Source organism: Hemitrygon akajei, chromosome 14 (assembly GCF_048418815.1).
Source record: "Hemitrygon akajei chromosome 14, sHemAka1.3, whole genome shotgun sequence".
In the NCBI taxonomy this organism is placed as follows: domain Eukaryota; kingdom Metazoa; phylum Chordata; class Chondrichthyes; order Myliobatiformes; family Dasyatidae; genus Hemitrygon; species Hemitrygon akajei.
The window spans coordinates 51,403,437-51,611,825 of record NC_133137.1 but is presented as its reverse complement, the minus strand read 5'-3'; the positions used below and the strand labels follow the sequence as shown (position 1 = coordinate 51,611,825).

The window sequence follows — 208,389 nt, the reverse complement described above, 5'->3', positions numbered from 1 at the left end:
CAGGAAGATAGAGTGAGGATGGATGTCTGGGAAATGGACGAGATGCAGGTAAGGGCAGCTTCAATGGTGGAGAAAGGAAGAAGGAGGACATTACTGATGCTCTGGAAAACCTCATCCTGAGAGCAGATGCAGCTGAGACAAAGGAACTGAGAAAGGGACTGGGTGGGAAGAAGTATAGTCAAGATAGCTGTGAGAATCAGTAGGCTTATAAAAGGAATCAGTTGACAGTCTGTCTCCATTTCTGAAGACAGAAAAATTGAGAAAGGGTAAAAGGTTTCAGAAATGGACCGAGTGAATTTGAGGATGAGGTAGAAGTTGAAAGCAAAGCTGATGTAATTGCCCAGTGGCCACTGAGTGCATGTGCATGGTGTATCAATGCCTGTACAGTATGAGTATGTTTGTGTTCCCATCTTTCTGCACTACGTGTTTGCCAATATTTCTGATTTGTTAGTGATTATGAATGAGAGATTTTGTGTGCTCCTTATTTACATTTGCACGATGGTTGTGTGTTTGAAACATAAATTACCAAGTTTTCACTAAGTGAAGTGCTAGTGTCTTTGAATGTGAATGTCATGTTTAATTATTTATCTGTATTCCAGTTTTTATGTCTATGTGCAAAATGTTCATCCATTAATGGAATATGATGCATTAGACTTTTTTTCTGTATCAGATATTACACAGAGTATTAGGAACACAGACATTTATTGGTATGACGTCAAAGTACAGCTCTAACGCTGACAATAGCATTGTTGTTGGCTGATTTAAGGTGGTGATGAACTAGCATATAGGAGAGAGGTTAAAAATCTGTCTGAAAGGTGCCCAACAACAACCTCTCACTGGACGTCAGCATAATCAAAGAGCTGATTATTGACTACAGGAGGACGATCCATGAGCCAATGCTCATTGTGGAATTAGAGATGGAGAGGTTATCATATCTGAAGATCTGTGCTGGCTCAGAAACGTAAGTGTATTAAAAAGAAGGCATGACAGCACCTCTACTTTCTTAGAAGTTTGTGTCGATTCAACTTGTCATTTAAACCTTCAACAAACTTCTATAGATGGAAGAATATCCTGTTTGGAGTAAGGAAACCCTAATACCCAGGAATGGAAATGCCTACTGAAAGTGGTGGAGACAGCCCAGTCCACCCCTCCCCACCACTGAGCACATCGACAAGGAGCACTGCCACAAGAAAGCACCATCCACCATCCAGGCCATGTTCTCTTCTCGCTACTACCATCGGGAAATACAGGAACCTTAAGTCCCACACCACCGGGTTCGAACACAGTTATTACTCTACAATCATCAAGCTCCTGATCCAGTGTGGATAACTTCACTCACCACAACTCTGAACTGATTCCGCAACCCACACTCACTCTACAACTCATATTCTTATTTATTTATTTTTTGCACTATTTGTCTTCTTTTGCACATTGGTTGTTTGTCAGTATTTGTTTATGCAAATTTCATAAATTCTATTGAATCTTTTTATTTTCCTGTAAATGCCTGCAAGAAAATGAATCTAAAACATATGGTGTCATGCAAGTACTTCGATAATAAATTTACTTTGACTTGTATGAGTGCAATGCCCATGTCCCTGCGATATGTGTTTCTGTCTATTGTCCAGTCTGGGAGCCGTTCTGTTTGTCTCTGCATAGGCTGCGTTGGTGCAATCGCGACTGCGAATCTTCGCACGTTACAGCCCGTGGTGCCCCTGCGTCTCTCTCGGTCTGCCTGTGTCCTGTGCAGCCACGGTTACATCGGGAACAATGGGAACAGTGACCTCATAAATACCCCCGCAGAACGGCATATCACCTCAAAGCACGAGAGGCACGAATCCCGAAATTGAGCTTCTCGGGATGTATGGATGCTGCGCTGCTATCTGCCCCCGCAGCAGTACACATCGTCCCAGGGTCAGGCGCACATACTGTCCCCGGAGGTAACGCTTGGAGGTGCGCACATTGTTCCGAGGAAGTGATGCAGTTCGCCGGCCATGTACACACACTGTCCCGGGGGCAGGCGTAACTTCCCAGCGGGTGCACACACCATCCTGGCGGGAGATGTAACTTTCTGGTGCTGTCCCGGCGACGAGATTCAACCCCCCGTAGACACACACAGAGTCCCGGGGGCAGATGCAACTCCAGCAGTGTACTGCACGCTCTTTCCGGGAGAAGATCCCGCATCCCGGCGATGCGCTCACTGTTCCGGGGGCCAGATGCTACTTTAGGGGTGCACGCACTGCTGGGGGTGGGGTGGAAATCAGGGTTTGGTGCACACGCTGTCCCGTGGGTAGGTGAACTTGCCTGGGTGTTTGAGAAGCAGCTCTGAAAGCTGAGGAATCTGTGTCAGGGCTCCAGCTCAGCTGTGACCCCGAGCGGGGCGGTGCGAGTGCTCTTTAAGGGATCCCGGCATGCTCGCGGGGAGGGCTGGGCCGGCGGGCTGATTGCGAGCTTGCAGTGCTGCTGCAGAAAGCGGAGTGAAGAGTTGGGTCGTCTGCCTGCCGAGGGGCAGCAGCCTGGGCTAGACAAGCAAGGGGCTGAGGCCGTGCACCCTTCTGAAGAGCGACAAGGGCAGCTCGGAGCCCTCGGCACCACCAGCTCATCCTTCGGAGCAGCCGCCGTAAGTTGGATGCAAGTTTACTGAGCGACCCCCACGGCTCCCCATGCGTTGCTGCCGTAACTCCAGGCCAACAGGTGGGAGGGCAGCGGCACCCCGGAGCGAAGCTGCTACCATGCACGCAGTCAATTCTGATTGACTTCTCCGGGGGAGGGGGGCTTGATTTGGCAGTTCCGGCCAGGGAGTTGGGAGGATTGATTGACACCTCTGGCCGGGACTCTTGGATGGGGGGGGGGGGGTCTTAATTGACAGCTCTGGCCGGGGCTCCTGGCAAGGGGGCTTGATTGACAGTTCCGGTCGTGTCCTGGTGCGCTAGGCGGCTCCGCGTTGTTACTTGAATAGCGGACTCCACTGTGAAATAAACACCCCCACCGTCATTGCCACGGATTTTGTGGAGCTGCTTTCGGGGTGTGGAGGGGGGCGATAGTTGCATTCCAGTAGTAGCCACTGACCCGCTTGCAGTGTAGCTAACGTGGCAACCACTTAGGATCTTAGCATTCGGTGCCTTTGGTGACTCAAGTGCTTATCTAGATCCGTAAAATGTTTATTCTGAATCGGCATCAGGTTTATTATGGTGAGGCAGCAGTACAGAGCAATACATGAAAAAGTTGGTATGTTTCAATAAGATACATATATCTCAGAGCCAAGCTATATAATAAATCAGTGCACATAGTGAGGTAGTGGTAGTGGGTTTAATGGTCCATTCTGATGGCGGAGGTGAAGAAGTTGTTCCCAAAACGTTGAGGGTGCATCTTCAGGCTTCTGTGTCTCCTCCCTGAAGTAGCAATGAGAAGAGGGCATGTCCTGTATTGTGAGGGTCTTTAAAGATGGATGTGGTCTTCTTGAGGCAATGTCTATTGGACATGTCTGTGATGGTGGAGAAGCTAGTGCTCATAGTTTTCTAGCACAGAAACAAACACTTGCACCTTCACTCCTGCTGACTGAAGTTCCTTTTTGTACCATCTTGCTTGTGCTTGGCCCATATCCCTCTAAACCTTGTCTATCTATGTACCTGCCTAAATATCTTTTTAGAAATTGTAGTTATACCCATCCCTACCAGCCTCTGGCAACTCGTTGGATGTACTCACCACACTCTGTGGATGAAATTGTTCCCCAGGTCTCCTTTAAGTGTTTCTCCTCTCACCTTAATCCTGGATCCTCTCCCTTTTGACTCCATACCCTGAGGAAAAGACTGTGATGATTTACCCTATCTATGGCCTTTATAATTTTAACATACCTCCATAAGGTTGCCCCTCAGCCTCATTTGCACCTGGAAAAAAAGTCGCAGACTGTCCGATCTCTCCTGATAACTCAAGCTTCCAATTGAGAGGACAATCTTCTGAATCTTTTCTCTTCCTTTAGCTGGGTGACTGGATCTTCACACAATGCTCCAACTGTAATATGTTGTGGGAGTGTCAGTCTTCACCAGCTCTTCACGCAGCAGATTCCAAACACCCTCTGCTTGTGGGCTGGTGTGGGGGTCAGGGCTAGAAATATTACCCCAGGTCCCCTGTGTTGGCAGAATATTTGTGGGGTTGTTTGGTTCATATAGAAGTTGTGTGGGATCATTTACCAAGAGAAACCGAGTTAGGATCAACAGAAGTTGTCATAGTGTCTTGGAAATGCCGAGAAGCACAGACTGATTGAACTGCCTCTGCAGCTGTTGTGATGGGCACTCCAGTGGTGGAAATGCTTCTCTGCCAGCAATGGAAATTACACCCAGGGTGTGAATCAATAGCTGAGAGAGAGAGGATCTGTTATCTTCCCCTGAAGAAAACAAACAAAGCATTGTACTTTCCAAGGAGAGGAGTTAGCTATCGAAACAAAGTAGACCTGTTCTGTACCATTTCATCAGCTGCGAGCCCAAGAAGGACCAACTTGTGTAGATTAGCTTTGTTTGTCACGTGTGCATCGAAACATACAGTGAAATGTGTTGTTTGCATCAAATCAAATCTGGGGATTGTGCTGGACAGCCCACAAATGTTGCCTCACTTCCTGTGCCAACATTGCATGCTCACAGCCTAACTGTTTTTGGAATGTGGGAGAGATCCGGAGCACCTGCAGGAGACCCACATGGCCCCAGAAAGAACATACAAATTCCTTACACACAGCTCCGATCGGCTTTACTGTTGGCAGGGCAGGGCAAGACATAGAAATTACTGAAAGTTGTAAAAATTAAGTAGTGCAAAAAAAGTGAGGGAGTGTTCATGGCTTTGTGGACCTTTCAGAAATCTGCTGGCAGAGGGGAAGAAGCTGTTCCTGAAACGTTGAGTCTGAGTCTTCAGCCTCCTGTACCTCCTCCCTGATGAGAAGAGTGTATGTGCTGGACTGTGAGGGTCTTTAATGATGGATGTCACCTTCTCGAGCCACTGCCTTTTGAAGATGTCCTTGATGGTGGGGGGGGGGGGGGAGGGGATTGTGCCAGTGCTGGAGCTGTCTGAATTCACAGTCTCTTTCCATCCTGTGCAGTGGAACCCCTATATATGCAACCAGTCAGAAGGCTCTCTACAGTACATCGGTAGAAATTTGCTGGAGTCCAGTGTCGTTCCAGATCTCAACCTCCTAATGAAGTGTAGCTGGTTGACATGCTTTCATTGAGACTGCATCAATGTGTTGGACATAGGACAGATCTGAGATGGTAACACCCTGGAACTTGAAGCACTGAACCTAATGGGGGGGCATTGGGACAAGTATCATGTTTAGGGTAGGTGATGAGAGAGAACTTAAGTCTCAGCCCTTTTTGGACCTTGTCATGATAATGATCCAGATTTGTTCACCAGTTGAATTTCATTTCCATGGACTTGTAAGGAGATATAGCATGACAACAAAGCCTTCCATTCTCTGAGTCAGTACTGACCATCACAAACCCTTTCTCTTAATCGTATCCTTGCCCACTTTTATTTTCCTCATGTTTCCATCAACTCCCCCCTCCTGCAGATTCTACCTCTAGGAGCAATTGTCAGAGGCTAGTTCACCTGTCAATCTGTACATCTTTAGCACATGGGAGGCAATTGGATCACCTTGAGGAAAATCCATGTGGTCACAGGAAGAACATGCAAATTCCACACACAGTGCCCGAGGTCAGGATTGATCTTGGGTCACTGAACCTGCTGTCCGACCAGCTGTGCCACCCTTTGTTTATTTTTATGCATCGATACAGACTCACAAAAGCTTTCCATTTTATCCTGAATGCTTTCGGGTTAACAGGATTATTGTAGTGTTGACTTGAGCTCTGAGGAAAATGATTCCTATTTTTTACTAGGGTATTTGTGTTTCATATTTCTCTTTATGGAGTTGGGTGTGACATACTTAGATGAAACACTTTGCCTCATTTTTGCTCTTTCCCTTGAATATTGGCCATGAGTACTGTATCATTATGAAAGGTTGCCTGATAGACTGAGAATAGTGCAAAGGTTTGATAGGTTGTGAAGAAAACTAGAAATTGGGCTAAATAAGTCAAAAGTTCAAATTAAATTTAAATTATCAAAGTCCATGTCACCATATATACCTTGAGATTCACTTTCTTGCAGGTATTTACAGGAAAATAAAGAAAGACAATAGAATTTATGAAAAACCACACATAGACAAAGACTGAAGAACAGCCAATGTACAAAAGAAGAAAAATTGTGCAAATAATTGAAAAAAAGTGAATAAGTAATACTGAAATGTAGAGTCCTTGAAAGTGAGTGGGTAGTTTGTGAAGTTGGTTCAGAGTTGAGGTGAGTGAAGTGACAGACAGACATACTTTATTGACCCCGAGGGAAATTGGGTTTTGTTACAGTTGCACCAACCAAGAATAGAGTAGAAATATAGCAAAATAAAATCAGAAATAATTAAATGATAATAGGTAAATTATGCCAAGTGGAAATAAGTCCAGGACCAGCCTATTGGCTCAGAGTGTCTGACACTCCGAGGGAGGAGTTGTAAAGTTTGATGGCCACAGGCAGGAATGACTTCCGATGATGCTCAGTGTTGCATCTTGGTGGAATGAGTCTCTGGCTGAATGTACTCCTGTGCCTAACCAGTACATTATGGAGTGGATGGGAGACATTGTCCAAGATGGCATGCAACTTGGACAGCATCCTCTTTACAGACACCACTGTCAGAGAGTCCAGTTCCACCCCCACAACATCACTGGCCTTGCAAATGAGTTTGTTGATTCTGTTGGTGTCCACACTGTTTGAGGATACTGATGATTGTAAGGTAATAACTGTGCCTAAACGTGCTGGTGTGCGATTTAAGGTTCCTGTATCTCCTGTCTGATGACAGCATGGCCTTGATGATGTGTGCTGCTTTTAGACATGCTCCATGGTGGGGAGGGCTTTGCCTGCGATGGACTGGGTTGCATTCATCACATTTTGTCAGCTTTTAAAATTTATTTATTAAGTCTCAAATCCAGGAGAGGTCACCTTAAGCTGATGGAACTGTGTCCCATAGATACAGCATGGAATAGGCCCTTCCAACCCTTTCAAGCTGCACTGCACAGCAACCTCCAACATCCTCGATTTGCCCCTAACCTAATCAGGGGACAATTTATAATGACCAATTAACCCACCTGGTACATCTTTGGACTATGGGAGGAAACTGGAGGAAATGATGCATTCCATGGGGAGGGCAGACAGAAACTCCTCACTGAGGATGCTGGGATTGAACTGAAATCCAGTGCCTGAGCTGTAATTGCACCATGCTAACCGTTACACTACTATGGTGATTCAAATTGGGTTAAACGAGCTAAGTTAATTTGAGTCTCCTGGAGATCAAGCCAGTGTTTCTGTGGTACAAGGTAACTATTATTCTCACCAGAATTAGTTTTGAGTTACTTGGTAAACATGAGCACAGTTAGTAAGTCTAATATCAAATCAACTCCAAACCTCTAAACCCTGGTGGTACAGATATTGCTGGGTAACTGGGTGTGGCTAAGAACTGATGAACTATTTCTTGGCTAAGTAATACTTGCATCAGACATTTCTCATTTTATAACCCTGCCCCCATTCATTTTATTTTGGGACAGTAGAACAAAATGGATTCAGAAAATGGCACAACAAAGTTGGTCTTTATAGGGTTAATACAGTTGAACCATGTGTTTATGGTTTACGTTGTCAGGGCCTGGCATCACTGATGGATAACCCCACGAAGGGCTCACTTTTAGCAGTAGCAGGTGTATCACAACAGGAACGTCAGGGATTGGCTAATTTAGACCAGGTCATGTGTAATTAATCGGGTTTCACTAAGGTACTTCATGGTGAAACATCCTCTGGAGAAGAGTGGTCCTTGTAGAATTTCACATTCAGTTTGAGAATAACAAAATCAAGTCTGAACTACACCTCAAATTAAGGCAATTAAGGAGGAGTGAATTAGATGTAGTAGATTATCTAATTGGATTCTAATGGTAGACATAGTCTGAGGTCTCTGTCTGTCGCAATGGATATTGAGTTCTAGCTATGTAGGTATGCAAGCCTGGGGAGGACAATATGGAGAGCTAGCTGTTGCCCATGTAGCAAGCTCCCCCACCCAATGCAACTCCTGAACCCATAGGGACAGCAGTGATCAATACAGTTTGGTACCAGCAGCAGCACAGGAGTCACCGGTCAACATTGAACTGAATGTAGGACTGCCTTAGGGACTCCAGCTCCAGATTTTTCCCTCAGGATTTACTCCTGAAGCCTTCCCCACGAAGGGGTATAGCCACAAGGCAGTGGAGGTTTGAGATCAGAGTTTTCCTTCTCCTAGATGGGCTGCCAACCACAGCTGATGAGCCCCACCTGTCCAGAGTAACTGGTTTTAAGGTGGCAATAACCTGCCTTTGCTCCTTCTGTCAGTAATAGCTAAGCCACACATGAAGGCCAGGAGCTGGACTTGGTTGTCAGAGCCTATTAGAGATGCACGCCATTGGGAGCACTTAATAGGTAGTGAGTGAGAACTTGTCCCCATTTACCACCTCCAGCTATAACAAGCTTAAGGAACCATGGTAGGTATTTAAATATCTTCAATAGTTTTTGCTGAGTGTGTAATTCTCTGAGGAATAATGCTACTGAAAAGTATGGCTAATAAAGTAGGAAAGTCTTATTAAAATTATAAAGAATATAGTTCATCTGCATAATAGAAAACCTTAGAAACCAGCAAAGGATATTAAGATTCAAGTTTATTTATCACATGTACATCAAAGCATGCAGTGTAATGTGTCATTTCATAAATGACACATTATAAATGACACATTATACTGCATGCTTTGATGTACATGTGATAAATAAACTTGAATCTTAATATCCTTTGTTGGTTTCTAAGGTTTTCTAATATTCAGATCAACTACATTCCGAGGGTGTGCTTGGGGCAAACCACAAGTGTGAGCATGCATCTCGGCCCCAACATTACATGCCGACAATGCTCATCAGAACAACACAACAAGACCAGCAACAGAACAACATCAGGAAAACAAGCCCTGTTTCCCTACCCAACTCTGCACATAGACAGTCCTCTCACCCCAAGGTAGGCCATCTTTGATCTCCAGCCTCCAACAGACTCTGATTCAGATTTGGACACACAGGAGACACTGAGCCTTCAAGTACCCCAGTGGACTCGCAGAAATTCGTAGACCTGGGGCACCAGCCATTGGTCATTGATGTCTGGACTGGTTCATCACTTGGGCCTTGGTCGTCAGCAAAATATATAAAGTCTAGTATCAGATATAAAAACATACAGGACAAATGTGTAGAAAGAATGGCAAAAATAAACTTTGGTCCAGTGGAGGCTGTTAGGGAATTAAAAGGTACATGCCAGCAGTGGTAAATACATCTTGCAAAGCAAGATGTTTCTGAAACTAAAACAAAATACTGGAAATAATCAGTAGATCAAGCAGCATCAACGAAAAGAAAACAGTTAATGACAGGTCAGTAAAGCTTCAACAAAACAAACTGTCTTTCTTCACAGAAACCCCAAATGGAGGAAACGAAGATAAAACAATCAATACCACTGGAGGGAAAAGTGTGGGGAAAATTAAGGGAGCAGGGACTGACCCTATGACCTACAACCTAGGATTCTAGAAGAATGTTAACGAAATGATGGATGTGTCCTGATCTTTCAGTGAATGATTGTTGTATTTGACAATGGCAGATTTCTGCAGTTCTTCTTCGATGATGTGAACTGCATGAAGAAACCTGCGTGGCAGAGTTTTTAAAGTGGAAAAGCTGTTGCACTGGGGAATTCCACTCTCGGCCTCAGAAGCCTGGGTTCAAAGTTCAAAGTAAATTTATTATCCAAGTCACCATATTCAAACCAGAAATTTTCTTGCATGCATTCACAGTAAATACAGAGTAACAAAATATATTCAATGGAAAAACTGCATCCATCAAGACAGACAAATAACAAAGTGCAAAAGACCACAAGCTGTGTATGCAAGTAGTGAAAAAATAATAATAAGTAAATAAGCAATAAATGTAAAAACGTGAGAAAGTGGGTCCATAGGTTGTGGGAACAGTTTAGTGATGGGGTGAGTGAAGTTATCCCTGATGTTGAGGAGTAATAAGTATCCCTGAACCTGGTGGTGTCGGTTTAGAGGCTCCTGTTCCTCCTTACTGATGACAGCAATGAGAAGAGAGCATGGCCTTGATGATGGATGCGGCTTTCCTGCGATAATGCTTCATGTAGATGTGCTCAACAGTGGGGAGGGCTTTACTTGCGATGGACTGGGCTGTATCCACTACTTTCTGTGAGCTATTACGTTCAAGGGCATTGGTGATGCAGCCAGTCAATATTCTCTCCACTGCATCTATAGAAGTTTGTCAAAGCTTTAGATGACATGCTGAATCTTAGCAAACTTCTAAGAAAGTAGAGGCGCTGCACGCTTTCTTTGTAATGACACCTACATTGTGGACCAAGGACAGATTCTCTGAAATTATGACACCAAGGTATTTAATGTTTCTGATCCTCTCTGCCACTTCAAAGGTTCAAAGGTCAAATTTAATGTCAGAGAAAAGTATACAATATACATCCTGAAATGCTTTTCCTTCGCAACCATCCACGAAAACAGAGAAGTGCCCTAAAGAATGAACAACAGTTAAACATGAGAACCCCAAAGCACCCCCCCAGTTTGCCCCTCCCGCGCATAAGCAACAATCCCCCCTCCCCACCAGCAAAACAAAAAGCGCACCCGCTACTGAGCACAAGCGATAACAAAGACACAGACCTTGCAGTTACCCTAAAGGCTTCGCATTTCATCCGCCATTCGACAAACCACAGGTTCTCTCTCTCTCTCTCTCTCTCTCTCTCTCCCTGGCAAGGGAGAGGGAGGTGTCCCCCATTTTCACAGTGAGCAGGAGACATAGCAACAACCCGCTGGTTTACGATGTTAAAAGTCCGTTTCGTCACTTTTTTTTAGCTCTGTGTCGAAGTTCTGGAAGACCTTGAGTCTTTGGGCCCACAGTGAAAGATTTTCCCATTTCCCCGATTGGACACGCGAGTCTCCTGCTGTGACACCGTCCCTCAATCCACCCGTCTCCAGAGCCCCGAGATCTTAGGCTTCCAAACACGATCAGGATTCTCAGGCCAAACCCTTGGCATGTCGAATAACGGCTGGTTGTAGAACCCCTGTGAACAGGTCCCATTCCCGCAAAGAACCGAAGTCAACGTGTAACTCCAGGTCAGGGTCTTCAAAAGAACCCTGAAAGGGAAAAATAAAGATATTAAAGATGGAAATAGAGCTGTTTCCAAAGATGCAAGTAAAGGAGTCGCCGTTAGGCGCCATTAACCCTCCTAAACTCTGTCTCCTTATCCCCTGGTGAGGACTGGCTCATGGATCTCCAGCTTCCTCCTCCTGCAGCCTGCTCCTTGGCCTTGCTGACAATGAGTGAGAGGTGGTTGTTATGGCAGCACGACTCTGCCAGGTTTTCAATCTCCCTCCTATGCTGATTTGTCATTGCCAATGAGTAGTTGCCACAAGTGGTGCCTTCCTTGATTGCACTGGATGACCATGACTGCTTTGGTGCCTTGTCATGCCCTTCACTCTCAACGAATCATTGTAGAACCGCCTTGGGTCACACTGTTGATCTCAGCAAAGACCCCACTCATCCCAGACAATCTTACTTCTTCCCATTGGGCAGAAGATACAAAAGCCAGGCTCAAGCACAACTTTGGTCTCATTGTTACAAGACGATTAGATGGGCTTGGCTTCACATTCTACCTTGTTCAGGCTTTGCATCTTACTATCTGCCTCTAACACACTTTCCCTGTAACTGTAACACTTTATGGTTTAAGATGGTGCTACTGAAGGTGGGCAACGGCTTACTGCCGATATTTAAAGCAAGAAATATGACTGACTACTCTATTAATAAACACATTTTATGTGGAAAATTGTGGTGAACGATCACTGCAAACAAGGAAGAGGGGAGCGAAGGAGAGGCTGATCTGAGGGTGGATGTGTGTGGGTGCAAGATGGCGTTGGAGTGTGGTCAAGACATGTTTGAGTGGCTGGAGCGAGGTCGAGGCAAAGTCTGAGTCAGAAACTGAGCTAGAGAAAGTGGAGCAGAGAAAAGTTGGAGCGGAGTTGTTTCGGAGCCAGTCCACCTCAACTGGTAGCGAGGTTGCATCTAAGTGCCAGGCTGATTTGGAAGGGTCGAGTATGGGCCAGTCCGGAGCGTATCACTGCGATGGTGCCTGGATCCTGGTGTGGGGGATGACCCAGTGCTCGGACAATTTAAATGCTGGGCCAGATGGACTGAAAAAGCAGGGTGTTTGGGCCAGTTCTTCTCTGTGACATTTTCCTCTGCTGTCTTTGGCACTGAGGCTAGGGCCCTTCCCTGGCTGCTCCAGGCCTACGTTTGTGAACTTTGCAGCGATTTTCCACGCTGTGTGATGAACTGAGGCTAGGGCCCTTCCCTGGCTGCTCCAGGCCTACGTTTGTGAGCTTCACAGCGATTTGCCACGCTGTGTGATGAACTGAGGCTAGGGCCCTTCCCTGGCTGCTCCAGGCCTGTGTTTGTGAGCTTCGCAGTGATTTGCCACGCTGTGTGATGAACTGAGGCTAGGGCCCTTCCCTGGCTGCTGCGGGTTTACACACTCCATTTTGTCCTGGAGGTGGATGCTTGCTTTATTTTTGCATGCTTTGTTTTTTTCCGCTCTCTCTGCATTGGGTGTTGGTCTCTTTTTTAAATTGGGTTCTTTCAGATTACTCGTTTTTCTTGCTGCTTATAAGCAGCTGAATCTCAAGGTTGTATAATTTATACATTAATGACTAATGTACTTTGAACTTTTATTTTACATTCTGTTATTGTATGGATGACATGCAAAACAAATTATTTTTCCTTGTCCTCAGTACATGTGACAATAAAAAAAACCAACTTATCAGTCGATAGAAATGCTGGTTAGCATTATCGAGTACTAGAAAACTTAGAAAATGATCATAGTGGTTAGATAGTCAGAATGGTTTATGAAGGGAGAACAAGGTTTACCAAGTTCCTTAGCATGTTTTGAGAGTGTAACCAGTGGCTTAGGGGAGACCAGTATAATTGAACTTGTTAAAGCATGCAGTAAGGTGCAAAGGTATTATTGAAGAGCACAAGAACTCAAGGTGTTGAGGGTAATATTACCTTGTACAAGCACCCCTGGTTAACTGACAGTGGGGATCAGAGGGTAATTTTTAATGAATGAGCTGGGCTCTTTTGAAATTTCAACTGTTTACAATCTCTGTTAATAATTTGGGTGAAGAGACCATTTTGCATCTTGATGTGCAATCCATTGGGAAAAGTAAATCGTAAGGAGGTCCACTGTGACTGTAAGGATGCAGAGACAGGTTGAATGAGTAGGCCAGAAACGGTTGTGGAACATAATGGAAGTCTAGCTACTTTGGTAGGAAGTGTAGTAAAGCAAGTTCATAAATAATGAGGAATAAGTACTAATATTTGGAGGGATGTGTGTGTCTTCATGTAAGAAACACAAAGTTAGCATGCAAATTGGATACTTGCCTTTATGTCAAGGGGGTGTGGTACATAAGTAAGGACTTGTGACATATAGATAATATACTGTGGCTAGCTTAACCCTGCAGAACAGTTTTTGTCTTATTTGAGGAAGGAATTTGTTTTTCTTTGGATCACGTAACAATGGCTTCACTAGTTTCCTTGTGAATGAGGTACACTGTGAGGAAAGGCTGGGCCTTCCTATTTTGGATTCTAGATCTATGAGAGGTAATCTTATTGAAACTTAATGATAGATTCCACGAAGATGTTTTGCTGGTGTAGAGATGAAATGAGGAATTTCTCTCTTCAGTGCAATGTATGTTTAAAATAGTGTAGGAAGAGGCTGTGGAGTTATTGAACATAATTAAGAGTGGACAAGATTTTTGGTTGCCGAGATCAACCATGATCTTATTGATTGGTGGATCTTCAACTTGACTTCTTTTCTCATTCCATAGATGCTGCCTGGCCTGTTGTGTGTTTCCAACATTTTTCATTTCTGTTTTAGTTTTTGGTTTCTCAAGCAAAACCCGAATGTTGTCGGCTCCCCAACAACATTACAAAATAGTAGAAACGGAATCATTGTAGAGTGACAGTGGAAATATCAATGAACATAGTAATTAGACCTTTAAGTTGCCGGTCCTTGGATTAATTACACGGTTTGCAGCGGGGATCTGAAATTTGTCAAAAAGTAAATTTAAATTAGCAACTACTAAGCAAAATGTAAAAATGCCAGTGGGGAGCCAGAGACCTGTACTATTTGTTTCTTGTACTCTCAGGACATCTCAAAATTTAGCATAGTTATTGAGTCATGGAAAGGTACAACACAGAAGCAGACCATTTGGCCCATCTAGTCTATGCTGAAGCCATTTAAACTGCCTACTCCCATTGGCCTGCACCAGAACCATAGCCCTCCATATCCCATCTATGCAAACTAATCTTAAATTTAGAAAAGTCTTACCTTTTGGAGTGTGGTTACTGTTGGACTCTGCAAGGCATTATGTGGAGTGTGATCCCATGTGAAAATGGCCAGAAACTCTGTTTTAGTGAAGTAGATTGAGCATTTTGTGCTGACCCATACGGCTCTCAGTCGGATCCACACGAGTGGGCTTAGATTTGACCTCTCAGCTCAAAGCTGACTCTGCTGATCGTGCAGCACGGTGTGTCAGCCTAATGTTGGAATTTCTGGGATTGCGATTGAACTCAACTGTCTGATTCTCCAAGGTTTAACCTCTCAGCAATAGCTGCTGGTTGAAACGACACTTCTGACGTTTATTGCCAGTGGCCTATGCTATTTCTTCAGACCAATGCAAAAGAGAAAAATGCATTCATTCTTGAAGGAAAAATGCTCTCTGTCTCTGTGTGAATTTGATCTTTTGTTACAGGCACTCTGGAGGGACATGAGATTAAGCGGGGTCTCTGTTTTGTGTGGTTATGTTTTCCCTTTCTTGTGCAGTTTCAGTCTTTTGTCCGGCTTCATGTTGTGGTTGCTTTTGACACATGTTCCTCAGCTGTTAAGGCCTCTTTCCCCCTCGCTCGCTCCCCCCACCCCCAAGCACGCTCCCATGGTGCTAACTTCAAAGCGAGTGAATAAAAGGACTGTGGCAGGGGAACAAAAGATACATTTTCTCTTGTGTCGAGCCCTTCCAGATGTTTTTGTTGCATGCTGGCAAAAATTCAGCATTCTAATGAGCAGCGCTTTACCTAGTCCCAAGACCACCTGGATAGTTTCCAGGTTACTGCTCGGTTTCATTTGATGTTTTCTGTCCTTCAATCCTCTTTGAAAGTGACCGGGAGTAATGAGTGCAGCACACTGGCTGTCAGTCCACGGGATTTGTGGTAAATTGGCAAACTAGGATTACACAGGATTTTAACAAAGCAGTGGGCAGGCACACTGGCATCTATTGCGCTGGGCAGCTGTCTTGAACACCTGGGCCCGTATGGAATATATCAAAAGCCCATAATGGAAAACTGTTTGCATAGATCAGATTGGGTTGGATTGGTTCTGATACCACATTGGTTATCTAAACTCTTTGGCCACCGCTGGAATAGTTAAATAGATTAGCTTTATCTATCACCCGTTCGTCAAAATATACAGTGAAATGGCATCATTGTGTATCAAATCAAATCAGCGAGAATTGTGCTGAGCAGCCCAAAATGGCACTGCGCTTCCGGCAGCAACATAACATGCCCCACAGCCCACTAACGCTAACCTGTACTGCGCTTCCGGCAGCAGCATAACATGCCCCACAGCCCACTAACGCTAACCTGTACTGCGCTTCCGGCAGCAACATAACATGTCCCACAGCCCACTAACGCTAACCTGTACTGCGCTTCCGGCAGCAGCATAACATGCCCCACAGCCCACTAACGCTAACCTGTACTGCGCTTCCGGCAGCAACATAACATGTCCCACAGCCCACTAACGCTAACCTGTACTGCGCTTCCGGCAGCAGCATAACATGCCCCACAGCCCACTAACGCTAACCTGTACTGCGCTTCCGGCAGCAACATAACATGCCCCACAGCCCACTAACGCTAACCTGTACTGCGCTTCCGGCAGCAACATAACATGCCCCACAGCCCACTAACGCTAACCTGTACTGCGCTTCCGGCAGCAACATAACATGTCCCACAGCCCACTAACGCTAACCTGTACTGCGCTTCCGGCAGCAACATAACATGCCCCACAGCCCACTAACGCTAACCTGTACTGCGCTTCCGGCAGCAGCATAACATGTCCCACAGCCCACTAACGCTAACCTGTACTGCGCTTCCGGCAGCAACATAACATATCCCACAGCCCACTAACGCTAACCTGCACTGCGCTTCCGGCAGCAGCATAACATGCCCCACAGCCCACTAACGCTAACCTGTACTGCGCTTCCGGCAGCAGCATAACATGCCCCACAGCCCACTAACGCTAACCTGTACTGCGCTTCCGGCAGCAACATAACATGCCCCACAGCCCACTAACGCTAACCTGTACTGCGCTTCCGGCAGCAGCATAACATGCCCCACAGCCCACTAACGCTAACCTGTACTGCGCTTCCGGCAGCTGCATAACATGCCCCACAGCCCACTAACGCTAACCTGTACTGCGCTTCCGGCAGCAACATAACATGCCCCACAGCCCACTAACGCTAACCTGCACTGCGCTTCCGGCAGCAGCATAACATGCCCCACAGCCCACTAACGCTAACCTGTACTGCGCTTCCGGCAGCAGCATAACATGCCCCACAGCCCACTAACGCTAACCTGTACTGCGCTTCCGGCAGCAACATAACATGTCCCACAGCCCACTAACGCTAACCTGTACTGCGCTTAACCTGCACTGCGCTTCCGGCAGCAGCATAACATGCCCCACAGCCCACTAACGCTAACCTGTACTGCGCTTCCGGCAGCAGCATAACATGCCACACAGCCCACTAACGCTAACCTGTACTGCGCTTCCGGCAGCAGCATGACGTGCCCCACAGCCCACTAACGCTAACCTGTACTGCGCTTCCGGCAGCAGCATAACATGCCCCACAGCCCACTAACGCTAACCTGTACTGCGCTTCCGGCAGCAGCATGACGTGCCCCACAGCCCACTAACGCTAACCTGTACTGCGCTTCCGGCAGCAGCATAACATGTCCCACAGCCCACTAACGCTAACCTGTACTGCGCTTCCGGCAGCAACATAACATGCCCCACAGCCCACTAACGCTAACCTGTACTGCGCTTCCGGCAGCAACATAACATGCCCCACAGCCCACTAACGCTAACCTGTACTGCGCTTCCGGCAGCAGCATAACATGCCCCACAGCCCACTAACGCTAACCTGTACTGCGCTTCCGGCAGCAGCATAACATGCCCCACAGCCCACTAACGCTAAACTGTACTGCGCTTCCGGCAGCAGCATGACGTGCCCCACAGCCCACTAACGCTAACCTGTACTGCGCTTCCGGCAGCAGCATAACATGTCCCACAGCCCACTAACGCTAACCTGTACTGCGCTTCCGGCAGCAACATAACATGCCCCACAGCCCACTAACGCTAACCTGTACTGCGCTTCCGGCAGCAGCATAACATGTCCCACAGCCCACTAACGCTAACCTGTACTGCGCTTCCGGCAGCAACATAACATGCCCAACAGCCCACTAACGCTAACCTGTACTGCGCTTCCGGCAGCAGCATAACATGCCCCACAGCCCACTAACGCTAACCTGTACTGCGCTTCCGGCAGCAACATAACATGCCCCACAGCCCACTAACGCTAACCTGTACTGCGCTTCCGGCAGCAGCATAACATGCCCCACAGCCCACTAACGCTAACCTGTACTGCGCTTCCGGCAGCAGCATAACATGCCCCACAGCCCACTAACGCTAACCTGTACTGCGCTTCCGGCAGCAGCATAACATGCCCCACAGCCCACTAACGCTAACCTGTACTGCGCTTCCGGCAGCAGCAAAACATGCCCCACAGCCCACTAACGCTAACCTGTACTGCGCTTCCGGCAGCAGCATAACATGTCCCACAGCCCACTAACGCTAACCTGTACTGCGCTTCCGGCAGCAGCATAACATGCCCCACAGCCCACTAACGCTAACCTGTACTGCGCTTCCGGCAGCAACATAACATGCCCCACAGCCCACTAACGCTAACCTGTACTGCGCTTCCGGCAGCAGCATAACATGTCCCACAGCCCACTAACGCTAACCTGTACTGCGCTTCCGGCAGCAGCATAACATGCCCCACAGCCCACTAACGCTAACCTGTACTGCGCTTCCGGCAGCAGCATAACATGCCCCACAGCCCACTAACGCTAACCTGTACTGCGCTTCCGGCATCAACATAACATGCCCCACAGCCCACTAACGCTAACCTGTACTGCGCTTCCGGCAGCAGCATGACATGCCCCACAGCCCACTAACGCTAACCTGTACTGCGCTTCCGGCAGCAGCATAACATGCCCCACAGCCCACTAACGCTAACCTGTACTGCGCTTCCGGCAGCTGCATAACATGCCCCACAGCCCACTAACGCTAACCTGTACTGCGCTTCCGGCAGCAACATAACATGCCCCACAGCCCACTAACGCTAACCTGCACTGCGCTTCCGGCAGCAGCATAACATGCCCCACAGCCCACTAACGCTAACCTGTACTGCGCTTCCGGCAGCAGCATAACATGCCCCACAGCCCACTAACGCTAACCTGTACTGCGCTTCCGGCAGCAACATAACATGTCCCACAGCCCACTAACGCTAACCTGTACTGCGCTTAACCTGCACTGCGCTTCCGGCAGCAGCATAACATGCCCCACAGCCCACTAACGCTAACCTGTACTGCGCTTCCGGCAGCAGCATAACATGCCACACAGCCCACTAACGCTAACCTGTACTGCGCTTCCGGCAGCAGCATGACGTGCCCCACAGCCCACTAACGCTAACCTGTACTGCGCTTCCGGCAGCAGCATAACATGCCCCACAGCCCACTAACGCTAACCTGTACTGCGCTTCCGGCAGCAGCATGACGTGCCCCACAGCCCACTAACGCTAACCTGTACTGCGCTTCCGGCAGCAGCATAACATGTCCCACAGCCCACTAACACTAACCTGTACTGCGCTTCCGGCAGCAACATAACATGCCCCACAGCCCACTAACGCTAACCTGTACTGCGCTTCCGGCAGCAACATAACATGCCCCACAGCCCACTAACGCTAACCTGTACTGCGCTTCCGGCAGCAGCATAACATGCCCCACAGCCCACTAACGCTAACCTGTACTGCGCTTCCGGCAGCAGCATAACATGCCCCACAGCCCACTAACGCTAAACTGTACTGCGCTTCCGGCAGCAGCATGACGTGCCCCACAGCCCACTAACGCTAACCTGTACTGCGCTTCCGGCAGCAGCATAACATGTCCCACAGCCCACTAACGCTAACCTGTACTGCGCTTCCGGCAGCAACATAACATGCCCCACAGCCCACTAACGCTAACCTGTACTGCGCTTCCGGCAGCAGCATAACATGTCCCACAGCCCACTAACGCTAACCTGTACTGCGCTTCCGGCAGCAACATAACATGCCCAACAGCCCACTAACGCTAACCTGTACTGCGCTTCCGGCAGCAGCATAACATGCCCCACAGCCCACTAACGCTAACCTGTACTGCGCTTCCGGCAGCAACATAACATGCCCCACAGCCCACTAACGCTAACCTGTACTGCGCTTCCGGCAGCAGCATAACATGCCCCACAGCCCACTAACGCTAACCTGTACTGCGCTTCCGGCAGCAGCATAACATGCCCCACAGCCCACTAACGCTAACCTGTACTGCGCTTCCGGCAGCAGCATAACATGCCCCACAGCCCACTAACGCTAACCTGTACTGCGCTTCCGGCAGCAGCATAACATGCCCCACAGCCCACTAACGCTAACCTGTACTGCGCTTCCGGCAGCAGCATAACATGTCCCACAGCCCACTAACGCTAACCTGTACTGCGCTTCCGGCAGCAGCATAACATGCCCCACAGCCCACTAACGCTAACCTGTACTGCGCTTCCGGCAGCAACATAACATGCCCCACAGCCCACTAACGCTAACCTGTACTGCGCTTCCGGCAGCAGCATAACATGTCCCACAGCCCACTAACGCTAACCTGTACTGCGCTTCCGGCAGCAGCATAACATGCCCCACAGCCCACTAACGCTAACCTGTACTGCGCTTCCGGCAGCAGCATAACATGCCCCACAGCCCACTAACGCTAACCTGTACTGCGCTTCCGGCATCAACATAACATGCCCCACAGCCCACTAACGCTAACCTGTACTGCGCTTCCGGCAGCAGCATGACATGCCCCACAGCCCACTAACGCTAACCTGTACTGCGCTTCCGGCAGCAACATAACATGCCCCACAGCCCACTAACGCTAACCTGTACTGCGCTTCCGGCAGCAACATAACATGCCCCACAGCCCACTAACGCTAACCTGTACTGCGCTTCCGGCAGCAACATAACATGTCCCACAGCCCACTAACGCTAACCTGTACTGCGCTTCCGGCAGCAACATAACATGCCCCACAGCCCACTAACGCTAACCTGTACTGCGCTTCCGGCAGCAGCATAACATGTCCCACAGCCCACTAACGCTAACCTGTACTGCGCTTCCAGCAGCAACATAACATGTCCCACAGCCCACTAACGCTAACCTGTACTGCGCTTCCAGCAGCAACATAACATGTCCCACAGCCCACTAACGCTAACCTGTACTGCGCTTCCGGCAGCAGCATGACATGCCCCACAGCCCACTAACGCTAACCTGTACTGCGCTTCCGGCAGCAACATAACATGTCCCACAGCCCACTAACGCTAACCTGTACTGCGCTTCCGGCAGCAACATAACATGTCCCACAGCCCACTAACGCTAACCTGTACTGCGCTTCCGGCAGCAACATAACATGTCCCACAGCCCACTAACGCTAACCTGTACTGCGCTTCCAGCAGCAACATAACATGTCCCACAGCCCACTAACGCTAACCTGTACTGCGCTTCCGGCAGCAGCATGACGTGCCCCACAGCCCACTAACGCTAACCTGTACTGCGCTTCCGGCAGCAACATAACATGCCCCACAGCCCACTAACGCTAACCTGTACTGCGCTTCCGGCAGCAACATAACATGCCCCACAGCCCACTAACGCTAACCTGTACTGCGCTTCCGGCAGCAACATAACATGTCCCACAGCCCACTAACGCTAACCTGTACTGCGCTTCCGGCAGCAACATAACATGCCCCACAGCCCACTAACGCTAACCTGTACTGCGCTTCCGGCAGCAGCATAACATGTCCCACAGCCCACTAACGCTAACCTGTACTGCGCTTCCAGCAGCAACATAACATGTCCCACAGCCCACTAACGCTAACCTGTACTGCGCTTCCAGCAGCAACATAACATGTCCCACAGCCCACTAACGCTAACCTGTACTGCGCTTCCGGCAGCAGCATGACATGCCCCACAGCCCACTAACGCTAACCTGTACTGCGCTTCCGGCAGCAACATAACATGTCCCACAGCCCACTAACGCTAACCTGTACTGCGCTTCCGGCAGCAACATAACATGTCCCACAGCCCACTAACGCTAACCTGTACTGCGCTTCCGGCAGCAACATAACATGTCCCACAGCCCACTAACGCTAACCTGTACTGCGCTTCCAGCAGCAACATAACATGTCCCACAGCCCACTAACGCTAACCTGTACTGCGCTTCCGGCAGCAGCATGACGTGCCCCACAGCCCACTAACGCTAACCTGTACTGCGCTTCCGGCAGCAACATAACATGCCCCACAGCCCACTAACGCTAACCTGTACTGCGCTTCCGGCAGCAGCATAACATGCCCCACAGCCCATTAACGCTAACCTGTACTGCGCTTCCGGCAGCAACATAACATGTCCCACATCCTACTAACGCTAACCTGTACTGCGCTTCCGGCAGCAACATAACATGCCCCACAGCCCACTAACGCTAACCTGTACTGCGCTTCCGGCAGCAACATAACATGCCCCACAGCCCACTAACGCTAACCTGTACTGCGCTTCCGGCAGCAGCATAACATGCCCCACAGCCCACTAACGCTAACCTGTACTGCGCTTCCGGCAGCAACATAACATGTCCCACAGCCCACTAACGCTAACCTGTACTGCGCTTCCGGCAGCAGCATAACATGCCCCACAGCCCACTAACGCTAACCTGTACTGCGCTTCCGGCAGCAGCATGACATGCCCCACAGCCCACTAACGCTAACCTGTACTGCGCTTCCGGCAGCAACATAACATGCCCCACAGCCCACTAACGCTAACCTGTACTGCGCTTCCGGCAGCAACATAACATGCCCCACAGCCCACTAACGCTAACCTGTACTGCGCTTCCGGCAGCAACATAACATGCCCCACAGCCCACTAACGCTAACCTGTACTGCGCTTCCGGCAGCAACATAACATGCCCCACAGCCCACTAACGCTAACCTGTACTGCGCTTCCGGCAGCAACATAACATGTCCCACAGCCCACTAACGCTAACCTGTACTGCGCTTCCGGCAGCAACATAACATGTCCCACAGCCCACTAACGCTAACCTGTACTGCGCTTCCGGCAGCAACATAACATGTCCCACAGCCCACTAACGCTAACCTGTACTGCGCTTCCAGCAGCAACATAACATGTCCCACAGCCCACTAACGCTAACCTGTACTGCGCTTCCGGCAGCAGCATGACGTGCCCCACAGCCCACTAACGCTAACCTGTACTGCGCTTCCGGCAGCAACATAACATGCCCCACAGCCCACTAACGCTAACCTGTACTGCGCTTCCGGCAGCAGCATAACATGCCCCACAGCCCACTAACGCTAACCTGTACTGCGCTTCCGGCAGAAGCATAACATGCCCCACAGCCCACTAACGCTAACCTGTACTGCGCTTCCGGCAGCAACATAACATGCCCCACAGCCCACTAACGCTAACCTGTACTGCGCTTCCGGCAGCAACATAACATGCCCCACAGCCCACTAACACCAACCTATACGACTTTGGAATATGGGAGGAAACTGGAGCACCCAGAGGAAACCCACATGGTCACAGGATGAACATACAAGTTGGTCAGGACTAGACCGGCTGTGTGGAAAATGCAGTGTGTCCATGTGTGCTGATGGTTAACTGAGCATCTGTGTGTCAGAAGCAGATTCAGGGGTTAATATCACCAGCATATGTCGAGATTTCTTACTTTGCAGCTACAGCTCATTGCAATATACAAAAAAAAACTACAAATTACAACAATATGTGTGTGTATGTATATTTCAAAAAGAGCAAAGAAAAATAGGAGGGAAAGGAGATGTATACCTCTGCAATCAGATTTCTGAACAGATAATGAACCCATGTGCACTATCTCAATATATTTTTTCTCTGCTCTCTTTTTGAACTAATTTGAACTAAGGCGTATGGTGTATTGGCCTTCATCAATCATGGAATTGAATTTAGGAGCCGAGAGGTAATGTTGCAGCTATATAGGACCCTGGTCAGACCCCACTTGGAGTACTGTGCTCAGTTCTGGTCGCCTCACTACAGGAAGGTTATGGAAGCCATAGAAGAGGATGCAGAGGAGATTTACAAGGATGTTGCCTGGATTGGGGAGCATGCCTTATGAGAATAGGTTGAGTGAACTTGGCCTTTTCTCCTTGGAGCGAAGGTGGATGAGAGGTGACCTGATAGAGGTGTACAAGATGATGGGAGGCATTGATCGTGTGGATAGTCAGAGGCTTTTTCCCAGGGCTGAAATGGTTAGAACATAAAACATAGTAAGCTACAACACAGTACAGGCCCTTCGGCCCGCAATGTTGCCACAAGAGGACATAGGTGCTGGGGAGTAGGTACAGAGGAGATGTCAGGGGTTAAGTTTTTTACTCAGAGAGTGGTGAGTGAGTGGAATGGGCTGCTGGCAACAGTGCTGGAGGCGAATACAATAGGGTCTTTTAAGAGACTTTTAGATAGGTACATGGAGCTTAGTAAAATAGAAGGCTTATAGGTAAGCCTAGTAATTTCTGAGGTAGGGACATGTTCAGCACAACTTTGTGGGCCGAAGGGCCTGTATTGTGCATAGATTTTCTATGTTTCTATGTTTAATTTTAAATATATCTATGAAATAAACATTTATACAGCTAAATAATCAGTGCAAAAAGTGAACAAAAATAGGTGGTGTACAAAGCTGAAAGTGAAGCTTATTATCAAAGAACATTTATGACACCACATATAATTCAGAGGTTCATTGTTTTTGTGGGCATACTCAACAAATCTATAGGGTAGTAACTATAGCGGAATCAATGAGTGATCATCAGACTTGGACTCTCAACCAGAGTGCAGAAGACAACAAACTGCAAATGCAAAAAGAAATGATGATAATAAATAAACAATAAATATCGAGAACGTCAGATGAAGTATCCTTGAAAGTGAGTCCATTGGATGTGGGAACATTTCAGTGATGGACCAGGTGAAGTTATCCCCTTTGTTCAAAAACCTGATGGTTGAGGGGTAATAACTGTTTGTAAAGCTGGTGGCTTGAATCTTGAAACTCTTGTAACCTCTTCCTGATGCCAGCAGTGAGAGAGAGCTTGTCCTGGGTAGTTCTTCCTGATACCAGCAGTGAGAGAGAGCTTGTCCTGGGTAGTTCCTGATGCCAGCAGTGAGAGAGAGCTTGTCCTGGGTAGTTCTTCCTGATACCAGCAGTGAGAGAGAGCTTGTCCTGGGTAGTTCTTCCTGATGCCAGCAGTGAGAGAGAGCTTGTCCTGGGTAGTTCTTCCTGATGCCAGCAGTGAGAGAGAGCTTGTCCTGGGTAGTTCTTCCTGATACCAGCAGTGAGAGAGAGCTTGTCCTGGGTAGTTCTTCCTGATACCAGCAGTGAGAGAGAGCTTGTCCTGGGTAGTTCTTCCTGATACCAGCAGTGAGAGAGAGCTTGTCCTGGGTAGTTCCTGATGCCAGCAGTGAGAGAGAGCTTGTCCAGGGTAGTTCTTCCTGATACCAGCAGTGAGAGAGAGCTTGTCCTGGGTAGTTCTTCCTGATACCAGCAGTGAGAGAGAGCTTGTCCTGGGTAGTTCTTCCTGATACCAGCAGTGAGAGAGAGCTTGTCCTGGGTAGTTCCTGATGCCAGCAGTGAGAGAGAGCTTGTCCTGGGTAGTTCTTCCTGATGCCAGCAGTGAGAGAGAGCTTGTCCTGGGTAGTTCTTCCTGATGCCAGCAGTGAGAGAGAGCTTGTCCTGGGTAGTTCTTCCTGATGCCAGCAGTGAGAGAGAGCTTGTCCTGGGTAGTTCCTGATGCCAGCAGTGAGAGAGAGCTTGTCCTGGGTAGTTCTTCCTGATACCAGCAGTGAGAGAGAGCTTGTCCTGGGTAGTTCCTGATGCCAGCAGTGAGAGAGAGCTTGTCCAGGGTAGTTCTTCCTGATGCCAGCAGTGAGAGAGAGCTTGTCCTGGGTAGTTCTTCCTGATGCCAGCAGTGAGAGAGAGCTTGTCCTGGGTAGTTCTTCCTGATGCCAGCAGTGAGAGAGAGCTTGTCCAGGGTAGTTCTTCCTGATGCCAGCAGTGAGAGAGAGCTTGTCCTGGGTAGTTCTTCCTGATGCCAGCAGTGAGAGAGAGCTTGTCCTGGGTAGTTCTTCCTGATGCCAGCAGTGAGAGAGAGCTTGTCCTGAGTAGTTGGAGTTGCTGTTCTCCTGCAACAGTGTTTTATGTGCTCAATGTTTGGGAGGGATTTACCTGTAATGGACTGGGCTGTATCCACTACTTATTGTAGAATTTTCCTTTCAAGGGCGTTGGTATTCACTACCTGGCTGTGATGCAGCCAGTCAATATGTTCTCCACTACACATCCATAGAAGTTTGTCAAAGTTTTAGATGTCATGGCTAATCTCTGCTAACGCCTAAGGAAGTAGAGGCACTGCTGTGCTTTCTTCTCAATTGCACTTGTGTGCTGAGCCCAGGACAGGTCCTCCGAAATAATAACACCAAGGAATTAAAGTTGCTGACCCTCTCCACTTCTGATCCTCTGACAATGTCTGGCTCGTGGACCTCTGGTTTCCTTCTCCTGAAGTCAATAATCAGCTCCTTGGTCTTGCTGACACTGAGTGAAAGGTTGTTACTGCACTACACATCCAGATTTTCAGTCTCCCTCCTATACGCTAATTCGTCACCACTTTTGATTCGCCCTACAAGAATGGTGTCATCAGCAAACTGGAATATGGCACACATTGCTTAGCCACGCAGTCGGATCAAGGAGCTGAGCACTCAGCCTTGTAGTGCACTTGTGCTGATGGAGATTGTGAGGGAGATGTTGCCAATCTGAACTGACTGGGGCCTACAAATCGTGGATCCAGTTGCAGAAGGAGGTATTTGAGTCTGACATCTTGGACCTTATTGACTAGTTTTGAGGGGATGATGGTATTGAATTCTGAGCTGTAATCAATAAAGAGCATCCTGGTGTATGTATCTTTGCTGTCTGGATGCTCCAGGGTTCACTGACCATTCAGAAAACTCGTGCAGAGGAAGAGGCTGGTCCTAAAACATGGAGTGTCCTCAGGCTCCTGTTTCTCCTCCTTAATGAGATGTGTATGTGTGCTGAGTCCCTTCAAAAAAGCCTAGTTTGCACTCGTTTTGGAGCTCCTTGCAATTTGTCATGACCTCGTTCAGTGAGAACTGGTGTGGCAGCACCCATACTGTGTAAGCGGTATGCCGAGGTACCTGATACTCTGTGAAATGAAGCCATCCCCACTGCATGAGGCAGAATCCAGAGGATGTGTATCCAATCCCAGGTGCCAATAGGAATCTACACAAAAGCTGTAGTGTGGTTTAAAAATCCACCAATTTCACCATTGTCCTTCAGAAAGCCGATTTGCAGTCCTCCTCTGGTCAAATCTGTGAGCCTCTCCAAACCCGCCACTAAGCAGCGACCCTTCTTGGTCCCTTGGGTTCTGGACCAAAATCTTCAGCGAGCAAATTTTTTAAAATCCTTGAATGTCACATCAGGTTGGAAAACTACTTGGGTTTTGGCGACAAACTTGGAGTATTGCATTCATTTCTGGTTGCCTCATTTCAGGAAGGATGTAAGAGCATTAGAGAGGGTGCAGAGGAGATTTACCAGAATGCTGGATTAGAGCGCATGTCTTATCAGGAAAGGTTGAGTGAGCTAGGGTGTTTTTCTTTGACATGAAGGAGAATCACCAGTGGACAACCAGTCACTTTTACCCAGGGCAGCAATGGCTAATACCAGAAAACATCCTTCTAAGGTGAGTGGAAGAAAGCTTAGGGAAGATGTCAGTGGTAATTTTTATATATGCCGAAGGGCCTGTATTCTGCTCACTGTTCTATGCTCTAATGTAACCTGTTTAACTTTCCTGATCATGTTTTCTGATGTTGGTCCCTCAGGATTTAGGCTTGGTACCTTGAGATTGTGTCTCAAATAGAGCCACTGTCGTCCATGGTATGGTAACATATTGGTTGGGACTCCCATACTGTAAATGGGCTGGACAGGGTGGAATTTGTCAAATGTGTTCAGCAAAGTTTCCTTCATCAATACATAGAGAGAGTGCAGTACTAGGTCTATCAGGGAATGAGGTAATGTAAGACAGATGTTTGTGTAGGGGAGCACTTTGCATCTAGTGATCGTACTGCCACGAGTTTCAATATTATTATGAAAAAGGATAGGTCTGGTTCTCGGGTTGAGATTCCAACTTGGAGGAAGGTCAATTTTGAAAGTATCAGAAAGGATCTGGCCATTGTCGATTTGGACAGGTTGCTTTCATTCAAAAGTGCGCATGGTAAATGGGAGACCTTCAGAAGGGAAATAGTGAGTGTACAGAGTTTGTATGTTCCTGTCAGAATAAAAGGCGAGGATGACAAATTTGGGGAACCTTGGTTTTTGAGAGAGATTGAGGGCCTGGTTAAAAGGAGGAGGAGGCACTCAGCAAGTATGGGCAGGAAGGAAGAATGGAGGTACTTGAGGTATATAAGAACTACCAGAGAACACTTAAGAAGGAACTGAAGAAGCTTAAAAGAAGGCCTGAGGTTGTTCTAGCAAACATGGTGAAGGGGACTCTCGAAGGCTTGTCCAGATATACACTATTGTGCAAAATGATAGCAAGGGACAAAATTTGCCCTCTTGAAGATAACAGTGACCATCTATGCGTGGAACCGAAAGAGATGGGGGAGATTTTTTGCATCTGTTTTTACTCGGGAGACGGACAGAGTGTATAGAAGTGAGAGAACAGCAGCGAGGTTGTGGACCCTGTACTGATTACAGAGGAGGAAGTGTTTGCTGTCTTGAGGCAAACTAGGGTGGATAAATCTCCAGGGCCTGGCGAGATGCCCCATTGGACCTTGTGGGGGGCAAGTGCAGAAATTGCAAGGGCCCTAGCAAATATTTAAAACGTCCCTAGCCAGGGGTGAGATGCCAGAGGATTGGAAGATAGCTAATGTTGTTCTGTATAGGCTGCATAAAGTTGTAAACTCAGCCAGCCCCTTCAAGGGCTCTACCCTCTCCACCCTCAAGGAGAGCTTTGAAAGGCGATGCCTCAAGAATGTGGCATCCATCGTTAAGGTATCCCATCACCCAGGATGCGCCCTCTTCTCATTGCCACCACCAAGGAGGAGGTACGGGAACACAAAGACGCACGCTCAACGTTTCAACCACCATCAGATTTCTGAAAGGCCAATGAGCCCATGAACACTTGCTATTTTCTTTTATCTTGCTCTCTTTTTGTGCTGCTTACTTTTTTATATATACATTGCTTATTGTAATTTATAGTATTTTATTATGTACTGCAATGAACTGCTGTCACAAGACATCAGATATTTCACGTTAGCCCATGGTGTTAAGCCTGGTCTCCCAATTCCTTCAGAGGTGGTGAGAGTGTGGAATGAGGTGCCAGTGGAAGTGCTGGATTTGGGTCTGATTCCAACATTTAAGAGGAATTTACATAGTTGCATGGATGGGAGGGGTCTGGAGGGTTTGGTCCAGGGTGCAGGTTGCTAGAACCAGGTAGATTAACAGATCAGCATTGGCTAAATGGGCCAAAGGGCCTGTTTCTGTGCTGTACTGTTCTCTGATACTGTGTTCTAACAGGGGTTTGATCTGATCCCTTGCTTTCATGTATTCCTGTATTACCTAATTGTGTGAGGAAGACGAGTTGCAAAACTGATTGATAACATTGAAAATGTTCGAGAGCCATTATATATTAGCCTGATACTGTGGATGGACAATTAACTTAAAATGAGGTCATGCCTGTTTAGATATACAGTGTAAATGCTCTCTGTTGAATTAGTTATTTATTGCAGCTATGCAGTCGAGGCAAGTTTGTTGTCAGCAAGCTGACTATAACCCCTGGTGCTGAGGATTATTTGACTGCATGTTAAACAGTGATTTTTTTTTAAAGAATTCCGAATAATTCATCAAGGGATGACACTTAACAGCATGCCAGAATATTACAGGAGAGAGATTCTGGTGCACCCAAGTAGGGAGCCAGCAAACAGGGCCGCCCACTAGAATTTGTGATTACTGGAGGCACTGGATATCTGACTAAATGTTACCTTTTCCGCAGCGAGAAATACCCAGGACTGTGTCTGCATCCAGGGATTTGGGGGTGGGTGGTATGGTGGGGAATAGCTGTCATTCAACAAATGAGCAGCAAGAGCTGAGACGTCCATTGAGGTTGTGGCTCAGTTGTAGATTTTTTTTTTGTTTTTTCTCTCTTTTGGGTTTGTGGGGATGTTTTGGGGACAGAGAGGTGGAGCTAGGAGTCAAATTAGGGATTTGGGGACAGGGATGTGGTGGAATTAGAGGACAGGCCAGAGTCTAAAGTCTCTGCTTGGCATTCGAAGGACAGAAAGACGGACGTGGGCTGGGTGCAGATGTCCAGCCAGATGTCAGACCACCTGACCAGTTTGGAAGAAGGCTGATGGCTCCCTCAAGGTCAGCAAGTTGTTGGTGGGTTCTGGAGTCAAAGTTCCGTGTAGACAGGAGGAATGAGGTCTGAAGATCCCCTGGGTTTGTGAAACACTGAGACTGGAGTTTGAGGCCTGGCGTTCGGTGATCGGCGGTTCTTGTGATTGATGCTGGGAATTGAGGCCTGGGGGGACGAATTGAAAGTCCCATTAGCCGGAACCCTGTGTTTTCAAATCTGTGTGAGTCCACTGGGGTAGTCAAACATCTGGTGTACGTTTGTCTGCATCAGAATTGGAGTTCTCTGGAGACTGGAGGCCGAAGAAGACTGGGGTTAGATGACTGTGTATATGCAAGGGCGGGAGGGAGGAACAGGCCTCAGTTTGCTGTCGTTTTGTTGTGGGTTTGTGACATTGCGCCAGAATGTGTGGTGACATTTGCAGGCTGCCCCCAGCACACCTTTGTGTGTGTTAGTCGTTAGCACAAAGGACTCAATTCACTGTATGTTTCAGTGCACGTGTGAAAACCTGACTGAATCTTAAATCTTGGCTAAACAAGGCAAGCGACAGGAAGGTGGGAGTTGGGGTTGGTGGAGATGGGTTTGATGTCGGTGCAGCAATCGCCACAGGAGCTGGGCAAGTTGGTGGTCTGGGGATTGACGTCTGTGCTGGGGTAATTGGCGGGTTAGCACCAGGGTTTTGGAGGGCTGATGTGCAGAGGAATCGAGAGAGGTGGAGGGCATCTGATCGCTGTGGAGGGGTGTGATTGATGGGTGGCCGGGAGTTTTGGAAGCTGGTAGGAGTAGTGGTTCCAAGGGTAGTCTCATTATCTGTCAGGATCAAAGGATCGGACTCTAGGTAAGTCGTCCGTGAAGTCTAAGAAAAAGTAGTCCATTCCTTGTGTTAGTGCAGGGTGGTCTCAAGATGAACAACCATAAATGTGCACTTCACCTTGCAGAGCCTTTACTGAGCTGTAGTGGGTCTTCCCAGCGTGCTCAGCCACGGTCATTTCTTGGTCTGCATCTGAAAGGAGAGCAGTATTGGGAACGATGCCAGTCTTTGTGCAGCGCCTCCCCTACCTCCCCACCCAAAGGTGCTTAAGCCCTTCATGCAGGAGGTACAGCAGCCTTGGGTCTCTCTTCACCGGGTTCAGGAACAGTTATTGCTCCTCAACTATCAGACTCCTTAACCGTTGTGGATTAATTCACACACCTCAACTGTGCATTGATCCAGAACCTCCAAAGTCATATTCAAGGACTCCACAACTCATGGTCTAAGTATTATTTACTTTTTTTGAATTTATTATCAGCACAATCTGTTCTCTCCTACGCGCTGGATGTTTTTTCTGTCTTTTTTTTGTATAGTTTTCAATAAATTCTATCATGTTTCTTTATTTTCCTGGAAATTCCTGCAAGAAAACGGATGTCAAAATGGTAGATGGTAAATATACGTACTTTGATAATAAATTTACTTAAGATTTTCAACTTTGAAGACAAGCTCCTTCTCAGAGATACTTGGAGGAACTTTCAGAAGTGGTGTGAAACTGCCGAGAAGCAGTTCTCAGCACGTTTTAATTCATGTTGAATTGGTTTCTGGTCGCTGGAAGCTGAAGCCACCCGGTTTCTGTGACTAAGTTTGCAGAGATTTTTTTGGCATGCCTCTTCTCCTCTGGCATACCCTTCACTGCATTGCATATGGTTATGGACCAAATGTGCTTTGGCTGCAGAATTAGACTACCCAAGGCTCGTGGTCACTGCAAAGTGGCATCCATGCCAGGACCACCAGACTCAAAAACAATTACTTTCCCCACCAGTCAGGTTACTCAACATGTCCACCCACTAACCCACTCTCCAGACCCCCAACCACCAGTACTTTACCATTTCCTGTCAGTCACCTTGTGTACAGACACTGCTGTGCCTAGAATCACTCTGTGGACATTCCATCATAGGCTGTCTTGTGCATTTATATGAATTGTGCTTTTAGTTATTATTTTTGTGGGGGTTTTTTTTGCTGCATCAGATCCAGAGTAACAATTATTTTGTGCTCCTTTACACTTGCGTACAGGGAATGACATTAAACCATCTTGATTCTTGAAAGAAGGTGGGTGTGAAAGGTCCACATTATTTTGGCCAACGTTGTCCTCCAACCAAAGGCCCTCAAGATAAAGCTGATGGTCCTCACAGGGTTGTAGGTAGGCTGGTGGGTTTCCAGGGGCTGCAAAAACATTTCAGATGTTATTTATCTGTAAAACGTTGGAGGCAGAGATTGTGGCAGGTGTTACTGAAATGCAAGACATTGTTCTGGTACATCGAACGGGACAGCACAGGCACAGTCCCTTTGGCCCTGCTGCCTGGGTACCTCCAGTGACCCAGGTTCAAACCTGACCTCTGATGCTGTCTGTGTGGAGATTGCATATTTTCCCTGTGACCATCATCCCAAAGATGTGGTTGGTAGGTTAATTTTCCAATGTATATTAGAATCGCAGTTGTACAGTCTAGAAACAGGCCCCTTGGTCCAAGCAGTCCATGTCAGCCAAGATGCCGATTCATGCCAGTCCCATTTGCTCATGTTTACCCTATATTCCCTAAATCAGGGGCTCCCAACCTGGGGTCCACAGACGCCTTGATTAATGGTATGGATCCATGACATAAAAAAAGTTAGGAACCCTGCTCTAAATCTTCCTATCCCTGTACCTGTCCAAGTGTCTTTCAAATGTTGTTAACATTTCCTCTTGCTGCTCATTCCATATATTGACCACTCTCTGGGTGAAGAATTTGCCCCTCGGGTTCCTATTAAATATCTTCTCTCTCATCTAAAACCCATGCCCTTGAGTTCCTGATTTTCCCCACTCCTGGGGGTGGGGGGGGGGACTGGGAGGGAGCTTGTGCATTCTTCCTATCTATGCCCCTAACAATTTTAAATACCTGCACAAGATCCCGCCTCATTCCTCTATCCTCTAATAAGTAAAGTCCTAACCTGCTCAAACTACCTCCATAATTCAGTCCCTCGAGTCCTGCCAGGATCCTGGTAAATCTCCTTTCCACTCGTTCCAGCAACAGAGTGACCACTGACCACAGTAATCCAAATGTGGCCACAGTAACATCTTGTAAATCTAGAAGAATGAGGGTGGGGGGGGGGGGGGTCTCATTGAAACCTACCAAATATTGAAGAGCCCAGATAGAGTGGCAATGGAGAGGGTTTTTCCTATAGTGTGGGAGTGTAGCACCAGAAGGTTGTAACTTTAGAACAGAGATGAGGAAGATTTTCTTTAGCCATGGCTGGGGAATCTGTGGAATTCTTTGCCATAGATGACTGTGGAGGCCAAGTCATGGGTGTTTTTAAAGCAGAGGTTGATAGGTTCTTGATTACCAAGGGCAACAAAGGTTATGGGGAGAAGGCAGGAGAGCGGGGTTGAGAGGGATAGTAAGTCAGTCATGATGGAATGATAGAGCAGACTCAATGGGCCAAATGGCCTAATTCTGCTTTTATCTTATGGCCTTGTACTCAAATTGTTCCTGGTATTTGGGTGACTGAATTTGGGGATGGGGGAGCAAAGGTTGATATGAATATATTATACTACAGAGAAATCAGAATTGGGTTTATTATTGTCCACATAAGTTGTGAATTTTTTTTGTTTTGTAGCAGCAGTACAGTGCAATACATAAAAATTACTAAATTATATTAAGAAATGTATCAAAATAGGTGCCAAAGGGAGCGCCAATTTATTTTGTGGTTCATTGTCTGTTCAGAAATCTGCTGGCAGAGGGAATGAAGCCTGAAATGCTGTTGCTTCTGGCTGCTGTATCTCCTCCCTGATGGTAACAAAGAGAAGAGGGCATGTCCCGGGTGGTGAGGATCCTTCATGATAAATGGAATAAGCGGGAGAATGGCATGAGTTGGTTCTGAGAGCTGACTAACTTGATTGGTTGAATGGCCTGCCCATGATTTTAGGAAATAAGTAGCAGGGCAGGTTTGAGGGGCTGAATGGTCTCCTTGTGCTTCTAATTAGTATGCATGTTTTAATACACAATGCTGGTATTAATAATGTGCTAATTACTGACTAGGTGACAGCATGGGTGTTGTCTGCAAATCCTTGAAGGGAGATGTGATCATTTGTACTTGTACCGCTGCAGCTGGCTTGCCACTGTGATGCACTGCTGTTTCATGTCACAAACATCACGGCTAGTTGCCTTTCGGTGGGTCGTATGTCAGGAATGGCTGAGTACATCTTCGGCAGAGTGCTGATCTGCTGCCCAATCCTGGTCTTCAGTCCAAAGTAAACGCATACAACCATATGACCTGGGATCAGAATGAGGCCATTTGGCCTGTCCACTCTGCTCCGCTAATAAATAGGACTGACTATATATATTTTTCCAAATCCATTCTCCCACCCTTGACTCGCTTTGCCAATCAAAAACCTATTAATCTCTGCCTTCATTACACCCAATAACTTGGCCTCCACAGCCCTCAGTCGCAATGCATTCCACAGATTCACCACCCTCTGAAGAAATTCCTCCTCCTCCTCCTCCTCCTCGAAGAGGGCATTCCTTTATTCTGGAGATGTGCCCTCCAGTTTTCGACTCTCCTACTATTGGAAACCTCATCTCTGCGTCCACCCCATCCCAGCCTTTCAGTATCTGGTGGGTTTCAGTGAGAATCCCCCATTCTTCCAATGGATCGTTGACTGTCCTCTGTTAAAAATATCCAACCTGGGAAAGAACTGTGGCTGTTGTGTCATTGTTGTTCTAGAGAAACTAGTGTAACTGGTGTGTTTTTCTGCTTCTCTTGGAATGTGGATAGTTATTAACGCAGCTGCTGTTTACTCAGTGGTTATCCAATATTCCTTTACCATTGATACTGGGGTCGAAGGTGGCGAGTTGTCTTTACACTGCTCCAAATCAGACTGCATGTTGTGATTTATGCAGTTGCAGATTAATGGCTGTGCTTTTCAGTGCATTCTCATAAAGGTGGTGTTGGGCAAGAGCTGTTTAGCTGTTACGTTGCATCTCCCGTCAGACATCCTGCCCTCCTCCCCCCATTGTGCCACCCTTACCCCAGTCTGCCCCTTGCTTGGGATCACCCTGTCCCGTGATACTCTGAGGCAGGGGAGCAAAGGGGGTGAGAGGTCGAATGTCATGTGCCTGGCCCTCAGGTGCCCAGCAACAGTAGTGACCAATTGTGGGCACTTGCTTCTGACTCCTGTTGCCATGGGGAACATAGAGAGGAGCAGGTAAATGATGTGGGGGTAACAAGATCGTGGGAGACGGGGGGAGGAGCGGGGGGCACGGGAGATGAGGGGAGGGGCCAGGGATGCAGGAGACATGGGGAGGAGCCGGTGAATGATGTGGGGGGAAAGTGCCTACGTACCAGTATTCTCTCAGGTAAGAGGAGCACCACTTCGTATTCTATCTGCATAGCGTCAAACCTCATGGCATGAATATCAATTTTTTTTCCTCTGTCTCTATCTTCCGGTAATTCCCCCCCTCACTTTTTCTATTCCCCATTGTCCCATTCTGGCTCTCCTATTACCCCTTCTCTTTTTCTCACCTTCCCATCTCCTCCCTCAGGTACGCCTTCTCCCTTTCTCTCATCACCCATTATCCTTTCCTGTCAGATGCCCTGATTATCCCACTACCCATCGCCATGAGAGGCAATTGAGCATGGCTACTTAACTGACCAAATAGCATGTCTTTTGGACATTAAAGGAGACCTTCATGGCTGTAGGGAAAATGGGCTAATTCCATGCTGACAGCACTGGAGATCGGGATCGAATCTGAATCTCTGGAGTGAGAGGTAGCTGCTCTACCTTCCAGGCCACTCTGAAAGGATGTTGCATCTCTCCTACTTTTCCCTGCTTTGAGCTCCCTCAATCTCTAAGTGCAATCCAAAACCTTACCCCAGTACCCTTATAACTACCCTCTGCATGCTCATATCCTTGTTAAAATTATTCACAGTGAGCAAAAATAGCCCTTGCTGAGATGTAAAACTTTACCTTGTGTTTTGAGCTCCATATCACTATTGACAACACCAGAAATCTCACATTTTCTTGCTTTTCCAGTCTTTATCAATTTATTCTGCGCATTTAAAAGTGTTTTTTATAATTAGATTCTTTATTTGCAACTAGTTAAATAAACCATTTATAAATTCTTTGCCTTATTTATTGGAAGTAAGGCTTATTAATTTCAGTACCAGGACACTTGGAATATTGTTTTGCATGTTGATCTGTTTACATCTATACCTGTACATTTGAATATGTTTTAGCTACATAGCCAGGTTGATGTGATCGCTTCAATAACAGCAGTCTATATTCTATCACGTGGTCATGCTAATTATCTACCTTATTTTGGGTAAGTATTTGCCTGGATAGCCTCATGCTGTTTGCAACAGATGGAGTGCCACTTGGCTTCAAATGACGGTGTCTCAGTTGAGTGCCCACATCAGCCGATTCTTGTTTTTTCTCCTCTTCGTCGCCATGTAGTGTGGAATTGAAAGGCAGTGACCTTGAACGTTGCTCTCAGTGCTGCTCAGTGGCCTGCAGATCGTACAGTTAATGACCAAGTTGTTACTGTAAGTTGCAGTGTCACTTTTAATTTGAATTAACCTTGAGAGGAGTGTATGAGGGTCGTGGGAGACACGAGCCGCCATTTTGGGCTGGTGGCTGAGAAGCTGGGTTGTAGAAAAGTTGTGGCAATGTGCCAAGGATGGATTGTTAACCTGATGAATGGTCTCGGCCCGAAACACTGACCATTTATTTCTCTCCATAGATGCTGCCTGACTTGCCGAATTCCTCCCATTTTGTGTGTGTGTTCATCTGCAGAATCCTGTGCATTTATGAACTGTCGGCAAAGGGTGGCACTCCATAGCAACGGTTTGCTGCACCTTTGGATTAGACTGGTCTTTTTCTAGGCAGATAATTTCTGCCCGTTTTTCAGATCTTTATGACAAAAATCCTCTCACTAAGCCAGGATACCTTGAGGAACTTGATGCTCACGGGGTCAGACCTATTCCGTTCAACTGCTCCCAGAAGTGTTGTTTGAGCTGTCAGCTTGTTTCTCCGCGGCTCTCGTTCAGACTAACCCTGCATGTTATCAGTGCGACTGGTTTGTTTATATTTGGCCTCTCCCTGCAGTCAGTATCTCTGTTACCCAAAGTAAAGGCAGTGTAAACAGGGCCATTGTAATTCCATGAATCAGTCAGGTTGATCCCTGGCGTGAAATATATTGTTTTGTGGCTGCAGGACAGTACAATACATAGAATCACTAAGTTGCATTAAGAAAAATGCAAGAGAGGGGCAAAACTCGTGACGGGTTCATGGATTGATCAGACTTCTGATGGTGGAGGGGAAGAAGCTCTAAGATGTTGAGTGTGTGTCTTCAGGCTCCTGGGCTTGTTTCTGATGGTGGCAACGTGAAGAGGGCGTGTCCTGAATGGTGGGGGTCCTTAATGTTGCAGCCGCCTTTTAGAGGCACCAGTTTCTGAAGGTGTCCTCTGGTGGGGAGGCCAGTCAAGTCCATTGTCATTCAATTATATACATGTATATAATGTATATGGAAATAAGGAACCAGGGTGTAATGCACAGTAGTACACACGATAACTTGCAAATGTAAGGATAAAATCTATAGATGAATCACACATAAAGAACAAACTGAAGTGCATTAATATTAAATATTACACAGAACAGATTAACTAGTGACACTTTGAATACGATGTGGCAGGGAGTTCAGAAGCCTGTTGGCCTGAGGAAAGAAACTGTTTCCCATTCTGACCATTCTCGTTTTTGTATATCGGAGTCTCCTGCCTGATGGTAGAAAGTCAGAGATGCTGGACAGATGGGTGGGATCCTTAATAATACTAAGGGCTCTTCTCTCCTGATAAATGTCCCAGATGGATGGTAGGGACACCCCTATGATCCTCTCAGCTGTTCTAATACTCACGATGGAGCTGGCTGAGTTTTCAATTCTGCAGCTTTTTCCGCTCCAGTGAAGTGGCCCCTCAGTACCAGATGGTGATGCAACCAGTGAGAATGCTCTCCATACTAGATCTATAGATACTTGCTAGGCTCTGTGAGCCTGAAGGAAATGTGCATTTTATTTCAGTTTTCCTCATTTACCTTTTGGTCATTTAGATTTTTTTTTAGCTCTGCTAATGGTGTTTTGATAAAATGTGACTTGATTGTATTGTAATGTACAAAATAGCAAGCCCCCTTGACAATGTAATGGGGATGTTTCCTCCGGCTTGGGTTCCTGAACCAGCGGCACAGCTCCAGGAAAAAGGCTTGGCTACTTGGGATAGAAAAGAGAAGAAATTTTATGCCACAAACAGTGAAGAGGGTTTGATCAGAGGTCTTGCTGCTCATGGAATATAGAAATCTGCAGCACATTACAGGCCCTTCAGCCCAGAATGTTGTGCCGACCATGTAATCTACTCTAGAAAGTGCCTAGAATTACCCTACTGTATAGCCCTCTATTTTTCTAAGCTCTGCGTACCTAAGAGGCTCTTAAAAGACTGTACTGTCACCGGCAGTGCATTCTACATGCTCACCGCTCTCTGTGTGAAAAACTTATCCCTGACATCCCTTCTGTACCTACTTCCAAGCACCTTAAAATTATGCTCCCTCATGTTAGCCATTTCAGCCCTGGGAAAAAGACTCTGACTATCCACACAATCAATGCCTCTCATCATCTTATACACCTCTATCAGGTCACCTCTCATCCTCAGTTGCTTCGAGGAGAAAAGGCCAAGTTCACTCAACCTTGCTCTCCAATCCAGGCAACATCCTAGTAAATCTCCTCTTCACTCTCTCTATAGTATTCTATAGAGTATTCACACTCTATCCTTCCTGTAGTGAGGTGACCAGAACTGAACACAGTACTCCAAGTGGGATCTAACTGAAGCCTTGTATAACTGTAACATTACCTCATGGCTTTTGAACTCAATCCCACCGTTGATGAATGTCAACACACCATACACCTTCTTAACAACAGTGTCAACCTGCGCAGCAGCTTTGATTGTCTTATGGACACGGAGCCCAAGATCTCTCTGATCCTCCACACTGCCAAGAGTCTCACCATTAATATTATATTCTGTCTTCAAATTTGACCCACCAAAATGAACCACTTCACACTTATCTGGGTTGAACTCCATCTGCCACTTCTCAGCCCAGTTCTGCATCCTGTTGATCTCATGCTGTAAACTTTGACAGCCCTCCACACTATCCACAACACCTCCAACTTTTGTGTCATCAGCAAACTTGCTATCCCACTCTCTACTTCCTCATCCAGGTCATTTTTAAAAGTCACAAAGAGGAGGTGTCCCAGAACAGATCCCTGCAGAACACCACTGACCCCCATGCAGAATACGAACCATATGCAACCACCCTTTGCCTTCTCTGGGCAAGCCAATTCTGGATCACCAAAGCAAGATCTCCTTGGATCCCATGCCTCCTTTTTGAATGAGCCTTGCATGGGGAATCTTATCAAATGCCTTACTGAAATCTGTATTCACTAATGTCTTCATTAATGTGTTTTGTTACAATCAGGCTTGTAAGGCACAATCTGTCCTTGCCAAAGCCATGCGGACTATCCTTAATCAGATTGTCTCTCCAAATGCTCCTAAATCCTACCTCTTAGGATTTTCACCAATTTGCCCACCACTGAAGTAAGACTCATTGGTCTATAATTTCCTGGGTTATCTCTATTCCCTTTCTTGAACAAGGGAACAACATTTGCAACCCTCCAATCCACTGGTCTTCTCCCATCCCTGTTGATGCAAAAATCATCACCAGAGGCTCAGAAATCTCCCCCTTTGCTTCCCACAGTAGCCCGAGGTATGTCTCATCCAGTCCTGGTGACTTTCCTAACTTAATGCTTTTAAAAGCTCCAGCACATCCTCTTTCTTAATGTCTATACACTCAAGCAGTTAAGTCCACTGTAAGTCATCCCCACCATTGCCAAAGTCCTTTTCTCTGGTGAACACTGAAGCAAAGTATTCATTAAGTACCTCTGCTACCTCCTCCAACTCCATGTAAATGTTTCCACTGTCGCACCTGATTGGTCCTATTCCCACATGGCTTATCCTTTTGCTCTTCACATAATTGTAGAATTCCTTGGGGTTTTCCTTAATCCTGATTGCCAAGGCCTTCTCATGCCCCTTCTAGCTCTCCTAGTTTCATTTTTAAGCTCCTTCCTGACAACCTTATAATTTTCTAGAGCTCTAACAGTGCCTACCATCCTTTCCCTGCCTCAATGGAACATACCTATGCAGACCTCCATGAGAACGTTCCCTGAACATTTGCCACATTTCTGCTGTGCATTTCCCTGAGAACATCTGCTCCCAAGTTCCTGCCTAATAGATCATATTTCCCCCTACAACAATTAAATGTTTTCCCAAATTGTCTGCCCTCTCCAGTACTATGGTAAAGGAGATAGAGTTGTGATCACGAACTCCAAAATACTCTCCCACTAATCGATCTGACACTGGACCAGGTTCATTTCTCAATACCAGATCAAGTACAGCCTCTCCTCTGGTTGGCTTATCTTCATATTGTATCAGGAAACTTACCTGAACACACCTAACAAACTTCATCCCATCTAAACCTTTTGCTCCAAGGAGATGCCAGTCAATACTAGGAACTTTAAAATCTCCCATCTCAACAACCCTATCAGTTCATAACAGATAAAATCATTACACAGTGTATTGAGGTAGTACAAGGTACAACAATAACAGAATGCAGAATAAACTGTAACCTCTACCAAGAAAGTGCAGTGCAGACAGATAATAAGGTGAAAGCTCATAACAAGGTAGATTCTGAGGTCAACAGTCCAACTTATTGTACTAGGGAACTGTTTAATAGTCTTGTAACAATGGGATAGGAGCTGTCTTTAGCTTGGTGGGATGTGCTTTCAGCCTTTTGCATCTTCTGCTAGTGTAAGGGAAGAACAGAGAATTCCTGTGGTGGATGTGTTCTTTGATGCTGGCTGCTGTACTGAGACAGTAAGAAGTATAGACAGAGTCTATGGGTGGGGGGGGCTGTTTCCATAATGTGCTGAGCTATGTCCATTGAAAATAATTGTTAAGGGTCAACCATGATGGTCAAATTTCTGTTACCTCCTGAAGAGGTAGAGGTGTGCGTGACCTTTCTTGGCCATGACATCTCCATGTTTGGACAACGGCAGGGTTTGGTGATGTTCACTCCAAGGAAATTAAAGCTGTCAATCCCTCGACCCCACCACCGTTCACGTAGACAGGAGCATGTGCAACATCCCCCTTCCTGAAGTTAACAACTGGCTCTTTTGTTTTGGTAGACATTCACGGAAGGTTGTTGTTATGGCATCATGTTACCAACTCTCTATTTCCTTCCTGTACTCCAATTCGTCATTATTTGAGATACAGGTTTCCCCGGCTAATCGAAGGTAGAGCGTTCCCATGAAACGGTTCATAAGCGGGAATGTCAGACAGACAGACATACATACTTTATTGATCCCGAGGGAAACTGGGTCATAAAGTGAATAAGCAATTACCATTTATTTACATGGGAAAAATTTGTGAGCATTCACAGACCCAAAAAATAACTTACCAAATCATGCCAAATAACACATAAAACCTAAAATAACAGTAACATATTGTAAAAGCAGGAATGATCTGATAAATACACAGCCTATATAATGTAGGAATACTTCTCTGCAATTATTGCAGCACTGTCCACTGCAGCGAAAATCTCCCACAAACGCTTTCAGCAGCACTCGCGGCAAAAACACACAGCGCAAGCGCTCCCGGCAGAAGCATTTTTTCCAGTAACCTTTAAGCTATGAAGCTACTGAATAACACATAAAAATACACAGCCTATATAAAGTAGAAATAATGTACGCCCAGTGTAATTTCACTTACCAGAATCGGGAAGACAGTGAGGACACTGATGATGGTGTGTTAGGCTGAGTCATTGGAGGTTGGGGTGGTGGGACACTGGGGTGTCATCTCATCGTTGTCTGTTTCCATCAGGGCAGGCAGGTCACCTCCTATGTCTGCCTGCCTCAATGTCGAAGGTCGTGTTTCATTGTCTGCTGTGGCTGATGTGGAAGGCTTGAAAAACGACAGTATGCTTGACTGCTTAGCCTCGCGCATTTTTCTATCATACAGTTCTTTGTAAGCACTCAAACTATCCTGCAAATATGCCCTAAACCTACGTACCCTTTCAAAATTAAAGTCATACATTTCTGCAATCATTGCAGCGTTGTCAATTGCAGCAAAAATCTCACACAATTGCCTCACGTTCAGTTCCTGGATGCCTTCACTTTCGGGCCGTTCATTACTGCGTTCGGCTTCAGTTGTTATCCTTTCCTCTTCATCAGCTCTTCATCTCTCAGTTCTTGGTCATGGATGCCAAAACCTCTTCAACATCATCTTTATCATCTTCCACAAACCCTTAGCCAAACTCACTGTGTCCTTACTTCGTTCACCACAATCGAAACACTTTATTATGTCCAGTTTTACGCTAAGTGTAACACCCTTACGAGCTCTTTTAGGTTTTTCCGATTCCTTAGAACTCATCTTGCTAACGGATGCACAAAATAAATTGACATAAAGCACAGATGCTCACAGGCACGTGTTTAAGCAATGCCGGCTAGAATGTAGTTCCGGGGGAGGAGCTCGTCTGCTCGGGGCACGCTGCCTTTTTTCGTAACAGTGAAAACACCTCCTGTTAGCGAAAACAGGTAACTAATGTAGGTCTTCCGTAACAGCGAGTTGACATAAAGCGAACGTTCGAAAAACAGGGAACATAAGTACAGCCACCACAGTGGTATCATTGCAAACCTGTAGGTAGAATTAGAGCAGAACTTGGCCACACCGTCACAAGTGTACAGGGGTAACGTAGAGGGCTGAGGGTGGGACCTTGTGGAGTGCCAGTGTTAGGGTTTGAAATGCATGATTCTTTTACATGTAATTTAATGTGAATATTATCTCAATGGACTCTGGTTCTTTGCTACTTAAGGATACTGAATTCTGTGAAATGTTATATGTAAAAGAGAGTCCTTTATTTGTACAGCATATAACTGGAAATTCTCTTCAGAAGCTTGCCATATAGTCCAGAAGGAATCACAGACTGGAGCGTAGAGTGGGTAATTGGTGATGGTTGGTCTGGACTCTGGGTAGCATGAACAAGTGTAGCAGGATCACCTGAACTCCCCCGAGTGGGAAGGGAGCCTCTCTACTTCTGAAAGGTGATGCCCCTACAGCACAGTAACTGAGTGAGGATGTTCCTTCTGGCTGGGGAGTCTAGAACAAGGAGTCGCCATCTCAGGGTACAGGGCAAGAGGCTTGGGACTGAGGTGAAGAATTCTTCACTCAGAGGGTGGTAAACCTGTAGATACCAACTCAATTTGTATATTTAACGAGTTGTGTTTCTAGGCACTTAAAGCATCAAGAAATTTGGTATGGAGTTGAAGTATTATCCATGGTCATCTTGTGGAGTAGATTGAAAGGGTGACTGATCCACTGGTGTTCTTATTTAGTAATCCTGTGTCTATGTTATGCCCACATAAGCTAGCCTCATTTGCACACTTATTTATTTATTGTGATACAGTGCAGAGCAGGACCTTTTCAGCCCTTTGATCTGTAATGCCCAGCAAACCCCTGATTTAACCCTAGCCTAATCACAGGACAATTTGCAATGACCAATTAACCTGCTAACCACTACGTCTTTGGACTCCTATCCAAATGACTGTTCAATGTTGCTTTTTTACAGCTGCTTCTGGCAGTTCATTTCATTCACATACCATCCTCTGCATAAAGAAGTTGCCCCTTGGGTCCCTTTTAAAAAAATCTGTCCCCTCTCACCTTAAACCTTTGCCCTCCAATGAAAGTTCCCTTTACCAGAGGAAAAGAACGTTGTGCAATCTCCCTAAATGTGCCCCTTGTGATTTTTATACACCTCTATAAGGGTCACCCCCTTGGTCTCCTACATTCTGAGGGATAAAGTTCTAGGCTGCCCAACCTCTCTAGCTCAGGACCTCAAGTCTGAGCAGCATGCTCGTAAACCTTTGCGCTTTTTCCAACTTAATGACATCTACCAGAAGTGAGGTTTAAACCAGCAACCTCCGGAGGCAAGAATGCGATCTGAACTATGCAGTGAATGTGGCAGTTTGCTGGTGTCTTTCTGAGCGTAAAGGCACAGTCATCTCTAAAAATAATGTCAGCTTGGTAGCCGCGTGTTTGAGGTACGCTCAGCTGTATGATAATGTAATGGTTTGCATTATTGAATAAAAGATGCTGCATTTAATGAGAATCCGAATACCTCACAGGCACGGGTGTCACGTTTGTTAAATATTTAGCTTTCGTCTTACATCTTCATGATCTGGCATTGTGCTTGTTGACCACGCTGTTATAAGTCACTGAGACTGATCTTATCCACATCTTGCTGGCAACATTACTTTGCTATTGTCAGGAGAGGTGAGGATGGGGCCATTATCAATTTCATTTTTTAATTGACTGTTCAAGTGAATAAATTGACCTTGTTTGCTAGGAGTCATGTGTCCCACACCAATTCCATCCCCTTCACTCAGCACAGAAACCAGCCTTCCGGCCCACCACATTCATGCTGATGTGCATCATTGGAACTCTCTGTTCTGGAGAGTGACAGAGGCTTGATATGTAGATACTTTATTGATCCCAAAGGAAATTACAGTGTCACAGTAGCATTACAAGTGGAACAGATATACAAATATTGGAAAAGAAGTAAGAAAGAATTAAAAAAAAGTTACCTCAAACAGTCTAACAAGAGAGGGTCATCACTTCCCTAGCTATAGGTTGACTCATTATAGAGTCTAATGGCCGAGGGTAAGAATGACCTCCTGTAGCGCTCTTTGGAGCAGCGCTGTTGGTATCAACTGATATTTTCAAAATGGAGGTCAGTAAAACAGGATTTTATTTTATTTAGAGGTGCCGTGTGGAACAGGCCTTTTCCAGCCTTTCTAGCCACACCACCCCAATAACCCCAGATTTAACCTTGGCCTAATCATGGGGCAATTTACAATGACCAATTAACCTACTCAGTCATCTGTGGACTGTGAGAGGAATCCAGAGGACCCAGACAAAACCCACATTTCATGGGGAGGGTATACAGATTCCTTACAGATGATGCCAGAATTGAACACCAACTTCCAACACCCTGAGCTGTAATAACGTTGTGCTAACGGCTAAGCTACTGTGGCGTCCATTTTGGCCCATACCTTGGCTTTGGTATTGAAGGAATAGCTGGATACTAGGGGTCATGGGTTTAGGGTCAAAGGTGAAATATTCAAGGGGAATCTGAGCGGAAACTTAGAGGGTGGTGTGAGTGTAGAACGAGCTGTCAGTAGAAATGGTAGGTGCGGGTTTGGTATTAACATTTAACAGATATTTGGATGGAAGGAGTTTAGAGGGATATGATCTGGGTGCAGGTAGATAGGACAAGGCAGAAGATCAGTTCAGCATTGGCTAGGTAGGCCAAAGAGCTTGTGTCTCGGCTGTAGTACTCTATGACTTCAGAGAGCTCAATGGTGGAGCCGGTGGAAGATGATGACACATCACAATGGCAGTGAAGGCAGAGGAAGGCTGCAGTAGTGAAGGATCTCACTACTTAAATTCCAAGCTACTGGACCCTGACCCCAATCTGAAGCACCTCAGAGTATGTGGATCCTAGATTGGCCTCAAAAACCACCTGAAGACCCATCAATAGACAACCCCTTAACAGAACATCATACTCGATTGCATTCCTGTTTCTGTATGGATGTAGTGCAGGAAAAGGGTGTCGAGGTTTGGTCTTGAATGGCAGAAGAAACTCGAAGGGCCATAGACCTGCTAATTGTACTCGTTGACCAGATGTCTAGTTTGATATTGGCAATATGGGTGGGCTCCTTCATTGTTTGTGATGTAGGAGCCCATAAAATCCTCGTTCCCTTTAAGAACCAATAAAAAGGCATTCATAGCTGCAACGGGATCTTGTCAAGATTGTATATTGGCTTGGCAGTTTTTCTAGCTCTCTGCTAAACTCCTAGGGAACTGTGTGAAGATTCAAAAAAACTATAGGAGTGAAGGCAACAGGATTAAAATACGAGTGGCTTGTTTGTCACATGATCATCAGAGAGAAACTGAGACCAGTGGCTTTGATGAACCCTGCCATTGTTGAGATTGTGGTTGCTTGGAGAAGGTTTTTGTTGTGCACTGTTTCCCGTTACGTGTATTGGGGGGAAGGGGGTGGGGTTGGAAGAAACTTGATTAAACAATCAGCTTGTGCTGCTTTGTTCCATAATATGGATTGATAGTTGTAGCCTGTGATGATTCCCTTGACACTACTCAAGGCCAGTGGGTTTACTTCTAGTTATGGAATCCAACATTTAACACTGCAAAATTCCCATGATTTCTAGCTTTGTAATCCTCTCATTGTCCAGACAGTTCCTTTTGAGGCTGCTGTGCCTTAACATATCTAATGTTGTATAGAATTCTTCAAATGCCAATTGTCAGGAAGAGATTTTTACTTAGTTATTATTTTTTGTACATGCACAGGTTGTCTTTTGCACATTGGTTGTTTGTCAGTCTTTGAGAGTAGTTTTTCATTGATTCCATTGTGTTTCTTCGTTCTACTGTGAATGCCTGCAGGAAAATGAATCCCAGGGTACTATAGTGTGACAGATATATACTTTGGTAATAAATTTATTTTGAACTTTGAAAGGTCTCAGCCCAAAACATCAACTGCTTATTTTCCTCCATAGATGCTATCTGACCTGCTGAGTTCCTCTAGTATTTTGTGTGTGTTACTATGGATTTCCAGCATCTGTGGAAGCTGTTGCCATTCAAAAGCTGATGTATTTTCCACCCTCTCTGCATTTTGAGAATGTAACAGGAGCGCAGACATGGCTAGTTGACATGTTGAACTAAGTCTCCATCCAGTCAGGTCATGGCTTGGCCCTAACGCCACTCTCCCTCTCTCTTCTCATATCACTTGGAGTTCGTGCCTGTCAATCCCCATCTTGAATTGCTTCAATGACTGCCCCTACAGCTGGGGTAGAAAATCTTCAGAGATTGGCTGTCTTCCACCTCACTCTGAAACAATTCTCCTCGTTCTAGAATTGCTCAGTATGCCTGTCCTGAGTCCTGCATCTTGACCAGGCCACCTTTGTTGCTGCTGATTCTGGTATTTGCTGACCCTTGTGTCTCTAGACAAGTGGGTAGTTGCTCTGAGTCAGGCCTGGTCACCATGTATGTGTTGCAAGTAGCTAGGGTTTATTTTAAGCACAGAATTTATTTGCAACACTCGTCCAATTGCTTCATTTTCTGGGAAAACGAATTAGGAGAAGTTGTTGTACTTCAGTTTCTTCCATGCTTTACTTAAAATGGAACAATAGCAGAGCATTACAATTCTGGAAATGGGCCCCATGGGGAGAGTTGGCACCCTGGATCATTACTTACTGATATAGTTCAGTCTTTTAGATTGCAAATGCCATTTTCAAGTAATCCAGTCAGTGTTCTGAGATTAAATATTTCACTGTTTGTGATTAACAAAATGTGAATGAAACCAGTAAATAAACTGGGTATATTGTATACAGGGTCCAGCAAAAATTGGAACAGAAATCCAGCTTTCTATCAGATGAGTGAGTTGTCTGCCCTTCCTCAGCACCTCTCCCATTCTGCCAAACTCCACATTCTTCCTGCAGTAGATTTAAGTTTTAGTATTCTAGGCCTATCCACTTGAATAACTTGTGAGCAATTTGACCCAGCAGAACAATACTCAGTTTACACACATGCATACGCACGCGTGCACACACATGCACACAAGTAGTCCTCCAATTCCAGAACAGATCTTCAGTCTCCAGGCTTCAGCCATCGGGTTTTGACTTCCAACCAATTTTCACCCATTCCTTCATGTTCCTGTCAGTTTGCACTTTTTCTAATCCCTATTCCGACTTGGAGCCCCTAGCCAGAACCGGATACTGAACACAGCCTGTCTGTGCTGACGGCCAAACCTCCTGCTGCTAACCAGGTTCACAGCTGGATCGCCATTCGAAGCCAGTGGTGACTTGAGGAGAGTGGCAGTCGGGGAAGTTAGTGGAGGTTCAGAAACTTACCGTGCAGACATTTTATTTCTGTAATAGTGTCTGATGCTCATTGCAAACTTCGGAGAGGAAGTTATTGCAACATGACACCGGTGTGCAATCTAAAGTAACAGAAAGACTGTGCAGCTAGCATTACATGGTGTTTTGCTGCATGGGGAATCGTGTCAGGACAAGACGTGTTGAACACGCTTGGAGGCAAATACATCCCAAAACGTTTAGAACAAAACACTTTGTCCTTCAAATGTGCAAATAGTTTCCAAGGCTTGCTGGAGTTGTTGCATAAAGTTAACCCTCGAAGTGTTGATGGTGTTGAGAGTAAATGCAGTAAGTGGAACTGTTACAGAGGTTGTCTTCGGTGAGAGGGCAGTTTCTTGTGAAAGCCACGTGTGGGCAGTTCCCTGCGTAGATAGTGCTGTCCCTCCTCAGCATGACACGCTTCCTGCAACCCATTGCAAGTCATCTCGGAGTTATTTAGTGGCTGGTATTTAGCTAATTTAAATTTGGATCATTTAAATGGAGTTAAATCCAGAGTAGCATTTCCAAAAATTGTGATCGCTAGCAATGTCAAGGTACAGATAAGGTGAATTACCAGTTGTAGTGGAGTCTAAAACTAGAGGACACAGATTTAAGGCGTGAGGCAAAAGATTTAGGGAAGGAATTTCTTTAGTCAGAGAGTGTTGAATCTATGAAATTCATTGCCAAGGCAGCTGTGGATATTGTGCATTTAAAGCTAAAGTTGGTAGGTTCTTGTTAAGTCACCTGAACCAGATGGAATACATCTCAGAGTCCTGAGAGAGGTTGCTGAAGAGATAATGGATGCATTGGTGGTCATCTTTCAAGAATCACTTGATTCTGGCATGGCCCCAGAATCAAGCCCCAGAATGGCCCCAGAGGACCGGAAGATTACAAATGTCACTCCACTCTTTAAGAAGGGAGGAAGGCAAAAGAAAGGAAATTAACAGCCGGTTAGCCCAGGGGTCACCAACCTTTTTTTGCACCGTGGACCTGTTTAATATTGACAATATTCTTGTGGACTGGCCGACGGTGGGGGAGGGTGGCGAGGGGTGTTAATCATGACCGTAATATAAGTGATAGGTCAACTATAAATCACTTATAAGTGGCTAATACACTCAATTTTGTTTCTAAAAGGGTTTATCTAATGAATTTAATATTAAACACACAGCACATATTTTCCTTGCATGAACATAGTGATAAGTCAATTATAACTCACTTATAAGTCAATAGCATCATAACATTTTAAGTAACATTTGGATATTAAACACAGTACATATTTTCCTCGTATGAACATATAAAATCATTACAACACACCAGTGAGAGGACAAGGTAAGGGCCAGAGGCCCCCGTACTGGGGCCGTGGCGGTCGCAGTCCGGAGAAAGCAACCGACCGAGCGAGGTGTGCGACAGGGTGCAGGCCCGCCTCCCCCTTGTAGGTAGGAAGGATCTATCAGCTGACAAAAGTTTGGCTCAAGGAATAACTTTAAGTAGATCGCAGCGAGGTAGCTGCTCTGCTGCTTACGAAACCCTGAGCCCGTATTAGGTCATCTGCGAAAATTTTAGCACCGGGTTCCCTATGAACATTTGGTGTGCTAAACAGGTTTAGAAGCGGCGCCCATCTATCCTCGCTCCAGGCCAGTAGCAACAGCACTACTTGCCAGTTGCACGAGGCGGCCGGTTACCTGAGGCCCACTAATGATCCCTGGCATGAGGGTATCACTGTGTTTAGGCGACTGATGACCTTGCGTGCATTCAAGTTCAACAGTGGGCGTGATAGGGAATGAGGAAAGGTGCAGCTGACTCATCGTTTCATATTGCCAAGTCATATCGTTTCCTTGCGGCCCGGTAGCACATGCTTTGCGACCCGGTGGTTGGGGACCACTGAGTTAGCCTAACCTCGGTAGTGGGGAAAGTGTTGGGGTCTATTATTAAGGGTAAGATTTTGGAGTACTTGGAGACTAATAGTAAAGTAAGTCAAAGTCAGTACGGTTTCTGTAAAGGGAAATCTTGCCTGACAAATCTTTTAAAGAGTTCTTCAAGGAAGTAACAATCAGGGTGGCATTTACTTGGACTTTGAGAAAATGTTTGATAAGGTGCCACACATGAGGCTGCTTAAAAAGATAAAATCTCATGGCCTTACAGGAAAGATGCTGGCATAAATAGAAGAATAGCTGACAGGGAGGAGGCAGCGAGTGGGAATAAAGGGGGTCTTTTTTTGGTTGACTGGCAGTGACTAGTGTTGTTCCTCCGGGGTCAGTATTGGGACCAAATCATTGTTTGTCAATGATTTCGATAATGGAATTGATGGCTTTGTGGCAAAGTTTGCGGATGATACAGGATAGGTGGAGGGGTAGGTATTTCTGAGGAAGCAATGCGATTGCAGCTGGACAGACAAATTGGAAGAATAGACAAAAAAGTGGCAGATGGAATACAGTGTTGGGAAATGTATGATGCTTTTTGGTAAAAGGAACAATAGTGTGGAGTATTATCTAAATGGGGAGAAGGTTCAAACATCAGAGGTACAGAGGGACTTGGGAGTCTTCGTACGAGACTCCCATGACTATAATTTACAGGTTGAGTCTGTGGTAAAGAAGACAAATGCGATGTTGCATTTACTTCAAGGGGAATAGAATGTAAAAACAATGAGATAATACTGAGCCTTTATAAGACACTAGTCAGGCCGCACTTGGACTATTGTCAACAGTTTTGGCCCCTATATCTCAGAAAGAATGTGTTGTCATTGGAGAGAGTCCAGAGGAGGTTCACAGCGATGATCCGGGAATGAAGAGGTTAACATATAAGGAGTGTTTGGCAGCTTTGGGCCTGTACTCACTGGAATTTAGAAGAATGCGTAGGGATCTCATTGAAACCTACCAAATGTTGAAAGGACTAGATAAGGTGGATATGGAGAGGATGTTTCCTGTGGTGGGGGTATCCAGAATTAGAGGGCAAAGCCTCAGAATTGAGGGGCAGCCTTTTAGGACAGGGATAAGAAAGAATTTTATTTTGGCCAGAGAGTAGTGAATCTGTGGAAAGCTCTGCCACAGACTGTGTTGGAGTTCAAGTTTGTGCATATATTTAAGGCAGAAGTTGATAGTTAAAATACGTACACAACGCTGGAAGACCGCAGAAGGTCAGGCAGCATCCGTGAGAAAAGAGTAGCCAACGTTTCGGGCTGAGACCCTTCATCAGGAAAGTTGATAGTTTCCTGATTGGTCAGGGCATCAAAGGATAACGGCAAGAAGGCAGGCGTATGGGGTTGAGTGGCATCCGGTATCAGCTACGAGGGAACGGTGGAGCAGACTCGATGTACTGAATGGCCTAATTCTGCTCCTATGACTTGTGGTCCTATTTAAAGGGAACTGTGGGGCAATTTCTTCACACAGAGTGTGATGGGCATGTGGAACAGGCTGATGGAGGTGGATACAAATGCAACGTTTAAAAGATGATTGGACAGGTGCAGGGATAGGGAGCTAACTCAGGTAGGCAATTTAGTCAGCATGGATGATTTGGGCTGAAGGGCCTGTTTTACAGAATGACTCTCTGATCCCAGGACCATTTGTTTCAGAAACCACCTTTGAAAGATCTGTCAGCCACAACTTTTTTGACTCTGCCTAATTGTGTACTGATTTTCCAAGTGTACAGTTACCATGAGCTTTATATTTTGTTTTATTTAGACACGTGGCACAGTAATGAGCCAGTGCAGCCTAATTATACCCATGGTGACCAATAACCTCCTAACCTGTGTGCCTTTGGAGCGTGTGAGGAAACTCGTGCGGTCTCTAGGAGAATGTACCAAGCTCCTTACAAACTGAACCCTGACACTGGCAGTCTGAAGTGTTGCACTAAGGGTTAATCTACCATGCCGCCCCACACATTCTCACCCCAATGGGCAGGTGTAGATCCCCCTCACTGTCTTTGACTAGTATTATAATAGTTGCTAGTGTGTGTTTGTGGTTCCTCTAAAACGGCCTGTTGCCAGAGTTGGACTTGCTGCTTGGGTGAAAGGCAAGTGGACGCATTGCTTGGGTGCTCCAACCACAAACGAGAAAATCTGCAGATGCTGGAAATCCGAGCAACACACACAAAACGCTGGAGGGACTCAGCAGGCCAGGCAGCATCTACGGAAAAGAGTGAACGGTTGACGTTTCGGGCTGAGACCCTTCGTCAGGACAAGTCTGCAGTGACGATGGCGTTTAACTTGTCATTGGGACTGCATATCATAACTGTCCTTTGAGCCGTCTGTGGGATGCTCAATTTGCTGTATTTGCAGCAGCTGTTCACTTCTGCATTTATCTAAATAGACATGAAAGCCAATGATTGGATGCACAGAATGAGTTTGGTCTGAAGACAGGAGCAGAGAGGTTATTGAAATGGCTGAGAAGCAGGGCCGGAGAGGAGGTTATACTAAAGCTCATCGGGATGTTGGTGCTGGACCAGCACGTTTTCTACAATAATTGATGTTACTCTGAACACTACAGCACCATTAAATTATTCTGAATTGATTAACTAAAGTAATCCCTTCAGCCGAAGGCAGTGTCTATATCCCTGTTCACTGCACAAGAGCCTTTGAAATGTCTGTGTTGTACCTGCCTTCGTTGCCACCCCAGGCAGTGCGTTCTGGGGACCCACCACTCTGGTTTTAGATACGAAAACTTGCCTCACACATCCTCTTGGGATTTATCACCTCTCACCTTGGGTACATGTGGTGAACTACATATACCTGTCTGGACTGCTCCTGTGGCTCCTCCCACAGACCCCTGCTGACTGCTCCTGTGGCTCCTCCCACAGACCCCTGTATAAAGGCGATTGAGGCCTGAGCCCGGCCTCATTCTCCAGGATGTAGTGTTGTTCATTCTTCCAGACAATAAAAGCCGATATCTCGCTTCTTACGTCTCAGAGTGAGTTATTGATGGTGCATCAGTACATGTTAAGTATGAGGGAAGGTTTCTACTCTGGATGAAAAAGATATCAGTTGTCTTGTCTGTTCTATCTATGCCTCTCACAGGCTTAGTCAGGTCTCCCCCTCCGCCTTCACCACTCCGGAGAAAACAGTCCAAGTTTGTCCAGCCTTTCCTTATAGCATGTCCTCTAAGCCTGGCAGCATCCTGGTAAATCTCTTCTGCACCCTCTCCAAAGCGACAACATCCGTCCAGAAATGAATGCGCTTTTCTAGATGCGGCCTAACCAGAGCTTTAGAAGCATAGAAAACCTACAGCACAGTACAGGCCTTTCAGCCCACAATGCTGTGCCGAACGTGTACTTACTTTAGAATTTACCTAGGCTTACCCATAGCCCTCTATTTTTCTAAGGTTCACGTACCTGTCCAGGAGTCTCTTAAAAGACCCTATTGTATCCACCTCCGCCACCGTCGCTGGCAGCTCATTCCACGCACTCAACACTCTGCGGAAAAAATACAACTACTTGCCCCTGATATCTCCTTTGTACCTACTTTCAAACACCTCAAAACTGTGCCCTCTTTTGTTAGCCATTTCAGCCCTGGGGGAAAAAGCCTCCGACTATCCACACGATCAATGCCTCTCATTATCTTATACACAACTTTAGAGGGTTGAAAGATGGCTTCCTGGCTCTTAAAGTGAATGCCCAGATAGTAAAGGTGCACGTGCTGTGTGAGGCCACTTACCGGGAGCTATGGACTTGCAACCCAGGACCTTTCTGTACAGCAGCACTGTTAAGGCTTATGCCACTGACTGTGCACTGATGGTTTACATTTGATAATACCCAAGCATACTTTTATTTTGCGTATTACCCTCTGATGATGATGATGATGATAAAGCTTCCAGGGAGCCTGGTCAGTTTAAAGACAGCACTCTCGGCCCTGGCCCCAAACCTACCCATATTCCTGAACCCAGCTGTCCAGACCTCGACTGTGGCTCAGTCACACTCAGATCACAGTTGGGTTTCATCTCTGGCCCCGCTCCCCGTCTTGTATTCAGAAACCTTGAGCAAGTCAGGTGCCATACTTCCCGGCAGTCAGAAGCTGGATTATCGGAATTACTGCTCTGCTTTGTTGTGGGCGATGATTCTTGGCCCAACCATGAGCCAGCGTCGTGCCTATCACCTTGTTCCTTCAGCGAGGCTGCGTGCTTGAGTGTTCTTGGCACCGTTCTGTTGCAGGCCAGGCCAGTTCTTTCAGCACTAATGTATAAAGCAAACTCTGGATTCGAGGTTCTGCCCTATTCCCACTGGAATCCAGCTGTTAGGAGTTGAGTGCAGCCAATGTAGACGACGGATCTTATGAATCAGGAGTGAGTTTAGTGTGGAGAGCTTGTGTCAGCCTGGTGTTTTGTGAATCAGGAGTGAGTTTAGTGTGGAGAGCTTGTGTCAGCCTGGTGTTTTGTGAATCAGGAGTGAGTTTAGTGTGGAGAGCTTGTGTCAGCCTGGAGTTTTGTGAATCAGGAGTGAGTTTAGTGTGGAGAGCTTGTGTCAGCCTGGTGTTTTGTGAATCAGGAGTGAGTTTAGTGTGGAGAGCTTGTGTGTCAACCTGGGAGTTTTGTGAATCGAGAGTGTGTTCCGTGTGGGGTGCTTGAGTCGACCTGGGAGTTTTGCGAAATACGAATGAGTTTGATGTGCTGTGCTTGTGTTGACCTGGTGGGGGGTGCGGCTCTGTGAACCAGACACACTGGCAAAACCTGTCTGTTTTAAAAGAGGGATGGGGCTGTTGACAACCATAAAGTGCCCATTTTGTTAAGTTGCCTGCTTATGAAGTCCACACTAGCTTGGAATTTTTGCAAATTAAAAGAAACCGCCAAGGGTTTCTTGAAACTTGCTTTTGCAGTACAAGGAACTGCCTTAATTTAAAAAGGAACCCAGGCATCCGAAGTAATGGAATGGTTCCAGTTTGGCAGAGAGAGGCAGTAGGGTAGTGGTTTGGCAGATATTCTGGCTTGAGCCACTCGAGGATAGTGCTTTGTGAATTATGAGCTGGCGTGTACCTGCCCGTGCTATATCATAGATTGAGTGATGGATTTCACGAGCACTAACAGATATGGAATAAAATGTCACTTTTTCAGAGTTTGTGAGGCGTTGGGGAATAACTAAATAAGCACAGTGTGAAAGAAACAACAAATTTTGTCAATTTTTGTTGAGAGAATTTTATGGATGACTTTATAGGAATTCAGTCCCTCCATCGTTCGGGGCCACGTTGTACCTTTCATTGAGCTCGGAGGCTGGAAGCCCATCTAGCATTGGGTCATTCCGAAGATTCAAGATTCATGTTTATTGATCACATGTAGTTCAAAACATACGGTGTCATTTGCATTAACAGCTGACAGACCTGAGAGCGTGCTGAAGGCAGCCCGTGAGTGTCACTGCCCATTCTGGCGTTGGTAAAAACACGTCCACAATGCTCAGCGGAACCTCGCAGAGCACAACAACCAACGAGATGGTAGCAGCAAAAAGAAGCCCTGTTCTTCCCTCCCACCCATGTACCTTCGCCCCGGTACAGACCACAAGCCTTCAGCGGACTCGGGTTGCACAGATTTGCAGACAGCACCACTTCCTTCACTGACCTTATTAACTCTTGATTTCTCATCCTCTGCCACCAACTTCATAGATCCCATTACCCTGCACCTCCCGTTTCTACTTCCTTCCCTGCTTCCATAAACCTCTCTTGTCCAAGTTGACCTATTGTTTCTGCTTGTTCCTGCACCTCCCCAAACACGTATCTGCGTACCTTGACTCTGTTTTATCACCTCGGTTCAGTCCCTTCCTATCTACATCACTGACACTTCACATGTTCTTGATCTTTTCAATGACTTCAGTTCCCTGGTCCTGGTTGTCTCATTTTCATTATGAATGCCCATTCCCTATACATCTCCATCCCCCATCAGGAAAGCTTCCAAGCTCTCTGCTTCTTTCTGGACACCAGATCTAACCAGTTCCTCTCCACCATCACTCTTCTCCATCTGGCGGAACTGGTCCTCGTCTTCACTCCCAATAATTTCTCCTTTGGATCCTTTCACCTCCTTCAAATGAAAGGTGTAGCCATGGGCACTCACATGGGTCCCAGCCACGCCTGCCTTTTTGTCGGCTGTGTGGAACAGTTTACGTTCCAAGCCTACATTGGTATCACTCCCAACTTTTCCTACACGATATCAATGATTGCATTGGTGTTGCTTCCTGCACTTTGCCTCCAACTTCCATCCTGCCCTCGAATCTACCTGGTCCATTTCCGGCACCGCCCTCCTCTTTCTCAATCTCTCTATCTCTATCTCTGGAGGCAATTTATCTATTATAAACCTACTGATTCTCACAGCTACCTGGACTATACCTCTTCCCACCCTGACACTTGTAAAATACCATCCCCTTCTCTCAATTCCTCGTCTCTGCCACATCTACTCTCAGGAAGAGGCGTTTCATTCCGGAACTAATAAGATGTCCTCCTCCTTCAAAGAAAGGGGTTTTCCTTCCTCCACCGTCAACGCTGCCCTCAGCCACATCTCTTCCATTTCACACATGTCTGCTCTTACCCCATCCTCCCACCATCCCAGCAGGGATTGGTTTCCTCATGTTCCCAACCAGCAGGTAATTCTCCGTAACTTCTGCCATCTCCAACGGGATCCCACCACCAAGCACACCTTCAACACCCCCCACCCCCACTTTCCACTTGTACGAACTCCACGCAGCACCGGAGGTCAGGACGGAAGCTGGGCACCTGGAATTATGACACTGCAGTCCTGGCAACTTTATCTTTGTGCCACTTTTTGTGGGACTGCCCCATTGCTGCCCTTTTGGTGGGAGCCTCTCGGTGTGTCTACTGTAGCTCAGTTGCAGAGCTCTCGTACCAGAGTCGGAAAGCTGTGCTGGAGTTTACTGTGAGAGTGATGCACCAGCAGTGATGCTGTGAAGGTAGAGCGGTTAGTGTTATTTGTCACATGTATATTGAAACACATAGTAATTCGTGAAGGTCTCCACCATCCCGGTCACACCCTCTTCTGACTGGCAGCAGGTACAGAAGCCTGAAGTCTCACGCCACCAGGTTCAAGAGCAGCTGCTTTCCTACAGCCATTCTTCAATCAACCTGCACAAGCCTGACCCTAACCTGGCAACTGTGAACCATCTCTTACGCTACTTCTCGTCTCTTATTGTGTTGCTTTTTGGACTAAAGTGCTGCTCTTTGCGCTGTTTTTTTAATCTTGTATCTTACGTTCTGTGTCTTGTCCGAATCTACATGCCCACAATGCTGCTGCAAGCAAGATTTTCCTCGTGCCTGTACCTCACCGTAGCTGTTGGCGTGATAATGAACGTGACCTGACACGACTTGAATGCACAGAACTATTCAGCACTACTTGGAAAATAAGATCTGCAGATGTGGCAAATCTGAGGTTTAAAAACACAACCTTGCAAGTGAACACCCTCGCCTCTCCCCTCCCTTCCAATGTGTTGCTCGCCATTGCACTATTTTTAGTAAGGCATGTGAGGCCTGTTTTGATAAGTAACTTGTAATGTTATCTCACTGTTTCTTTCAGGACACATTGGACCTCATGAATCACTGGGCCTGACGAGCGGGCAGTTTTGCTATGCATCCACACACCACGGCTGGGCTATGTGAGTAAATCAGTAAGGACGGGAAATGTTTGGCATGCCTGGCCAGAGAAACTCCCCTGGTCTTCATAATGACTATCGTCTGTTCATAGGTGTTTAATTTGGCTTTATCTGAGTGATTGAATGGGCTTCGTATTGGCTCCAAGTGCCAGTTCACGTTTGGAACCTTCTGTACTTGGATCAGTCATGCTGCAGTGCCTCTAGTTCCATCAGGCCAGCGAAGTGAAAATCACGGGAGGCCTGAACTGGGCATGTGTTGAATCCATAGCTTGCCAGCCTTTTTATTTGGGAAGAGAAATGAATGTGCTGCATTTATGTAGTGCCTTTGGAAAATAGAAAAATGGAGGGCTATGTAGGAGGACAGGGTTAGATTGATCTTGGGGAAGGTTATAGGGGCAGCACAACGTTGTGGGCCAAAGGGCCTGTAGTGTTCTCTGTTGTTTTGTAACCTCAGTACGCTGCTAAGCTCTTTTGAAATGCAGTGATTGTTAGTGAAGAAAACCACAGTGCAATAATGTTGTGGTAAACTGTAGCTCTTGAAGGAACCCAGTGGTCACCTCTGCCCTTCAGCTCTCTCTCACTGTATAACATCAGAGATTCACCCAGAGAATTAGTGCTCATGTTTCTGGAGTGGGACTTTTACCAACAATCTTCTGACTCTGCTGCCAACTAAGTGACCACGGATGCAACAGGCACCATGTTAGACTGTCCTCCTTCCTGGACTGTTGCTTGAGATTAAGGCTGGGGGTCAGTCTTCATTGAATCCTGTGTTTCAAGATGACTGAGTATTGATCTTATTGTGGGTTTTATTCCAAGTGTGATGAGACAGTAAGGAATTAATAGTGAATATTGACAGGAATTTAAATTCAGCGAAGTGTTCATGTACAAGGAGTGGACCCCCAACATTGATGCCATGGTAAGAAGGGTTCCATTTGTTTGCAGCAAATTATAAATACAAGATTCTGCAAATGCTGGAAATCCAGAACAACATGCAAAATGCTGAAGGAACTCAGGAGATCAGGCAGGATCTATGGTTTGTCAACAAATGCACTCAAAAACTTCTATACATACCATGGAGAACATCCTGACAAGCTGCATCACTGTCTGGTACAGAGGGGCTACTGCACAGGACCGAAAGAAGGTTGTTAAACTAGTCAGCTCCATCTTGATCACTAGCCTACAAAGTACCCAGGACATCTTTAGGGAGCATTGTCTCAGAAAGGCAGTGTCCATTATTAAGGACCTCCAGCACCCAGGGCATGCCCTTTTCTCACTGTTACCATCAGGTAAGGGGTACAGAAGCCTGAAGGCACACACTCAGTGATTCAGGAACAGCTTCTTCCCCTCTGCCATCTGATTCCTAAATGGACTTTGAAGCTTTGGACACTACCTCACTTTTTTTTAATATACAGTATTTCTGTTTTTGCACTTTAAAAAAAAAAATCTATTCAATATAAGTAATTGATTTACTTGTTTATTTATTATGTTTTATTTTATTTATTATTATCATTACTTTTCTCCCTCTGCTAGATTATGTATTGCATTGAACTGCTGCTGCTAAGTTAACAAATTTCACATCACAATCCGGTGATAATAAACCTGATTCTGATTCTGAGAAGAATAAACCGTCGACGTTTTGGGCCAAGCTGGACTGGAAGTGAAGGGGGCAGAAGCCAGAATAAGAAAATGGGGAGGGGAGGGGAGGAGTTCAAGCTGGCATTTGATGGGTGAGACCAGGTGAGGAGGAAGGTAGGTGGGTGGGGGAGGGGGACGAAGTGAGAAGCTGGGAGGTGTTCCATAGAAAAGGTAAAGGACTCAATGGAGGAGGAATCTGATAGGAGAATGAGTGATGGGAGAAAGGGAGGAGAGGCACCAGTGGGAGGTGATGGGCAGGTGGGGAGCTGGAGTTGTTAGGCGGGAGAGGTATAGGGCTGAAGCTGGAGGAGTCTCATAGGAGAGGACTGGGAGATGACGGCCAGATAAGGAGAAGAGAAGGAGTAAGAGGGGAGCAAGAAGGGAATGGGAAAAGAGAGAAGAGGAAGGGGGAGAAATTATTGGAAGTTTGAGAAATCGATATTCATGCCATCAGGTTGGGGGCTACCCAGAAGGAATATAAGATGTTGCCCTTCCAACATGGGAGTGGTCTCATCCTGGCAGGAGAGGCAGCCGTGGACTGGCACGTTGGAATGGGAAATAGAATTAAAATGGATGGTCACCAGGAAATCCCTCCTTTTGTGCGGATGGAGTGAAGGTGCTCAAGCAGTTTGCCTCCTGGAGATAGTTACAGGTGAATTGGCCGCTGTTGAAGTGTCCCTAGTGTAGAGGAGGGTATTGGAGTGTGAGGGGAGTTGATGGCAACGTGGGGAGAGTAAAGCGGTATTGGAGTTGGATCGGTGTACGCAGGTGATTGATAGACTGCAGTGAGTCCAAGGCCCTGTTTCCTTGCTGTAAGACTGTGCAGACCCACAGCTCTTCTCCCACCATATCCTGGCAGATAAGGTGCAAGACTGACTTTGAACCGAGTGAGGAAGGTTCAGATTCAGATTTATTTATCACATGGCTTAGCACCATACAGTGAAAAGTATCATTTGTGTTAATAACCAAGGGTGGGCTGGGGGCAGCCCGCAAATGTTGCCAACATGGCGTGCTCACCGTGCTCAGCAGAACCGCACAGAACACAACAAAATAGAACGTACTAAGCAACAAGACAACACCTGAAAAACGAGCGCCGTTCCTCCCACCCACCAGCGTATACAGTCCTCTATCCCCAGGATGGTCTGTTTTCTTTGGCCTCCAGCCTTCAGCTTTTGTATACCTGAAGCTTTAAAATTCCTGGTTCTAAGTGGAGTACGACTCCCTGGAGGTCTTCTGGTCACCAAATATCTTTTATTAGCCAGCGTTTCTCAACCATCGAGGTTTACGCTAGTTAATGAAGAAACTTTGGCCCCAACAACCAGCAAGGATTGAGAGTTCCTCTGTCAGTGTGCTGACCATATTTGACTAACTCTGAACATAATGCTGTACTTGTCTAAATCTGTGCACTGCACAAGTGGTTTGATCATTGCTTTGGAACAGGGAGTTAATATTTGTAATGGGGAGTGTAATCAGTAAAGAATGTTATTTTTGATGACTCAACGTGTGCTGGAGGAAGATGCAGTGAAGCCAAGTGTATTTTCCAGCAATCACAGTTTACATTAAACGGAATATCCTTTTATGATTTCAGTATCCTACATATTCAGCAACTTTCAAAGCTGTGATTGTCTTCTGCTGCATAAATCATACACAAAGCACCGTGTACAGAAGATGGGATGTTATGTTGAAGCTCTATCAGACATTGGTGAGGCCTAATTTGGAGTATTCTGTGCAGTTCTGGTCATCTACCTGCAGGGAAGATGTCCATGAGATTGAAAGAGTACAAAGAAAATTTATAAATATGTTGCTGGGACTTGAGGATCTGAGTTATAGGGAAAGTAGGTTAATTGGTCACATGGCTATGATTGTGCGTCATGGGCACATTTGGTCAGAAGACCCTGTTATTGTGCTCTCTCTCTAAATAAAAAGTAGTGTAGATGAAAGGCAAAAAGAATCGCAGAGGAATTTAATGGGCACAAGAGAGAGAATTTTCATTGGTACAGGGAAATAAGGAGAGGGGAAACGGACCTGAGGATGGATGGTCTGCCAGTGGCTAGTATAGAGCTGATGTGCTGAATGGCCTCTTGCATTCTGAGTAGGCAAAATTGTGCTTGGGGAATAAAGTCCTAATTTATTCAGCCTTTCCCTATATTTGAGGTCTTCAAGTCCTGGCAACATACTTATAAATTTTCTTTGCCCTCTTTTAATCTTGTAATGGAGCCCAGAACCACACATACAGAGTCAGCCTGCATCTGGTGATGGGAACAAGACAAAGCAGGCTTCCTTCTAATCATTCCATCCTCCTTGTAACCGGTGAACAGATTCCCACTGCATTCTCAGTGTTGGGGGGTAAAAATGCTCGGAGCTTGCCCCGTATTTTACCACACAGGGTCAACACTGCGATAGCCTCAACTTTGATCTTTGCTGCCTGTCGGTTGACTCGGCTTGTGACAGCACGACTCGACTGGTTGGTTAGTCTTTGTTCTGATCTCCCATAGCGTGGGAACTGTTCATCTGTAATCCTGCCGTGCTCTGAAGTGGAAACGGGTGGATTGGCCGCTGTAAATCAGTGTGGGTGAGTGGTAGAATCTGGGGGAGAGTTAATGGGAATGTGGGGAGAAGAAAATGAGATGAGTTTAACAGGTCAGCAAGGACTTAGAATATAGAACGTTGCAGCACAGTACTGGCCCTTTGTCCCACAAAATTCTGCGCACCTTCTAACCTACTCAAATATCAGTCTAACCTCCCCCGCCAACAACCCTCCATTTTTCTGTCAGCCATGTGCCCACTAAGAGTTCTTCAAATGCCCCTAATGTATCTGCCCCTACCATCACCCCTGGCTGGGTGTTCCAAGCACTCACCACTCTCCGTGTAAAGAAATTATTTCTGACACCTCTCCCACCCCCTCCATGCTTTCACCAGTCACCTCGCCTTTCTATTAGCCATTTCTGCCCTGGGGAAACGTCCACTCTACCTATGTCTCTTATCATCTTGTTTCAGTGCTCCCTGACTCTCATGGGCTGGCTGCATGGAATTTGTAGCCAAGACCCAGTGGTGTCACCTCCTCAGGGTAAAGTGAGGTGGTCAGATAGGTCCCATCAACAGTGCCATATTGTGAATGAATGGAGGCCAAACTCTGCCACATTTTGCATTTCCTTTGTCTGATAAATGCTGTTTCTCCTCCGTCCTCACCGATAAATTAAAACTTTCCAGTTTTGTGGGAAGCTCCAGATTGCTGCTAAGATGTAGAGCAGCCTGCTGAATAAGTGGGGTTGTGTCATTAGTGATTCTTTCTGTTCAGACCTGATTTGAAGTCACAGCTTCTAGAAGACCATTACGATAATACACTCTTGTACAACTACTCACTGGCAAACACATCTTCCTTTTGTTGGATGTTAATGGCCCCAGACATTCAGATTGAAAATGTCCACGGGCAGTCAGTTTTAAATAGTGAGAAACCCCTCACAGAAACATCTGGGTCACAGAACAGTTACTGCTTGCTGGGTGTGGCCCATTTCCACTGAAAAACATCAATCCATAAGCTGTTGGAAATGTACTTGGTGTGGTATTCTTTGCAGCTGTGCTTTATCACCCCACGTTCTGCTGTTTCCAAAATACTCTATTTACATTTCATCAACTTGGCTTAGATTTATAGAATAAATAGCCTGGATTCAGGCCCTTTGGCCCATTGAGTCTATGGGAACCATGGTGCCCACATAGCTACACACAGTTTCATGTATTTCCCTCTTTGCCCCGTCCCTCCATGTGCTAACCAATGCTTCTTAAATGATAGTATTGTACCTACCTCAGACATTTCTTCTGGTAGCTTGTTCCATATACTCACCACCCCCTCAAGTCAAATCCCTTTTTACATCTCTGCCCTCTTAACCTCTAATCTGTGCCCTCTAGTTTTAGGCTGCCCTGCCTTGGGGAAAAGACTGCTACCATCCACTTATCTATACCCCCCCACGAATTTTTAACCTTTATAAAGGCAGCCCTTGTTCTACTACGTGCCAAGGCACAAAGACCTAGCCTGGTCACTCTCTCTATAATTCAGACGCACTAGTCCTGGCAACGTCCTCAAATCTTTTCTGCCTTCTTTCCAGTTTAGTCGCACCTTTCCTAAAACAGGGTGAGCATACTGTGCACAGTATTCCAGTTATGGCCTTATCAGTGACTTGTACAACCGCAACATGATGCCCTGACTCCCTGGCTGAAGAAGGCCAGTTTGTTAATGTCTTTTTCACCACCAATGCTGCTTTCAGAGAACTATGTTCTTCTACTCCTAAATCCTTCTTTTCCATTACCTTCCCTGGTGCCCTGCCATTCATAGTATAAGCCCTGCACAGGTTTGACTAGCCAAGATGCATCATTTCACACTTTCTTATATATTGAAATCCATTTTCCAGTCAGCCCATTTCCCTAATTAATCAGGATCCCTTTGGAATCTATAAACGCCTTCATTATCAACAAAAACCTTTTAATTTCATGTCATTCGGAAACTTACTGATCAAGTCTTGTGCATTCGCATTCAGATTATTTATAACTGTGGCCTCGGTCAGTCGTGGGTGGCTTCTCCAGGGCGCGAGCCAGGGCAGAGTTGATATGGAGATCTGTCTGTTGCCCGTGCAGTGGGACCCCCCCCCCATGCTGATGACAGATCCAAAGGAACGACGAAAGTCGATACAGTTTGGTGCCAGCAGCATCGCAGGAGTTGCCGTGCTGGTGCTGGGTACAGCAGTCAGCCGCCTTCGGGACTCCGACTCCGGATTTTTCCTTGGGGTTTACTCCCAAAGCCTTTCCCGTGAGCGGGTATAGCCGCAAGAGAGTGGAGGTTTGAAATCGGGAGTTTTCCCTCTTCTAGGTGAGTTACTATCCGTGCTTAACGAGCCCCATCTGCCCAGAGCAACTGGTTTTAAGGCGCCAGTGGCCCACCTTTGCCCCTTCTCCTGTCAGTGAGAACAGCTCCGCCGGGCATCCGAACCATGCCACACGTGAAGGCCAGGAGTTGGACTTGGTTGTCAGAGGCTGTTTGAGATGCACGCCATGAAGAGCATTTGTTTAGCAGTGGGAATAACAAGTGCCCCAATACCGACCCCTGCAGTACACCACTAATCACTGGTCTCCATTCTGAGCAACAACCTTCAGCCTCCTCCCTCTGCTACCTTCCTCTAATCCACCTAACTAGGTGACCTTGGATTTCATGGTACCTAACCTTCCAGGCAAGCTACCATGTGGGTCCTTGTCTACAGCTTTGCTAAAGAATAAGAAGACAAAATCCACTGCCCACCCTCATCTATAAAACTCCAAAAGGTGATTCAAAACAATTTTACACACACAAAACCATGCCAGCTTCACCCAATCAGCTTCTTTGCGAATGCTGGTAGATCCTGTCCTTCAGAATCCCCTCCAGAAATTTCCCCAGTACTGATGTCAGGCTGACCAGCCTGTAGTTCTTTGACTTGCCCTTGCTTTGTTCTTACAAAAAAATGGAGCCATCTTAGCCATCTTACAGTTTTAGGAAACTTCATTGAATCAAGTATCTCTTCAAGGGACTCTGCAATTCCTTCTCTAGGATTCACTTGGTCAAGCCTTGAGAATGTGCCCACCTCCTTACACTGTAAGGGTTCAGAGACCTCTCCAGAAAATACGAATGTTCTCCAGAACATCTCCATTTGTTTCCCTCATGTCGTTGAATAAACTCTGATCTTCTCAGTAAACATCGAGGAGAAAATCAGGCATAGGTGGCTCGAGATGGTGGGGGGGGGGGGGGGCCTGATCTCTTAGGGAATCTACTCTGCATCTGTTGCCCAGAGCCACAGTATCTTTCATCATTAAGGTTCAAAGGTCAAGTTTAATGTCAGAGGAATGTATACAGTATATACATCCTGGAATGCTTTTTTTTTTCGCAAAAGAGGTATCAGGTATCCCCCATTTTCACAGCGGGCGGGAGACATAACAACAACCTGCTGGTTTATGATCTTGAAAGTTGCTTTTTTTGAGCTCTGTGCCCGAAGATCACAAAGACCGTGGATCTTCGGGCCCAGAGCGAAAGATTTTCCGGTCTTCCCGATGATACACGAGTCTCCTGTCATGACACCGACCCTTGGTCCGCCTGTCTCCAGAGCCCCGAGATCTTAGGCTTCCGAACACGATCGAGATTCTCAGGCCAAACTTTTGGCGTGTTGAATAGTGGCGAGCCGTGGAACCCCGAGAATGGGTCCCATTCCCGCAAAGAACTGAAGCCTGCGTGTAACTCCAGGTCATGGTCTTCAAAAGAATCCTGAAAGGAACAAATAAAGATATTAAAGATGGAAATAGAGCTGTTTCTGAAGACGCAAGCAAAGGAGTCGCCGTTAGGCGCCATCATTCCTCCTAAGCTCCACCCCGAGGTTCCCTAAATTTGACAGGTTACCTTTCACCCTGACAGGACCACGTTGCTCCTGGACTCTTCCTATCACACTCCTAAAAGCCTCCCACTTGCCGTTGTTCCTTTCCCTTCATATAGGCTCTTCCCTTTAATCACTACTGGATGCTGCCTCACTCCCTCAAAGTTTGTGCTACTCCAGTTCAGGACTCTAACCGGTGGCCTTGCCCTACCCTTTTCCATGACTGATGGAGTTACAGACTCTGCAGCCAAAGTGCTCCCTGACTGCCACTTCAGTTACTGGCCCGAAGAGGAGATCCAGTATTGCACCGTCCCAAGCAGGGCCTTCTGTATATTGACTTGGGAAACTTTTCACAAATTCTACCCCATCCAGGCCTTTACACTTTGGGTGGCCCAGTCAGTACCAGTGAAATTAAAACCTCCCACTAATACAACCCTATTATTCTTTCTGCTATGAGCAAATTCTCTCTCCAAGAATGTTTTCTCTAAGCACCCGATGGGGACATTCTCCCTTGTTAAAAGGGCACCGTTCACTCCTTGCTTACCTATACGTCTATCACGCCTGTGGCATCTGCATCCTACAACATTGAGCTGACAGTCCTGCGTTTCACTCAGCCACGTCTCTGCTCAGGCAATAACATCGCAGGCCCCAGAGCTAACACCTGTAGAAACAGAATCAGGTTTATTGTCAAAAACAAGTCGTGAAATTTGTTTTACAGCAGCAGGACAGTGCGATGCCTAAAAAACAAATGATAAATTATAATAAATAAAAAGATAAGCAGTTCAAAAATAATAAGGTGGTGCTCATGGGTTCATTGTCCACTTAGAAATCAGATGGCAGAGGGGAAGAAATTGTCCTAAAACATTGTGTGTGTGTCTTCAGGCTCCTGTACCTCCTCCCTGATGGTAGCAATGAGAAGAGGGCATTCTCCTCTTACCTTGTGCATTGAAATAAACACAGTTCAGCTGCCAGCGTTTGCTCCGCGCCTTCCCTCCATACATCGACTGTCCAGTTCCCTCCACAGACCTGCTGAGGTTTTCCAGCATTTTGTGCTGCTCCAGTATGTGTGGACCCTTGTGTTTCCGGTCCCTGTGTACTGCTGAAAGCAGAGGAGTGGGTGAAGGCGTTTAGTAGGGCATCGTTTTGGAGGAATTGGAAACTGGTTGCAGTATTGTTTAATGTGATGGAGAGCACTCGGTAAACACTCTCTCACACACAGACACCCCAATCTGCTGTCGGAACACTGAGTGTACGCACTCATTGTCTTCCCCGGTATATTCTTGTCCTAAGCCAAGCTGATGCCTTCCCCACCATACATAGTGGAATATTCAATTTCTTTAGTAGTGGGGATGTATACATGTTTGTATGCTGTATTTAAGGTAGATACTTCTGTTTATTTTCTAATATGACTAAGTACATTGTGGGCTGCATCATATTCTGATTCATGTTTAGGCTGACATTAACTTTGTTGGTAATTAAGGACTTCCTTGCTACGTCCTTGTGCGGAATGGATAGGAACTCTTTGCCCTCGGTAGAGGAGAGAGATCGGGGCCGATCCTGGATAAAGCAGGAAGCTATTATTGTGTTTTCTGGTAGATATCCTTTTGTAAATATTGGCAATTTTCTTTTCACTAGTTTTGGTAATTTTGATGCATCTAATAAACACCATTGCACTAAATTACTAAGCAACCCCAGACACCTTTTTCCTTTGTTCATAACCCATGTATCTAACATCTTGTGTACTGAGATACAGTGGAAAAACTTTTTGTTTCTGTCAGATTCTGATTTATTTATTTATTACATGTCCTTTGAGGCGTACACACAGTGAAGCGGGTCACTTGTATTAACGGCCAACACAATTTAAATTGTGGGGGCAGCCCACAAGTGTCACCACACAATCTGTTCCCAACATTGCACACCCACAGTGCTTGGCAGAACACCACAGAACACAACAAAGCAACACAATGAACAACAGCAAAAACAAGCCCCTTTCCTTCCTCCCTCCCAGCCTTCCACAGATACCATCAGTATTCCAACTCCAGGACAGGCCTCAGGGCCTCTAGTCTCCACGCTTCAGCCATTAGATTTTGACTTCGGCATTCTCCCCCCCCCCCCCCCCCCCCCCCTCCCCCCGGACCAGTTAATGACAGGACAGGACTAGGAATCCTGGGCGCGCTGTCTAACCTCGATCCAATCCTGGGACAGCCCAACATTCATGGATGTCCTTTGTCTACATTGTTGGCCTTCGAATGTGGAGTGGAGGCCTAGACTATGGATGCAATTTGTCACCTGTGAATGTCTCTCTGGACTTCAAACCTAAAGAGGAGGCCTGACTTCTAATTCCTCCACATCCCAGTCCCTAATCCCTACTCTGACCTCCTAACTGCTGCACATTCCTGACCTGACAGCTCTCTACTCCTAAGACTGTCCCAATCAACTTAAACAACAACTAAGACTGTGCCCTGATCTCAATGGAGACGGCAGCTCAGCGCTGTCTTGACTGGAAGTAATCAATATGAGACCTGTGGCATGTCATATATAAATACATCAAGATAGCGAGGGGAAAAACAGAATGCACAGTACAGTGTTCCAGCTGCAGAGATGGTGCACTGAGGATAATGTTGAACGTGGAGGCTGGTCGAAGATGAGGTTGGGGAACGGTCCTGTCCATGTAGGGGGCGAGAGGAGAGGCGGAATGAACAGGAAGCTAAGAAATGCAGTTGAGTACCACCAGCCATGATGAAGGCACAGCAGGTGTGACAAGAGCCGGAGAAACTGGGAACACCAAGTGGAGGCCTTTGCAGGAATTGGGATGGGAGGAGATGTGCTCAATATCGTTGTCGGTGTGTGGGCGATCTTAGCTTTCCATCGTCCTCACCCTCACCCCTGGGCATCTGCTTTTTATACAAAGTCCAAAGCCACCTGAAACAGCATTTCGTCATCCAACTTGGCACGATATAGCTCTCAACATCGTATAATCAACCATTCCAGTTTGTATACAAACCAGCCAGTTCCAACAAACTGAAACATTAACCTTTTTGTCCCCATCTCTGCCAGAGCGGTCAAGTGTCTCGAACACTTTGTTTTGGATTTCCAGCATCTGCAATGTTTTGCATTTTGATTACCAGTTGGAATTAGTCTCCCAAACTGTGGGACACAGTGGTAAAGGTGCTGTGTAGCACTGTGTGTCTGGTTACTTAATGTAGAGGCAATCCTGGGTAAGAAAAAGGTCTGTTGCTACAGACAACCCTTAGTCAATTTTTGTCTATAAGTCAAAATATATAAAAGCCAGTCTGTGACCACCATATCCCCACAGTGTGGTAATGGATAGCAACAAAAGTGCCTAAGAAAGAACAATCATTAATGAGTGAGGAAGCTAATTCTGCCATTTGTACTTGTTCACTTCTACATATGTCAATTTGTGTTTATTAATATATTTTTTTTAATTGAGATACAGTGCAGAATAGGCCATTCCAGCCTTTCGAGCCACACTGCCTAGCAACCCCCAATTCACGGGACCATTTTTTAATGACCAGCTGGTATATCTTTGAACCGTGGGAGGAAACTCAGACAGTCACGGGGAGAATGTACAAACTCCTTACAGGCAGCAGCGGGAATTGAACCTGGGTTGACTGTACTGCAGAGCATTGTGCTAACCACTACGCCTCCGTGCGACTCACCTGTGGGGGCTTGTTCTTGCGGGGTGGCATGGTAGCGTAGTGTTTGGCGCACCGGCTGTAAGATCGAGGTTGGATTCCCTCTGCTGTAACGAGTTTGTACATTCTCCCAAGACCATTTAGGATTTTTCTGGCTTCCTCAATACAGAAGTCCCCCGCTTTACAAATGTTCTCTCCACTTCGCTTTTACAAAAGACCTACATTAGTAACCTGTTTTCACATTACAAAGAGGATTTTCGCTTTTACGAAAATTTTTCCCATGTAAATTAATGGTTCTTCGCCTTACGCCATTTCGGCTTAAGAAAGGCTTCATAGGAACGCTCTACCTTTGTAAAGTGGAGAGGTCACCTGTATTCCAAAGGTATGTGGGTTAATGTTAGTGAGTTGTGGGCAAGTTATATTGGTACCAGAAGTGTGGCAACAACACTTGTGGGTTGCCCAGCACAATCCTCACTAACTTGATTTGACACAGATAAACATTTCAATGTACATGTGACAAATAAAGCTCAACTTTATATTTAAAAAAAGTCTCTTATGTTGAGGTGTCCATAAGACTGGCATTAAAGTAGGCCATCCCTGGGTTCTGATGGGCAGATGCTTGCCGAGGACTGAGTAATGCCCTGGCAGAACTGATAACTAATGCAGGAAAGTTGACTGATTGGTGCTTTATGCATTAACTGCATTTAAGCTCCTGAAGGAGACCTTGGCAGAGCAGGCCCCGTTCTGGTGAGTTAGATAATACACGTCTGAGTGGCCTTGGATTGACGCCCAACGGAAGACCACTGGCTGTAAACTTGTCCGGGACCTTGCAAAGACTTGATTTATTTAGAAGGTAGTTACAGAAAGTTTGTTGGTAATTAGCTGTAAATGCCTGAATAATCTAAATCAAGGAACAGGGGGTTAAAAGTTTCCTATTGTTGTTCCTAAGGACGTTTGGATCATAGACAGAAACTCTGGACTACTGGATTTCTTGGCACCACAAATGAGGGCCCCACAAATCAAGTGGATGCAGAGGGCCCTGTACGTGATGCACTTGTCACACAGATGCTAACAAAGCAGTTGCTGAAAAGGCCTTTGTGCACTCCACATCATCTGAGGTAAAATGCTGCTGGTAGTTCACACAGTCCAACCTTGCACCAAGATTTATTGCAAGTGGGTCTTTGTCTAGAATCCCACATTGCCAAAAAAGTGCCAGTGCTGCCCATATTTTAACATTTTGTTGTTGGAGTGTTGGTGTTGCTGGCCAGAATTTGACATATTGGCTCCTCCCAGTCTGACATAAACTGGGAGATGCTTAAAGCAAATTTGCAAGGATGCCCTGTGGCTGAGACAAGCTGGTGGCCTTCACCGGAGAGATTGGGTCTTCTGAAGTCACTTACTGTAGTAACTGTTTCCAGAATTGAGTTCTCCAGCAACTTATGGTATAATTTGGGTTTTCAGACATTATATCAAACCGATTTAATATATTGGAGACTTTCAGCGCTATGAATTAATTTCTGTGGATTTGGGCGCCGCTGTGAAGGCCTGCATTTATTTCCCATCCCTAATTGCCATTGGTTTTCTTGGCTTGTTAAGAGGAACAGATTTGTTCTGCTGTTGTTACTTTGTCCCTTTGCCCTCTGTTTCATTGTGTTCTGTATTGTTCTGCCAAGTATGGTGGGCACACCTTTTTGGCACCAGAATATGTGATGACACTTGCAGGCTGCTCCACCACATCCTTAGGAGTGTTGGTTAAAGTAATTGATGCGTTTCACTGTATGTTTCGATGTATATGTGGTAAGTAAATCTAAATCCAAGATCTAAAATCATCATGAATGACCTCTTGGAAGAATGTGATCCAGACCTGCCAAAGACAGCCAGGTGTAGCTGGTAACTGGCAGATTTCAGATGTTTGGACATCTTGTACACAGACAGAATCAGCTCCCCACAGCTAACTCTTTGTACGGTTAGCCCCTTGCCCCCAGCCCAGTGCCGGTGAAAATAATTTGTTTGATGCAGACTATACTGCCCGGTGAGCCCCTTTACTCTATTCCGTGGACCTCAGCCAGTTGACAAGGTAGCAGGGAAGCACAGGACCGAAGACACTGGAATCTGGAGCAAAACACAAAATGCTAAAAAAGACTCAGCATGTCAGGCAGCATTGGGAAATGGGACCGTCACTGTTTCAAGTTGAGAGCCTTCACTTGGACTGAAGGATAGAGGGGAGAGAGCAGGTGAAGAGATGAAGGGAATGGGTGGAGTGGCAGCTCTAGCTACAATCCTTCAACTCAACTCTTCCTCGGGTGTGGAGGGGTGAGTGGGAGCATTGAGAGAGTTTGCGAGGCAGTGGGTGGAGGCAACAAGGGCTATTGATAATGGAGTCTGATAGGAAGGGAAGCTGGAGCATCGAGCCAAATAGGGGAGGTGGGAAAAGTAAGGATGAGTGGACCCAGCGGAAGCTGAGTGTGGGTGATGGACAGATGGATCGGTTGGAGGAGGAGAAATACAGAGGGTGATGGGGGGCTGGGGTGGGCTTGGAAGAAACTGAGTAGATCAGGAGGAGAGATTGGGGAGCAGTTGACAGAAATAGGTCATTTCTGTGTTCACAGCACCAGATTGGACACTCCTCAGGTGGAATATGAGGTGCTGTTCCTTTAGTTTTGTGCTTAGCCATCCCATGGTAATGGAAGAGGCCGAGGTCAACTGATCGGTGTGGGAATGGATGTGAGGGGGGGTTGAGGACAGACTGATCGGTGTGGGAATGAATGTGAGGGGGGGTTGAGGACATATTGATCGGTGTGGGAATGGATGTGAGGGGGGGGTTGAGGACAGACTGATCGGTGTGGGAATGGATGTGGGGGGGGGAGTTGAGGACAGATTGATCGGTGTGGGAATGGATGTGAGGGGGGGGTTGAGGACAGACTGATCGGTGTGGGAATGGATGTGAGGGGGGGGTGAGGACAGACTGATCGGTGTGGGAATGGATGTGGGGGGGGGGGGTGAGGACAGACTGATCGGTGTGGGAATGGATGTGAGGGGGGGGTGAGGACAGACTGATCGGTGTGGGAATGGATGTGAGGGGGGGTTGAGGACAGACTGATCGGTGTGGGAATGGATGTGAGGGGGGGGTGAGGACAGACTGATCGGTGTGGGAATGGATGTGAGGGGGGGGGTGAGGACAGACTGATCGGTGTGGGAATGGATGTGAGGGGGGGTTGAGGACAGACTGATCGGTGTGGGAATGGATGTGAGGGGGGGGGTGAGGACAGACTGATCGGTGTGGGAATGGATGTGAGGGGGGGGTGAGGACAGACTGATCGGTGTGGGAATGGATGTGAGGGGGGGTTGAGGACAGACTGATCGGTGTGGGAATGGATGTGAGGGGGGGTTGAGGACAGATTGATCGATGTGGGAATGGATGTGGGGGGGTTGAGGACAGACTGATCGGTGTGGGAATGGATGTGAGGGGGGGGTGAGGACAGACTGATCGGTGTGGGAATGGATGTGAGGGGGGGTTGAGGACAGACTGATCGGTGTGGGAATGGATGTGAGGGGGGGTTGAGGACAGACTGATCGGTGTGGGAATGGATGTGAGGGGGGGTTGAGGACAGACTGGTCAGTGTGGGAATTGGCGCGGGGGTGGGGAGGCCTAGGGCAGACAAGTCGAAGGGGGAATGGGGAGGAGAATTAAAATGACCAGTACTTGGGAGCTCCAGATGGTGGCCATAGTAGATGGAGCAGTAGTGCTTTGCAAAGTGGTCGCACGATCAGCGGCCGTTCTCACTGATGCAGTGAAGGCCATATTGGGAGCTCCGAACACAATGATTAGGGACAGAGAGAGGGCATGTAAGTGTCTGCCTCACCTGGAAGGGCCACTGCCATGCTGAGGCCAAGTGCACATTGGTGGAACACACCTTATATCCCATCTGATGGTACGAATGATGATTTCTCTAATTTCCTGTAATCGCCCCCCTCTGTTTCCATCCTCCACCATTTTGTTTTTTACTATTTTTGATTTTTTTCCCCATTCTGGTTAGTGTCTCTCCTCACCCCTTCCTTCCCCCCAACCCCCCCTTCCCCCCCAACCCCCCCTCCTTCCCCCGAACCCACCCTTCAGCCGTTTACCTCTTCTACCTATCCTATCCCATCTCTTTCTGGCATCAACATAGTGAGGCCACAACTCACTAATGCTAGTCCGAGGAATATGGGAACAAACATCGGGACACGCGTATTGCAGTCACTAGCCTTCCAGCAAGTGTTTCAATGCACAAGCTTCAGAGTGGTTGCAGTCAGTTAAATCTCGGCTCCATGAGTGGCTGCACATATTTCCATTAAACTGGGATCGTTTGCATCAATAATTCCTCACATGCAAAATCAAAGAAGTTCAAAGTGAATTTATTATCCAAGTACATAAATGTCACCATATACAATCCTGAGATTCAGTTTCTTGCGGGCATTCACAATAAATACAAGAAACACAATAGAATCGATAGAAGCCCACAGCCAACAGAATGGACAAACAACCAGTGTGCAAAAGACGGCAAACTCTGCAAATACAAAAAATAATAGTAAATAAATAAACAATAACTATTGAACATGAGAGTCCTTGGGTTGTAGGAACAGTTTAGTGATGGGGTGGATGATGTTATCACTCTGTTCAGAAGCCCGATGGTTGAGGGGTAATAACTGTTCCTGAACCTGGTGGCGTGGGCCCTGAGGCTCCTGTACCTCCTTCCTGATGGCAGCAGCCCAAAATGGGTTACAGCACTGTCGGGGGTGTTTATTTGCTTGTGAGGCATCGTAAGGACATTGTGTATGTGACTGTTCAGGTTTACTGTGGTTGTCATGCAGGTTATTTCAGCGAGGCGGTGAATAGTGAAATTATCTGAATTTCTAATGGTGTTTGTTGCTCAGGGGGAGGGAGGAGACCGTGTGGCGGAAAAATCAGGGGATGCGGCCTTCGTGATTCAGCCTGGAGCTATAGATCGAGCCTTGTGTGAATGGATCGTTAACACTGAGGTATCTATTGTCATAGTGTTATTGCAGCACTGAAACAGGCCTTTCCCACAGTGTCTGTCCTGACCATCATATTTGCTAACCCTTAGTCCTTTTCCTTTCGTAATCTAGTGATTTTTAAATGCCTGTCCAGAAGGTGCTTAAATTTTGAGTGTATCTGTCTCCACCACCTCCACTTTGTGGGCATGCTATGTTGGTGCCAGAATATGTGACCACACTCGAGGGCTGTCCCAGCACATCCTTCAGTATGATGATGGTTAATGCAAAAGAGGCATTTCACTGTGTGTTTTGATGTACATGTGATAAACAAATCTGAATCTGAGTGTCTGAGATTCCAGCCACTCTCAGTGTGGGGGGAGTTCTTCCTCGGTCCCCCTAACCCTGTGGCTTCTGCTGTTGGACCTCTCTGCAATGGAGCAAAGCTTCCCACCAAGTACCCTGTTTAGTTTCATTGTCATTATGTGGCATGTGGTATGCCGTGGGTGATCGTGGCCTTGTCCGTGATTGTTCAAAGCAATATTTTCCAAAAAGAAGTGGTTTCCTTCCGTGCAGTGACCCCAGCCATTATCAATACCCTTCAGAGATTGCCTGCCTGGCGTCAGTGGTCGCATAACCAGGACTTGTGATATGCACCGGCTGCTCATACGACCTGCTTCCATGGCTATATATGGCCCTGTTCGAGGTTGGGGGGTGGGGAGTGGGGGCTAAGCAGGTGCTACACCTTGTCCAAGGGTGTCCTGTGGGCAAATAGAGGGAAGGAGTGCCTTACACCTCCTTTGGTAGAGACGTACCTTCGCCACACCACCTGGACCCTTCATAATTTTGCCCACTTCAGTCTCCCCCACCGTAAGGAACAGTGGCCCTGTCTGCCCGGACTCTCCTTTGAACTGAAGCACTGCAATCCAGGCAGCATCCTGATGACTCTGCTTCATACCCTCTCCAGTAGAATTACCGGTACATCCTTCCTATCGTGTGATGATCAAAAATGTTTGGCCAATACTTTATCAAGCTGTACCATAACGTTTAGTGTTCCTGATCAGCCGTTGTGTTTTGTTCTGTTGTAAATGTTTGAGAAGTTGACGTTGTAATCTGGATCCATTTCTGTGCCTGGACACTCCTAAGGAGGGTCTCCTGTTGGTACTAGGCCAGTGCTGCTGCCTCACACGTCCAGCGACCCACCTCCAGCACCATCGGTGTAGATTTTCCACATTCTCACCGGGACTCTGTAATATTCCCCCGGGTGCTTTCTTTTCCGCCCCGCATTCCAATGACACATAGGTCGGTAGGTTAATTGGATGCTGTAAATCACCCCTGGGGTTGTTGGGGGGGGGGGGGGTGGGGGGAATGAAATGGGATCAGGGTAGACTGAGACGAGTGGTGATTGATATAGACTTGTTGAGTGGTAAAGTCTGGATCATTAGAGCATAAGACAAAGGAGCAGAATTAGGCCATTTGGCCCATCGAGTCTGTTCTGCCATTCAATCATGGCTGATTTATTTTCCCTTTCCACTCCCTAAGCTTTGACACCCTTGTTAATTGACCTCTGCTTTAAATATTCCCAGTGACTTGGCCTCTACAGCTGTCTGTGACAATGACTTCCACCAATTTAGCACCCCCGGCTGAAGAAATTCCTCCTCATCTCTGCTGTAAGGGACGTCCTTCTATCCTGAGTCAGTGCCCTCTGGTCCTGGGACTCCCTGCTCTCGGAAATATCCTCTCCAGATCTTTTCTACCTAGGCCTTTCTGTATGCGATAGGTTCCCCCCCCCCCCCAGTTTCTCTAAATTCCAATGAGTACAGGCCTAGAGACATCAAACACCTCGTATGTTAACCCTTTCATGTCAGAATCATTCTGGTGAACTTCGAGACCTCCTCCAGTGCCAGGGCCTCCTTTCTTACATAGACTTGTACAACACAGAAACCCATTAAGTTTAAGATTACATTTGAGAGCCGGTTTGAGATCTTGACAGAGGGATTGCTGTACAATAAGAAGCACTGTCTTGTGGACATGGGATTGGGTAGAGGTCTCCACTGTCCCCTTCAGGTGGGTTCGAGTGATGCCAAGCACACTCCGGCAGTGAGCAGCACTGTCCTAGTGACTAGTACATTGCTTTACAGTGATCAGAGACTGGGTTCAATTCCCGCTGCTGTCTGTAAGGTGTTTGCACATTCTCCCTGTGACCATGTGAGGTTCCCCTGGGTGCTCGGGTTTCCTTCCACGTTCCAGAGGTGTACGGGTTAGGGTTAGTGAGTGGTGACCGTGCTATGTTGGCGACATTTTTAGGCAATCCAGTACGGTCCTCACTGATGTGCCTTGGCACGAACGACACATTTCATGTGCCTGTGATAAATAAAGCTATTCCATGTATTTCTCACTGTTTCAGAGAGCCTGTGAGCTTCCTGGCCAGTGTTAGGCAGACGATCCAAGGCATGTCACAGTGTGATTGCGGGGTGCACGTGGGCTGCTGGGTTTCACGTTTTTTGTCTCAAGAAAGGGAGTTCCGCAATGTCATGTGAGCCTGTATCGTGGATCATAGAGCATTCCCACACAGAAACTGGCCCTTTGGCCCATCTGGTCCATGCTGGACTGTTATTCTGCCTATTCCCATTGACCCTCACCTGCAGCATAGGCCTCCACACCTCACTCATCCATGTACTGATCAAAACCTCTCAAGTTTTGAAATCAAACCTGCATCCACCACTTCCGCTGCCAACTGTCACCACCCTCTGAGTGAAGAATTCACCCTCTGGTTCGCCTTAAACACTTCACAGTTTACCCTTGACCCAAAGGGATATGATCTCTGGTCCTGGTCTCACCCAACCTCAAGGTAAACAAAAGCAGGTTTTTCCACTACCTCTATCAAATCTCCCCTCATTCTCCTTTACTCAAATCCTAACTCAATTCAACCTTTTGTCGTAACTCATCCTTCTACATTTTCTCTGTACTCTTTCAATCTTATTGATAACTAACTTGTAAGCAGGTGGCTAGAACTGTACACAATACTCCAAATGAAGCTTCAACATAACATCCCAACTCCTGTACTCAGTACTTTGATTTCTGAAGGCCAATGTGCTAAAAGATTATGACCTCTTCTAAACATGTGTGATGCCACTTAACAAGGAATTATAGTTGTGCTTCCCAGTTCCTCTGTTCCTCAGTGCCTTATCATTCACTGTGTAAGTCTTTTTACCTCCCTCCTTCCCTTCTAAATGTTAGGTGTTTTTTCATTAAAAACAACAAGCGGCAGAGAGAAAACACAAGCGGTGTAAAGCAAGAGAGCTTTACTTTGAAAGTGGACCTGTTTTGGATGGGCCAAAGGGCCTGTTTCTGTGCTCTAGTGCTCTATGACTGTTCTCCCACTGTCAGGAGATGGGATGGAGTACCCTCATTTGGGGAGAGGCTGGGGCAGGTGCTCACTAACAAATTAATATAAATTGTGTCCAGTTGTAGGCCTCGCCCATTCAGCCTCACACTGATTTGTAACTTGGCCAGGGCTCTCAACCTTCGGATGACGGGACACTTCTGTCGATCCGTTACCGACTGTGTTTGCGCTGAGTGATGTCTTCTCAGGGAAGCTGATGGTGTTCTCTCTGTCCTGTGTAGTTGGAAGTTGGACAGCCCCTTGCAGCCCTACAGTTGTCCAAACCCAGGAGGCTGCAGGCACTTGATATGTGTGGTGCCACCTCTGTGCTGAAGGGTTTTGTGATGACTGGCTAACCTTGGTGCCAGAAACCAGCATGATGATGGTCGTCTGGACATTGAACTCCCTGATTACATTTTCTTTCGTTGGCTTGTGAAGGGATTACTGAACTAGACAGTTAAATCAGCTTACTAAACCCAGGGTCCAATCAGCAGCAGGATTACAGGGCATTAACCCTCTCAAGTGACTGATGCGGAGCATGCAAACTGTGGTGACCTATTTTATGAATAATTGTGTTTCAGACCTTTATTCTTAGAGGTGTCAATGCCGGCCTTGAAAGCTTCCTAAATCTTTTTCTTCATGATTAGACCGATACTTTATTTTTCATAATCCTGGCAGGGTCTGGTTCAGAGTTAGAGTGCGGTGAAGGAAGACGTTGATGGTTACCACCCAGAAAAGGGACCTTTGTCCCGTCCTGTCATGTCAAAGCTGAAGTAAATTTATTATCAGGGTATGTACACGTCACCGTATACTACCCTGAGATGTATTTTCTCCCTCATCCCACTCCACTGCTCACCCACACACCAGGAGCACTTCACGCACTCACACTACTGGTCTACGTGTCTTAGAGAGCTGAGGAGAAACCAGAGCACTGGGGGAAACCACGTGGTCACAGAGAGAAGATGCAGACTCCATGCATGCAACACCTGAGGTAAGAATTGAACCTGGGATGCTGGCTTCCTGGGGCTGTGACTTCACGATCTGGATGGTAGGTAAGGATGGTTGAGGTGGTGCGGGGTGATCTCGCCTCCTCCCCCGCACTCCCAGCTCTGTTATCTGCAACAGGGTTTGGCCTTCAAGACAATATGTGCCCTTGGAGATGAATGTCTTCCTTCATTGTCACAGAAGCAGGGAATAGGAAATGTGAGTTGGCTACAATGTTGTGACATATTGCAAACCTTCAAAGGGTATCTAAGAGGCAATTATTGCTGGTGCTGGGCTGGGGTCAGATACAAACCGGGCAAAGATTACTTCTTCCTTCCCCAAAGGATATCACGGAATGGATGGGCTTTCTTTTTAAAGAAAAATCTTCTCCATTGCCACTTTTTTGCCAGTTTATTTCCAAAGTTCAGGTGCATCAGAATCATGCCAGAAGTCCTGGCCAGAGGTGACAGTCTCAGGCTGAAAGGCAAATCAGTTAAGAAATGAGGAAAATTGTTTTCTTCCGGAGAATGTTGAGCTTGTAGAACTCTGTGTCACAGCAAGCTGTTGAAGCCAACTCGTTTAATGTCTTCAGGAAGAAGCTGAATATTGTTCTTGGGGCTGGAGATCAAGGGATGTGGGGAGAAAGGTGGACCTGAGTTTGGATAGACCAAGTCAAGAGTCTCAACCCGAAACAGTAGCTGCCCACTTCTGAGCAAGGATCTTGCTTGACCTCCTGAGATTCTCATGTTATTTTGCATTACTGAGTTTAGATGATGAGCTATGGACATATTGAATAGTAGAGCAGGTTTGAGGGGCAGAATGGCCTACTCTTGTCTTTCAGCAAAATATCCCATTCACAAACTGAGGGAATTTGAACTTCCCTGCTGTCTGGCTGTACCAGACCAGCAACAATCATTGCACAACTTTCTGCTGAATTGCCTCTCTCTTTAAAGGAGGCTGATTAGGGTTGGCTTTGTCTTTCTTACTCATTAATCTTGCCGTACAGTTAAAGCCGGGGGAACTTGGGCCTGATGCTGTGAAATCTTGTGTCTGGAATTGTTTAGTACGAGATTAGTTCATTGGGAGGTTTCTAAATGTTTCAATCAGTTTGTAGTTCTGAGAGAGGAAATGTTTACGAAACTTTTCAAAATGTGAATTCCAGATGCAACATTTACCCTTGTGTTGCAGAACTTAAGTTCATACCTAGTTAATTAACTGGTATTTACTGCTTTCTGCTAATCCGAGGGTCCGTTGTGGTGAAGGCTTTGCAAACACAAAAGGGTTTAATTGTTGGCCTTGATTCAGAGCTCAGTCTCATTAAGTGTGAGCTTTAAAGGATACATTCGAAACATCTGGTTTCTCCAAATTTGAGCTGGATTCTGGTTTGTGCTTTCCCTTCTTCCTTGCCATCTTTTCTTTATTTACAAACCGCCCCCCCCCCCCCCACCCCTTCAACCCACCAACTAATGTCAGTTCAAGTCTGAGAAGGGGAAATGAAGGAAGACAATGCACAAATTTTAGAGCTGGTCATTTTGGCAGAGGAAGCTGGGCAGAATGCAAGTTGGAAGAAATACGAGGAGCTAAATGTCTGTGAAAACATCTGGACCAGATGGGCTACACCCTAGAAAGTGCACAGAAGGAAGCAAGGAAACGTTTGAGGTTTTAATATTTTCTTTAAAAAAGTTATAACAGACTTGAACAGGAGGGGAACGATGCTGTAGTACTGTTGAAGAGCTGAGTCTCACATTTGGAAATCATTGACCAGATATTCAAATGACAGAGAGTCTTTCAGAATTCCATAGAAAGGGCCTGACAATCTGAAGAGTTTATTTAAAGGTGAGTAAATGGATAGTGTACTTTCAATTTACAGTTACTATTAAGTTCAGTGCCTGTACCTGTGATGCTTCAAGCACAAAATATAGAGGTTTTGTAGCCCTTGTTATTGGCAGTAGGCCCTCACGTCTGTCTGTAATTACTTCACTTGAAAGCATTTTCAATTTTGCCAGACCTCGTACGTGACTTCCTGCATCCTGGTTTGGTTTCCTTTGTGAAGAGCTTGTCAGGGATTGTTGTTCCTGTGTAATAGCAGCTACTTCTTGTCAGTCACCAAACTCCATTCAGTTTCTCCTGTTCCCATTGCCGGCAATGCTGGCGCTTTGGATTTCCTTTTGTTGGAGGCTGGTGGCCGGCTTTTGAAAACTTGCATCGTGCTTGTGTTGGCTTTTATAAACATTGAGTAAGGGGCATGTTGGGATGAGGCTATAGATGCCAATCAGAAAGTAGTGAGCCGTTTACATTTCATTAATTTAAAAAGGGACTGTAACATTTGTTAGTGCATTTATGAGGATAATATAATTTAGTTGTTGGGTTCTGATCTCTCAAGAGGAGTCTCTGCTAGTCATTGGGGACCTTTCACGTTGCTTCCCTGACATGCCATGTCCCATTGAAAATGCATACCACCAGGGTCAGGAACAGCTTCTATCCTGCTGCTATAAGGCTTTTGAATGGACCTCTTGGAGGATCGAAATGACCTCTTGATTACTCAATCCAGCTCCTTATCGTCTCATTTCCTCTGCAGCGCTATATTCTGCTTTCTGTTATTTTCCCTTTGAACATGTGTTTGGATGATGCCCTCCATTGGTCGGAATCGACCATGGATGTTGTGTCCTAACTGTTTGTGATATGCAAGCCAGGGCAGTCCGATACGGAGAGCAAGCTGTTGCCCCTGTAGCAGGCTCCCCCTTTCCACCCAGCTGATGAATCCAAAGGAACGGCAGAGACCGATAAAGTTTGGCATCAAGAGTTGCTAATCAGTGTCAAACTCAACATGGGCTTTAGCAACTCCAGCTCCGGATTTTCCTCTGGGTTACTCCATGAGTGGGTATAGCCATGAGGCAGCAGAGGTTTCAGATCAGCGTCTTCCTTCTCCCAGATCAGCTGCTAGCCACGGCTGACAAGCCCCAACCGTCTGAAGTGACTGGTTTTAAGGTGCCAGTAATCCACCCTTGCCCCTTCTCCTGAGTAGAAATGGTTCCGACAGGCTTAGTAGCTAAGCCACACATGAAGAACAAAAACTAATCAAGAAAGTAGGCAGGATTCTCTCCATTTATTTGGGACACTACCTAGCTAAATTGGGGCTGGAGACTTGCCAAGCAGTTTCTAACTCGTATCAGTCAGTGCATTTGTGTGGCTGTTAGACAATACATCATGCTCAGAGTGAACAGTTTTTAAATAGCGTCAGTTGCACGTCTTTGTGTTCAAAAAGCAGTGATTTTTGTCACTGGTAGTTGGCAGGAAATGAGCAGTAAGACAATTCAGAACAGTTCTGCTCACTGCAGTTTCAAGCATTCAGGCTTGGAGATACCAGAAATGACCAGGAGTGAAAATGAAATGATTACACTTCTTCAGCATTTTAAAAACTACAAGGAATTTGAAGGTATTGACAATCATTTTGAATGTTACAATGAAAATGAAGATTTGGAGGATGCAGTCATTGAACGCATTGTATGAAGCCAGTCCATCATCTGCACTAGGAGTCCATGCTGATTTTGTTCATTTACAGCCAATCAAAAGAACACGGCAGTGTACACGGGATGAATTCCTTTGTTGACACCTATTAGGAACTAATACAGTTTTATAATACTGTAATAGTATTGGTAGTGTTCCAGTTTGTTCTGTATTTCATTTCAATACATAATTTGTTAATCCATTAAATGGTAGCTTTGTCTTTTTTGTAATACCTTTTTTAACTATTTCCATGAAACTTTGGCTGATTGGGGCAACTGCTTAACTGGGCAAAATGTACCAGTCCCAACGTGTCCCAATTAACTGAATCCGCTGTATTTTTAAGGCAGGGGTAGGTAATCTGATAAGCAAGAGGGGATAAAGTTAGATGAACATTTTCTACCCCTCTGCCATCAGATTTTTGAATAGTCAGTGAACCCATGAATACCTCTTGACTATTTTTGTTCTCTTTCTGCACAACTTATTTAATCTATTTATTACGTACTGCCATTTATAGTATATTTTATGTGTAGTATTGTACTGCTGCCACTAAGCAACGAATTTCATGACATTTGTCAGTGGTAATGAAGCTGATTCATATTCTGAGTGGAACGTGAAGTTAAGGTTGAGGTTGGATCTATTAGTGACCCAAGAGACTATGGATACTGGCATCTGGAGCAATGCACATTGTCTCGGAGGAGCTCAGCATATCAGGCAGCATCTGTGGGGAAAATGGACAGTTGACATTTCGGGTCCACGTCCTTCATCTGAACTAATGTTATTAAAGTTCAGGGCATGCGCAAGAAGCTGATTGATCTACTGCTTTGGAAATGGTGAATGATGTCAGACCATCAATGGTACTAACATTTGTGTAGCTGGAAAGCCTCCGTGTGTCACTAGAAGGTTTATGAAATAATTAGGACTTAAATCCTGGTCACAGAGATTGGATTGTAAAAGAGATCAGATGCAGAAGAGAGGAGGAATTGATGAGGTGGGCCACCAGCCCTTGCCCTCACTGGTTTGCTGGCCCAACATCTGATGTTGCTGGCCTTCGAACGCAGAGCAAAGGCATAGACACTACCCTGTCCCTGAGCTCAGAACTGACTCGTAACTGCCCTCCGTGAAGCCAGCTCTGTTTTCTGTGGATTCCGAAACACTGCTTCACCACTTGAAGTGGTTTTGGACTGAGGTTTGGTAAAGACGTTGTATTATCCTTTTCAAGGAGGTTTTGAGAACATCGTCGAGAGGTTTCCTCTGTCCGCTGGGTAATCTCTTGCCGTGACTGAATTCTAAGTAGACAGCCTCTTCAAGAGCCTGGCGTCAAGCATGAAAGAGATTTCAAAGACATCATTTATTATCTTAAGTACATATGTCACCATCTGCTACCTTAAAATTCATTTTCTTGCAGTTACAGGAAAATGAGGTATAATTGAATTTATGAAAAACTATATAAAAACAGACTGACAAACACTAATGTGCAAAAGAAGACAATTGTGCAAATAAGCAATAAATAACTAATACTGAGAATGTAAGCTATTGAGTCTATAGGTTGTGGAATCAGTTCAGAGATGTGAGTTGGGTTATCCACACCGGTTCAGGAGGCTGCTGGTTGTAGCGTAGTAACGGTTTCTGATGGTGGTGGTGTGGGACCTAAGGCTCCTGTACTTGCTGCCCAATGGTGGTGGTGAGAGGAGAGCATGTGGGGGTCCTTGCTGATGAATGCTGCTTCAGTCCTCCATGTAAATGTGCTCAATGGTGGGGAGGGCTTTGCTGCCACCCCCTCCAACTCTTTCGTCTCCAGAGTGAATGGAACATAACTTGGGACTTGGATGTTGGTGTGTTCAAGCTGCCAGTGACTTGGAGGATTTTACAGAGGCACCATGTTTAGTGTCTCCTTGGTGTTTGAGGTGAGTAGTCGAGGTTTATCTTTGTAACCCCAACTCTGGCATGGCTTGGAGCATCGTTTGACTACAGGCATAAGATTCTATAGCTGCTCGATTCTGAAGGAACTGGCAAACTGCTGGGGGAGCTCACTGAGTTGAACAGCATCAATGTTGGATGTTGCAGGATGGATCTGCAGTTGTTCCGTGTCGAAACCCTGCATCAGGACTTTTGGATTAGAGTCGAAATGGTTACTTGTAGTTTAACTTTGTTTCCTGATCTTTTTGTATAATCACCTGCTTGTCTGTATGTTGGGGTGGTACAGTAGTGCAGTGGTTAGCACAACGCTTTACAGTACCAGCAATTCCTGCCACTGTCTGTGAGGAGTTTATACGTTCTCCCCGTCTCCGGCTCCTCCAGTTTCCTCCCACAGTCCAAAGGCAGTTGGCAAGTTGATTGGTCATTATAAATTGTCCCGTGGTTAGGCTAGAGTTAAATCTGGATTTGATGGGCAGCACAGCTCGAAGGGCCAGAAGGACGAATTCTGCACTTTCTCTCAATAAATAAAAATATCCCGTGGGTTTTCAGTCATTTGTAGTATACCTGCTTCTGTACTTTTGTAGATTTTGTCTGTGAGCCTGAGGTATCAGGGCAGCATAAATCAGAATTGTCCTATTCTTATCAGAGGAGATTCCCTTGCACTGTATGTCCAGTCTCGGCCAGTTTTCAGTGTCGAGCACCCGGTGGGTTCTCTGTTAGAGTGAGTTGGTTACTGTCAGGGTTTGTTACCTGCTGCTCTGCTTTATTGTTACAGTATTTCTTTGTTATGAACTTACAATAAAATGGCTGCAACCAGAAGATTTACACTTCATTTTTGACTTCCGAAGAACCTTCTGAGCATCTTTATCCTCAAGTCCAACAGGACTCATTTGACTCCCTTACAGACTATCGATCATAAAGGGCCAAGTAAATCTCGTGCTTGTAGGATTGGGTGAACGGGACAGGCATAGTACTGCAGTCCTCCAGTAGATTATGCTGAAGAGAAGGACAAATGGGATGCAGGAACAGCTGCCAGTAATAGAGCGAGCAAAGTGGGGTGGCCATTGCTGTGGGGGGTGTTCACTGGTTCTTTGTGTCTCTTTCCCATCATGGCAATTAGGTTTATTGCTACATGTATGTTGTGAAATTTGTTCATTTGTGGCCGCATCACAGTGCAATACATAAAACATACTATAAATAACATTAAACATTCTCTTTCTGAATATATCTGAGTGCAAGATTGTTGCTAGAAAGAGTGGCGAAGAGATGTCCTTGGAATGGAGGGGTTCAGTTAGTAGGAGAGATTGGATAGGCTGTTTTGCTGTCCACCTGTCTCGAAAGAACCACCACTTTTAACCGAGCGTTTGGCCATCTTGATGTGGCTTGGTATCCAAATCTGTTCAAAGGACTTTGGGACGTTCTGCAACATTAAGGGTTCTATATAAGAAGGGTTGTGGCTGTGGTAGAGCACAGGAGCTCCCTAGGCTACAAATGACCTGACCTGCAGAGATTTGACTTGCAAATTCTTCTAGAAGTTTCAAGATAGGAAAGTTAGTTACAGGAAAATAAACTCGTGTTCTGGTTGTAGTATATATTCTGCTGGTTATGGGTAGTATTGAGGTATTTGATGAAATGGAGGAATTGTGTGTAGAGCAATGTAATGGGGGTAATTATATACTATAGTACAACGAATGGATACTCTTCAACAATATGGGGAAATTTTATTCCAATTCCAGTCCCAAATCCTATTTAAATTTGGTGAAATGCAAACATGAGGAAATTTCCAGATGCTGGAAATTCAAGCAACACACACAAAATGCTGGTGGAATGCAGCAGGCCAGGCAGCATCTATAGGAAGAAGTACAGTCGACATTTTGGGCCGAGACCCTTCATCAGGACTAATGGAAGAAAGGGACAGTAAGAGATTTGAAAATGGGAAGGGGAGATCTGAAATGATAGGAGAAGACAGGAGGGGGAAGGATGAAGCTAAGAGCTGGAAAGTTGTTTGGCAATAGGGATACAGAGCTGGAGAAGGGAGAGGATCATGGGATGAGAGGCCTAGGGAGAAAGAAAGGGGGAGGGGAGCACCAGAGGGAGATGGAGAGCAGGAAGGAGCAATTGTGAGAGGGACAGAGAGGGGAAAAAAGGATAGATAGATAAATAAATAGATAAGGGATGGGGTAAGAAGGAGAAGAGGGGCATTAATGGAAGTTAGAGAAATCAATGTTCATGCCATCAGGTTGGAGGCTACCCAGATGGAATATAAGATGTTGTTCCTCCAACCTGAGTGTGGCTTCATCTTAACAGTAGAGGAGGCCATGGATTGACATATCAGAATGGGATGTGGAATTACAATGTGTGGCTATTGGGAGATTAAAGACAATTGCCAGTGATTATACACACCCAGGGATATTTTCATAGCTAGCTATAGTGTAAAATACAGTATTGTACTAGGATTTGAGTTAAACCAAAACCCAGCTGTCAGCCTTCCAACTTGCACCCAAGTTGCCATTCACTCTGTACTTACAGATCTGTAGTGATATACAAGAAAATTAGTTGAAGGGGAGTTCTCAGGATTGGAATGTTGGTGTAGCCGGGGGATTGTCTGTAGTTCCGTTTCACTGGTGACCTGAAATATGGTCCTCACCCACCTCCGTGCCCACAGAGCCTTAGCAAGAACTGGACAAACACCTCCTACCCTCTAAGTTTTGGAGGTGGGGGGGGGGGGGATGGATTTGATTTGAGTGTATATGGCAGAGATCATCCAATTACTGAACTTTAAAATAAACAAGTTTTAATCCTTCTGCCAGCTGTGTCTCATCCCTTGGTGTTTAATCCACATGTTACAGGTGACCCTGTGTTATTGGTGAGGGGAGGTGTGCTGAACTCCTAAAATATGGGCCATTTTGTGATTTTTTTTTTCCCTCTGGTAATGTGAAACCATGTGCATGTGTCAAGAAAAATAAGATTTTTAATAATTAATATATCTTTTATGGCATGATGTTTTAAATATTATGTCATAATGCTATAAAAATGTAATTGCTTGCACTTTTGTCCCCGCACATACTCCACAAAAGCAAATTTTATTCCGGATGTCAATTTTTTGTGAATTCTGTAGAAGCAAATTTCTGTAACCTGAGACTTTAATGCCTGTGTAAAGATTATCATGGTTAAGAGCTGTTTGCAATTGAATTATGAAGAGGGAATTTCCTTTTGCTAGCCTTCCTTCCCAGCTCTGCAACTGATAATTACTCACTAAACTACAGCTCACTCCCTTCCATAGAGTTTGATATTAGTCTGCATGACATCACTCTATTCATCGTATCGCTCATACCCATCAGCTTCGGGATGTCTTCTACCACACGTCTTTAACACACTGTGCTTCGGACCACACAATGGTGATTAGATTGTGAATTACCACATACGCTTTCAAAGAGTTTAAAGAATATAATAATGCTTTATTGATCCCAAGTGGGAGATTCTTTTGTTACAGCCCAACAATTAAAAACACAATTTAGCAATGTGCGGGCTTCACTAATAATGAAGTACAGAGTAATAATGTACATTGTAATAATGTACCAATGTCCTGCAGTTACAAATATCTAAATCAGATTCATGTTTATTATCACTGACATTGTAGAATCAATAGGAATAAAGAGGAATAGTGAGGTAGTGTCCGTGGACTGTTCAGAAATCTGATGGTGGAGGGGAAGAAGCCGTACCTAAAACGTTGAGTGTGGGTCTTCAGGCTCCTGTACCTCCTCTCTGATGGTAGTAATGAGAAGAGGGCATGTAACATACAGTGATGGTGAGTTTTAATAGACTCCCTGCAATGTATTACTTCCCCAGACTTCCTTGAGATAATTAAAGGTTAAAGTATGGCTATGGAATAAATGTGTCCCGCTTGGTGGTGCAATAATATCAGCACCAGACTCCGGAGCGAAGGGTCCCGAGTTCGAATCCGAGTCGGGTTGAGCATCGAGCTAGCAACTCGGCCTCATAAAAACAAGAATAGCTTGCTACAGAAACACCGTCATGACGGTGCCCCGATAACTCCACTGCCGAGTTAGGGGCTATTCTTCTTCTATGGAATGAATGTGCATAGGATCGTGTATTCAGGTGGTGTGAAGTGTTTACAGTGCAGTACAGTGACTGAGGTAATAGAGAAGGACTAACTAGAATGGTGGATCAAACTAACTGCCTGGGAAAGGAAACTTTTAAGATGGTGTGGGAGCTTTGTTTTATAAAAGAACATGCTCACAAGGTGAAGTCTGTGCATATATACATGGCAAGGCATGCTATAAGTAGAAGTTAACATCTTGATTTTTAATCAAGATTAGATACTTGAAAAATAAATTGTAAGGGTATGAGAGTGCATTGTTTATAGTTGCTTGAATGAGTTGACCTAGGTACAATGAGCCAACAAGCATACAGTATGTATCAGTATCAGTGGTAGCAATTTGGATGTGCAGTGGAACTCCAGTCACTTTGCCAACAGAACAAAAGGAGGCCCTTTGGCCCGTTGTGAATGAACTGGCCCAGCTGCTCCATTCCCAAACCCTGACCAGTTCTTCAGTAAAAGAAGATAATTGATGTCAGTCTGTGAATGCTCCAGTTGCTGTAGGTGTTGAAATTCTAAGGGAATTATCAGTGCGATTAGGATGACCTCCTGTTTTCTGGTCAAACCATAGTCTTTTCCCCATCCGCTCTTTACCAGTGGTTAAGTGAAGTTGGTGAGGACTTTATTTCTCTTGTAGTTTTTAAACAATGTCTACAAATCATTAGGTCCTCAGACTCCAGCATTAACCCACATCTTTCTGTGACCCTTAACTGTACCTGACCCCAGCTACTGAATCATCGGCTCTTGGATTTGATAGTTTTAAGCTGAGGGTGCCACAGCCAAGGGGGCCAGGGCCAGTTTGTACAGTATGTACACAACACTGCTGTGTGGACTGTCCCTTTAAATAACGGCCCACCATTATTGCTTGCAATTCTTTCTTTAAAAATAGTTGGAAGTGGGATTTTCATTAGCAGTGGCTTGCCTCCTATGGTAATAGATTTGCTGAGAAGGCTAATGTGGCAACAGTTCAACTGGGTTTGGGAGCAGGCTGTTTTAGGAGTGTGGTATGGCTGAATATCCCCCCGTGAGGGCCCCCTTAAGATGTATAGTACTGTCTCAATGCGTAAACATTTACATGTCACAGACTGGTCAGTCTTGCTCTTGAATCTAAAAGTCTTTGTGCATTGTTTAGTTCGTCTTCTCTCACTCCCCTAACTCCACCCCTCAAGGGGGAACGATCAGAACGTTTTCTTTTGCTTTAACATCTTAACCTATCATTTTTTTCTTGAATGTGCAGGAAACCTAACAGTAAGTGCGGGGAAAATTCGGATCCTTTTTGCCTTTTACTTGTGAATGCGAGTTCAGTGAAACCTAGATTGACGAAAACAGAACTTTTAAACACTGTCAGTTTTGTTAAGGGGCAGGGAACTAATTTTATTTGGATGGGAGCTCGGCTGAAGCCATCAGTTTCCAATCTTGTCACCATAAACGTGAATAGGATCAGTTTGCATAAACCAGCTGATGTCAGCTCTTCTTAGTACTGTAAACCCTGCCGGAGAGAAGGTTCAATAACCTGGCCCTGTGCTTCATTACTTGAAGTTTCTAACTCCCGCTTAGCTGTTTTCTTTGAAAATTCCGGATGGCAAAGTGTGGGGGGCAGGGAGGAAGAGAGTCACGGAATGATGCAACTGGTGGGCTTGTCCATACCGAGTTCTACAAGTTAGGTTTTTTCCCCCCGATGACCACTCGAAAGACTCCTCTCCTCGCCTGATGTTCAGAGTTCAGTGTGACACGAAGGACAGAGCGCCCCGAGGGATGTGGAGATGGAGTTCGTCAGCCAGCACTGCGAATGCAGACAATGGAATGTTTAACTGCAAGCTGAATTATCCGTAGCCTCTTCGCTGCCAGTCAGTTGGAGTTAGAGGGAAGCTGCGTGTTCCTGGTGGGTAAGGAATCAACGCTGTAAAATTTCAGTTACCGCAGACAAGTCACATTAAAAGGCAGGAGTAAAGCTTTTGAATTTATTTGGTTTATTGAAGTCCAGGCAGCAGATTAAGCTGATGAAAGGTCCAGCAACTGCCCTTTGCGTTCAACGGGTAGCTCGAAAGGAGATGGATTTACACTGTCGTGTTTTTGTTAACTGAATCCAGATTTCCTCCTCACTCTGAAAGTGTTTGGTGGACGACCATCCTGGCAGAGGCTTTGCATTTTAAGGCAGTGTGTAATTGCAATTGTGTTGTAGATGTGGGAGCCAACAATATAGTTAAACTCATGTCCTCCGCATTAGAAGGCAATGCGATTTTCCGATGCTGTTACAAGTAATAGTGTCTGCTGGTCATGTGAATACTGAAGTTTAAAGCTCTCTCATCCCTCCCACCTTTTATCTATGGGTGCTTCATGCCCATCTTTAGATAACAAGTATCTCAAATTCAGCTGACAATTGCAATCGGTCCTAAGAATAGAAAGTTGTCAGAAGGAGATATTATCTTAAGGGTCTCTGCTTGAAATGTCGATTGTTTAAAACTCCAGAAATGCTGCCTGACCTGCTGAGATTCAGCATGTCATCTCAAACTTCTATAGATACATACTGGAGACTATACTGACAGATTGTATCAGAGCCTGATATGGCCAGCCCAGTCCATCAGGGGTAAAGCCCTTGAGCATATCAGCATCCATCATCAGGTACCCCCTCCATCTGGGCCGTGCTCTCTCCTCGCTGCTGCCATCAGGAAGAAGGTACAGGAGCCTCAGGACCTACACCACCATGTTGAGGAACAGTTATTACCCCTCAACCATCAGGCTCTTTAACCAGTGGGGATAACTTCACTGACCGTCATCATTGAAATGTTCCTACAACCAATGGACTCACTTTCAAGGACTCTTTATCTCATGTCATCAATATTTATTGCCTATTTATTTCCTATTTGAACAGCTGGTTGTCTTTTGCACACTGGTTTTTGTCTGTCCTGTAGGGTGTGGTGTTTCGCTGATTCTATTGTGTTTCTTGTATTTACTGTGATTGCCCACTGGAGAATAAATCTCAGGGTTATATATGGTGACATTTATATAATCTGATTATAAATTTATTTTGAACGTTGAATTACTCCAGCATTTAGTGTGTGTTGCTCAAGATTTTCCAGTAATTTCAGTATTTCTGTGTTTCTGATTTGCCTTAGGCCTCCTTGTCATCTTTTCCAATACAGAGTAGTGCGATGGGACGAGTATTAAACAGTGCGTAATCTGCTGTCAGCGGCGACGTGCCTTTCCAGTAGATGGTTCAGTTCAACCCCTTGTACGCTCTTATTGCTTTCTCTCCACAAACTTGCTGGGTCGTAGCATCCAGTTGGTCAAATGATAAATGTCCAGTGTCCTTCCACTAATGGCTGTAAGTTGCCTGGCTTTCCTCTGAACTGTCATCAGTTTGATAGGCAGACAGTGTGTCCAGCATTATGTTGCCAACACTGAGCTGTTGTGAAATTTGTTTGGGTTCCAGTGGCAATAAAACGATCTGGGTAAACGATGCTGGTGTGTTGTTCTCTAGCTTGTGATGGGATTGAGTTGAAAGAAGGAATCCCCACCCCCACCTCCTCCATTCCTGATGGCTTCACTGTATCTCTGTGGTTTTAAAGTTACTTGATTTTCTGGTCTTTGGAACAACAAGAAACATGTCCAAGGGTATGAGCAGTGTCGGGTTTGAAGCACTTATTGAGCGGCAACTGTCAATACTTGAGGACTTGGCTCTGGCAGATCAGTACCTTTGATAGTACCTTTGAATTAATTTACTTAAACGTGTGCCAGTTATTTTTAAAGCTAAGATGTAACCGAAGTGGGTGAATTTTAATTCATTTTCAGTATTGGACGAATCCCTGGTTCCCTTTTGATTTCTTTTACCCTCCATTCCAGTTCAGAGAGCATTGTCATTCCTCTAGAAAATAAATTCAAGCAGGTGGGAGGGGGTGAGTTTAAGAGATTCAAGGGAAGGGATTTTATGCGAATTGTGGTGGGTGCCTAGGACAAGCTGCTGGTGTGGCGATGGAAGCGGGTATAGTGCCCTTTAAGGGCACACACAGAGGAAGGAACACGGAGAATCAGGCAGCATCTATTGGGGGAAGTGGACAGTCAATGTTTTGGGTCTAAACTATTCATTATGACTCTGTAAATTGATTTTTAAGAGGTTGTTAGACACATGAATACGTAGGGAGTGGAGGGATTTGTGTAGGCAGAAGAGATTTAGTTTAATTTTGGCATTTTCTTCATTATAGATATCAAAGGGACTGTTTCTGTGCTGTACTGTTCTGTAACTTCACTGAGGGGGAATACTTCATGGCACTAATCTTGCACATATCACCCAATTCATACACTCCATCTCCACCACCATCAGTAATCATCTACGTTATCAGCTCGGTTTCACTAACAACTTGGTCCTGCGTAAATTTAGTCCGATCAAAACTTGCAGCATCCCCCAGTTCCTCCACATCATTCCCGACGGATACACCCTGAAATCAGTGTATGTTATATCAGGCTCTGTATCCTGGGGGTGAGCACGCGGGGCTGCGTTGATGGACGAGGCCTGTTATTAAAGCAGCGAGTGACAGCTGAAATGACTTGCTGGTTCCCTGTGACGATGGGGCAGTCGCTGCCCTTTGTCTGGTCTCCCACCAGTGTTTTTAATTTGAATAGACAAAGTTCCTGGCATTCCTCTGGGAGGAATTTGAATTCCAGCATGTTGTCTTTTCCTAATTTAAAAATAAAAGACTGGAAGTTGCCAGTGAAGGACTGGTGGTGGATTTCTTAATAGTTTGGCCGGGTTTGGTAAAGGAGACGTTTTCATTCAGTGCTGCTTGCTGAATGGCTGGCACGATGCCACGTTACAACGGAGCCTGACACTGCATGATAGGCACAGTGGTGTTGTGTCCAGTGGGGTACTGTAGGTGCCATCGTGGTGTAACTTGGAACTGAAGCAGTGGGGGTGGGTCCGGGGCCGAGTTGGTGACGTGCCTCTGCCCTGCTGCTCCTCACTGACGTTGAGAGAGCTGGTGGGTTTGGGAGGTGTGGTCTCCCACATCTGGAGTCCAGATCGCTGCTGCGTGCTGGAAGGAAAGCGACGTAGACTTGGGGACAAAGGACATCCATTGTTGCCGGGCTGTAAAGATTGGTGCATGATCACATCAGCAGGAGGCATGAGGGCTGATTGGTCAGCGCGCTTGGAGTTTGAGCCTTGGGGTCCTGTCATTGGCTAGTCCGGGGAAATAATACTGACGATAGAAGCCCGAAAGTCGACCAGAAGTCATAGCCCGATAGTTGAATCCTGGAGGCCTGTCTCTGTGTGTGGGTGGGAGAGATGAAAGGGGCTTGTTTTGTTGTTTTGTTGCTTGTTGTGTTCTGGGTTGTTCTGCCAAGCATTATAGTCATGCTGTGTTGGTGCTGGAATGTGTGGGACACTTGTGGGCAGCCCCCAGTGGATCTTGGGGTGTGGAGGCATTTCTCGGCAAGTTTCAGTGTACGTGTGATTAACGGATCTGAATCTGTCGTGGTACATAGCCATAGTGCAGTTTGTAGTTGCCACAAACTGGCAGCTCAGTCCCTGCACAGGTCACAAGCTTCTGAATGTTGTTGGAGTTGCACGCCATTTTAGCACACCACTGACTCGAGTCCTGAACTGGGGCCGCCAGCAGGTGAGGCAGTTGTAGCTGACTTGATCTTTAAGCCACAGTGTCTCCGTGACTGGTTATGGTTCTGAGTAATGGTGACCCCCAGTATTTAGGGTGTGGGTTTCAGCCATGGTGCAGTACTGAGTGTCCAGAATCAGAATATATTCCTTGAGGAGAACTGTGACCCACAGCCACTGAGCTATTGCAGAACAGAAACAGGCCCTTTGGCCCAAATTGCCTCTGCCGACCAAGCTGCCTAACTAAGCTAATCCCATCTGCTTACATTTGGCCCATGTTACTTGAAGCTTTTTCTCTCTGCATAACTGTCTTTCGGATGTGATAGTTGTACCCATCTCTACGGCTTCCTCATGCGGCTCATTCCGTATGCAAGCCACTGCCTTCTATATCTAAAAGTTGTACTTCAGCTCCTTTTAAACTTCTCTTTCTCCCTTAAGCGTTTTATGTTTGCACTCCCCCCTTTCCTGGGGAAAGAACTGTGGCTATTGACCTCTTTGCTGCCCCTCATGATTTTATAAACCTCTGCAGTCTCCTTTAAGCCTTCTGTGCTCCAGGGGGAAAGTCCCTGACTTCCCTGCCTCCTCTTGTAACTCAAGCCCTCTAGTCTCAGTAAAAAAAATCTTTTTGCACTCTCTCAGGTTCAGTTTTATCCTTCCCAAAACTGCACATGGTACTCCAAATGAGGGTTGAACTGCCATAATGTGCTCTGCCAGCTCATTTGCTCAATATTCTGACTGATGAAGGCCAGCGTGCTGAATTCTGCCATCACCATCCTGTCTACCTGCGGCATCAGTTTTGAAGGACTACGTACCTGCGCCCTCCAGGTCTCCTTTTTGCTGAAGTTATCATCCAGCCTGTTAGCCCAAGGTCGTCCACTCTTCCAGTCAGCTGCCTCCAACCACCTTCCTTTTATCCATCCTGGCAGACTGCACCAAATCCCATTGGCTCTGGAGATGACCAGGGTTCCTCAAAGCCACACTTGCTCAAATGCTGGACAAGGACAATCGCTCCCACTGTGATTCTGTCCGTTAGTCCATGCCTGCAGAAGGCTGTAGACTCGGCCAGTTCCATCACAGGCGTAACTCTACCCACTATCTGGGATGTCTTTGAAAGGCAATGCCTCAAGAAGGCAGCATCCATCACTTAAGACCCTCTGCATTCTGATTCTGATGTTTGGACTAAAGCTGCAGGTGAGTTCTATATAGAAGGCCCTTCAGCCCACCTTGTCTGTGCTGACCATTTTGCCCATCTATTGCCAATCCCACCTGTCTGCACTTGACCCTATCATTCTCTGCAGGTAGTCCTGGTAAAACCCAAGCTGGGCATGGATGAGTTGGTGCCACTTTCAGCAGTGTGCCCGGGAAATCTCTGAGCCATCTCCTAGATGCTGGTGTTGTAGTCACACAGGCACGGCTGGATCTGGTGTACCCTGCACTCAAGGTGTCCTGTGTCAGGTTGAATCCAGCTGTTCCTTTATATCTTTGGCTACTATGATGATGGGACCTCAGCAGGAGACTGAGATGGGTCAGCCATTCCATCCTCTCGGCTGTAGAAGCTACAGCCATCATTGCTGGATCCGGTCATCACTGCCAGCAAGGATGTTCTTGGAGACTCTGCTTTGCAATTGGTTGTTTGCCCCATTCCTGACTCCAGAGCTCGGATTTGGCTCATAAGCTATGGATTCTTTAACACTGTCTGTTGCCTGCCATCCACACACTTTGTAAATGTAGTACTGTGTCGCAGTGTCCCAGGCTGGCCTTGTTCTTCCTAACACAGCGTTCTGTGCTCACTCAATCAGGGTTAACCCCCCAGCTCAAAAGTACTCGCGGAGGGTGGAATATGTGAGATTACAGACTCACTTAGTTTCCGTTCGCCTTGCCACTGCATTTCTGAAGTAGTTAAGAGACAACCGCTTTCCTAAAGAACTGCAGTTGTACTGGACTTGACTTGCAGGTGTACTCAATAAATCTATAGGATAATAACCATAACAGAATCAGTGAAAGACCATAGCAACCAGGGTGTTTAACCAGTGTGCAAAATACAACAACATGTGCAAATAAAAAATAAAGAAATAATAATAATAAATCAATAAGCAATAAATATCGAGAACATGAGATGGAGAATCCTTGAAATTGAGTCCATTGGTTGTGGGAGCATTTCAATGATGGGGTGAGTGAAGTTACCCCCTTCGGTTCAAGAGCCTGATGGTTGAGGGGTAATAACTGTTCCTGAACTTGGTGGTGTGAGTTATGAGTGTCCTGTCCTTTCCTCCTGATGGCAGCATTGAGGAGAGAACATGACCTGGGTGGTGGGGGTGCCTGATTACGGATGCTGCTTTCTTGTGACAGCATTTCATGTAGATGTGCTCAGTGGTGGGGAGGGCTTTACCCATGATGGAAAGCCACGAAAGGGATTTATTCTCAGGATCATTAGTTGAGGATTACTAGCTCAGTAACCAGTAGGTCACCTTAACCCCCAGTAACGTAGTATGTGGTGCCGGGTCTCATGATGTCAGTCAGGCACCTACCCCAGATGTACCGACTGTGTTGCTGTTCCATGGTCCAGCCTCCAGGGCCTTGTGGTCAGTTTGACTCCCAGTGGAGTTGGCCCCTACTTTTAATAACATGCCTCATTGAAGATTGTGTAGGAGGGTTATTGTTGAGTGACGTCGGTGTGGATTCCATTGGTGTCGGGGGTGTAGCAAACCAATAACAGCTGCTAATAGCTGGTGAGTGGGTTGTTGGTGAGGGGCAGATGCATCATTTATGGCCATGAGCTGCAAAAATAGGTTCCGGTTCTTATCATATGATCAAGTGGCAGGGTGCGGTCAGTGAGGTAGATCAGCTGGTTGAGTGGTATTGTAACAACTTCACACTCATCATCAGCAAGACCAAGGAATTGATTGTGGACCTGGGAAGGGCAAGTCACGGGAACGCAAACCAATGGTCATTGAGGGGTCAGTAGTGGAAAGGGTGATCAGTTCCAAGTGTCAGCATCTTTGTGGTCAATCCGGGGCCCAGATATTGAGACAATTGTGAGGGAGTTTGGGGAACATCCATAAAGTCAGACAGCATCTGTGGAGTGATATCTGACAAAGTGCCATGACCCAAATCGTCAGCTGTCCATTCCCCTCCATAAATGATGCCTGACCTGCTGCGTTCCTCCAGCTTCTGTGTGTGTGAGAAAAGAGAGAAAGAGAGGAAGAAAACTGAACTGAGGAGGAGGAGAATATAGATCGGAGTTGGCCAGTTTGAGCCAAAATAGGCAAGTCTGGCTATTTCAAAATGGTTGAATCTAATATCAAATTCCAAGGACTGCAATGTGCCAGATCGGAAAGTAAGGTGCTTCTCTTGAGTTTATGTTGGGCTTTGTTGGAAGCCAAAGAGCATGAATAGCTGGAGAATTAAAGTGACAGGTGAATGGAAGCTAGGGATCTTCCTTGCGGAAGTGTTCTATGAAGCAATTGCCCAGTCGCCACTTGTTTTCTCCACGTTATGAACACTGAATGCAGGCACTACACTGGAAGAAATTCATCTGTAAGCTGGAGTATTGGTCCCAAGATGGTGGCAAGGGCATGTGGAACAACAAAATACTCATGCTATTTCAACTTGGGGTTTCTTTGAAGGGCTGGGTTCTGTAAGTACTACAAACACGAAGAAATCTGCAGATGCTGGAAATCCGAGCAACACACACAAAATGCTGGAGGAACTCTGCAGGTCAGGCAGCATCCACGGAAAAGAGTCAACAGTCAGCGTTTCGGGCCGAGACCCTTCATCAGTTCCTCCAGCATTTTGTGTGTGTTGCTTCGGTAAATGCTAGCAAGCTATCATGGAATGGATGCACACTCAAAGTTTTAGGAACAGCTGCTTCCCTTTCACCTTCAGATTTCTGAATGGTCCATGAGCGCTGCCTCACCATTTTGCCCTCTTTTTGTACTGTGTACTTAATTTTTATATATTTGTTATTGTAACTTGTAGAACATTACAGGCATTACATTACATTACAGGCTCTTCGACCCATGATGGTGTGCCAACTTTATAACTTACTCTAAGATCATTCTAACCTTTCCCTCTAACATAGCCCTCATTTTCTATCACCCATGTGCCTATCTTAAGAGTTTAATAAATGCCTCTTGTGTATCTGTTTCATGCACCCAGCACTCTTTGTGTAAAGAAAAAAATACTTTTAATGTCTCCCCTATACTTTTCATCCAATCACCTTAAAATTATAGCCCCTCTTTGTGCCCTGAGAAGGTTTCAGCCTATCCACTCTAAGTCTCCTACCATCTTGTACACCTCTATCAGGGCACCTCTCATCCTCTTCCATTCCAAAGAGAAAATCCCTAGCTCGTTCAACCTTTCCTCTTACTTGTAATAATTTTTTTAATGTACTGCTGCAAAGCAACAGATTTCATGATATACACTCAGTCGGCGTTTTATTTGGTACATCTTAGACCTGCTCGTTAATGCAAATATCGTTCATGGTCAGTTGGAGTTTTGGCTATAATCAGTGCCTAACCTTGGATGTGGTGTGTTACAGTCACTGATCACCGCGCTGCAGGATCCAGGCTGTCTGGGCTGAAGATGAGCTAATGGTGTATGATGGAACTGAAGGTGTGGGTCGATGGAGTCCAGCGCATTGTCTGTGGTGTCACCGAGGCCACAACCTGCCAAGAAGTCGTCATCGCCCTCGCTCAGGCTATCGGTAAGCTGCTTGTTAATCCATGGAGGATTTAACTGTGGGAGCTGGGGTGTGCGTTCTTGACTTGGACTCGGTTTTCTTTCACGTTTCTGTGATTTTATTTTTCCAAAATGAGAAGCACTGTCGGCTGTTGAATCACACCCGTTGCTTTCATTCCCAACTCTGAGGCTGGGACAGATCAGGACTGGCTGTTCACTGGGTTTTAGTGGTGGTTATCCTGTACAAGCCCAGTGCAGACCCTCTTCAGTGTCATCACCTGGAGTCTGGCTTAGTTGCTGTTGGCTGTGTGGATCTACTCCCAGGATCAGCTGGATCTGCTCCACCTTGTCAGTGAGGAAGAGCTCGACCGGAGGGTCTGCGGGATGGACTTGCCAGTCCGAGACAGCCCAGGACAGGCCAAGTGACGGATGGTGCAGCCTGTGTGTTTGAGTTCATACTGAATGTAGACTGGGGTCCTGTCCTCTGGAGTGAGGCGTGAGCTTACACTTGTTTATCAAATCATGCCATTTCTTTGTTCTCCATTACGATCTCTCCATCATCACATTCTTGTTGTCAAATGTCTGCCCTTGCCTCTCTTGCACTCTGTAAAACAATTACAGATGCCGAATAAAGTGCAGTACAGGTAGACAGTAAGGTACAGGATCATAATGAGATTGATTGGGAGGTCAAGAGTCATTATTATTGTACTAGGGAACCATGCAACAGTCTCAACAGTGAGGTAGAAGCTGTCCTTGAGTCTATGCTCTCAGGCTTTCGTATCTTCTGCCAAGTGGGAGAGGGGTGAAGAGAGAACGTCCAGGTGGGTAGGGTCTTTGTCTCATAAAGCAGCCGGTAGAATTAGAGTCCATGAAGAAGGGGCTGATTTCTGTGCTGTGTCCACAACTCTCTGCAATTGCTCGTAGTCATGGGCAAAGCATTTGCCATACCAGGTCATGATGTCTCTGGATAGGATGCATCAATAAATATTGGAGAGGGTCAAAAGGGACATACCAAATTTCTTTAGCCTGAGCAAGTAGAGATGTTGTCAAGCGTTATTGGCCATGGCATCTACACGTTTGGACCAGGACAGGCTATTGGCGATGTTCACTCCTAACAACTTGAAGCAGTTTGGGTCTCTGAAGTGGAAAGCCATTACACTAGGGAACCTCCCCTCCGTTGCAGTCGGTAAGGAATTCCAAAATTTCCAATGACTCTGGCCACTGTTTTTTCAAGTGGAGTGAAGGTATTGCACTGATTTCTACGTTTCATTCAGAGTAGTATTTGGGTTACTGAGCACCTTGACTGCCGTGGCTCCCTCAGTAAACATGTAAACTCTAAATTCTGGAAGAGTGTGAACCTTCCAGAGTCTGTCATTCCCTTACTAACCACTAAACACTCACAACCAGTGGAGTGATTCGAAAGAGACATTAAAACCAGGGAATGCTGGAAAATCAGGCACCATCTGTGGAGAGGAATAGTTAACGCTTCCTGTTTATGACCCTTCGTCAGGACACATTAACGTCTGCAGTTTTTGCTTTACAAGTAAAATCCTTTTGGAAATGTTTTTGTAATTTTAGTGCTAATTCCTCCTCCCTCCCTTATTCTTATAGTGCACTGTCCTCTCCTATCAGAAACCATCTCTTCAACCCTTTAGATCTTCCACCAGTCACCTCCTATTCTCTTACATCATCCACCCACCTTCCCACTCACTTGGTTTCACCTGACTCCCTTCCCCCACCACTTTATTCAGGTTGTTCCTTCCTTCCTTCCTTTCCAGTCGCGATGAATCGTCTTGGCCTGAAACTTTGGCTGTTTATTCCACTTAGTAGATGCTGCCTGAGCTGCAGAGTTACTCCAGTGTTAGTGTGTGTTGTTCTGGATTTCTTGTGTTCATATTCCTTGTTGTTTAGCTTGGAGAGCATAGATCTATGTATTTTGCCCTGTTAACATTTATTTAAAATAAAACTTTATTCTTAAGAAGTACATACAAGAAATGCAAAATGGCCCATGGCTTCCTCTGCATTCATAGCATTGGGTCAATATATTCTATTAACTTTCAAGTATACTGGATGTTTATACCTCCAGTGTATACCTCGCTGAAAGTTCCTGTTCAGTGTAGTATCCTAATTTGCCGTGAGGAATTCCAGTCAGGATGAATGCGAGTGGGTTTTCCAGCTGGCTCTCACTGGCCACACCCAGATATGCATGTCACATTTACATGCGGTGGTAGGCTCAAATCGCAAAGAATGGACTACGGCACAATCTTATGATCAGAACGGGGTACTGATTGTGTATGATCAGCCATGATCACAGTGAATGGCGGTGCTGGCTAGAAGGGCCGAATGGCCTACTCCTGCACCTACTGTCTATTGTCAGTCCAGTGATCAAATTGCTAATCAGGAGCCAGAAAAGACCAATCAGTAAGAGTGAGCACAAGGAAAAGTGAAAAGGCTTGTGTTTGGAAAGGTATTTTGCCCACTATCGTGTTTCAGGATCGTCACCCAGTTTGTAGTTACTTGTCCTCCGATGCTGGAATATTCAGGTAAAATCTTTCTAGTGATGTTTCTTTAGAAAGCTGTACAGGCTGTCGTATCTACTAGGTGTCAGCTTTAAGTGGTACATTGCATTCTCCAGTAACGGCATCCTGTATTACATTCTGTGTACACTGACACCACGAAACCATCCCAGCATCACTCCGTGAACTGCACCCACACACCCAAAGCCAAAGACGCTTAGTTCGATTTATTTTTTATAAATTGAACTTGGTAGAATTTTGAGATTTAGCTATGTTCTGATTTATAACTCTAAAACAAAAAACTAATCAAAATAAAACAAGGGAGTCTGGAATGTGAGTCAAAGTCCATTCTTTAAGTGAGGCCCTGTGGCGACCCACTTCCCAGCGCACTCGAACCGGCTCACAAAGTGGCGTGCGCCAGCATTGAGGCCGCTCCCAAAGAGGGCACCAAGCCTGCTTCACCAGCAAGGGGAAAAGCCCGCGCGCGGGACAGGACTGTGAATATGCGCCCCCTACAGCATTCCTGCCCGGGGAGGGTGGGATCAGGAAGGCTTTAAAGCGAGGCCGTGAAGTTTGAATAAATCTCTTTTGCAATTGCAGCTCACCGACTACGTGTCGTTATTTCAGCGCTGCGTGTAACACACCGCTACAGCATCACACGTATCACGTGGTAGCATCATGATGTGTGTGATTCACATATAACCATAACGAATTATATATAATAATGAATCATAATGAATTCTGAGGACACAGCCTTAGAATAGAGGGGTGTTCTTTTTGAATGGAGTTGGAGGAATTTCTTTAGCTAGAGAGTGGTGAATCTGTGGAATTCTTTGCCACAGGCAGCTGTTGGAGGCCAAATCTTTATGTATATTTAAGGCAGAGGTTAATTGGTCAGCACTGAAGGGATATAGGGAGAAGACCATAAGGCAAAAGAGCAGAATTAGGCCATTCAGCCCATCGAGTCTGTTCCACCATTCCATCATGGCTGACCCTGGATCCCACCAACCCCATACACCTGCCTTCATGCCATATCCTTCGATGTCCTGACCAATCAGGAAACTCTCAACTTCTGTCTTAAATATACCCACAAAAAGGCCTCCACTGCAGTCTGTGGCAGAGCATTCCACAGATTCACTACCCTCTGGCTAAAAAAAAAATCCTCCTTACCTCTGTCCTAACACGTCACCCCTCAATTTTGAGGCTGTGCCCTCTAGTTCTGGATATCTCCTCCATAGGAAACATCCTCTCCACATCCACCCTATCTAGTCCTTTCAACATTCGGTAGATTTCAATAAGATCCCCCGGCATTCTTATAAGTTCCAGTGAGTACAGGCCCAAAGCTGTCAAACGCTCCTCATATGCTAACCCCTTCATTCCCAGCATCATCCTCGTGAGCCTCCTCTGGACTCTTGAATGTCACCAATGCCTCTACCACCATAGTGCCAGTGTGTTCCAAGAACCCACGACTATTTGTGCTAAAACAAAACAACTTACCTCTGACATTATCCCTACACTTCCCTCCAATCGCCTTAAAATTATGCCCCCTCTTATTAGCCATTTCTGCCCTGGGAAAAAGTCTCTGGCTACCCACTTGGTCTATGCCTCTTATCATTGTGTACATGTCTGTCAAGTCACATCTCATCCTTTTTCGGTCCACAAAGAAAGCTCGCCCATCCTATCCTCATAAAACATGCTCTCTAATCTAGGCAGCATCCTGTTGGATCTCCTCTGCACCCTATCTAAACCTTCCACATCCCCTATAATGAGGTGACCAGAACTGAACTCCAAGTGTGGTCTAATCAGAGTTTTATCGAGCTCCAACATTACTTTGTGGCTGTTGAACTCAATCTCCCGAATAATGAAGACCCACATGCCATATGCCTTCTTGACCACTCTAGCAACTTTGAGGGCCTGTGGATATGGACCCCAAGATCCCTGTGTTCCTCTACACTGCTAAGAATTGTGAAATTAACCCTTTATTCTGCCTTTAAATTTTAAAGTCCTGCGGTTTGTGTTTGGGTTCACTCTGGCTGCAGAGAAGGCAGAGGGCAGACAGGCCAGTGCGGAAATGGGGAGGAGAGTTAAAATGACTTAATCTGGCATTAACTGACACTTAAATACCACATTTGTACACCCTCTGCTCCAGCCAATGTCTTTCCCTTTCTTCTGTGCTACCTACAGTAGATTAGCATGTTGCTCTCTATTGCAGTCATGATGAAGGTGCCCAGGTTTGAAACGTAACCGTTTCTCTCTTCCATCTGGCCTGCTGAAGTTTCCAATCTCTGAGAATAATACAGAGTACCCAGAGTAAATCAGGGTCAAGCACAAAACATGCTTATTAATAAAGATTGATTCAGGAAACAATTGTCTAAACATTAACTGCTCAATGTTATAAGTCCTCAGAAAGGCTTTCGGTGTTAAACTTGGTGCCAGTAGTTTTCCTCGTGAATCTCAGAACTCTGTAAATCAGCTGCCTCTGTTACGGACAGTTGCAATTTCCTGATTTCACTTCTGAGCGAGCTGGAGAAGTGAAGATCATCGAAATGTGACATTTCAGACTTCAGAGTTGGATTTGAATATCGTTATCACATGCACACTGAAACCACAAAATGAAATGTGCCGCTTGTGTTAACAGCCAACACGCCCAAGGATGCGCTGGGAGCAGCTGGCAAATGTGGCCACGCTCTCGGTGCCAACTTAGCTTGCCCACAATGCTTGGCAGAACAATAGAACACAAATCAGAACATGCCAAGTGGTAAAGCAACAATAGTGATACAAGCCCCATTCCTCCTTCCCACCTACCCATCGTATGCACGCACACAGTTGGTCAGTCAATGCATAGGTTGTCTTCATTAGGTAAAACCTGCATTTGGCAGCATTGGTGCTCCATATTTGGCTAGTCTAAAACTCAGTGCTAGGAACATCAAATTTTCCAATGCTCAGTAACTCTCTCTCTCTAACGTTTACTTCCTCTTTCCCCCTGTCCTGTTAGGTCATGATTCCATTTGCCATTTATCTCACCTCTGCCACCCATCACTTTTCAACCAGCTGAGCGTTGTCCTCCTCGTACTGGCCATCTTACCTCTCCGTCTTGGTGGTGACCAAAGTTCCGGCTCGACCCGCTGACAGCCTCCAGCAGACTTTCACTCCAGATTAGAGCATCTGCAGTCTCTTGGGTCTCTTTAGTCACAGCTGCGTGCTTCCCAACCACAGGAAATGCTCGCAATATTGAAATGTAGAAAATTGGAGCAATCTTCACGAGGCAAGGTCATTAGACAGTGCAGTAAGATACAGTTCTTGGTTGTAATATTGTCAGTAGAAGGATGAATGGCCACAATAGGAGGATTGTGCTGCTTCATAACAAACTCTGTTGGTTCTTCCTCATCCCTTCCAAGAGGGCAGAGTGGATTTCACTCCACTGGCTGATCCGAGACATCAGGTGCTAGGAGTAACATCTTTCTTCTACCTGGCCTGCTGAATGTTTCCAATGTGTAAAATTTATTTAGTGTCAGGATAATGCAGAGCACACAACAGTAAATTAGGGTTAGGCACATAGGAGATGGTATGAGGATGTTACCAGGGCTGATGAATTAGTCATGGGAAGAGATTGGCTGAGTTCATGTTGGAGCAGAGGGTACCAAAGAGAGCCTTTAACTACTGTATAAAACTACGAGAGTCATAGTCATGGAGCAGTACAGCACAGAAACAGGCTGCTCAGCCCATCTAGTCTGTACTGAGCTACTACCCTGCCTAGTCCCATGTCCCACACCTCGACCACCGCCCTCGTACCCTTCCCATCCATGTACTTATCCAACCTTCTCTTCAGTGTTGAGATCGAACCCGCGTGCACCACTTCTGCTGGCAGCTTGTTCCACGCTGTCATGACTCTCACCCTCTGAGTGAAGAAGTTCACCCTCACATTCTCATAAACATTCACATTTCCACTCACTCAGAAGTGAAATCAGGAAATTCCAGAGGCAGCTGATTTACAGAGTTCTGTGATTCATGAGGAAAACTCCTGGCACCAGGTTTAACATTGAAAGCCTTTCAGAGGACTTACAATGTGAGGGTGAACTTCTTCACCCATGACCTCTAGTTTGAGTTTCACCTAACCTCGGGAAAATGCCTGTTTGCATTTACTCTGTCTATACCCCTCATCATTTTGTGTACCTCTGTCAAATCTCCACTCATTCTCTTGCACTCCAGGGAATAAAGTCCTAACCAATTCAACCTTTCCCTGTAACTTAGATCCTCAAGTCCCAACAACATCCTGGCAAACTTTCCGTGGGCTAATTCTGTTACATAGGACATCATGGTGGTAGAATGGTTAGCACAACTCATTGCAGCTCACGGTCCTCCGGAGGTTGGCATTCAATTCTGGCGTCATCTGTAAGGAGTTATTTAGATTAGATTAGATTCAACTTTATTGTCATTGTGCGAGTACAGATACAAAGCCAATGAAATGCAGTTAGCATCTAACCAGAAGTGAGAAAGAATATGTTATTTACAAAATAACTGTGAATAAAAAGTAAGTACTACAGCGCACAAATATAAAAGTACTGAGACAGTACAATATGGGTGCAATACTGCTTAGCGCTGTGATGTGAGGTTCAGCAGGGTCACAGCCTCAGGGAAGAAGCTCTTCCTGTGCCTGCTGGTGCGGGAGTGGAGGCTTCTGTAGTGCCTACCAGACAGGAGGAGAGTAAAAAGTGCATTGTTAGGGTGAGATGTATCCTCGATAATGCTTTTCACCCTGCCCAGGCAGTGTTTATGGTAGATGTTCTCAATGGTGGGCAATTGAGTGCTGATAATCCGCTGGGCAGTTTTCATCACATGCCGGAGTGCTTTGTGATCCGATACGGGACAATTGCCATACCACACTGAGATGTAGTTGGTGAGTATGCTCTCAATGGTACAGCAGTAAAAGTCCGTCAGTATCCTGGGACAGAGGTGAGCTTTCTTGATGCTCCACAGGAAATAAAGGCACTGTTGCACCTTTTTGATCAGGATGGAGGAGTTCAGGGACCAGGTGAGATCATCGGAAATGTGGACACCAAGGAATTTGAGGCTTGATACACGCTCCACTACAGCTCTGTTGATGTAGATGGGGACGTGAGTGTGGCTCCTAGCATGCCTGAAGTCCACAATGATCTCCTTGGTCATAATGAGGTATGTTTTCCTCATTAACCACATGGATTTCTGCCAGGGGCTGTGATTTCCTCCCTCTGCTCATTCTAAATTGTAAATTGTCCTGTGTTTAGGCTCATGAGGCCAGAAGGGCCTGTTCCATGTTGTATCTCTAACCAGTAAAATAATAAATTTTGTTCTGCAAGTTTATGTAATACTAAGTGTGTTAATATAGATTTGTCATGTCTAGAGGTGATGAATTTGTGGAATTCGTTACCACAGGCAGCTGTGGAGGCCATGTCGTTGGGTGTATTTAAGGCAGAGCTTGATAGGTTATAGGGAGAAGGCTGGGGAATGGGGCTGAGGAGGGAGAAAAAAAGGATCAGTCATGATGGAATGGTGGAGCAGACTTGATGGCCTAGTTCTACTCCTGTGTCTTATGGTCTTATGTTTGTAATGAACTGTGCTGCTGGCACACATTTCCTGGCATTTATACCCTGGGTACGGCTCCCCTGACAACGGATTTGACAGGTTGAAGAGGGAAGTCCAATTTCCCGCAACAGCCGGGGGGTGTAGATGATGAGGTTGGGATTTTAGGCACATACAGCCTCAGGCAGTCTGGAGCAAGTGAGCTACTTGTGGTGTACAGGCCAGGGCTGCGTAGTGGGGTTAGCTCAGCCAGTGTGGACTCAGTGGGACGAAGTTGAGTTTATTGTCACGTGCACGCACAGATGCAATGAAAGACTTGCAGCAAAATCACAGGCATGTAACATCAGAGTCACACGTTCACCAGAGAAACAAATTAAACATGAACTGTACTCTAATTTTACAAGAGCAGAGACACAAGAGATTCTGCAGCAATCTGGAGCAACATACGAAATTTTGGAGAACTCAGCAGGTCAGGCAACATGTATGGAGGGAAATGCTCTTCCATAGATGTTGCCTGATCTGCTAAGTTCCTTCAGCATTTCGTGTGTGTGTTGCACAGTTAAAACAGAAGTTCTTTATAGTGCACAGTTAAGGTGTAGTTATTCAGGCTGTGAAGGTCAGGATCCAACTGATTGAAGAGAAGTAGCTGTTCTGAGACTGATGGAGTTGGACTTGAGGCTTCTGTACCTCCTGCCTGACTGTAGCTGTGAGAAGATGCCATGGTCTGGATGGTAGGGATCTTTGATTGATTTTTACATTCTTGGGGCAGCCTGTCCTATAGATAGTGGGGTGGGATGAGTGTGTGATGTATTGGACTGAGTCAGTCCAGTGTAGGCCAAAGCATTTTGTGTTCCTGCACGTTTGAACTGCAACCATTTAGAATACTTCCATCTGGCGTTCTGTGACATGTGGTTTTGGGATGCTTTAAGCTGCAAAAATGTTGCTGGAATTTACAAAATTGACTTGGAATATTTTTGAGCTTTCCTTCCCATTGTATTTTTGCAGGCAGAACTGGCCGATACACCCTCATTGAGAAGTGGAGAGAGACAGAACGTCACCTGGCACCCCACGAGAATCCGCTGGCTGCCCTGAACAAGTGGGGACAGTATGCCAGTGATGTGCAGCTAATCCTGCGGCGGACGGGCCCCTCTCTGAGCGAGCGGCCCACGTCAGATAGCGTTGGCCGCGCACCTGAGAGAACTTTATACCGGCAGAGCCTGCCGCCCTTGGCCAAGCTGAGGCCCCAGAATGACAGGTCGTTACGGAGGAAAGAGCCCAAAAGGAAGTCCTTGACTTTTAGTGGTGGCCCAAAGGGGTTCATTGATGTTTTTGGGAAGTGTGCGAACTTGGAGGTGAAGCACCAGCCTCTGGCCAGCCGGGTGTCTGCCGAGGAGCTGAAGAAGGTGGTTCATCTGCAGCGGGAGAAGCTCCACACGCTGCAGAGGCAGCTGGAGTCCAACCAGGCAGAAATGAAGTACTGGGAGGGAAAGGTGGGCCTCCGCGTGGAGGAGGAAATCCTGCGGCTGGAGCAGAGAATTAAGAAGAACGAGGTAGAGATTGAGGAGGAGGAGTTCTGGGAGAATGAGTGGCAGATCGAGCGGGAGAATGAGAAGCAGCTGAAGGAGCAGCTGGAGGAGGTGAGTCTCCGGATCAAGGACAGCGAGGAGAAGCTGAAGGACTGCACGGAGAAAATCCAGCGGATCGAACGGGGCATTGAAACCGAGAAGGTGCAGCAGGAGCTCCGCGGATCGCAGGTCAATGAGGAGGAGGTGAAAGGAAATCTGGTGAAAATCAGGAAGGACATCGAGCTCAAGTGCCAGCACAGCACAAGGCTGCAGAACAGTCTGCGAGCTGTGGAAAGGACGTTGGGTCAAGCCAATAAAAAGCTTCAGGTAACAGCCAAAGATCGTACAAGCTGCACTTATAATGTGTTGGTGTCACAAAGGAAGGAGTTGCATCTGTGCTTCCTTGTGATGTAGACCATTCCAGCTCTCAGAGTAATCCCAACCCCCCCCCCCACTCTTAACCTTGCCCGTGACCCATAAGACATAGGAGCAAAATCAGGCCATTTGGCCCATCTAGGCTGCTTTCCCATTCCATCATGGCTGATTTATTATCCCCTTCAACCCCATTCTCCTGCCTACTCTCTGTAACCTTTAATGTCCTTATTAATCAGGAATCTATCGACCTCCGCTCTTAAATATTCCCAGTGACTTGGCCTCCACAGCTGTCTGTGGCAATGTATTCCACAGATTCACCACCCTGTGGCTAGAGAAATTCCTTCTCATCTCAGTTTTAAAGTTTGACCCATTCTCCCCTCGTCCTCACCCACTGAGCGGGATCCTACCATGGGACGATGTACGGCAGCCGATCCGCGTCTCTTTTGGATGTGGGAGGAGACCGGAGCTGCCCACACAGTCGTGGGGAGGAAGGAGTAAACTCCACAAAGACAGCAGCAGAGGTCAGGATTGAACCCGGGATGCTGGCATCAGCTGCACCACCATGACAAATGGATGCGTTTCCTTACAATTAACAGGTTCTACCATAGCTACCCGCTGGCCATGTGGTAAGGAGATGCAAGGGTGTGGGACAAGGCAGTACAGCCACAGTCTGGTGTACTTTCCAGGGGAATCCAAGCAGGAGATGCTACGTGCATGATTCTTCTTTGTAACATACTTTTGTGTATTTATTGATCCTTCCCCTCTCCAGTAACAATGAGTTCACTTCACAACACAGTCTACTTGTGTTGGGGCACTTGGGATTGACAAGATTCCTTCCCTGACAGATAATATGAACCAGTCAGGGTTTTAAATGAAGTTCGAGATGGATAAACTTAGCAATTCAGACAGCATTTGTGGCAGGACAAATAGAGTTGATGTTTCACCCTTCTTCAGCCTGAACCTGTAACTGCTCCTCTTTCCGCAGAGGCTGCCTCACCTGCTGAGTCTTTCCCTGTACTTTGTTTTGATCTCATATTTTCAGCATCTGCAGTGGCTTGTGTTTAACGTTCCAGTAGCAGCCCAGATAAAACGCCAGTCTGGGGATTGTGAGTGGAGGCTGGTCGCCTTTGTGTCCACCCCACAGGTCAAGTAGGTCACTGTTTCGTCTAGTTGGACAACACAGGAGGTTCTGCAATAAAGTGATAGTTCGTTCCTAAAACAAATTTGCCTTATAGAATGTTATGATATGGAAGAACAGTCTGCAGTTGCCTTCAAAGCACAGTTTTTAACAGGTTTGCAATTTCACTATAATCAATGCAGTCAGCATAATTCAAATCAAGTTCCCTAATCCACCATCCATTGTATAGAAACGTGCATTATCACTGCATCAGAATCTGGTTTACTGTCATTGACGTACACTGTGAAGTTTGTTGTTTTGCAGCAACAATACATAAAATATACTGTACTATAAATTACAATAAGAAAAATAGATTAAAAAAATATTAAGTTGCGCAAAAAGTTGAGCAAAAATAGTGAGGCAGTGTTCACGGGTTCATTGTCCATTCAGAAATCTGGAACTACGGTACCTGATTCCTTTGATGTTTGTATGTACCACCAGTTTCTGAGGTTTTAGTGGGACTGCTGTTTGCCCAGTGGGGATTAAATCATGTACAGTTTGTGTGTCCCCCCCGCCCCCCACTCATTGTTAAGATTGTACACCTGCCCACTGGGGTGTATTTTTTGGTCATTTTCCTCCTTCATTGTATTTGGGTGGAGAACTTCGCCAGAGCTTGGGCGATGTATTCAGGTCATGTGGGTAGGGAGAAGTGAAGGCAGAATACATCCCACCACAGTAACCCCAGACAAACCTTTAACAGCAAAGCCTCACCCCCTTTGCCACCTGGCACAGCTGTCAAAGTCCTTGAAATATGACTAAATGCTCCTGATGTCCAGGACCTTTCAAAAGGAGAGAAGCTATTGGCAACAGTTGGAAATTTGTTTTTTTAAGTATGAAAGCAAGAAATTAAATATTGTGATGAATACAATTTTCTTTTGAATTTTACTGTTTTACATTGGCTTGAATCGGATTCTCTGATACCAAGCCCAGTCTGAACTGTGAGCAGATTACTTTGAGTAAGAGCTAATGAATTTCTGCAGGTTTCTACCAGCCCTGACAAATACCGGTTTGTATCTGTCAGGAAGATTGGGACTTCCTTGTGTTTTACACAGGTAGCCTGCTGCCAACAGTAGGACCTCCAGCGCTTCCCTACAGGATGCAGCTCTTTGGCTGTTCCCGGTTCCCGTTGTTCTTTGTGTGAAGAAGTGCACGGTAGCATAGTAGTTAGCACAACGCTCTACGGTACCAGAGATCCGGGTTCAGTTCCCATCACTGTCTGTAAGGAGTCCGTATGTTCTCTCCGTGACTGCTTGTGTTTTGTCCAGGTGCTCCGGTTTCCTCCCACAGTCCAAAGACGTACCACTTGGTAGGTTAACTAGTCATTGTAAATCGGGGATTGCTGGGCAGTGCAACTCAAAAAGGCCGGAGGTTCCACACTGTATGTCAGTAAATTAAAAATGATTATTTTGATTATTGTGATACAGTGTAGAGTAGGTTCCTCTGGGTCTTTGAGCCATGCTGCCCAGCAATCCCCAGTTTAATCTGAGCCTAATCATGGAACAATTTACAATGACCAATTAACCCACCAGCTGGTATGTCTTCGGACTGTGGGAGGAAACCAGAGCACCTGGATAAAACCCACATGGCCATGGGGAGAATAAAAGTGTTTCCCTAACATTGCCTAGGAATGGTTTACCTCAGCTTTAAGGCTGTTTGTTCTCAATCCCCTAATGAGCAGAAGGAATAGTTTCACCCTATTCCCTTTGTCATCATGTACGTCTCAAGAACGGGTACCATAGTTCAGCAGGTCAGGCAGCATCTATGGAGGGAAATGGACAGAAATTATTTGGCTCAAGACCTTCCTGATAAAGTGACAACTCTCTGTTTCCCACTTATAGATGCTGCACAGACCTCCTGAGTTGTATGTTGCATGTCTTCTCTAACCTGGAGGATTGTGGAGGTCAGATAACGGGGATCTGTAAGGAGGGGGTAGGTAATTGTGAGATCAGGAAATTGAGGGCTTTTGAGAACTGGCATAGGAGGAGGGCTAGTCTGTGGCACGCCAATCATGATTGTATTAAGTGATGGCACTGGCTCGAGGGGGCAGACTGGCACTCATTGATATGTGCTGCCACAGGGAAGGCCAGTTGGCCCATTAAATAAATGCCAGCCCCCAGCAGGGTAGTTCTATCAGCCCCATTTCTCCCTCTTCACTATGTCCTTACCCTCTCTTACCTCCCAACTCCCGTTTGATTCTGTTTTGCCACTTACTTCCATTGAGGGTTAATTTGCAGTGGCCAGTCCCTGAGACTTTGGGATGTGGGGGGATACAGGAGCATCTGAAGGGGATCCCACAGTATTGTAGAGAGTACGTGCAAACTCCACCCAGACAGTACCCATGGCTAGGATTGAATCCGCCACTCTGGATAGCAGTGCTATCTGCTGCCAACACCTTGTGATCCGTGGTGATGATGCATTTGCTGGATTGTCATAAGATCTCATTTGGGTTACTGATGTCCAAAGACTGTTAACTCTCAGCTTATACACAGTCCAGAGCCACGGGCTTGTAACCCTGCTCTGTGATGGCCCAGCAAGACATGACAGCTGTCGTGTATTCGTCAGTCGTAAGACGAGGAGTGAGCTGAGTATTTGTGGATCAGACTGTCTGCAATGTACGTGACCAGCTGTAAGATCGGGGTTCAGTACCCGCTGCTATCGGTAAGGAGTCTCCCATAATCCATGTCCCACACTGCAAAGACATTTGGGTAAGGGTTAGTAAGTTGTGGGCATTCTCCTGTCCGTTGGTGCTGGAAGTGTGGTGACTGTCCACTACAATCCTCACTGGTTTGATTTAACACAAATGACACATTTTCTATGTACGTGTGACAAATAAAGTTAATTCTTATCATTAAAAATTAATCTCTAATAACACTAGTTTAGTAAGAGAGGTACTGTTAAAAAGTGATCAGAAATAGGCAGTGAACTTCGAGTGGACAGCCAAAGACTTTTCCCCACGGTGGAAATGGCTAATACATGAGGGCATCATTGTAAGGTGACTAGAAGAAAGTATAGGGAAACGTCAGAGATAAGTTTTTTTACAATGAGTGACAGGTGCATTGAACAAGGGTGGTGGTAGAGGCGGGTACGTTAGGGGCATTTAAGAAACCTGGGCACATGGATGATAGAAGAATGGAGGGCTATGCAGGAGGGAAGGGTTAGATAACTCATAGAGTAAATTCAGTGCATCATCATGGGCTGAAGGGCCTGTACTGTGCTGTAGTGTTCTGTGTTCTTTATGTCATTCAGAACAAGTCAGTTATGGTGGGATCTGAACACTTGAATATAGAGTTGTAACCCTGGTACCAATACCATGTGGTTCCTGGCCTCAGTTTAATGGTTATCATAACTGTATCTCGACTAAGTGGGCAGAATCTGTACTAGTCTGTTTGTAAATCGAATTCTGCTGGTATTGTCACATGTACTGAGATACGATGGAAAACCTTGTATTACATTTTGGTTACACACTGTACACTGAGGTAGAACAAGATAAAAAAATAACAATGCAGAATAAAGTGTAACAATTACAGAGTTTGTGACAACTCTGGTTGAATGGAACTGTGACTCTCCAGAAGAGCAAAACAAACTTTAACAGAAACATCAGAGAACATTAGTTTTCAACAAGGGAGATAGTCCCCTTTAAATCTAGTAGGGAATGCAGAAGGAACCTTACTCAGAGTTTTGGGAATGCAGTGTTTGGAGAGAATTTGATCTGGTGTGTTACTAGAGAGGATGAACTCGGACGCAGCAATTCAGTTGCTTCTTGAGGCTGTCTTGTCCTTGAGCTCTGCTTTCCCCCTTGTCTCGCTTCCCAGATCCTGCTCTCACTTCGCCTTGGGTTAAGTGAGACTAGAACTAGAGTTCGTAAGTTTAGGGTGAAATAGTTGAGGGGAAACGTCTTCACTTGGAGGGTGGGTGTGAGTGTGGAATGAGCTGCCAGTGGAAGTGGTAGATGCAGGTTCAATTGTAACATTTTAAGAGATGTTTGACGAGGTACATGGATGGGAGGCGTAAGAGGGACATGGTCCAGGTGCAGATCAGTGGGACTCGGCAGAAGACCAGGACAGCATGGAATAGGTCAAGGATCAACTTTATTCACCATATACATTTACAGGTACTGGCAATTTTCTGTGGTGTGGCATCAGGTCACAACGTGCAATAAAAAAAATCAACATTCAACAATGATAAAAAGAATTATTATAAAAAATAACAATTTAGATAAACAATAAAATTTGAATAAATACATACTGTAAAAACCGGCATGTATTCACACTGTAACCAGCATTATAAAAAGTGGTTTAAAGTGTTTACAGTGCATCAGTGGGGTAGTAGAGGAAATGAAATGGGATGGTTAATCAGACTAAATGCCTGTGGAAGAAACCTTTAAGATAATGTGGAACTTTTAGATGGGCTGAAGTGCCTATTTCTGTGCTGTGCTACGACTCAGGCATCCTACAGACCCAGAAACCTTCCTCTTCCCCTTTGAAATCACTCAGTTATCCCCATTCTCTCCCTTTGGTTGCCTCCAGTTCTCCCACTACTTTCTCCCGTGTCTCAGCTGGTCACGTTGCGTCAGACTGTTATCAGCAGGTCCCTGCCTGCTTTCGCATCTCTGTTTGAACTGCTTCACACAGCAAAGCTGTCCCCTTAATGCATCACTGCTTGACACAGTCTGCCGAACACTTCAGCAAGCTAGGATTGGAGATCGTCTTCGGAATTCGCAGGGTCTTGCCTTCTGCAGCAGTGCCACCAGTGCCAGATCTGTCTGAGGTAACTGCAGCCAGGGCAGCTGGGTAGCCCTACCCTTTAATGCGACCCCCTGTCTCCCACCGCTATCTGTAAGGAGCTTGAACATTCTCCACGTGACGGTTATGTGTTTTCCACATTCCAAAGACGTACGGTCAGGGTTAATGAGCTGTGGGCACGCTGTATTGCCGCTGGAAGTGTGGCGACATTTGCTGCGGGCTGCCCCCAGCACAACTGTTCATGATTTGACCTGACGCATAATGATGCATTTCACTGTATGTGACCAATAAAGCTAACCTTTGTGCCTTCCGCTGGCTTACTGGCAGCACAGCCATCAACTGCAAACTCCAGTGAACGGCCCTCCTTGTACTGACCGTACACATTGTAGACATTTCTGGCTGCTAGGGACTGTTCTATAAATACTAAATCCCAGCCTTGCTGATGGTGGAAGCTCCTAATAGAAAGTTCACTTCTTCCCCATCCCGATGAAGAGTCTCGGCTGAAAACATCGACTGTACTCTTTTCCATAGATGGTTCCTGGCCTGCTGAGTTCCTCCAGCACTTTGTGTGTGTGTGTGTTAGAAGGTTAAAGTCCAGTGATTGTCATATGCACAAGTACATAGAGCACCCATAAGAAAAACATAAATGATGCACATTTTTACAAGAAAGAGCACACTAATAAAAATAAGCACAGTCCTTTGATTAACTTTATTACACATGTATATTGAAACATACAGTGAAATGCGTTGCTTGTGTCAAGTCAAATCGGTGAGGATTGTGCTGGGTGCAGCCCACAAGTGCTGCCACAGTTCTGGTGCCAACTCTGCATGCCCACAACTCACCAGCCCTAACTGTGTGTCTTTGGACTGTGGGAGGAAACTGGACCATACAGAGGAAACCCACACGGTCACGGAGAGAATGTACAAACTCCTTACAGACAGCAGCAGGAATTGAACCCCGATCGGTGCAAGCTGGTGCTGTAAGTTGATCCACCAGGTATTGTGTTACAATGTCACCCTGTGCTACCTTGCCATCCCTTTAGTGCACGGTGGACATGCCGCTGCTAAGTGATTAGGTTAGTGCAGGTTCAAGAACCAAATGGTTGAAGGGAAGTTCTTGAACTTGGTGAAGAGTGACCTCAGTACCTCCTGCAGAATGGGAGCTGTAAGAAGATGGCATGGCCCAGGTGGTGGTGATCTTTGGTGGATGTTGCCCTCTTGAGGAAGTGCCAGCTGGGACATCTTACCCTGGCCAGTTTGTAACTTTGCAGGTTTGTGTCTCGGCTTTGTGATCAGGTTTGTGTCTCGGCTTTGTGATCAGGTTTGTGTCTCGTCTCAGCTTTGTGATCAGGTTTTTGTCTCGTCTCGGCTTTGTGATCAGGTTTGTGTCTCGGCTTTGTGATCAGGTTTGTGTGTCGGCTTTGTGATCAGGTTTGTGTCTCGGCTTTGTGATCAGGTTTGTGTCTCGTCTCGGCTTTGTGATCAGGTTTGTGTCTCGGCTTTGTGATCACATTCGCAGGTGTTCCTGTGATGGATGGCTTCTGCCCTGGAAACTCAGATCCAGGTTGGTGCAATATCTGCTTCAGTCCCTGACCCACAGCAAAGTAGGCACAATCCTTGCCAAGCTGTCAGCACAATAAACCCATGCTTCTGGGAAATATCCTCTGTACAGTATTGATGTCACCTCACTTCTGGGGACATCATCTGCCCTTGGGCTGTCGGTCAGTGGTCCCTCCCCTTCCTGCCCAACACACAGACTCAAAACAGTTGTGCAGATCTCTGCAGGGGCATCATTGTCCTCTCCTCACGTTATCACCCTGTTGCTCAGTTTGCTGGTCTTCCTCACAGGACCCCTCGTTTGCCCTCAGGACCTGTTCCAGTCAAATGGGAGAGTCTGAATCTTCTCTGACTGACCCATCACTTCCTCAGTCAGCAAAGCCCTAGCCCCCTGACATGTCATGGCTCTACACTGAGAGCCCTTTTCTCTGACAGTATTGCTCTCAAGTACTGACCCATCACTTCCTCAGTCAGCAAAGCCCTAACCCCCCCCCAGGCTGTTTGATCCCTGTGCTCATAAATAGGAGAGTGGGTTGACAGTAGAGCATCCTTTATTGAGGGCACCAACCCACGCTGGAGTCTGGTACATCAGTGTATTGGGTCATATCTCCATGGCACTCTATTTCTGAAGGTACGGTTCCTCCCCAGCTTATGAATGCCAGACTTGGAGCCTGCACATCTAACCAAGCATTTGGGAGGCTGATGGGATGAATTTAAAGTCAAAATAAATTTACTATCAAAGTACGTACATGCTCAGTGGCCATGTTATTAGGCACAGGAGTGGAATTAGTAATTAGATGCCGGAATTAGCTTGTTTATTTCAGCTTTTTTCTTAAAGATGTGCTGGGTGTGTCCCGGCTACCGCTGCACCCCCGCATGCCTTGCAGATCGGTATCGGTCCATGGCCCAGACGTTGGGGACCACTGACTTGGGTCACATTTCTTCCCCATTCTGATGTTTGGTCTGAACACAACTAAACCTCGGGACCATGTCTGCATGCTTTGATGCATTGAGTTGCTGCTACATAATTGGCTGATTAGATATTTGCATTAATGAGCAGGTGTACCTAATAAAGTGGCCACTGAGTATATATCGCCATATACTGCCTTGAAATTAATTTTCTTGCAGGCATTTACAGGAAAATCAAGAAATACTTTAGAATTTATGGAAAGCTACAAATAACAAAGACTGGCAAACAAATGTTCAGATGAAGGCAAATTCAAAGTAAATTTATTATCAAAGTTCATGTATGCCACCATATTTAACCCTGACGTTCATTTTCCTGTGGACATACTCAATAAATCTATAGGATAATAACCAGAACAGAATCAATGTAAGACCACACTAACTATGGCATTCAACCAGGTACAAACAACAACTGTGCAAATACGAAAAGATAGAAATAATAATAATATATAAAAAAGCAATAAACATTGAGAACATGAGATGGAGTCCTTGAAAGTGAGTGTATAGCTTGTGGGAATATTTCAGTGATGGGGTGAGTGAAGTTACTTGCTTTGGTTCAAGTTGGTCATGTTGATAATTAATAAATAATACTGAGAACATGATTTGTAGAATCCTTGGAAATTAGTCCATAGGTTGTGGAATCTGTTGAGGTGAGTGAAGTTATCCACACTGGTTCAGAAGCCTGATGCTTGTAAGGTAATAACTGTTCCTGAACCTGGTGGTGTAGGACCTAATTTACTGGCTATGTGGGGGTGTACACTTCTGCCTGGGAACTTGATTCTTGGTCACATTTTGGGCTATGAGCAGTTCACAGGAGCTGTAACCTAGGAGTGGCCTGTAGATTCACTACATGTGGCTGATAGACTGGTTTGGGCTGAGTAGTAGTTGAGGAGAAACCAGATAAATATATGGGGGGGTTGCTGGGGAAGTAGGGTGTAGAATAGTTGATGTGGATCAAGTGAGGAGAGTTTTGCATGCAAGGCCTCTCTGCAGTCACCTATCGAGCTTTAATAGTGTTTTGAAAAAGATATACATTGGTCACATAACCCAAGATTCAGCACAACTATTCAGCAGAGTTAGATACCCAGTCAAGGTATCACTAACAGAGCTGTTAAGGCTACACTTTAATCATTTTAACTGGGTGGGGGGAGGGGCCTTCCAACGTGTAGGGTCAAAACAGGCTGCAAAGGGCTGTAGATTCAGCCAGCACTGCCATCAAGGCCATCTTCAAAATGTGGCTTCTCAGAGGGCAGCGTCCATCGTTAAAGACCCTCACCATCTGGGACATGTCCTCTTCTCCTCGAGGAAGAAGTACAGGAGGCTGCAGAGCCACACTGATCATTTTAAGAACGGCTTTAAGAAAGCTGCCATCAGCTTTCTGAACGGCCAATGAACACGACCTCAGTAATCCTCTTTGGCAATATTTACTTATTTTTGTAACTTGTGACAACAAACCTGATTCTGATAATTCTCTTTATAATTTGATTTCCACCTTAACGTAAAGTGAGTACAAAAATGTGTGTTATTTGCATGTACTCTACCTGGGCGTCCCTCTTGTAACTCTCACCTCTGGGTGTGTTAATCCAGTCACTGTCTCCATTAGCTGTTGATTCTCCTCCTTCACTCTCTTCCCAGTAAATTACAGACAGACATACTTTATTGATCCCGAGTACAGTGACAGTGTACCCTTAAACTGATATCCACAACTGAAATCCATCAGAATCAGGTTTTTTTCCCAAGTCTACAGTATATGATCTGAAATTTGTGATGTTGTGGCAGCAGAACAGTGCAAAGATAAAATTACTATAAATTAGAAAATAGTGTAAGGAAAGGAATAGTGGTGTCCATGGGTTCAACGACTGTTCACAAATCTGATGGTAGAGGGGGAGAAGCATTTCCTGAATCATTGAATGTGGATCTTCAGGCCTCTGTACCTCTTCTGCAATGAAAGTACTGAGAAGAGGTTATGTCCCAGATGATGAGGGTGCTTATTGATAGCTGCTTCCTTCTTAAGGCTCCACCTTTTAAAGGTGAGTGTACAGTGCCATGCAAAAGTCTTAGGCACATATAGGGTGCTTAATACTTTTACACAGTAATATATTTGTCAATGTGGAGCACAGTTTGTAAATCTGGCTGGAGTAAAGGATGTTGGGAATGGTGAGGGTGGAACGCTGTGGGACCCGTGGCTGAGAGGGAATGCCGGGGCGATGGAAGCATGGGTTTGAGACACCAGGCAAGGTCATTTGATTCCAGACTACTTGGTTTATTGATCAGTACAGAAAGTCTCTCTGGTGCTTCCTGCTCCCTCCCCTCTCCCTTCCCCTTTTCCCAACCATGATTCCCCTCTCCCTGCCCCCTTCCCACTCTCAGTCCGCAGTAGAGACCCAAATCTGAATCAGGTTTATCATCACTCACATATGTCATGAAATATGTGTGTTTTTTACTGCAGCAGCAGTCCAATGCAGTACATAAAATTACTACAGTACTGTGCAAAAGTCTTAGGCACCCCGGGGGGGGGGGGGGAGAGGGTGTGTGAGACTATTACACTATATAACTCATTAAACCTCACTGGTTGATAAATCTTGATCTCCATTATAAATAAAATGCAATGCCTTTTGAGAAAATTGGCATGAATTGGTATTGATGTGGTCAGCAAGTGCAAAAGCAGATTGATTTGGAGAGGAATTTGCAGTCAGAGGCAAACTATTCCTTCCCACCACTGACCTTCAGAAAAGGGTTGCACTTAGCTCGTGCTGATCTCCCAGGTTCATTTGGCAGGGTCTTCTGAGTGTAAATCACGTCTCTATGGGCTGGAAAATGGCAATCCGTGAAACAGTGGGGGCAAACTTAACAGCCATGTTTTATAATGCTGTTTATGTGGTAAATACATGCCAGTGATACTCATCGACATTTTATTCCATATCTGTCCTTTAACCTCTTAACTTTTTTAGCTTCATTATATATCATTCTTTGTTTTGTATAAAATTGTTGAATGTTGTTTTTTGCCTCATGTCACGCCCTGGCCAACACACCACAGCAAATTCCTAATACAGTGGATTCCAGTTAATTGGGCCATCAGTTAATCAGAGCAGCCACTTATTTGGGACAACTGTTGGAAAAACAAAATCTAATTGAGAAAATGGTGGAGATTTATTTGGGACACTATGCCATTTAATTGGGGGTGGTTTCTAAAGATGCATGTGCTTGTGTTCAGAGAGCAGTGGTTTTTGTTACTGATAGTTGGAAAGAGATGCACGCTAAGACCATTTAGACTTGGAGATGCCAGAAGTGGCTGGGAGTGACAGTGAAATAATCTCACTACTTCCAAATATGTTAAGAACTACAAGGAATTTGAAGGTCTTGACAATCATCTTGAATGCTGTAATGTAAACAAAGATTTGGAGGATGCAATAATGGAAAACATCAGTCTATTATCCGCACTAGGTGTCTGTGGTGATTTTGTTCATTTACAGTCAATGAAAAGAACATGGGAGAGTACACTGGATGAATTCCTCCATTCATACCTATTAGGAACTAATAGAGTTTTATAGTACTGTAATAGTATTGGTATGTTTTAATTTGTTATGTAGTCCATTTCAATACATAATTTGTTACTCAGTTAAACAGTATTTTGTCATTTTAGATACATTTTTAACTATTTCTATGAAACTTTGGCTAATTGGAGCAGCTGCCTAATTGGGCCAAAATGTACTGAGTCCCGATGTGTCCCAATAAACCAGAATCTATTGTACATGTATATGTGTGTGGTGATTAAAGTTGATCCTAGATTGTAAATGCATCTTGCCTTCATTCCTGTGGTTATGTTAGAAGTGAGAGGTATTTATTGTCAGTGAGTGTACACCTAATGCAGAGTGCAAGCTGACTCATTCACCACAGAATCAGATCTTCGGTTCACTGAGTCAACACCAACCCACTCCCAGTGTTCTTAACTTTTTATTGTCCGCCATGTTCCCATCAGATCTCCCCAGATTCTATAACTTATCTGCACATGGGGGCAACTTAGTGGCCAGTTTACCTACATTCAGAACATGTGATGAAACCCTGGCAGTCACAGGAGAATATGTAAACTCCACACAGCACCGGAGGTTGGGATTGAACCCGGGTTACTGGAGCCCTGAGGGGCTAATTTTGCTCGCTGTGCCATTCATACTTGACTGTGATCCTGTGGTGGAACTTTGCACAGTTTTGGTTCCCTTGCCTTAGAAAAAGGATTCACGAGCCTGGTTCTAGGGATGTGGGTTTACCTTTGAGCTGAGGTTGAGTAAATCAGTACCTCATTCCCTAGTATTTTGATGAGCAGGAGCTGTTTTGGAATTTACAACATTCTTACAGGGATTGATCGAGGCTGATCCCTCTGGCTGAAGGATCAGTCTTAGAATAAAGGGACAAAGATGAGTAATTTGTCAAAGAGCAACTTGGAATCAGCCCTTTTGATTACTGCTATTTTACAGTTTGGTTAAAGATAGTTTAGCTGTATTTGTCACGTGTATATTGAAACATACAGTGAAATGTGTCATCTGTGTCAAATCAGCGAGATTGTGCTGGGGCAACCCACAAGTGTTGCCGTGCTTCTGGCACCAACATAACATGCTGCCAACTCACCAACCCTAATCTGTATGTGTTTGCAATTTGGGAGGAAACTGGAGCAACCAGAGGAAATCCACGCAGTCATAGGGAAAATATTCAAACTCCTTACAGACAGAGTTGAGAATCCATCCCTGATCTTACAGCTGGCGTTGTAAAAGATTGATCTAACTGCTAGCTATTGTGCCAATTACAAGTTGATCACTGGATAATGTTTGCCTGATTTTTTTTCATGCACGTTTCAAAGTTGTTGAAATGAGTCTGTCCCAACAGGAGAAGGAGCTGGAGCTGGAGCAGCTGACCAAGGAGCTGAGGCAAGTCAATCTCCAACAGTTCATCCAGCAGACAGGAACCAAGGTCACAGTACTTCCCGCTGAACCGACAGAGGAAGAGCTGTCTGCAGCCCAAGAGAAAGGTCAGGATGAGCCTGTCTCTGTCCCTGCTTATCTAGATCAGCAGCCAAAATTCAGCTCATTGTCACATACACAAAATTACACCTGTGCTCTGCTGCAACTAAAGACTTGTTTGCGGCAGCACCACTGGCACACAGCAACAGATAGACAGCATTCTTGAGAGAAACATAAATGGACCAGCAGAGATTTTCTATCATTAGGTGTTATTCCTATTAATAAACAGGTTTAATACTCTTTTTAAGATGCTACACAAAATAGTATAATGAATGTTCCAGCGAACAGTTAGATTAAAGGAACAGGGACCTTAGAGAGTTTAAAGGAATTGGTATTGGTTTATTATTGTCATATTTACTGAGACGGTGCAGACTGTTCATACTGATCGAGTCATTACTGTTGACCGTTGGTCAGTGGAACTATAGGAAACTCATTACACAGCTTTGAATTGTTTGAAGCTCACACTTTGTTGTCTCTACACAAACAACCACGTAACTATGTTGACTCTGAGCCAACAACGTAGAACCTGAATTCTTCTCTTCCCTGTGTACCAATGGTCACTCTGACAACTTTTCCCATTTATAACACTGAAATAGGGGATCTCCGTTGGCCAGATGATCGATCCTTTCTTCTTCAAGCCCCTGGCCTGGGGGTTCTTCCTCGCAACGGTGATTCTCTGGAGCTATCGCTGATAGTGCAATCAAAGTGTCCACTTTTGTATTCATTTCTTACCAATTCAAATTTTGCATTCCAGTGTCATTGGCTGGAGGTCATGTGTCTGACCTTAACACCATTTTACTGGCTCTGCTCCAGGCCAGCATCCATTTATTGCCCCCTTCCCAGCAAGTGACAATCAGTAATGGTTTTCTGTTCTCAGTCAGCCACCAGCTTGAATCACACAGACCAGACTCAAACCCCAATGTTCACAAATCTACATGATATATCTAACCAAAGAACACCTCACAAATAACTTATTTGGAAATGATCCTAGTTCAGCAGATCACCTGAGGCATCATTGTGTCTACTTTAAAAACACTGATCAAGCCAAAGTTCAAAAAGTTCAAAGTACATTTATTATCAAAGTATGCATTCATATATACAGCCTTCAGATTAGTTTCCTAACAGGCAGCCACAAAACAAAGAAACCCAAAAACACACCCCATGTATGCATATAAAAAAGACTAACACCCAGTGTGCAATGGAAAAAAAACATCATGCAAACATTAACCACAAGCAAATAGTGTTTCTGAACTGAAGACTGTAAAGAGAGCGTAGAACCGGCCTCTTCCTCACGCTGAACTTCTCAATCTATCTGATCAGCGGGTTTTTCCGCTGGACCTCGCCACCTTGATTTAGCCTGTAAATCTCTGTCGCGTCAATATGTTCTGGGGCCTAGACCCTGAGGCTTCGATTCGGTCTGTACCCAACCTTACGCACCCCTCCATGCACTCGGCATTGGGCCCCTCACCTCACCTCGGTTCTGCCACATCGAATTGCCTCCAAGACCAAAGCCAAGCGACTGGCTCACAAAATGGAGAACACAGTCTGTTCATCAAATGGCAGCCTCTATCTCCTCTCTCCTGGCAAGAACAAAGGCCATAAGACATGGTTGAACAAAGGCAATTGTTTTGTCTGTTTCCACTGTCCTTGATTCATTCGATTGCAACATTTTCTTTCATATTTCAAATCCACCAAGGCCAACAATTACACAGAGCATTGAGCTAGAACAAGGTTAAACAATGTAGATCCTGAGGTCAAGGGCCCATCTTATTGACTAGGGAACCATTCAGTCATCTTAATGCAGCCAGGTAGAAGCTGTTCTTGAACCTTGTGGAATGTGCTTTCAGGCTTTTTACCTTCTGCCTGATAGGAGGGGAGAAGAGAGAATGTCTGGGATGGGTGGGTCTTTAATTATGTTGGCTGCTTTACTGAGGCAGTGAGAAATATAGACAGGGTCTGTGGAGGGGTGGCTGGTTTTCATGATGTGTTCACAACTCTCTGCTGTTTCTTGTGGCCTAGGCAGACCAGTTGCCATAGCAAGCTGTGATGCATCCAGTAGGATGCTTTCTATGGTGCATTGATAAAAATTAGGAAGGGAACTTACTGGTAGTTGTTGCCATCAGGTTATAGGCCTCATTGTGGCGATATAGGAGGCTTTGGACCGACATGTCAAAATGGGAGTGGAAGCAGAAGCAGATGGTAACTGGGAAATCCTGCCTGTTTTTGGCAGACGAATGAAGGGCTGTTCAGTTTTGCAATTGAGCAGAGATTGAGTGGACATGGGACTGCATTCCTCATTGAGAGGGGATATAATAATCTGGATGCCAGGAAGATATCACCACTGGCTGAGGAGTCTAGGACTAGGAGCTATCTTCTCACAATACGTCAACCTTTATGGAGTGAGATGAGCTATTTCTCAATGCAGAGGGTGTCCAATTGTTGGAACTGCTTTCCCCAGAGGGTTGGGGAGACTCAGACATTGAATTCATTCAGAACAGAGACATGTGGATTTTACAACAAAGGACAGTCCTGGAAAATGGTGGCCAATCAGATCAGACATATCTCAACGAATGCTCTGTGTTGATTGGCTGCTTATTCTTAAAGTAAAATCATCTTCCATGCCCTTAATCTCTTATATTTAATCTTGTTACACTGTTGCTGTGGAAACAGTCTGTTTCTTATAGAAACACTCAGAAAATGGGTCGGGCAGCATCTATGGAAGTGAATAAACAGTCGACGTTTTGGGCTGAGCATGGGAAAGGAAGGGAGAAGATACCAGAATAAAAGGGTGGGAGGTGGGGAGATGGTGGGGGAAGAGGTCAAGGGCTGGAAGATGATGGGTGAAGCCAGGTGTGTGAAGGGTTGAAGAAGGAATCTGATGGGAGAGGAGAGTGGACCATAGCAGAAAGGGAACGAGGAGTGGACCCAGGGCGAAGACATAAGCAGGTGAGAAGAGGTAAAAGGTCAGAGTGGGGAAGGGGTGTATTTTTTAACCAGAAGGAGAAATCTATATTCATGCCATCAGGTTTGGAGGCTACTCAGACAGGACATAAGAGGAAGCCATGTCAGAACTGGAATGGGATCTCATGGAGAATCTCTTTGGACACCTCTGTAAAATACCCTTTGGCAGCCTCCTGCATTTTAAATGCAACTGCTCCAGATTTTCAAGAATTTCTTCATATTTGTCTTGTTTCTTACCAGGCATTATTGTTGCCTGAGATGTATCTGCCTTATCAAGCTAACACTGAAATGCACCCTTTCAACCCAGCCACTCCTTGTTGAGTGCTTTCCAAATCTTACCAATCTCTGGATAAGAACAATTTTGTTTTAATCCTGAAGTTTTCTATCCAATTTACTTAATTCAAAAGCTAGAAGTAACTAATCAAAGTAGATGTGTGTCACCATATACAACCCTGAGACTCATTTACTTACAGGTGTATGCATTAAATCCAATAATCGTAATAGAATCAATGGAAGACTGCCAGACAGACAACCAGTTTGCAAAAGACAACAGACTGTGCAAAAACACCAATAAAAATAGTAATAATAAATAAACAATAAATATCAAGAACATGAAATAGAGAGTCCTTCAAAGCGAGTCCATAGGTTGTGGGAACGGTTCAGTAATGGGAGGAGTGATGTTATCCGCTCCTGGTTGAGGGGTAATAGCTGTTTGTGAACCTGATGGTGTTCCTGCAGTGAGAAAGGGCATATGACCTGGGTGGTGGGGTGCTGCTTTCCTGCGACAAGGCTTCCTGAAGATGTGCTCAATGGTGGGTTCATCCGCAATGACCTTGGGAAGTATCCACTAATTTTTGTAGGATTTTCCGTTCAAGGGCATTGGTGTTTGTATATCTGGTTGTGATGTAGCTAGTCAATATACTCTCTACTACACATTTATAGACATTTGTCAAATTTTCAGCTGTCATGTCGAATCTTTGCAAACTCCTAAGGAAGTGGAGGTGCTGCCGTGCTTCTTCATAATGGCACTTGCCTGCTGCGTATAGGACAGGCCCTCTGAACATTGCTGACCCTCTCCACCTCTGATCCCCTGATGAGAACTGGCTCATAGACCACTGGTTTCCTCCTGAACTCCTTGGTCTTACTGTTGTGGCACCACTCAGCCAATCATAGAGACCTACTGCACAGAAACAGGCCCTTTGGCCCATCAAGTTCCGCCTTCACCCATACCCCGAGCTAGGTGGTAGTCGAAAGTGCAATCTTCTGATCCATAATCAGATATTTTATCCATTGCGCCATTGTCCTACACTATGGGTTTGACAAGTTAGTTATTAGTAACTAACTTGTCACATCCTTTCACAATCCCCAAGACTGCCTTCTGCATACTGGTTCTGTTTTCAGTTTTAAATAACTTCTGAAACTTCACTGAGATGGTTCACACTGAGGACGTATGGATTTTTGCACGATTGGTGCTGAAGGTTGTTCCTTGAAGTGATTTGAGGTGGAGGAGGCAGGATTCAAGTGAAGGAAAGGTTATAGCTTTGAAGGAGTCGATTTTGCAAAAGGATAAGCAGAATGGGAGAGGACAGAAGAAATATTTGAAAGTGAAAGTAGTTACGGTTGACTAAGATTGTTGTTTTATCTACACAACAGCTTTTCTTCCCCCTGGCCCAGTGAATGGTAGGGTGTGGAGAGAGCTACAGAGCAGAGAGACCCTAGGGGCACAAGTACATACTTTTCTAAAGGTGTGACAGTCATAGACAGGGTTGTGAAGAAGGTATTTTCATGCTGACCTTTATCAGTCAGGCACTGAATACAGGAGTTGGGACCTTGTGTCACAACCGTACTAGTTGCTGGGAGAGTACACTTGTGCTCAGTTCTGTCACCCAGCTGAGGGAAGGACGTCATTAAACTGGAAAGGGTGCAGAAAAAGATTCACAAGGAAGCTGCTGCACCCGGATTTCTTGAGTTGTAAGGAGGGACTGGATCTCATGGGACTTTTTATAAAATTAAGAGGTGGATGGTCTTTTTTATTGTTGGGGTAAGGGAGTCTAATACTTGAAAATATGGAGCAAGCTGCCAGAGGAAGTGGTAGAGGTGGGTACACTTACAATGTTTAAAAGACATTTATACAGATACATGGATAGAAAAGGTGCAGAGGGAGATGGGCCGAATGCAGGCAATTGGGATGAGCACAGTCAGACCTGCTGTACGACTCTATGAGTCTGTAATTGCATCATGAGCAAGTTTGAGAAATGATCCCAGATAATTGCCAATTAGAAAGAACAGTTGAAAATGCAAATAGAGCTGTTTAACATTAATTATAAAAAAGGAAGAATGGTAAAATGTTAAAATGAATAGTGTTCTGTGAGGATGCATAATGAATTTGTAACAAATGACTCAACGCATCCTCACCTCGCACATGGTTTTGACCGGGAAGTGGTACATGGACAGGATAGATGCAGGCATAGGCAAATGGGACTAGCTCAGACAGACATCTCGGTCAGCATAAGAAAGTTGGGCTGAATGGTCTCATTCTGTCCTGCGTAACTCTGTGACTCTATAACTTGTGTTATTGCATTATGATCAAAGATGAGAAATAGGCCCAAGTACTTTCCATTAAGAAAGAATGGTTAAAAATGGAAAAAGAGAGGCCTAACATTAATAATAAAGGATGTGTTTAGACCAATAGTAGACTAGACCGGGTTTAATAATTTGCTGGTTGTACGAGGCTGGGTGGGAATGTGAGCAATGAGAACACAGAACATAGACACAGCAGCACCGTGCAGGCCATTCGGCCCACAGTGTTGTGCTGACCTTTTAACCTACTCTAAGATCAATTTAACCCTTCTCTCACACATAGCTCTCTATTTTTCTTTCATTCATGTGCCGATCTAAGAGTCTGTTAACTGGCCCTAATGTATCTGCCTCTACCTGGCAGGGCATTGTACACACCCACCACTCTGTAAAAAACAAAAACCTTACCTCTGACATTCTCCCCCCCCCCCCCCCCCATACTTTCCAGCAATCACCTTAAAATTATGCCTCATCATTGCTGCCCTAGGAAAAGGTCTCTGGCTGTCCACTCTATCTATGTCTGTTATCATCTCGTACACTTCTATCAAGTCACATCTCATCCTCCTTCACTCCAGAGAGCAAAGTCCTTCCTCGCCCAACCTGTCCTCATAATAGGTGCTCTCTAATCTAGGCAGCGTCCTGGTAAATCTCCTCTGCAGCCTCTAAAGAATTCAGAGATTCTGCATAGGGGTGTGGGAAATGTTACATAAACACACAGGGAAGTGGCTCATCGATTGCACTTTGGTATAACGATTTGGAAGCTAGAATATTTTTCAGAGAATGGTGTTGTTGGTGTTAGAGGGGTGCTGGTGTACCTGTTCAAGAGACACAGAAATTAAACAAGTTGGGTTTATTGTGATGTGCACATACAATGAAAAGCAATGTCACAGGCACCATGATTCAGAACGTAAATTATACAATTCAGTGGAGGGAATAATGGTGCCAAAATTGAGTGCAGAAAAACACGATCAGAGGCAAGCCCGCAGTAGTGCAAGAGGTTCCGTTGCTAAGGTAGTGTTAGGATTGTGCAGGTCGGTTCAAGAAGCTGATGGTCGTAGGAAAATAGCTATTCCAGAGCCTGGTGGTGTGAGATTTCAGGCTTTTGCACAATGGCATGAAGCAGCAGGAAGAGGGCATGACGCAGATGGTGGGGTCCTTGATGATGGATGCCTCCTTCTTGCGGCTGTGCCACTGAAGGACCACACTGTCTGTCACTCTCTGCAGCCTCCTGCATTCATATGTGCTGGAATTGCCAGACTGTAATGCAACCAGTCAGGATACTTTCAACAGCGCCTCTGTAAAAGTTTGTTAGAGTGTTTGGTGACAAGCTGAACCTCCTTAATCTAAGTAAAGATGCTGGCACACCTTCTCAATGATTGCATCAATGTGCTGGGCAAAGGACCAACTAAGCTCAGAATGGGCGGATGAGATCAACAGAGATATCCAGTGCAACACTTTGTGGAGAGCAAAGGGCATGATGAGATGCAAAAGAAGTTATGGAGATCTACTAGAACCAAGGAAGACCCCAGTTGTGACGTATACTTGTACCACTGGACCCAGCTGCTGCCCAAACTTAAGAGTGGAACGGCCCCAATGCAACGGCTTTTCCACTTTAAACACAACTCTCCTGCACTGGTTCCCTGTCATCATCAGATTTGACAGACCATCACCACATAACAATTACAGCACGGATACTACCCTAAGATTCACTCACGGTAGTAGGCATCCACCGTAGAACCGAAAAGTACAATCGAATCAATGTAAAACTACACATAAAGACTGACAAACATCCAATGTGCAAAAGAAGACAAACAGTACAAATAAAATAAATAATACTGAGAATTGAGTTGCAGAGTCCATAGGTTGTGGAATCAGTCAAGAGTTGTGGTGAGGGACGTTATCCACGCTGGTTCAGGGTTGTGGGGTAATAACTTCCTGAACCTGGCAGTGTGGGTCCTAAGAGCTTCCCTAGGTCACATTCCTCATGGAATTGCTAGTGACAGAGTCAGTGCAGAACAAATCAGATTAGTTAGGATTCTAGAAAAGTGCACATGACTGGGACACCAAACTGTGTTTTTGTAAAGGTCTGCCTGGTTGAAAAATGGATGTTCATGTTATTGTCGGCAGTAAGATGAATTAATTTTGTTTTTTAATGAGTGGTTTCTCCCCTCCTGCAGGGTCTCTGACTACTACAGGTTCCCTGAAGTGGCCTACCTCAGCACGGCAGCTGCCCAGTAATCTAAGGACTCTGCAGAATCCTCTGATTTCGGGCTTCAACCCAGAAGGCATCTACGTATAATGAGATTACTCCCATCAGTGAAGCCACGAGGAGAGTTGCAGAAGTTGCTGGTTACTCTCTGACCCGCAGTAGTTGTGTTAAATTTGTTGATTCTGTGCCTTACACTGAGTTGGAGCCCTGTAACCAGCCAGTCACAGATGCCCGGGACAGATGGGTAAATGAGGATATATTCCTTGCGGAGCTAGCCAGTGTTGCTGTCCCACTACGGAATGTCTGTTCCACTCAAGGTGAACTTGCTTGGGGGTTCCAGTTGTGGAATGTAGGCAGAAGTTATTTTGGAGACTTGTGATGGTATTGGTTCACTTTTAAAAACATTGTTCAATTTTATTCGGAGTTTAATCCCACTCTTCCCTACCCTCAAAGCAAAAAGGCCCAGTAATGATGGTAAGAAATTTTTGTCAGTATTTTCAAAATTAGATTTTTTTCAAAGCAATGTCTATGTGTCACAACAATGGGAAGAGGAGGTGTGTTTTGTCTGGGATGCACATAACGTGTTACGTGAAGTGAAAATCATGGTGAAGATGCACTTCACAGGAAGAGTTTTCTTTAAATCAAACACTGGGCAACTCTAAGGCCCCTTTCCAAAATGCCAAATAATAAGATAATTTCAGACATTGAACTTTGCATTGCACTGTTTGTGGCTAGTCAGTGAGGACTGAACCCTGTTTTGCTGCTACTATTCCAAACTTTCAGCAGATGCACGGAAAGAGCCAGCCACCGCGAGACAGCGGAGAGAGCCGGCAGTGCAATTAGTTAACAATGAGTGAATTTCCAACTTCGTTATCGTCGCTGATTCAGAGCCCAGTAGGTTTCAATAACCGGGGGGAGAAAATATCAGGCCTTCAGAGAAATGAGGACAGAGTGAGCAGTGTTCAGAGCGCATGTATATTTTATATATCTCAGTGAATGCAAAATAGAAGTGGCTGTCAGATTTGGGAAATCACTGTTCTAGCTAAGGCAGGGGGGAGCTTGCCGGATTCTGATTATGTATATAGTAAATAAAATATTTAGATCTTATTTTTTGGCTTTACCAGTGTATATGGGTATGTAAAATTAATATAAGATTCAGTTTAATAGCATTACTTTTATATTATACCAAGTGCCAATTTTACACATGCACGGTCTGAACACATTGTGTTTAAGTGTATGGGAAGAAGATACCAGTTTGTCAGAACAATCACTCTGTAAATCCTATTTATTAAGTGATGCTCTGTGTTATTCAGAGACTCGTGTGCTATATATTTTCAATGCCATGCATGTAATTACCACTAAGCTGAATGCAAAGTATTAATATTTCAGTATTATTTGGTGCAAAGGAACGTACTATAAAGCAAAATTGATTTTATCACGTCTTCTTTACTTATTTCAAGCTTTAAAGTTGTATCATTGTGAATTTTAAACAACACTGTCCTGAACCATAATGCAGAGTAGAATAAACATGTCCATTGAAAGAATTGTAATGTGGTTTGTTTCTTTACTCTTCTGCTAAATGCCTGCAGCACCTTAACTCCACATGTTGTGCTCAAAATACACCCCCCACCACAAAGAACACAGTGGGTTTTCTGGTTTGGTTTTAAGTAATGGTGAAGCATGCAGATCTGCACAAGTGTTAAACTGCGATATCTTTGGGGTTTGTGGCTCAGTTAGTTTTTAAGTTGGTAGGGATAGTTTTTGGGAACTGTGTTGGGAGTCAGGTTAGGGTGTAAGGGTGGGGTGGGGAAGTGAGAGGTCAGGGGTAATAAATGTAGAGTGGGTGTGTGGGGGGAAGAGCCAGGGGTCACTGTTCAGGATGCAGCACTCCATTTGGATGCCCACTATCCCTGGAGGCCCATGATCAGTGGGTCTTGTCTTGTCCCTACTGCACCAACCACCACCACTGGGCTATAAACGTGCAGGAGCAGACCTTGCTCAAGGATACACACACTGCCTCGGCTGAGGCTCGAAATAATGACCTTCAGATCTCTGGCCCAAAGCCTTAACCACGCCCAGAGGTCAGCTAGCCTGGAGTTTGAGGCCTAGAGGTCAAAGTCTGGTGATGAGTGAGTCATGGAGCCATTACTCAGAGGTCAAAGTCCAGAGATTAGTGATACCAGATGTCAAAGAATAAAGTCAGCGAATCCAGAGGTCAAAGGCCCAACATCTGAGAGTCTAGAGTCAAGGAAGGAGGTCAGAGTCCTGGGGGAGGTATGTCTGTGTGTGTTACTGGTGTGGAAGTGAGAAGGGTGCGTGTTTGTCTGTTGTTGCTGCGTGGTGGGCATTCTCGATTGACACCGAGTGTGTGGCAGTACTTGCGGGCTGCCCCCAGCACATCCTTGGGTGTGTTGGTTGTTAACACATGACACACTTTGCTGTATGTTTCAACATACATGTGATAAATAAATGAATCTGAATACAAGGTCTCCAGTGTGTTAAAGGGACCATTGGTGTCCATCACATAAAGGTTAGAAATCTGAAGGATTTTGTTTGTATTGTTGAACAAGTAATCCAGGACTCAAAACCCACCATGGGAGTTTGAATTTATTGTCTGTCTATAAACACAGAAACGAAGACGCTGGCATCAGTTGGATAAGCATAGAGATTTGCTTTGGGAAAGGAAATGTGGCACCTGGTTTGATCTGTGTGTGGCCCCAAACTGGTATCTGAAGTGGCCTTGCTTGGCATGACACCGGCAAGGTCGCAGAGCTGGGTAGTGAGGTTCCTGTCGTCATGGGGATTTCAAAACCTGCCTGCAGGTGTCACCACACATTCCAGACTTGTACAGGACAGAAACGGGCTCTTCGGCCCACAGTATCCCTGCCAGCCACCAAATACCCATCTACATTAATCCAATTTTATCTCTTCCGTCTGTTAACTTCACCCCTGACCTCAATCAGTCTTGCTGCCACTCACATGCTTGGGGAAACCTAACAGCGGCAGAATGACCAGCATTTCTTCGGGAGAGACCCGGAGAAGCACAGCAAGAATGTGCAGACTCCCCACAGACTGTGCCAGAGGTTGGGATCAAACACAGGTAACCCAAGATGTGAGGCAGCATGACTTCTCACTGTTACCACTGACTCACCCTGTGATGCCAAACGTCCAACTGCACTACTTCAGGTTTTCCTCTCTGCTACACTGACTGGGCTCTCTCTTACCCAGCACTTAAAACAGATTTAATTCTGTTTACACCAGATTCAGATTTAGTTAGCACGTGTACAGTGAATTGAGTCACCTGCATTATCAGCCAACACACCCAAGGACATGCTGAGGGCAGTCTGCAAGTGTTGCCATGCATTCTGGGGCATTCATGCTCAGAATTCTTGGCCAAACCTCACAGAACATAACAAATCAGAACATGCCAGGTGACAAAGCAACAACTGCAAAGCAAGTTCCTTCCACACGGGGCAGACCGTCTTCAGCAGGTTCATACACTTGTAGACCTTGAGCCTTTGACTTCCCCAATGGAATTGCAGAGATTCACAGACTTGGGGCTCCTACCATCTGTCCTCCACTTCTGGACATTGATCAACCTTTGGGCTTTGATCTGGGCTTGCTATTGACCCTTGGGCTTTGATCTTCAGTACCTACCCAGGACCTGGCGATGAGGACTGGAATTTCAGGCCTCAAGCTCTGGACTGGCTGATGACAGGATCCCAAACACTAGGCCATGAACTCTGGTTTTGCTGACTCACGCATCTAGAGGTCCCTTGTCCACGCAGGTCTGCCACTCTGACATGATGTCATTGGCCTTCACATGCAGAGCAGAGGCTTACAGCCTGTCCTCTAACTCCCCCGCACCCCTGTTCCTAAACTCTAACCTGACCCCGAACTCCCATTTCTGTCCCCCATACCATCTCTAGGTGCCTAAAAAAAACCTAACCATGAGCTGCAACCCCGATGCAGCCCGCGTCTCGCAAGGACAGCAACAGGAGTTGGCTGCCAGTTGCCCCACCAGTCAATACGATCAATACCAGGCCTCAACTTCTCTGTGACAGTTCCACGTTATCCTCAACACCTTGATCTTTCAAATGTTTACCTCCAGCTCACGCTTCTAGTGATCTTCAGATTTGTAGATCAAAATTGGACCCCTGGAAGAACTCAAGGGGTCAAGCAGCATCTGTGGAGGCAGAGGATTAATTGGTGTTTTGGGTCAAGACCCTGGATTGGAACTGAGAATATAAAGGGGTGATAGAATATTAAAGTGAGAGTGTGAGGCTGGAGTCAACAAGCAATAGGTGGAGATTTGCAACTTTCTGTAAAGAAAAACTGCACAGCTCAGGTTTAAATTACCATTGTATCCATATACTTCCATTCGTAACTCCCCCGCTAGTGAAAACATCTCAATATCTACCTGTCATGTCCTCCCGATACGCTTGAATAAGGTCACCTTCTCAAACTTATAACCTCCAGATACAGACCCAAACTGGAAACTCACAGTGTCCAAATTAACTGCTGCATTGCATTAGACTTAAACTCCTGTTCTTTGAAATAATACTGTTGGGCATTTAGGCATCTGTGTGTCAGAGTAGCTGGAACTTCTGCTCATCAAATAAACACAACTCCCAACAGTGAAGTACTCAGTAAAATTATAAATTGTTGAGACTGGGTTACATAAGAGTATTGCCCAATCTGCCAAAGCTTGATCTTACAGCACGGTACAGGCCTTTTGGCCCACCATGTTGCACTGATCTTTTACCCTACTCAATCTAACCCTTCCCTCCTCCTCCTACATAGCCCTCCATTTTTCTATCATCCATAAGAGTTTCCTCAATGTCCCTAATGTATCTGCCTCTAGTACCACCCTTGGCATTGTGTTCTACACACTCACAACTCTGTTTAAAGAAGCTATCTCTGACATCCCCACCCACCCTATACTTTCCATGAATCACCTTAAAATTATGCCCCCTCATGTTAGCCAGTTCCATTGTGGGCATAAATCTCTGGCTATCCTCTCAATCTATGCCTCTTATTATCCTGCACACTTCTATCAAGTCTCCTTTCATCCTCCTTTACTCCAAAGAATAAAGCCCGAGCTTGCTCAGCCTTTCCTCGTAGGACATGCTCTCTAATAAAACAGCATCCTGGTAGATCTCCTCTGCACCCTCTCTAAAGCTTCGACATCCACATCAGCCCAGACCCCTCCCCCCATTAACAGGGATAGACAATAAATGATACTCTTTCTAAGAATAAACACAAGTGATAAAAATGAAGATTTTTTTAATACAACAGCTGATAGTGAAAACCCGCATTCAAGATGGCATCTGTTCCCAACAGGAGTGAAGTTATGCATTTTGGGAGGTTGAATAGGGGTAGGTTCTGCACAATAAGCAGTAAGGGTGACAAAGAATGTGGATGAACAGAGAGACCAAGTGGTCAGGTCTTCATCCCTGAAGAGATGACACAGGTAGACAGGTTGATGAAGAAGGCATATGCCTCCACAAGTTAGGGAACAGAAGATTTGGGGAGTTACGTCTCCTCTTTTGGTTGTACTTTGTGTGTTGTGTGCAGTCCTGGTCAACTGTTAAATCCTTAAGCATTAAGACCTCCTCATTCATCTAAATTTGGGACAATCCAGGGCTCATCTGCTCCACCCTTCCTTAAATAACACCCCTGCTGTACTTGGAACCAGTCCAGTCCTCTATGAGTACATCCTTTTTGTTTAGATAAGGAGACCAAATTGTGTACAATATTCCAGATGTGAGACCCACCGTCGCAATAACAGTTTGTTACCGCTGCGCAGGAGTTCTCAGAGTAAAAGCTAACATGCCACTTCTTTCCTAACTGCTTGTTCACTTCCAGTGACCTTTGATTCACTTCGAGGTCACTTTGGACATCAACACCAGCAGGGATGACAGCAGAACAGCAATGGCTGGAGTCTCTGGGGACAGTTCAGAAGGTGCAGGATAGACACATCCTAGAGATGAAGAAGTATTCTAAACAGAGGATGAAGCAACTGTGGATGACAAGGGAAGTCAGAGACAGCCCAAATACAAATGAGAGGTCATATAATAGAGCAAAAATTAGTGGGAAGTTAGAGGACTGAAAAACTTGTAAAAACCAATAGAAGGCAACTAAAAACAACATAGAGAGAGAAAAGATTAAATATGATGACAAGCTAGCCAAAAATATCAAAGAGGATGGCAGAAGCTTTTTTCAGATATATAAAGTGTAAAAGAGAAGTTAGAGTGGATATTGGACTACTGGAAAATGACACAGGAGAGGTAGTAGTAGGGGATAAAGAAATGCCGTTCGAACTTAAGAAGAACTTTGCGTTGGTCTTCACTATGGAAGACATCCAGCACTAAGCCAGAAATTTCAGAGAGTCAGGGGGGGAGAAGTGAGTACCGGGTATATTTGCTATTATTAAAGAGAAGGTGCTTGGGAAGCTGAAAGGTCTGAAGGTAGATAAGTCACCTGGACCAGATAGAATACTCCCCAAAGTATTTGTAATGATCCTTCAAGAACCTTTAGATTCTGCGATAGTTCAAGAAGACTGGAAAATTGCAAATGTCACTCCACTCTTTAAGAAGGAAGGGAAGCTGAAGAGAGGAGATTATAGGCCAATTGACCTGACTTCAATGGTTGGGAAGATGTTGGAGTCCATTATTATGGATAAGGTTTAGGGGACTTGCAGGCTTATGTTTAACTAGGCCAAAGTCAGCATAGTTTCCTTAAGGAGAAATCTTGCCTGACAAATCTGTTGGAAATCTTTGAGGAAATAACAAGCAGGATAGACAAAGGAGAACTGCTAGACTTGGATTTTCAGAAGGTCTTTGACAAAGTGCTGCACACGAGACTGTTTAACAAAATAAGAGCCCCATGGTATTACAGGAAAGGTACTAGCATGGATAGAAGATTGGCTGATTGGCAGGAGCAAGAGTCATAATAAAGGCAGCCTAATCTGGTTGGCTGCTGGTGACAAATTCCTCAGGGGTCAGTATTGGAACCGCTTCCTTTCACGTTGTATGGCAACGATTTGGATGATGGAACTGATGGCTTTGTAGCCAAATTTGCAGATGATACAAAGATAGATGGAGGGCAGATCGTGTTATAGAAGAAGGGGTGCCTGCAGAGGAATTTGGATGGGTTGGGAGAATGGGCAAAGAAGTGGCAGATGGAGTATAGTGTTGAGAAGTGAATGGTCATGTACTTTGGTGGAAGGAATAAAGGCGTAGACTATTTTCTAAGTGGTGAGAAAATTCAAAAATTAGAGATGCAAAGGGACTTGGGAGTCTTTGTGCAAGATTCCCTAAAGGTTAACTTACAGGTTGGGTTGGTGTTAAGGAAGGCAAATGCGATGTTAACATTCATTTCAAGAGCAAGGATGTAATGCATTGATCTGACTGTACTTGGAACATAGGAATCAGTTTTGGGCCTCTTATCTACGCAAAGATGTGCTGGCATTGGAGAGGATCTAGAGGAGCTTCACGGAATGAAAGGGTTAGCACGTGGGGATGGTTTGATCACTCTGGGCCTGCACACAATTGAGTTTAGAACATTCATTGAAACCTATTGAATATTGAATAGCCTAGACAGAGTGGACATGAAGAGGATTTTCCTGTAGTGGGTGATTCTAGGACTAGAGGGCACAGCCTCAGAATACAGGTACGTCCATTTAGAACAGAGATAAGAAGGAATTTCTTTAGCCACAAAGTGGAATTCTTTGCCACAAATGGCTGTGGAGGCCAAATCATTGAGTATACTTAAAGATAGGTTCTTCGTTAGTCAGGGTATCAAAAATTACGGGGAGAAGGCAGGAGAATGGGGTTGAGAAGGATAGTAAATCAGCCTTGATGGAATGGCGGAGCAGACTCGATGGGCCGAGTGGTCTAATCCTGTTCCTTATTGTCTAACATTTCTCACCATTTCAGGTACATCTCCCTTGAACCTACCCCTCTCAACTTAGATGCATGCTCTCTAAGATAAGATAGTTGAACCCTGGGAAAAAGACTCTGTCTATGCCCCTCATAACCTTCTACTAGGTTTCATCCTCAGCCTCCACTGCTCCAGAGTATACAATCCAAATTTCTCCAACCTATTGTGATAGCACATGCCTCTAATCCAGACAGCATCCTGGTAAGTCTCTTCTGCACCCTCTCCAAAGCCTCGGCATCCTTCCTATAGTGGAGCGACCAGATAAGTATCTGGGAGTACAGTTAGACGAGAAGCTAGACTGGACTGCCAACACAGATGCCTTGTGCAGGAAGGCACAGAGTCGACTGTACTTCCTAAGAAGGTTGGCGTCATTCAATGTCTGTAGTGAGATGCTGAAGATGTTCTATAGGTCAGTTGTGGAGAGCGCCCTCTTCTTTGTGGTGGCGTGTTGGGGAGGAAGCATTAAGAAGAGGGACGCTTCACGTCTTAATAAGCTGGTAAGGAAGGCGGGCTCTGTCGTGGGCAAAGTACTGGAGAGTTTAGCATCGGTAGCTGAGCGAAGGGCGCTGAGTAGGCTACGGTCAATTATGGAAAACTCTGAACATCCTCTACATAGCACCATCCAGAGACAGAGAAGCAGTTTCAGCGACAGGTTACTATCGATGCAATGCTCCTCAGACAGGATGAAGAGGTCAATACTCCCCAATGCCATTAGGCTTTACAATTCTACCGCCAGGACTTAAGAACTTTTTAAAAGCTATTATTAATGCTTTTTGAGATAGTGATTTAGATGCATATCATATTTTTACTGAGTTAAGTATTGTATGTAATTAGTTTTGCTACAACAAGTGTATGGGACATTGGAAAAAAGTTGAATTTCCCCATGGGGATGAATAAAGTATCTATCTATCTATCTATCTACTACAGATGCAGCCTAACCAGAACTTTATAAAACTACAACATAACTTCCTGACTCTTGAACATAGTGCCTCAGCTAATAAAAAAAGGATGTCATATGCCTTCTTTACCATAAGACCATAAGATAAAGGAACAGAATTAGGCCATTTGGCCCTTCATGTCTGCTCTGCATAGCTGATCCATTTTCCCTCTTAGCCCCAGTCTCCTGCCTTCTCCCCAAATCCCTTCATGCCCTGACTAATCAAGAATCTATCAACTGCTGCCTTAAATATACCCAATGACTTGACCTCCACAGCCACATGTAGTAATGAAGTCCACAGGGTCACCACAATTCCCCCTCGTTTCTATTCTAAATGGACATCCCTCTATTCTGAGTCTGTGCCCTCTGGTCTTAGACTCCCCCACCATAGGAAACATCCTCTCCATATCCACTCTATCCAGCCTTTCAACATTTGATAGGTTTCAATGAGAGTCCCCCTCATTCTTCTGAATTCCAGTGAGTACAGGCCCAGAGCCATCAAATGCTCCTCATATGATAAACCGTTCAATCCTGGAATCATTTTCATGAATCTCCTTTGAACCCTTTCAATATCAGCACATCCTTTCTTAGATAAGGGACCCAAAACTGCTCACAATCCTCCAAGTGAGGCTTCATAAGTGTCTTATAGAGCCTCAACATTACATTCTTACATTTATATTCTACTCCTCTCAAAATGAAAGCTAACATCACACTTGTTCTCCTCACCACAGACTCAACTTGCAAATGAACCTTTAGGGAATCCTGCATGAGGACTTCCAAGTCCCCTTGTACATTAGATTTTTGAATTTTCTCACCATTTAGAAAAAAGTCTACACTTTAATTTCTTCTACCAAAGTATATGACCATACACTTCCCAAAACTATTCCATCCGCCACTTCTCAGCCCATTCTCCTAATCTCTCTTAGTCCTCCTGTAGCCTGTCTGCTTCCTTAACACTACCTGCCCCTCCACCTATTTTCATATCATCTGCAAAATTGGCTACAAAACCATTAATTCCATCATCCAAATTATTGACAAATAATGTAAAAAGAATCGATTCCAACACAGACCCCTGTGGAGCTCCACTGGTGACCAGCAGCCAATCAGAAAAGGCTCCCTTTATTCTCACTCTTTACCTGTTGTCAATAAGTCAGGGCTTTATCCATGCTAGAATCTTTCCCTTAATACCACGAGCTCCTAACTTGTTAAGCAGTGTCATGTGTGGTACCTTGTCACAGTTCTTTTGAAAATCCAAGTACACGACATCAATCAATTCTCCTTTGTCTATCCTGCTTGTTATTTCTTCCAAGAATTCCAACAGATTTGGCAGGCTAGATTTTCTCTTCAGGAAACCACGCTGAATATTATGCGCCTCCAAAGTACCCTGAAACCACTTCCTTAACAATCGACTCCAACATCTTCCCAACCACTGAGGTCAGGTTAACTGGACTATAGTTTCTTTTCTTCTGCCTCTTTCCCTTCTTGAAGCGTGGAGTGACATTTGCAATTTTCCAGTCCTCCAGAACCATGCCAGAATCCGCTGATTCTTGAAAGATCATTACTAATATCTCCACAGTCTCTTCAGCCACCTCTTTCAGAACCCTGGGAGGTACACCATCTGGTCCAGGTGACTTATCTACCTTCTGACCTTTCAGCTTCCCAAACACCTTCTCCCTAGTTATGGAAACTTCATTCACTTCTGCCCTCTGACACTCTTGAACCCCGACATACTGCTACTGGCTTCCACAGTGAAGCCTGATGCAACATTCATAGTCAGTTGATATGCCATTTCCTTGTCCCCCATTGCTACCTCTCCAGCTGTCCAGTATCTACTCTTGCCTCTCTTTTACACTTTTATATCTGAAGAAACTTTTGGTATCCTCTTTAATATTATTGCTAACTCACCTTTATATTCCACTTTTTTGTACTTATGACATTTTTAGTTGCCTTCTGTCGGTTTTTAAAAGCTTTCCAATCCTCTAACTTCCCACTAATTTTTGCTCTATTATATGCCCTCTCTGTGGCTTTTACGTTGGCTTTGACTTCCCTTGTCAGCCACAGTGCCTCATCCTGCCTTTAGAATACTTCTGCTTGGGATGAATCTATCCTATGCCTTCAAATTACTCCCAGAAACTCCAGCCATTGCTGATCTCCTGTCAAACTAGAAGTGTTTCCTTCCAATCCATTCAGCCATCCTCTCTCATGCCTCTGTAATTCCCTTTACTCCTCTGTAATACTGATAGATTTGACTTTAGCATCTCCTCAAATTGCAGGGTGAATTTTATCATACTATGATCACTGATCTCCTAAGAGTTCCTTTACCTTAAGCTCTTTAATCAATTCTGGTTCATTGCACAACAACCAATCTAGAATAGCTGATCCCTAGTCAGCTCAACCACGAGTTGCTCTAAAAAGCCATCTCTATAAATTCCATCACCAGGGATTCAGCACTAATCTTGTTTTCCCAATTTACCTGCATATCAAAATCCCCCATGAGTATTGTAACATTGCCCTTTTGACATGTATTTTATATCTCCCATTGTAATTTGTAAACCACATCTTTGCTACTGTTTGGGGGTCAGAATCAGAATCAGGTTTATTATCACCGGCATGTGACATGAAATTTGTTAATTTAGCAGCAGCAGGTCAATGCAATACATAATCTAGAAGAAAAAAAAGAAATAAAATAATAATAAATAAATTACAGAACACATATATTGAATAGATTAAAAATCATGCAAAAAACAGAAATAATATATATTTAAAAAGTGAGGTAGTGTTCACGGGTTCAATGTCCATTTAGGAATTGGATGGCAGAGGGGAAGAAGCTGTTCCTGAATCACTGAGTGTGTGCCTTCAGGCTTCTGTACCCCCTACCTGATGGTAACAGTGAGAAAAGGACATGCCCTGGGTGCTGGGCATCCTAAATAATGGACGCTGCCTTTCTGATACACTGCTCCTTGAAGATGACCTGAGTACTTTGTAGGCTAGTACCGAAGATGGAGCTGACTAAACGTACAACCCTCTGCAGCTTCTTTCGACTGTCTGTACAGTGTCATAACCGATCCTTTTTATAAATGACATGGATGGGATGGGAGGGATGGGTTAGTAAGTTTGCTGATGACACAAAGGTTGGAGGTGTTGTGGATAGTGTGGAGGGCTGTCAGTGGTTACAGTGGGACATTGATAAGATGCAACACTGGGCTGAGAAGTGGCAGATGGAGTTCAACCCAGATAAGTGTGAAGTGGTTCACTTTGGTAGGTCAAATCTGATGGTACTCTTGGCAGAGTGGAGGATCAGAGGGATCTTGGGGTCCAAGTCCATAGGATGCTCAAAGCAGCTGCGCAGGTTGACTCAGTGGTTAAGAAGGCATACAGTGTATTGGCCTTCATCAATTGTGGAATTGAATTTAGGAGCCGAAAGGTAACGTTGCAGCTATATAGGACCCTGGTCAGACCCCACTTGGTGTACTATGCTCAGTCTGGTCGCCTCACTACAGGAAGGTTGCGGAAACCATAGAAAGGGTGCAGAGGAGATTTACAAGGATGTTAAAAAACACAAAATGCTGGCAGAACTCAGCAGGCCAAACAGCATCTATGGAAGGAGGTAATAACGACATTTCGGGCCAAAACCCTTCATCAGGAGTGAAGTAACATGGGATGGTCGAGGGGGGATAAGAAGTGGGGGGGAGGGATAAAGTAGAGAGCTGGGAAGTGATAGGCTGGAAGGAAATGGGCTAGGGGGAGTTATGGGAAATAAAAGAGAAAGAAAGGTACGGCTGGGGGGAGAGATTATGGTGAGGGGGGAAAAGAGAGAGAAAGAGAACCAGACTAAAATAATAGATAGGGATGGGGGTATGGGTGGGGGGCAGGGGTATCAATGGAGGTCAGTGAGTTGAATGTTCATGCCGGCAGGTCGGAAGCTACCTAGGCGGGAGATAAGGTATTGCTCCATCGACCTGCGCGTGGTCTCATCTTGACGGTAGAGGAGGCCATGGACAGACATGTCGGAGTGGGAGTGGTCTGTGGAATTGAAGTGTGTGGCCACAGGGAGATCCCGCCACTGCTGGAGGACTGAGCGCCGGTGTTTGTCGAAACGATCTCCCAGTCTGTGGCGGGTCTCCCCAATGTATAAATGGCCACATCGGGAGCACCGGATACAGTATATCACCCCAGTTGACTCACAGGTGAAGTGGTGCCTCACCTGAAAGGACTGCCTGGGGCCTGGGATGGTGGTGAGGGAAGAAGTTGGGGGCAGGTGTAGCACTTCTTCCATTTTCAGGGATGAGTGCCCGGAGGGAGGTCCGTGGGGAGGGATGGGGGGGATGAATGGACAAGGGAGTCGCATAGGGAGCGATCCCTGCGGAAAGCCGAGAGTGGGGGGGAGGGGAAGATGTGGTTGGTGGTGGGATCACGTAGGAGGTGGCGGAAGTTACGGAGGATTATACGTTGGATCTGTAGGCTGGTAGGGTGATAGGTGAGGACCGGGGGACTCTATCCCTGGTGGGCTGGCGAGGGGATGGGGTGAGGGCAGAGGTGCGTGAAGTACGGGAGACGCGATGGAGGGCAGAGTTGATAATGGACGAAGGGAAGCCCCTTTCTTTAAAAAAGGAAGACATCTCCTTTGTCCTAGAATGAAAGGCCTCATCCTGAGAGCAGATGCGACGGAGGCGGAGGAATTGAGAGAAAGGGATAGCATTTTCGCAGGAGACAGGGTGGGAGGAGGAATAGTCTAGGTAGCTGTGGGAGTCTGTAGGTTTGTAGTAGACGTCAGTGGATAGGCTGTCTCCAGAGATAGAAACAGAAAGATCTGGAAAGGGGAGGGAGGTGTCGGAAATAGACCAGGTGAATTTGAGGGTGGGGTGAAAGTTGGAGGCGAAGTTAATGAAGTCGACGAGCTCAGCATGTGTGCAGGAAGCAGCACCGATGCAGTCGTCGATATAACGTAAGAAAAGAGGAGGACAGATACCGGTGTAGGCTTGGAACATAGATTGCTCCACATGGCCGACAAAAAGGCAGGCATAGCTAGGACCCATGCGGGTGCCCATGGCTACACCTTTAGTTTGGAGGAAGTGGGAGGAGCTAATCCCACCTGTGGTAGGTTGGATTTACCAGCCTACAGGTCCAACATATAATCCTCCGTAACTTCCGCCACCTCCTACGTGATCCCACCACCAACCACATCTTCCCCTCCCCCCCACTCTCGGCTTTCCGCAGGGATCACTCCCTATGCGACTCCCTTGTCCATTCATCCCCCCCATCCCTCCCCACCGACCTCCCTCCGGGCACTCATCCCTGCAAACGGAAGAAGTGCTACACCTGCCCCCACACTTCTTCCCTCACCACCATCCCAGGCCCCAGACAGTCCTTTCAGGTGAGGCACCACTTCACCTGTGAGTCAACTGGGGTGATATACTGTATCCGGTGCTCCCGATGTGGCCATTTATACATTGGGGAGACCCGCCACAGACTGGGAGACCGTTTCGCTGAACACCGGCGCTCAGTCCTCCAGCAGTGGCGGGATCTCCCTGTGGCCACACACTTCAATTCCACAGACCACTCCCACTCCGACATGTCTGTCCATGGCCTCCTCTACCGTCAAGATGAGGCCACACGCAGGTCGATGGAGCAATACCTTATCTCTCGCCTAGGTAGCCTCCTACCTGCCGGCATGAACATTCAACTCGCAGACCTCCGTTGATACCCCTGCCCCCCACCCTTACCCCCATCCCTATCTATTATTTTAGTTTGGTTCTCTTTCTCTCTCTTTTCTCCCCTCACTATAATCTCTCCCCCCAGCCCTACCTTTCTTTCTCTTTTATTTCCCATAATTCTCCACCTTCCCCCAGCCCATTTCCCTCCAGCCTATCACTTCCCAGCTCTCTACTTTATCCCTCCCCCCCACTTCTTATCCCCCCTCGACCATCCCATGTTACTTCACTCCTGATGAAGGGTTTTGGCCCGAAACGTTGTTATTACCTCCTCCCATAGATGCTGTTTGGCCTGCTGAGTTCTGCCAGCATTTTGTGTTTTTTATTTATTTCCAGCATCTGCAGATTCACTCGTGTTGCCTTTACAAGGATGTTGCCTGGATTGGGGAGCATGCCTTATGAGAATAGGTTGAGTGAACTCGGCCTTTTCTCCTTAGAGCGAAGGAGGATGAGAGGTGACCTGATAGAGGTGTACAAGATGATGAGAGGCATTGATCGTGTGGATAGTCAGAGGCTTTTTCCCAGGGCTGAAATGGTTGCCACAAGAGGACACAGGTTTAAGGTGCTGGGGAGTAGGTACATTGGAGATGTCAGGGGTAAGTTTTTTTACTCAGAGAGTGGTGAGTGCGTGGAATGGGCTGCTGGCAATGGTGATGGAGGCGGATATGATAGGGTCTTTTAAGAGACTTTTAGTAAAATAGAGGGCTATAGGTAAGCCTAGTAATTTGTAAGGTAAGAACATGTTTGGCACAGCTTTGTGGGCCAAAGGGCCTGTATTGTGCTGTCGGTTTTCTATGTTTCTAGATGATAGGTGGAGTACAGAAGTACTTGTGCAGGAAGGCACAGAGTCGACTGTACTTCCTAAGAAGGTTGGCGTCATTCAATGTCTGTAGTGAGATGCTGAAGATGTTCTATAGGTCAGTTGTGGAGAGCGCCCTCTTCTTTGTGGTGGCGTGTTGGGGAGGAAGCATTAAGAAGAGGGACGCCTCACGTCTTAATAAGCTGGTAAGGAAGGCGGGCTCTGTCGTGGGCAAAGTACTGGAGAGTTTAACATTGGTAGCTGAGCGAAGGGCACTGAGTAGGCTACGGTCAATTATGGATAACTCTGAACATCCTCTACATAGCACCATCCAGAGACAGAGAAGCAGTTTCAGCGACAGGTTACTATCGATGCAATGCTCCTCAGACAGGATGAAGAGGTCAATACTCCCCAATGCCATTAGGCTTTACAATTCTACCGCCAGGACTTAAGAACTTTTTAAAAGCTATTATTAGTGCTTTTTGAGATAGTGATTTAGATGCATATCATATTTTTTTACTGAGTTAAGTATTGTATGTAATTAGTTTTGCTACAACAAGTGTATGGGACATTGGAAAAAAGTTGAATTTCCCCATGGGGATGAATAAAGTATCTATCTATCTATCTATCTATCTATCTACAATGAGACACAGGCAATAATGAGAAACAGGTGAGAGACGGGGTACTCAGTAATACAGGGGCCGGAGTAGAACAGGAGCGGGACAGGAGCACATGGCAATACAAAAACCACAGACTGACGGCTAGGGGGAAAACACACAACTGGGGGTACTGAGAAAACCATCAGTCCTGTATTCATCACCTTCTTTTGATTTCGTCTCCCTTTTTCATTCAAACTCTTCCCATTAACTGCAATTTGCCCGATCGTCAGCCTCTCCTTGCCAGCAGTATCACTGCTCTCTGTCTCTGTTTGTAAACCAGCTACCATCCTGTCAACCTGTGCAGCCATTTTCAGCAAGCTGTGGACTTGGACCTCAAGATCCCACATTCTCCTCAACTTCCCCCAGATTCTGGCACTCACCTGCATACAGAGGCAGTACATAAAGTATAGTCATTCTTCCCTGATAGCCAGAGCTATGGCGGAAACGGCTAATAAGAGGGAGCGTAATCTGAAGGTGTTTGGAGGGTGTCTTTTCACACACAGAGTGGGAATGTGCTGCCAGGGCTGGTGGTGGAGGCAGACACATCAGGGAAATTCATGAGTCCCTTATGCACATGGAATGGACGGCTATGTGTGTGGGGGGGGGGGGGGGCTGGATTTGTTAGATTAATCTTGGAGTAGGTTGAAATGTCGGCACAACATGGAAAGCTGAAGGATCTGTACGTAATTTTAAACTCTTACGTAAGGAGGAGAAATTCCGACTTTCAGCAGGTTTGGAACTTTGGAATTTACAGCAGCCAATTAATGTAGCAACCTACATGTCTTTGGGATGTGGTCACAGGGAGAACACAGAATTTAGAACATTATGTCACAGACAGGCCCTTCAGTTCACGATGTTGCGTCAACTTTTAACCTACTCCAAGGTCAATCTAACCCTTCCCGCTCACACAGGAGTCCATGTTTCTTTCATCATGTACCTAAAATTCTTCTGAATGCCTCTAGCAACACCTACACACTCACCAGCCTGTGTAAAAGACCTACCTCTGACATCCCTCCTATACTTTCTTTCAATCACCTCATGCCCCCTCATATTAGCCATTTGCACAGTGGGAGAGGTCTCTGGCTGCCCGCTTGATCTGTGCTTCTTGTTATCTTGTACATCTCAATCAAGTCACCTCTCAGCCTCTTTCGCTCCAGCAGGAGAAGAAGCCCTAGCTCGCCCAGCCTGCAGGAGAACTATCAGAGTGTCCTGTCTGTGTGGTATGGAAGCTGCAGGGCCCTGAGAGGATCACTAGGGTCTCTCTCCTCCTTATTTGTGACATGTTCCAGTACTGCTGTCGACAAAGAGCCCGACCCCTCCCACCTACTCCACAATTTCTTTGACCCACTATCGTAAAGAAGGAGGTACAGGAGCATCAGGACTGGGTAACACCTTCTTCCCTTAGGCTGTGAGACTAATGAATATCCTTTTACCACCGAGTTCTCAACAGGACAGCAAGCTGTCAGGACCCTTCAGTCCTGACGAAGGGTCTCGGCCCGAAACGTTGACTGCTCATTTCAATGGATGCTGCCCGACCTGCTGAGTTCATCCAGCTTGTTTGTACGTGTTGCTTTGACCACAGCATCTGCAGTGTACTTTGTGTTTAGCAAGCTGGTTACTGTTTACCTGTGCTGCACACTATGTGTACTTTGAATTCCATATATTTTGTTTACTTATTTGCAATAATATTTTGTTTTATGTGCTGTGTGTGATATATGTATTGTGGGTTCACCGTGTTCTGAAGGAATGTTGTTTCATTTGGTTGTATGTACTGTATGTACAGTTAGATAAGAATAAACTTGAACTTGCAACATGAAACTAAAGGACAGCACCCAGGGTCAGGACTGAGTGTGGGTCACTGGTGCTGTTTTTCTGTTTCATACACACTGTTCCATTTTATATTCAATCTATAGGATGCCCTCACCCCCTCAATCAGCTTAATTACATCCTGGGGCCCAGTACTCGCAGTCCCACCGTGTCAGTTTGTCATATCCAATACCGCCAGTAGATGGCAGTGAGAGCTCACGTTCTCGCAATGTTGAATATGTCAGCAACAGAGTAATTTCATCAATCCGACTGTCAGCATAAAGTGTGTCCAATAATTCTTCCTACAGCTCTGGTGCATGCAACAGTTTCTTCTCTTGATCTTTCCATTACTAGGATAAGTGGCAGGATCTGCTGTGGTTTTTGTTAATGTGCACATAGAATCCTTGACTTTATAAATAGAGATTCTACACAAAGAGAAATACAGCATGAAAACGGGTCCTTCAGCCCTTTGAGGCTGGTTTGGACAGATATGATCAGGTAGAAGGAACTAGATGGGCCAAAGGGCCTGCTTCTGTGCTCTAGTGTTCTATGGCTATGATTCTAAATACAAGCAAATAGGACGAACTTGGACACAGAAAATACTGGAGGAAGCTTGGATGGATGAAAATGGATGGTCAGATACAGATTAATTTATTCATCATGCATACAGTTCTGTGCAAAAATCTTCTATATGATGGGAGCAAAGGTTGTTGGGAAGTGCTAGGGTGGAGCCCTGCGAGAGGGTGTGGGATATGCAATAGATGAAGAGTGCCAGGGTGAGGGGTGGCACGAGTGTAGACACACCCAGCCCTGAGACACCAGGCAAGGCCATTTGATGCCAAACTATTGGTTTATTGATCATTATAGAATGTCTCTCTGGTGCTTCCCGCTCCCTCCCCCTCCCAGCATGATTCAGTCCTCTTCCCACTCTCAGTCCACAACAGACCCATATTGGAATCATGCTTATCGTCTTTCACATATGTCAGGAAATGTGCTTTATTTGTGTGGCAGCAGTACAGTACAATACCTAGAATTACTGCAGTACCCTGCAAAAGTCTTAGGCACCCCAGGTATATATACTGAACGTGCCTAAGACTTAAATTCCATCTGCCATTTTTCGGACTGCAAGCTTTGATGGCCTTCCTTGCTGTCCACTGTGCCCACAGTCTTGGTGTCATCCTCAGATCTGCCGATCCAATCCACCAAATAATCTTCCAGACAGGCCCAGCACCGGTCCCCGCGGCACACCACTGGTCACTGGCTTCCACTCAGAGAAGCTCCAGGGGCACAGAAGAGAAAGGATGCAGAATTGGGGCTGTGGGTGGAGTGCGCTCCATGATTGATTCGAGGGAACATAATGGCTACTGTTAAAGAGGATACAGTATCCTGTAGGGAGGCCGTATAGGTGGGATGATCACTTCGATATCATAGGCCTCCCAATAGTCAGTGGGAATTAGAGAATATCAATATGACATAGGTGATGTCCTGCAGGTATCAATATGTATGCAAATTTCAGACAGATAGAAGAGCAATTGGGTTACAGTGGTGGGGGAATCAGAATCAAGTTTATTTCCACTTTCATATATGTTGTGAAATTCAGTGCAAAAAAAGAACAAGATAGTGTTCATGAACCATTCAGAAATGTGATGCAGAGGGGGAAGAAGCTGTTCCTAAATCATTGAGTGTTGACATTTGGGCTCCTGTACCTCCTCCCTGGTGGCAGAATTGAGAAGAGGGCATATCCCGTCTGGTGTGCATCCTCAATGACGGATGCCACTTTTCTGAGGAATTTTAACTCTCTCAGTATTGACTAGTATTGCTTTACTGCAAGAGGCTTAGATGGGGTGGACTTTGTTAAATCCTGAGAGGTTTATGATTAGGAACAGTCAGCACAGCTTTGTCAAGGACAGGTCATGCCTTACGAGTCTGAATGAATTGTTTGAGGATGTAACTGAACACACTGATGAAGGAAGAGCAGTAGATGTAGTGTATATGGATTTCAGCAAGGCATTTGGTAAGGTACCCCATGCAAGGCTTATTGAGAAAGTAAGGAGGCATGGGATCCAAGGGGACATTGCTTTGTGGATCCAGAACTGGCTTGCCCACAGAAGGCAAAGAGTGGTTGTAGACAGATCATATTCTGCGTGGAGGTCGTTGACCAGTGGTGTGCCTCAGGGATCAGTTCTGGAACCCCTTTTCTTTGTGATTTTTATAAATGACCTGGATGAGGAAGTGGAGGGATGGGTTAGTAAATTTGCTGATAGCACATAGGTTGGGGGTGTTGTGGATGGTGTGGAGGGCTGTCAGAGGTTACAGTGGGACGTTGATAGGATGTAAGACTGGGCTGAGAAGTGGCAGATGGAGTTCGACCCAGATAAGTGTGAAGTGGTTCATTTTGGTAGGTGAAATATGATGGCAGAATATAGCATTAACATTAATTCTCGGCAGTGTAGAGGATCAGAGGGATTTTAGGGTCTGAGTCCATAGGACACTCAAAGCAGCTATGCAGGTTGACTCTGTGGTTAAGAAGTCATATAGTGCACTGGCCTTCGTCGACCATGGGATTGAGTTTAGGAGCCGAGAGGTAATGTTACAGCTATATAGGACCTTGGTCAGACCCCACTTGGAGTACTGTGCTCATTCCTGGTCGCCTCACTACAGGAAAGACGTGCAAACCATAGAAAGGGTGCAGAGGAGATTTATGAGGATGTTGCCTGGATTGGGGAGCATGCCTTATGAGAATAGGTTGAGTGAACTTGGCCTTTTCTCCTTGGAGCGACGGAGGATGAGAGGTGTATAAGATGATGAGAGGCATTGATTGTGTGGATAGTCAGAGGCTTTTTCCGAGGGCTGAAATGGCTAGCACGAGAGGGCATAGTTTTAAGGTGCTTGGAAGTAGGTACAGAGGAGATGTCTTGGGTAAGTTTTTTTTATTAAACACACAGAGTGGTGAGTGCATGGAATGGGCTGCTAGTGGCGGTGGAAATGATAGGATCTTTTAAGAGACTCCTGGATGGATATGTGAAAAATAGAGGGCTATGGGTAAGCATAGGAGGTTCTAAGGACGTTTGGCACAGCTTTGTGGGCCGAAGGGCCTGTATTGTGCTGTAGGTGTTCTATGTTTCTAAAGTTGTTGGAGACAATAGCTATGGAGTTGCTCTCGAGCCGGGGCAGTTCTCAACCTTATCTTAGGAAATGAAAGCAGGCAGGGAGTGGAAGCATCGGTGGAGAAACCATTGCCATGAACCTATAGGGTGAAAGGTCAGGTGGCACAGTATCATAACAGTTAAGGTCATGCTCACTTTCACAGTGCCAGGTGTAAGACTGGGGTTTGATTTCTGCTGTCTGTAAGGAGCTTGTTCAGTATCCCCATGATCTCATCGCTCTAACAAACAATGCATCTCACTGTATGTTGCAATGTACATGTGACAAATAAAGCTGATCTTTTTCTTAAGTGATGGAAAGGGGTTACACAGACACTAACTTGACTCTAGATGATAGAAAGCTGGAGGAACACACAAAATGCCACTTGAATTCAGCAGGCCAGGCAGCATTTATGAAGGGAGATGAGCAGTTGACATTGTGGCCAATGCCCTTCATCAGGACTGGAAAGAAATAAGGCAGAATCCAGAATAAAATGGAGCTACTGGTGATGGTGGGAGGGGGGAGGGGTGAGTACAAGATGGTGTGTTCTGATTTCAATAGTTTAGAGGGCCAGCCAAGGTAAATATATTTGGATGAAATGACATCTGACAAGTGGGAGTCACAAGCGTTAAGTGGGACCTGCCAACCCTGTCTACCCCTCAACTACATCTCCATGCCTGCAGTAACATTATGCTTCCAAGTGCTGATCCATGTTCCTGGCTAGTGTTGCAACATCCAACCATCTAATTGATTGGAATTTGTGCACAGAAATCCAATTAACAGCCAGTCATGGTAATTACAGGCACAGCTTGATTTTTGATTAGCCCTGGAATTTGTCTTTTGGATCCAACTCATGTTTACACTTCCAAGGCAAACCCAGACAGTAAACTTTGCTTGAATTTCCTGTCAAACCAATTACAAGTTTTAAAATTTGGTAGGTCAGCACAGACTAGATGGGCTGTATATCCTCCTATTCACAGCACAAGGACCTAAAGTAGGACTCGTAAAACCTATTTCCATAAAATCAAACATGGTAGTGGAATTGGGCCATTCAGTCCATCGAGTCTGTTCCACCAATTCATCATGGCCGATAGTCCCCTCTCAACCCCATTCTCCTGCCTTCTCCTCATAACCCTTCATGCCCTGCCTTATCAAGAACCCAGTAATCTCTGCCTTAAATACCCCCACTGCCCCAGCCTCCACAGCTGCCTGTGGCAACAAATTCCAGATTCACCATAATAAATATCTATAAAGATATATAAATAAAGAATAAAGGGAGGGGGGGGGGGGCAAGAGTAACTCCCTGAAGAAATCCGGTTCATTACACAAGACCCAATCCAGAATAGCTAACTCCCTCGTGGGCTCAACCACCAGCTGCTCTAAAACACCATTCATAAGCATTCTATAAATCCTCTTTTGGGATCCAACACCAACCTGATTTTCCCAATCTGCATACCAAAATTCCCCATGACTATCGTAACACTTCCCTTCTGACTCGCCTTTTCCATCTCCTGATGCAATTTGGAGCTCACATCCTGACTACCGTTCAGAGGCCTGTATAACGTTCAGAGTTTCTACCTTTGCAGAATCTTAATTCTACCCACAAGAATTCTACATCTTCTGCTCTTTCTAAGGATTTGATGTCACCTTTTACAAACAGAGCCACTCCAGCCCCTCTGCCTGTCCTTTTGATACAATGTGCATCCTTGGATGTTAAGCTCCCAATTATAATCTTCTTTCAGCCACGTCTCAGTGATGTCCACAATATCACAACTGCCAATCTGTGCTACACGATCATCTATTACTGCATGCATTCAAATATAACACCTTCAGCCCTGTATTTGACACCCTTTTACACTGCATCACATTCCACCGATTGCAACTTTGTCCCATGCTCTGACTGTCCTTGCAGACGGTCTCAACTGCACACTGCATGTGCTTGTAAACAAACAGCCCTATCACTCCAGTCCCATCCCCCTGCCAAATTAGTTTAAATCCTCCCCAACAGCTCTAGCAAACCTGTCTGCAAGGATAATGGCTTCAGGTGTAATGTACAGGTCAGACCTTCCCCAGGAGCCAGAAATCCAAAACCCTGAGATGCACCATCAATAACTCTCGGAGACGGGAGGCAAACGATAGGCTTTTATTAGCTGCAAGTGTCACCACAACATCTCGGAGACTGAGGGAGGAGCAGTGCCTCCAATCGCCTTTATACAGGGGTCTGTGGGAGGAGCCACAGGAGCAGTCAGCAGAGGGGCGTGTCCAGACAGGTATACACATAGTTTACCACACCCTGTCCTTGCACCAGTTCCTCAGCCATGCTTTCATTTGCCACATCATCCTATTCTTACCGTCACTGGAACATGGCATCAATCCAGAGACTGCTTCCCTGGAGCTCCTGCTTTTCAGCTTTCTACCTCGCTCCCCAAATTCTCTTCAGGGCCTCCTCTCTTTCCCAACCCTGAAATTAACTCTAATATGCACCAAAACTTCTGGCAGCTCTCCCGCCCCCCCCCCTTAGAGTGTTGTGGACACGTTCTGAGACAGCCCTGACCTCGGCACCTGCAAGGTCCCGGTTTATCTATTGTATTCAGAATCGCACAAACACCTCTTTAACTACAGAATCCACCATTGTGACTGCAGTCCGCTTCTCCCACGTTTGCTTCTGAGCCACGTGCAGTGCCTGAGACCCAGTTGCTGTGGCTCCTCCCTAACAGTAGGTAGTCTACCACAGCAGCATCCAAAACAATATACTTATCATTGAGATGAATGGCCGCAGGGGTACTCTGTACTGGCTGCCCATTTCCCTATCCTGTCCTGACAGTCACCCATTTACCTGCCTCCTGCAACCCTCACGTAGCTCCTGTCACCACCTGCTTCCTGTATGAGGAAAAGGTCAGAGTTGCAGCTCCAGTCCTTTAACACATTCTCCGAGGAGCTGCACCTGGTGCAGATGTGGTTATCTGGAGGCTGGAGGTCGCCCACGATACTCACATCTCACACAAAGAGCACAATCCAGCCCCAGAGCCGTTCTCATCGCTCCACGTTAACAGACAGTGAATGAAGAAACTCACCGGGTACTTCCCTTACCCTTCAGTCTAACCCTGCTCCACTCCAACCATGGCCACCTCACTCGTCTCTGCCTTATTTTTATTTGCCCCTTCTCATGTCACCAAATAAAGCCAAAATCCTGTGAAAGTTCTTTTTTTTAAAAAAAAAATGTCTCTCCACGACCTCCGCCAATTCAACTGTGCCTGTGCCACCTCTTTGGAAGGTGAAACTAAAAGCCACATTCTCTTCATCCTTGTAACTTCCCTTTCCAAAAGGGCAGCAGAGGAGTTGACCAGATTCAGAGTTCATTAAACGTCTGGCACGATAGGAATAAATGGATCCTGGGGGAAGCTGCAGGCTTAGCTGATATAGAGTGATAGAGCGAGTTCCATCATTACTCCCTCTCCTCCTTTTGTTAACTCTGCTGATGTTATAGACACAGAATACCTACAGCACAATACAGGTCCTATGCCGAACATGTCCCTACCTTAGAATTTACTAGGCTTACCCATAGCCCTCTATTTTTTTAAGCTCTATGTACCTATCCAGGAGTCTCTCAAAAGACCCTATCGTATCCGCCTCCACCACCGTCGCTGGCAGCCCATTCCACTCACACACCACTCTCTGCACTAGAAACTTACCCCTGACATCCCCTCTGTACCTACTTCCAAGCACTTTAAAACTGTGCCCTCTCGTGCTAGCCATTTCAGCCCTGGGAAAAAGCCTCTGACTATCCACATGATCAATGCCTCTCATCATCTTATACACCTCTATCAGGTCACCTCTCATCCTCCGACACTCCAAGGAGAAAAGGCCAAGTTCACTCAACCTATTCTCATAAGGCATGCTCCCCAATCCAGGCAACATCCCTGTAAATCTCCTCTGCACCCTTTCTATGGTTTCCACATCCTTCCTGTAGTGAGGGACCACTTGAACAAGAACTTGGCTTCCCAACACTTCAAGCCCAGTTCAATGCTCCTAAAGGAATGAGAAGCTTTTGCATCCTTTCTACAGGAAAGATACCGATAAGATTGAAATAGCAGAGGAAATTTACAAGGATGTTGCCAGGATTGGAGGATCTGAGTCATAGGGAAAGGTGAACAGGTTCCACGCCTGCAGCTTAGGCAAATGAGGGGAGATTTGAGAGGCATACAAAATTTGAGTGGTATAGGTAGGGTAAATGCAAACAGGCTTTTTCCATGGAGGTTGGGTGAGACTAGTACTAGAGGTCATAGGTCAGGGATGAAAAGTAAACTACTTAATGTGAAGGTGGGGGGGGGGGGTAGGAAAAAAAAGTTCACTCAGCAGGGGGTGAGAGTTGCCAGTGGAAGCGAATTTGATTCTGGCATTCAGAAGTTTAAGTACATGGATGGGAAGGATACGGAGGGCTATGGCCCACACACGGGCCAATGGGACTCAGCAGAGTAACAGTTCAGCCTGTTTTCCTGCTGTAGTACTCTACGACTCCAAGTAGGATTTCTTTTTAAAGTTCATAGCAAGCCAATACAAATACAGAAAAAAAAACTGACATTCCTGCAGTTTAAGATTTTTTAAAACTCACTGCAGGTTAATTCCAAAGTGCGTCATTTGAACCATCTTCAATGTGCAACCTGTGGCATAGCCATCACTATTCGCACATCTGGCGAGTTCAGCACGAACTGATTGGACGTCTCACTACAATTACTGACACGTGTTTATATTGGCCCAGAGACAGCAATTGTGTCACAACCGAGTTTACACAAGGGGTGCAGTTCAACAGCCAACTAGGAACACAACGGAGTAATCCGATTATCCCACTTTAGTTTTTCTATTGCATTTCATAAGTACAATATAAAAAACAGCTTTTGCTTTCACACTAGGATATTATTTTTAAACATACTCCATGTTTGTTTGCTTGTTAAAAAACTTCTATAATTTTTCTTTACAATGAATATCCAAAAGCTATACTTATAACTAATGGTTTTAAATGCTGACAGTATTTATTTTAATAATTTAAGACTGCATAAGCATCAACAAAAAGTGCAAACATTATTCAACAATTCTTCATAAATTTGTTTTGTTCAAGACAAAATATTCAGTGGTTATCACGTGTAATTCCCCTACAAAAATAGCTTCAGACAAGATTCATGATTGTTCCCCAACTATTTACAGTTCACAAGAGCCACTTCAGATATATACATTTCCACTATATTTTAGAACTCAGCACATCAGGCATTTAGCAGCAGTAATGTAACCAGGATGAATACAAGTTCTGGCTCGCGCTCAAGAAGGGGCGAGCCTCAGCTGTTACATAACACTTCACAGCATCACCAACCCCGCTGCCTTGGCAACAACTAAAAATAGGCTTCACCGAGGCTGCCGTCTCCTCAGTTTGGTAACAACTGCATGACTTTCAATTGTCTGGCAGGGCTTGGGGACAGGGTTCAGGGATGGTGAGGCTGTGGAAGGCAGGAGTGGAGACGGAGAACAAGCAATTCAGCCCAGAATCACAAGAGTTATTACATAATTCAGAAGCATTCCACGATCACCAAAGTGGTGGATGTGCATTTGATTTCAACTTTTAAGAGAAATTTGGATAACTGCATGGATGGCAGGGGTATGGAGGACTACGGTACAGGTCAATGGCTCTAGGCAGAGTAGTATCTCAGCACAGACTCTATAACTACGATAACTCTTCTGTTGAGACTCGGAGGGCAAGATATTTATTTATTCTTAAATTCACATTTGACTGACTGGGACGGGGATTTACAGCTTTCTTCTATTATCAATGCAAACCTTTCATTTAGGGCAGCTTTAACTATTTCTTTGAAGCTGTCACCAATTCACTACTCACTCTGATTAATTACTTCATGAAATTCTGGGGGGGGGGGGGGGAAGACACGGGGAAGAAAGGGTGAACAAAAGTGGGCATTTTTCCACGACCTGCGTCTGGTCATCAACATAAATATCAGAGGGAAGTGGTTGGACTCCACAATGAATGATAGTGAGCGCTTCAGCATACAGGGTCTGGAGTCCTAAAGCATTATGAGCATACAGAGTGAAGAGCAGGATTCTATCGCGGTGTGGAGGAACAGTGGGTTCCTGGTCCACGTCCACAGATCCCTCAAAGTGGTCAGGGTAGTTAAGAAGGCATATGGTGTGTTGGCTTTCGTTAGTCAGAGGAGTTCAAGAGTTGAGAGGCAACGTTCCCGCTCTACATAACTCTGGTTTGACCACTCATGGATTATCCTGTTCAGGTCTGGTCACCTCATTATAGGAAGGACGTGGAAGCTTCAGAGAGGGTGCAGAGAAGAATTACCAGGATTAGAGAGCATGTCTTATGAGAAAATGGCAAGTGAGGTAGGGCTTTTCTCTTTGGAGCAATGGAAGATGAAAGGCAACTTGATAGAGGTATATATGATAAGGGGCATAGATCGAGTGGATAGCCAGAGACTTTTTACCCCAGGTGTGGAAATGACTAATGCCAGAAGGCATTATTTTAAGGTGACTGAAGAAAGTAATTGGGAGAATGTCAGAGATAAGGTTTTTTCTGACAGTGGTAAAACATACTGCCGAGTGTGGTGGCAGAGGCAGTTACATTTGAGAAACTCTTAGACAGGCACATGGATGACAGGAAATGGAGGGCTGTGGAGGAAGGGTGGGTGGGTTAGATTGACTTGGGAGTAGGTTAAAAAGTCTGCACAACATTGTGGGCCAGAGGGCCTGGTCTGTGCTGTAGCACTCCAAATACACCAATTCCAGTCCTGAGAAGTTCTGAACTTTTAGAAGATGGATCTCTGGAAGACATTTGGAGATCAGAATATTGATTTAGTTTCAAAACTCATGTTCCAGGGTGAGTAATTTTAGAGCCCAAGACTTCTCTCCAGCTCCAGAAACAATTCAGAGGACAGGGCCCATGCTGCCCAGCACTACATTTTGAGTGTGTGGGGGGCAGGGGAAGGAAGAAAGAAAAGAGAAGACGTGGGGCAAGGAAGAGGGTCTGTGTGACCACCTTTAGGATGTACCAGCTGGTGACTGGAGCAGCTCTGGGGATCTACTCAAATCCCTCTCCATTCCGATCGGCAGTCCTGCCTGGGACCCGGCCGGGCAGAGCCCCATTGTGGCAGCTGGCTCCAGGGAAAGAAACCGGCCCAGCTGGGTCTCAGGGACCAGCGCCGGAATGCCGGGACACAAGAGTGGGAAGGGGGCTGGGCACCAACACTTCTCCAGGCTGCCCTTGTCCAGGAGGGTCAAGTAGGGAACAGCTGCAGACGGGGTGATGAAACACAGAGGCAGGCAGAACGGGGGCTGCTGGCCTATCCCGCCAACCCCCACTGGGCAAAGACCAAGGTCACAGCCAAACTCAGGGCCAGTCACTTTCACCCCTCTTTGCTGGGGGGTCCACAGGCTCCGATTTAATCTGGACAGCGAGGCTACCGTGGCCAGTTCCAGCCAGCTGGCCAAGCCCCTGCTCGCCTTCTCCGCCATAGCCGCTGTCAGTATCCGTGTCACTGCTGCGCTGCTGGCACACCGCTGCCCTCTGAATCACCGGCACACAGTTCTCCCTCACTCTGTCACCGGCAGACCGCTCCCCTCCGCTGGGCGGGGGCTGCGTGGCTGCTCGGTGCAGGTGGCTGAGGAGCTGCTCCCGGGACGACCGGCCCTCACAGCCAGACAGATGCTGCAAAACTTCCTGGGCGCAGGTTTGGAACCCAGAGTAGAACGCATCCAGGTCCGACCTCTTGGGTACCTTCAGCGTGGCGTCCCCTTCAAAACAAAAAAACAAAGCAGTGTTAATGGCGGGACTCTTGGCAGAGTGCAGGAACAGAGAGAGCTTGTGGTTCACTACACAAATAGGAGGGGGTGATTGAACTTTACAATAAATTCCAGTGAGCTCTTCAGCATACACAGAAACTGGAATCCTAAAATGTTACAAGCTTACAGGGTTAATGGCAGGATTCCTAATCGTGTGGAAGAACATTCATAGATCTCTCAACACTGCCACGCAAGTTGATAGGGTGGAAAAGGGCGGCATATGGTAATGTTGGCCTTCATTGGTTGGGGAACTGAGTTGGAGAAACAGGAGGTAATGTTGCAACTCTATAAAAGTTTGGTTAGACCACACTCTGAATGACCTGCTCAGTTCTGGTCGCTTCATCACCGGAACTATGTGAAAGCTTCAGAGAGGTTGGAGAGGAGATTTTCCAGGATGCTGCCTGGATTAGAGAGCATGTCAGACGACGATAGGATGCTGCCTGGATTAGAGAGCATGTCAGATGATGGTAGCTTGAGTAAGCTGGAGTTCTGCTCGCTGGAGCAAAGAAATACAAGAGGTGACCTGATAGAGAATAAAAAGATTAAAAATGAAAATGATAGCATCAAAGATCAGGTGGATAGCCTGAGACTCTTTCCTAGGACCGAAATGGTCAAGACTAGGAGGCATAATTTTAAAGTGATTGCAGAAAATTATGGAGCAGGGTTGTTAAAGGAAGGCTCTCTCTCCCCCCCTCCCCCACAGAATGGTAAGTGTGTGGACCATAAACAGCAGCAGAATTACCCCATTCTCCTACCTTCTCCCCATAACCTTTGACACCCTTACTAATTAAGAACTTATCAGCTTCCTGCTTTAAATACACCCAATGACATGGCCTCCATAGCAGTCTATGGCAATGAATTCCACAGATTCACCACCCCCTTGGCTAAAGAAATCCATCTAGGCCTTTCAATGTTCAAAGGATTTCTATGAGATTCCCCCCCCCCCCCCCCCATTCTTCTGAATTCCAGCGATTACAGGCCCAGAGTCTAATGCTCATGTATTAACCATTTCATGACTAGGATCATTTGTGTGAACCTCCTCTAGACCATCTCAAGGCTAGTACATCATTTTCTTACAGAAGTAGACCAAAACTGCTGACAATACTCCTAGTGCAGCCTGTCCAATGACTTATAAAGCCTTCAGCAATACATCCTTGCTTTTATATTCCAGTCCTCTTGTAGAATTCTATCTTCCAAAACAAATACTCAATCAAGGTGCACCTTGATCTCTGTGCAGCAATCCACCCTTGCAGAAGCCAAGCCCACACAAGCCATTTTAAGAGCTCTTTCACTCAAAGGGCCAGATCTGACAATAAACACAAGCTTGCCTGCGAAACCCCACTACCTAATGACTTAAATGTTTATTTTGCCACGCATATACAATTTATTTTAAGCTTATGCAAGTTTATTCACTGTGCTGCAAAATGCTAATTTTCATGACATTTATACCCTAGGCATGTAGGCCCATGATAATACACCTGAACTGGAACCAGCTCTTGCTCTGCAGCTTTATAATTACATACCACAGACAGGTGCACACCACAATACGATAAAAACCTGTGTTTTACCAGTTACCCCCCCCCCCCCCCCCAGAAAGCGAGTTCTTCAATTAATCCTTGTCCTTCCCCCGCAGTGCTGCCCTCGCTAGAGAGGGTAATGTCAGTCCAGGCCCTGTACAATTTTAGGCAACTTAGTAGGAGTGTGGAATGAACTGCTGCAGGAAGTGTGGGTTTGATTTCAGCATTTAAGAGAAGTTTCAATAAGTTCATGGATGGGAGTGGAACGGACGTCTGTGGTTCAGGTACAGGTTGATGGAGACTACAGGGAATAATAGTTCAGCAGACTAGATGGGCAGAAGGGCCTGTTTCAATGCTGTAGCGACTATGACCATCTCAATTAAAATATTTCATCAGCTGACTCTGTCCCAGAGAGAGCAACCTCCACTTTTTCAACTTTTCCTCATAGCTAGATCGTTCTTTACTGCCAACTTCCTCGGAAATCTCCCGTATCCTCTCCACTTCAGATCCTTCCTGTAATGCGGTGACCAAAACGATAGGCAAACACTAGCTGTAGGCCAGCTGCTAGTTTAGAAGTTTCTTGCATAACTGCCCTACTGCACTGCTTCAAGGTCTGACTAGTGAAGGGAGACATTCCACACCAGGTCAGTGATAATCCAATGTGTCATTCTCCTCTGCATCCTGGGAATAAGAGAGAGGAGCCACTGTCACCCCATCGTCTACCTGTCCTACTGCCTTCTGTCAGCACACCCACAAGCCTCTTCACCAGTACCCCATATGTATTCCAGACCTGTTCCGTTTTCCCCAGATGAATTCTTACTCCTCTTCAGAGTGAATTCCATTTGTCGATTAACTAATTAATTTGTATCTTCCTTTAGTTAACAGCTTCCTTCCTCACTATTAGCCACTCTGCCAATTTTGTGCAATCTGCAGACTGAAGCATGGCCCGGTAATTACGTGCAAGTCTTATTGATATTTAAGTCCATCAGACATAGAAGCAGAATTAGACCATTCAGCCCATCTTGTCTGCTCTACTGTTTCATTATGGTAGATTTAACATCCCTCTCAACTCCATTCTCCTGCTTTCTCGCCACAGCATATGGCCCCTTTGCTAATCAAGGACCTAATCGAACTCCACTTTAAGTATACCCAATGGTTTGGTCTCCACAGCCATCTGTGGCAGTGACTTCCACAGATTCACCAGCCTCTGGCTAAAGAAATTCCTTTTCATCTCTGTTCTAAGAAGTTGTACAGATTATAATCACACAAGACAGAATCTATAGCATTGCCCATAGAACGGCACTGCGAACAACATGCAGAGGTTGTTTCCCGGACAGAGAAGATGTTTCCGGTAGTGGGTGGAATCTAGGACTAGAGGGCACAGCCTCAGGCCAAAAGGATGTCTCTTCTGAAAAGCAATGAAGAGGAATTTCTTTAGCCAGAGGCTAGTGAGTCTGTGGAATTAATTGCCACAGATGGCACTGGTGGCCAAGTCACTGGGTATAAATTAACCTCCATATGGTAGGTTCTAGATTAATAAGGGCAAAGGTTACAGGGAGAAGGCAAGAGAACAGGGTTGGAAGAGGTAATAAAAATCAGACATAATGGAAGGTTAGAGTGACTCGATGGACTGAATAGCCTAATTCATTTCTTACGTCTTATGGTCTCAAACAGTCTTTCTGTCACAAACACTTTAACAAACAATTTTCCACCTTCTGACACCAGGCTAACGATAAACCAATGCGTCACACTCTTCTGCAGTCCAGGGGTTTTTACAGAAATGTGAGACCTTGTCAAAGCCCTTGTTGGAATTCAGATGGCCCATAATAGAACACTTCCTCAACAAATCCATATGGGCTGTTATTGATTAATCTGTGTCTGAATGGAAGAATAGGCGAGTTCTTCCTCACAGGGCAACAATTATGACGAAACTTAAGAAAAACATTGATTTAGACCAGGGCTCCCATCCTGGGGCCATGAACCACACAGTTAATGGCAGGGTTCCATGGCATAAAAATTGTTGGGAACCCCTGATTTAGGCTCAAGACGCAGGAGTAGAATTGTGTCGTTCAGCCCATTGAATCTGCTCTGGCATTCCACCATGGCTAACTTATTATCGTTCTCAAACCTATTCTCCTGCTTTACCCCTGTAAACCGTACTAATGAAGAACTTATCAGTCTGCACTTTAATATGCCCAGCGAGCTGGCCTGTAGAATTCCACATTACTGCACATTGCCACATTACAATTTGCTGAAACTTCTTGGGTATTATCTGCTGGTTTGCCCCCCACCTTCAACTCAAAATTGGAACTTTAAAGAAACTCAGTTGCCCTTGAGAACCAAGAAAAGAGGTTTAGAATTGTAAAAGGAGTTTCATAAATGTTTAAATGTCACATTACCATGCACAAAGTCACACATTACCATGACCTGGATCCCTACAGTGCTGTGGGAGCAGTTTCCCCAGGTGACTGCTGCAGTAACACGAAGAAGACAGCCACCACCATTTCAAAGACACACAGACTGTACAACATTGCTCAGCTCCCCTCCTGAAAGATTTTAATAAAACTTACCATTCTGCAAAGCAATTATCCTGTGGTGTTGCTGCTCCGTCAAAGTCGTTAAAGCCTTTAAGTGTTTCAGCGTTAACTCTAAAACTACAGCTTTCTCCAGATGACCCAGTGTCTCGAGTTGGGGGAGAGGACAGAAAGGAATACATTTTAATTTTGCAAATCACTCTATCAAATGCAAATACAATCAAAGCCCCAACATAGTTCAAAAATGCAACACTAAATTAAGAGGATTTGCTTGTCTTAACGGTCATTAAAACAATTTAAAACGTGTTTCAGTGTAGCCCAAAGATTTATTAAAAGCGCAAGTGATTTTAATTATGTTTCACTGGCACAGGTCAAACTTTGAATTCTATAAATAAGCGGGGGGGGGTGGAATCAGTCGGTATGAATGTTAATTCGACGCCACTTTTCGAGAACGAAATAATTAGAGAGCAGATAGCTTACCGTCAGTTTCAGATGTTCGGGAAGAAGATCCTTAAGCTGCGAAATGCATTCGTTAATCCTATCACGTCTTTTCTTTTCAATCAGTCTATGCGGTAATTTGTAGGTTTCCTAACAATTCATGAAGTCAGGAAACAGCAGAAATGACAATTAGAAGGATTGCAGGTGTTACACTGCACCACATTCAAAGGTGTGCTAAGTAAAAACACTCCAACGTGCAGTATTACTAAAAACTCGGAATAATAGCACTTGTCTCAACACTTAATGAAAACTGCTTGCTTTACCTTGCTCTCTTCTCGTTTCACCCCCCGTTTTGACTTGCATGTGAGCATCGAATGGTATTCAACACTATTAATTGAAAAATAGTAAAGTTGAGACAGGACCACAAAGGGTTAATGTACACGGGGGGGGGGGTAATTTTAATGCACAAAAACTCACCCAATAAAGTCTGCATTTTCTAATAACTTCCGTTCTGTTAAGCAAGTGGACGGTGGTAAGCGAGGTATACCGTCCTGCATTCTGTGCCTCGGGGTAGTACGGGGGCGGAGATTGCAAAGTGCAGTCGGAATAAGACCCTCGCCGTGATATATATTCCCCTAATGTACAGTATCCGGAATGCACAGCTTTGGGTTCGGGTCCCGTTGGCTGGACTCTCCCTCTCTCCGTATCAGCCGGCCTGTTTCCTAGTCTGCATTGCCCGGACAGACGTGCACGCAGTTTATGTCGCAAACGGAGCGCAGGCGCGCCGAGAAACCCCGAGCACTTCCCAACACACGCGTGGCGCCCAACGCCACCCAGTGAGACTGGGAGAAGGGGAGGTGGCAGGAGCACAGACACCACCTTCGTGTATCAACCCCTCCCTCGAGACAATGTACAGCACCAAGTGATGGATTGTGTAGTTCGGCCCTAAGTGCCCTGCTGTAGTGAGTCCTTCAGTATCTCAGCACAGCCGAGTTAATGATCTTTACCAACAGCCTGGGGAAGAGCGGGCATCCTGGCAGGTCAGAAAGTTTATTGCTCGCCAAGTCCATTGGACTTGGCTAATTTCGTGCACTGGAAGTTATAGCTGCGTTTACAGGTACACTGTATGTGTGCTTTTCCACCGCACGTATATTTTTTTAAAAAACAAATTTGGATACAATTAAAGTTGCTGACGTAACACGGGGTTGGCATAGGTGAGAGATCAGCAGCCTTGGGCTTCAGCAGTTTACTGAGCGACAGCCGAATTCCCGGCCCTCTGCTCTTCTATCATTTTCAGTAACAGGACACACGGCTGTCAACGTGATGGAAGGTCGACCTACCAGCCCAATACCTATGTGTTATTTTTATCTATTCGCCGCATGCGTTTTCAAGGCAATTAGGCATCCTCAGACCAGTGTCTGTCTGTGCGCACACACAAAGTGTCACGGGTAATTTATACTGGGGGTGAAGCGGTGTTGCTGCTGTATTTCTGGTGCAGGTCCAGTGTGAACTGTCACTGACACGTTTGCAAGATCACCAACGCACCGTGTTGGTGGTATTCCAGAATGTGTTTCAAGGGACGTCCCGCATCTACGCCCGATTTACACAATTAAAAACGCAGCTTTTTTTAAGGATGCACCAACAAAGATTCTATTTCTTAATCTTGATGCAGCCACCGGCTAATATACAGTTTCCAGAAACAAAACTAAAAACAGGTTTTTTTTACAATATCGCATTCGTCAATAAAATAACTGATCGGAGGCGGCAGGTAGATTTTAAACGCGTCAAGTAAACGGGAGGTCATTTTCTCCGTTATTTCAGAGCACCGCCCGGACTAACAGTGAATGATTATTTGAGCTGCAGCTGTTCTAGGCAGTGGCTTTACTGTTAGCAGTCCAGTGCACGGACACGCTGTGGGTGTGATAATGCGCGACGTGGGACCATCACGTGCGATAGGAGCAATTAAAACCTTCCTCACGCCTCTAGCGCAGGCGTTGGCAAAGTGTGTAAACATGAACTCGGAAAACCCTGCCAGATTAAAGTACTGTATTACTTTTCGGCTGTGAGGAATGCTTCACAGCCAGGTCCTAGCTGAAGAGCAAAAGCAGGGCGAGAGAAATGGGAATGTTTAGTTAATCTGGGGAACAATGTGGTGTGTGGGGAGGGGAGCAGATTTGTTTGTGTGTCCAGTCGCGCCGGTCCCTCGCAAACAGCGTAACGTGCGCATCCATGCAAAAGTGAAGGGCGCGGTAAACAGTAACAGTCCGGACGCGAGAATTAAGGTGTTCTGCTTGGGCTGTGTTCGCGATTTGAGGACGCAGCGGCGTGCTGTGAATAGAATGGGGGAGACAGCAGTATTGCCACGACTTGAATACAGGTCCTCCCCGGGTACAGGGGCCGGCAGGGTGGAGTTGCCGCCTGTCATGAGATCGCTGACATCCTGCAGGCTGTTTTGAGTCAAACGCGCGGGTTTAACTGCACGTTGTCCCTGGCTGTCCGATGTTTTAATTAAAATATACTGGCAACTGGCTGCGTTTTTTGACCTGCAAACTGTTCGAAAGCAACCCTGTCATAAGTGCGATAAATGCAGCACTTTCATTTTAACTCCTGTGCTGCAAATGGCTTTGTAGAGTAAAATATGAGAGGTTGCAGAAACTTTCATACTTTGTGCCATATATATGACATTCTTCTGACAACAGACAAGGACATTCGATCCATCAAGTCTATGCTTTCAAGTTATTTCAGTCAGTCCCCTCTTGGATTGATGAGTTATAATTGGAATGAAATTAGGAAGCATTTCATCACATGAAATGTCTGAAAACCAGACCTCATTCTAAATGCCAACGATATTTAAGCCAGAGATTTTTGAAAGGAAAGGGTGTCCTGGAATATGAAGAAAAGACAATGGCCCATGGTTTTCACACACATAGACAGTATCCTTTTCAAATCTCTTCCTTTTTAACTCAAACATTCAAACACACACACACATAATGATCACACACTGTATAAGTGTTCACTGTGGAAGACACTAGATGTTGTACCAGATGTTGCAGTGTGTGAAGGAAGAGAAGTGGGTGCAGTTACTATTACAAGGGAGAAAGTTCTGGAAAAGCTGAAAGGCCTAAAGGTACTGTACATAAGTCACCAGGACCAGACAAATTGCACCCTAGAGTTCTGAAAGGTAGCATTAGGGATTGTGGAGGCATTAGAAATGATCTTTCAAAAATCATTGGACTCTGGCATGATGCCAGAGGACTGGAAAATTGCAAATGTCACTCCACTCTTTAAGAAAGGAGGAAGGCAGCAGAAAGGAAATTATAGACCAGTTAGCCTGACCTCAGTGGTTGGGAAGATATTGGAGTCAATTATTAAGGATGAGATGATGAAGTACTTGGTAACACAGGACAAGATAGGACAAAGTCAGCATGGTTTCCTTAAGGGAAAATCTTGCCTGACGAACCTGTTGGAATTCTTTGAGGAGGTTACAAGCAGGGTAGATAAAGAGGATGCAGTAGATGTTGTATATTTGGACTTACAGAGAACATAGAGTAGTACAGCACAGTACAATGTTGTACCAACCCTTAAACCTTTTGACAAGGTGCCACACATGAGGCTGCTTACCAAGTTAAGAGCCCGTGGTATTACAGGAAAATTATTAACATGGTTAGAGCATTGGCTGATTGGTAGGAGGCAGTGAGTGGGAATAAAAGGACCCTTTTCTGGTTGACTGCCAGTGACTAGTGGTATTCCACACAAGTTGGTGTTGGGACCGCTTCTTTTATGCTGTATATAAATGATTTAGATGATGGAATAGTTGGCTTTGTTGCCAAGTTTGCAGATGATCTGAAGATAGGTGGAGGGACAGGTAGTGTTGAGGAAACAGGTGGGATGCAGAAGGACTCAGACAGATTAGGAGAATGGTCAAGTAAGTGGCAAATAACATACAATGTTGGAAAATGCATGGTCATGCACTTTGGTAATAGAAATAAATGTGTGGACTATTTTCTAAATGGGGAGAAAATCCAAAACTCTGAAATGCAAAGGGACTCAGGAGTCCTTATGCAGAACACCCTAAAGGTTAACTTGCAGGTTGAGTCGGTGGTGAGGAAGGCAAATGCCATGTTAGCATTCATATCAAAAGGTCTAGAATACAAGAACAGGGTTGTGATGCTGAGGCTTTATAAGGCACTGGTGAGGCCTCTCCTGGAGTATTGTGAACAGGTTTGGGCTCCTTATCTAAGAAAAGATGTGCTGGCATTGGAGAGGGTCCGGAGATGGTTCACAAGGATGAAATGAAAGGGTGATCATATGAAGAATATTTGATGGCTCTGGGTCTGTACTCACTGGAGTTTAGAAGGATGAGGGGAGATCTCATTGAAAGCTTTCTAATGTTGAAAGGCCTAGACAGAGTAGATGTAGAAAGGATATTTCCCATGGTGGGGGAGTCTAGGACAAAAGGGCACAGCCTCAAGATAGAGGGGTGTCCATTTAAAACAGAGATGCAGTGAAATTTCTTTAGAAGGAGGGTGGTGAATTTGTTACCACAGACAGCTGTGGAGACCAGGTTGTTGGGTGTAATTAAGGCAGAGATTAATAGGTTCTTGATTGGACATGACATCAAAGGGTACGGGTGAAGGCCAGGGATGTCCATCCATCTACTACACAGATAGTGCCTCCCAGCTGATTTACTCCAGCTTTCTGCACTATACCCAGCACACTGTACCACACTCAGCCTTCCAGCTCCAAAACTTCATCCCATTCAATTCTTGACCCTTTCACAGTGTACTGTACCCCACCCAGCTTCCCAAATTCAGCTTGTTTAAATCCGACACCTGGTGCTGTAACATTTGCAGTGACATGGCAGTGTGCAGGAGCTTGGCAGTACTTTCTGGTGCATGTGAAACTCTAGTCTGCATCACATGCGAGTATCTGCAGGGGAGGTAATTTCAGAAGCCCTGTGCACCAGTCGCACGTAACCTGAGGTGACTGAAGTCACGTGTAGACTTTCTGAAAGGGACCGGCTCATTGCTACAGCCACTGTTGCAACCATAGCCCCATCCACAGACAGGAGATGGCTCCCTCCCACCGACTGATACTCCAAAATTCCCTGCCGGAGTGTTTGGCATCAGGAAAGAACACTGCATTCCCCGGAAAAGGGAGAGGAGGCGAGAAACAGTACAAGAAGTTTAATGACCTCACCCATAGGTTGTGTGAAAGTGGTGGATGCAGGTTCTATTTTAACATTTAAGAGAAATTTGGATAAGCACGTGGATGAGAGGGCAGAGCTACGATGGTGTTTAACAGCAACTTCTTCCAGCTCATCTGCAAAAACAGCTTAATTTCTACTTTTGATGGTTCTTTTTCCTTTTCAGTGCAGATGGGTTTCTGTTGGAGACCCTGACCTGGAGTTACACTCAGTCTTCAGTTTTTTGCAGTGGTGGGACCCGCCCCCAGGGGCTCATGACCAGCCATTTTTCGAAATCCTAGGGACACGGCCTAGAAGACAAGGGCGTCTTTGTGGTTCCGAGGCTTCACAGCTCTGTGGGCAAGCCGATTCTATGCTGGTGTCAGTGACTGAAGCATCGCAGGAGAAGACGGAACGTCGTGGCGGCTCCGTACTCAGCAGATTGCATACTCTCTTACTATCTGATTAGTGGAGGAGAGTTTCTTGCCAATTCTCAAGTCAGAGAATGCGGAAAGAAAGCGACGCAGCAGACTTTATCATTGCAAATCAGCAAATTGTTGTGTTTATGTCTTCCCTCTTGCTGAGCGACACCTCTCTGCCACTTTTTTAGGCAGCACCTGTGGTATGTCGAATTCTCAGGTGAATGATTAGTTAGACAATAGACAATAGGTGCAGAAGTAGACCATTCGGCCCTTCAAACCTGCACCACCATTTTGAGATCATGGCTGATCAACTACTATCAATACCCAGTTCCTGCCTTGTCCCCATATCCCTTGATTCCCCTATCCATAAGATACCTATCCAGCTCCTTCTTGAAAGCATCCAGAGAATTGGCCTCCACTACCTTCCGAGGCAGTGCATTCCAGACCCCCACAACTCTCTGGGAGAAGAAGTTTTTCCTTAACTCTGTCCTAAATGACCTACCCCTTATTCTCAAACCATGCCCTCTGGTACTGGACTCTCCCAGCATCTGGAATATATTTCTTGCCTCTATCTTGTCCAATCCCTTAATAATCTTATATGTTTCAATCAGATCCCCTCTCAATCTCCTTAATTCCAGCGTGTACAAGCCCAGTCTCTCTAACCTCTCTGCGTAAGACAGTCCAGACATCCCAGGAATTCATCTTGTGAATCTACGCTGCACTTCCTCTACAGCCATGATGTCCTTCCTTAACCCTGGAGACCAAAACTGTACACAATACTCCAGGTGTGGTCTCACCAGGGCTCTGTACAAATGCAAGAGGATTTCCTTGCTCTTGTACTCAATTCCCTTTGTAATAAAGGCCAATATTCCATTAGCATTCTTCACTGCCTGCTGCACTTGCTCATTCACCTTCAGTGACTGATGAACAAGGACTCCTAGATCTCTTTGTATTTCTCCCTTACCCAACTCTACACCATTCAGATAATAATCTGCCTTCCTGTTCTTACTCCCAAAGTGGATAACCTCACACTTATTCACATTAAACATCATCTGCCAAGTATCAGCCCACTCACCCAGCCTATCCAAGTCACCCTGAATTCTCCTAACATCCTCATCACATGTCACACTGCCACCCAGCTTAGTATCATCAGCAAAGTTGCTGATGTTATTTTCAATGCCTTCATCCAAATCGTTGACGTAAATTGTAAACAGCTGTGGTCCCAATACCAAGCCCTGTGGCACCCCACTAGTCACCACCTGCCATTCCGAGAAACACCCATTCACCGCTACCCTTTGCTTTCTATCTGTCACCCAGTTTTCTATCCATGTCAATGTCTTCCCCCCGATGCCCTGAGCTTTGATTTTACCCACCAATCTCCTATGTGGGACCTTATCAAATGCCTTCTGAAAATCGAGGTACACTACATCCACTGGATCTCCCCCATCTAACTTCCTGGTTACATCCTCGAAAAACTCCAACAGATTAGTCAAGCATGATTTACCCTTGGTAAATCCATGCTGGCTCAGCCCGATCCTATCACTGCTATCTAGATATGCCACTATTTCATCCTTAATAATGGACTCTAGCATCTTTCCCACCACCGATGTCAGGCTGACAGGTCGATAGTTCTCTGTTTTCTCCCTCCTTCCTTTCTTAAAAAGTGGGATAACATTAGCCATTCTCCAATCCTCAGGGACTGATCCTGAATCTAAGGAACATTGGAAAATGATTACCAATGCATCCGCAATTTCCAGGGCCACCTCCTTTAGTACCCTAGGATACAGACCATCTGGACCTGGGGATTTGTCAGCCTTCAGTCCCATCAGTCTGCTCATCACCGATTCCTTCCTAATGTCAATCTGTTTCATTTCCTCTGTTACCCTATGTCCTTGGCCCATCCATACATCTGGGAGATTGCTTGTGTCTTCCTTAGTGAAAACAGATCTAAAGTACTCATTAAATTCTTCTGCCATTTCTCTGTTTCCCATAACAATTTCACCCAATTCATTCTTCAAGGGCCCAACATTGTTCTTAACTATCTTCTTTCTCTTCACATACCTAAAAAAGCTTTTGCTATCTTCCTTTATATTCCTGGCTAGCTTGTGTTCGTACCTCATTTTTTCTCCCCGTATTGTCTTTTTAGTTTAGTTCTGTTGTTCCTTAAAAACTTCCCAATCATCTGTCCTCCCACTCACCTTAGCTCTGTCATACTTTCTTTTTTTTAATGCTATGCAATCTCTGACTTCCTTTGTCAACCACTGTGGCCCCTTTCCCCCCTTTGAATCCTTCCTTCTCTGGGGGATGAACTGATTTTGCACCTTGTGCATTATTCCCAAGAATACCTGCCATTGCTGTTCCACTGTCTTTTCTGCTAGGCTATCCGTCCAGTCAACTTTGGCCAGCTCCTCCCTCATGGCTCCATAGTTTCCCCTGTTCAACTGCAACACTGACACCTCCGAGCTGCCCTTATCCTTCTCAAATTGCAGATAAAAACTTATCATATTATGATCACTACCTCCTAATGGCTCCTTTACTGCAAGATCGCTTATCAAATCCTGTTCATTACATAACACTAAATCCAGAATAGTCTTGTCCCTGGTCAGCTCTCGTACAAGCTGTTCCAAGAATGCATCCCATAGGCACTCTACAAACCCATTCGCACCTGGGCTTCAAGCTCATCCGCCTTATTTCTGACATTTCGTGCATTCAGATATAGAATTTTTAGCCCATTTCTCCTCTCTCTGTTTGAATCGCTGCCTATTGTGCTTAAACCAGCTCTTCTTGTTGTACTGCAGATCATCATCTTTATTGGGGGCTTTGCCGCTGCTTGCTTGGTGGGTGGAGGGTGCCGATGCTTTTTGCTGAAGTGGGTGCTGGTGGTGGGGGGGGGGGCATTGTTGCTTTGCCGCTGTTTGTGCATGGGAAGGTGGAATGGGGGGGCTTTGGGTTTCTAACATTTTTACCGTCACACATTCTTTGGGGCACTCTCCTGTATTTGTGGATGTCTGTGAAGAACAAGAATTTCAAGATGTATATTGTATACATTTCTCCGATATTAAATGGAATTATAGGAGGAATATGTTCCATGATGGGACTAGGCAGAATAACAGTTCTTCATGGACTAGATGGGCCAAAGGGCCTGTTTCAGCACTGTAGTGCTCTATGACTCTATACTCAGAATCAGAACCAGTTTCTTTATCACTGACGTAGGTGGAGAAATTTGTTGCTTTTTCAGCAGCAGATACAAAAATTACTATAATGACAAATTCTGATGTTTTTGATCCAAGATTCTTTCAGAAGTCAAGGAAGAGGCATAAAACATGGTGCTTCACAATTGTTTTATTAAGAACTAATAGAACAAAGAAAATTGGAAATGGACAGTAGCAGGAATCTAAGAACAAAGAAGAAAGGAAAGAGAAAGATGGCAGACGAACGTGTTCAGCCCTTCTTAAACCGTAGATTCATTCAAATTTGTAGTTAAGAGTTAACCAATCAGATAGCCCCTATTCAGATAATGCAATACCCAGGGTCCTCGAGAAGGAGACAGAGCCGTAACCACTAGGGGGCACAGAGAACAATTGCATATACATGCTGTGACCACTAGGAAACATACTAAACAATTACAGTTACAGTATTTTAGTTACATAAAATACAAGCAGGCATAAATTGTTAAACTTCAAGGAAAATAACAATTATACAGTGTAATCCAGCAATAATTTACAAAAATTAAATTAATAATGCATTAGACAAATAACAAAGTAGCAATAACAAAAGCATTTCTGAGAAATCTATCCCCCCGGCTGTTTCATACATTAACCACACCCTACTGTCAAAAGCGAACAAAAATGCAAATCTCTGTTGATACTACAAATCCAGAATAAAAACAGGACATGTTGCAAATGTTCATTAGGTCAGACAGCATCAACAGTCCAATCTAATATCTAAGTAACCTGCTCAGTCATTGGCATGACTCATACACCCACTCACAGTGTGCTCATACTTCCTGCAGGCTCACCACATCGTTTGGGCAGATGATCGTATCTTCACTCCAATTCTCCTTCATCTCACAGGCCCTGTTGGTTTACAAAGTACAGATGATTTAAACATCTCCCAATTATTTTCACTCGCTCCTTGCTATTGCCCCAATCTTCTCAGTTTCACCATCCAGCAGTTGTGTCCATAGAATATGGAGGAGGCTCCCCAGTCAGTTGGTCTGACCCTCATGGCCACCTGTTCAGATAATGGAGCACCATGGGGTGCCGAGGGAGGGTGGGCAGTAGGTAGAATACGAGACACCTGCAGTCCAAGAATGGAAAAGTCTACATAAAGTAATGAATACAGCCCAGATCATCACAGGAAAAGCTCTCCCCACCATTGAGCACATCTATGAGGGATGCCACCACAGGAAAGCAGCATCCCTTATCAAAGACCTTCACCATTCAGGACATTCTCTCTTCTCATTACCACCACAGGGAAGGAGGTACAGGAGCCTTAGGTCCTACACCACCAGATTCAGGAACAGTTATTACCTTTTAACCTTCAGGCTCCTGAACCAGCGTGGATAACATCACAAATCTCAATATTGAGCTGATTCCACAGCCTATGGACTCTACAACTCATGTTCTCAATGGTATCTATTTATTTATTACTTGGGTTTTTGTGTGTATTTGTACATTTGTCTTCTTCTGCACATTGCCATTGCTTTTCGTCAATCTTTGAGTGCCGTTTTTTATTGATTCTATTGTATTTCTTTGTATTATTAAGAATGTCTTCAAGAAAATCAATTTCAGTGTAGCATATGGTGACATATACATACTTTGATAATAAAATTACTTTGAACTGAAGGTTCTCTGAGGGACATACATGTACACCAGTTCTGGTTGTAAGTCTGGGGGGTGGAATCCAGTGCCCAGCTTACAGCTAATGTCACCCACAGTCTGCAGGAGGAATTCAATGGGTCAAGCAGCATCTGTGGAAGGAAAGGAATTGTTGACATTTGGAGTTAAACACCCTGTATCAGTTCCTTTCCTCCTACATATTTTACTCAACCTGCTGAGCTCCTCTAGCAGATTGTTTGTAGCTCCAGGTTACAGTGTCTGCAGTCTCCTGTACCTGCACATACTGTACGTCATGCCTGGAGAATTGTGGGAACATGGGCAAGTTCAGTCTTTAAGCCTTGCATGTGGCTTGGCTACCCAGAGAGGAAGCAGAGAGCAGCTCCATGCACCCAGCCAGTGGTCGGGACACCTATTGGCTGAATATCTTCTTTCATTACAGATTACAGGATGGGCAGACTGCAGGCAACGAGAATCAGAATCAGAGTCAGGTTTATTATCACTGATATATGCCATGAAACTTGTTGTATTTCGGCAGCAGTACAGCACACAACCTAAACATTGTCTTAAGTTACGAAAATCAATAAATATTGCAAATGAGGAATGGTGAAATAGCATTCATGGACCATTCAGAAATCTGATGGCAGAAGGAAAGGAGCCATTTCTAGAATGTTGAGTGTGGGTCTTCAGGCTCCTGTAAGTCCTCTCTGATGGTGGTAATATGAAGAGGGCATGTCTCAGATGTTAATCGTCGATGCTGCCTTCTTGAGACATCGTCTTTTGAAGATGTCCCTGACGGTGGTGAGGATTGTGCCCATGATGGAGCTGATTGAACCTACAGCCCTCTGAAGCCTCTTTCAATCCTGTGCACTGAAGCCTCCATACCAGGCAGTGATGCAACCAGTCAGAATGCTCTCCATGGTACATCTGTACACAGTTTGTTTCATACCCAATCTCCTCCGACTCCTCCTGCAGTAGAGCCACTGGTGCCACAGCCATTGATGCATGGACTGTTACCATGATACCGTCGGGATCTAGTGTCTTGTGGGCCCTCCAGACGACTATTGGTGGGTGATGCCCCAGCCCCGGAGGGTGACCCATAGAACCCGTAACTGCTCTTCTTTCGCACAATGGTGCTCTTGACACTGCCATAGTGATATGGCCTCTGCTCGTGTGAAAAACTGCAGACTGAAGTTCAGATCACCTGAGCTTAGAGCTGAATGAAGTCACCATTCCAGCAGCTTGGCTGAAGCAGGAGGAGGGAAACTGCACAACACTAGCAGGACAGAGGAAGCACAAAAGTGAAAGGACAATGATGGGTGTTTCTTCTGCTGATTACACTTATCCCACTATTTGGTGAGATGCTTTTGCTGGATTCAAATTTGCTTATGGCCTGGGTTCAAGGAGAGTGACAATGACATGGGAACTGAGGTTTGGGGTTACCACAACTGGCTGGGAGGCTGTACTCTCCCTCTTCACATATTTATGTTATTTAGAGGCTATAGATCCCATCACACAGGACAGTGCCCTCTTCTCATTGCTACCAACAAGGAGGAGGTACAGGAGCATGAAGATACACACTTAGAGTTTCAGGAACAGCTTCTTCTCTTCGCCATCAGATTTCTGAATGGACAATTAACCCATTAACATTTTTTTTCCCTCACTTTTTGCACTATTTATTTAATTTATTTTTATATATACTTCTTATTGTAATATATAGTTCTTCTTCTTCTTCTTCTTCTTCTTATTATTATTATTATTATTATATATTGCAGCTGCAAATCAAAGAATTTCACGACATATCTGAGGCTTTTTCCCAGGGCTGAAGTAGTTGCCACAAGAGGACACAGGTTTAAGGTGCTGGGGAGTAGGTACAGAGCCGGCTATGGTGGTGGAGGCGGACATGATAGGGTCTTTTAAGAGTCTTTTAGGTAGGTACATGGAGCTTAGAAAAACAGATGGCTATAGGTAACACGAGGAAATCTGCAGATGCTGGAAATTCAAACAACAACACACACAAAATGCTGGTGGAACACAGCAGGCCAGGCAGCATCGATAGGGAGAAGCGCTGTCGATGTTTTGGGCCGAGACCCTTCCAAAGAGTTTCGGCCCGAAACGTCGACAGTGCTTCTCCCTATCGATGCTGCCTGGCCTGCTGTGTTCTACCAGCATTTTGTGTGTGGGGCTATAGGTAAGCCTAGTAATTTCTGAGGTAGGGACATGTTCGACACAACTTTGTGGGCCAAAGGGCCTGTATTGTGCTGTAGGGTTTCCATGTTTCTATATGCCGGTGATATTAAACCTGATTCTGAGATACAGCGTGGAACAGGACTTTCTGGCCCAACAAGCAGCATCACCCCAGAACCCACCTATTTAACCCCAGCCTAATTACAGGACAATTTACCATGACCAGTTAACCTACCAACCAGTATGTCTTTGGACTGTGGGAGAAAAATAGAGCACCCATAGGAAACCCACACGGTCACAGGGAGAATGTATAAACTATGCCCCTCATAATTTTATAAATCTCTATAAGGTTGGCTCTGAGCCTCCTGCATAACATTGCGAATAAACCAGGCCTGACCAGTCTCTCCATATAACTACAGGTCTCCATTCTCAACAACTTCTTGGTGAATCTCTTCTGGACTATTGCTACCACATTCTTCCTTAGAGTGGCAACCTGAACAGTACACGGTGTTCCAAGTGTGGCAGAGCCAAACCAATGTTCTGTACAGCTGCAAAGTGACAGTCCAGATCTTGTACTCTTTGCCCTGACCTTTGAAGGAAAGCATACCAAATGCCTTTTGTCACTATCTAATCAACTTCTGTCACCACTTTCAGGAATCTTTTGATTTACACCTCATAGTCCCTCTGTATACCGACACTCCCACAGTCTCTGCCACTTATTCTAAATGTCGTAACAGATTTTAACTTCTCAAACTTCTAAGTAAGTTTATTATCAAAGTACGCATACTTCACTATATACAACCCTGAGATTCATGTTCTTGTGGTCACGCTCAAGAAATCCATAATAGAATAATAGCCACAATAGAATCAATGAACTTGGGCATCATCGGAGGTTGTGGGAGTTTGTGATGGTTCCTCCATGTTCTGACAGTTAAAGCAACCATAAAAGACGTTGATCTCATTTGGATGCCATGCCATACTGTTGCCGATGTCACTTGATTAAACTTTATAAGAGGTAATAGTAATCAAGCCCTGCCACAATTTTCAAGCATCCTTCGTTGATTCAATCTTCGTTCCTGAATTGCCACTTCACCCGTGAGATGGCTTTCCAAAGATCGTACCTGGACCTCTTGAAACTTTCTTGGTCACCAGACCTGATGTCTCTGATCTGGCTCTCAGCTGATTGCAGAGCTCATGGTTCATCCATGGCTTCTGACTGGGGAAGACTCTGGATGACTTTGTGGGGACACACGCGTCTACAACTGTTTTAAAGAAGTCCATGACAACCAGGGTGTATTCATTCAGATCCACTAATGAACACAACCCAGTCCACTGACTCGAAGCAATCCCATAGCTGCTCCTCTGCCTCCTGCAGGCACCTCTTTGTTGTCCTAATCTCTGGAGCTTTCTTCTTTAGCCTGTCTCTATGCAGGTAGGCAGGAGAAGGACAGCCAAGTGATCCAATTTACTAAAATGTAGTCTGGAAAAGCTGCTTCTCCAAGCAAGCTGCTGTGTTATAGCCACAACTCTGGCCTCTCCTCAACAATATGAGGGACAAAACAGGACAAACTCAATCCCAGCTAATTACCACCTAATCAGTCTATTCTTACTTATAACAACACAACAGCAAACTAGGCTGGAAAGAGTGAAGAGCAGATATATGAAGATGTTGACAGGAGTAAAGGGACTTTGTTATGGAGAGAGGTTGATCAGGCTGGGAGTTCATGTATTGGAGTGTAGGGGAATAATGGGTGACCTTATGAAGCCACATAAATCCTGAGGGGCTTAGATAGGCTGAGTGTGCACAGTCTTTTTTCCCCCAGGGTGAGGAAATCAAGAACTAGAGGGCATAGGTTCAAGGTGAGAGAGGAGATTTAATAGAATCCTGAGATGCAATATTTTCAGCCAGAGGGTGGTCTGTGTAATAATATAATAGCACAACCTTAAGCAATGACAATAACTTTCTATTCTAATCACAAACAAGATTCTATTCTATTTTTCTATTCTTTTTTATTCTATATGAAATGAGCTGTCAATAGACAGAGATTGAGGCAGGTACATTAATAACATTTCAAAGATACTTTGCCAGTTTCAAGTTCCTGGGTTTCAAGATCTCTGAGGACCCAACATATTCATGCAGCTATAAAGGCAGCAAGACAGCGACTATATTAGGAGTTTGAAGATTTTTGGTATGTCAACAAATACACTCAAAAACTTCTATAGATGTACCGTGGAGAGCATTCTGACAGGCTGCATCACTGTCTGGTATGAGAGGGGCTACTGCACATGACCAAAAGTAGCTGCAGAGGTTTGTAAATTTAGTCAGCTCCATCTTGGGTACTAGCCTACAATGTACCCAGGACATCTTCGAGGAACGGTGTCTCAGAAAGGCAGTGTCTGTTATTAAGGACCTCCAGCACCCAGGGCATGTCCTTTTCTCACTGTTACCATCAGGTAGGAGGTACAGAAGCCTGAAGGCACACACTCAGCGATTCAGGAACAGCTTCTTCCCCTCTGCCATCTGATTCCTGAATGGACGTTGAACCCTTGAACACTACCTCACTTTCTTAATATATATTATATCTGTTTTTGCATGATTTTTAATCTATTCAAAATACAGATACCATTATTTATTTATTTATGTACCTGTCTATTTATTTATTCTATATTTTGTATAGCATTGAACTGCTGCTGCTAAGTTAACCAATTTCACGACACATGCCAGTGATAATAAACCAGATTCTGATTCTGATACATGGATAGGAATGGTTTAGAGGGGTATGGGCCAAATATGGGCAAATGGGACCAATGTAAATGGTCAGCATGGCCAGTTGGGCTGAATGGCCTGCTTTCTTGCTTTCTGACTCTATGACTCCATGTGGGAACTGTTCTGGAGACTCTGGACTTTTGGAATCGGTGCATCTATATAGCCATTGCCAACTTCTTGCATGCTGATCAGAAGGTTCTGAGGAGTTATATGTTTTAGTTGCGTAGAGAGGAATCTTGGTTGGCATGGATTAGTGGGGCTGACGGGCTTGTTTCAGTGCTGTATGACTCTATGCTAATGGAAAAAGTTACCAACATTAGTATGAAACAATACTTACTCACCAGTGACCTGCTCACTGATGCCCAAATCGTGTTTGGTGGGAATTATGTGGATCCAGACATTATTGAAAGTTTGGTTCAAATACAAACAAAAGAACAACGTCCGAGAGGAATGCTCTTGATATCAAGACAGCATTTATATCAGCTTTGCATCAAGAAGTCCCAATAATATTGACAACAATGGTTATCAGTGGTTGGAGTCAAATCTTGCAAAAGCAAGGTGCTTGAAATAGGTTCAGATCAACTCTCTGAGCTCTGACATTTCACTGCTGGAGCTCTTCTGGGCAATACCTTAGATTCACGCTTCATATAAAGCTTTCCACCCTTGGTAATGTCAGAAGAGGTGGTGAAAATGTCATTGATGGCTGATGTACAATCTTCAATTCTGTTTGCAAATCCTCAGGCAATGAAGGTGTCCATGCACAGCATTTAGCTGTTACGTGGTGGGCCACAATGAATATAGAATTGAATCAGGTTTTATAAACAAACATAAACATTTATTAAACTCTGCTCAACAAAAAAGAGAAGTAAACAAACGACTAACTTAACCGGAAGTTAACTGCTATACGGCAATTCAACAAATAGCCAAACTCTGGAATAGTTCTTAAAGTGGTAAATTCAAACACAGTCTTAAAGTGGTAAATTCAAACACAGTCTTAAAGTGGTAAATTCGAAAGTCCAAGTGATTTATACAGTCATTAAGGAGAGACTTTCCCAAAGTGACGAGTTCTTTGATGTAGTGACGTAACTGCTGATCAGAACCGAGTGATGCCTTTCCAAATTCACGACGAAGGAAATAAAATGGCTCAAAGGAACTGACCTTTTTATTCTGGAGGGTAGACACTGCACAAACCTTTCCTGACCCTGCAGAGGTTTATCTCAAATGCAGGCCATTATTCCTGAATGAGGATTCAATAAGGTCGATCCTTTCCAAAATCACCGAACGACACCAACTTTACTCAATCCTTTTGCCTCGGGTAATGCGGGAAATTTCTTCACTCTGTATACTAGACTGTAGAGATAAAGCAAAGGTGCGACAAACAAAACTGGCTGCATTTGGCGAAACTGCCGGCAACAACCTTTGCAATTTAAAATAGAAAATAAAACTCCACTTTAAAAGGAAACTGCGTCATGAGACGAATGCGCAGCAGAACAAACGCACTAATTAATGAACTAACGGCGTCACAACAGGGGTTTCCCCTTTATACCTGATGGAACATTCCATCACATGACCTCACACCGGCGGGAAAATTACATCATGTGACCTCACACTGCCGGGAAAATTACATCACCCCACCATCACAAGACAATTACATCATGCTCACCAGATACTCAATTACATCATCGTCATAAGACAGTCAGAAGATACCCACAGGGTATGTAACACAGCTAAAAGGCAGCATGTAACTTTCACACTGCGTAAGTGCCACTTAATGGCTGTTTTCATTATGTGAGAGAGTACAACCACATGTTCTTGACTTTGAATGTCAACATCCTGGGACAGATTACCGTTTTCTTGAATCTGAAGGGTCATTTGCATTTCTACAACAGCAGAACAGAGGCTAGGGAGTCTGTTGGGATTTCCTAAAGCCTCTTCACCATTTACAGGGCTGGGTTCTGTGGTGAACTACATATACCTGTCTGGACACGCCCCCCCTGCTGGATGCTCCTGTGGCTCCTCCCATGGACCCCGGTATAAAGGCGATTGGAGGCACAGCCCCGGCCTCAGTCTCCAGGATGTTGTGTGGTGGTCACTTGCTGCTTGTTCTTTCTTCCAGACAATAAAAGCCGATATCTCGCCTCACGTTTCAGAGAGTTATTGATGGTGCATCAATTTTATTGGCTGGAAGTTTTAAAACATGGAGAGTATTTTACGTCCGGAAAAATTAGACTTGGACCCTCAAGCTCCAGAAGCAGCTCTTGCCTTTGAACTCTGGCTTGCATGCTTCCAATCATACTTGGAAGTGATTCCCGTGACTGAGCCTGCCACAATGCACAAAATCCTCCTATCCGGAGTAAGTCCGAAAGTATTCTCCCTTATCAGAGACCTGCCGACCTACCAAGGGGCACTGGACACCCTCAAAAGACAGTACCTGCGGCCGGTGAACACCATCTACGCAAGACATCGCTTAGCGACGCGGCGACAGCGAACCGGTGAGTTGAGCGGGGAGTTTCTCCGAGCCCTACAGACACTCGTGCGGGCCTGCGACTGCAAGGGACTGATGGCGGAACAGCATGCGGAGCTTCTGGTACGAGATGCCTTCGTTATGGGGATCAGGTCAGTGTACGTGCGCCAGCGGCTGCTGGAAAATGCCGATCTTACCTTACGCTCGGCAATCGAGACGGCCGACATGCTGGAGGCTGCTCTGCACAACGCTGACGCTGTCCAGCCGCGCAATCCCCTGCTGGTTCCATGGACACTGCAGACCCCGCCACCACCATCCGCGAGCGAATTCACTAACGCCGCTGCCAGTCGCGAGTCCACTAACTCCCCGAAACCGACCACAGCTGCTGCCAGTCACAAGTCCACGCAGTGTTACTTCTGCGGACTCGAAAAGCACCCCCGAAAACACTGCCCGGCCCGAGAAGCAACCTGCTCCAGCTGCGGGAAGAAGGGCCATTTCGCCAAGGTCTGTAAGTCTGAACCACGAGCGGGGTCGGGCAGCGCTGCGTGTGAGGCATGGTCGCCGTCATCTTGCCTGCCCCCGACCCACGGGTGCTTACCAGGCACCAAGACGTCGATTCAACTCTGGCCTCCGTAACCCTCGATCAAAGCGCCCCACTCCAGCTTGCAAGGTCAATGATGGACATCCTGGTGGAGGGGCACAGGACTAGCTGCCTGTTTGACACGGGCAGCACTGAGAGTTTTATTCACCCGGACACGGGGCAATGCTGCGGACTCTTAACACAGCCGGTAAGCCAGAGGGTCACCATGGCTTCTGGGTCGCATTCCACAGACATCTGGGGGGGGGGGGGTTGTGTAGCGACATTGGTGGTGCAGGGCACAGAATATCGGAGCTTTGCGCTACTGGTCATGCCTCAACTGTGCGCACCTGTGCTATTGGGGCTGGACTTCCAGAGCCACCTCAAAAGTGTGACAATGGCATATGACGGGCCCCTCCCACCACTCACCGTCAGGAATCCTCAGTTTTGTGAGACTTCATCATATACCCCGCTACTGACCACACCCACACACCGACCCACACATCCCACCCAGCACCATGCCGACAGCCGCGCTACTGACACTACTTGCAGCCTCTCCACCCTCAAGATCCCTCCCCCACCGCTGTTCGCCAACCTGACCCCCGACTGTAAACCTGTGGTAACTAAAAGCAGGAGGTACAGCGCGGGGATCAGGGCCTTCATTCAGTCAGAGGTGCATTGGCTGCTCAGGGAGGGGATCATTGAGCCAAGCACAAGTTCTTGGAGGGCCCAGGTGGTCGTTGTTCGGACCGGGCAGAAAAATAGGATGGTCGTAGACTATAGCCAGACCATCAATAGGTTTACGCAGCTTGACGCGTACCCCCTACCCCGCATCGCGGATATGGTCAACCAGATAGCTCAGTACAAGGTGTACTCGACCATAGATCTGAAATCTGCTTACCACCAGCTCCCCATCCGCCCAGAGGACCGCCCCTACACCGCCTTCGAGGTGGGCGGCAGGCTCTATCACTTCCTGCACGTCCCCTTTGGTGTCACAAATGGTGTCTCTGTCTTCCAGAGGGAAATGGACCGGATGGTGGATCAGTGCCAACTGAAGACCACATTTCCCTATCTGGATAACATCACCATCTGTGGTCACGACTGGCCGGATCACAACGCCAACCTCCAACGATTTTTCCAAGTGGCCAAAGCCCTGAACCTTACTTATAACAGGGACAAGTGTGTGTTTGGAACCACCGGACTCGCTATCCTTGGGTATGTCGTGGAGAACGGGGTCATTGGCCCTGACCCTGACCGTATGCGCCCCCTGTTGGAACTCCCTCTTCCCACCACCCTCAGAGCCCTCAGACGGTGCCTGGGCTTCTTTTCCTATTACGCCCAATGGGTCCCCCATTACGCAGACAAGGCCCGCCCCCTGGTCAAGTCTACCTCTTTTCCCCTCTCTGCCGAGGCCTGCGCGGCCTTCAGCTGCATTAAAGGGGACATTGCCAAAGCAACGATGCATGCAGTGAACGAGACCATTCCCTTCCAAGTAGAGAGCGACACCTCCGATTTCGCGCTTGCCGCTACCCTCAATCAGGCAGGCAGGCCAGTAGCATTCTTCTCTCGTACCCTTCAAGGCCCTGAAATTCGGCACTCCACGGTGGAGAAAGAAGTCCAGGCCATAGTGGAAGCTATTAGGCACTGGAGGCACTATCTCACCGGCAGAAGGTTCACCTTGCTGACTGACCAGCGCTCAGTTGCGTTCATGTTTAGCAACCAACAGCAGGGCAAAATCAAAAATGATAAAATTTTGCGGTGGAGAATAGAACTCTCCACCTACAACTATGACATCCTGACCCGGCCTGGAAGGCTCAAAGAGCCCCCTGATGCCCTATCCCGAGGAGCGTGTGCCAGCGCACAGCTCGACCAGCTATACGCTCTCCATGCAGATCTTTGCCACCCGGGGGTCACCCAATTTTACCATTTTGTGAAAGCCCGGAACCTGCCTTACTCCCTTGATGACATCAGGACGATGACCAGGGACTGCCAAGTCTGCGCTGAGTGCAAACCGCACTTCTACCATCCTGAAAAGGCACAACTTATCAAGGCCACCCGCCCCTTTGAGCGACTGAGTGTCGACTTTAAGGGCCCCCTTCCCTCCACCGACCACAATGTCTACTTTCTCAACATTATCGACGAGTACTCGCGGTTCCCCTTTGCCATCCCCTGCCCCGACACCACTGCCACGTCCGTCATAAAAGCCCTGCGCCAGCTCTTCACTCTGTTTGGATATCCCTGCTATATCCACAGTGATAGAAGGCCCTCGTTTATGAGTGACGAGCTGTGCCAGCACCTGCTGGCTAGGGGCATTGCTACTAGTCGGACCACGAGCTATAATCCCCGGGGAAATGGCCAGGTGGAGAGGGAGAATGCCACTGTGTGGAAGGTCACACTCTTAGCCCTTAGGTCAAAGGGATTGCCGGTCTCTCGCTGGCAGGAGGTCCTCCTCGAGGCACTCCACTCCATCCGCTCCCTGTTATGTACGTCCACCAATGCCACCACTCATGAGCGCCTATTTTCTTTTCCCAGGAAGTCTGCCACTGGGACCACCCTACCGGCTTGGCTGACGTCCCCAGGGCCAGTGCTGCTCCGGAAACATGTGAGGAGCAATAAATACTCCCCGCTGGTCGAGAGGGTTCACCTTCTACATGCGAACCCCCAGTATGCCTATGTGGTCTTACCCGATGGGCAGGAGGACACGGTCTCCGTCCGCGACCTGGCGCCCGCAGGAGCAGCAGACCACTACCCTGAACACTCCACGGTAACTATGAACCCTGTACCCGAGGTGACACCACGCACACCAAGCCCCACCCAGACTCCTCACGACACTCCCATACCGGGCGCCTCGCACACGCGTGAGGGATCACTGACGCCTAGTGGGCTGACACCTCCAATCAGGCTGGAACCAGCACAACCTCCGTCTCCGGTGCAATCACCACCGGCATCTGTGCAATCACCACCACAGGCATCTGTGCAATCACCACCACCGGCACCTGTGCAATCACCACCGGCACCTGTGCAATCACCACCACCGGCACCTGTGCAATCACCACCACCGGCAGCTGTGCAATCACCACCACCGGCACCTGTGCAATCACCACCTCCGGCTCCTGTGCAATCACCACCACCGGCACCTGTGCAATCACCACCACCGGCACCTGTGCAATCACCACCACCGGCACCTGTGTAATCACCACCACCGGCACCTGTGCAATCACCACCAGCACCTGTGCAATCACCATCTCCGGCACCTGTGCAATCACCACCACCGGCACCTGTGCAATCACCACCACCGGCAGCTGTGCAATCACCACCACCGGCACCTGTGCAATCACCACCACCGGCACCTGTGTAATCACCACCACCGGCACCTGTGCAATCACCACCAGCATCTGTGCAATCACCACCACCAACATCTGTGCAATCACCACCACCGGCACCTGTGCAATCACCACCACCGGCAGCTGTGCAATCACCACCACCGGCACCTGTGCAATCACCACCACCGGCATCTGTGCAATCACCACCACCAACACCTGTGCAATCACCACCACCGGCACCTGTGCAATCACCACCGGCATCTGTGCAATCACCACCACCAACATCTGTGCAATCACCACCAGCACCTGTGCAATCACCACCACCGGCACCTGTGCAATCACCACCACCAACACCTGTGCAATCACCACCTCCGGCACCTGTGCAATCACCACCGGCATCTGTGCAATCACCACCGGCATCTGTGCAATCACCACCACCGGCACCTGTGCAATCACCACCTCCGGCACCTGTGCAATCACCACCGGCATCTGTGCAATCACCACCGGCATCTGTGCAATCACCACCACCGGCTCCTGTGCAATCACCACCACCGGCACCTGTGCAATCACCACCACCAACACCTGTGCAATCACCACCACCGGCACCTGTGCAATCACCACCGGCATCTGTGCAATCACCACCACCGGCATCTGTGCAATCACCCACCACTGGCATCTGTGCAATCACCACCACCAGCACCTGTGCAATCACCACCACCGGCACCTGTACAATCACCACCGGCACCTGTGCAATCACCACCACCAACACCTGTGCAATCACCACCTCCGGCATCTGTGCAATCACCACCGGCATCTGTGCAATCACCCACCACCGGCATCTGTGCAATCACCACCTCCATCTCCTGTGCAATCACCACCACCGGCATCTGTGCAATCACCACCTCCATCTCCTGTGCAATCACCACCACCGGCACCTGTGCAATCACCACCACCAACACCTGTGCAATCACCACCTCCGGCACCTGTGCAATCACCACCGGCACCTGTGCAATCACCACCACCAACACCTGTGCAATCACCACCACCGGCATCTGTGCAATCACCACCTCCATCTCCTGTGCAATCACCACCACCGGCACCTGTGCAATCACCACCACCGGCACCTGTGCAATCACCACCGGCACCTGTGCAATCACCACCACCGGCATCTGTGCAATCACCACCACCGGCTCCTGTGCAATCACCACCGGCACCTGTGCAATCACCACCACCGGCACCTGTGCAATCACCACCACCAACACCTGTGCAATCACCACCTCCGTCTCCTGTGCAATCACCACCACCGGCACCTGTGCAATCACCACCACCAACACCTGTGCAATCACCACCACCGGCATCTGTGCAATCACCACCTCCATCTCCTGTGCAATCACCACCACCGGCACCTGTGCAATCACCACCACCGGCACCTGTGCAATCACCACCGGCACCTGTGCAATCACCACCACCGGCATCTGTGCAATCACCACCACCGGCACCAGTGCAATCACCACCACCGGCATCTGTGCAATCACCACCACCGGCACCTGTGCAATCACCACCACCAACACCTGTGCAATCACCACCACCGGCACCTGTGCAATCACCACCACCGGCACCTGTGCAATCACCACCACCGGCTCCTGTGCAATCACCACCACCGGCACCTGTGCAATCACCACCACCAACACCTGTGCAATCACCACCACCGGCACCTGTGCAATCACCACCACCGGCACCTGTGCAATCACCACCACCGGCTCCTGTGCAATCACCACCACCGGCACCTGTGCAATCACCACCACCAACACCTGTGCAATCACCACCTCCGGCACCTGTGCAATCACCACCACCGGCACCTGTGCAATCACCACCACCGGCTCCTGTGCAATCACCACCACCGGCACCTGTGCAATCACCACCACCAACACCTGTGCAATCACCACCACCGGCACCTGTGCAATCACCACCACCAGCACCTGTGCAATCACCACCACCAACACCTGTGCAATCACCACCACCGGCACCTGTGCAATCACCAGCACCGGCATCTGTGCAATCACCACCACCGGCTCCTGTGCAATCACCACCACCGGCACCTGTGCAATCACAGCCGGTGCTACATAGATCGCAGCGACAGATTCGACCACCTGATAGACTTAACCTGTAAATATACTTGTAAGAAACTTTGCCCCATGGGGACTCTCTTTTAAAACAAAGGGGGGGGGGTGAATGTGGTGAACTACATATACCTGTCTGGACACGCCCCCCTCGCCCGCTGACTGCTCCTGTGGCTCCTCCCACAGAGACCCCGGTATAAAGGTGATTGGAGGCACAGCCCCGGCCTCAGTCTCCAGGATGTAGTGTGGTGGTCACTTGTTGCTTGTTCTTTCTTCCAGCCAATAAAAGCCTATATCTCGCCTCACGTCCCCGAGAGTTATTGATGGTGCATCAGGTTCACTCCCCAGCTGGCTTGGCCGAACAGTAATCCAACATTGGTTAGGAACTTGACAGCAACCAGGACAAATTGCTCTTCGATTGTTTGTCCATCTTTGTGTGTGTTGTTTCATTGATTCTATTGTGTTTCTTTGTATCTACAATGAATACATTAAAATGAATCTCTGGGTGATGTGTATGTACTTTGATAATAAATTTACTTTGAACTTTGAAATCACCACACTTGTTTGGCACCTTCTGCAAAGCCTTAAGTATTCAGTAACCTTCACCATTTTCTCATTCTAGCCATAGTGGGTAAGCACTGTAGCAACTTGCTCTTTAATAATACAACCCAAATCCATGACCTGTAGTTCTAAAATGATGAGGGCACCAGGTTTGAGGGAAGACTACAACTCCAAGCTCTCTTTCCTGTTGTACAGTCTCCTGACTTGGAAGTCGTCACCCCATGTAAGGTGATGCTTATCGTTGGAGCGCCATCTTCCAAGTGAGACTTCAAGTGTGGAGACCAGAAGTAACCATGAGGGCCCAGATCATTAGGGTCACAAGACCATAAGTCCATAGATATAGGAGCTGAATTAGACCATTTGGTCCATCAAGTCTGCTCCACTATTTCATCATGGCTGATCCATTTCACTCTCCACCCAATCTCCTGCCTCCTCCTCTTATCCCTTAATGGCCCTGACTAATCAAGAAACTATCAACCTCTGCCATAAATATACCCAATGACCTGGCCTCCACGTCTGCCTCCGGCAACAAATTCCACAGATTCACCACTCTCTGGCTTAAGAAATTCCTTCTCATCTCCATTCTAAATGAACGTCCCTCGATTCTGAGTCTGTGTCCTTTGGTCTTAGACTCCCCCCACCATAGGAAACTTCCTCTCCACATTTACTCTATCCAGGCCTTTCAACATTGGATAGGTTTCAATGAGATTCCCCCCTCATTCTTCTGAATTCCATTGAGTACAGGCCCAGAGCCATCAAATGCATCTCATATGATAAGACTTTCAATCCCAGAATCATTTTCGTGAACCTGCTTTGAACCCTCTCCAATGTCAGCACATTCTTTCTTAGGTAAAGGGCTCAAACCGCTCACAATACTCCAAGAGAGGCCTCGGCAGTGCCTGTTGAAGCCTCAACACGACATCCTTGCTTTTATATTCTAGTCCTCTCAAAATTAATGATAACATTGCATTTGCCTTCCTCACCACAGACTCAGCCTGCAAATTAATCTTTGGGGAATCCTGCACGAGGACTCACAAAAAACCTCAGATTCTTGAATTTTCTCTCCACTTAGAAAATAGTCTATGCTTTTACTTCTTCTGTCAAAGTGCATGACCACACACTTCATGGCACTGTATTCCATCTGCCTCTTCCTTGCCCATTCTCCTAATAAGTCTAATCTGTCCAAATCCTTCTGTAGCCTCTCTGTTTCTTCAAAACTACTTGCCCCTCCACCTATCTTCATATTGTCCACAAAAGCATCAATTCTGTTATCCAAATCATTGACATATAACAATGTGTCCCAATACAGACCCCTGTGGAACACCACTAGTCACGAGCCGCCAACCAGATAAGGCTTCCTTTATTCCCATTCTTTGCCTCCTGTTAAGTGGAGGTCAGTACAAGTCTGAAAGTTTTAGAGCCAATGGTCAAACCTGTGACCAGCGTCCTGGGGTGGACTCCAACGTTACAGGCCCAACGTCTATGAGATTGAGAATCTGGGGACGAGTACTCAAGGCGTGAAGATGGCCTATCCTGGGCGTGGAGGAGTGTGTGTGTGTGTGTGTGTGTGTGTGTGTGTGTGTGTGTGTGTGTGTGTGTGTGTGTGTGTGTGTGTGTGTGTGTGTGTGTGTGTGTGTGTGTGTGTGTGTGTGTGTGTGTGTGTGTGTGTGTGTGTGTGTATATAGAACTGGGTGGGTGGGATGAGAAAAGGGCTCGTTTTGTTTTGTTGTTGTTGCTGCTTGTGTCATTCTGTGGAACATTGTGGGCATGCTATGCTGGTGCTGGAATGTGTGGTGACTCTTACAGACTGCCCCTGGTATATCCGGTTGTTAATAATGCATTTCACTCTATGTTTTGATAGACATGTGATAGATAAAGCTGAATCTCAATCCATTATTGCTAGTTTAAAACTTGGAACTATCCACCCAACAACAGAGTAGCCATGTCCAGGACCATGTTTCATCACCACTCTCACAAAGGAGACAGCTGTTGACCTTGTGAGCAATGCTCAGGATCTTTAAATGAGTTAAAAAAAACACTGACCTTGTTCTCTCTGTCAGAGAAGGTGTGAAGAACCAGCTTTACAAGAGTTATCCAAACTTAGTCAATCAAATGTTCACCCTGACAACCAAGCTCAGAGGTAAGGAGAATAGAAAAATCCACATCTTGAAGAAACTTTTCCCCAATTGGTAGTTATGCGTAAAGATGGAAAACATACAGGGCAGGCACGAGGAAATCTGCAGATGCTGGAAATTCAAGCAATACACACAAAGTGCTGGTGGAACACAGCAGGCCAGGCAGCATCTATAGGGAGAAGCGCTGTCGACGTTTCGGGCCGAGACCCTTCGTCAGGACTAACTGAAAGGAAAGATAGTAAGGGTGTGCTCTGTGCCTGCTCCATGTCCAAAATATGTGCAATGATACACAATGATTTCTGTCTCATGCATTAAGTGCAAAACATTAACACTCCCCAATGGATATGACAGTCAAATAGTTAATTCAGAAGTACGTTTATGCAGTGTGGAACCACAGCTGAGAAACAGACTATGAACATTAACACTGAGGATTCATATGACAACCATTTGACAGAATTAATTTGTTTACCATAATTTGTCACATGTGATCACATGGTAGTTCTGAATTCATATCATTTGGTCTCACCTAAATTGGCAGTACCTTTATCTGTTCACGCTGCTAGTTAATAAACTCCACAAGAAATAAGAATTCTGTGCATGCGCACACACGTGTGTGTGTGTGTGTGTGTATGGTATAATTATTTAGAAATCGGTTTTACCTTTTTGTGGTGTCAGTATCTAACCCAATGTGGTGAACTAGATATACCTGTCTGACTGCTCCTGTGGCTCCTCCCACAGACCCCTGTATAAAGGCGACTGTGGGCTGCTGCTCTCCCTCATTTTCCCCAGGATGTAGTGCTGTTTATTCTTCCAGTCAATAAAATTGATGCACCATCAATAACTCACGCTGAGACTTAGGAAGCGAGTTATCGGCTTTTATTGACTGGAAGAATAAACAGCACTACATCCTGGGGAAAATGAGGGAGAGCAGCAGCCCACAGTCGCCTTTATACAGGGGTCTGTGGGAGGAGCCACAGGAGCAGTCAGCAGGGTCTGTGGGAGAATGCCACTGTGTGGAAGGCCACACTTTTAGCCCTTAAGTCAAAAGGGTTGCCGGTCTCCCGATGGCAGGAGGTCCTCCCTGAGGCACTCCACTCTATCCGTTCCCTGTTGTGTACGTCCACTAATGCCACCCCTCATGAACACCTATTCTCTTTTCCCAGGAAGTCTGTCACTGGGACCACCCTACCAGTTTGGCTGACGTCCCCGGGGCCAGTGCTGCTACGTAAACATGCGAGGAGTAATAAGTACTCCCCGCTGGTCGAGAGGGTTCACCTCCTGCATGCTAATCCCCAGTATGCCTACGTGGTCTTGCCTGATGGGCGGGAGGACACGGTCTCTGTCCGTGACCTGGCGCCCGCCGGAGCAGCAGACCACTACCCCGAACATTCCACGGTAACTATGAAACCTGTACCCGAGGTGACACCGCACACACCGTGCCACACCCAGACTCCTCACGACGCTCATGTACCGGGCATCTCGTACGCGTCTATTCCGGGGACCTCGCACACACGCGAGGGATCCCTGACACCTCCAGTTGGGACAGAACCAACCCACTCTCCGCCTCCAGTGCAAACACCACCTCCGGCACCTGTGCCATCACCACCTCCGGCACCTGTGCAATTGCAGCCGGAGCTACGTAGATCGCAGCGAACGATTCGACCACCTGATAGACTTAACCTGTAAATATACTTGGGGACTTTTTTTTAAACAAAGGGGGGGTGAATGTGGTGAACTAGATATACCTGTCTGACTGCTCCTGTGGCTCCTCCCACAGACCCTGCTGACTGCTCCTGTGGCTCCTCCCACAGACCCCTGTATAAAGGCGACTGTGGGCTGCTGCTCTCCCTCATTTTCCCCAGGATGTAGTGTTGTTTATTCTTCCAGTCAATAAAAGCCGATAACTCGTTTCCTAAGTCTCAGCGTGAGTTATTGATGGTGCATCACCCAGAAAGATCAGGGTTGTTGGAGGGAGGGCTGGGTCAGTCGGGGAGAATCTTGTGATCATTTTGCTTCTGGTCATGGACAAACAGGCCTTTCATGAGTCTAGGCAGCAGGCAGTCAGTGTTCTGCCAAAGCCTATTGTTTGCCCCTCCTAGGGTTACATCTTTGCCTGTGTGTCCTTGGAGAGGGAGCACGTGGCATCCTTGGATGCCCAGGGGCTTTCTGGGAGCAGTAGGCACCACAGGGTCTCGAGTGTGCTCTGGACAGAGATGATTTTGTTATAATTTAAAGCTTTTGCTGATAAATAGCGTGAATTGTGGAATACTGTGGAAATGTAATAATGTGATGCTGTAACCACAGAATAAACCTCCTTTGGAAAAGAGAATAAAAAGTAAGGGAACTGGCCACAGGAAAGTGTGCAGCATGGCTGGTGTGGTTTGCATGAATTAGCTGCATTACGTTGCAGCAATGCAGTTGGCATGCAACCAGGTCAAATGTCATTAGCGGCCACCTTGTTCCGGCATGCCAACGGCAGACCATCTTCCCACTGCAGCTGAACAGCAGCAGGGCAAAGTATTGCTATGTGAGGAAGGGGAGGCCATGAGGTATCGGCAGCGCCTCAGGGATACAGAGAGGGATCTAAGCATGGTGACTACTGAGGCCCAAGCCAGTGCAGAGGCCTACTGTTCCAGCTCAGACAGAAAGCATCAAGATCACTCTCCATTCCAGGAAGCCTCTACATCCTGTAGGTGGAGGATGGGAAGCGCTGGCTGAAAAGTGTCATTGTGAGGAGTCTGTCCTTTCTCCACATGGGTTTCCCCTCACTGTTCTGGTTTCCTCCCCAGATGCACAGTTTTGGTTAGTGACTTGTGGGCACGCTATGTTGATGCTGGAACTATGGCAACACTTGAGGGGTAACCCCAGCACATCATCGGACTGCGTTGGTCGTTGATGCAAATGGCACATTTCACTGTAGGTTTGATGCACATGTGACAAATAAAGCTAATCTTTAATCTGCTTCACAGCTCCAGCGACCTGGTTACGACCCTGACCTCTGGTGCTGTCTGTGTGGAGTTTGCATGGCTTCCTGGTGGCAGCACGGATTTCCTCTGGATGCTCCAGTTTCAGCGCACATTCCACACGTAGACTGGCAGACGAATGGTGTATTGCCTTTCATCTGTCGGTGCAGGGAGTGGGTTAGAATATGGGGAGAAAGCAATGGGGAATGGGTGTGTTCTGTGAGCCACAGAGACTTACTGGGCCAAATGGCCTCCTTCTATGCCATATGGGAATGTGGTAATTCCACATCAGACTGCAAGACCCTGCAGAGGAAAGTAAAAGCTGCCGAGAGCATCATCGGAGACTTCCTTCCCCCTATTGTGACACTTACTGGGGGTATTGCAGACGAAGGGCATTGTTGAGGATCCCTACCACCCATCCCACAATATCTTTGGCCCACTTCAGTCAGGACTAGGACTGCCAGACTGGGTAACAGCTTCTTTGCTCAGGCTGTGACAGTATTGACCACCCTACCACCACTGAGGTCTCATCACTAGAACGGAGAGCTGTTTACTCTTTATTGTTTACCTGTCCTGCGCTTTACTACATGTATTTTGAATTCTATCTTATTAACTTATTTATAGTATAATATTTTGGTTTATGCACTAATTGTGTGATATATGTTCTGTGGGTGCACCATGATCCAGAGGAAAATTGTTTTGTTTGGTTATATATAAGAACAGTCAGATGACAATAAACTTGAATTTGAACTTGAACTTGTATTCTGACCGTGAGGCTTTCAGGAGGAGACTCTTGTGGATGCTCACTGTGGCAGTTGTCAGTCTGAATGCAGCTGATGACGAGGAGTGTAGAGATTTTATCTTCTTCCTCCCTCTCACCATAGCCTGTGGACCATCAACTCCACTGGGAAGCCAGTCTAAGGCAGCTAGTGGCTCCAGGAGCATCTCCATGTCCTCCCACAGAGCAGAAGGAGATCAACACTGTCCACAAAAACCTCGCATTTCTCCGCACTGAACGCCACTTGCCATTTCTTGGCCCACTTCCAGACAACCTGCAGTTTCCAATAGTTATCCTCCTCAGGGTGGCAGGCCAAAGCCAACTCACTTAATGAAAGAATCTCTCACGGGTGAAAGGCAGCAGAATGCAACCACACAGATTGGGGTACAGGCTGTCGATATGGGTGGGCGCCAACATTACTCTCAAACCACTTGCGATGATCACCACAAGAAGTCACTAGGGCTTAAACCTGAAAGGAACATGGTGAGAAGTTTTCATTGTATTGTACACAACTCATGAGGTGGTGATGGAGACTGATACATTATTGACATTTAAGGGACTCAGGCACATGGATGAAAAAAATGGAGGGTCATAGGCTATGTAGGAGGGGAGTTTTAGATTGATCTTAGAGTCGGTTAAAAGGGGAACTCAACATTGTGAGTTGATGAGCCTTCACTGTGCTATAATGTTCTGTGTTTTATTTTCCTGTGAGTCATGAGTTCCATTCCTTATTGGATATGTACAACCTTTCATAGTGCAGAGCTATCAGTGATCATGCTTTGAAAGGAAGCCAATGACATTTTACTGGGACTCGGATTCCAGAGAGTGACATGAAGTGGACATGGACTAGTGTGATTCCTGTGCTTGGGTTCCTCACTGCTACGTTGAGCATCACGGACCCCCTGCCCACCTGCTGCATTTGCAGTCTTGGCTGATCTGAAGGCGCAGGAGAGAGGCATCAAGAAATGGGAGCAGCTGACAACTGGTAAATGATAGATAGATAGATAGATAGATAGATAGATAGATAGATAGATACTTTATTCATCCCCATGGGGAAATTCAACATTTTTTCCAATGTCCCATACACTTGTTGTAGCAAAACTAATTACATACAATACTTAACTCAGTAAAAATATGATATGCATCTAAATCACTCTCAAAAAGCATTAATAATAGCTTTTAAAAAGTTCTTAAGTAGTTTACTTAAATACATTAAATACAATCAACCCCGTCACTTTAACATATCTTACTCCTGGCGGTTGAATTGTAAAGCCTAATGGCATTGGGGAGTATTGACCTCTTCATCCTGTCTGAGGAGCATTGCATCGATAGCAACCTGTCGCTGAAACTGCTTCTCTGTCTCTGGATGGTGCTATGTAGAGGATGTTCAGGGTTTTCCATAATTGACCGTAGCCTACTCAGCGCCCTTCGCTCAGCTACCGATGTTATACTCTCCAGAACTTTGCCCACGACAGAGCCCGCCTTCCTTACCAGCTTATTAAGACGTGAGGCGTCCCTCTTCTTAATGCTGCCTCCCCAACACGCCACCACAAAGAAGAGGGCGCTCTCCACAACTGACCTATAGAACATCTTCAGCATCTCACTACAGACATTGAATGACGCCAACCTTCTAAGAAAGTACAGTCGACTCTGTGCCTTCCTGCACAAGGCATCTGTGTTGGAACAAAGAGCACTTTACCTCTTGTCAAATGACAACAAAATAATCACTCCAAACCATCCTCTGTGCACAACCTACTGGAGGAGATGAACAGTCAATAGTTTCACAAAGGATCTGGAGGAACTCAGCAGGTCAGGCAGCATCGGTGGAGGGAAGTAAATATAGATGTTTCAGGTTGAGACTCTTCATCTGGGCTGGAAAGAACGAAGGGAGGTAGCCAGTATAAAGAGATGGGGCAAAGGGGTAGTGCGAGAGCTGCCAGGTGATAGGTGGAAGTGACAAAAGGCTGAAGAGTGTGGAATCTGATAGGAGAGGATAGTGAAGTATGGAATAGGAATGGGGGTAGTTGGGGAGGAGAACCAGTAGGAGCAATGTGTGGGTGATGGGCAGAAGTTGGAGAAATCAATGTTCTTGCTGTTAGGATGGACACTGCCAAGGTGGAATATAAGATGTTTCTCCTATAATATGTGCCTGGCCTTAACTTAGCAGTAGAAGAGGCTGTGGGCAGATTTGTCAGTGTGGGAATGGGAAGTGGAATTGAATGATCTGGCCACTGGGAGATCTCGCCTGGTATAATGGATAGAACAAAGATATTTGATAAAATAGTCCCACAATCAAAGGACTACAGGAGGAATGGAGACAGGCTACATCCTATTGACATCAATGGATCTGGGGTTGAGAGGGTGAACAGCATAAACATCACCGAGGATCTCACGTGGTCTGTACATACCAGCTGTGCGGTGTAAACAGCACAACAGTGCCTCTTTCACCTCAGACAGTTGAAGAAGTTTGGCATGAATCCCCAAATCCTAAGGATCTTCTGCCTGGGAGAGCATCCTGCCTGGCTGCATTACTGCCTGGTATGGGAACTGTACCTCCCAGAGCAGGACTCTGCAGAGAGTAGTGCGGACAGCCCAGTGCATCTGTAATTGTGAATTTCCCGCATTTCAGGACATTTACCAAGAGTTGTGTGTAAAAAGGATCATTGGGGACCCGAGTCACCCCAACCACAATCTATTCCAGCTGCTACCATCCAGGAAGCAGTACCACAGTGTAAAAGCCAGGACCAACAGGCTCCGGGCAGCTTCTTCCACCAGACCATCAGACTGATTAATTGATGCTGATACAATTGTATTTCTCTGTTATATGTATTTATTTATTACAAATTACTATAAATTGTAAATTGCACATTTAGACAGAAAAGTAACGTAAAGATTTTTACTCATGGATATGAAGGATGTAAGTAATAAAGTCAATTCAACCTGCATTGGGTCTCACCATTATAGAGGAGGCTGCACTGGGAGCATTGGATATAACAAGTGGCACACCAATGGATTCACACGTGAAGCCTGTCTCATCTGGTAGAACTGCATGGGACTCTGAATGATGGTGATGGAGGATGTGTGAGGGCTTGGTGTAGTTGTGGGGATAATTGCCGGGAGGGGCGTTGGTAGGGAAGGAATACCGGACAAGGGAGTCATGGAGAGAGGCAACCCCTTGGAAGCTGGGGGTAGTTATGCCTTCAGATGGGAGATGGCAAATTTGCAGGGGATGATACATTGGGTATGTGGGCTGGAGGGTTGGTAGGCGAGTTCCAGGGGAACCCTATCCCTATTACCTATGTCTGGGGGTAGATAGGGTGCAGGCAGACATATAGGAAATAGAGGAGATACAGGTGAGGGCTCCATTGATATTCAGAAGAAAGGAGGACGTCTCAGATGTCCTGGAGTGTAAGGCCTCATCGCGAGAACAACTATGTTGGAATGGCCTGGCAGGGAGAGAATAACGAAGAAAACAGAACAATGTTGGATCCTGGTCCAAAGGTTCAGAAGTCAAGAATGAGGCATAAGCATATTGCTAATGCATGATTTATTAATGATGATAACTTTATTAAGTGTTAGAACAGCAGGAAACAAGCAAGGAAGAGAAGCTGATAGAACAAAGGAAAGATGAAGGAAGAAGCAATTGTTTTCTCATGCTAGAGATAACATAAATTCCAGTGATAATACTTAACTTATAAAACAGCCAGACTGAAGTGACGTGACACCTGCTACTGAAAACAAGAAGTTTCTAGCAAGCATAGGGAAGTTAAACTACAAGAAATATACAAGGAAAATTGTGATTCTGCACCCTAATCCAACAGCAGCTGTGGGAAATGGGAACAGATTGACAAAGGGAAGGAAGCAGCAAGGGGGAGTTGTGCATTGGGGGGTGCAGTGACAGAGAAAGCTGCAACAACAGCGGCAGAGTTGCAGGCAGGGGAGTGAGGAATTCCCGAGGATGCTTGTTAAAAAATTATTCTTGAAGGTATTTCATAAAATTCTTTATAGAAGACTCCCAGTTTCTGTAACTGATGAAAACTGATGGAAATAAGACTGGGAGAGCAGGGACACAAGAGTAAGGATAATGAGATGGCTGTCATTGCTGGGATATCATTGGAGCTGTTGTTCCAGGATCTACAATGGGGCTGTTATTGTTTTCACAATGTATAAATTATGTAGACGATGTGATAGTGCAATCACAACAACTTGGAGCTGAATGCTCTCAAAACCGTGGAGAATGCATATCGACTTCAGGGGAAATGGGGCTCCTCTCCACTCATCATCAACAACTTTATAGCATTGTTTTAACATATAGGTTCCTGGGCATCTTTATTTCACAGGACCTCATGTGGGCGAATCATATCACCTTTATTGACAAAAAGGAGGCAGTTGGTAAAACTCCATCTTCCCCAGAACATTCTGGTGCAATTCTGCACTGCCATTATATAGAGGGTCCTCACACCAGTCATTACTGTCTGGTTTGGTGCAACACGCACCACAATATACAAAAACTGTGATCAACTGTCTGGTCAGCAGAACAGGTCATTGGCTGCAGTCTCCCATCATTGCAGGACCTGTAGTCCTGACGAAGGGTTTCGACCCGAAACGTTGACTGCTTCTTTCAACGGATGCTGCCCGACCTGCTGAGTTCATCCAGCTTGTTTGTATGTATTGCAGGACCTGTATGTGTCCAGGACAAAGAAGTGGGCAGGGAGAATCACTGTGGACACTACCTACCCTGCAAACTGCCTTTTCCAAAAGCTCCCTTCTGTAAAGTGCTACAGGGCTATTGAAACAAAAACTTCACAGTATCTTAAAAGTTTCTTCCCACAAGCAGTTAATCTGATCAACCATTCTAGTTAGCCCCACCCCCACTTCCCTCTATCTATTACCTGAGTCACTCCATTGTAAACACTTTAAACTACTTTTTATAATGCTGTTTACATTGTATATACATGCTGGTATTTATGTATTTATGTATTTATGCACATTTTATTACATATTGTGTACAGTTCTGGTCACCGAATTATAGGAAAGATATCAATAAATTAGAGAGAGTGCAGAGACGATTTACTAGGATGTTACCTGGGTTTCAGCACTTAAGTTACAGAGAAAGGTTGAACAAGTTAGGTCTCTATTTATTGGAGCGTAGAAGGTTGAGGGGGGATTTGATCGAGATATTTAAAATGTTGAGAGGGATAGATAGTGTTGACGTGAATAGGCTGTTTCCATTGAGAGTAGGGGAGATTCAAACGAGAGGACATGATTTGAGAGTTAGGGGGCAAAAGTTTAAGGGAAACACGAGGGGGTATTTCTTTACTCAGAGAGTGATAGCTGTGTGGAATGAGCTTCCTGTAGAAGTAGTAGAGGCCAGTTCAGTTGTGTCATTTAAGGTAAAATTGGATAGGTATATGGACAGGAAAGGAGTGGAGGGTTATGGGCTGAGTGCAGGTAGGTGGGACTAGGTGAGATTAAGAGTTCGGCACGGACTAGGAGGGCCGGAATGGCCTGTTTCCGCGCTGTGATTGTTATATGGTTATATGGTTATATCCGTCTTTTAACCTCTAAGTTCTTCACAATTCTTTATTCTTTTTAATTGTTGAATGTTGTTTTATTTTGCAAGTCACACCAGACCAACACATATAAAGTTGAGCAACCACACAAAATGCTGGTGGAACGCAGCAGGCCAGGCAACATCTATAGGGAGAAGCGCTGTTGACGTTTTGGGCCGAGACCTTTCCACAGCGCTTCTCCCTATCGATGCTGCCTGGCCTGCTGTGTTCCACCAGCATTTTGTGTGTTGTTGCTTGAATTTCCAGCATCTGCAGATTTCCTCGTGTTTGACATAAAAAGTTGATCCTTTATAGAAATCCTTCTATCCAAGATTGCCCATGGCACAAAAATCAATGGTATGGTAAGCAATGTAGACTAACACATTAAAATATAAAGACATACTAATGTAAAGAGACAAAATTAGGCAAAGAGACAAAAATTAAAAGGTTTTGAATGAATAATTGAAAAATACAATGCCATTCACTTGAGATAGAATAGAACTTTTATTTTAACAGTAGCCTTAAACACTCCATTAAAATCTCATGGGCAATTACAAAGTTCCAAGCAGCTTACAGAATATTGGAAAGAACCAGAATAGGACAAAGCTTTGACTAGAAGCACCATCACCCCTTCAAGGCACCACAACGTAGGTAGATCTTGGCTGTTTGTTGTGTCCAGTACTATGGGATATAGCTTAAACATTGATCCAAACTTTTGAGAATTGAAATTAGGAATTGCAACAAATGTAGGTAAGTTTCCTCAAACTGCAGTTGGTGCAAGGGTCCAGGATGTCTCCGAGCAGTTGCAGGATGCTCTTGAAGGGGAGGGTGAGCAGCCGGAGGTTGTGGTACATGTTGGTATCAATTATATAGGCAGGCGAGGGGTAGAGGTCCTGCTTAGGGAGTTAGGAAGGAGGTCGAAGAGCAGAACTTCCTAGGTGGTAACTTCCAGATTACTCCTGGTGCCACGGGTAGTGAAGGTCAGTACAGGAAAATAGCGCAGATGAATGAGTGGCTGAGGAGATGATACAGGGGGCAGGGTTTCAAGTCTTGGATCATTCTGGGGAAGGGGTGACTTGTACAAGTGGGATGGGTTGCATCTGAACTAGAGGGGAACCAATATCCTCGGAGGAAGGTTTGCTAATGTTTTTGGGGAGGGTTTAAACTAGATTTTCAGGGGGGTGGGAACCAAAGTGAAGAGGCTGAGGATGGGGTGATTGGCGCACAAGTAGAGACAGCTTATAGGGAGTTTATGAGGAAGGATAGGTAGATGTTAGAGCAAAGAAGCACTCAGCCAGATGGTTTGAGTTGTGTCTATTTTAATGCAAGGAATATCTTACACAAAGCAGATGAACTTAAAACGTGGATCAGTACGTGGAACTATGATGTTGTGGTCATTTCAGAAACTTGGATGACTCAGGGACAGGAATGGCTGCTGAGTGTGCCGGGCTTTAGATGTTTCGAAAAGGACAGGGAGGGAGTCTTAAGAGGTGGGGGAGAGGCACTGCTAATCAGGGATAGTATCACAGTTGCAGAAAAGGAGGAAATCATGGAAGGTTTGTCTACTGAATCCTTGTTGGTGGAAGTCAGAAACAGGAAGGGGGCAATAACTCTACTAGGTGTTTTTTATAGACACCCCAGTAGTAACAGAGACTTCAAGGAGCAAATAGGGAGGTAGATTCTGGAGAGGTGCAATAATAATAGGGTTGTTATGATGGGTGATTTTAACTTTCCTAATATTGACTGGCATCTCCTTAGAGCAAGGAATTTAGATGGGGTGGAGTTTATTAAATGTATTCAGGAAGGTTTCCTGGCACAATATGTAGGTAAGCCAACTGGAGGAGAGGCTGTACTTGATCTGGTACTGGGAAATGAACCTGGATAGGTGTCAGATCTCTCAGTGGGAGAGCATTTCAGAGGTAGTGATCACAACTCTATCTCCTTTACCATGGTGCTGGAGAGAGGTAAGAGCAGAAAATTTAGGAAGACATTTAATTGGGGTAGGGGAAAATATGATGCTATTAGGCAGGAACTTGGGAACATAAATTCGGAGCAGATGTTCTCAGGGAAATGCACAGCAGAAATGTAGCAAATGTTCAGGGAACATTTGCATGGTATTCTGCATAGGTATGTTCCATTGAGGCAGGGAAAGGATGGTAGAGTAAAAGAACCATTGTGTACAAAGGATGTAGAAAATCTAGTTAAGAAAAGAAAAGCTCAAGAAACATTCAAGAAACCAGGTACTGTTAGAGCTCTAGAAAATTACAAAGGTACCAGGAAAGAGCTCAAGAATGAAATAAGGAGAGCCAGAACGGGCCAAGAGAAGGCCTTAGTGAGCAGGATTAAGGAAACCCCAAGGCATTCTACAAGTATGTGAAGAGCAAGAGGATGAGCCATGTGAGAGTAGGACCAATCAGCTGCGATAGTGGAAACATGTGCATAGAGCCAGAGGAGATAGTGGAGGTACTTAATGAATACTTTGCTTCAGTATTCAGCAATGAAAAAGACCTTGACAATTGTGGGGATGAGTTACAGCGGACTGAAATGCTTGAACATATAGACATTACAAAAGAGAATCTGTTGGAACTTTTGAAAGGTATTAAGTTAGATAAATTGCTGTGATGAGATGAAATATACCCAAGATTATGGTGGGAAGTGTGGAAGGAGCTTGCTGAGCCTCTGGCAATGATCTTTGCATCAATAGGAATGGGAGAAGTACCAGAGGATTGGAGGGTTGCTGATGTTGTTCCCTAGTTCAAGAAAGGGAGTAGAGATAACCTAGGAAATTATAGACCAGTGAGTCTAACTTCAGTGGTGGGAAAGGTGTTGGAGAAGATTCTGAGAGGCAGGACTTATGTGCATTTGGAGAGACTTAATCTGATTAGGGCTAGTCAGCATGGCTTTGACAAAGGCAGGTCATGCCTTACAAACCTGATTGAATTTTTTTGATGGCATAACAGAACACATTGATGAAGGTAGAGCTGTGGATGTAGTGTATATGGAATTCAGTAAGGCATTTGATAGGGTTCCCCAAGCAAGGCTCATTCAGAAAGTAATGAGGCATGGGATCCAAGGAGACCTTGCTTTGTGGATCCAGAATTGGCTTGCCCACAGAAGGCTAAGAGTGGTTGTAGATGGTTTGAATTCTGCACGGAGGACAGTTACCAGTGGTGTTCCACAGGGATCTGTTCTCGGATCCCTCCTCTTTTGTGGTTTCTATAAATGACCTGGATGAGGAAGTTGAAGGGTGGGTTAGTAAGTTTACTGATGACACACAAGTTGGGGGTGTAATGGATAGTTTGGAGGGTTATCAAAGGTTACAGGGTGATAGGATAGGATGCAGAACTGGGCTGAGAAGTGGCAGATGGAGTTCAACCCAGGTAAGTGTGAAGTGGTTCATTTCAGTAGGTCAAATTAGAAGACAGAATCTAATATCAATTCTAATATCTAATACCAAGACTCTTGGCAGTATGAAGGACCAGCAAGATCTTGGGGTCCATGTCTATAGGACACTCAAAGCTGCTGCACAGATTGATGATGCTGTTAAGAAGTTGCATGGTGAGTTGGCCTTCATCAACCATGGGATTGAGCTCAAGAGCTGTGAGGTAATGTTACAGCTATATAAGATGTTGGTTAGACCCCACTCGGAGTACTGTGTTTAGTTCTGGTCATCTCATTACAGGAAGGATGTGGATGCTATAGAGAGAGTGCAGAGGATATTTACAAGGATATTGCCTGGATTGGACTGGATATGAGAATAGGTTGAGTGAAACCTGGCCTTTTCTCCTTGGAGTGATATAGGTTGAGAGGTGACCTGATACAGGTGTATAAGATGACGAGGGGCTTTGATGGATGGATATGTAAGAATAGCTAGAGGCTTTTTCCCAGGGTTCAAATGAGGGGACATCGTTTTAAGGTGCTTGAAAGTAGGTACAAAGGGGATGTCAGAAGTAAATTTTTCTTACAGAGCGTGCTGGGTGCATGGAATGCACTGCCAGCGAAAGTGGTAGAACCAGATACAATGGGGTATTTTAAGAGACTCTTAGATAGATACACAGAGCTTAGAAAAGTAGAGGGCTATGTGGTTGGGAAATTCTAGGCAGTTTCTAGAGTAGGTTACATGGTTGGCACAACATTGTGGGCTGAAGGGCCTCTAACGTGCTGTAGATTTTGAAGTTCTATGTTCTCTGGTGGTTAGTAGTTAATCTTAAATCAGAAATTGATTCGCTTTTGATAACCAGAGCTATTGACTCATGATAGTCTCTCACTGAATGACAGCATAGTCTCTTGTGATTAAAGCAGTTGCAAGGACAATGGGCCAGGAATGGACAGTAATATCGATGCTGAAAGATGCTGTTAGCATTTGCAGAAAAAAACTACTAAATACATGCATAACTGAAATAGGAATTTATACTTCAGAGAAGAGTGTCAGGGGGAAAACAAGAAGTTTAGACAGAAGAGTATCACAGCAGAGGAATTAATAAAAATCCTACTATTACCCTGCAAAATTCCTATTTCAATAGATCGTATCTGGGTTTGGTAATGGTTGACGAGTAAGATCAGCCAGACAAATCTGATCCCTTGACTGATAATCTGGAGCCAGGGGCGCACTTTCAGAATAAAGGGTACCTTATTTAAGATAGAGATGAGGAATATCATTTCCCTTGAACATTTGTGAATCTTTAAAAGTCTCTACCCTGGTGAACTATGGAGCTGCAGTCACTGAACAAGTTCAAGTGTGAGACGGAACATTGGTTCACAGAGGGTTCAAGGACAATGGGGAAAAGCAAAAAGATACAGCTGAGGCCAAAGGTCAGATTTCCCATGATCTTGAATGGTGGATCAGACTGAAAGGGTCACCTGGCTCAGAGTTTTTATGTTTCTACGGCCACAGGTTGTCTGGAAGTACTCTGCAGTGTACTTTTTGAAGGTGAGCCATTACGTGAAAAGTGGTAGCAAACTCCCACAAAATCCTTTCTTTTGCAATTTGTCTTCAATGTAATACATGAAAGGTGATAGAAGCAGCCTTCATGAAAAGTCTATTATGAAACAGTTAAGCAGGTTGAACCCATGCTTATAGGATTTTATAAGAATGAAAAGTAATTTTCATATATATGATGTGGCTCCTAGATCGGGCCTTAGGCTATGAATCGTGCAGTGAGCAACTACCCTCTTAACTCCCCAAAGCCTGTCCACTATGCAAAGCTCAAAGTTAGCAGTGTGATGTAACTTCCTCCACCCATGTGGATGAATGCAGCTTCAACAACATGTAACAAGCACACATCTTCTTGCAGCTACCATTGAGCAGAAAAATAGAGGGGTATGTGGTTGGGAAATTCTAGGCAGTTTCTAGAGTAGGTTACATGGTTGGCACAACATTGTGGGCTGAAGGGCCTCTAACGTGCTGTAGACTTTGATGTTCTATGTTCTCTGGTGGTTAATAGTTAATAGTAAATCAGAAATTGATTAGCTTTTGATAACCAAAGCTACTGACACATGATAGTCTCTCACTGAATGACAGCCAGGCCATCAGGTTCAAGAACGGCATACTTCCCTTTAATCATTCAATTCTCGAACCAACCTAGTTAAACAACGCTGTGACCCTTTGATCACTTTGAACTAAAATGGACTTTCTGTTCTATTGTGTTCTTTCTTGTAAAAATTATGTATATATCATTTGTGTTTATTTGTTTTCACATGAATGTTGTGTATCTGGTGCTGTTGCAAATAAGTTTTTCATTATGCCTGTGCATGATAAAAAACTTGACTTTGACAAAGCGGCTTGCTTGACAGGTCCACTCAGTCCACACAGTAACGGCATTGTGTATAACCATCTGCACCAGTGGTTCCCAACCTTTCCCATATCCCACACCCCTAGGAAATGTTTGATTAATGTTCGCACCCCCTACAAAAGTAGTGTCACATTTGAAGATGAAGAAGTCTAATTTCTAATTTTTGAACCACATGCAATACTGCGGGTGAACAAATTGAACTTAAAAAAATAAGCTTTTAATTCAGTGCATAAAATGCAAATATAAACTGAGCAATTAAATTCTAATTTATTCAGAAAAAATTGTAAACAGTAAAATCAATCCCAACTGTGAACATAAAGTTCAATGACTTCTTTGCTCCTGCTTCTCATTCATGATTCTGTCAAAGCGTGGAACTTTCTTGCTGACTGCGATCCGCAGGCCTGCCTGTGGATTCAGGCGGTTCCTAGATTTTGTCTTGATTGACAAAAGAGAACTGAATCCAGATTCACACAAGTATGTTGTTGCAAATGGAATGAGGACACGGAGTGCTTTTCCACCAAGTCTTGGGAACATATCCAGTGCTGCACACCAAAATTCCTCCAAAGTCTTGCTTTCAAATTGCATTTCAAGAGCTCGATTTGTCCACAAATCAATAAGATCTTCCTTCAGCTCTTCATCATCTGACATTTTCTCCAAATTGTAGGAATATGGATTCATGATCCATTCTTCTGAAATCTTCAGGTCTCCAGCAGCAAAATATCCATCAAACGATTCTGACAGCATTTCCAGATGAGCCACAATTTCTTCATGCACAGTACATGTTATGGATCCAGCATCATCAACCATCTCTTCTAGTGAAGGAAAATTTGAGAGACTGCCTCTTTCCATCCTTCGACGCCAAAGGGGTAACTTTTCTTTGAAGGCATTCAACTTTTCACAAGCCTTCAATATATTTATCCCTTTTCCTTGAAAAGAAACACTCAGGTCATTCATACGAGTGAAAATGTCAGCTAAATAAGCCAGCATTTGGGCGAATTCCTGTGATTCCATTGCCCCAACTAGATCACATTCACGCTCTTCCAGAAAAACTTTGATTTCTTCCCGCAGTTCAAAGAAGTGGGTTAAAGCTTGTCCTTGTGACAACCAACCGACAAAGTGTGGAAAAGCAAAACTGAATGCTCACTTCTCAAATCCTCACAAAATAATTTGAAGATGCGATGGTCCAAAGCACGCCCCCTGATCCAGTTGATGATCTTCACACAAGTATCAATGACTTTCTTCAAATTTGGAGGCAATGTTTTTGATGCCAAAGCATGCCGATGAAGAAAACAACGGGTAACTTGAAAGTCTGGAATCTCCTTTTTCATCAATGCAGAAAAGCCAGATTTATTTCCAAGCATTGCAGGTGCCCTATCAGTGCACACAGAACCAATGACTTTGATATCTAAATCATGTTTGGCAAAGACGTCTTTCACCAGCTGCATCACATCCTTTGCAGTTGTGTTTGTTTTCAGATCTTTACAAAGCAGGAAATCTTCCTTCACAGCACCATCATTGACATACCTCACTAATGTGATGAGTTGACTACAACTGGAGACATCAGTTGACTCATCCAACTGAATAGAGATTTTAAGAGGACTAGCTCTGACATCTGAGATGACTTGGTCCAAAATACCTTCACTCTAATCACTGATTAGGTTGTGAATGACATTATTTGATAGGGGCACCTGTTCAAATTTTTTTCTTGCTTCTTTGACCAGGATAATTGTTGCCATTTCCAGTGCACATGGCTTGATGAGATCTTTCGCAATTGTATGGGCCTTCTTGGATTTGGCCACTTTATGTGCCACTTGGTATGAAGCAAGAAGTAGTGGTCTTTCAACAGAAAAGAAACCTAATTTTGGAAGAGTTCCTTGTGAATCAAAATGAGCTCTTTTGATTTTCAATGACCCAACATCACGTCCTTCAACATCAGCTCCGCCATGCTTGTTCTTGAAGTGCTCTTGAAGCTTGGATGGCTTCAGATTTGAGTTGGAAAACACAACGCTACAAAGAATGCACTGGGTTTTTTGCAAGCCATTATTTCCTGTTGTACAAGTGAAACCAAAGCACACATAGTCATCATTCCATTTCCTTCTTTTTGACATGATGAAGGGTTAATGAAGGGAAAAATATGAGCTAATATGAGAAAAACTATCTCACTAAGTCAGGGATGACCGCTTTACTCAACCAGACACGCCTATAGCAAAGTATCATGAGAAATACGCTTTTGAAAATTATATTACGATATTATCTGTGGTTAAGCCAAGATAAATCGTCAGGTGGAAATGCTATGGGGACGCAACGCGAATTATTAGGCTACTCTCTATTGAATTTACACACCTATTTCCGATGATTACTGGAGATATGAACTCCCATCACATGATTCAAAATCCTCGGTGCTAACCATGATACCTCCTCAACTAACATAATTCAAAATTATCAACAATTCAAGAAAAAAACCTTTTAAGAGAAAAAAAACCTTTGAAATTCAAAAACTTCTTTAATGCATTGAGACAAATACGAATGAATGACCTCAGCTGCTTTTTATCAAAATGCGGCTTTAAAAAATTTTATAATTGAATAATTTACCTACTGTCTGCGGGTTTGGTTTTAACGCGAAGTCGTTACTTGATGGTTGATTCGGGATATATAAAGATTTTGGCATTATGAGATGATTTTTAACTCTGAGATGTAACCTTCTAGCTAACAATGAAGAGACTCCTCGAGTCTGAGGTGTAACTTCCCAGGTAACACTAATGAGAATCCTCAGCGCTGACTCGGGCAGCGGGAGATTGGAGTGAGTTTACGTTTCTCTCGACTCGGGCAGTGGGAGACTGGAGTGTGCTTGGGACAAATGTTACTACCACTTTGCAAGGCACACTGGCAACTGGCTGAGTGATGACTCGTGACTCGTCACTCAAGGACACAAGCCACTCTTTGTCGCACCCCCTGAAATTCCATCTTGCACCCCCTGGGGGTGCGGGCACCCCAGGTTGGGAACCTCTGATCTACGCAATGTACAGCCACAGTTCACCAAGACTCCCAAGGCAGCACCTTACAACCTCATGACCTCACCAGCTATAAAGGACCAGGGCAGCATATGGAAATCACTCTCGTGACCTGGAAATATATTACCTTCCTTCACAGTACTTAGGTCAGGATCTCCTCTTAGCCATGTTGTAGGCATACCCCATACTGCAGTGGTTCAAGAAGGCAGCTCACCATCACTTTTTCAAGGGCAACTAGGGATCAGCAATACAGCCAGTCTTTTGCAGGGCTTCTACCTGAAATGCAGACAATTCTATTCCCTCTACAGATGCTGCTCGGCATGCCGGGTTCCTCCAGCAGACTTTGTTGCTCCAGATTCCAGCATCTGCAGCCTCTCGTTTCTCCATGGCAATTAGACTGACCCAGCCTGTAAAACCCACCTCCCTCCCATGAATAATTAAAGAAATTACCAAAACATATAAGATTTGGAGGTGGTTTGATACGGAGTAGACTTTTTTCCCTTAAATGGTGCAAATATTTGATGCAAATGCAGAGTGAGATTAATTCAAGCATCCAGGAGGGAGGGCCGAACAGGCTACTCAGTGCAGTACAATCTCCTGTACTGTGGAATAGCAC

General features: G+C 45.8%; 2 protein-coding genes across 5 annotated transcripts; one reads left to right on the top strand and one right to left on the bottom strand.

Moving 5' to 3' along the window:
• Window positions 1–2,428: 2,428 nt before the first annotated feature.
• On the top strand, window positions 2,429–131,308 carry rassf8b (Ras association domain family member 8b). Of its 4 annotated transcripts, none has more exons than XM_073066051.1 (6): window positions 2,429–2,617; window positions 57,603–57,681; window positions 98,409–98,573; window positions 107,629–108,515; window positions 121,884–122,025; window positions 129,733–131,308. In XM_073066051.1, the coding sequence occupies exons 3-6, from the start codon at window positions 98,468–98,470 to the stop codon at window positions 129,852–129,854; spliced, it is 1,257 nt and encodes a 418-aa protein (XP_072922152.1). In that variant the 5' UTR covers window positions 2,429–2,617; window positions 57,603–57,681; window positions 98,409–98,467; the 3' UTR covers window positions 129,855–131,308. The 4 variants fall into 4 exon arrangements, with proteins under 4 accessions (XP_072922152.1, XP_072922153.1, XP_072922155.1 ...); XM_073066052.1 differs by lacking the exon at window positions 2,429–2,617 and adding an exon at window positions 36,485–36,577; XM_073066054.1 differs by lacking the exons at window positions 2,429–2,617; window positions 57,603–57,681 and adding an exon at window positions 89,837–90,146.
• A 21,584-nt stretch (window positions 131,309–152,892) lies between these two features.
• On the bottom strand, window positions 152,893–164,008 carry bhlhe41 (basic helix-loop-helix family, member e41). Its single transcript, XM_073066050.1, is given in 6 exon segments — window positions 152,893–158,163; window positions 158,165–158,561; window positions 162,697–162,808; window positions 163,141–163,248; window positions 163,422–163,485; window positions 163,576–164,008. Coding segments are annotated over 6 exon segments (1,116 nt in total). The 5' UTR covers window positions 163,656–164,008; the 3' UTR covers window positions 152,893–157,808.
• Window positions 164,009–208,389: the final 44,381 nt, after the last annotated feature.

What these genes read in the sequence shown, in the direction of transcription:
- rassf8b (XM_073066051.1), top strand. Translation starts at nt 98,468, where the DNA reads ATGATGGAACTGAAGGTGTGGGTCGATGGAGTCCAGCGCATTGTCTGT. An exon ending in CGCCCTCGCTCAGGCTATCG is followed by an intron (nt 98,574 to 107,628) that starts GTAAGCTGCTTG and finishes GTATTTTTGCAG; the next exon opens with GCAGAACTGGCCGATACACC. An exon ending in AAGCCAATAAAAAGCTTCAG is followed by an intron (nt 108,516 to 121,883) that starts GTAACAGCCAAA and finishes CTGTCCCAACAG; the next exon opens with GAGAAGGAGCTGGAGCTGGA.